This window comes from Zonotrichia leucophrys, chromosome 2 (genome assembly GCF_028769735.1).
Source record: "Zonotrichia leucophrys gambelii isolate GWCS_2022_RI chromosome 2, RI_Zleu_2.0, whole genome shotgun sequence".
NCBI lineage: Eukaryota > Metazoa > Chordata > Aves > Passeriformes > Passerellidae > Zonotrichia > Zonotrichia leucophrys.
The window spans coordinates 84,110,713-84,399,070 of NC_088171.1; the positions used below are offsets into that span (position 1 = coordinate 84,110,713).

The 288,358-nt window shown below is 38.8% G+C and overlaps 1 protein-coding gene across 5 annotated transcripts; it reads right to left on the minus strand.

The window, feature by feature from the left end:
- Positions 1-10,518: 10,518 nt before the first annotated feature.
- Positions 10,519-170,524, minus strand: COBL (cordon-bleu WH2 repeat protein). 5 transcript variants are annotated; one of them, XM_064705576.1, is made up of 17 exons: positions 170,330-170,519; positions 167,170-167,303; positions 128,270-128,476; positions 118,958-119,168; positions 118,017-118,245; positions 115,891-115,935; positions 113,416-113,510; positions 110,056-110,139; positions 86,673-86,867; positions 62,605-62,743; positions 59,531-59,701; positions 36,497-36,809; positions 23,804-23,904; positions 20,534-22,542; positions 19,801-19,920; positions 17,296-17,550; positions 10,519-11,820 (listed from the first exon to the last, which is right to left on the minus strand). In XM_064705576.1, the coding sequence occupies exons 2-17, from the start codon at positions 167,214-167,216 to the stop codon at positions 11,803-11,805; spliced, it is 4,239 nt and encodes a 1,412-aa protein (XP_064561646.1). In that variant the 5' UTR covers positions 167,217-167,303; positions 170,330-170,519; the 3' UTR covers positions 10,519-11,802. The 5 variants fall into 5 exon arrangements, with proteins under 5 accessions (XP_064561646.1, XP_064561644.1, XP_064561645.1 ...); XM_064705574.1 differs by having other exon boundaries at positions 23,804-23,907; positions 170,330-170,518; XM_064705575.1 differs by lacking the exon at positions 167,170-167,303 and having other exon boundaries at positions 23,804-23,907; positions 170,330-170,524.
- Between the last annotated feature and the right edge of the window lie 117,834 nt (positions 170,525-288,358).

The following is a 288,358-nucleotide window of genomic DNA, read 5'->3' on the forward strand; positions in this document are numbered from 1 at the left end:
GAGTACTTGCTGGGACCTGACAGTAAGGACAACTTAGCACCTTTAATCTAAGCAGTGCCTCACAAACATCATCCACACCACCTTTCTGAGGGGGCCACCCACCATAAATACCTGCAGTCCAGCAGCCAGGGGAGCTGGATGGGCTAAATAATCACATTATTATGATAGTCATGCGTTAGGGGGACCACAACTGCTGCCTAAGTCTTGGACCTCCCCAGTGCTTAACAAATGCCCAACAATTCAGCCCCCTCTTCATCCTCTGGTAGATTTCCTTTGGAGCAGACAAGACAGGGGAGGCCAGCAGAGAGGATATCCAGTAGGAACACATCTCTGGAAACCGGGACATGCAAGAATGGAGTGATTTGCCCAGGGTCACAGAGGAAGTCTGTGAGGAGGCAAAAATGTAACCCAGGCTTACTGGGTCTCAGGACCATACTCTGTTCCAAACAGGGAATCATGGCCAGAAACTGCACAGAAACCAGGAAGTTTTGGCTCCTGGACACACATTGATATTGTGAAATTCTGTTTTGTTTGTGTGACAGTTCTAGTTTCCCTAAAATTGCCACAAGTATTTTGGAAGCTGGACTGCTACCCTTTCAGCAAAACACATCCAAGCCTGGGAAAGGGCCAGCAGAGGAGCTGAGGGTTCATGATGGCAGGACACTGTACCACAGGGAAGGTGCATCTCACTGTAGTCTCAAAGCAGTGATTTACAGCTCCCTTGCAAATCCTCAGCAAGCCTTTATCCTCTATGAGTCCCCTATTTTCTCTTCACCCTGAATCAGTTTTTTGTTCTGCTGATAAAGTCATTATCTTTCCTTCTTTCTTTGACCACATTGGGCACCCTGACCTTGCAAAAATGAGACAAAATACCACACAGGGACCTAATGATTTAAATATGAGACTGCACATTTCATCTTGAAATTCAGATGATATTATTAAAGTGTGGAGGGAAAACAGACAGAAGTACAGGCTTTTGTGTTTGGTTGGGTACATGTATTATTTATAATGTGGAATGAATGACTGATTACCTTGAGTCTTGATATGTGAGGCAAATGAAGAAATGTTACCTCTTTATATGCAATGCTACAAGAAAGTGGTTTCTTCAAGCCTCTGATGTGGGAAAAGCTGGATTATGGCACATTTCATGTGTTTGATCTGCAGCTGAAAGGTAAACAGGCAGAGCTGATTTAACAACAAGGACCTACAGTCATCTGTGGGGCAAATTCCATTGTATTTAACAGTATGGTACCCGAGCTGTATCTGCCCAGTGTTTGCTGATTAAAACTTCATGTAATGGCAGTGTGATTACTGGCAGAGCAGTGACCTTCACCCTTGCTACTCAGCTTCAAGGGCCACAGAGCTCTACAGCTGAATAATAGACTCATGTCTACAGAAGACTTCAGTCATAAAAATCAAGGCACTTCCTGACTTTGTGATTTTCTCATAATGGCCATCAGGATAGCAGGTGAATTAATCCATGTTCCACACTGCCAAAACGACCTCTAAATTATTACAGCCAAAGAGAGGAAGACTGTGAATTCACATTTAGTGGGAAAAGACTTGGGTCACCAACCTGCATACCCCATCTATAATGCAGTAAGTAATCATGCTGTCAGCAGGTATTTAAAAATCATTTCCAACCCATTATTTAAGTTACTTTTCTTCTCACCTAGATGGAGAGGCCGACTCCATTTCTGAGCACAACTAGACGCTGCGAAAAACAAAGTCCTGCCTTTCCCTTCCCTTCCCTCTCCTCCCACAGGAGTCCCAACAACAGGAGCTTGACCATTTCCCAGCCACTGCTGTGCACAGCTTAAGCATTTTCCTGTTACATTCACTGACCTGTGAGTGTTGCCTGTCTTCTTGGTATGTTTACACAGAGCCTGTAAGAAAGGACAGAGCACCCACACAGATAGACATACTCCAGCGAGATGAGTTTAAATATAACTAGAGTTTGCAAGGCATTCTAAGGTGAAAAGCTTTACATGATTGCTGACTACTCTTAAAAGTTGTATTTCTTCCTTTTTTTGCCTAACACACACTGTCTGTAAGCGATGACAACTGAATAAGCTATTATCTCACAGGATAATGGCCTTCTGCTTCTGTATCGTGCTGAGTTAAATTGAGATACCCAGGTGTGAGCAAAGGAAGGATGTTCATTTCCAAAGCAGAGAGACTCATAGTGACAAGCTTCTGCTACTAAAGCTTTATTCCTCTTGTGCAAAATGAACTTATGAAGACATTGTAAAAGTAACTCTTCCTGTTGCAATGTGTTGCAAAAAATTGACTCTCATATCTGTTGTCTGCTGCCTCCAGACATCAGCAAAACCATAACAGAGACGTGGACTATTTTAGCAGAAAACTAAAGTACAATGAAAGCACTCCTCCTCCTTCTCCACCAGATTATGAAAGCCTTGCCCAGTGAAATAACTAATATCTGAATAATCCCATTGACTTTCTGCAGCTTTTTGGCACAGTGAGCCACTGGCAGCCATGAGGGCTTTTTTACATGGAAGGTGCTCTACTGCAAAGGCTTGGCTACACACAAAATTGTAGCTACACTAGCATAGTAAAAATGGTTTAATTTCCCTAGGGTAGAAACAGTAATATCAGTATAAAGAAGCTTATTTATGCTTAAATTTCTATTTCCATACAAGCAATGTGGAATAAGCTAGTATAAAGCACTGTTGTGCCAGAACGAGTGTCCCCAACTAGTGATTCCTATTAGTTTATCTATTTCAGTAAAAAATATCACACCTCGAACTGAAATAGCTGTACAGTAAAAAACCTGAGTCCAACAGGCCTAAGCAAAGGTTTCAAGACAGTCTTTTTTCCCCCCCTCAATACTATAAAAACTGGCTTACAAGTAATCTGGCCAGATTTTTTTTTGAGCACTGGCTTGAACTACCTTTCAGTACTCCCTGGTAAATGTGTGTCAAATATTCAGTAGCCTGATAGCATGAATGACAGTGCTTGCAGGAAATATTGTACTTTAATCCTTCTTATTCTCATTCTTCTCCTTTTTAGGCTACAGTTAATGTCCTGTGTAGAGATACTGGTGTGGACAGGGGCTGAGTGAGAAGCTGTGCTCACCAGGGCTGCCTGAGCACTGTGCTGACTCAACATCCCTTCTCCTGGAACTGCTCATTGCCTTTGGGGCCACTTTGGGTTTCCCTGCCTGACCCTGCAGCACAGCTGGGGGGACAAAGTAGGAGAGGATGGTGCTGACAGCTCTACCCACACCCCACAGACAGACAAAGGAGTTTTAGAAATCAGGCAGACCAAACCACACGGCAGAACCTGTTCCCTTAAAAACAGAAAAATGCAACCCTCATCACACTGGATACTGGTCTCATGATTTTGTGGGTCTGACTCATCATTCCTCATCTCTGAAAATTCTGCCTCACACACTGAAAAATAAAATCTGCTCCTAGGCACAGGTCAGGTAGACCTGGGATGTGTATTTTATAAAATCAGGTTTATGTCTTCCATTTGGTATTTCACTGGCAGACTTCAGTGCTGGACTGGTTTGCTGCAGTGGAGAATAATGTTACCTGCTCTTGGGAGAAATCTCCCTTGGCAAGTTAGACCCATTTTTTTCTAATGCTACCTTTGATTATTGGTGACAATTTACTTTCCTGGGCATATGAGCCAAAAGGGCATATTTGCCATTGTTGGTAACAGTGGAAAACTTTCTTCTGGTTAAAGGTATACAAAGGGAACAGGTTTAAATTCGTTTTGAAATCTCATTCATATTGCATTTTTAGACATGTAACATGAGACCTGCATTCCAAGGAAAACAAGAAATCCTCACCTTTTGTTCACAGTTTTGGGAACATGCAGCACGTTATTGCTCTGGGTTGGGCTCTGTCTGCTAGCACCAGGAAGAACACTCTGAAAAAGAGGTAATGCATCTTGCCATAGACCACACAAGCCCAAGAGCAGCTCTTCTGCACCAAGGAAAAAAAAAGGGGGAGGATGAAGAGAAGCAGAGGTTGCCCCCAAGCCCTTTATTTTTGTCCGTGAAATTACTGTACTCACCATGCTTTGACTTGTTTTTGAATCGGGATTAAAATCTTCAGTGTTTCCACTACAAGAAGAAGGGCGAGTTGTAAGCCTGTGCTGGGGTAAGGCTTTTCCTTGAGAACAGGACTTGTCCTGTGTCGGGTCATTTGTTGTGAATTTTATTAGCTGAGAATAGTCTCCATTGCCTCCCAAGTGCAGTGTGTAACACAAGATCCACTCTTCGCAGATCGTGCCCAGTGATTTAGAACGTGCAAATGATTTAAAATGATCCGTGCTCCCTCCACCTGGTGTTGCCTGCCAGGGCTGCCATCCTGTGTTTACACAGGGGCTAATAGAAAGATCCTTGTTAAGGCACTCAGGCACTGCTGAAGCAGCAGTATCAGGAACCTTTTCCTCTTGGATCTTCCCTTGGGGAGAGCGGGCAGTGCAGCTACAGGTGGGCAGGAAGCTGTGATGGACATATTGACTATTTAACTATGAGGGAGCTTCTACCACACAGAAAATCTGTTTTAAATTTAGCAGCTGGATTCCAAATCCCTCTTGTATTGGGTGTTTGTTGGAGATGTATCTCATTATAGGCACAAGTTCCTAGGAGCATTATCTAATATTTCATACTTAATGCATTTGAGAGAACAGATAAAAACACAAGGGCATATTGAGTTACTAAAAGAGGTTGATACCAAGAGAGGTTGAGTTTGTTTCTTATATGATCCATACTTACTGTATTTATTATATAGGCCAGGAAGCTGTATGACTTGGAAAACAGGACCAAAGAATGGTACAGGAATCCCAGGCTCCAGTTCTGCCTCTGCCACTAACAGCTTGGGTGACCTCAGGCAAGTCACACGACTGCTCTGCTCCCATCCTCCTCTTCTGACTTTTCTAGTTTGTAAAGGTCTTTGGGGCAGGGACAGTCACTTATGTGGTGATTGCACAGTACCAAACACAGCAGGACTCAGGAGCTCAATTAAGGGTTGTATTTACAAATATAAGTAAATAGTAATATAAATAGAAGGCATTCTGCCTGCTCAGCACACTGCTGCTGGAGAGGATTAACCCATTCCAGAAGTCCAATGTCTTCTTGACCGCTTTGATGCCAGGACAAGATGAATAAAACATGCTACTCATTACTTTTAAAAAGCATTTGCATAAAATATATTGCTATATTTTACTACATTTTCCTGTTATGCAAGCCCACCTTTATGTGGTAAGATTTATTGCATGCTAAGATTTATTGACTTATTTCAGCATGGAAATGACTATTAAGATTGACCTGTCAGCAGTTTTTAATTTAATTGCTCTTTGATCCTTCAGCCTTGAACATATTTGCATTTGCAACTAAGCATCTCTTGGCAACACTTGTAGAATACGGCAGAAGCAGTCACTGAGATGCAGAGTCCTTGGGAAGCCCGTGAGTTTCTCCATTTCTGGATGTGGACCATATTGAGTTACTGTAGGTTTTCAATCTCACTTTACCCTTACAAGCACGCTTTTGGGTGGCAATAATACTCCTTTCTTTCCCTAAACTTTAAATCCTGCTCTGAGTACAAAATAGGTGGAATCTCAAAGGAACAACAACAAATCTAAAACCAAAACCAGATATATCTACATCTGCCCATATTCTGTGTTCCCTGCCCACATTAGGTGCATGGAAATATGTCTTAGGTTGCTCTGTAGTATAAAGCAAAGGTCTGGAGGATTGATGATTTCCATTGCATTTATATGGAAATGTATTACATAGCCTCCTCCTCTGTGGGGAAAACCAGCACTACTGCACAACCTAGTGCAAAACTGATCACTTGGAAATAGGTAGGGTGGTCAGGACTATAAAGCAGAATGAGGATGTGGAACTTCCCACTCCTGGAATGAAAGACCTGCTCTGCTTCCCAGTTTGAACCTGGAAAAATTATCTCTAATGACAGATGCATAGGATAAAACTAGCAAGCTTTAACTTGTATAACTGGGCTTAGAACACTTTGTACAAACATTGGCCCCAGTAGCAGTAAAGCAGTAATTTTACATAACACAGAATTGTTGCTAAATTATTCATCAACACATAAAAATATAACTCTTTGCAGTTCTGCAGCACTGGCTGCCTGCACATTGCCTCTGACAGTTCCTTCCATAAGTTGGGAAGTTTGGAACACTAGCAGCGAGGCTAATGAATGAGGAAGCATGCACTGTGCAGGCAGCCAAACCACTGCTCTGTGTTTGGTGCTGCTGGTTGGGAACCTGCCAGGTACACCCACCTCCTGAGCTGACTGAAGGACTGAGAGCTGGATTTTAGCAGCAAAGGGTCTATACTGGGAGAGTTTTAGTCTGGTCTTGAGCATGCTAACCCACCAGGTAGCCGTATCAGCAGAGATATGTGCAGTTTCAGGGTCTTGTCCGGAAAATTCAGACCTATCAGGAGTTTTGATGGACCTGCTGCTTACTGAGCCACCTCCTGCATGTCCTTTGCACTATTAGATGTTGCTGGGGCAGGGAGGGCTGCAGCTCTTTGAATTACATGTGGCTTATTCCTTGGTTCTGTCAGAAGGCAGATGCATCCATTTCCCTCTCCCTTCACCATTATCATTACCTCTGGCTTAAGAAGATGAGATTGCACTGGCTACTGGCATCTGGGTGCTCTAGTTGGCACACACTGGATCATGGATCACTCTCCATCTCAACAGTGGGCCCTGTGTGGAGCCTTTGCTCGTCGCTGCAGCACAGGTCCTTGGTTTGCAGTCTCGAGCATCGGCTAAATCAAACCACATTTTGGCTTATCACAAGGCAAAAAAAGCCCAAACCAGTGGCACAACCCATCAGTGGTGCTACCCAAATCAGTACCCTTGAGCTGTGACCCACTCACCCGTGCCAAGCTCTACTAGGGACAGATGCCAGTGCTTCTGACAGAAACCCCTCTGTTGAATGCATGGAACAAGACAAAAGAAGCCCACGTCTATTTGCACTATGTTTGCTTTGTTCCTGTTACAGTAAACACACGTTCTGATGTAGAAGACAATAATGTTCCACAGTCTTGTTCTTTCAATAAGGTTTCCTTTTCAAGCTCCTGACTTGCAAACTGGACAGTGGTGTTTGTGTATGAATAAATGTCCTCTTTCAGTCTGGTGTTCAACTGCAACACCACTATGCTTTGTTCAGGGGAAAACCTTTTAGGGCTTCAAGCACAATAATGACCTCAGAAAAGAGACATGGCACGTACATGCTTTTATCAGCTCAGACAAAAAAGGAAAGAAGGAAAAAAACCCAAAGGAAAAGAAATTGGCTGAAGATAGCATTATATGGAGCTGAGTTTGACATTGCTTCCAGCAGTGACTGTGTATCGCTGCTGTGACTGCGCCAAAACTTAGTCCCTGACTTTCTGGAAGTTCCTATTTTACAGGACAAAAAAAGCTACTGTTAAAAATGGAAAAGGATCCCATGGTAAAGATGCTTTTTTAACTATTCCTGACCTTCTGAAATGACGAAGGAGACTCTGTGCGCGCGTGCTCCTGTACATATGGAATGAGTGATGGGAGGGAACAGACTATGGAAGGGAGCTTGTTCCTAAACTCCTTAAGTGTGAAAAACACAATATTCCTGTTAAGTAGTTCTATTTTCTCTCTCTTTTTGAAGTCTTCAATACTGCAATAAATCAGAAACTGTTTAAACAAGAACAAAAAGCTGGTAGACAAACAGAGGATAGTGGGATTTTCCTATCTGGTGCAGCATCATTTAACGTATTTAAGCAAATTATATTTATTTAACAAATAATTATATTTGGTAACAATAACAAAAAAAGGTACCTTTTTGCTCTTGGAAAAGGTCATCCATCTTACCATACTTTGACGAACAACCCTGAGAATGCAACTATAGGGAAACTTTCTCCAGCAAAGGAAGCCGTCAGCTATGAACCGAACTCCACACCATACTCAGCAACAAAAAAGTAAAGCAGATCAAAACAGCGATGCACAAAATCCAGGTGAACATTACTGAAAAATCGGAATTTGTTTCCTTTTTTGTATAACAAAGAACTTTATTATTGAAAAGGTCATTTTCTGCAAGTGAGGAAATGCAACCATTATGGCAGCTAAGGCAATATAGCAGGGGCATGGAGTATTTTATTGTGTGTGCTCAGCAACAACAAATGGAGAACAATGGGAATAGTCTAGTAAATCTTAAGAGATGTCTTACAGGCAAAGCACGTTGGTACATATAATGCATATGTAACCCAGCAGGGGATTAGAGAAGAGAAACAATACACACAAATAAATACTTTACATATGTAAAATTTGCTAATTAACGGTTGCAGAAGACAACTATTTTTCATATTGCACCAACAAAGGACCGATTTATAAACATTTCATTCAGACAAACTGATTCAAATCTAGATTTGTGCAAATCTTTGGATTCAAATTAAACCTTGTGCTTAATGCTAAGCAGCACTCAACAATAGAACTGCTTCTTTCTTTTCTGGAGAAGTTAGAGGGAAAACTATCTCAGGGTGTAGTTTTCCATTGTTTCATAAATGCATCTCTTGTTCTCTTTCTTTCTCCTACACACTGGTGAAGTGCCAATTTTTGGCTGTGGCAAATGTAGCATAAAGAGTGCAAATCATTTGTATGAGCTGGGGAAGTAGAACCCTGCCATGTTTGAAACTCTGTAGATTGATGTGCATGCCAAGAGGTCCTTTGGTCCAATACTTTGCATGACTAACGTTAACAGTCTGTCTTTAAAAAAAAAAAAAGAATCTATATTGAACTTCTCTAAATCAAATAGCTTGTGCTGACAACCAGTATTATTTAAATTAAATATCTAATCAGAGAGATCTAATGATGGCTGACTTAATGGTTGACGATGACTCTAAACTCAAGTTTAGAAAAAATTAAAAAAACATGTAAAAAAAGGGAAGGAAGATGTAGAAATTTTTCTCTGAGACATGAGATTGGATTTCTTTAAGCCCTGAACATTGAATTATACCTGCGCAATAAATAAAGATATCAAACCCAAATTCTCCATTCAGTTTCCGTGGTGATACCATTTCTTCACTTAATTCCAAACTCTTATTAAAAAAAAATAAAAATAAATAAAGGACTGGATGAATCTGAGCCTTTCCTCTGGCTGAATTGAGGCAGGAGAATGTGGGGACAATCTAGGTGGAGAGACACTGAAGAAAAGGGGAGCTCCCAGTCCTTCTTGTCCTTCAAAAAGGAAAGGAGCTTGCAGGCGGTGCCATGACAGGACATGTCAGGGTGTAACCTGGGCAACGTGTGCATCTCTAGACACAGGCTGTGTCTGCACTAGCAAACAGCGTGGGAGAGTAAGAGCAGCCAGATAGATGAAAATACTTGTTGCTGAGAAGGCCATGTCTTTACCAGACACACTTCTTTTAACTCAGGATGAGCTAACCATTATTACTACTAAAAGCATGAACAGAAGTTTACTATATGGAAGGGTCACCTGTAACTGGACTTCATTATAAATGGGTTTACAGCAAAATCTACTAATTTCTTATCGAAATTCATCTGGGGTTAAATTGAGCTCCTGCCAATAGTTCAACAGCACCTGGATGACAGTTTAAGAGCAGACACAAGTCTCATTACCATGAGAAGGGAATGAATACCAGCCTAGGCTTCCTACTGTAGGTAGCTGAACCCTCTCCATTTTTAGTTTGAGTTGTGACTGAGCCATCAGGGTCTTGGCAATTTTTTTTTCTGTCAAAGTGAAGATGACATTATATGTTGTGGCTGTTTTTATAGCTTTTACTCAGAAGTTTAGCTATGAATAAAACTTAGAAATTTTAGTTCTATATAGTGCCATCACCCAGAACCAGAAACTGCATTGTGAAACCCAGAGGATGTTATTGTCCAAAAAATCCAGTTTCGAATCCCTTACATTGAAAAGTAAGTACTCATATAACTTATTACACTAAAAGGGTGTTAGGAAGAAGGGCTATGCACACAGGGCCTTCAGGCAACACTAAGAACAAGCAGAAGGAGAGATGCACTGAAATTTGCCTTGCAGCAGCCAGCCAAGGAAGGAGTATTTGCTGCTCTGGGGAATATCTACAGCATCACACTTATGAGTGACTGAATCTTTTCCTGTGATAGCATTTTCAACATGGTAGTGCCTCTGATGTCTAGCACACTGAGAAAACTTTAAAGGCAAAATAAGGATAATCACAATCAACAGAGGTGATCTTATTTATCATAGAGTACAACTGAGCACCTTAATTCTGAATTTGTAAGCTTCCCTAATGAGGAAATGGAACATTACCAGTACTCCATCATTGTTGAAGTGTATATAACTCACATATTGATCCTAGATGGTGATTTCTACTGCACTTCTAAACTGTTAGCTGTGAGCACTTTCCTGGCTTGAGATATTTTCATTAGACTTGACATACTGAGCTCAGCATACTGGTTTGCTAAAGTCCATTTCTAGTTGCAATTTCTTTCAGTAAATGGCAAATATTTAACAAAAAAAGGAGCCTTTAAAGTCATGTCAGGTTTTGATTTTGTTTTTATTTGTGGCACTAACAGACATCAATATTTTATAATTTAGAATATATAGTCACATTAAATGCAGATGGCTAAATATTCTCGTGCTTTCAACAGTCCATAGCTATACATTTTAAATTCCAGCTTAAAGAAAAAAATCTGCCACTGCTGTAGTCTGTGATTATAAAAATGTAAATGTACAAACTTCATCTTCTTCAGATTCATTACAATATAGGAAATGTGAAAAAGCATTTTCATTTGTCCTTTTTAAGTTAATCAATTAAATGAAATATTTTCAAAATATGTACATCAACAACTACCAAAGTAGTTAACATTTGAAAAAGATGCTGCTATAAATACTTGTGAGACAACATACAACAGCCATACACATTAGAAACCAAGGGCCAACTTATGCATGACCTGAACAATAGACAACAAAAGTCCTGGTTACTGACATAAACCAGCTCTGCTTCATTTTACAGTGCAGAATGAATTCTACATCTTCGACCTCTATACTCTGAATCATATTTATAACCTTCACAGTCTGTTGCAAATAGAGATCCTTTAAGGTGGCTCAATATTTTTGAAGTTCCATGTTTGTTACCAGGGTTCAGCATATCTCTGCACATTAGCATTCTATACGTCATACCCCATAAGTAACTTTTCAATAGACACTGTCTCACATCCATTATTGATTGCCTGCTTTCTCAGAGCTCCAGCAGAGATACAAAGTTAATTTTATTTTAAAAACCAGTGACCCCAGCACATGACAATTTAGGTATCATAACGTTTTTCTTGTGATTGTTTTTTTTTATAGATCTTTACTCTGGTTTTCACCCTAATCGCTTACAGCCCTTCGTGAAATCAAAAAAGAAGCAAGTGAACAGTTTGAAATAGTTATATATTTTTAACAGCTGGAAATGAGTATTACTTTTCAGATAGCTAGCAAAGTTTTTAGTTTTGCCCATAAACACAATTAAGTATTAACACAGGACTGCACAGTGTTTATATTCTTATTAACCTGCCAACAAGAATAGTTTATTGGCAACCTTAAATATTCAGAGGCAAAACACAATTCCTTGGCACAGAAGCTTTACAGCAGAGCAACATATTTTCCCCTTAGAACCATTATGCAGGAACACACAGAAAATTAACTACAACTTATTTTGGCTTGTAGTCAAGAGAATAAACTAAACTTCTTGATGTTTTTTGCCACTTCAGACTTTGAATGATGATTATGGGTGCATACGGGGTTAGATTTTCCAGTTACCTATTCTTTTTACATGATTCAAACAAGCAGAGGGACCTGTAACAAAGAAAAGCACATGATCATTCAAGATATTTTTAAACCTCCAACTGTTGACATTGTTAACCAAACATTCTCCCGTGGGGCTGATTCAAGCTTGGTTTCTTCATCTGCTCCTTGAGACTACTTAAGCTTATGTGCCTTTTTTCCTAGCTATATCACTTGGTTTAATGAAAAGTGCTATCTTTCCCTAAAAACCCACACCTCACACATCCTTAGGTATTATGTTTGCAATTGTGTTATTTCTGGAACATAGGTAATGCATTTTTCTGTGAAATTCCTTCATTTTGTGGAATGAACAGAAGCCCCGGCTGCAAGTATTCAATATCTTTTGCAGAGGCATCTTTTACATCTGTCGCACCTAATGCAACATCAACAGTCAAAGTCTACTCTCTATTGGTTAGCTGTCACTGGCCATGAAAATAAATTAATGAGTACTTTGCTTTCTGATTGAATGAAGGAAACTCCCGGTGGCTTTGATTCAGGAAACACACACAAATGCTTATCTTCCTTCCCAGTCCTCGGGTCATCTAAGCATATTAGTTATTTTAAATACATATGCTAAGGTGTTCTTCCAAATTCAAAGTTACTAAGCTTTGATTCTATCAGAGAGATATACATTAAGGTCACCACAAAAGCTGGAATAATGTATTTGATCAAGTCTAAATTTTCCATTTTGACCCTAACTCTTGAGGGAAAAAATAGGTCATGGTATAAATTACTAGCAAGGTGAAGAGTTCAAATTTTGTTTTATCTTCCAATTCAAACAGAGTAACAGCATGCAAATGCCTGCCTCTCACTGTGCATGGGAACTAGAATCACTTTATAAGCTCATTTGACTACCTGTATATCAAGCTTGGTCAACCTTATCATTGGGCCTCCTGCCTCATTTCCAGCACACCAAATCATACATCAACTGTGGCTTTGAGTCTGTAATTTCTTTCATTGCACTCACAGATACTGATAATGAGAAGCAGTATTTGTTCATTCACAATTATACTTCTCTGCTTATGTGAGAAGAATAGTCCATGGCTTGACATAAAGGTATGGAACTAGGTCATGCTTCCTAGAAGACACTGAACATGACATAATTCCGATCGACGCGTTACTTGTTGACAACCAACTCCAAATTATCCCAGAGAACACAGGGACTCCTTGCAATTGGTGCAGTAATTATCTTACCTGGCTCCTTTGATTGCCAACAGAATGATACACTGCACGTATCAAGAGCTGACGTGACCTAATGCCGATGCCAAACATCACCATGAATGCTTGTGGGAATTGTGATGGAGCCAAATTAGTTTTTAAAAATCTCAGTGAACAAACAGAAAAGGCTACTTCGGTGCAACTCCAATCTTTATTGGAAAATACATGGAATCTGCAGGATCTCCCTTGCACATACCATTAAAAAGTGGTCTGAAGCAATCACTTTACCAAGAGCAACAGCCTATTCTTCAGAGATATAACTCGCTTTCCCCACCATGTTCAGACAAATTCCTCTGCAATATTTCTACCAAATCTCTGAGTACAGAGAGTTATGGCATATAAGCTAAAGCAACTGTTATAGCTTCCCTTTGTTGAGTAAGATTTTTAATCCTGCATGGACTTGTGCTGTAACTATACCTACAGCTAGACATCTAATGGGTTATTTGCATGTGTAGTTATGGTTTTTATCCACAAATAGTCATGGTAAATCCCAAGGCAAGTTACATAAGCAGAAAAACACACATCCTTTTATATAGAGAATTTCAGACATCTAGCTGCATTATTTTGCATTTTATGAGATGGCAAATAGGAAGTTGAAAACTGCATATAGAGATCTTAACTATATGATACTGTTTGACACAATTTAAGGAAAACACTACTTTTAAAATCAGAACGTTAAATAGTACAGCTCTATGACCTGAGTTCTGTCCACCAGAATTAGCCAAAATTTGGTCTCAGATGAGCTGTTTACTTCCTAGATCAGCTGATTCTCCTTTGTTCGTGTGGCAGATCCCTTGGCTGGGACAGCCTCCTTGCTAGTGAGACATGTTCATTTCTCATAAGTAACCACCAAAGGCACCAGGGAATCCATCCTGGATGGTGGCTTTACTTGATGCCACCTCCCTGACTTGCTGTTGTACTTTGGATGTGTTGAACACCTGTCAGGTTCCTTGACAGATCATTTGAAAAAGTGAAGAAAAGGGTCACTTCCTTGCACACTGTCAGGTCTTCTCCAGACTGGTAAATTCATCCCATTCCTGTAATACATCCATGTCTCCTTTTCTTTTGGGGTGGATCTGTAGTTTAACTGCTTTCTGGCAGGTCTCTGAACTGCCCTGCACTAGGGATGAACCACTTGACTGAGCAGGCTCAAATGGGCTTGGTATCTGCAAGAATTTTCCTTCAGGAGTCTGTGAACAGCAAGAGCGCAATTGAAAGCTATTTCTTCAAAACAAAGAGTGATTTATTTGCCCAAACAGACACAGTACTCCAAAAAACGGATTAAGGAAGAGAGACGAGAGCTATGCAAATACTATCTTACCTATACTTGGCATTTCCCTCAAGCATCTATTTCTGCTCTGGTTTCTTTTGGCTGACCCAATTAGAGACTGTGCTGTGCAGACCCTGACTCTCAGCTAAGCAAGGTCAGCCTGCAGCAACTTCTCTCCTCATTTCCTGCACAGTGAAGTTTTTAACCCTAAAGTTCATGACTTTAGCAAACAGCTGTGTAATCAGGGGAGGAGTGGAGGAGTTGCCTTTTCACAGATAATACTTGAGCTCAAATGTTTGTTGGGATGCTCCTTATCTAGGTAATTGGTTGCTTTTTACATTGGCTTCCCATGACAGCTATGTTTGATCTACTTCCATTGCAACTAACCCCACATAAATAAGCACCGAGTCACGCATAATTATGCAACACAGATTCTTCCCAGCCCTCTACAATATTAGCTAAATAAACGACTTTGCTGTCAGCAACACAGATTTTTCCCAGTTCTTCACAATATTAGCTAAATAAATGACTTTGCTGTCAGAAGTCTTTGTCCCAGAAGACTTTGAGAAGACAATGGAAGAGAAACAGATGCCATTACTGAACTGAACTACCTACTCTGCTGCCTAGTTGCTGCAACCAAAGTCTTCCAGGAAGCAAAGCCAAAAACAGTGCTGTGCTCCCATCTCCAAATCACACCATCACAGAACTTTGACAGAGGAGGCAAAACAAAGAAAAAATTTGCTTCAGCCCTGGCACAAAGCAACCTGTCAGCCACCACCTACAAAAAACTCAGTTTTCCTTAGACACGGGTAAAGGAAGAAAATCTTGATATTCAGCTATTATGTGTTCACAGTCCTCTATGGGTTCAACTTTTGCTCTCACCAAGTTGTCTAATTGCAGGGAAGGATCAGAATTTGGCTCACCATATAATGCATACTAGAAGAGATATTAAAACACACTGGATAGAAAGCTTTTTCAGAAATCTGACTATTTTTACTTTAATCAGTTATCAAGGGCATGAGATCTCAGACGTCAAAGTGTCATGATGACTTTGGCACACATAAGACTAGCTTGCATATCCAGTATCTGGAAGGACAGCACAGTAATAAGAAAATCATACTCTGTCTTGGACAAAACACTGCTCTCTTTTATTTTCATAAGAGACCTATATAATGAAATGTACTCTTCTGTTGTTTCAATGTCAAAAGTAGCAAAAATTATTCTGTCTTGGAAATGAGACAAGACAGGCACAGTATTTAGCAGAATACATCAGTCTAGCTGGTGTACTTTCATGACCTGCACTGGTTATCCAAGTGTTATGAAATAAATCCCCAAAGATATGATAAAGACTTGTTTTCATGAGTAGAGCTATGGATTCCCTCAGAGACTTCTGCAAGAGCAATGCAGTTGGAAGAACAAGAAATTTGGAAGTATCTAGAAAACAACTGCATTAAGTGCCCTTCAAAGTCCAAGTCCCATTTTTTCTGTCAATTGGTCAAGTCGGGAAATAAAGGCCTGACTTCTTCATAATTTTTAGTCTTAGAATCATGGAATTTCTCAGATTGGATGGGACCCATAAAGATCACTGAGTCCAACTCCCTGCTCCTCCCAGGAATGCCTAAAACTAAACCATATGACTAGGAGCATCATCCAGTTGCTCCTTGACCTCTGTCAGGCTGGTGCTGTGACCAGTTCCCTGGGAAACCTTTTCCAGTGCCCAACCACCCTCTGGGGGAAGAACCTTTTCCTGAAGAAACTTCCCCTCACACTGCTGCATTCCATTCCCTTGGGATCTATTGCTGGCCACCACAGAGAGGAGTCCGTGCCTGCCCCTCAGCTGCCCTCCTCAAGGAAAGCACTGACTGCAATGAGGTTGCTCCTCAGCCTTCTCCAAGTTGAACAAACCAAGTGTGAACTCAGCTGCTCCTCATAATTGTATGCATAACATAGATGTAATTTTTCACATGAAAAATTAACTGCACATCCAGGTTCCTGATGTAATCAGATCGTGCTGACGTAAATTCCCCTGAAACACAGCTTTGTTTTGTGCCATTTGTCTGATTCTGTGGAATTTCTGGTTTATCAGAAACTGGATTGTTGTTTTGACAACTTCTGAATATTAAAATTTGAGTGCATTTTAAAATTATTTAAATGAGGAAAAGTAAGGAAGATTAAAGTCTGTTTACACATTTATGGTTGGTAACAGATAACTCATGTGTTGGGAAAACTATATCTGCTTTTCTACATTCCTTCAAGTCCCTGGATCAAAGTCTACTCTTGGATACTGGAGTGCAATATTGGGATGCCTCCACTCAGGACAATTGATCTGCTTCTCTTTCCCAAGAAACACAGTATAACTTGAGATTGGGAAGAACGAAATTTGATCAAAGAGATAAGTAAAGTTACTCCAAAAATCACACACAGGCAACTGAGCGTTTAGTCATCTGGGAGCTGACCGATTCACATCTAACCACAAAAGTGAAACACACACAATTCAATTAATAAAGTTCAGGCAGACATTAAATTGACCTCACAGTTTCACTGACAGCTCTCAGCACATGTGATCAAGGTTTAAGTGCTGGGAATCAATGTCTAGGACACACTGCAGAAGTCAGCAGAGAATATTTATTTATAAATTTGCTTCAGGGTCTCATATCTGATCTTTCTTAGGCTCACCTTGTCTAAAGGACATCCAGTATTATCCCAGATAATACAGAATGAAAAGATCATGAAAATGAAATTATAGTCATGCTCTTGATGGTCTCTTTAATAAAACACATTGTCTGTTCACATGGTTGCATATATGCATGGGTGTGTTTCATTAGCTGTTCAAAGGTTTCAAATACATTCCTGATCTTTGATTCAGTCAGAGGAAATAGTGCATGTACCTCCTTCTGATGGAATAAAGAAATGTCTGCCTAGAACATCTTAACAATAATTCTGAAAACACAGCAAGCATAGGTTGCTTCATCCACTGTAAAATACAAAAGTGCATTTACCTTTCTTAACTTTGCTGCTCCGGCGCCAGAGCGAATGGCCTCCAACAGGGCTTGCCTTGCCTCCATTGGGTTACCTGAAGCGGTGGCAGAGGATTTAGGAGCTGCTGCTGCTGACAGCTGCATGGGAGGTGGTGGTGGTGGCTGGGCAGGGGCAGGTGGGATACACAGCTGCTCTTGCTGAAGGTCTTCTGCCTTCTGCAAGGACCGCTCTGCATCCCTCAAACGCTGCAGCTCTTGAGAGGCCAATGAGGAGATCTGCTCATCATGCAGTTGAAAGAAGGGGGTTAATATCAAGCATGGCTAAACTGTAATTATTTGACATTAGATTCACTTTCAGTACCCCGATTTCACTTTTCTTGGATGATGTAAAACCCATAGTACTTTTGTTTGCTCATGGGGTTGAACATCTGTTACTACTCACTCACATCACCCAGCTGGGCTGATTACCAGCATCGAGGACTTGGCATTGAATCTGTCTCAGAAACTCAATCTTTATTTACTGTGAGCTTCAGCATCCTGTAACTCTTCTTGGCATGTAAGGTAAGAGAGAAAGCTGGACTTGGTATTAATTTGGAAACAACCACAAGGGTTTTGGAATCAGGAAGATATATTAAGGCTGCAGTAGCCACCCAGGAATATGATTACTTTTTGCAGTCTGGGCTGCACAGAAATAATCTCAGATGACAGGGAAGCTCTTCCAGATCTGAGCTCTCAGACATAGCTTCACTGAAAAAAAAGCCATTAAACCTAAAGTTTCCAGCCATACTTAAAAAAAAAAAATACCAGAGAGAGCTACGTGAAAGCACTGAGGACAAAATCAATTGATAATTCTTCCAAGTGTATTTCTATGGAATTTCAGAAACTAAAATTTCTGCACAAATTACCAGCTTGGAAACTCATCCTACTTTAAATGCATGCAGGCAAAGAAGACAGTCTTTTAGACTAAGCCAGCTTTTCCATCAACTGTGTCAAGAGATACTTTTTTCCATTATTACTGGTAACAATCATGATGAATTGTTGGTAATTACAATGATTCAGCAATTATTAAGAAATTCAGTACTATGGGCCAAATAGGTTTCCAAGCAGATCCATTATAATTCATTTCTCAGACAAACTGCAGCACAGCTTCTGTGGTGAAAAATTAAAGGGGTCATCTCCCCTAAAATAATCCACAGAGAGTTCCTGTATTATATTCCTTTCCTATACATATATATTCACACAATGTATATATGAGCATCATGTCATGTTACATAAAAGGCAAACATTTCAGACAACCTGAAAAGGACACCACATCTGTACAGTGCCCTGTACACACACAAACACACCGATTTAACTAGTGCAGGTGACATGGTGTGAAAAAGCATATGGTTTCTAGGTGACTTCCTTTAAAATCATGGCAAAAACTTCTCTGCCAGAGGAAAGTATTCAAAAAACTATCAGTGATGACTTCATTGTCAGAGCCTCTTTTACACAAATTGCTATTTATTCCTAATGAATGCAGAATGCAGTTAAGTATGTGTGAAGATTGCTGCTGCTTAGCTCCCGCTCACAGGCTCAGAGGAAGCTGTGCCCTACCTGCAGCAAGGGCAGTAGGATATTTGAGGGGTGAAGTAATTTCCTAACACAGGCAAGAGAATTTTTCTATCTCATGCCAGCTATCTGGATATGTGCTAATGAACTGAGTCATTGCACGAGGGAAAGGGGAACCTCCTTGCCAAGGACACATCTTTGGCCAGATTAGTCAACTGAGTGAAAACTAAGGCTAGAACAATGCAGGTTTTGGCTATTAGGAATAAGAAATGCTTTAATGGTTAGATAATCTTTCAGAGAGAAGGAATCATCCTGCTGTGGTGAATGTTGATGAAACATCAATATCAATTACTTGCATACAACTTGCACCATGTTAGCAGATACACAGCACGTATGAAGAAGCCCTAGTGTGTTTTCAGGAAGATGGGATTGGATACATAGAGTAGGTAATGCAAATATACAAATCCAACTGCAAACTCCTAAACTACAGCTTCTCTGTGCAGAGAAGCTGTGGATGCCCCATCCCTGTTGGTATTTAAGGGCTGGTTGGATGGGGCCTTGAGCATTCTGGTCTAAAGGGAGAAGTCCCTGCCCAAGGCAGAGGGGCTGGAACTAGATAATGCTTAAATCCTTTCCAACCAAAACAATTCTAGAAAAAGATTCCACCTAAATGTGAAAATTATGAACATTTGATGTCTTTTATGTACATTCCCTGTAATAGGTTTGGATTTCTACATGCTTCTTTGTAAGCTAAAAGCACACTATTTGAAAGACCTTTAAATTCTATAGCAGAGAATAGGGTTGAACCTGCTGTGCTGTCTGCCTAAGTAAGATGTGGTCTTCTGTCACATGGTTGGCCCCTCAATTTCTGTCTTTGCAGCACAATGCTTAATTTGTGGGATATTTGGGTTTATTCAAAACACTCAGAAGGAATAGAATGGCCTTCAAAGATCACTTACCATCCTGATTCCTTACCTTTTTTAGCTTTGAGGTGCCACTGTGGCCTCTAATTGCTGCTAGTAGGGCTGAGCGCTCATTCTCTGGCTCAGTGTATGAGGGTTTCCCGTGATTGCCATTTAATGCACCATTTGAAACCTAGAATATGGAGGGAATAAACCTCACATTGTTATTAGATATTTACTTAGAGATATCTTGGAAACACTTTTTGGCAATTGTACCAGAATGCAAATTATGAAGACTAATCAGTTTGTCTTTTATTGGGCCTGCTTGTAAAACCTTATTCACACTGCACAGTAAGAGTATGTGTAGACAGTAATGCTGTACTTGGAGATGCAGTCCATATCCCCTGAGCATGAAGTCAGTGGCACATTATTAAACCCTAGTAAAACAAAATGCAATTTTCTTTCACTGCAGATATTTACAAGTTTCTCCATGTTGTGTGTTCCTGTTTTTACATAACACACTGAAATGAGGGTTTGGCTCTTAGACTAACCTCATTACCTCTCTTTTATCTGTGTCTATGCACCCTCTGCCTACCCAGCTAGTGCAGCAGCCATGATGTTGCATAATATCCAGGATGTGCAGAATAAGCAGCAGCCTGGTCTGCACTTTGCCATTATAAATTTTTCAAATGCCTTGCGTTCTCCGGCTCACCAGCAGCTGTAAAAGTTACCAAACCTCTGGTGTCTGACAGGGTGAATATAGGGCTCTGCAGTCTGATCAGGTTAAAAAAAGGTTTCCACTTTACCTTTCTGAGTTTCTCCTTTCCCCCTGCTGTTTGAATGGCTTCCATTAGGGCACTGTGCAATGATGTGTCTTTTGGAACTGGCTTTTGGATGACAGGTTTGAACTTCTTCTTTGGTCCAAAAATATTGGTCTGCACATTAATATCCAGTTCACCAACAGTATTAACATCTGAATCATCAGGTTTCTCCTCCTGTTCTGACTCTGCATTTGCTGCTGCACCATTTAGCTCAGGTGAAGCTTTAAGTGAACCAACTTGTACACCATTAGTGGGACGCCATTTAGTGACTCGTAAAGACGAGCTGAAAGAGGATGGGGCTCCTTGGAGATCAGGAGACTTGAGGGATGAGGCTGAATTAGTATGGGTCAAAGTCTCACACTTCTGGTCAAACACAGTCTTTTTCTCTGCTACACTTTGCTTGCTGTTTAAACCATGATCATCTTCTGCACTGTTGTTATCCTTTGAAGAGGATTTAGTAATTGGGACACTGGCATTCTTTTTATAGAAACTCACAGGAGTTGCTTGATTTGGTGCCCTGATATTAACTACTTTGTTTTCCGTGCCAGAATTATCACCAGGTGTAAACCTGTGGGATGCTTTCTGACTGCAAGCAAAAATACTTGAAAGGGTTTCTCTTGTTTCTGCTGATTCTGTTTCCACAGGGCTATATTTGGCCACAATAATACATCTTTTCGGTGAAACTTCCGCTTCATTCTTAACCTCTCCTGCCCCTTGCTTGTTTTCATCTTTCTCATTATATTCCATAGTGTCAGATTTAAAGGTAGTTGCATTGATATGTCTTGCAATGGCAGAGGCAACATACTGGCTTGAAGTTCTCCTGTGTGGCTTTACGAACGGGAGTTCCAGCTTGTCCTTACTAACAGCTGGGGCTGCTAATGGTGTTACCTGGGGCTGGGTAACTGAAAGAGTTGGTTTGGGCCTCTCAATCTCAGATTGTCTTTCAGCTACCTGGGTAGTAACAGTTTGTGGTGCTGCAGGTTTTGGAGCTGAAAGACAGACAGGTTTGTGTTCATGTTTTATAGTAAAGGGCTTAGAGTTTGTGGTGACTGCTGACTTTTTAGGAAAATGCTCAGCAGAGTCATCACTTTGCTTTTCCATAGAACTTGACCTCCAGAATGCCTTCACTCTCCCAATATGAATTTCCTCACTTTCATCAGGAGAAAAACCTTGTACAAGCTTACTGACACTGGTGTTTGGGCCTATAAGATTGCCCAGTTCATCTATCTTAATGGCACCAGTGGAGACTGAAACTCCTCTATCAAAATGTCTTACTTCGGGTTTGGGAGGGACAACTTTAAATGTTGTCATGCCCATTTTAGGTTCGTAACTTGATCCTGAATTCTGGGCACGCTGACACCACGTGGGTGTTGATGGGACTTCTATTTCTGTTTTTTTTGCTGGTGGCCATTTGATTTCTAACTCTGACTTACTTTTTTTCAGAGATCTCTCCCTGCTACCACATTCATTAACTGGACTTAGCTTCTCTTTTGCTGTACTGATATCTACCGTGGCTTTGGAGTGAGATGGACTCAGCTTGGATTTACATTCCTCAGACTTCACACCATGTTTAGGAGAGGATTCCAGTCTTAAGTTCTTTTCATTTCTTTTTTCAAAGGAGGATGTGAGAGATTCAAACATATCTCTCCTCTGTTCCACAGGCAAGTGAATGAATTCATTTTCAGATGGTTGCTGATATATTAGGTCCTTGTATACAGCTCCACCATCTGTGTGTCCCTTATCAAAGGAGCCTGCATTGTTGTTTTTATTTGTGAAGTTTCTTGCATTAACAGAGTCCGCTGAGATGTTCTGTGAAACCTTAATCTCCACCTCTTGATTTTCATATGAGTTAGAGATGGTAATTTCTGGACCATCATCTATGATTGTTACTGGAACAGAAATGGAAACATCTTGGGCGGCCTCAACTTTTCTTATATGTGGGTTCAAGGCTTCACTGGTGTAGTCAGAGTCAGAGTTACTGACACCATCCACTGCTGCAAAATACATACACAATGTTACATATAAGCAGTACTTAGGCAGTATGACTATAAATTACACAAACAGCCAGTACAAATTTAAGCAAACCATGCATTTTAGTTACACATTAAGTAACTGACTTTTTTTATGCCTGCATTAAAAAAAAAAGGGGACGTCCGGGTCCTTCTTATTGTTGGGTTGCTGATTAGGATCGGCAAAATATTCCTGCAGTTCTGCTTCAGCCAGTGGGAAACACACAAATGCAGCTGAAAGCAGAATTTCATCTATTGTTCATACCTTATCTTTGACTAACTTATCTAAGTGATAAACATTTCACCACATGACTCCAAAGTAGAAACATTTCTAAGAAACAGCAAGCGACTCCAAATTATATTTCCCAGACCTGGTTTGTAATAACAGCCCAGCTAAAGGATTTCCTTGAACAAGCAAAAAAAAAAAAAAGAAGAAAAAACCAGTACTTTTAGTTTTTTCTCCTTTCTTCTCACCCTTTATCACCAGTGACTCCAGAAGCCTCATTGTGCAATAGGACTATATATCCTCTCAAATTTGCTGGTATAAATCAAAGGTTACAACACAAGCTAAGGAATGGCTGTGTCTGAGAACTCACAAGAAATCAAATCAGACTCAATTCCATCACAGAAATATTAAAATGAAGATGGGAAGTTAAAAAATAAAAAAATCAATGTCATTTGTTGACAAACCAATAATAGAGAAGTTGGGGTTTTTTTCACAGTAGGAAAAAGAGGAGCTCAATATGACATTTTATCTCTTCCTACTGTTTCATGTTTTCCAATTTTAACTTTTAAATGTGCCTGTTAACATAGAGGAGGCACTGGGTACAAAAATGTGCCATCATTTTCCACTTCACAATGACAAAATAAAGACAGAGGGATTCTTCACTAAACACAGAGCTAAATTCACAACTGAAAAGTCACAGAAGTCAGTGAAATTATACTAAATTTGGCCTATAAAATGTGTCCATTGACTGCTGTTCATCTCTTTTTGGTAGAAGACATTGAAATACAACAACAATCAGACATGCAGTTTGACAAATATTCAGTGGGAGCCTATAAAGGGTGTCTGCTCCTAAAGCAAAGGAGCCACTTTGGGAGGACCACATTCTACCTCACACTCCTGAGTTGTTCCCTTTGATCTCAGTGAGGAACATACAGGATGTCTCAAGAGTACAGCTTGATTCTGCATCCACTGGCTGTGTCCCTGTCTTTGGCACTTCAGAGGTAACACATACTTTCCTACCTTCTAAATCTTCATCCAGGCCAGCCAAAGTCTGGTGGAGCTGTGCTGTAATGAAAGTATCTTCACTCTCATGCTTAGCCAAAGCTGTTGCTTCATCTTGCCTGCTAAAGGAAAGAGAAGAAAATCACTGAGTGTCTCCCCTTTCTTTCACTTTGCACTGTTGCTGTGAAACACACTGTAATTTCAGCCCCTTTGCTCCCACTTGGGTTCTCAGACTCATTCCCCAAAGTATGAAAAATGTGTAGCCTTACACATGAACCATTGTACTGACACATCCACATCTAGGAAAGATCTCAGTGGGGCTTGAGCAAACCCAGTGTGCTGGTAATCAAAAGATTACGATTAATAAAGCCTGCAAAGAAATGGTCTGGCTTCAGTGTGAAGTACACATTTCAGCTGGACTGGAGAAACACAGCATATGCCAGGACAAAGGTTTTGCACATCCATACAATTTTAAGGCAGACCACTAACAATCCTGTGCACCTGCTGTAACAATATATGTGCACCTTAATTAAATAAAAATTGCATGGTAATGAAAAATAAGTACACTCAAAGTACTGTTAGACAATCACTCTGTATCTTGAGGTGTGGGAGGGAGTGAAAGCAGTTTCTAATGAAACATCAAGGGACCTGATTTTGCCAGAAAACTGATGAAGCTGTACAATGACCTAAGACAAGTCTGAAATCAGAATGAATGCCAAGTGTTGATTTGGCTTCTTAAAAGAAGAGAAGAAAAAGAAAATGAAACAAAATAAATCCTAAAAACACCCCTCAAAACTATAAAAAGATAAAACAACAACAAACCAAACAAAAACCCACCTGTATGGCAACCTGGTACACAACAGTTTTCGTTTTTTTTTAGAGGAAAATCTTGATCAGCAGATCATTTTTATCCAAATCATCAAAACTAGAATTTCACATTGGACAATTTATTTCTTTCAGTTACCTCACCCAAATTTAAGATGTTGTGGTCTGTGACACTGTATCTGTGCTTTTCCCTTGTGATTAATCTATTGAAAAAGTCGCTTTCCATTCCAGCCACACTTAAACTAACTCTAACTGGGTGAAGCAGATTTGCCCTTTTCAAGATCATACCCTTAATTGCATAGATACAGTAACACATGACAGATTTTTTTTTTGTAAGTTTACCAAACACTACCTGAAAAATGCCATTTTTCTTCTTCCCTTTAAAATAGTAATCTGAATAAAAATGCAGGCATGTTTCCTGACATTGATTTAAATTTCATCCAAAATTGTAGCATAATTTTTCGTTACTTTGTTGTTTGATTTTTCCCTTGCTCATGCCAGGAGCAACTGAAAGGACATGTTGAAGCATCAGGTATTTGATTTTATTTTACTTCATTATTTATTAAGCATTCACTTCTCCTTTACATCTTTTGTAGTAGTCCTGCAGCCTGATCCTTCTGCTTTTACCTAAAACGCCTTGCACTTACAAAGCTGACATTGCGTATGCGATATCAATGAAAACAACAACATACACCTTCAAGGAAGCCTTACAAAACTGTCATGCACACATTGTTGTGTATCTGAATACACAGATGGGATTAATTCAAGACAACAAGGCTTGATATATGACTAAGAAGTTTCCTAAACTGGAATCAAAGACAGAAATCAGTATTGGTTGTTTTAAATACAGATGAGGATACATGGTGCGCTGTGACTGGAATAAAATTTCTTCCAACATCTGCCACTGACCTGAGCTGTGACAAACCCTGAACATGCCCACACAAGCCAGTGTGATCTTATGATGCTCAGGCTCAGCATCCACACTGCAAGATTCATGGTGAACTGAATTTTCCCCCTGACAGATTACGAGGATGGTGGAGCAAATCAGTTAAAGTCTCCAGTGCAGGCACCTGGCGCTGCAGGACTGCAGTCCCTCTGTACCCTGAGGCATGCATACACACACACACACACACAAACACACACACACACCCATAAATCAATGAGATTACTCATCTGAGCAATCTGACAAAAAGATTTACACTTCTTGCAGCATTTGAACTGGGAGAGAAGACTGGCAAACAAAACTCCCAATGCGAAGATGGCAGAAAGAAGCAACTAACTGAATTTCGTATTGTTCTTGCAGTGGGAAGTTTCATAAAATGAATAAAAAATACTCTACTCTGAGTGCATTTTAAAACAATTTATTTGTAAACTCAGAGAGAACATTTACAATGGGAGAACCATTCAAACTGTGCACTAGCTAAGCAACAAGTCTATCCATCATGGAAAGCAAATATCACTTTCTTCTTTACATAGCTGGTCTTGCTATAGAATAGTTGCACACAGCTAGAGGCAAGTAAGTGACACACACTGAGACTCATTCTCTGACCTACTGTGGAGAAGGTGTTTCCAAAACCCTGGAAGAAAAATCGGTAAACTCACGAGACTTAATTTCATGAAGGCTGTGCCAGCTCACCACCCTTTTGCTACCTGATGATATTTCCCTGTTTATTGCCTGACTCCTTTACAATGCAGCCAAAATCTGTATTACTAAGGTTGTCTGTGCTGGAATTTCTACAGGAAAAAATAGGCTTGAGAATTTTATGGGAAATTTGTCTAAAAAAACCATATTTGGGATGGGAACAAGCATTCCTGGGCTTCAAACATGGAGCACAGGTCCATTGCACTGACACAACCAGTTCTTTTCTCATGTCTATCAGTGGGAATCTTTGAATTTTCATAGCAAAATGATCCTCTCTTGCTGGGCACAACAGTCAGCAGTGGTCTCTTTCATTATCCTCTGAGCACTTGTGCAGTGACTACACATAATTTGCCTCTCAATCTCTGCTTCAATCTCTTTACTTATACAACTGGATAATATTATCCAATTCACAGCATTTTTCTGAAGGAAAAAGAACAATGCATTGAAAATGAAAGGATTCTTATTTGCTGCTACAGAGGGAGCTTCAGAAAAAACAGATATTTTCTTTTGCATTTCTAAATCTCTAAAAAAGAGCTACTGCTCAATGCATCTCCAAACTCACCTATAAAGCAAGCCAGAAGGTACAGATTAATCACAAGGGCTTTTCTGAAAATTCTTACCACTGGGAATTTAGAATGGGCTATGTGTTTTGTGAGGTGAAGGTCTGGGAGTTTCCAGTAGCTCACATGACTTACAAAAGTGCCTAAGAAGACTCTTTCTCACAGGAAAAGGAAAACAAAAGGGCCTCAAATTTTTTTTTTCCATAGCCTTCTTCCCTTCTACACTTTTCTTTTGTTGACAGCTGTTCTGGCCAGAAGCCAAGAAAAATATTACTTATTTCGATACCATATTTCATTCTGGATAAACATTACCAGTGGTTTTTTTTTTTTTTTTTTTTTTTTTTTTTGACTTAGGGAAGAACTTGATAACCTTTACGCTGCCTTCCTGGTTAAAATATGAGGTGCTAAAAATACAGCACTGGTGGTGAGCATTTAGCCCAAGCTCGAAATGGCAAATGTGCATGGTTCCTGGAAGCCTGCGCACATATTACTTATGCAGATTAGCAGAGATTTGTGCAAGAGCACAGAACGAAGCAAAGTGACTACTAAACTACAGCATTTAATGTTCCACTGAGCTCAGGCTACAACGCCTAATTACTCCTTGGCAGTCATTTGCGCAGTTGGAGACAAAATGAAACTTACAGCAGCATTTTACCAAATTAGTGCCATGAGAGACATACATTTACGAGAAGGTTAACATTCTAAGAGAGAACTTTCTCTGGTAAAACTAGCTGGAAATGCTGCAAAAAATAAACCCAGACTTGTGGTAAGACAAGGGATTTGCAATGAGAAAAGCTGCCATTTTCTTATAGTCAAAGCAGGTTTACCTGTGGGTCCCTAAATGATAAATCTGACCCAAGTCAGATCAGTCATCATTCTTGGGAGGTCTGGTGAGCCTCATGTATGGCACCAGAGGTAGAGACCACACCTCCCACCACACCTGCTTAAGGACAACACAGACCTATGTAAACTGCGGAGATGGGAGGGAGGAAGACATTCAAGTACCCAAATGCAGATACTTGGTGCCATTTTAAATGATGTAGGATATTCCAGACATGTGTCTGGGGCTCTTAGACTTAATGTGGAAGACAGGGAAATTTGTGTCCTACCTGAATGGCAGCAGGTAAGAAGAAGCCTAGTAGCAGACATGTCTCAGGTTAACTGAATGTGATTTGCAATCTCACTCATTTTGCACAGTATTTGCTGCACTGAGAGAATTGAGAACATGGCTCCCATGAACCTGTTACTAGGTGGGGTGGGAGGACAGAGCCATTGCAAATAAGTCAAATCCATACAGGCGCACTGGGCAGCAGGACATGCAGGGATGTAGTGACAACAGTGAGGTACATTGACAGCATTCAGCTTCTCACATGAGCCTTGGGCAGGTAAGAGGGACTGACCTACATGGAAAAGTGACATGGTTCCTCCAGTTCCAAAGACTGGGCTTTGGAACATTCAGGCTCCCCTCCCTGGGACAGCCGTCCCAGTCTGGTACTGGATAATTACATTAATCCATCTTTATTTATCCAAATTTGTCCTCTTTAAAATGAATCCATGATAGTCACCTCTTACACAAATGCTGCAAAGAGAAATGCTTCTACCTTGTGTATATATAAAAGTGGGTGTTAAAGAAGAGACTGAAGGATTTCAAGCTGTAGGAAGTATGGCTGAAGCTTTTAGAAAACAACTTGCTATTCAATCTGGCCAGAAAGATGACATTAAGTAAACTCAGGGTTTTTATATATTCATTTGTGTGAGTGATGCAGCAAAGTACTCTTCAAAAGTGGAGGTAACTGTTTTCTGGATAAACCAACTGTTCCCACAATCTTAGAGACCATTTCTCCATTCTTTCTATTTCTTAGGTTAGGTAACTTTTTTTCATTTCTATTCAAGGAAGTAATATAACTGCAGCAGGAGAGCAGCTGGAATAAGTGCTGGACACTGTAGTCACCTAGCCTGACTCTAGCCATGACCTGACCAGTGATATTTTCTGTTTCTACTGCCTTCTGTGAACTTGAGAATGAATTTTTAACCAAAGCCTGTTAAAATTTAAAAATTCTAGACTGAACAACTCAGGACTGGTTAGATGGCAGTCATCCCTTATGTTTGATGCAAGATTTCTGAAATTGGCAGGCAACTAGGAAAGGGAAAAAGCACATGGTCATATTCTGTTGAATACCAGATAACCTTCTTTTTTACATTCTTAGACAGGAAATAAAAAAAACACTGCACATAGTTTTGAGTACAAGGAACAGGTATAACTTTGTTTCCAGTTTTAGTTTGTATTCTGTTTCTAGTTCTGTGGGACTACATCAAACAAAGGTCTTTATACTGCATTTACATCTGTGCTGAATAAAAGTCATCAAAGATTGAATTTAACTATTTTTTAATCCTGTAATACAGAGGTCCAGTAGTGTCTTCAGATATGCTGCCACCCAATTAACAATAAGAACTTGAAAATAGAGGTGAGGAGGAAAATGAAGCAATTTTTCAAAGGCAGCTGGGTTTACGGTCCTTTTACAATTTTCCTTCACAGTTACTGGTCAAGAATCTAAACAGAAAGCAAATGAATATGCTTTTGCATAGTATAATTTTGTGTTCTAATGCTAGCAATCTCCAATTTGGTACATGCCAGGGTGATTTAAGCTTCCAGAGTACCCGACATATGTCAGTTCCAGGTCCTGCTGCATAAGCAGCAGCTTGGAGTTGCTGTAATGCGGATGCGCCCCCACTCCCCCTCCTCTGGCAACAGCTTCTCCACAGGAAAGCCAGTAGGCACACAGAATTGCCAGAAATAGTCAGGAAAGGGGGCTAGCATGATTTAGATCCTAATACAGTCACATCACCTGTGTAATGTAACATTGCAAGTTAAAAGATGGTACAGTCTTGATTTACACAGAAAAATAGAAACAGAAAAGGACCAGGGCCTTCCTCTCCTGTAAGCCAACACCAGGCCTTTAGCAACCCAAGCTGCTCTCTAATATTTAAAATATTCTACAGCTCCAAAGCATACAGTATTTTTCCAGTGGACGAGTTTAACAGCAAGGCTAATCAGTATTCTTGCCCTAGAATGACTGTGAGTATCTATTACTTAACCATAATATCCATCATATCTTTCCTCCATGAAGATCTGCCAGCAAAAAAGTGCACAAAAGTTTCCAAATTTGAAGAGTTTTCTGGAACAAGGGGAAAGGGAAAGCCAGAGATAAGGAAGGAAAACTATGTAAGAAGCAGAGGCTTGCAAATCTGTCAGACATCTGGGTCTTAATTAAATAATTTTTCTTCCCTGAGGTTCTCCCTGTCACTTTAACCCTTTCTCTACTTTCCTACTCACTGAAACTATTTTTAAAAAAGTAAAACAGACCTACCCAGTTAAAATAAAACCTATCCTACAGAGAAAAAACAGAACTAAACTTTCTCCTGTTTCTCAGAGACAGTTACAAGTAATTATACAGAATGTGTTTGCGCACAGAGGTATATATAATACATACATACACTGCTATTTTTCACTGCAGTTTTTCCTCTTCCCTTCCTGCCTTCTGCCACTCACTATTTTTATTTCTTCTGACCAGTTTCCATGCTGAATTCTCTCCAGCTACTGACTTCTCCTTCTGTCCTGTCCTTCCCAAGCAGAACACAAAACCCTGCAACATTTGAATGTGAATGGGCTGGAAATTAAGCAGAACAGGTTCACCCACCCCTATTGTTTCAAGGTTTTGTTTTAAACTAACTCATCAAACCCCAAACAGTTTAGTAGCAAACAGCAAGCACTTCTCAGGTTGGTAACTGAGAGGACTGTCCTCCCAGCAGCTTCAGCTACCCTGACCAGAGCCAAAGGTAACAAATTCTTCCAAGAGAAAGGGAGGAAATGGGATTATCTCTGTCCAGACCCACAGCACGAACTGATCTCTGGAGGGTTCCCGTTCCCCCACTCCCACCCCATGTCCTCTACTAGCTGTACGTGAAAAAATATTCCTCTCTCATGGCTACTGAAGCAGACACTCAAGGGAGGGGAAAATCCCTTTCAGACTTTTAGAAGGCATTTTGTCTTTTTGCCACACACAAGCCTGTATTTATTTACATCTGTATAACTACAAAGTTCCCTTCACATTTTAAAATAATTTTATTGGGCATTTTAATACATTTAAAATATTTTCAGGATAAAAAACATGTCTGGTATTTTAAAATGTTTTTCCTTCTCTGAGACAGGACAGCAGAACCACTCTTAGGAGTAACCCCCTTTAAAACACTGATTTCAGTTGCTTTTAAAGTTGAGAAACTACATACCTCTGTGAGGTGACAGTCCACATGACAATTTATATCCACATGACAATTCATGCTCATAATCATACTACTATCTTATTTCAATCAAAATGGTTAAATTTCTTCCAAGAACAGAGTTTGCAGGAAAAGGAGAGCTGCATTCTGATACATGAAATTCTATTTAATACTCAGCCCTCTGAAAAAAACCAGTGGTCCTTGCATGGTCTGTCTGTTCACTACTCTGCCTTGACTCTCTGCCCATCAGCTCTCCCTCCCTAAAACAGGAAAATGCCACCTCCTCATATCACATCAGCACTGTGCAGAGAAATGAATTAAAGCCTGCATAGCATGTGAATACCAGGGCAGTGAGTAACATGAAGAGAGCCAAAGGAAATTAAGTAGTAATTAATTAATTCCAGAAGAGAATTTGAACTGAGTGAACAGCGGCATATCTGTCTTTTTAACTGAGTGCTGAAACTTAGAAAGAAAATAAAATCAAGTCCCATCCCTGTAACCAGAGACGTTATCATACTGCACAAAAGGAGGGGAATTGACGTTAAAAGGGGAGAATCTAAGATTACACACAGAGCCTCAATATTGAAGTTACCTAACTTTGAGCACATGACCCAGCATTCCTAATAATATTATTTTAACATAATTTTTAACGTGTAATTATTTATAAAGCTCCAGACAGTAGGTGTGTATATGCTTTATAGGCGTGTAAAATTGTCTGATCCCTGCCCCTAGGAGCTTGCGTGATGACACCACACATGGGATGGGAAAAGAGGGGGTATGGGAGGACAGGGTTGCAACACTGTGAGATCATGAGATGTACTTACTGCTACATAAGCAACATTTCAGCTTCTCTGTGGTTTTCTTGTTACTCATTTAACACTATATATTAAAATTTCGTGAACAGATACATAACACAAAGACATCAACCGTAAGAAAGGATATGAATAAAGAGAACTATGTAGTACAATGTTCAGACTCAGCAGTTAATACTAAAACATTCACAGGCAAACGTTGCATGTAGTCAATTATTTATATGGGTTTAGCCCTTGGCACCTCCAGCTGAGGTCTGGATTCTGCTCCACCAGGCACTGTACAAATGTATCGTGAGATATGATAGCTGTGTTATGGTTTTTCCTGTAAAAAAACAGTGTCAGAAGGGGATCTCACAGGCAGAGAGACCAAGATGGTTTAACAGGTTAGAGGCAGAGCTAAGAGTAGGACTAGAGTGTTTTGACATTTGTTTTGATATTGTAATAGCTAATTAGTATGTATATTTGGATTACGATTGCTTGAACAAGAATCCCCAAACCTAGCCAAACCAAACAAAAAGGAGTGCATTTTCAAGTTGCTACCATGAACAGAAAATGAAAACCATAGAGGAAAGATGCCACCTTGGAAACCCTGGAATCCATGTACCTTCTTTGAGAAATTTCTGCTTCTGTGCTCTGGGAACTGAAGTAGATTAGAACTCTGCTGTGCTGCTGTATTTGTTTGTGCAAAGCCTGTGTGGTTGGTGTAATTTCTGACCTGGCCACAATCTTACCCTGCCATGTGCAGACAAACATATCCCATGTCAGAGACTGTACCCTTAAATGCTCACTAGTTTCCTCACCTTCAGCAGCAGATGAAAACCCTGCTGTGATGTTCTAATGCTATCAGACATTACAGCCACACAGAGACCACCTAGAACATCCAGTAAACAGCTCCAGAAACCCTAAGAAAAATTAATTTAAAGCAAAACATACAACTAATTGGAGGAAGTCACATAGCAAAATATTCTTGATCTCCTGGAGCACAGGCTAACTCTTTGGAGCAAACCTATATGAGAACTGTGGACTTGATTCTGCTCTTCATTGCACTTCTTCACAATGAATGGGCAAAATACTACCTGGACATTTTTTATGGCCCTTCACACTCCAAATATTCTTTGCTTTCACTTTAAGGGTACTTTTCACAATCTACCAGAGTGCAAAACTATTTTAGCACATAGCACTATTAATTCTTAGGAATTTATTTCACTGGCTGAAAAGCCCAATTTTTGGTCAGGTTAACAATTTAAAATGGCAACCAAATGTTTCCATTGTTCGTATTAACCTTTTTTCCCAAGCCTTAGCCAAATTAGTCACTAAATAAAATTTCTGGCTCCAGTAGAGCTCGGACTCAAGCAGAACTCAGTCTTACTGCTGCTAACCCCTTCTACATTATAGTAGCAACACATTGTTCTAATTTCTTCATTCTTATCATCCTTTTAGAATTAAGTTTAGATCACCAGGGTACAAAGTAGAAGATAGAAAGGAATGGGTAAACTCTGTGTAAAATTTTCCTTTATATTTTGCAGCTTATGAAATGCACTTAAAACTCTGTATAGCTTGGTATCTGTTGTTCACACAAAGTGAATTTTGACTTGTCTGGGGATTCATGAGGGTGGTTTGGTCCTGAAAGTAGCCCATTCATCAAAGAGCTATGTAGAATTTCTGAGTTCTCAACACATTTTACTAGTGGGGTAGCAGTTGTTCTGACAGTGAAAATGCAAGTTGATGTTCACCAAATTTTTCTGTACTCAAAATTGTACCAAGAATAGATTTATGTCTGATTAAAACAAGAATTTCATGCAAATAGTTTTAAAAAATACCTTTTTCCCTTTCCTCTACACTTAGGAAGTGGTTTTTAAAAACCTAGCAGCTTGACCTCAAAAAGATTTAGAGGAGCACAATTTTCAAAGCTGCTTTGTTTACGAAGATAGGTTATGAGTGGAATTGGATTTACCTTCAAATATTACTGGCATATTCCAAGCATAATATTTTAAAGGATATAACTCTCAGCTTCACAGTTGCGTCAAAGTGGTTGCTGACATAAGACTAAAACACATCACAAATGTTAAATTTTTGCTATATTGCTAAGCTGATCTGGAGCAATTTTGCTGTCTCAGAACCAAAAAAATAAATAGTATTTATGAAAAATAACTGCATGCCCCAAACAACAACCTATTTCAGCTCCAAACCTCTGTTTTCCAGTTACAGATATATTAGATAAATACAGAATATTTAGCATTATAAAATCAGAAAAAAAAAAAAAAAAGAAAGTTGGAAGCCTAGCCCAATCTCTTGCTCCAAGCAGGGTTAACTCCAAAGCCAGAACATGCTGCCCAAGGCTTCACCAGGCTGACATCTGAGAATCTCCAGACATGGAGATTCCTCAGCTTCTCTGGGGAACCTCTTCCACTGCTTAATCATTCCCATTTTGAGGCATTCCCTCATATTTAATTTTTATTTCCTTTAGAGAAGCTGGTGACAGTTGCTTCGTGTCCTTTCACACTGCAAGCCTGAGAACCCTGATAGTTTTCCTTCCGTTAGGGAAAGACTGCAACCAGGTCCCTCCTTACCAACATTGCTTTCCCACTGTGAGCAGCCACTCTCCTCATACCTCGTGTGCTCCAGTGCCCCAGCTCTCTCAGTGGCTCTCCAATGGACACTCTCCAGTTTTCCAGTCTCTCTCTTGACCTGGGGCCCTGCAGACAGGACACTGCAGCACTGGCCTCTCAGCACCTTCCTGACTGCAATGGGTAGTGCATCACACCACACTTCCAGCTTCCATTCCTTTGGCTCAGCAACACCCCTGCACCCAAGTCCTGATGGACAGCTTCTCTGTGCACTTGTTCCAAATAGTAAAAATAACGTGGGCTTGTGGGGCAAGGGCAAATCTAAATGACATGGACAGAATATGTATCTTTGGCTGAGGTGAAAGATGGAGGGAATACTGACTTTCAAGAGGGAGTGTGTCACAATGACCTGTGGTTAATCCTTAATTTGATTAAAAAAACAGAAAAAGTTCCCCCCAAATTGTAGCTGATTAGTATTGTTATTACAGAGTTTTGCTTTGATGTCTTTGGTCAACAAAATGCTGACTTCCTCCTCTGCCACTGAACAAACATGTGTGTTTTTCAAACCACTTTAGATCCTACATTTTGAAGAAAGTTGGGATAGTCTATTTACCTCAAAAGGACCAATCTAAGTCTACTGAAATTAATGGGTTGCTTTTTTGGATCAGGTCTGGAATGTTAATTGCAGTTACTATACCAGCCTATCTAATCCTTCCAATAGAAACTACATCAGGACTTAAGACACTGCAAAAGGAAAAATCACAAGGATAATGTATTCTGGAGCAAGTATCTAAGCGAGGCTTGACCTTGTCCCCATTGATACTGATGGATAAAGAAAAACCCCAAGATCATTCCAGTAGGTTAAATACTGACTTTGATCTAATTTATCCCTATGTTATCACCCACCGCATGATCCAAGATGAAGTTCTCACTCAGAAATATGTGGATGGAAATAACTAGGTCATGATACATGCTTTGATGAAGAGGGTACAGATTAGCAGCTGAATGGAGAGAGACCAGAAAGCACAGACTTTGTGTCAACTGAGAATTCAGAGGAATTTCTGGCCCATGTCCCATGACTCTGCAGCATCACACAGAGCGGATCCCTGTCAGTATTACCAGGCCACCCTCCTTGCTGGAGACACAGTTTCCTATTTGGCCAGCTTGTATTTGCAAAGTCCTGTAAATTTCGGGTTCCCTTTGCAGCTCTGCCACCGACTATGTGAGTTTTGGCAAACAAACAGTGTCAGAGTCATTTGTGCTTGAAGGCAGTTTCTAGTTAAACTCCAGGTTCTCGTATTTTCTTGCAAAAACTGCGGAAAAATGTTTGTTTATGGTAAAAAAAAAAAAAAGGAAAAGAAAAGGAAATATGTTGTAAAGACCCCAACCCCAAAGTATAACACCAGTGAAGGTTAGCATTAGGTGAACAGATATATATATACATATAAGTATATATGTGTCTATATATACATATAAAAATATATATGTGTGTGTGTGTCTGTGTATATATATACATATATATATACATATATATATACATATATATATATATATATATATATATATATATATATATATATGTATGCAAACATTTCCAAACCAATCTCCAAAGTTCACTGCATACAGTCCTTTTCCACCTGGCTCTCAGTGGCTTGAATTTTCCATTATATGACCTGCATGTCACTTTTCCGGATCAATCTATGGTAACATTTTTTAAAAACTTCAGGTGCTATCAGAAGTAAAAAATAAACCAAACTGCAACAGAATTATTTCATATTCCTTGAAGAAATCAGCTTTGGAGGGCAGCGGTCTTTTGCAAGAAATGTAACTGCAAGTTCAAACAAAAAAGTGACCTTTGCCTGTTGCTACAAGTATGTCGCTTGAGGGGATTTGGCAGTGAGGTTTTCACTGGGAGGAGTCACTTGGCATTGGTACTGGTTTATGAAAGAGCAGAAGAAAGTATAAGTTGGTTTTCCTAAATGAGTCCCTAGCAGGAGGACAAGCGCTGGTGGCAAGCAAATGTTTACCTCGTTGGAGCACGGTCAGGTCCCACGCTGTCGCAGTAAGCGTCCTGCACGGGGCCCGTCCCTGTGCCACACGCTGCATCTGCCTCAGCTGCCTCCGTGTAGCCATTGACCAGCCTGATGTCTCTCAGCTTCATACTGTCACTCTGTGACTCCAGGGACACAATGTCAGACGGGGAGCTCACGATGCCCGAGTCCTCCGTGGTGTCCTCTGATGCAAAGCAGCTGCTTTCTGACGCCGTTTCTTCCACCTCCGATAGCTCCAGAACCGTGTCATCCACTACATAAACATTATCATGTGTAGACAGCAGGCTCTCTAAATGAAATACAGCAAGGAAAGTTAGCTGGAAGTCATCAGTACATGAATCAGAGAGCTGTCCCATTGTAACTGGAAAAACCCACATGAAATGCATTAGAAATGTGACGGAGGGTGCTCAGTATTTGTATATATAATAAAGATGATTTGAAAAGTGACAAAAAATAGGTCCTTTGCTTTTAGAGATGTGGGTTGTTATGCTGGTCCTCTGGGGTTTGGGACTTATAACTTCCAAAGCAAATCAGTTTCCTTAACTCTCTGAAGAAACAATTTTCCAGGGACAGTTTTTTGAGGAATTAGACTGAAGTTTAAACAACATGGTTCAAGAAATCTCTCCTGTTACTCCTTATGGCAACATAATCTCATTATTTCTCTTCTATTCTATGCCAAACAGATAACATTTCCAATAAGAAGTCTGTGTACAGGTAAAAATGGGCAGCATTTCCCAGTCAGGACACTTAATTGGTAAACTAGACCTACTACTGGCCCAGTGGGTGTCACTGATTTTATCACCCTTCAATTCTTCTATTTTTCAAAGCATACAAAATCTCCTAATAATTGTACAGAAAAGTAGACAGTACTATACTTAAAATATAAACTTTTCCAATGCTTAGTTATTTATAAAGGAGATCAAGGGATATATCCTTTGCATGTTTAATTCTATCAAAAGCTGCAAATTTTGAGAGGAGATTCAACACAGTACAATTTCTTGTACCCTGTTTCAGTTTGGTTTCTATGAGCTATCCCTTTTTGTGTTTTTTGGTAAAAACACAATTCTAATTTCTATTAAGAAATGCACTCAATTTCATCCTGCAATTATGCCACTAAAGGAGAGCTCTCAACCAGGTCAATAATTTCAGTGACTGAAATTACTGAGTGACGAAACAGAATCAAGCCCAAACACACTTCTCCTGATCAAAAGGAATCAATAAAGACTAATCTAAATATTTAATTTGGAATTATAAGGGTGCTCCATTCTCTTCTTGAACCTCAGTAAGCAACAGGAAGATTAAACAACAGTTTAAGGTCTGATCTTCCAGACACTTGTGGTGGATGTTAATTACATGAGAAGTCCCAGGTCTGCAAGTGTGACTAAGATTAAACATACACTTCACTGTATTTTAGGCTTGGAATTAACAACTTTTTGGACAACATATGAAGCTACAGCTCAACAAAAATGATCAACAGAAAGAAATACTTCTGAATTCTGCTGTATACACAAAAGTATTTTTTCAAGTCGGAGAACTGAAAACAACTTTGTCAAAGAACGTCACAGAATTAATTTTGTCAGGCTATAGCTTAGCAGTGAAGCTTTAAGTAAAACCAGAATAAAAATCAAGCCAACATTCTCCTTGACTGAGGTTACAAGATGCCATTAAGTACTGAAATTGATTTCCGACAGTAGAAGCAATAAAATTCAGAGGGTTACAAATCATGATTAAACTTTTAAGTGCTGTCAAGAATTGATATTAATGATGGAAGATGATCCAAAAACTCTGTTGCAACTTTGGAAGCAATGTTATTTGATTTCTTTGACCTTATTTTCTGTAACATTAGTTCTAGATTCTGGATATAGTCTCAGAGATTATTCAATTTTAAAATGGTAATTACAAGAACAAAGTATGTGCCACTGAATGGATTTGAGTATGCTAGCCATAGAACTAGAGTTAGCAAAACACCAACATGAAGGATAAATATTAATACTTTGACATTGAACATCAAATAATAAAACCCCACAAAAACTCACTGTGAACAAACAGGTATGAGTATATGGCTTCTTGGCTTTTAGATAAACAAAAAAAAAAAGCCCAGTAAAAGTTACAATAGGTTAAACATACTAATACATTAGTAAAAGTTACAATATGTTAAAACCAGGACAAAGTAGGATAACAAAGAAATCAATTTATAGAGTGGATGTTGAAGAGTGAAAGCACACAGGAAGATTTTGAGGTAATGCACAATGCAGTATATATACCTTGATGCAAAGAGATCTCTCTGTAATACATGACAAATCTACTGTCACATGGATGCCATAAATGACCTCCACCCTATAGCTGGCATAGCAATTTATAGCCAACCTACTCCCAGATCCTGACATGAGGGGGGCAGCCTTTTCCTCACTCGCTGTCTCTTGCATTTCCTCATCCTCTTCTTGCCCGCCTGCAACTATTTCCTGCATCTTTCTGCTCAAGGATTTAGATCCTTTTGGTCACAGAGCCCTACTTGCCTACTGCAGTAACAACAACACTCAAGTCTCTCCCTGCTCTGCTGCAGGATCCCCAACTCCAGTCCACTGTCCCCACATGCTGACAAACAGAAGGAAAATCAATCTCTTGTTATCAGAGTTCATGGGCGAACTGATCCCTGTTATGTCTGGATCTTGGCAGCTGAATCACCCAGGCCAGAATAAGAACCTCCTCATTCAACAGCAGTTTTATCCTGAAGCATGGAAATACAAATAGACATATTTAGACTCAATGATTAAATTCCCAAAGCTCAAGCAAAACTAAAATGTTCCCCTTTCTTCAAATCTATCAGTTTGACAAAGAGCTTCCCTATTTTTTATCTTTACCAAGAAGATTCATAAATTTTTAACACAGCACATGGCACTGAAGAGAGTTATTGGCTGAGACAAACCATTTCGATTGCCACTACTACTTGTCTGAACATGAAAGCACACACATAAAACACGACTGAGATGGTTCTGTGTCATGTTAACAACCTTGTTTCAGCTCAGAGCAGCATTAAAACACCCTGTTTCAAATTTGAGCCATTCTTGGATGGATTAAGTAAGAACTATTCTTCCTCCTACATGCTTGATTAAGTCTTCACTGGTGCAAACTGAAGATGGGATGGGCATTATTGGGTAATGACACATGACATGAAGAAAGCCTACCTCAACATTACTGAGTGGTCTTGTCTTCAGGAGACCGAAAATACTTTATAAAGCTTTCTAATTCTACAAGGAGAACAGGATAACATTTAGTAGTAGATGTGCTTCTGCCTTGCAAGTTTTGCATTTTTTTTCTCCACCCCACATTAACACAGTGTGACCACAATGATGACATGACTAGGGTTTTTTTGTTGGTCAAATAAAGAAAAAAATCTCAACATTTTATTCTCTTTCCTGTGTCATAACACTAAGACAAATTCAGGCTCTGATCCCCAGGAACTCATGCAGACCTATCCAGGTTAAGAAAGAGTATTCAGCAAGTACTTCAGAATTGAAAGCACAAATTACAACTGCCACAGATAACATAGTATTGAAAGATTTCTATACAGAAGACTGAGTTTTCAAATATATAACACTTTTCAGTAATGTAACCCTATTCACAGGCATCAGGTGAGGTGTGGTACTGAAAAGCGCATAGAAGTCAGTCCATGGTCTCCAAGCTACGCTAAAATCTCCGTGGGACATCTCACCCCCACATGAAGATGGAGAGAATCCTTCAAAGCCTTGCATTGCTGCTTACCTATATCCTGCTTCAGGCTGCAGACACTGCTAAGCCCACATGAGTGCTGCACCAGGGATCTCCCCAGATTTGCAGCAGCAGGGCTGTCGCTGCACAATTAGGTCAGCCACAAGCTACAAAGGCTTTCTTGCAGAGGGGGATGGACTGGGACGTCTGCTTGCAAAAATGTTGCCCGTGATCACCAAGAGGGGAAGAGAGGAGTAGCTCATGAGTAAGGAATGTGAGCTTCTTGTTTAACACAAAAGAGATCTTGTTGCTTTAATCTCAATAGCCTGTAAGCAATTAGGAAAACACTGAACTTTGAATTTAGAGGAGTCATATCTGCACTCGTGCAGTTTGATATTGCATATATGTACACATTACTCATCCAGAATGCCAATGATGGGGAGACAGATAAACCTCACCTGGTTTAAATATGAATCAGCACTTTCAGAAATGAAGATTTAATTCAATATGTGAAGATTTCCATGGGTAAAATACTCACTCTGATTACTACTATGAAAATAGCCACTATCAAAATTGAATTAGATTAGAATTGGACGTAAGTGTTCAAAACATGCCTATCCCACCTGGACTTTCAAAATCAGTCACCAAAGCCCAAGTCATCACCCTTTCTGAGTACAATGGGCACAGAGTGTAAATCCTAACTGTTCAGGAAGTGCTGTGACCTGGTTTTACAGCACTGCTGATGTTTTGTTATTACATTCAATAAGGACAGACATAAGATGCAACAGCTGCTTCCACCCTTACATGATGAGTAACCTGAACTTCACAATCATTTTAGAGATGCAGAGTTTCTCTAAGTTTATCTAACTCTTGCTAACATGTTGGTAATTGTTTTACAATTTCTTTCATCATTTGTTCCACTGCCAAAGAACTTTCTTTTCATGGACTAAAATTGCTTTGCTGTAGTCCAAGTGGTCTATTATAATGAAGTAGTAAAAAATTACCACAAACTTCATGATATTAAAGAATATTAATTCTTATAATGATCCCCAAATTATAACATAATTTTTTCACAGACAGTACTTAAAACTTCTATCTGGAGAAAGAAACGCTGCTCTGATTATTTCTCCTGGCAGTAAAAAGTTGAGACCATCACAAAAGACCAGTATTAAAATATTGTGCACTTTTTTTCATATGCTTGGAAGAAGGTTGATGGAAGAAACAGGAAAAGATAACATTTGTTATGGCAATTATTCATAGAGATTATGAAAATGAAGAACACAGGATTAGCTTAAGGGTTTTCACACAGGTACAATGTGTTCTTGTTACATTTTACTCATTTTTCTCATGGATCAAAAACCTGTGTATAGAGATAGGTGTTAAAGATCACTCAATGAGCAGATAAAGCAGTACACAGACTGGGTAGTCTTCTCTCTATTGTAATTAAAAGTTTAATTCTAGTATATTTGAACCTACATGCATACTTTCTTCTTTTTGAAAAAAATTCAAAGAAACAAAGACAAAATAAATGACCACTGTTATAGTTCAACAATATCATTAGGGGAGCAGGGAATGGATCAATTCCAAAGCATTTCTCTCCCAACTTCTGGAACTGCCTTGCAGAAAATCAAAAAGAGGCCAGGAAATATTGAGCTGAGGTACCATGCTCTGCAGCCCCAGCCCTCCTCCAAAATGAGGATGTAGAGCAGCTTAATGTTGGCTTAGTTTATTTAGGTCACAGAGTCACAGAACAATTTCATTTGGAAAGAACCTCTGGAGGTCACCTAGTTCAATGTCCTCCTCAAAGCAAGGCCATCTTCCAGCTTTGACAAAGTAGCTCAGGGCCTTGAACAGCTTAGCTTTGAAAATCTCCAAGCATGAAGACCCAACAGCCTCTCTGGAAAAAATAATGAATCATTCCCTGGGCAGCATCTAATGCTTCTCCCACTTAAGAACATTATTTTAATGTCAAACTAAAAAAATTCTAGCTGCAACTTGTCACCGTTGCAGTCTTATTATCTTTTTGCAGCGAATCTCAGAGAAGAGTCTTTCTCAGTCTTTCCTCTTCCTTTAGATGCAGGACAGCATTCAAACTCTCCTTACCCTTCCCTTCTGCGGGGGAGAGCTGAACATGCCCTGTTGCCTCAGCACCCTAATGCACATCCTTGATGCTTTGTGCCAGACTCTGCTGCCTCTGCTCTGGTGTGTCAGCATCTTGTTACACAGAACTCAAAACTGGACTCACTTTTGGACAATGGACTCACATGTGGCTTCATGGTAGCCAAGTAAAGGGGAATAATCATTTCCTGTGATCTGCTGGCTGTGCTCTTCTAGTGCAACCCAGGCTGTGGTTAGTGCTTCGTCACTGCAAGGGCCCGTTGCTGACTCACACAGCCCTGCATGCAACTTCCAGTCTCACATAATGAGATATTTTCAGTCTCCTTCCTAGTCCTATGCCCCATCCTCATGTTGTCCAATAGGCTCTTTAATTGAAGTCATTCTTACTGCAAACCCTGCAAACAAAAGTAAATCCATTCCTTTACATGCTAGCCAATAACAAAAATTAAAAGACTCACAAAGGACATGTGTCACCAAACGTTTCATCAAAAAGGTACAAATGGAGTGTCATTAGCTACACCCTGTGAATCTGCAGCATTTCCTCAGTCAGTCCCAAACTAATGACAGTTACCTACATCTACCCTCCTATGGTTGAAAAAGAAATGAAATGTGGACTCATTTAACCTGTCTTATGAATTTGAGGTAGTTAAGCACTTCCCTTGGGGTTAAAATTGTCTGTTGTTAGTTGATAATACAACAGAAAAGTATTGTAACTTTCACAAAAGCTTTTTTGGCAGTGGAGTTTCCTACACCAAAGGCAATACAAGATAGGATCAAGCCAGGGAACGAGAAATGAAGAGTGTTCCAGTCCCTCCATTGTTTTTTCCATGTACAAGCAGCTGTGAAGATCTGTGCACTAATGTTTGCTTTTCCTTTCAAACATATACTGAAAATGATCCTGAAGCCTCTCTCTCAAAACAACACAACCTAAAATGTCTGCTGGCTCTTGAAAGTCTTAGAGGAATCTACCCCTGCAAGTAAATGTCTGCTACCCTCTCTCCTTTCAGACTCTTATTTTTACCACCTGCCAAACAAGCAAAGAAAAATTTGTGAACTAATGCAGCACAGATTTTCAGACAGGGGAAAATCAACATATTGGACTTTATTATTCCTATTTCTTTCCCACAATCCTTTCTTCAGTGACTGAAAAAGACTCTCTGACCCCTACAAAGCCCATTTGACCTAGAATGCTGCTGCTATTGCTGAGCTGCTTTTCATCATCTCTGTTTTGGCACCCTCTTGAACCCACTAGCTCCTTGCTTTTATAAAAGCCTTGTTTGGACTCTCTGACAACTCTACATCATAGCCAGTAACTAGCCTTCCTTATTCAAATGGATCAGATGTCATAAAAGCGACACAAAGAGTAAAATGCTCTTTGACAGAAAAAGGATCGTGTGTCAAAGTAGATCTTTCCTTGATTAACCAGAGAACATTGTCACTTGGCCTTGGGAAGGACAGATTTCAGAAAATGAACCAGCAGTGTGAGTTGTTCATTTCCTTTTATACACAATGAAGTATGATGGGAAAAGTTTCACAACAGTTCCTGGTGTTCATTTTCTGAGGTTAACAGCAAGCTAGAATGATTCACAAGGTGATTTCAGGGCTCTGGATGGTCCCTTACTTCAGGTGAGGAGAGGGGCAGGGTGCCTAATCTGCGCAGTTCCAAAAGACTACAAACAAGCAGGCAATGTAGGTTAGAGGGGGAAGATAACACATAAATATATTTAAGAGCAGTTATAGATAACTTCGAACTTGCGCTTTCATAAATCACCATGTGTAACCCCGGCGACATGCTGTGTTAAATAACAGGGCTCTTTGGGGGTGTTTGCAGGACAGGAAAAGCTAGCTCTAAAGCCAGAGACTGTCCAGTAAATGAGCCTGGTGAAGAAACAACCCACTCTCCCTGTTTTGCAGGGAATTATTAGTCTTAAGTGATAGATTTGGGCAATCCGCATCCTCTTCAGAGGCGGTTGGTTTTCACTCAGGCACAATGCAGCATCAAAACAAACGGACTGTGAAGGTGATTTTCATGAGCCACCTTAGAGAACACACTCTATTAAATTGCTTGAAAAGCATATGCAGTGTAATGATTAAAAGCAGAAATGATTAATGTACCTGTGCAATAAAACAATGTTTTATTAGGTGATTTTTAAGACCACAGAAAAAGGCTATTTGCCCAACTTCTCTTTTTAAACTTCACTAATTTTTTCCCTTTGTGCACTCTGCATCAATTAATTATCTTCCTTAGTTTGTTAACAATTCCATAAAATCTCTACTGCAGTTTTACATTTATAGCATCATCCACAGGAGAAAAACATAAACCAATTTTGCATTGTAATTATCCTTTTCTTCCCCAGCAACTGGCTGCCAGCAAACTCAGCAGACACAAAAACCCAACCCTAAACCAAGCACACATACACATATGTACAGGCACCCTTGTGAGATCTAAGAGCACTTCCCAGAACTCTACTCCAAGTTGTGTATTTATTTCATAATTAAAAGTGATTAAAAGTTAGGAAGGGTGAAAGAGAATCAGGTCAATCTGTAATAATCTATTACTGAAACCATTAGGTATTACACACATACAAATAAAAAATTTTGAACAGCTGCCTTCTAATTTTGGGGACAAAGTATACTTGTCTTGGGAACAGAAGCATTTCTACTGGGAACTGCTGCACATCTGAGAAAAAATCTTATCAACGCAGACTTACTGGCAGTCATGGCAACAAATACTGGTTTTTCTTAATACTGAAAGCTAATAGTGAACTACAGGCTGGAGTGATGATTAATGAAATGGGATTTCAGATTTCATCACTCTTTCAGAACCCTCCAGTTCCCCCATCAGTGCATCCATCATTTTCCCTTCCATCTCCTTCTCTTTTTATAGGATAGTAACTTAGCATAATATGAAGTCAGACAGAGCCCTGAGAAAATTTTGTGAACAAAGCACCTAACTTACAATTAAAATGGCATAAACCAGCTCCATTTAATTGGCCAAAACGTACTTCAGCCAAACCACCAACAATGTAAATACCTACACAGATTTTCAGCAGCTAGCTCCAAATTTAGATATAAAAACATTTTCATACACCTCCACAGTATAAAGGCACAAAACTCTACTCTGACCTCTTTTAATGTACATGAACTGACTCTTCTTGGACCTCCTGATTAGTGGAAAACGTGCTTCTGCCTCCAAGAGGCTTTTCAATAAACTTGGGCCGCTGGTTTACTTTGGCAATTATATTTCCAGAAATAATTTAACCTAGAAGACCGTGTTTATTTTCTCAGTTATAACACATTTTACTGCACATACACGCTGGTTTACTCTGCTATCATACTTCTGAGAGCTGTAAGACATCCAATTATCTCAGTAAAAGCATAAACCTAGTGAGAAACTACTTTGAGTACGTGAACACTTCTTGTCACTAAAACAGTCTGCCTTCTGAAGCTGCCCAGTAAAGAAAAAATTATTCTAGTAGGGAAGAAAACCAAGGGTTGGAGTACACATAGGATCTCCCTGAAGTTCTTGTGTGATACCCTCTATAAGGGCATTGTAGCATTTTCAAAGGGTATTTCCTAGGCCCTTTGGAGACCAGACTCCTGTGCTGGGATGAGGGCAAACCAAGAGCAGTGAGGCCAGGACAGTGCATGCCAATCACACTCTCCACTTAAAACACTGCCAGGCACCCCTGGATCTAAACTAGCAGGAAACAGGCACACACATGCTGCAGAGGACCACCAGGGCAATTGGTTCTATGGAATTATAGCAAGAGACAGACTTCTTTTTCAATGATACACACATAGCCAAGAAATCACAGCAAAGGACAGGAATCAAATGCAGGGAGGGTATCATGAGTCCAGAGGAGGGCCATGGAGATGATCAGAGGGCTGGAGCACCTCTCCAGTGGAGATAGGCTGAAAGAGCTGGATTTGTTCAGCCTGAAGCAGAGAAGGCTCTGGGGAGACCTCAGAGCATGTTCCAGATCCTTGAAGAGGGGCCTTCCAAAAGAGCTGGAGAAGGATTTTTCAAAAGGGCGTGTAGTGATAGGACAAGGGGGAATGACTTTAAACTGGAAGAGGGTGGGTTTAGACTAGACATTGTAAAGAAATTCTTCTTTTTGACAACGCAAAAGGTTGTCCAGAGAAGCTATGGATGCCCCATCCCTGGAAGCATTCAATGTCAGGTGGGATGAGGCTTTGAGCAACCTGGTCTGATGTAATGTATCCCCGTCCATGCAGGGGTGTTAGACTATAGACAATCTTTAAGGTCCCTTCCAATCCAAATCACTTCATGATTTTTGATACTATGATATCCACACACTATCCATGAAGTTATCTTTTCCAGCAGTGCACACTGAAGCTCTCCCTGGGAGCCTGGTAAGAAGGGGAATACTGGACAAGTAGAGAACAAAGTGCTTACAGAAGAGCACTGCTGTCATGCCACCACTCCTCTTTGGCAGCAGATGGACTACATCAGATTATTTCAGACATAAGTAGAGATAGAAATACTTAAGTCAGAGCTGAATTTGGCCTGCTCTTCCACAGTCCTCGTGTGAAGTCAATTATCTCATCAATCATGCTTTGCCCTGGGGCTCTCCTTCCCTATTAACTTGAAGAAATGCAAACATGCAAGAGCGGTAACTGGATGTTATGCTTTGTACTGATTTGTGGATAGTAAAACGTTAATGGCAGTGCCATCTCTGGTGAACAATAGCCTGATGCAAGAAATGGGTCATCATCTGAACACCCACTTGGAAAACATTTTCCCCTTTCATATTACGTGCTGTTAGTATCAGCTCTTGCTTCCACTGCAGCAGTTGGGTTCTGCCCCTGACTTCAACAGCAGCAGGATCAGACCATTCACTGATTAAAATGCAAAGCTGCAGATATCTCCTGCATGGGATGAATCCCCACAGGGAAAATTTGTCTGCATTTTTATTCATGTGAAGAATTTTAAGGCTTTCATTTATACAGTTCATTCAATAATAATGTGCATGCTGTATAATGGGGTACCTGATTAAGCATGCTTAAGTGCTTTGCTGGAGCAGGGCCATTTCTAGAATTTGAAGGTTTGCTATGATCATATGCTCAAAATAGGCAAGCTAGTTTGGGGAATTTCTCACCTGAGTCAATGGGCTTAAATAGGATCAGCATAAAAGGGGGAAATTTGGAAATGCCTTTGAGTTTCTTTCTTTCAGCATCAGTTCCTCCTCAAATTAGGCTGAGAAGGTCACCCAATTGTAGGTTTTAAGCTTGTCTATGAAACCCTCCAGTAACTTTCAAACTGGCTACCAGTTTCTCCTGAATAAGTCAGGAAGGATAAGAGCCTGAAGTTCAGTTACAAAAGTTCAATAAAGTGGTAGAAGGACAGAGCACGGAAACTTTTTTCATCTACACGTAAAAGCTTATTTTCTATTCTCTACCAGGGATACTGAGAGAAGGATGCTATGAACAACAGCAAAGCTTCAACCCCTAGTGTGATGGGGTTTAGATATCAGACAACTCAGTCATTAATACAGAAGTTCAAAATAAATCCTTACTCGATGTGGTCTGGGGGAAGAAAATAAGAAATAAAAGAAGAAAAAAAGAAAGGAGAAATTCTCAAATCTTTTTGGTTTTGAAAATCAAGAACCTCAAGGTCCTGGGATTTAAATCTCCATCTATTTTTCCCCTTCTTTATTCATTATTATCCTCCCTCTTTCCTGTTCTTATCCCTAATTAAAAAATTAAAGACATCTTAAAAAAATTAAAAAAAAATTTAAAAAAAGACATCTTCTTTTTAAAACTCAAAAGAACCAGGCAATTTTTTTCCTAAAGCCATTATCCAAAAAGTGTGTTTGAAAAAATTTTTAGCAGGTGTGACTGGCCACTGCTGCACTTTGTACAGTACAGTTTGTACAGTAATGCTCCAGCATTACCTTAATTCTCCTGGTTAGTCATAATTTCAGCATGGTATTACAAAACTTTCCACTCACCTTAGAGCAGCCCCTATCAAACTAGCACAGAATCAAGCTGGTAGTTTGTTATTACTCTTCTCATTACAGCATGAAAATTTAAAGACTTCTGTCTCAATTACTATCAGCCTGCTAATTTTCTCAAAGGCACTAATTTAAGTCTGCGGAAAAAAACCATAAGGAGTTTCCCTGTGCAAGGATTTTCTGTGTAGAAGAAAACAATCGATACTTTGCCAAAGCCTTGTATTATGAACAGTGGCATGTATTTAACGTACTCTGGAAGTGCAGAAAAGACTTTCTAGTACAGTCTGTGTCCTTTGTAAGAGCAGGCTGAAGACAAATGATTTTATTTCAGGAACATCTGAATCCCATTGATTAGCATGATGAATACAGAACAGGATAACTGCCAGGTACAGAGGAAGCTGGGCATGTCCACAAGGGAGTGGAGCAAACACGCAAATTACAGTATATGCATGGCTTTTTTTTTTTTTAACCTAATGTTTTCATTTGGAAAACTTGGACACTTAAACCTCAAAGTTTCTTTAACTGACTGGTCAGTTAATCAGCATATTGTTCTAATTCTCTGCAGGCAAGCAGAGAAGGGTTTTAGAAATTAAAAAATACAGTTTTAAACTGTAAGTAATCAATAAAATATTCACATACATTGTATTTAATTGGAACAGGATCTCTTCTGGGGAAAAAAAAAGAAAAAAACAAAGCAAAAAAAGATAGTTCTCATTTTTGGGGAGAACAGTGGCATAAAAATAATTGTGTCACTCCCAAGCATTTATTTAGCATGTCTGAGACTGGGAGCACCCAAAAAGGGTTTCAGAACAAAGCCAATATACCAATGCATTCACAGCAGTCCCCAAAGTGTCATCTACTTCCAACAAAATGAGCAAGTTCCAAAGCGTGGCCCTTCTGCAGCCCTTGGCAGTCAACTCTGAGGCTTTCTGGAGAACAAGTCTGTAAGAGTTTTTTTGCCTTCCAAAATGCTCCATCTCTTACAAGTAAAAGTGAAGTAAACAAGGCTCTTATCTTGAACTGAAAGCCAGTAATTATTTTTTCCTACAGTCTTCATAATTCTTATATAATTTGTCATACTTCTTATGTTTTAAGAAATATGTTCATTTAAATCTTGACTGTTTCATCCACAGATATACCTTAAAAATAGATCTTTTGCATGTTTCCACATAGTTTAGAAAAAACTATTGAAACTATTTCATCATTAAGTTTTATGCTTTTACAAACTGTAAAAATATTTTCCTTTTAATTTTTACCTTCTTGTCAAGTGAAAAATTTGAGAAGAAAAAACATGGAAGAGAAAAATGCTCACATACATGTTTTAAAAATCAGAAAACAATTATGATTTTTATCAGATGCTTGAAAAGTAGAAAATATGTTGTTTTGTTTACTCTAACAAGTAAGCAGATAATCCCCTACCAATCTTCAACTGTTTATGGGAGGACACCATATATTTAGCAACTTTATTTTCACCTTTTAATGCCTATAGTCTTAGGAGAAAAAATTGTATTTGTCCGTCATAGTCCTCTTTCTCAGTCTTTCCTCCATCTTCTTTTGTCTTTGTCCTCCATTACACTCAGCCTTTGCTTATGGTAGTAGGTTAGAAAGTAATTATTTTATCCATGCCAGGAACCACAATTATGGAATCCACAAAAGGAGCTGACAAAGGAAAAGCTGTCTCTGCTCTCAGCCTTTGCTCCCTCATGCCCAAAACGCAGGAGTGAATGTACATGGCCAGAATTCTCAATTTCTTAGCACAAAGTAGGCAGGCATTTTAGTCAGTGTTTTCTGACTTAGAAGTGGTAATAGGAAAAGCTGAGTATGAGCATGTCTAAGGATGGAAAAGCACTTTTGGATTAGAATCATCACCTACCTGGAAAAGAGAAAAATTTTCAACAGTTTGTTTTACTGCAGCTCCACAAGCATTGCCTGCATTTGAATCAGTCGGATTTTGCACTATATAATCCACTTAAAACACCAACCTTCCAGTTTTATTTGGCCCATACCTTATGTGTAAACCTGGCATAACTTCAAATTCACACCCAGGATGAAAGTTCTCACACACACACACTTGCACCACATGCACGTATTTGGTTGAACACGAATGTTTAGCCCCACTTGTTACTGAAGAAGTGTAAGTTGTTCTGTGTGTATGGTTGTGACAACATCCTCACATTCCACCATTCAAGGGCAGCAGAGTATGCCTAAGGTGCTACTCAGTTATTAAAGGTACAGCTCCTGTAGTGAAAACTGTCCTTCTTTTGATGTAGGAGGAGGACAACAGGGAATTTGGTTTCACTTGGAACAAACATTCACAGTTTATCCACAGACCACTTGGATTGCAAAGCTGGTCTGCAAGGGAATTAAGAGAAGAAATGTTTTGACATTTAGTCAGGACAGGAGAAGGGAAGCTCAGGTTTATTCCACACTACATGAAATAGGTATGTAGCCAGATAAAAATCTAAATACCAGGAAATGTGTCTAGGAAGACTACTTGATTCACTGGGGTCCAGTCCTATACTAATGTAACCAGAAAATATTTTCTTTGATTATTCAAAATGATTGTGCTTCCTTACACTCAGACTGATTTCTGGCTCAAAGTGTGCAAAACCACAACTCTTATTTCCAATACAGGCAGGCAGCACAGTGTAGGGGAATGTAAGGGAATATGAAATTACCCCCACTTTCCAACCAGTGTTTGTACCCAGGACTCAGACTCCTTCCTTAGAACTTTTTCAATGTATGAGAAAATGAAGCAGATCTGGTGACCCAGGTTTACTATTTTCTTATTAGAAGTGAACAGAATAAATAGTTTTTCATATTCAAGGTACATCCAAGGAATATAAAGGACTCAGTAGTTGATACCTGTTCAGTATGCTGCCAGCTTCTAGAGTCATTCATTATTTCTTTGGACTTGATGCTTTCAGCAGTCATTTACCACTACAACATGATGCCACAATAATATGCAATAGCATGCACAATAATATGCAATAAAGAAAGGAATAAAGCAGGGGATTCTTTCAGGGAAATATACAAGATCACCTTTCTCCTTGGCCACCTCAGCAAAAATCAGCATTTATTACCTGTAAGCTCTTCTGGATAAACAAAGAATTAATTATGTCACTTTCTGTTTTGTCAACTTCTAATGAATTTTAACAGTGGACTTCTGTAGCCACAGAGCTGCTGCAGCACCAGCTTATGAGTAAGAAGTGTAAACAGAGACAGCAATTTTGTTTCACTGTCCTTGAGGGGGGAGTCCATAGTTTTACAATGACATCAGAAAACAACATGGCTGTAATTTTCGAGGGATGGAATAAGTTCCATTCTGTCTTCTAAAATAACATGTATTTTTGTATGGAACGCTAAATGGTGCCTACTGCATGTACTAAATATATATTGAGAGTCATGGTAGTGACTGGAAGCCAAGCTCAGAAGACAGAGCTGCTGTCATACACGCAACACAGCCCAGCTTTCAAAAAGAGGAACTTTTATACTGCCACAAAACAATAAGGAAGGCTTAAACTGGCTGTACACATAAATGATGAGGGTTTGAGAATCATGACCATGGAGTTTTCTTTAAAAAAGCAAAACAAAGGGACAAGTGATGGGCATATGATAGATTGGATGGCCATATGTTTAATAAACAAATGCATCATAAATCTTTGCAACTCATCACACAATTGGAACTGGATGATTTCTCTGCCAATCATTCTCCCTTGGCACTTACTGGAGCACTCCAGATACTACATACAGCTTTAAATAATTCCAGTTCAAAAACAACAAGAAGAGAAATATTTACTTTTTCCATTCATATATTTAGAATATTTTTCTCCATATTTTACCTGCCCAGAATAATTTTCAGTGCTGCACCAGTAGCACATTTTCTGAAGATAAAAATGGAATGAGTTCAAAGTTTAATATAATTCTAAAGCCTTGTCACTAGAAAAGGAAAAAAAAGCCATCTGCCCAGTGAGAAAGACAATATTCATTTTGATCCTCAAAGATTCCAACTGTAAAGAAAAACCCTTAAAATATTACATGTAGAAAAGGATTTAAGGATGTTTTGAAAAGCAGAGATTTTAGTCTCTTAGTGACTGAATTAATGGTAATGAAGTAATATGTCTGTGAAAGAAGATGGATACTAAACTGATCTGGTCATGATTTTAAAATTCTGAGACTCAAGCTGATAAGATCCACCTAGCAGAACACAGCCTATCTGTACTGGCACTAAACCTGACCTACTCCTATGCACTTACACATATTTTAAGCACGTATACCAACCATATGCACTAGTTACCACACTTTGGATACAGCTGATATAGATACAGAGGCAATATCTAGGCACCATAATTTGAGAAAGCTTAAAACAAAAATGTGAGCTTGCATCTGGAAGTTGTCGTCACAGTGGCATCACCTGAAAATATAATTTTATCTTCATTTTCTTATTTGTGAGGAAACTGATTTTAAAATAACCTAGAAACAATTTTTAAAAAAAATTTAGTTGCAGAAGAGAATAAAATAACAACTACTCCAAAACCTAAAAAACTTTGTGTAATTTTGGGATCTATCACGTTGAAATTCACTTCTAGCGTTATTTTTCTTGCTCTCCTACTGTGAGTCTGGGACAACACCGGCTCCCTCTGCTGGCCAACGTACAAAAAGATTTCGGTAAAATCTCGTGCACCACGAAGTTTGCTTAATCTGTTTCTAATTCACTGGATTTCGTAGGGGTTGAGAACATTAATCAGAACAAGTTTAATCATAAATCGTAAACCTGTCCTTATTCCCTAAGAGCACTGAATGTCAATGACATTGGAGTTTTAAGACAGAAATTTGTTTTGATTTATAAGTTATCTAGGCATTTATTTGTACTCCAGAAAGAGCTCAATGATATTTTCAATTTTTTTTTTTTTGACTGCTTATTTGATTTTCACCCCAGATATTTTAACATGAAGGGCATTTGAACAAGGCTGTTTGGTAGTGCAGATAAATCCTGAGTATATTAAATGTGTTTCTTACTAATTCTGCTAATAGCATTTTGGTGAAAAATTTGTTATAGTGGTGAATTTGTTATTAACTTTTCCATGTCATTCTCACTACATTTCCAATGTCTCCAAGGTTAAAATAAAAGGAGTAAACCCAAGCCAATGCCCTTTCATATCACTGCTGACCTAAGACTTCATCAAAGAGATCTACACTGATACTCCTGCCTGTTACTGAAAATGACAGAAAAAAACCATTCTCTTTCAGAAGCCAAGCTGAGGATCTCTTACAAATCCTGACTGGAAGCTTGGAACAAAGAGGAATTCCCCTCAGGGCTGAGCTGGTGCTCATGACCCAAACTTCCAGAGTTCCCGGTCCTGCAAACATGCTTTGCTTAAACCCCTCCGTGCACACACTCTGCTGTGCATTAACAGTTCTGAGACAGAGTGTCTGTGCAATTCCACTCCACAGATTTGGATTTCTTGAGTGTCACTGAAAGTTTTTTCTGGTACCATGTACAGTACTGGGGGGTTTCAAACTATGCTAATGTCATAGTATAACTTCTTGTAACTAGGATGATTTCTTGAAAAGACACAAATCTTTCTTCTATATTTTCCTAGGAATTTCACAAAAAACTGTTAATTCCCCTGAATACATTTTAGAGGTAAATTTTGCATTTTAGTTAAAGAAAAGGTAAATTAAGTGTAAATAATGAACTTTTTTGAGATTTCACCTACAGCTTTAAAGAGCTTGAGGAGGCTACCTGAAAAGAGACTGCTATTTGTAGGAAACATACCAGCTATGCAGAGAGATACAGCCACAGCTGCATCCTTTCAAAGCAAGGAGATATTTTTCATTAAAAATGTGATTTTGTTGAAAACTTTTGCCACCTTTCAGAGACAATGGTGTCAATGGAAAGAACTGCTTTGACAATACACAGTACTTTGTACTCAATATAAAACACTTTGTTTCACCACTTCATTATTTTTACACTAGTTTGAACTCCACAGGACACGTAACTGTGGAGTTACAAATGGGGTGCAAATAGAGCAATGAGAATGGGTAAATTAGGTTCTTAATCTTCACATTGTGAACATCTACTTTTTTTTTTTTTTGCGAGAAGACTTACAATTAAACCATTGTCCTGTCTTAAGAAGGTATTACAAAGTACCTGGCAACTCAGAGAGTTCAAATCCACTCCACTTTTATTAGAAGACCCTTAGGGTACTAAGTATACTTTCTAAAGAATCATTTAAAGCTTACTAACTACATGTCATATTTGTATTAAAAACTGTCAAACCCCAATTTAGTCATATTTCATATTATCTGTAGGAATGCTTTGCTTTCTTATTCTCCATTTTGCCTACCTGGAAAGGAGTCAAGATTAACATGATTATTTGCTTGAGGGTAAAACAATAATTTTTCATCATTTAAATTAGAGTTATGTATTGCAAGTCACTCATTTAAATAACATGAATGTCTTAAAGCACAGTACATGTGAGGTCAGAATAGTTCTGGGTGTGTGCACCATTACATTACAACTCATAAAGCCTATGTTTGTAGCTCAGGATTATTAAAAATACATGTCTTATGGGCCGTTCTCATGAAGAACTTCCTTTAGCACAAAGAAGTTTTTGCTAAGTACAAATCTAGAGAAGACATTTTAATTAGAACTCACTGACTATTCCTAGGACAAGTGCAAAAAGGAGACTTGTAGAACGAGATGTATCTTGAGCAAACAGTGTTTGAGTCTTTTGTTACAGAAATAGAATACACACCTCGATTTCCACAGCATGTCTTCAGCATCAAGATAAAATTACTCATATTAAGCATCAGGATGAAAGCATAAGTAAAGAATATGAATCAGTACATTTGGTATTGGTTTTTGGTATTCCTTTTAAGCCCCTTATAGATGCAACAGATCTTCCTATTTCTTTTGTCTTGACAGCTTGATTGATAGCCAAGATATAGAAAGAATCTTGCACTTCAACTTGACTAGGCCATGCCCAGTACTCGTTATGTTCCAAAGGAACAAAATAGATGCAATAAAAGGAAAATAGAGCAAATAGGCAATACAAAACTTTATATCTAGAGTAACAGAAAGAAAAACTTAAAGAGTTCTCAGAAATTTTTCATTAAAACTTTAAACAATATGGAAAGTAAGACACCTTGTCCCAAGAACACACTCTTTTGCAACACCAAATCAAAGCAAACTATGGTTTAAAATAAAGAGAATCTTTTGGAAAAGAACGACAGATAATCTTTCTGAGGCTGATATATAGATTTATATAACACACGATTCAGTTCTGGAGCATACATCTCACCAATGAGTATGAACCACAGCCAAAAATAATCAATAGTAATTAAAGAGAATGTGCGAGTTTAAAAAGAAAAGAAGCCAAAATCTCAGTCAAAAGAAAGGGGTTTTTTTTTCCCAGCAGAGGAGGAAGGAAGGCAACAGAAGAATCAGGGTAGCAGAGGCAACAGGAGGTTCAGAAGGATGAAGGTCATAGGAGGAGGCAAGGTCTGTCAGACACGCTTGGAGTATGAAGGGAATGATGCACAACAGTAAACTGTTGGGGGAAAAGAGTAAAAGGATAAAATTGTAAGTATTGTGCAGGTCAGTCTGCAGAATGGCTAGCATGCTCAGTAACACTAAGGATTCAGATGCCCAAAGGAGGTGTAGGTGCATGGGCACACGTGTTAAAATTTGGAATTCCACAGTTGCTCTAACTGCCTGGGTTCATATATAAGCTAACTCAATCCTAACAACACAATACTGCTGGTACTCTGTATGTCTGTGAATTCTGCTCTACTTGGCCTGAATTTTAATTCTCCAGAAGGAGCAAGACAGATGACATTGGAGACTTGCTTTAAAGACCACCTCTGAGAAAGAAAAGGCTGGGTCACTTGACACCTGCCTTATGAAACAGTGTGCCATGTCAAGCCAGCAAAACTCCCTGCACAACACCTCTCAGTTCTCAGTTGATGTAGAGCCACACGTAAAAGAGTGAAGTTTACTCTCTGTTTCTACCCATTTTTTTCAAGCTAACAAAACCAAACTCTTAAAATCTAGCCCTGTGAAAGACTAGACATATGTCTAAAGTGACTGAAGAAATATGACTGAAGTGTTTGTGAAACTGCCATTGCCTCTGTCAGCCAGATTGTATTATCTGTTCATATATCAGTGATATAATGAAAAAAATTAAAAATTAGATATATAGACAAGGCTCTTTTCTGTTCTTGTAGTACCTTAAAATTAACCTGATTTTATTCATCAACCACTAGTACACATGTCATCCACAGAAAGTAAAATAGTGTACCCACTCCTTCACCCCTTAAAGATATTCTAATTAAGGGATGTTTGACTATTTTGATCTACAGTTAAAAACAATGACAGGTTCAAATAATTATTTAATTTCTTCAAAGAAATAGCACTTTCTGAAATTTACAAATCAACCAGTTGTCAAGTCCTTACCCAGTGTGAGCCCTGAGTTCACTAGTACTTTATCCAGTGCCAGAGTGAAAAACTTAACCTCAGGATCTCACTCTACAGGAAGGCAGAGTATATTGCATATTCTTTCCCATAGAAATTTTAATTTCTTACTGCATATCTTAATGATAGTTCATAACTAGCCAAATAAAGGGCTAATGTGGAGTTTCAGGGGAATACTGAATTTATTCTAAAGAGCTGGCTGACATTTCAAGGCAGCAGGTTTCAGTTGCTTGTCTAGGTGCAGCAGTCTTTCACTACAAGCATTCTTTACCTCAGGTAAGTAGCACAGAGCTTACCACCAACTCACACATTTGGAACTTCCCAAGCAATGCAACATAACCAAACACCATGCAACAATCTCCATCTCCGCATTCCCAAAGTACAGTCAATCTTAGAATCAGGCCGTGAACAATCTGATTAGCATGGTAAGGAAGGAGAAAGGATCCCATAAACACATCAATTTAAATGTGCACACAACATGCAGCTAAGGTTCTACCAGACCAAATGTTAGAGTAACTAGGATAAAGTTTTAAGAGAAAAACTGTGAGGATCTTCTGCACCCTTGTTTGTGGAAGAGATTCTAAAATGTATTAAATGGTATTTGATACAGAAAAGCTCAAGTATCTCACTAAAGGCCATACTCATGAATTACTTACACTCCACATAAATTTGGAAAACTCAATGAACAGTGATAACTGTGTGTAGGGAGGGAGGGAGGGAGGGAGGGAGGAAGGAAGGACAGTCCTTCACAGACAGTGGCATATCATAAGGAGTGAGAATTTAAACTCCACATGATCACAGAATTTTAATTTCTAAATGGGAATTTTTTCTCATGGAACACATACTGCTGCTGACAGTCACCCACCCACAACTGTTATCAGAGAAAGTGGTTTTGAGAGAGATTTCAAGAAAAAACACGTCTTCTAACAACACCTGGTATCAGCCGTTTATACTCCTCCCCACCTCATTCTATGAGAAAACACATTTACTAAGGTTAGAGTTAGGAAGATTGAAAATTTTGTTGTTCTTTGAATCTACCACCCAAATCTTATTTGCACTGCTTGAGGCATTCTCAGGCAATAAAACACATTGTTGCAAAACGCTGTTCTTACAGGGTTCAAACACTACAGTATCTAAGCACTTTCAGAATGGCATTATGCAATGTAATTAGCATCTGTCCTACCTGTGCTGCTGTCTCTCATGGGTACATCTATACACGCTTCTCTTGTGTAAATCTACACACTTATCTTTATCTAGGCAGGACAAAGCATAATTACAGAGCTAAAACTTGTCCCTCTTCAACACTGATGCTTTAAGTCTAAAATAAGTAACCACTAAGCTCTTGCTCTCTGTAAATTGAGGACAATAAAAATTCATGTTATGTTTCTATGTACAAGCTTAATCAAATCCTTTTGGCTGAGATACTGTGTTTGTTTAGGAGCAAATGATGGCACTGATTACATCAGGGCTGCATTGATTAAAGGGTATTTGATCAGCAAGGTAGATCAGGAAAGCATTGCAAAATAACAGTGATAGAAACTCAAATGAAGCAGAAATATTAATGCAAAGAAAGCCACAATGGATTTTTAATAAAGAAAACATCACAGGAAAGCTGATAGTATCTAGAACAAAAAGAAGATTCTAAGTATGATTTCTGTGCATAAGCTGGTAAAGATGTCTTAGGGTTATTCCTCAATAAGATTCAGGTTTTCTGTTAGTATGATCTCCCTAATTTTCATCATTAGCTCCAATAAAACTTAACAATTTGTATTTCCAATTTGAGAAATAGTGCTTTAGATTTAGCTGGTAACCAACAGCAAATACACCCACATTTACGTATAAGAGTAACTGCAAACTGCAGAGTACTTTTGGTAAACATAAGGTCCTGGAAAGCGACCTTCTGTCAAACTAGCAGCTAATGGAGACATTTCTCTATGCCATGGTTAGGAGACACCCTCCTAGTCTTCAAAGGAAGTGCATCCATGAGATGTCATAACGTGCAGAGCTTTGCTGCTTTTACCGGCTCTACATGGGTGTGCAGGGCAAGCCCACAGGGAACATAATACATGATCAAAGACTTGGATTGTGTACAAAGATTTAAAGGTAGTCAATGGATAAGCACGAAAAGCAGCATGAAAACACGCTTTTCACAAGTACACGGGCATGTGAAAAATATTGTACTTCTTTGTCTGATAACTGTTATGCCCCAAGGTGAAGAGCACACAAAGGACTACCCAGAGATGCCAAGAAAGATGTACCCATTAGGACAGGAAGGCCTTTACAATATACAGAGCCTGTAAATGGTTTAGTTTTCTTAAGGAAGACACTGTAGTTTTCAACCTAGACTGGTAGACCCATCGAGTCTCAAAGGAACTTATCTCTGGGGAGACAAAAAAATTGTTAGTACAGGAAAACAAACTTGGGGAATTGATAAAAGACAAAACATTTCTTTTTCAGTTGAACAAAGCAACAAAGCTTGATGGTTATTTTAAAATGCTTCTGTACAATGACCAGGTATCACGTGCAAAACTCTCTCCAAGCAAGTGCTTTTCTCACTTTATATTAGTTATTTACACTGCATTGGGCATTTTGAAAGACAGCAGGCTGGAAAAAGGGGAGAAAACAGACATGGGTGTCTAAAGAGCAGAGAGGAAAGTCTGGAAAAGCTACCCCTGAGAGTAATCATCAAAAGAATGGAAATGCAAATACATATATTTTCAAACATACGTTTAGGTACCAGCTCTGTTGGTGCTGTAACATCTGCTTCTCTGTAACACACTGTTGGATCCACAATGTCACTGCCAGGAGGAGGGTAAGGTGGGGGTGGGGGGATCACTAACTGGGGGGGACCACGAGTGGTGCCCCTAGGAGGCTTTTGTGGCACCTGCCGTCCATCACCTACAGGGGGATCAATTCACTTGTTACTTCATTGCAAGATAATGATCACTCTGTTCATTTTAATTTTTTAAAAACACATTGATTTTCCTTTACCCGCATCCAAAGTCTCTCTGGATTTAGTTCTGCTCTTATTTACATCCAAATAATTAAGGGAAAAGGAAAAGGTGTGTCTTAAACCAACAGCAGTGGGACCAGAATTGAGCCCAGCACATAGACATACATTACAACTACCAGTTAAAATCACCGGTTTTGGCAGGCATAAGGATGAAGAAAAATAGTTAAGCAAACTAAAAAAATTTGAAAAAAAGCTGTGTAATAAAATGTGAAAAATGTGTTTTATTTTATCTTCTGAAATGTCAAACTATCTGAATTTGCTGACCTCAGATACTTTACATGACTATTTTCCTGACTCTTTCTGAGAGAAAGAGGAAGATGCCTTGGGTCACTATTTTGATGTAGGTATCTTACAGGCTTTTCTGCTCTTCTTTTCGAGTCAGTTTTCATTATTTTAGAGAAGTAGATGATTAAACTGTTTTTTGTAAAATAGTGTTTGAAGATATCAAAGGAAATGCCCGTAACTTTGTCTGGGGGATTATTTCAATACTATGTATTATAACTAAAGAAATACATGCGTTTTTGCATTGTACTCTTTCAATGTAACCACTTTCAATGTAAAAAGCTGCTGCCAGATTGTAGTGTACAGAATTTGAGCTACTGTTATTTGGAAAGTCCTTAGAGGTTGAAAGTGCACTGAGGAACCACGACTACCTGCTTGTTCTGCTTTCATACCCTGCCTGAAGAATGTGCTGTGGTCATTGCTGAAGATGGATGCTGGCAGAGACATGTTTGGTCTGATCCATTCCTACACTCTCTGGCTTGTGCTTTGGGGCTGTTGAGAAGAGAAGCAGCACCAAGGCAAAGAAAAAAGATTAAACCATTATGATTTTTTACTTAGCAGTCACTAGCTTCCAGAAGAGTATCTTCCAGAGACACAATTTAATGCTGGCAAATGTGCAAGCCCTTTTTTACTGCTTTGAGAAAATTTGGCACAAGACTTTGGTGTCATAATAACATAGTATTGAACACTATGGAGAATTTGCCAGTTTGAGAATATTTTTTGATAGGATCTTTTGCTTTGATTCACATGGCTAACTTGAGGGGTACACAGGTATCTTTAATACTTTTTTTCCATCATGTGGCTGACTATTTCTTGCAGCACATTTTTTCCCCCTCACAAGAGTCTTGCTTTTTTTCACAGCTTTTCTCTCATGCTTTCAGAGCCATCTGTGCTTTCTCATTGTTTTCCTGCAAGGGCCCTGAAGAGAGGCTGTTTTACCAACCCTCTCTGGCTGTAACATTTTTTCTTGTTAATGAACACATTCATTCAAGAAAGTAGCAGAAAACAAAAAGCACTGAAGACAGGGCTACTGTGGGACGAGTTCTTTGTCAGTGTAAAATAATAAGGCTCCATTAAAGCAAACGATACTACAGAATCCTACACGAGCAGAGCACTCCAACAAGCACTTATATACACAGTACTGAACAGACTAGACTCTGCTCTGCTATATCTCATCTGCAACATTTGAGCACCAATACAAAAGAAATGGAACACTTATAAAAAGTTAAAGCAACAAATGTCATCAAAAAGTGACCAGTAGTAGGTCAAAGCATGAGAAGCGGTAGTGTGACCTCTGTAGGGATTAAAAGTAAGCCAATTTGCTGAAAACTCCTGTATTATATGGTCCAGCAATAACACTGCCCTTAGAGAGTTTAAATAAGAAATGTCAATGGAGTTGAATATGTCACATGATAATGGACTCCTGCTGCTACATAAATGCTGAGGCATTAAATGTGAAGCATTTACTGAAAATAAATGTTGGAACAAAGCCAAGAGGTTTTTACTAAACTGTGAGGCATTTGTAATGCAAGCAATTATGTATGACAGAATGTCATATCTGTATGTCTTAGGCATTTTATGAAACATGAGGTCAAAGGCATGAACTGAAGTGCACTGAGTGTGTTATGGCACTTGAAGAATGATTCTCCTAATGTACTGAAAAATGAGTTCCAATATGTGGGGTCATTATCTCATAACTTGACCCATTATAAAATCACTTTGCTTGCTAGAAGCACAATCCTGGTGTCCTCACTCAAGCAAAGCCCTCACCAATCTGAACAAGCTACCAGGCAGATAACAGCAGAGGTTTGGGAGAATGTTTTCCACTTTTCCTGTGTGAGTAAATGTGGTGCCACATGCAGCTGAAGCTACAGTTTCTTTTGTTGAGTCTAGGTACTTATGGCATTCCTTTGAGAGCATCAGTTCTTTTCTTCTACTGATTAGCTAAAGAATCATCAGGTATTGATTTATAATAAAAGTGGGAATGAAATTAAAAAAAAAAAACAACTTTATATGGGCAGTTGATGTCAAACTGTTGGAGGACTACATGAAAATCAAATGTCTTCAGGCTTTAGAAACATGAGGAAACACTGAACCAAGTTAACCGCACTTTGGTCCAAGCAGAACTTCATGGCTTCAGATGCATTCAGTTTTGCCTGGTCTCTCTCCATTTATTAGCATTTCCATTTACTAGCAAACCAATCATGACCTTCAAGGCACAGAATAGGCCCAGGGCTAGTGCTTTTGGATATAAAGTTTGTGCCAAATATTCAAATCACCTGATGAGTGTTATCTATATTTTACTACCCTTTGATACTCTGAATGGTGCCATTGAAAAAAAGAAGAGGTAATATACAAGCACTTATTTCCAGACTTCCTTCTGCAGAGAAATGTAGTTTTTTCCCCGAGTTACAAAAGTTTCCAAACTCATAGCATAACAGAATTAAGGCAACTTCAAACAGTGAGCATTGAAAACACATGAATAGGAGAAAAGAACGCTTCTCACCCATTGTGCTCTTCCTCTTCTCTTCCCTGTCTTCTGTCCTGTTTGGTATGGCAGGAGTGGGTGGAGCAGATGCAGCTGGTGGAAGAGGGGCACGCCTCTTCTTTTTCCTTAAATCATTCAAGGATGCTCCTTGTGATATCTAACAAAGTTGAAAAAAAAGCACAGTAAAGGATATATTTTGTTGATGTTGTAAATTTTCAGTAACCAAAAAAAAGTGTTTGCCATATGACCTAATTTCTCAGCAAGGTATATTTATAATGAGCAATTATAGTGACAAGCAGAGATTAAAGAATTACAGTAATATTACACTCAGAAAAGGAAAGAGACGAGAACTGCTGATGAGTGTCACAGCAGAAATACCACTCTGGTAGGCATTTCATGGTTTTGGAAAAAGTGAATTAGGGAGCCCAACACTCAGCAAAGCAAAGTATGTGTGTTGTTAAGCTTGAGCCATAACAAGATCTTTTCCCATTGGTTTCTTCAAACCTTAAATTATGGTTAAATACTCCAGTTGGCATGTATAGTGAATAAAATCTTTCTCATTTCTTTTATTTTCCTCTCAAATTCTTGTCTAAGGATTTTTGAGAGAAGAATCAGAATTGTCTGTTTGTTTGCATGATGATATGAGATCACACTGCCCTCTATTCATGCCTACTGGACTTCACAGACCTGCTTTTGAAGATCTGTAACACCTTGGCTTCCAATAATTGCAACATGCTGGTTGCTATGCCAAGATTTCATTACTGTTTATGCTCCTTTTAAAAATACCAAAAATGTTACTACAAATGACTTCGGTTTCATTGGGCTGCATAATATTTTCTGTAGCTTGTTGGAACTTAGCTCTATTTCCTTTTTCAGGAAAAATAATAACAATAAAACCATGTAGGGAAATCTGTGGAATTTTTATATTTGAAAGGTACTGACAACACCAGTTAGTACCAGGCTTTGATGAGGTAAAGAGTAATGGCGGCCGCCTACATATAACATGCTGCTGGTATTCCACCAAAGAATTCTTCAGTTCTCTGATTTAACAGCTCTCTCCCAAATCTTCTGTACCTAATATACAGAACTGCAGTGGTTTTCTACTATTTCAGGTGTAAGGTGTAACTAATAAAAACAAAAACTACAACAATTGTATAATAATATTTCCTTTAATCCAGAGGATTAATGGACCCTTAAAATACAATTGTTGTGGGAGATTTCATTAAACAAACAGTAGCTTCACGGTGCCTAAATCTACCACCAGACTTCATAGGAAAGGCACTCATTTAAAGGTTTCCTTTCCTATGTTGAGTAAAAAAATCTGAGAATGAATGAATTTTACAAAGATTAGGATATTAAAAGAGTGTCCTTCACTTAGCCTACCTTTTTAAAAATATTCAGGAGGGTCTTTTAAAAATATTCAGGAGGGTCTTACATTTTAAAAGAAGAACCCTTTTGTTCCCACATTGTTTTAACCACCGTGCCACATGACAATTGGTTACTCGTCACCCCTTGGGGAACCCGTACCCTGCGTGGGAGAAACTTGGTAGTAACTACATTGGACATAGAGCACAGCAACCAGGACGAGCTGCAGCTTCACACCAAACAAGGGTGGGAAAGGAAGGTGTCCTGTGTCGGATCTCAAGATCTCAGTCCTGAGATCTGAGCCTCCGAGACCAGCTTAGGGGTCTCGGGAGTCCTGGAATGTTGCCAGAAGTGTCTGGTAGCTGGACTTTAACCCTACACAGGAGACGACAAGGATGAGGGCTTCACAGGGTGAATGGTGAAGGGATTAGCTAATTAGAGAGTGAGACACAAGGTTTAGGATTTATGTACAGGGGGGTTTAGAGGAGTAAGATGGAGGAATTGGGGTGTGTCCTGTCCTCCTTCTTCTTCCTCTTCTCCTCCATCTTCTTTGGCCACGGTGGCACCTTTCTATTGGTTATTACTAAGAGTACACCGAGTTATAACAATAGATGGTATTGGGGAAAAATGATAAATATTGTATACGTAGCAAAGGGTATAAAGATACGTGGCTGCCCGGAGGGCAGAGAGAGTGTGCCCATGGCTGACTGCTGTGCGGATCTCTGTTCGGCTGAAAGAACATCTTTTAGATAAACAATTAATAAACATAAAACCAGAAAGAAGAACTGAAGCCTCTTCTCGTCCTTCGATACGCGGGCTGCCCCAAGGCCACCTCAGGGCCTTTCCAGGCCCCTCAAACAGCCGAGATAAACCGGACACTTGGCGTTCCCTGGGCGGACCAGAACCACCAAAACCTTTCGGGGGAAGATAAACCGGGCATTTGGCTTCCACTGGGTGAGCTCTGACCACCACAACCTTTCGGGGGGGGGCACCACCACCACCTTCAAAGCCCTGAAGAAAAAGAGAGAAGAAGAAAAAAAAAAAAGCCAACAGAGACTGCAAAAAACCAGCAGTCACTGAGAATTCCATCTCTCAGTTTCTGCCGAAGAGAATTCGTAGCAGAACAGCCCGGACTGGAACCAGAAGGCGCCCTGGGTCCACCTCTCGTGATCTGCTGGACAGATCGAGACGTCCAGACTTCTCTGGCGACAGATTTGGTAAGAAAGCCTGAAAATAAGAACATGGGGGCACACCTTCCCAGGAACAACGGGAAACTTTGTCCGCTTTATAAGGTGTGACACAAACATACAAAAAAAAAAAAATTAGCTCTGGCCTTAAAAGGCCAGGAAGGAAGACCCCCGAGACGCAGCAGACGTCCGGGGGGGGGCCCTCAAAAGAGGGGGGAGCAATGCAAGACTCCGGAAAAAATTAGCTCTGGCCTTAAAAGGCCAGGAAGAAATAACCCAACAGACGCAGCAGACGTCTGGGGGGGGGGGCTCTCTGAAAGAGAGGGGGGAGCAAGGCTCCAGGAAAAAATTATTAGCTCTGGCCTTAAAAGGTCGAGAGGAAAATGCTCTTGGAGAAAAAGAGCAAGAAATATTATTAAAACACCCGGTCCCAAAACCCAGAAACCCTGGGAAACTCCCAAAAAGCGTCCAAAAAGTCCAGAGAGCATGGAGGACTCAGGAGCAGAGGGGAGAGAGCAGGAGGGGGAGAAAAAGGGATCGGAGGAGGCGCTTTCTCGCGGCAGCCAGGCAGCGGCGGAGCAGGCGGGGAGCGCGGCTGAAGAAAAAACAAAAGACGCGTGTTCAGATACGGCTTTGCTAAGCTCAGGGCCGGGGGGTGCAGCGGCCCCGGGGGCCGGCAAGGTAGCAGAAACGCGCGCGGCGGGCAAAACTCGCAAAAAACCCGGGGGGGAGAAGCCACAAACCAAAGCCGGGGCGTCTGACCCATGCAGCGAAAATGGGGGAAATTGCGCAATCCCAGAAGGCTGCCGGGAGACGCAGGGGGCGCGCGGTTGTGATGCAAAAAACCCGGAGCGAGTCGCGGCGGGCGCGGGTGCCGGCGGGGGCGGCCGCACACACCGACAAAGGGCCACACACACACAGCGTCGGAGGAGGAGGAGACAAGAGTCAGGGGCAGACCGAAGGGGGAAAATTCAGAGGCGGAATAAAAAGGGAGAGGAAAAATTACCTCGGGAGAGACAGAGAGCAGCTCGGAAAGCACGCATGCGCCGAGCGCGGGCGGGGGCGGGCCAGACCCCCGGTGACGTCTCAGGCGAGGAGGGGCCCTCTCCAGACTTGGTGCCTTTGGTAAAAACCCTCGGAGTCCCAAGCCTCTCCCCTCCCGGGGAGGCGTGTGTGTTCTAACCCTATTGTCAGTTGAATCAAAAAACAGGTAACCCCGGTCTCAAGTGAGCTTGCAAACAGCAACAATCGCGGAACAAAGAGGCAGTTGTGAGCAGAGCTACAGCATCATTTCGTAACAAGTCTGCAACTATGCAGCGATTTTCCTCAACAAGATGTAAGAAGAAACGAATACTCAGACAAAAGTCGGGACTCAGACTGCAAAGGACAACTCAGAAGAGAAACAAGAGAAACGAAAGACTCTGGGGGGTTTTCTCTTTGGGGTCTTGAATATTTCTGTATAAGAACAAAAGACTGGGAGGTTTTCTCCTTGGGGTCTTGAATTGCAATAGGCAATGGGGTAAATTTACCTATTACAGGGGAAACTGACAAAGGATCATATGTTGATCAGCTGGTAGATTTCTTTGACATGTCTCCCATTTGGAGAGGAATTTTAAGGGTAGATTTCTTTGACATGTCTCCCATTTGGAGAGGAATTTTAAGGGTAGGATTTCTTTGACATTTCTCCCATTTGGAGAGGAATTTTAAGGGCAGATTTCTTTGACATTTCTCCTATTTGGAGAAGAATTTTAAGGATAGGATTTTATGTTTTAATAGTTTAGGATTTTATATTGTAATAATTCTCCTAGTCCTCATCCATGTCGTCCCAGATGCCTGGGATCGGATTGTAAAAGAGGTTTTCTTGGGGCAAACAGAAGGGGGAGATGTCGGATCTCAAGATCTCAGTCCTGAGATCTGAGCCTCCGAGACCAGCTTAGGGGTCTCGGGAGTCCTGGAATGTTGCCAGAAGTGTCTGGTAGCTGGACTTTAACCCTACACAGGAGACGACAAGGATGAGGGCTTCACAGGGTGAATGGTGAAGGGATTAGCTAATTAGAGAGTGAGACACAAGGTTTAGGATTTATGTACAGGGGGGTTTAGAGGAATAAGATGGAGGAATTGGGGTGTGTCCTGTCCTCCTTCTTCTTCCTCTTCTCCTCCATCTTCTTTGGCCACGGTGGCACCTTTCTATTGGTTATTACTAAGAGTACACCGAGTTATAACAATAGATGGTATTGGGGAAAAATGATAAATATTGTATACGTAGCAAAGGGTATAAAGATACGTGGCTGCCCGGAGGGCAGAGACAGTGTGCCCATGGCTGACTGCTGAGCAGATCTTTGTTCGGCTGAAAGAACATCTTTTAGATAAACAATTAATAAACATAAAACCAGAAAGAAGAACTGAAGCCTCTTCTCGTCCTTCGATACGCGGGCTGCCCCAAGGCCACCTCCGGGCCTTCCAGGCCCCTCAAACAGCCGAGATAAACCGGACAGTCCTGGTCCTAATTCCTACTATCATGGATGATGTCTGCATTTTATATTACATTTCCACCAGATACAGTACATGACTAAAGCCAGTGAGGCCAATGTGGACAAAGTTAGGCATAGTAAATGGGCAATAATGTTAGGAGTAACTAGCAACTTTGCGGACCCAAATTTTGGTCACCAAATTTCATAGAATTTAAAAAAATATTGGACTTATATTCAGAAAAGAGAACCACACCAAATGCTTGAAATATATACAGCAAAATTTTAGAGCTCCACTGAAAAACTTCTGCGCAATGGTATAGTGTTGCTCTATATTAAGATGGGACATTCCCCTGACAAAGAAACTGCCTGTAGTGATTAGGAGCTAACCACAACTGACTTAAGTTGAAACAGAATGCTCAATATTGAGCTGAACATGGGAAACTCCATTCAGTGAAATAAACTCATCAGGCTTTGGTTTTGAGAAGAATAATACCAAGGACAGCCACCTAATGCTGCATTCTCCTCCACTGAAAAAATTAGTAAATACACACTTTGAAAAAAAATTCCCATTCTTTGCCCCTACATTTTAAAAAACTAACAACATGTAGGCACTTAATACTGTATCTTGGTTCTGCAGGATACACTACCTTACAGGAAAAAGAGAAAGAAAATTAATAAAGTGGTGATTTTGATTACTACAAAGACTGCAAGATTCAGTAACTATGGAGAAATTGAATCATCTGGGAGACAGGCACCATCTGAACTTTCCCAAAACTTCACAAGTACAGGCTTGACTTTTGCAGCTGTTTAGTGGCATTTTGTGGCTTCTACCTTCACTCCTCCCTCTCCAGACAGAAAAGTCATTTTATTTTAGGACAAAAACTGTTTGGAAATAATAAAGCTAGGAAATCTTGACAATCAAGGCAGAAAATAAGGAAATATGTCTTCCCACTTAAAATCTTAGACATCACTAATCACCCTTCTCCAAGGACAGGAAGAGCGAAGGATGTTAGCTTGGTATATTCAAATCCCACAAAGACACATAACTGCTTTCCTATGAAGAAAGGATCCTTGTTAGAACTCAGATTATCCTTTTCAGCTCTCTGTATTGTTACTTAGTCAATTCTTCTGAGGAACATTAGATACATGTATGGATGATCACGCTGCTGCAGTTAAAGAATAGGCTAGGAAAGAGCTAGTGCATGACTGCAATAATGAAAGTTTGGTGAAATATACACACAAAAATGCTTTTATTATACTGTCAGCTAAGTGCAGTATACTTCACATAAAGAAGATGAAAAGCTTGTTTAAAGCCAGTCATGCTACAAAGTATATAAGAAGTATCTACCTCAAGACCAGGTCATAAAAATTGTTAAAAGTATCTTTTCTTTAATCCCAACTTGGGTAAACCTATGAGGCTAAACATAAATGGAAAAAAACACAAAGAACATTCTGTTTCTTTCTTCCAATTGTATATACAAAACCAATAGAACTCGAAAATCATTTGTTATGGCTGGCTGCTTCTTTTATAAAGAAATCAAGCCTTAGCAACATTATTTGCAGTAATTTCCCATTGAAACTTTGTAAGAGGAGCCCCTCTCTGAGTCTAACAGAATATTTTCTAGTCTTAGCGCTTGTGTTTTGCTTATATTTATCAACAAGTAATTATTAGATCAGGTCCTATCACAAAAAATGCACAATTTGAAAAGATGTTAACTAAATTCTGACTATAATTAATACCATGAACTGAGCTAGAATAAAAGAGGTCAAAATGACCCAAATCTGAAAAATAGCCCAGTTTCTCTTCCCCTACTGATAAGATAACATAGAATAATTAAAATAAAATGAAAACAAAATAAAAAAAGTCATCACATTCAGGGCTCACAGGCTCTTTGAAAAATACTTCCAACATTGCGTACAAACTATCTGAGCAAAGTGCTGAATTTGTTTTCCTACTGTGAAAACTCAACATACTTAACAAAATTTGATAAGATAAGATTTGAAAATATATTTAGAGCAAAACAACAGCATCATGGGGAGGTTAATTGTCAAAATTGTGTAGAAAAGAATCCTATAAGGGCAATCCTTGAAATTTTCAATCAGTAGCATTTCACAGTCAGCCCACTTGCAAACAACCTGTGGACACTGTGAGAGTGTATGTGTAAACTGAGTTTAAGTTTCTTTATGTGTAGAGGTCAACTACTTTCTTTGGGTCAGATTGCAATGAATACGAAATAATGAAAATTATTAAAGGAGGCCCAAGGAAACAAAAGTCACCACTACTGAAAATTCAGCTAGCATTCAAAGACAAGGAGGTTCTCAGATAAAATTCCAGTGTGAGCTCTATTCCTTTGCCTTGCCTGTCCTCTATTTACAGGCCAGACACTAGTTTTGTATTTGTCAGCCCTCCCCTTTTAAACTTTCTAACAGAAATGTTGATTTATAAAAGTACTAATCAGTGGTCAATGCCAACTTTCTGTAATCCACAGACCCAACTGGGCCCAAATTCACTGCAGGTTTATGGCTCCTAAAACTGAGCCTTCTCTGTAAGCCAGAAACAGCACCGTTAATTTGCATAGTTTGTGTTTCAAAATCTAAGCCAGTCTTTCCAGTATTTTTTATAAACACTACAAGAAACATTTGTCCTATGGCAACAGATTTTTCCTTTTACTATCACTCCTATCATTTTGCCATAGAAAGGGACAATTCTTAAAAACCTAAGAATTTTCCAGTCTCGATATTTAATATAATTCTCCTTAAAGCAATTTTCTTCCTGCTCAAGAAACACAGCTACAGATTATAGAGATGTATCAGCAATAGAATCATGTCTGGAATAAGAATTGCTTATAAGGGATGCCAGATTATTGTTGGGCATATGCAAATAAATAACTCTATAGCATATGATATGTGTGAAGAAAGTCCTTTTAATCTCTTGCCTCTTTCTCCTTTTTATGCAATGTTACACATCAGGACCTTTTATTGTTTTATACAGGAATTGGCTAATTTGTATACAGATTGTCTTAATCATGGAAACGGTGAATGACTACAGAAATTATTTTTGGAAGTAAAGAAAAAGAACTGGAAAAAGGACACATGGAGTCAATCACCAGCACACCCTCATTACGAAGTGGTTCCATCATCCCACACTGACCAGACACACATGCTGATTTAAGTGAGCCAGATTCTGATACACCTGCTGGCCATGGTATTGTGTGGGGTCAGAGAGCCTATTGAATTTCAAAAATGTTTAAATGCAACTCAAACAGGAAAAAAATCTCCAGAGCTAAGCTGTAAGTGAACAAACAACAGTATCATCCCAAACTATGTGCGGGACCATCTCAAACCTCTTCCCCTGCAAAAAAAATTTAAGAAATCTTGATTTAATTAAGAACCATTTTACAAGAATTCTAAAAGAAAAAACAATGCATGTTTCATTAATTGACTTTAAATTCTTTATATAACTGCACTAATCCTTTATAATATTCTATGAAAGACAAGTAGTAGATTGGTATGTAAGATTTATGGGTTTAGATTGAAAGACATATTACTATGACATAACTTAAAGCAGTTGAGAAGAAAATATTTTGATCCAAGAAGAGTTGCTCTAGGAAAATCAGACAGATAAATCTTTCAGCGGCAGAATGGAGACATAAATCTGTCCACTAAACTTGATGATATAAAAGCTCTCCTGCACAGCTGATTCTGCATTTTCACAGGGCAAAAGAGGCTTCAACATGCCTAGAACTAGAAACCACAAGAAGTCCCAACTGAACATTAATGCGTCTTATACAACATTTACTCATGTGCCTAATATTCCCTGGACAGGTCATACATCATTAGACTTTTCACTGGCATATACTAACAAAGGAAAATTCAATGAGCTCTCAAAACTGGGCAACTGAGCTAATGAGGCTGACCACTTTAAGCTTCATTGAATAAAATGAAGTCTATTCAGCACTGAACTTCTCTACCTTCTTTCCTTATTGGGTAGCATTCTGCTTCATTTGATTAAAAGATGAATGCTTAATCCATAAGTACACAAGTGCACTAAAACACAAGTATATTAGAAACTGCATTCAAAGGCAGCAGGCTGATGTCTCCCCAGAAGCGTGTCCTTACTGTGAAGAATGCATTTGTGTGCGTTATTTAAAATATTTACTAGGATACCATGCAATACAACAGCACATTACCAAAACAACAGACAAAAAGATAATAAAAAATCTAGCACATTGAAACACTTTTAAATAGGGTATCATTTGGAAAACTTGCAATTTGGTAAAATGCACAGGAATAACTACACTTTAGGAATTAGCAAAGAGTTTCTCTGCATTGGTCATTTTACTTCCATTCATGTTGATGTGTTGGATCTCAAAGCCGGGCAATAAAATTAATAAAAATAGGCTTAGCTTTAAGTCAGACATATGAGTATGTATGCTGGGATAGCAGGACTGATATTTGGACTGACCAGACCTGACAGCTTGTGAAACTCTGGACACATCACTCTCCTGGGGAACAGATTTAGATGGGAGACTCCCAAGCTACTGCCAACTTGAGTTTAAGTCCACAAGAACAGCAAGCAACTCAAGGAACAGTATGACCATATTTCAGTCCTGACAACTATCCCTTTCTAAGAAGGGAGCTTCCTCCCGACTTTGAAACTCTGCACTGTGCTTCCCTGTGCTCTGCAGGTGTCTGTCTCACCCGATGGCTGCATCCCAGCTGTGCTCCTGTACCAGCAGCTGTACTCCCTGCCTCAGCTTCTGAGCTGCTCTGCTGCTGGAAGGGCTCAGGCACTGTGGGAAATCTGTCTTAGAACTAGAGTGCAAACTGCATCTGCCTACTGAAAAGAACCACACCATTTATATTTTAATCACATATCACACTATTTTCATCACATATCACACTATTTTGCATAATTTTGCCCATAATGCCTAATTTCAGATTATTTTTAAAAATTATATAACTTTGGTGTTAAACAGAATTTTATAACAGAATTTAATATTGATTATCAAAAATCAAGCTCTGACTGCAAAAACACCTCAGCCTTAATAAAAGATAAAAGCTTACTACTACTGGATTTCATAGAAATTTCTATGTTCTTGTGCTATTTTATTCACAAAATGAAGAAGACAAAAGGCAAGTATGTCCTTGAATACTCGGCTGTTTGGTGACAGAAAGCTAAATCAGTTAACACAAGAAAGCCAGTACAAGGTGAAGGGGCAAGCTCATTTTTCCATCTGTTTTTATAGAACACACCCTTTGTGAAATGTCACTGTCAAGGACAGTTAAAAATTAATGCCATTTTAATCCTTAAACCCTTTAACTTGTTCAGTTAAATGTGTCAGACAGGAAACTATCCATAAACAAATCTGAGATGTTGAATTACTAAGATAGCTATGATTTCCTTCTTTGCAAAATCTCATTTCTAGCTGCAGCATTATTTCCACTCAAGGAAATCACTCTACAACACCAAATATTTTCACATGCATTGAAACATGTAGACTACACAAGTCTGCGGATGTTTGCTTTGGCAAAGAATTGAACTTCCTCTGTTTCTCAGAATACAATGTAATTTTCCTCATTTATGTCTTCATTGGGGGGGGGAACCAACAAGAACCCCTCAAACACTTAAAAATCATTTTAAAACCACTAAAAACCAATATTCATTTCTCCTCTACAGAAGTTTACAAAAAAGCAAAATTGACCTCCAGATTTTAATCTCATATTTGTGCACATCTTTTTAGTTAGAACTATACAATTAACATCTTACACTCTTAATAATGTTCATTTGTTTTGTTAATTGTCAATTTCCTTGTGTAGAGATAGCCAAATTAAATTTCTAGGGCTTAGCACTAAGTCCTAGGCAATCACCTTGGCAGTCTTCTCAATTTAGAGAAAACAATATCTGATTATTTCCAGTGTTCTACCCCCTTCTATCAGCCTTCTCCTTCTGCAGGCACACAGAAAGCATGGGTAACACGGTTTAGGCAGCAAGTTCCGTGATAGTTTCTGATTCCTTTCCCATTTGATAGATCCATGGAATGGCTTGGGTTAGAAGGGACCCTTAGCAATCACCTTGTTTGTGCCATGCCTTCCCACTGCTCCCTTCAAAATCCTACTAAAGCCAAGTTCTCTCCAGCACTTATGAACACCTGCCAAAAGCCCCTGAATTTCCACAACCTAAAGGCAGGAAGAGGGGGGAAGAACAAAGTGGTACCACAGTGTCAATCAGATCTATTACTAGGACTGTAGCATAACATGGCTCTACATCAAGGTATTGCCCACAAGCATTAAATTTTATTATCCAAAATTACAAATAGATTCTGCTATGATGACTAGTTTGAGGACCCCATCATGGCACACTGGTTGTTAGCCACACCTGGAAGTGTCAGCAACATAGAGCTGAGCAGGACTCAGGGGTTGTCTACTGGGTCTCAGGAGGTGAGAAATCAGAAATCATATTCTCATTAAGACAGGCATACTGCAAAAAAAAAAAAAAAAAGAGATGCCTACTTCTCCAAGTGACCGATGGCAACTTTAAAGAGGATGGTGGCAGACTCTTTTCAGTGGTGCCCTGTGACAGGATGAGGAGCAATGGCCGCAAACTGAAACACACAAAGTTGCACCTTAACATGAGGAAGAACTTTACCTTGAGAGTGGCAGAGCACTAGAACTGCTTGTCCAGGGAGGTTGTGGAGCCTTCCTGTCTGGGGCAAAACCCCTGTGCATGTATTCCTGTGTAACCTGCTCTAGGGGATCCTGCCTTGGCAGAGGGGTCAGACTGGATGATCTCCAGCTGTCCCTTCCATCCCTAAGAATTCCATGATTCTGTGTAAAATAGCTTGAAATAGCAGAGAACTTTTTTTTTTTTTTTAATTATTATACCTATGATGTTTTCTCTTATTTTCTTATTTGGCTAAACAAAGACTATATTATTAAGCCATAGAATTAAACCTGATTGACACAGCACATACTTTGTTAATTTTTCAATTTTTAATTTAGGATCTGTGTAAGGTGGAGTTAGAAACAAAGTCTGAAAAGTGATGCAAACCCAGTTTCTAAATTAAGCACAGTGCTAGGGTCATTTTTCATCGCTCATTGAATGCCAGCTCTTCAGAAGTCTCGCTGCTCAAAATGATCTTTGTCTATTAAGTTCCCCTAAATACCGTGCCCAACAAAGCCTCATAATTACTTGACACATACTTTCTTCTTTAATGAGAGTTAAAGCTTACGATGACATCAGCCTGTTCTATTTGTCTGAGACTTGCAAGCCAGATGAAGTTTACTTACTGAGCATTGCAACCCTGCCAAAATTCAGGGCTGCATAGAACAGTATGTTCCGGCCCCAATGTCTTGCCAGTTTTCAATGAAATGCTTGACAGAGACCACATGTGGAGGTCAATCGATGCTATCATGATCTCACCAGATGGTAAGTTGTGGTATCATTCCCAAGGCAGGTAGTATAGTTTGTTCAGAAACAGTTGGCAACTCAACCATGAACTCACAGCCAGAAGCAACTGGATTATTGCAAAAGATCAAGAATGCTATTGATGCTGGAAAAAAGACTATTCCAGGAATTCTCCTTGCACATAATTCAAGGATTCAACTCTCAAGACATATGTTTTCTTGAAAAAAAATGGAAGTACTCCTGCCAAACAAATCTTGCATTTTTGCATGATTATAATGCTATGTATGTTAAATTGTAATGTAAAGACATTGTAAGCTTACTTTGCTTGTGTTCTTGCATATATATTAAACATCACCAGGTAACTCCAACTGTGATGTCAATTCAGAGGTTACAGGTACACACGTTAGAATGCAAGACTATAGTACTTTTCAAAAAACAGGAAAGTAGACCATGGAGGAACCTTGCAAATTTTTATAATTACATTCTCCAATCCCTCTAAAGTAACAGCCTATCCAAGTCAAATTGGGAAGCACTCAGCACTTCACAAAGTCCAGTCTTCAGTTAAAGCAGGTAAGCAATTTAAGTCACCACTGAACTGACACTGCTTCTATTTCCTGGACAAAGTTGCAAAACACCTATTTCTGAAACTGCAAAAAACCTCCACACAGTGGATTCCTCTTACAATGTAAAAATGCATAATTTTAAAGTAGACCTCAAAATTTTAACTTCTTCTGGTGTAAAACCTGCTAATTGACTGTGAACATTACCTGAGTAAAGATTTTCTCAAAGGGTTGTTGCAAAATGAGTCTTATCTCCAACTGCACTTCTGAGAGGCTGTACCTTCTCATTAACACAAAAACCTCTACTGAAATTCTGAACTAGTTCCTAGTTCTTACTGGCCAAACTTGAGGAAAAAATATAATCAGATGTAGTTAATTGCTTCTAGACTGAGAAAGCTTAGACTCTTTTTAAATAATTCATCACACTGTGACACCTTACTCTATTTCAAATTACAGAAAAAAAGAGTTCAAAGAAAAGGAGGGACAAAAAAGCTAATGGAAAATAAGTTGGCTGTCTAAAAAAAGAGTTGCCATTTTATTAAAATGCTTTCTGCCACTCTCTTTTTTTTTAATGAGACACATGCTGTTAGTGAATAAATGTGCAGTAACATGAAGTTGAGCATTAGGACCAATAAAGAGGATGGGTAGGAATTTGGACTGAAACAACAGAATTTCTTTAGAGGTATACAGAGGAAAATTCTGTAATACATTATTAAAATACAACATACCTTTAACTGATACTCTTTGGAGATGCTGAGAAAGCAGTCACTACACTGCATGTATCATTTAAGCTGTAGTTTTTAATAACTATGTTAAAAGAATAAATGTGTTTAAGTGCGCATACACCAGAATTAATTTTTGGAACTGTTTCTATCATAAAAAGAAGTACAAATTACTCCCTTTCTGTAGCAGCTTTTTTTAGCCTTCCTAAATTTTATGCTTTACATGACAGCAAGATAAGCCTTCAGCCATCATTGCACTTTACTCTTTTCTTTTAATTTAAGCCTACATCATTTATCCAAGCCAAAGTGCAGCTGTTAGATAAATTAAGCCTCCAAACTGCACAGCAAACATTATCTGATGTGCTGTCAGCTGGCTTCATCTTTGCTATCTGATTACTGTTTTGTAAAACATAAAAAAGTCTGGATATTTCTCATTCAGATAACTGAATGTCATGTTTAAAGCTCTTTAAAAAATGAACAAAACACCTTCAAATTGGAAATGAATTGTTGAGGTTTAATTTCTTAGTCATGTACCATGGTATAGGGCATTTTAAAGACCACAGCCTTTTTTACTGCTCACTCTTGTTTCTTGATTCTGTACACCTTGATAATGGTCTGTACACTAGGATAGCACTAGCCAGGTTCAGCTCCAGTGGAAATATGAAATTCATAAAACCTTTCAGGTTTATGATTGCTTACAGAGACAATTGTTTCTATAAAACCTAATGTGTCTCATCTCATCACAAAATTTTATGTCTGTGAAGGGCAACAATTTGTACATGGCTTTTTTTGACAAGGCCATTAAGTGAAAGTCATTAAGAAAAGCTCCACCCTTATATACTCTTAAATATATTACCAAAAGTGGACAGATGGAGGGAGCACCCAAAGAGATTGACTTTCTATCTCCTTAAGGGTAGAAATATCATCATTTTCTAAGTAAAACAATAGCCCCGTCACTGCACAAGACAGAAATGTCTCAACAGTTCCTTGCTCAGAGACCTGCAACCTAGAGAGTATATCTCACACGCACCTGGATCAGATACTGATTTGAAATGCAAAGGGATCACATCCTTCATGCTGCTTTTTACTTTGTCAGTGAAAGGCACATGTCTTGTAGAGTCCACTGGACATCACCCATACAGCTCCCAGTCACCTGTAATATGAGCTGTACAAGTACATCTCAGAATTTTGAGGAGCAGCCCAAGGGGCCTGCAAATACGACCCTCAGAGTCCTGTGGGGCTCTGATCCTGCTGTCACACTACCAAGTCATAAAACACATACCAGGCAAGTTGCTTTAGGGTTCATGGTGCAAAATTCTTATTGGTCCTATGATTTACTGACAAAACTTCCAGCTCCATTCTGCAAATGCAGCTTTGTACTTAAAAACAAAGACTGATGACTGGGAATAGCAATCAGAGGCAGCTGTTTCTGTTTTTAATGAGAAACATGTTTTTCTGGTCATCAAATTACCACTGATAAGAAGACCTAGTGAAGTCATTGTGTATGCTGCCAGTGACTTTTCTGGAGTGATATCAGATTATATGAGACAATCATTTGAGTATGACTCTCTTCAGTATTCTCCAAAAATAGCTGCATGTGTTAGATCAAGGGTTCTGCTCATGCTTCTCTGTTAGACTGTGGCACGTACCTACAGGATAGCAAAAGAAGAGGAAAGGTATGTTTAATACTACCTTCTCGCAAACACTTTTGTTGCCACCAACAAACTTCATTTTATGGACTCCCTGATGTGATTTATCTTTCAAAATTCATAATGAATTTGTCATTCTTGCAGCATTTGTCCAGTCTCCTCTTAAGCCCATGTAAACTTTTAGTATCCATAACAACCTTGGTGCACCAAGTCAATGAAGACCCATGTGCTTTGACTTTGGGAGTTTGCCTGTTTCCTATTAGCTCCAAATGCTCTTACAATGGCTGGCTGAAAAGACAAATCTTTATCCATAGTCTTCAGTGACTTTTTCAAGATGAAGGATCATGGTTTACTTAAGTTGCACCATTGACCCTGTACTAAACTACCCCACAACTTTGATCACCCTTGATGTTTTTCCATGAGTCTCATCCTATTTTGTAATATCCTTCTGAAGCAAGGAGAACACTGTTGTAATATTTAAGATGGCATAAACCAGCTCATAATGTAGAGGTGTAATAAACCAATATTTTTTACCCATTTTTCCTCTCCTAAAATGCTAATCCTAATTTGATTTCCTTTTTTGATTGCTATTGAGCTTGGAGATGACTTTTTAAGAATAAGAATCTAATCTGATCCTAAAATATTCCTAATCAGATACTGCCAGCAGAGAGATCAGTATCTTACAAGGTCTTAGGAAAAATTAAGAGTGGTCTTTTCTCATGTATACCACTTCACCCTTCCCCACACTGAATATAACTACTTCCATCTGCAAGTGCTCCCAGTGCACAGTCTCATAAGGTCTTCTAACTGTTGCTCTTTGTACTCAGTCTTGGTCCTTGCTGTCCAGATAATCCAAGTGGGAGCAACAAAATTTCTCACTGTTTTCTTTTTCAATGTTTTCAATCATTTCTTAATATGATTGACATGGATGGTCAAATACTCCAAGGCTTCTGCAACATTTCACCACTAGATAAGCAGATCCCTTAGTCCTAACCTGCAATCTCTCTCTTCTTTTCTTTTGTGTCTGTTGTTTAAGAGTTAGATGACCTTATTTATTATAGAACTGAGACTTGGTTCCCTTATAAAATTCTTGATGAGGGAACTTGGAAGCTTTGTGGAAAACCAGACAGACTGTATCAACCAGATTACATCCATCTGCTTGCTGAATGCATCAAGATCACTCTAAGGAAAAAAACCCTGTAGAGTAGCGTTTCTATTTTACTAAAGCTACATTTACCCCGTTCACTATCTTTATAAAGATGCCAACTGGTTAAATTCTCTATTATATTTTCAGTAATTTTGTCAGCATATAAACCCCCTAAGGAGGCTTGGTTTTTGATTTTTTTGGTGTTTTTTTTTTTTTGTGTGTGGTTTTTTTTATTTCTCTTACACTTTCCAAACAGCAATTATATCTTTCACCTATTTTTTCTGAACTTCTTCATGCCAGAATGTGGCCTTGGCAGCATTTAGCAGTATTATTCAGTAATTTTTTTTTCTCTATTTCTTTGCTTTTCATAGTGGAGACTTACTACAGACCAGTTATTTTATACAATCTTTCCTACATCAAATAGCAGTATAGTCTCTGGTGCATGATCTTGAGAATATTTCACACACCTGCTGCTCAGACAAAGGAACTACAATGTACTCCTCAGACAAAGAACTGAAGTGCACTCCTTATCTCTGTTATTGGACAAGCTTGATGGTCATTATCTGTCTGTGCCAGACCACTTAACCTGTGAAAAATGTCAAGCAAGTTTAACTGTTTTACCATCCCAGACTAACAGGCTAAAGACTCTGGCTAAAGCGTACGACAAAATAAATTATTTCGATATGGTTCTGTGAACAGAGGCAAAAGACCCCATGATATCCACAAATTCTCAACATCTACAGGAATGCATAAATGAAATAAATTAGCTTCTAACTAAAATTTCAGGCAGAATGACTGGAAGAAAAGCACAAAAAACCCCCAAAAACTAAAAGCCTAATGGAAAATTTTTACCATGCAGTATTTACAGCCTTGTACATCCAAAATAAGCAACTGCTACATGAATTTGATGTGAAACACAGAAACAAATAAAAACAAATAATATCTCCATTCTTAATTGGTTTATCAATAATTATTTGTTAATCTGAATTAACAGAGACACATAGCTACTCTTTGACCTTATCAAAACATTGCCCCATGTCAATCACATAAGACGTCCTCAGCCTCTTACTCTTAATTTGGCATCATACAGCAGTAAAAAGTGCACTCCAGCACCCTATATCCAAACTCTAATACAAAAAACTAGCTTCCTTTTCTAAGGCATACATAACTTGGGCATTTGAACAGTGTTCCCGAGAAAGAGCATCTTTATTAAAGATTCAATATCTCTGCCTCATCAGAAAAATGCTGTTGAGAGATATCACATACTGCCTGAGAATTCTAACAAGTCTGCCACAAAGACTGGAGAAGATCACAGCTAACACTCATGACATCCTCAGTTAATGAACAAAGGCAAAGACACTTCTAAAAATAACATGCAGTATTCACATTTCAGGCCTCTGTGCACAAAAAGAAAATTTAAATCAGAACAATTAAAAAGGCATATAAATTCAGTCATTAACTAACTTTAAATCAATATTTTAAACAAATTAAAAAGTCAGTAAGTGTTCTTCCTCCTTGTTCTGAATAAATCCTGCTTTCATGTTTTCAGGGAACTTATAAAAACCTGAGAAGTGACCTAGAAGATACAATAGGTTGTAGAAATAAAAGACACATTTTGAAAAACAGCTTTTTCCTACAGCAAAATCTGATTCATTGCATCCTTCCTCAGAATGTGAAAAAATGTATCTGTTATTCTCAAAGGAGACTTCTGGATGCTCCACAGAAAAAAAAAAAAAAAACCCACAAAGCAAAATGAAAATACATTCACAGAACACTTAAGGGAGAAAGGAAATGTGTCATAAGAAAAAGGTTGAGAAGACCTCACCCAGAAGACCTTTGAGTCAAGAGAAACCTCCCTTCCTCTCTAAAAGATGATAAAAAAAGCATGCATTCATATCTTGTTGACTTCTAGTAGACATTTCTGGTTTAGGTGTAACCTATGAAAGGGAGATAAGTAATCTGAAGCCATCCACCCTTTTGTTGGATTCTGGGCTTCTTATTAAAACAGAATACATCTGTCACATGTCCCCCACAAACTGCCCATTATCTTATACAGAAGAAGTCAAATAAAGTATGTGGTAGAAGAGAAGAAAATACCTATAGCATAAACGTATCCTGCTGCAGTTAAGTACAAAAACAAACCCCTCCAAGTATGACTGCAATACTTTCTGTTAAAAATAGGATCTACCAACCAGGTAAATCTAAACTAATTTGAAACTGTTCCTCTTGGGACACAGAACTCTGATCAGAGTGAAATTTAGACAATAATAAATTGCAGCAGATGCACAAAAGAAGTAGATGAAAAGAAGCTGGTATAAGTACTGTGCTTCTATAGGTGACATTAATTAAGTGGGTTTTAGACAGCTGGCTACAATAAATCTCAGTTCTGTAAGAAGCCATGGTAGGTGCTCTCATTCAGCTGTGACTCTTCTGTCCCTCAACTTCCCACAACTGCAGAGACTGTTGTTATCATGCTTCTCTTAAAAAAGTCAAATCTCATAGTTCAAGAAAATTTATGAGGAAAAAAGCTGCCATCCAGACAAACACAGGTTCTTCCTAAAGACTTGGCTGTTTCTCAGAGGGAAAGCCAACTGCAGTAGTATTATTATTTCAAATATCAGATTTATTAGAACTACCCAGGGGCAAGGCAGATTCAGGACTCACAGGACACACAGACAGCTCTACTGGTGGCATCCATACTGACACAGATGTACATGGCAAGAACTTACTCTACACTGTTCTACAGGATGCTTTGTGCTCATGGCTTTAAGGCTTAATTTGCAGCCACAGGGAAATACGTCATTTGGAAAACCTGAGGAGAACAACAGTAACAGTGTGATTTCATATCAATCAAGATTATCCCTGCAGCCAGCTAACCACAAATCTGTGGCATTAAGATTATACAGAAGCAAGGTGGATGAGTGGTTATCACTTTGTGCAAAAATGCATGAAAGATGACTGTGCAAAAAAACCTGCTGTGCTTGGGGGACATTACTGGAAAAAATTCTTGCTTTGCTCAGATTTTTGTATTAACAACCTCAATTTAAATTCCTTTGGTGACAGAAGGTGGCACATTGGAAAATAGTATGATATTAAAATCACAGTGGCCAGATACTGAGTTGCTGAGCAACCAGACGTAGCTTCTGACATCTTAAAAGTTCAGAAAACATCAAGCTCCAGAATCAACTTCCTAATTATGGACAGCTGAACTAACAATTTCTAAAAATCTTGGCCACCATTTAAAAATACATCTTAATTCTAAGGAAGATTATGAGTCACACTTCCAAGAAGCTTCCAAGTCCATACCTGTAGCATACACACATACAAAAGGGGAATTAAAGAACTGAAAATTCAGGGACTGATTCTAAAAATTTGCATGAGTCTACAGTTTAATAACACTGAAAAAAATTAGTATGTTAATTATGATCCCAATATTAAATTATTCATACATTTCCTTTACTGCCTCTCCTTTATTTTTACTGCTTGAAGATTATTCTGTGGTTCTTGCTGGCAGAATTAATTCCAGGTATGTTCTCACTATATGCTGTGCTCATCTGCAGCGTCATTTCAAGTGTTTCAGGGGTGCCTGTAGATAGGTAAAAATTCAATGGCTTCCAGAAAGGACATTTCACTGGAGTATTTTTCCTCCTTGCTAGTATGCTCAATCACAAAGGGAGGACCTAAGTTTTCAATCCCTGGTGTATTCTATTTCTATTGGTTTAAATATAAAAGGACAGTAAATAATACTGTAACATGAATTCTGCTGTGAGAAAAGCAACCCTACCAAAGGCATGAAAATGCTACTAAAATGGACAGGATGCCTAAGCCAGGGTCCTGCCACCTCTACAACACTTCTGTCAATGACTGCCAGCAGAATCATCACTCTTTCAAGTGCAATATGCACTGGCAGCATACTTTGCAGGAGGCTGCTATGTCCAGCATAGAGGGAGACGGAGATGAGCACCCTATGTGGTGGTCAGTAAAAGTGACCATCAATGAAGATGGCAGAAACATAGCAATTACTGAAAATATCTTCTACATAAGCAAGACATTTGGCAAATTTTTAGTGTATCTTATTTTCTCCAGGAAAGATAAGAAAATCTCATTTACATTTTTTCACATTATAATAATTTTCTTAAATTCAAACTTCTCATTAGGGCATAGAATTGGTTTATTTTAACTATGGACAATGGGAAAGAAAACTGCCAGAAATTATGAGAGTGGCTGTGGCTCTCTTTTGTCTCTCTTGCCTTTTTGTTCAGGTGAGTAAGACTCTTCAATGAGTCCGTTATAATTGGTGAGAAAATATCAGCCTTGATCAAATACTGGGTCCAAGCATTCTGCTCTAAAATATGGTCTTGACCAATAATTCAGTGTCAACAACCATCCTCAGCAATCCAACACTGAGATCTACACGGAGAAGAGAGGAATGTAAAAAGCAGGGCAAAAACCCACAGTATACTATATATTAGTTTGTCAATAGCTAGGAAACAACACAAATAAATCTGAAATAAATATATCTGAAAAATTTGTTGGTTTTTAATACAACCTTCTAAAAATGCAGCTTAAGAAAGGAGAGGACCTCCTTGCTTTGTAAGCATCAAACCTCCTGGATTTTGTCCTGGAATTGCTATATACCCTAGCATTTCGAAGATTATTTTTTCAAGTGACTTCTCATTATTCTAAATAGCATCATTTGGAAAATGTTTAAGAAAAACAGGGGTGAAGTCTCCAGGGAAGAAATCTGTAGACTCCTTTCTTTGACTCTGCAAACTCCTATGCAAACTACTTAGTGCATGTTCAGCACACTCTGAACAGACATTAATATTTTCTAGGGTAGATTTAGAACAGTTACAGAGGGAACACTACCTTTAAATAGATATGGAAAACTAATGTTGTTTCACTAAAAAGTAAATAAATTTACTGCAGGGACCTTATCCACAAGGAGATAAATTACCCTAAGCCCTACAGGAACAAAAGCTGTAGGACAGTAAAATTATATTGCAATAAGTCCCCTATGCAGAAAAATGAGTGGAGAAAATCTAAATGTACATCATAAACTAAAACACCCCAGTCTTCATACACATGGAAATTTTTGTTTGGGACCACTAAGCAGGGAGATGAGATATATATAACTCTAAAGAATTATTTATACCTGGAACATAACAATGGGTTAAAAATAACAGGCTTATTGGTTTGGAAAGTTAAAGGTGTTCATAACAGCTACACTACTTTATTTCCTACACAATTTTATGGAACCAGACAGATAAAAAAGAAAAAATCTTCTGAAAGTTCAGAATATCACCTTTTCATTTTCTATTAATGTGCTAGCTTCACTGGAAGCAAACATGTTCCCCTCTTGCAGGATCTTCCTGTTAGTAACAGTTGCACATAAATAAAGTTTTCTAAACAAACATCTTATCTTTTTATGGAAGGAAGTCCATTAATAAGGAATTGACGTCCTTCCTTAAAAAAAAGATCAGTGCTAATTCTTTCCCATAAACTAAAGAAATAAACTTACACCCTGAGATTTTTTACTCTATTTTCACAGCAAACTGGCTTGTCAGCACGTAGATAAAATGGAACTATTTGGGTTGTCTTATAAACAATATCTCCGTTGCTACTTTGCCCCGTAATACCGAATAATGAATTTCTTCCCTCAGTTTTTGATTGCTTTATGGAACTTGTGCCTTATTTCCATTCTACTCCATTCCTGTTAAAAGTATATGGCAGCCTTTGAGCAACTTTCAGCCTGGGAGCTTCAGAAACACACCATAACTTTCTAACATTTTCACCTAGGCCATTATTTCCAGAAAGATGTCCTTTACTTAACAAATGCAGCCAAATACACTCTTGAACCACTACTGTGGTCTTCACTGACTTTGTCAGCTACAAAGGACATTTCTTTTGCCCAAAATGAACTCTGTTATGGAAAATCCTCTGACATAACCTTCATCTTCTTCCCTTCTTCTCATAACTTTTCCTTCAGACTAAGAGAATTTGAAGTTGATACTGTACTGTATACTACTTGCAAAAAATAAACCAGACTTTTCTACTCTTGGCTTCAGAAAACCAGCATTTTAGCCTATTTAACCTAATGCTGAAAATAGAAATGTTAGTATGTTTAAGGAGAGTTTAGATTTGCAGTGTAATTGTACATCGCAATTTAGAATCTCAATGCCATACTGCAAGGAGATCAGCCAAGGAGAATGGCAGAATAATGTAGTCTGCCATTATCCTGCTAGTATAAACTCAGAAGTCAGAATGCCACAGTATTTTTGTATGAAAAGATGTATTTACCTTAAACACATTAACTCTGGGGGACGCAAGAAACCTCATAAAATATTTTCATAGGAATTTCAAAAGGAAATTTTAAGGAAAAAATTGCACAAGTGTTGCTAGAAAAATGCTGTTATTTTTCTTCAGCTGTATCTATAAATAAGTGCTACTTCAAGGCATCTATCCCAATTTTGAAAGATGAAACACTACTATGTTGCAGCAATCACACTTAGATAACCTAAGAATGGGAAAATAAAAAGCCACAATCCTTGACCAAGAGTGTGCATCAACGTTTTTACAGACTGCTTCACTTGAGAAGGCGTTTAACATATGCCTTAATGCAGATAATTAAGAGAGTGAGATTGAGGCTCCTCTCCTATTTCCTCTGTAGTGAAGTCAAAGATTCCTTTCTGACTCCATTTTGTACTAGAACAGTTTGCTTTCCAAAGATCAGTCTGCTGTAGAGGTGACAGGCCCTGAGCAGGTAAGAGCACATTACACAGCTTTGGTGATATTGGTTCCTTGCACTATTCTTTGGCATCTGTATATAACTTTACATGCTGATTTTTACAGTTTACATTTAGACTACAATTTAGACTACTATTAGTTGCAGGTGAAACTAGAAGACTTGTGCAGGTTTAGTAACACACACCTGAGTGTCACTATAAAAGCAAGAGCAATTTCTTCTTCCCTTACCTCTATTCTTTTCAAAGACTTAGGTTCTCAGAAGGGTTTCCCCCCATTTCTGTTTAATTCTCAATAATGTACTGCGGAACTGTGACCTTTTATAAAAACAAAACCAGAGCATTGCTTTAAAAGGTCACACAGTCACTCAGAAAACAGAGTAGATATCTGGTATCCCATGGCAGCACTGGAAACAGGTGATAGCTTGACAAGTATCTGGACAGAACCGTATGCTGAAGGTTTTTGTCACTCGTTAGAACTTTCACCTCTTCTCCAGGACTGCGCCGGAGTCAGTAAGGATACCTTACACAATTTCCAGCTTTTCTGCCTTACTTTTTCGTTATCCTCCTTCTCTTAGCATGTTGCTTCACAAAGTTTTTCTGATTTAGAATGATTATTGACAGGGCAGAAAGCTCGGGGCAGTCTCAAGAGAGCTCAGTAAATGTGTACAAAACACTAAGACCTTTGATAATTTTATCTTGTAAGATGGCAGTTTTGGTCAGCTGTAGCTAACAGCCGACCAAAATATCTGTGAATGGCTTTAGGACTGCTGAAGGGATGGATGGTACCCAGCACAGCAAACAAAGGAGCCCATCCAGCAGTGTCACTGTTACCTGTGCTGCTGTCCTCTCTTGTCCCCTCACCTCCGCGTTCGGCAATACCGGTGTTGCAACTGGTGGAGGAGGTGCTCTGCGCTTTTTCACTTCTGGGTTTGCTGTCATTCCAGAGATGTTACCAAGGGACAGTGATGAATCCAGGCTACTGGAACGAGAATTCACCGAAGGGGAATTTGGTGCTGTGGAAAAACCCTGTAAATGGATTAACATCTTGGATTAACATCACTCTTTAAAAACAATGGGAAAGAAAGAAGAAAAACAAGACACATCTGGTTACCGTTTAAACAATGATATGAATAATCATGTATGTTCCTCTGCCAAACCTGCTGAATTGCAAACTCTAACTTTTGGAAACTTCCAAAGGTCAACTGGAACAAAGCTTACAGGCAGTATTAATAAGACAGGAGGCACGATAAGCACCTACTGCGGTTTAACAGTAGTATTGATGGGAACACTGCTGCTGCTTGCTATTTAAAATTTAAAGCTCACATCAAGACTCATAATTACAGTTATCCAAATGCATTTGCAGTTGCATTTAAATTACAAGTGTTACACATTTCTGGAAGCAAGATTTACTCTTAAATGAGAATACTGTATTAATAAAATGCTGTCAGTGTCTCAGGCTTGTCTATTTTGTTATCAATCTCCCTGATTCACCTGAGTCTTCTCCGCAGATTTACATACGAGAAATTCTGCTGCCATTAAACTATTTCCAATTTATATGCACAATCACACATAATCACTTACAACTTACTGAAAACAACCATTTAACTTGGTGAAAAGAAGTCCTACTGACAGACACCACTCTGGATTCTAACAGGCCCAAATGAAAGGAGAAACAGAAAATTCAGAATTTCCTTACTGTTAAAAATTACTTTAGTTCTCACTGAAAAACTAATAAAATCATTGGAAAAGTTTAATGGATTTCAGAATCTTAATACATTTTTATATTAATATGCAAACAGAAACATATGCAGTCACATAGTAGCAAATCTACAAATACAAAAGATTAGAACTAGGATTTCTTCAAAATGTGCATTTTAACTTTAGTCTTTACGCTTAAATTCAATTTAAGCATATTTTTTTCCTTTGCTAATAAAAATCTTGCAAAAAGATTTTTTTTTCCCCCTCAAAATCTGAGTCACCTTCTCCTTTTTTTAATTAAGAGAACCTTTTATATTAAACTGAAGATTTTACTTTTTAATTAAGTTATTTGACTGTAACTTCTTCCCAGAAATATCTTCTGTGGAATCACCACTGATACCACCTCACCATGACCTGGAGCTGAATAGCTCTTCTGGAAACACAGGCTGATGAGCGTGGTTGATAATGCTGTTCTTATCACAACAGAACATGCTACCACAATTTCAAAACTCTCCCAATCAAGGACATATAGCGCTTTGGTGGAATTTTGTCCAAAACCACAGAATACATACTGGCAGGAAACTTAAAGGCCACCCCAAATGCCATTACTTTCAAAAAAAGAAAGATAATTTCTTTCCATAAGTGCCAAGTGCAAGCTTAGGTAAAAAAAGAAAAACACAGGGCAGCAAAATGAAAAACATAATTCACTTAGTTTTGGGACCACTGAGGAAGCACTGATAAAGCATAAAGAGCTAAAAAAAAGAGCAATGCAAAAATATGTATAATACTGGCTCCTTTACTTCCTGGGAAAGTTCCATGTTCCATAGATTCCTGTGAAAGCAACTGAGATGCAAACAGATTTGTGCCTTATCCTGCATTTACTGTGTGTGTGATGTGAATAACTGACCTAGGTGCTTTTGTTAACTTTTATGTTGCACACTGCACAGCACACTTCATCTTGGACTACTGTATTTAGCACAAGTGGAGTATGATACCAGTCTTCTCTGACTGAAAGCAGTGTTTGCTGCATCTTTTTTATCACTAATTTCTCTGAATTGAGTGGCATCAATAGCATCTTTACCCTTCTAGGAAAGAAAGAAAAAAAGGTTGAAGTACAAGGTATTGTTTAAAAGATTAGGTATAAACTAATAGAGAAGTAGTCTTGTCTTGGCCCTGTACCTTGGGCAGTGCAAAAAATAATGATCACATCTGTAAGCTAAAAGTTTTAAGTCATAATCAGTGCATATTGTACAAGATCCTATAAAATAAAGTTTGTTTACTCCTACAGAAACAACAGGTTCATGGAAGGAAATAGAGTCTCCCCTTTTCACACATCTACAAAACAATTGAACAAAACAATTTCAAAGTGGGTTCTGCAGGTATGCTTTGACTCTATTAATTCTTTAGCCTTCTAGATAAAAGGGTGGAGAAATTTTAGACAAAGATGTATGAAAATAATTAAAAAAACCCCAAGACCTCCCTCTTAGCACTAAAAATACTGAGTGCTAGTAAGATGATAGGCTGTAACCAGTTTAAAACGAATATTCAATCTTCTTTCAAGATCTTGTGGCTGAGGAGCTATCAGAATCCTTTTCCAAGTTACAGGTCATTGGGAAGGAATAGAGTGATGAACAACTATACAGGTTAGAGCTGCTTTGTCCTGTTTTTAAGCTTGGATTTCCTAACAGAAGATATAGGGGGAAAAAAGGTAATACTTCCATGAAACTCTAAGTACTTTTTATTAAAAACACTTGAATGATAGAAAAAAACCCCAACCTTGCAAGTTCATCTATTTTTTCTTTTCCAAGTCCAACCTTTACATCAAGCCCATTATTCCATTACTGAGCATTTCAAGAACACTCATGTAAATACCCTTGCCCTAAAACAAAAACTTGCCACAGCTTCCAGGGGAATGGAATGAGGACAGTTTAGAACTAGTCTGGAAAGCCCTCTCATGCTCAAACAAGAGCTTTGCCTAACTGGAGTCAGACCTTCAAATTCTCCCATGTGTGTAGTCATTTTCATTAGCTTTAAGAGAAAAAACAAAACCCTGGACACAAAACACTGACAAAAGTGATTATGGTATGACTTGTCCTTTGTTGTAAAACTAATACCAAGAGACAACACCTAACCCAGCTTTTATATTTTACCTTGGGTTAGATGCAATGCAGTTCCTTTCCAAATCACAGGATTTTGGAGATTTGTTTTTCAGGCAGTTTAGCAAGGCAAAGGCAACTATTAAGAGCATACAACATTAATCAAGCAAAATTTCAGGGACATGATATCTACATGCCAAATACTCTAACCATCTCTCATTTCTTGTTTTTCTAATTTGTTATCAAAGGACCAATTGAATTTCTCAAATTACAGCAGCGTAAGTGAGGAAAGCCAAGCTCAGGAATTGAAGCCAATGTTGCTGGCTAAAAAAAAGTCAGCCCTTATCCTCCATTTCATTTGACAAACAGGTTAGCACAAATACTCTGCTTAGATTCCAAATCAGTTCACAGAATCCATGTGCTTAATAAGGAAAAAAAAAAAAGGAAAAAAGAAAAAAATCAATTATTAAGAGAAAAGTCATGGAAACTAATTATATAAAGAGCTTTCAAAACTGTCTCAACTTTATAAAGAGCTTTCAAAACTGTCTCAACTTGCAAAATCACAGTCTTTGTTAAGCCACTAGTGTTGGAGCACTTTGCTACCAGTTCAAACAGCAATTAATTAATGTGAACTAGAAAGAAAAAGAAACAGTTTGGTTTGGGGTTGTTTTTTCCCCCCGAATTAAAGCAAACCCAATACAAAACCAGATATACCAGCATAGGTCAGCAGTCAGGTTAGACACTAGCTGAGCATAGGTTTGGAATGTGTACTGAAGCACAACCATGGATTAGAGCCCATTTCAATTCCATAAAGATATCAGAAGGAGGAAAGAAACAACTGCCGTACCAACCTGTGGTGCCATCATGTGTCATCACCATTTCATGTTAAACTTGCCAGCTAGGGCTTTTCCCCTCTCATTAAACTTCTGAAACCCAAGGAACGTCCTGTTCTTTCCTAGTGTACCAGGTGTTTTCTTTGGGTTTCAGTAATTTAATGTTCAAATTTTTTTTCCTACTAGTTATTCTATTTGAAATTTAGCTATCAAAGACATTTTTGCAGGGTAAATAAGGACTGCTAAAAACACAGAAGTATGAAGGCTAAGAGTACTCTGGTGAGGTATGCATGCCACTCTCATTTTCAGAAGACACCAAGCAGTCAGCTTTCTACAAGACTCCTGAAGTCCCATACCTGCTGAACTCAACACAAGATACATTGAGAGCCTAAAGCTGAGGCCAGTCTCTGTTCCAAGGTCATCAACCCAGAATGCAATTGTAAACTATCTTTTTCAAACTACCTCCTTTTCAAGATAAACAGAAGTTCTGGTATCTTATGGATACTTGGAAAATTTTAAAGTCATATATAAATAAAGGTAAGTGTAATCTATTAAAAATATAACTGTAGTGCTGTGAGAATTCAGCTTTACAAAAGCAGATGTGTATAAAAATGGAAATCAGCTTATGATTGTTTTTAAAGTATGTCCCTTATATATAACTTTCTTAACCCAAGCCCTGTTATTAGCATTTCCTTGTCTTTCTGATGACACTAAGTGGCATTTAAAGGTCAGCAAGGAAGAGGCTGCAGACTGCCTTTGAGAGTGATTTGACTTCCTGTTCCCTGTCCACACCGGTCAATAAAAATTTTTCAAAATGTCAAGTTCTTTTCTTGCAAGGGTGCTACAGACAAGCCTTTCTTCCGCAGCTCTTTGCCAAAACTCACATATTTGAGCTCCCAGTCTTGTTATGCAACTTCCTTCTCAGAAGTTTTTAAATCAGAAGTAATCAATTGAGCTGTTTTTATGCACTCAAAGTGCCAGTTGTATTAGCAAAAAGTAAGGGTTTTATTTTTTCCAAAAGAGACAAAAAATAAAAGTATCATAAAGGATATAGTTTTTTTGCAAGTATATTATGGGTAAATATGAAAGGTAAGATTTACAGAAGGCAAACAAATTCATCTATTCAGTGACAGCAAGAATATTTATGCCTGTTAGATACTTAAACTCCATTAATGCAAACCTTTATTGATTAGCTGAATGATACCACAACTGATTACAACTGGCCATATAAAGTGCCAGACAGACCTACTGCACAAAGTGAACTTAGAAGCTGCTTTCCATGACATGACACTGATATTACACTAAATTTGCTCTAAAATTAACAATACAGAAACTGAATTAATCCAAGATCCTACTTCAAAACTAAAGCATTATACTACAGTCATGACATTGCTGGGAGACACAGTTTAAAAAACCCAACAAAACAAAAAAAATATGACTACTCAGGTTTTCCTTTATAACCAGCCACACTGAATATAGTTTGTTTTTTTGTACTCCCTGAAGCACTCCCTTGTGCTAACAGTCTGCAGCCAGAAGGAAAAAAATGTTAACCTTTTCCTGTTCCAAACTGAAAAAATAAAAAGCATTTTTATGCAATTCACTTTATGCTGCTTTATTATCTTGGTGCATTTTGCTATTGGTAGGAAATTATGTGGTCACACACCCCAACAATAAAAGAGAAGCAACTATTTCATCCCACAACAGTTTTTTTACACAGGCTGCACTGTGTTGATTTTATATGCCTGGCAAGTAGGTTCTCAAGTTCTTACTGTGAAAGTTTTGAGTTATACTTTGAAGTCTGTACAACTAGTGCTACCTTACACTTGTATGAGTCTATCAGAGCATCTAGACAGCAGTTCCAGATCTTGTGGTCAGGGCCCATTTGGTAGACACCAGAACTTACACAACTAGAACCAGAGATGTCTTAGAACATTCTGTCTCCTGTGCCCCTGCCAGCTCTCCCTCAGTGTGGCTGACCACATTCCTCTAGTTTTAATACAGAGTTTTCAGATCAGAAATCCTAGCAGGGCCAGGTGCAAGGCAGCCACCTCCCATACAAAATCATCCATTTTGTGTCTCGGTGCTAAAGTGACCAATCTACCTATATGTCACTGTGGAGGTAGCTAGCCAGGTCCACACCATCTGCAATTATGCTGTTTTTCTTCGTGCGTTTACCATTATTATTTTCCTTGTACCACAACCATAACTTCCCTTCCTAGAAGCCTATCTGATTACTTCTTGTCTTCACCTAGGTTAGCTCATGTGATGGAAAGTGTCTCCACAACTAAGAGTACAACTTTCGTTTCCAGCTCCAACTGATTTATGTTCACTTTGACACTCTTGAGGTGTCCAACTTCTTATCCAGTAGAAAAGCTGAAGAAACAAACACCCAAGGAAAGGAACTAGAAAAATGGAAGCGTCCGGGAAAAAAGTTTTCCAAAACACAACAAGGGACTTAGATACACCGTGAATTTCTCAGTAGGGAACAAGTATGGGTATTAACTCTGGCCCCTTCCACTGCACTGAGGACAACAATGGTGCACAACCAGAGAGAGCTTCCAAGAACCTTCTTTAGTTTTTGTTATACTTCTTGTGCCTTGTATATATAAAAGAAGTGAAGCAATATTCAAAACTCAGTTTCCATTTGAAAATCACATGGATACTGAATGAACATGGCAAAACCCACAGGTAAGCTGATTTTTTTTTTAATGAGCTATCAAATACTATATTTTGAAGGTGAGGAATATAAACATTTTACTCAAATCGTTAGGAGATCAGAAAACATGGATTAGGAATACATAAATTCCAGCTAAATGTAAACATGTCTGTAAACTCTTGCAAATATAAAGTAGCAGATGCAATATCACCCACTACTATCACCTCCCTCAGTATTCTGCCAGTTTGATATCACAAATTTAATCTGAGTTGTCCAAAACTAAAGTATGTACCATGGCACATATAAAGCAGTGGAATACAAGTCTAGGAGTTCAACAATCTGTATTAAGCAAGCAACTCAGAGGCTGTCAAGTCAGTTATATTTTTTCAATATTTTATGACAGATCAGTGCTTTGAGAATTCCTCAACGCTTTGAGAATCAAAGCTTTTAAATCACTTCTGTGATTTAAAATTCAGTGTATTTTCTCCAAATAAATTGTCCTGTTTCCTGTTTTACTTTTCAGATTTTCTCGTCAGAATACCCTTCATGCTTAATAAAACCTATGTCTATTACTGCTACCCAAATTCATTCATGTCAATCTGAAGAAGTCAATCAGTACCAAGAGAAATGGACATAATAATTTTTTTCTACTGCAGCAATAGATGAAAGAAAGGGAAGACAAGCTAACTTGATTTACATTTTGGCCTTTGTATCATCTCTTCTGTAAGTGACAGCATGTTTCAAACAAATTCATTTAAAAAAAAAAATAACATCCCAACAATTAGCAAAAAATAACCTTTCCTTGACAGAAGAGGGTAGCCACATCTCCACAATTCAGAAGGTGGGAGCAGGCAGAATGCTGCCTGGTACTAGTGGGAAGATCCAGTTGTATAAATGGATGTTTGGAAGGCACACACACATAAATCCTTTGTGTCCTCTCCTATTGGTCTAGATACTGAACTCATTGCTGTAACCACCAAGCTTGTATCCTGTGCACCTTGTGTATCACAGCTCAGGAACTTGTTAGAAAGAAGAGAAACACAATTTCTTTGATTCAGAGCTGTTACCATTGACAAGTCACTCTCAACTCTATGTTGCGAATATACATTTGCTACAAATCTTTGTAATGTATAATTAATTTCTATTACTGTGTGTTCTGTGAAGGAGCAAAAAATGATTTTGCTAAAATCTGAAGATATTTAGACACAAATGAAAGAAACTTAGACTGCTAAACAACCATTTCTGAACAAATGCGATCAGCAAAGCAAGGAACGGTACATCCAAAACAGCAAACCTCAGCTGAACAACACACAAACTGACATGTTTTACACTTAATATTCCACTACTCTCCAGATTCTCAATTTACAAAAATGCAGCTAAAGATGATGAGACACCAAACCATTGAGAGATACTTCAACATTGGTACAAATCCAGTGACATCCATGAAACAGGCTCCAGCACATGTGTGTCCAGTCCCTTAAAATGTCATTCTATAGGGCCATACATGTTCAGAGAAAACACGAACATATATGCACAAGCTTCCAAAAACTGCCAACCTCCTTTATGCCTTTATGGTGCTCTGCAGCTGAGACCATCAGGCTGAGTGACAGCACACAAAGTATCTGGGTTCTTTTTTAACTTTCTAGATGCCAGATGTCTTTTAAAAAACCCTAAAACGCAAATACTTTTGCTTTTGTTTTGTGAATGTAAACCCTAGTGAGAAAAAGCCATCATTAACATGGCATGGAAAACATTTTGGGATCAAATGCTCCTCGGCAGTTTAAAGGAAATATTGCTACCCATCACTCAGGTAGGAGGTAGGGAGTGCAGGCAGCAGGCACAATCTGAAGTGAATTCCAAAATCAAGCTGAACTGCAGGTGACAGTCTGGGATGCCACCATATGCATAGGGTAAGGTTTGTTTGCATTCCGTACAAGCGTAAGATGATTCATCTTGACTTTCAGAAGTGCATGGACAACTTTGTGTCTCATTTGATGGAATGTTCTCTTTTTTCTTTTCCCTCTTTCCTTTAATATAATTTTGGGAAAGTACCAGAATCAACTGACATCTAAAACGCACCCTCTTGGGGCTGATTTACATCTTTCTGGCTAGACTGGTAAAAACTTATTTTCCAGAAGTCCAACACTTTTTGTAACAATGCACTTTCAAAATATATCAGCCTATAAAAAAATCACTGTATTTTGAAAATAGATTTTTCATAACTGCCAAAAATACCAGTATGTAAAGCCACTAGGGGAAGAAATAATAATTTCAAAAGAGTCCCAGAAAGGAATATTCAACAAAAGGCAGAGAGTCAGTAAATTCACCTACTCTTTTCTTTCTATAGCCTTTTTTTTTTTTTTTTGATAGCTACGTGCTTGTAATGAGAGATGTGCAGGGAATTATAAAAGAATTGGTGAATCAGAAAAGGAAATAAGAAAAAATGTGGAAAACATTACAAGTTGCTTTTTGGCTATTTGTCCAAGTGGAATAAAAACAGACATGAAAGAAGTAGAAAAGAACACATGAAGTGAGGATGGGAACAAAAACATTAATTGTGGCAAAAAATGAAGTGAACGTGTTCATGAGATTTGACAAGAAACTAAGTCCTTGAAGAAATTCAGACATGAAAATCTGGAAAAGGAGAGGAACACTGCAAAAAGCAGAAGAGTGCAGTGAATGTGACAATAAAAGTACTGCCTTCCATCCTGGACAAGGAACAATGAACTAAGGACGCTATGTAGGACAGAAATCACGTTTTGTAAGAAAACTCCGTGACTGTCCACATACTGGCCCAGAAAGATGGTGATGTTCATGTTCGCTTGTCACGAAGGCAATGAGAGAAAAGTCAAAGAAAACTCAGACCAGAACAGATTTAGCCCTGAAGGAGAAGGGGATTGATATAGAGAGATTTTGTGAATGTGTGCAAAATATTTCTGTAGTAGGGATTTGATACATAGTAAAACATGGAAATGAAGCAGAATGGAAGAAAATAATGAAAGAAACATTTTGAAACCTACTAACAAATGTCCAAAAGCCAATGAGAGACCCAAATAGAAAAACACATTTTAAAGAAACCTGAAGAAAGAATTACAGAGGAAAATCCACATGGACTCCAAAATTCAGTTCAATCCCAGTACAGAAAGAAGACAGGAAAATATTAAGCTGGAAGCAAAACAAGGAAGAACATTAGAAAAGAGGCTATTTACACTTTGCCTTGGAAGGGCATTAGAAGATAGAATGAGAGCACTCTTGGAAGACTGAGGATGGAAAAATCCACATTTTTGCAAGCTTGAGAAAGTTGGTTTCTCCTTTCACTTATACTTTTGCACTACATGAAAATAGATTAGCTCAATCCAATAGTGTTGAACAACCAAGCCAAAAATCAAAATCTACCTTTACTAATGGTCTGGCAACAGACTTTAGGAAACAGGGAATTCAAAAGGTCAAAGACTGACAACAGAAAAAAACCTCATTTTTCCATTGGTGTTAAGCATTCATCAATCATAAATAACAAAAAAGTGAATCAAAAGTCTTGAGCAAAATTAATTCATCATTGCAATATGAATTGATTTTCTCTAGAATTACTAATTCTTTTAAATCAATCAGCCAATGTTTTTAGTTCATGGAAGACAGGAGTTGCTACATATGCAATAAATGTCCTCCTGAATTCAAAATATTTAAAAACTATTGCAAAATAAGTTCTTCTCTGCAAATTCTTTTAACATATAGAAACTATTAGACCACTAGACTTGATAATCTTCAAAATATTTTCATTGTAGATATGCCAATTTATGCTGGCGGAGAAGGTGGAAACTTTACATAAAACATAATATTTTTAAATATCTGCTTTAATGTCTGCACAGTCAATTTTTATGGTGACCAGAATTATGAATGGAATAGTTCCTGGCATGAGGTTTCTGGGTGTGGATTTCTTTGGTTTTGGAGAAATAATTTCTGTGTTTTCCTGAAAGTATGTTTATTCCATTTGAATCAGAAAGTATTTTCTCCACATTTTAATGAAAGCGTTGTCAGAAGAAAGAAACATGAATGATCAATCCTCAAAACTTTCAGTGTCCCCTGAAATTCTGACACATATGACTGTTGGCCTCTGAAAAATCTCTACTTATTATAGCTGTGGATGAATGAAGAAAATCTACTGAGATTCAAAGGCAAATTTTCATCACAATCTGCAGAACTTCTCTGAAGTCAAAGCTCTGATCTATTCAAGCTCAGGGATCTGGCTTCCAGCTCCAGTCCTTATAATCCAACTCTGACACAAATACTTTACTAACTTACAATGCATTCCTGCAACAACTTTTCGCTTTGAAGCCTGTGGTGACTGTAGCTGGTTAGCTAGAGGGAGACAATCATCCAAATGTCAAAGCAAATTTTCAAAAAGGAAACTTTACACTTTGTAATGATAAAACACTGCCAAAGATATTACTGAAAAACAATATAACCTCTGAAGACTTTAAAACCTAAATTAGAAGAACAAATAAGCTTTTGAACTCTAAAATTAGTGCAAATCTTAAAACAAATCCTAATTACAGAGTCACTAAGAAGATTCTGGCAACAATGAATCAGAAGTCTGTAGCCAGGAACTTTATAGTTTCAATTAGCTCTTTCAGAAGTCTGGATGTGCAGGTGTGCATGTACATAACCTCTGTGCACACATACACGGATCTGCACGCAAACACAGGGATGTATGCACACAGCTTATCACTTTGGGTAGCTCTTCCTGATATCTGCACCCGTGTTTGTGCCTCAATGCACATATACCTTCTACACACTGAGTAAAATAAGCTGATCCTGAAGCCCAAAGGGCTGGCCTAAGCAAGCTCCCCAGCTCTCCGCATCTTTCATGCTTTTCAGGAGTTTCATGACAACTTCTGACTGCAAACTACAGCACTGGAGCAGACCAACCCTTTAACAAGATATGACAGCTTTCTGCAGAAGACAAAATCAGAAGACAAACTTACATCACACTTACAGCTTGATGGTCAGGAACTGATGCCAACAAACCACTTTGAATTATAACAGTTGAATATTTAGTCCCAGATCAGCATCAGTGGTCAGAAGTGAAGGAGTCAGGAGGACATCATGTTAGAGTACAGGGTTGGGGAGAAGGTTTAAAGACAACACCCTCCTGGTGGTCAATGGATAGATCACATCCAGGTGTGGTACACGGCCACCTTCTGTTTCATAACACTTACAGATTGATACCTGCAGAAATTAAGTTTGTCTCATCGAAGGAGGTGATCAATTTGGATAGAAAAATACATATGTTTCTATTTTGAAGAAGTCAAGTGAATTAATTTCAGGATTTGAATCTTCCAGGACATGAAATTCAAATCCAAGCTTCCTCTCCATCCTGAAGGATGCTCCAAAGACTATCCTCTTCAGAGAAAAATCAGTACCCCGATCATGCTGGCAAAAATCATGCAAATTCATTAATTTGGTTCAGAGGAACAGGCTAAGAATAAAGAAGACGACCCTCCCTTTGAATTTTCTTTAAAGTAATGCTTGAACACTATTTTAATACCATTGGTCTTTAAGTCTTTTCCTATTGTGAGCATTTTTTGCTATTCTTTCAACTCTAACATTGTCTAGACCTCTCTATCTTCTAAATAAAGGTGAAGTGGTATTATAGGATAATACCACAAAGGGAATGGAAGTACAGATGTGCTGGAGACCAGGCTACTTCACTCTTTGCTCACTTTGTGTATACATATATATAAATTCATAATTTTATCTTCTTTTGCAGTATACTGTAGCCTGCAAGGTTTCTCCAAGTCAAAAAAAAAAAAAAAGTGCTATATCCTTAGGAAACCAAAGCTTGACTTTTCAATATTTATTATTCCCAAGAAAGTAATTTTCCTACTGTGTATGGCCTTGTTTTTTTTTTTTTTTTGTGAATTTAGTGTGAAGTACTAAAAAATCACATCTTTCCAATCTATTGGAAAGGGAACCCTGCACTACTCAGTTTTGGCAGAAACTTTTCGAGCACAGTCCCAAATTTAACTGACACAGACGTTAAAAACCTATGGAAATAGATACAACATATACCGACACTTGGACCTCAGCTGGCACAACTACAGCCTAAATAGGGCAACCAGCGCTGGGAATTCACTTGTGGGTACGCACTGCTTCAGATAACAAAGAAAAACCTGCTTTTGCAACAAATTATTGGTTGTTGAAAGCCACTCCCTTCCTTTGCTACTGTTTGCAATTCATCTTCTACAAGACTTAACATGTTTACTTTGGGGTTTTCTCCTTCCCCAGTGAGAAAGCACTCTATAAATTAAGCAACTTCAAGGGGTTTATCTGCACCACCTGTCCATCAAAAAGCAATGAAGGTCTTACATTTTAGAGATTACAGTGAAAGTGTCAGAAGACTTTTGTGAACCTGAAGTAGGACAAGAAGGAATGATTCTAAAATGGACTAGTGTAGATAATGACTAGCAACTCATAAAGGACATAGTCCAAAGCCAGTCAAAACCAGCAGGAATTTTTCTATTGGCTCTAGTGAGTTCTGCATTGAGTCTCGAAAGGTCAATCTAACTATATGATGCCAAAAGAAAGTAATAATACTCTAAATTATGCTCCCACTGTCATTTCTCCAGAAAATCTTTTTCTTCAGTATACTTTCAAGCTCAATGAAAATCATAACAATTCCAGGTAAGAAAACATAGCTCTGATTTTTTATACATAAATTTTGGCTCCAGACAGCCATACTTCAAACTCATCTGTTAAAGAAATGAAGAAAGTAAAGGATCTTCAAGAAAACACATATGAACTGGATCCCAACAAATAGCAAGGATTTTTTTTTAAAGCATGATCAAAACAGATTGAAAACCAAAATCCAGAGAACTCAATGCATGATCACATACCCTACACTGATATATAATTAGTTCTCTAAATAATTGGCAGGGGTTTAAAAAACCAAAACACATATTGAACAACATATGAACATGTCTAAAAAGCTAAAAGAACTCTACTTTCACCCTTAGCATGATTCTTTCTTTGATGTAATTTTCAGCCACGGGAAATTAAAAGCAGAACAATATATTAAGTTCACAATCAAAACAAAAATCATTAAGAAGTCCCAAAGTATTGCCTTTTCATAGACATAGGATAAAGTGTTTTTTTTTTTCTTTCTACTCAAAGAAGTTGCATAGGATATATTTTCCCAGTTCCCTTCCCCTCCCCCCTCCTTTTGGGTGAGGGGGGAAGAAGGTGTCAGAACTTTGGATAGGCAAGTTGCTTTTAATTAAGTACTAGTTAATAACTTTGTCTGACTTGTACAACTGCCAGTATTTTTAGTTGATATTGTCTTTCTGACCTGTAGCCCTTAAACTAGAACAAGGACCTTGTTTAACATTTGTTAAATGTAGACAGCACCACTATCCACTATTATCCCCCTCCCACTGCTGGTGCACTAATCTCCCATGCCAGCTGCTCAAATGTTTACATCTGAAGGGCTTTCTCTGCTTGTGCAGAAACAGCCTCTGCACAATATCTCTCATCTGTACATTTGCCAGAATCAAGCAAGAAAAGCCTCCCTGCTGGAATTCTTGATTAATAAATAGTCTTAAATGTTTCTTCTTCCCTCCCCCCTTCTGTCAAATCCATTGCCATTAGGTTTTTACAAGGCAAACCTCCACAGTGCACTTTACTGGCCTGACTCTTGTCCTGTGCAAACAACTGTAAATCAGAACAAGCTCCATTTAGAGTCAGTGAAATCACACCATCTCTGTACTAAAACTGGGGGAGACTGAAGTCAAGATGATATCTGAGCATTTGCTGGGATGGAAAGAAAATGTTGCCATCAGAGAAGGGGGGTGTGGGGAATTTCACACTAACAACATAAATCTACTGCCAATCTCTCCATCTCACTATGTCAGTGTACCTACACAATTTATAACCTACACACTGGTCACACCTGGCTCACAGCAGGTCACCGAGATTCTGAACCAGCAAAACACCTCAACAGATGCTTGGGATGGCACTGAAAAAGTCAGTGGGGCCAATGCCTACAGCTAATTTCCTATTTAAGACTTCTGTAGGGCTACGTCTTGCTACCTGCCTTGATCTTCTTTCTCTTTTGCCCTTCCAGCTGACCACCTACAAAATCAGAAATATTTTCCTTAGTTTGCCCAAGTGTTTTTAAATCTGCTTGAAAGTGCAAATGACACTGAAAAAATTATTCAAGAAAGATGAACTGACTACTTCATACTGTTGAAAAGCCTTTAAAAAGATTGATCACTATTTGCCACACTCGCTCTGCTTCAGTTCTCATCCCAATATGTTTCTTAGAATTCAAATGAAGTATTATATTCTTGAAACATTTCAATGGCTGAAAGTATTTGTAGTCCTTTCTGCTAAGCTCCAAGGGGAGGAACTGTATTGCAACTGCACATAAGACTTACAGAAGCTAATTCAACAGTTGCCCATTAAAAAAAGGAAGAAAAGAAGAAAAAATACAAAACAGGCTACAGGTGTTAGATGATCTCTTTTTGTAGTGATGAACAAGTGCGAAGCACACAGAGAAGCACATTCAGTGCTTCACAGTCTTTGCTTCATACAGACAAATCTGAGTTAAAGGAAGACCTGTAAGAGCCACTAAGTCTTATGTAGGTCTCACTTTGCATGAGAGAACTAAGCCATAAAGTTGACTTAGGAAAACTTCCCCATCAAAGTCAAATGCATTGTGTCCTGTCAGCAAGTGTTTTGCAAATCCTCCCTTACCTGCCATGAGATATTATTGAGACATATGGTTTCACACGCTACCAAGCAGCTCAGTTTTGCCAACTAACAATAATGCACAGAACAAATATGTGTGGAAATCATGAGATCATCTAATTAAAAGAAATGTTATTGTATGCCACTACTTTTAATGAAATCGAGTCTTCACTGTCCACAGAAGAGGCTGGAAAGAAACCAAACCCTATTAGCGCTCATGCCTCAGAAATTGTTTGCAAAAGAAAAGAAATTATACCTTAACTGGTGCTGAAAATTTTTGCTGTATCTAAAATCTACATATGCTAATAGGATATTTTAGACTAATATAATGAATCTACGGTTACATGGGATTCAGATTATGCCGCTACAAAACAGGTTTTACTGCCTAAAAAAATTTCCATTGTATATTAGAAATATGGAATCAATGAAATACTATTAGCCGTTTCTGATTTCATCTAGTAAAGGGCACTGGCATAAACACACACAAATCCTTTCACTACAGTAGTTACCACTGGAAAGCCTGACAAGAAATTCCAATTGTGAAAAGCCTGATCCTGGTATAAATTTTTGTTTAAAGGTGGTATTTTCCAGACCACTGCATGCTTGCCACTAAGAACAATATGCTGAATGTGTTATGACCAAATGTGAATTACAAGGCTATTACAGACTATTAAGGGGTTCTGGTAATATTAATAACCAAGAAAGAAAAGCCTGAGTGGTTGACATGTCACTAGAAAAATCTCAAGTGGAATTTTGAGTTTGTCTTTGGGTATTATTTAATGTGCTTTTATTAATGCAAATTAAAAGCCATTGGTCTTATTAGCTGCTGCTTTATTCTACCTTTTTTTTTTTTTCAGTGAGTTGACTTCAGAACTTTTCAGTGAAATCAGTAACAAAAGATGAATCAGACATAAAAGGATTTGGGTGGTTAAGGGTGTGTCACCAGGTCTTAATTAAACATCCCAGGGAGATATCTGAGCCAACTTACGCCAGACTGGCTAGGTACATCACCGTGCAGAGAATGATGCCATACAGCCCAGGTCTGGAATTGCCACACACAAGCCTAACTTAGCATGCTCCTGTTAGATTATGCCTCCCTAAATCACAATGGTTTGTGCTTTCCCATCAATAAGCCTGACACATATCCCTCTGATGTGCTCGCTTCCATTTTGGGGCCTGAAATCTGCTCCTGGGCATGCTGAGCATATAAAGTGTGGAGACACCATGCTTCTAACCTCCTGCCTAAATTCCAACAGGATCCATAAAATGTACAAATCTCCTTCTTTGTTGGCCAAGGGGCCTGATATAACAGATATGTTTAAAGCACAACTAAGCAACTGGGCTTCACAAAAATGAAACTGCCTGAAAAGGCAGCGATGGTATTTACCTCTTGTCCTGTCCAAACCCCTGCCACAAGTTTGATGATTCAGTAAGAGTATGGTAAATCCAGGTCCAAAACCATTGCTTAGGTGAGAAATTACAAACTTTCCCCTCTTGTGAGGAGAGCAAAACTACTCTCTGTTCAAGGACATGAACATGAGTTTAGCTAAAAAGAGATTGAGATTAGGGCATTCTTCTGGGCAGGAAGCCATTTGGCTCCTCCAGTTCTAGCTTTAGTGACTACTTACTTGCTGGATGTAACATCTGCTAAGCATAAAACACAGAAAACCATCTCTAGTGCTGGCACTGGAAGCCAGAGCTGCCACTGCACTTAAGTTGGTTCATTACTGGTCTGAATAGTTAAGATTGCTCTTGCTCTCTGAGTCACTGAATATTTGGGTATTTTTACAAAAGGATGCTTCCCACATCAAGAATACCTCATAGCTTTGTTCCAAGCAGTCTTCAGCCCAGTAAGTAGTTTGGTTTTCTTTTCTGCAAAGGAGGAAATAATTCCCTGGTGCTGATATCTTTAAAGGCAAAAAAGAGAACTTAGGTCACTCAGCATTTTGGAAAACAGTGGTAGGTGGTAATGCCCTAGAGTAAAAGCTTTAAATACCTGAATCTAACAGCTGATTTGAGATTTGAATCTTGAGCAGAGGCAGGTAACAGACACAGATGGGCAGAGTTTAACAAGCAACTCCTGCTGTGAAGATTTTAGTGGATTCAAAACTTGAGAAATCTGACTCTCAGCTGCTGAGATTCAGAGTCCAGACACCCACACTGTCAGGTATTTAAAACAGGCACTGCCAGGCATAGTTGTTGCCAATTCCTTTTGTAGATATAACACTACTCCAGTCCTTTTGATTTGACTTAATCCATTTCTCTGTGTTCATATCAGAATGTTTCTTGACAATATTTCCTTCAAAATCTCCAGCTAAAACCACTGCAGGACCTGAAGATTATGACCTATCTTTTTAAAAGCAGCAACATGAACATCAAGAGTTGTGATGATTTAACTCTGAACCACGCATTTTGAAATAAACACACAGGTTCTGGTAACCACTGACTACCTGATAATATTTTATTTAAAAAATAAAACACCTTCATGGTTACAAAAAGAAGCTTAAATCCAACTTCTACAAACTTAACACTCAGAAGTCAAATGGAGGGAAGTCCACCCTTAATGATTTCTTTTCAAATCTCATTATCTTAAGCCACTTTTGTGTGGTGAGGACAAGAGCTGACAAGTGATTTTTGAGTGCATGAAGTTGGCAAATACCAGCTGAGCAACATAGACAGAACAGGGGTCAGCTGACATGTCTCTTCACCAGATACTGCTTTTAATAGCTTGTAACTTCACCATGCTTTAACCAAGGATGCTGAGACTTTCTATTCCAGGTGTCTGCCTCGGGCTATTTTTTTTTAAATGTTTTTTAGCCAGAGTAGTTTGGCTGGTTCTGAGATGACTTTTTTACACTAACTCCAAGGACCTTTTCTTTGAAGAGGTCTAGTAACACCACATTGTGGAGGAAAAACTTGAAGTCTGTTGGTGGCAGGCAGCCACTGTTTCAAGGTCTTGCCTTCTGCTATCACATACTGTAAGAAAAACCTGAAGATACTATAATATGCAAAACCATCTATGATCCACAGGAGTGGAGACAGTTAATATCCTGTAAGTGCACACCACAAAAGTAGGTGGGTACGTCTGCATCTCTCCAGCAGCCACAGCCTGGCTGAAAGGCACCTTATGGTCTACCTAATCTATAACTCTGCTCTGAGACAGAATAAAGTATACATGTAACTCATCCTCTAGCCATTTTTGGACGTTTTGTAGATTAGGGGATGATAAGGATTTCAAGTAATTTTAATCACATGCTCCCCAGTGAAATTTCCATGCAAATTTTTCTCCCTCTTGTATTCAAGTTTAATTTCTATTACTATATATAACGCATATTGCCTCCTGTCCGTCAGTAGATAAGGAGAACTCAAGTTGGTCATTGGCATCCTTACTATTGAAATTCTCTCAATGCCAGCTTAAGCCTTGGGCAAACCATTTTTCTTACCAAGGCAAGTTAACAGTAATGAGTTTTTCTTTTTTTTCCCCACAGTGTATCACAGGTTATCAAAATAAAACTAACTCTACTGTGATGGTGAACCTTAGGCTGAGATATACGGTATTTATTAGATCTCTTTTACTTCTAGACATGTCAACAGCTGCACAAATGAAAATATTTATAACTGTATCTTCCCTAGAGTCATCCTCTGGCATCTACCTACCAGCTTACAGGCACACTTTAACAAAAGGCTGGGGCTAATAGCCCTGACTGGTGCAGCATTTAGACAACTTTCCATACTCAGTTTGTTGAGTTTCATATTTTGCAAACAAAATTACACTAGCAAACATTGCCTCAAGGGTAGATCACAACCTACATCTTGGACAGAGCATAGACAGCTTTAACTCTACAAAATGCAACATAAGTATCCCAGGATTTGTCCCTGCTGACAAGAAATAAACACACTCTAAATGTTGTCAGGAGACCAAGAAGGGAGAACATGAAACTAGGAATTTAAAGCAAAGGTGATTGCCAAACACAAGGAAATATTACAAGTGGATGGCTGTTAACTTCCACCTAGATGACATGGCCAGAATTCTCATTCCTATTGCCCTGAACAGTACCTGCCTGTGTGACATGAAATCCCTGACAGGAAAAGATATTACCTGATCACCTGGGAGCTGACATGGTTGAAGAGAAATAACATTCACCTAACTGTATCTTATACTCTTTTCACCCATTCTGAACTGGCAAAGTGTACCATGAATGGTGTAACTCCTGCCATCAAAGAGGGCACAGAAGTTACAGCTAGAGTACAAGGCTCTGAAAAGGTAAATCATAAATATTTTTAAAGCCCTTATATGGAAAAGAGTTGCTGCTACCACTTAATGAAGTGATTGGCAGGATTACTAATGCAGCAAAATCCTTGATGATTTTCTTCTGGAGAACAGAACAGAACTTTCTGGAGAACAATCCTGCAATTATTCAGGTACATTTGTTTTATGAAATAAAAAACAAACCAAAAATCCCGTACACATATCTTCAAAATATCCGTTACCTGTTTGGTATTTTAAATTACATGTTTATTTTCCTCTTGTAGTTTTGCATATGAACATATATAATCATAGCATGACAGACTCATCAAGCAGAGAACTACTGGACTATTTGCTTCATTTAATTAATTGATTCTATAATGGGTAAAACTTACATTCTGAAATACACTGAAAACTAGTTATTTTTGAAATGGTGCTGATGAAGTGCTCATGAAGATCCTCCAACATTGCACTACTGCAGCCCTGTTTGAACTAGAGAAACCCCATGTGATAAGACTTTGTGCTGAAGTTTCAAAACCTCAGATAAGTGTTCCTGGCTGTACTTCTAAACATTTGTTCCCAAGCTGATATATTACATAAACAAAGTCCACATCAGAGCTACACATCGTTCAGCACTTGGGACGTGTTTTTTCACTCTTGATTTATGAAAACACGAAGGCCCCAAAAATAAAACCGGCTAATTTTAGTACCGTGTTCCAATACCGGGCTTTATCTTGATCAACTGTTTATATGAGGACAGTGACACCAAGCGGCAGAGAGAACTCAAGTTCCTTTTTTTCCCCGCTGTTCTGAACTCAAGCTCTGACAGTCTGCCTTCGGCACAGGAAAAACTGCATACACTTAACTGTGCTTCAACTTCCAGCTGCTTTACCTGTATATTGTGTATTTCAATGGCATTTGCTTTGTGAAAAGTTAGCCTGGATAGAAAACTGATCTGCTTAGCACAAAACTGATTTGTTTTTCTTCTCAGATTAAGGGAAAGGATTTCTGCTTCATTTACAATACATGGTTGGATTTTGTGTCCAGCAGTGGTGTGTGGTGTAATGAACTGCTGCACTTTGAGAATTTTCATGGACAAAATTTTGTACATTTTTTTACTCTCTCTCTAAGATAGCAAATTCTTTTCACCTTTACTTTTGCTGATACTGTGAAAAAGTGTCCCTTCACCTCAAGCATAAATGTTGACTTTGCCATCTTGACTTTGAAAATTTGCTTCTTCATCAACTGGAAGTATTTTTAGAGTCATTAATAATTCAAATAATAATTAGATAAATTTGCCACTGAGAATGGTTTGGTGATTAAAAAAGGAATATAACTTGTGCTTGAATAAACACCTAAGCATCTATTATTTCTTATACTTTTTTATTCCATTTCTTCATATTGCCCAGTTTAAACAAAGAAGCAAACCAACTCCAAATCAATCAACTCCAGAACAGAATCATTAAATTTTCTTTTCTACAATTCTGTATGGTAGGTACCCCCACCACATAATAGTGAGAAAAGGATTTAAACTGGGCATATGAAAGTTCATGCCTTTACCTTGGTACTACTTCACAGATTAACTATTTCTCTGTAGGCAAGAAAAATTTTCTTGACCCAGTCAATGTAATTCCTGGTACTGTACCAAAAGCAATGGCAAGATATTTTTCTTTCAGAAATAAAACTGAAACTACCTTTGGTTCCCACACAGCAAAACCAAAACACTTTCAAGATGACCCAAAACAGTACTAGAGAGCAGACCCAAGGTACTCACAAAAGAGGAATCCTCTGCTGGATGACATTTTGCCCACAATCCTATCTTAGCAATGAAACTTCTATATAATGATCTCTAAATATGTATTTCACATATATGTCCATGTAAGATACCACTCAGTTGGAGCTGGGATACTTAGTTCCACTGAGGTAAATGAGGTATCTTTTGAACAAGCAGAATAACAAATTACTCAGAATGATTGAGGGAATCAAATCTAGTCCATAAGGAACTGCTAAGCTAAACTTTTAAAATGATGAAGTGTTTTTTCTAGTATTTCCATTTGAATGTATCTTAATAAAATTATCTGTGGCAACTATCTGTATCAAGTTTGCAACATTTTTAAATTTTTCTCCTAAGGAATCACAATTGTTGAACTTTTTCTTGAAGCGCATCTAGCCACTTGAAAAGATGGAATTTCTGTGCTGCTGAGTGAATCTGTTAGACTTATTTAAAACACCTTCTACAAGCTTGAACAGAATGCCAAATTCAATGCAACAAGGTCAACATTTTTCTTCATGTGCTCATGTATTAGCAGGATTGGTGCTCATACAAACACAGGTGTCAAACCAGAAGTGAAAGACAAACACTGAACAAGGGCTACATTGTTCTTCAAGATTAATTCCTCTCATGAAGAAAGTGGGAAAAATTTAAATCCCTGACATGCTCATTTAACTGAATGAAAAGAAAACCTTTTTGCCTCTTCAAGAGCCCTTTCCTCCCTATAAACTGGCACATTTAGAAGGCATTTACATGTTCAAAATGGTTTTGAAATCTTTTTTCATCAATGTAAGAGGAAAAAAAAAATTACAATTTTCCCTATAAAATTTCCAAGAAAAATAAGGTGACGTCTCTCTTCTGGGGAAAGCACCACACACCTTTACCATCATATTCTTACTTGTAATTCCTAGTCTTTCTCCTCACTCTTTTCAAGTACTTGGGTATCAAGGTACTGAGATTAATTTATAATGGCAGTGAATACAAACCACAAAATTATCTTATTTTGGCAGTGTTTGTGATGCTTTTTCTATGCTTTTACTTAGTCTATTTCAATTACTCACGATCACCCTCTTCTAGGACTTTCCTTCAGTAACAAAGGCCTATTAATCTATTCATCTTTATAGAGTTGCCCAAATTTTTAGTATTACAAGCAGGTTTTTCATTTCAGTAATTTTTTCTTATGAAGTCTTCACAGATTTGCAGTTTGGTGTTTTTACACTCATAGCAAATCAATTTTCTATCTATTTCTCCTTTTGTACTCCTCTCATATTATTCTTGATCTGGGATTTGTTTTCTTACTCCTTCATTTTTTTCCACAATTCCATGTCATCCCCTGTGGCTACTGAGTTTTATATTTAGCAGATCTACACTCCTTTTGCAAAGATCTATTTATGAAAAGGGGATTCAGAGCTGAACCTCACATTTCAAACTTCTATCACATCAGCAGTCTTCTCTAGGTTTTGAAAATATGATAACAAAAAGTCAAGTAATTTTAACAAGTAATAAAAAGATGTGCCATTTATTATAATTATTATTCCATCAAAATAATCTGAGAAAATATTTAGGATTCATACTTCCTAATCTGATACCTTCCTATTTAGATCCTCATAAATCAGTATGCTGTCAGTCACTTAATATTTCTAAATGTGGTTCACAGGGTTTTAGTACCCCAAACCCTATTGAGATACTAAATAAAAATCCTATCGGTTTTTTTCCAGTGTTTTCTCTTCACCCCCAAGCTCCTTATGAAACATATAGAATGCTGCCATGCTGCAGAAGTCAGATACAGGGATGAAAAGGAAAGGTGGGGTTTTATAAGAAAAGTCCGTTTTAAATAGCGTTGGCAAGGCAAAAATTCTCTTGCATCACACAGGACTGTCGCTGATGTCACAACACCCATGTTCTTGTTTCTCACAACTGCTTGGAATTAAACACTGAATGAAACTTTATTCATAGTGAAGCTAGCAAGTTTTATTTGAAGACAATGCATTACAGTTTAACCTCATTAAGATATGCAAACTCTGCACTCATGTAACGAAGCCTGCTAAAGCTTAAGCTATTTCTACTTCTACTTGGCTAAGCATCAGGAAGGGCAGTGGTTTCTGGTTAATTCAAACTGCAGGAGCTAATAAGAATGCAATAGCATCTACAAGCTGTGTTAGTACTTACATCCAAGCTTCCTTCACTTGTAGATGCAGAACTAAAAACATCCTCCTCACCACAATCTCTGTTCATCCTCAAGTATTCTTCTGTCTGCAACACAAACAAGTGTCCTACACAGCAGCAGCAAAGGAAACAAAACTGCCAAAACATGCCAGAGCAAAATACCAAACCCCATCAAGACAACCAAGACAAACTGTCTCAGTAGTGCTGGACCGGATTGCTGAGAACTCTGAAGTAGTCTGCAGAGTTCCCTGATGTAGGCAAGGAGCTAAGAAAGCCATCAGGAAAAATACTTAAGACTACAAAGACAAAATTCTTAGGCAATTATAAAAAAAGGGAGTAACTAATTCCTGTAATATCAGGGACCAGACTGCTAGTCTCTGCTCTACCCACAGACACAATGAAACAAGCAGGGAGCTCCTTCCTTGCCATTTCCCTATGAAGGAACTGTTTCTGTGTGCTAGCATGCACCTCACTGAAGCCTAGATCCCATGATTGTCTGCATAGCACCTCTGCTCCACTGATTGTTTAGCAATGCCAATTTTATCTGGATTTAGCCTCAGGCAAACGGCTACATTTAACATAGAAAAGAAAAGGAGTTCATGCCACCTATATGCTTTTTATGCCAGCTGCAGGAGAACAGAGGGTAACTGATCCAGCATAAAATTAGAATGGAAGAGAACAAGATGATACCTGATCTGGCATTAAGCCTGCCAGTACAAAGTTAACCAAAGAAATACTTTTAACAAATTTGTACCAGCCATCAGAGTAGGACTTTCCTTTCATTCTATGTCACAGTTTTTTCAATATAATGGAAAGGTTTTTTTAGAAAAGTTAGGTCTGGTGTATTGTCATACCACAATTACTGCTCTAAGTGAGCCAGTTGAGAAAGAAAGCATGTACATGGACATGGAAATCTGAGCATAGGCCTGTAGTGTGCAGTGACACCTGATCCAGGACAGTTTGCAACACAGGCTAACACTCTTCTTCCCTTGCAAAAGAAATTGCCTTCCCCTTGCAAATGCCTGCAAGTCTGCAGTCCTACTGCTGTGCAGAACTTTGAACAATTCTTCCTGTCAAATATTTCTAATATGCATTACATACACACACCTCACCACTGCAAATCATAATGCAAACAAACAAAAAATACACAGAACCAACTTAAGCCTTGTGGGACAGTAATGTAAAAAACCCATAAAGAGCAGAGTTTAAATACCCTGGGTTTTTGATTCCAGGTCCCTGAAATCACAAGGCATCCCATCATAGTCCCTTCATAAACCTACCAAAATTTTCATTAAAAGATTTTTGTTAGTTTGTCCTCATCCTGCTAAGTCTGTTCAGCAGTTTCCCTGCTGTTTTGGTTAGAAAGCTTTCAGAATAGAAAGTCAGATATAATATGTCTAATTAACACCTGATTGCTCCTGTGTGCTGTGTCATTCTTTGTTTTCAGTAATTCTTCCATCTATCACGTTTTAAATTCCCAGAGGTTTGTGAAGGCAACAGTGACTTTCTTGCTCAACTAAACAAAATTTCTGACTTATCGTTTCTTTTCCCACAGAGTAACTGTCATTTGAAAGTAAGTGTCCAATAAAGAAATGACCAAGAAAAATCAATTAACTTGTCAGAATTACCAGCAAGAAAGACTTAGAACTTTTCCTCAGATTTAGAAGCTGTTTCTCATACTTATTTGTGCAGCTCCTACTTTTTTCCAGGTCAAATAGAATTTTGAATTTAATTCACCCACAATTTCCTTAGCATTTTTTCAAATTCATTATTTTGAAAAACTCAGTATCACCTCCTCTGCTTTCATAAGCAAGAGAAAGAGAACAGAAAAAAAGAGAGGCGCTTGCAATCTTTGAACACCTTTCCAACTCGGCTGTGAGAAATCCATTGCAGTAACCACTGAATTAGAATATTTCATAGCAACTTTGCTAAGATTGTGAGCATTAATACTTTAAAAGTTAAAACTGATCTGCTTCAGGAGTTAGAATTGCCAGGACACAGATTTCACACCCAATTTCAGTGAAATGGAATGAGAGGCCAAAGTACAATGCAGAAACTGCATGCTGTAATGTGTTTGTTTCCTCCAGAGGAACTGCAGCCCCACAGCGTGCTCTAGAGGCTCAGGCTGAGATCCCTTGTTTAGTTGATTCTTCTGAGCTGATACAGGATTATCTCTCTAGTTATAATTTTTCCCTTCTATACAGGAAGTATTTTCTTACAGTGGAAAAACACTCTGAAAGTGACCGACTTAACTCATAAAATAGGTCCCATGTGTCCCTCATAAGACATTAAGAATAATTTAGTATCTATGACAGAAATAAGTAATTCAAAATGTCCACAAAGGATTCTATTCCTTAGCAAAAACACCACAAATTTAATCATGAATAAAACGGCAGACAATTGTGAGAGATTTTGAAAAGCCGTCACAGTTCTGCAAATGTGACTGAGATGACTGGATAAGTAAAACACCAGTCCATTAACAAGCAAATGTTTCTTTCTGCCACTTAATCAGATACACATTTTATAATTCCACTCCAAAAGCCTTGGAGGGTTTAAACTAGAGAAAAGAAAGCTCCCTTTTTCCTCTAAAATCCTAGAGCATTAAACACTTTATGTCCAAAATCATTTAACACCAATATTTTTAGTAAAGAATGTAAAAAGTATGAAGTTAAAAGCCCACTATTTTTTCCATGTTAAGTCAGAAAGTTCTTGTGTATTTCATTCCTGTGGTACATAAAATATTCTTCATAAATGCATCTCAATGGAATAATTTAATACAAAATTTCTTTCTTCAATTTTTCAGTTCAACAATACAAAGTTTAAAATGGCTAACATGCACTCCAGCCGACAGTGATCCTTCAGTTCAGTATTGGAAGTTATTTCTTCTACACCTGATTCATCATCTTTAAAGACTTGGAGAAGGCAATGGAGTGACTGCACAGAGCTTCTGAGAGGTCTGAATGCTTTAAAAGAGATCATCACCCATGCACAGAAGAGGACATAGGACACATCTACTTGGTAATTAAATTGTTCTGTATTACATCAGTCCTTTCATAAATGCATTTTATAATGTGAGTACTACTAATAAGCAGACACAGCCTGCTTGAAACTAGTGCCCTTCTTTAACACCTACTGAACTCACAACATTGAAAAAAAATAAAGAAGAAAGTAAATGGTCAACATGCTTGACTCCTTCAATACACAGGCGATATCTCCATCAGGCCGCACTGATCACATATAGTTTATGCCTCTGTTAACACAATACTCTCTGGAAGGAAAAGGAAAGCAGGGCAAACAAATGCCACCACGTACAGACATAACAGACCTGGAAAGAAAGTGAGCAGTACACTGCTGGACACTTACCTGGCTGCTTCTTGTATCAGCATTAAACAATCCCAAAAGTCTTGTCTTTTCTTTCTCTATTGCATCACTGCTTACTGAAGCCTTTCGATTTGGTTCTGAAAAAATTTTAATGGAATAGTTGTTATTTTTTTGAAATAAAGATTCACAAAATGAGTACTTTAAAATGTCCTGGGCTAATGCTGGAGTTTTATGAGTTGAAGGTGTTATGGACTGGATTAAGTAAAAGCCAGGTTCTGCACTTACTTTGTCATCAAACTTTCATGTGTTCTGAGTATATTCCAAAACCTAATGGAATAATTTAATATAGTGCACTAGGTTTTCAATCACAATCCAGTAACCCTTATTAAAAGGCAAAACATGAGCAAATGGCTTACAACTTCAGAAATGCTTGTTAGATGTATTACTTAAATCTCATAGAGTACCATAATACTAAAAAATCCCCAAACACCTAAAAAAATATATACTGGTGAGTACCTTTAACAATTCATTAAAAAAAAGATATACTGGTACTATCTTTAAAAATTCATAGGTCTGACTTAATACTGTGAACTTAAACAAGAGATTCTAAATGTGTAATTTGGATAAAGCTCTTCCCCCTGTTTCCAAGGAGAAGAAAAAGACCCTCCTCTTGGAAACAAGGCACTCTAGAGAATTTGAATTAGCTGGTTGTGGTCATCCTTCTTATCTTGGTGCTTTTACTTTAGGTGGGAAAAGAGGGGTTTTTATAGGTATTTCAGGCTGTAAGAACTCATATATATATGTCTTCCTTGAACCTGCTCAAGAATTTGTATGAGCTCTCAATTTAGTATACCTACAATTTCCCCCTTGAGTTTCTCATCCACAAGCTGGATGAGCAAAATGACACATTCACACACCACAGAAAAAACATTGCCCATTTAATACACAGATGATGAAGCCTTCTAACTTTTTTAAATGGACTCTGCATAATGTTATAAATCTTTCCTCCTGATTCCAATCACATCAGATTATTCCACTAGTACTCAAAATTTTAGTTCACAGGGAAAAAAAAACCCCACTTTCTCTTGTAAATATTTGCTTAATAACAATTAAAACTCTATTTAAAATGACTTACTTGTTGACACAAAATAAAGTTTTACTGAAAAAAACCTCATCCCAGAACTTTTGCAAACTTATTTGCATAAAATCAAAGTGGTTTTCACACAGATCACTTTTGCATATAACCAATCCCATGTGTCAGAAGGTGTTAAACATAAACAATGAACACAAAGGACAACAAGGAGAAACTATCCTTAAGAAAGGCTACAACTGCACTGCAAAGAATACAGTAATGAATTAATGATTTTCTTAAATAATAAGCATGAGCTATGCTGGTTTATGCTTGGGGCTGGGCTGTGTCTAGATATGGATTATGATTCATTTACTTGCATAGTCTTCAACTACAACTACATAGTCTTCAAGTACAAACAATGCTGTGGAAAGGCTAACGTAGCAGCTGATCACCAACACTGTCATTGAGCACTGTGTAATCCAATTAAATTAGGACTGAAGTAATACATATAATATCAAAATAATTATACTTTATTAATCTGTATAACTTTTTCTTAAATAAATACAGCAGATATTTCATCTAGCATTGATCTCCATGTAAGAGGAAGCCACAGCAAGTAATGACAGACAATTAGGGGGAATAGTGCTGCCACTAGTGAAGCCAAGAGGCTGTGAGCTAAGATTTGCTCGATGGCTGACACCTACTGGAGGTGGACTTTCTTCATAAAAATTTAAATAAGTTATCCAGTTTTACTGTGCTTGTGTTGAGTCTACTAGCAAAGAAGTAAATCAACCATACCTTTCTTGAGGATAATTAATTTAAGCAATGTATTAAAACAGATTCAGTAGGGGAAAGGACACACTAAATACACACATTTTCTACTTGACTGGAAGCAGAAGTACTAATATAACGTAATTCAAGCCCAACTACTGTAACAATTCAGAAGTCAGTATCTATTCAGTTACACAATGTCTATGTGTACATTTGATATTAAAGTGCTTTGCTGCACATAAATTGAATTCAGTGGAAGATCTCTCAGACATCAAAATTTTCTGCCTTTGCTACTAAATAAATTTTGAACCCAAGAAACCCTGGAAATGTTAGTAACTCTGAAATTTACCTAATCATGATTGAGGTAAACTGAGCAGGCTTGAAATCTACAGAGATACACCATACCACAAAACAGTTAAATAGCAAGTTTTTTACTTGCTGGTGTTATAATGGCTATTGCTGAAGAGACAGTACACACAGAATGTGCTTATTATTAGCAGAAGCACAAGACATGTAAGCAACACTTTGGAAAGACAAAATAGATAAAAATAGCTTGTTTCTCTATGCCATTTCACATTCTTAAAGATCTACCTAGAAAACCCACATTAAACACAGAGTGAAGTGAAAGAGTTAAACACAGAGTGAAGCTTCCCCTCAGCAGCATTGTACAGTACCTCTATAGTTCAGAGAAGGCTCAGACTGAGTTTTTGATGGAGGAACTGGAAAAGTCAGGCAAGGAAAGGATAAGAGAAAACACATTAAAGTTCTAATATAGCCCTGTAAAGCACAATATTCATTATTTAGTCGTAGCACCCTTTTTCTTAAGCATTACAGAAAAGAATGTTGGCCGACAACACACATGCAGGGCTGCTACTGAAGCAGTTTAGCTGCATTTGTGTTAATTCCTGATTCAGTCAAGAAGCTGCTTCAACTGCTAAATACAATTTAGTAAGCAGGTGGCAGCAGACCTTCTCTTTTAATAATCCTTCAGCTCCTGGTGTTTTCTGTTTCAGGGAAGGGAAGACTGAGTAAGAATCTGCTCTTACAAGCACAGCCTTTGGCTTTCAGTGCCTGTGATACCTTACTTGTTAGTGAGAATATGTTTTAAAAACCTATTTTCTCTTAAGTAAACAGGCTAGATACCCACTCAGTGCACAAGTCACAGAACAACTGCTACTGAAACCAATGGGTTTATTCCTCTTGGATATTACAAATGAGAACATTGAAGAAGAAATTTGCTGAAACAAAGGAAAAATTCTTGTAAATTTTATGTGCATTTACTGTTTTTTTTCAGACACCATGGTGGTAAGAGGAAAGCACAAAAGATTCACTTAGGATCAGGGGAATTTTGTCGTAATCAAAGGAAAGGAATACCAAAAGTTTAAAAAAGAATAGAATATAAAAATAAAAGCTGATGTAGAGAGCAGCCCATTATGATCTTTGTGGGTTCTTTCAACTCAATATATTCTGTGATTCTGTGATAATTTGCTGCTATAATCCCAGCTCTGTAGTAAAGTCTTGGTTTTGACTGTATAGGCTAAAACCAACACTTTCCAACACTGTACCAGCATACATACCACCACTTTCATTTGAAAGGAAACACTTTACGGAAGGCTTATGATAATTACCCTCTACACTGTCCCTGAAGTGTGTTGAATGAATCCTGTTGAAAATGCCCCACGTTCAATATGTTGCTCTAAAATGGTTAGCTTAATTACAATAAACATGTCTTGAAAAAAAAAAAAACATGCAATTGAGTTATGACATGTTGTCAGCCTCTTTTTGGAACATCTCAGCAATTCAAAATAAAAGGAGATATTTAGTTTACTTAGAAGTCTAAACTCACTGAAATTTGACTCGCACAGAGGTAGAACTGTCACTTCTCAAAGAGTTGGAAAGAAGAGAATGTCAACATAAATAAATAATTTTATAAATAAAAAATAAGCCTACAGCTCAGCACCTACAAGAATGGCGTTATCTAAACAATAAATAAGGATATTTATCGTGCTGGAAGTGGTAGCGATTGAGAAAAACTGCAGGAGACAATTTTAATGAACATCACAATCTGACCTCAAAGGAAGTAGCGCTTGTCAATGCGTATTTTAAAAGCAGGTATATTTTAAAGCACATCACAGAATTATGTTATTTGAATGCATAATCAGGCTGATAAAACTCAACTCCAAAAAGCTGCTATTATAATTTTGTCTATGAGAACAGAAAGTAAGGATAGGTAAATATAAGAACAAAATTTTAAATACAAATACCTCTTAGCTCCTCTCACTGAACCGTCAATAACTGTGCTCTTTGCAGGAACTGTCTCTGATCCTGTCCAGTCTGTTTCTCAGAAGCCCTGGTCTGTTGCCTCTGCCTCTCAGCTTTCACAGCTGCCATGACTATGGCATGTCTCTTCTTTCCTTCTCTCCAGCCCACAGCACAGGCAGGTGACAGACTCTGCCTGGATGAAGCCCCTTGTATTATGCGCACCTCTACGAACAGCAGCTCTGGGACACAGCAAAGCTCCTCCTTTTGCCCTGCCCTAGGCCAACCTGCACCCTGCCAGAGTCCAGCCCAGCCTGGCACAAGGCCCAAGAGCATCCAAGGACAGCTGGGCACATTGCTGACCTGGCTGCTGCTCTGGGTACAGCTCACTGAACAAACCCATGCTGCTTTCCAGACTGAGATCTCACTCTGCTGTTTCAGCTGGACCCCAAAAGAATGGCAGCACAAATGCTTTTAATTGCCCATAATATTGTTGTCACATCATATAACCCTGCCGAGACTGCTTTGAGTCTTGGCTCACCTTTTTTTCTGTCCCAGGCGTACAGCTCCTTTATCCCTAGCTCCTCCAAGGACTTGGTAAGCTCCAGCTCTTCCCCAGTTATGCCATCCCGCAGAAGAACAATGTGCTCTTGGCTGACTTCACACTTCTCACAAATAGCTGGGATGATGCTGTGGAGAGGCACCTCTGGACTAACTCGAACCACAGCCTTCTGTGTCTTCAGGTAGTTCACCACCAGCCTCACAGATTTCTGCAGAAACAAACACAAACTCTCATTCCCTCTTCTGTGGCAGATAGGCCATTTCACAATGAGAAAAGCACTGGGGATTTCCATGTTGTCCTGATTATTCCTAGGCAAACTTACCCCACCTTGCAAAAAATAATATTTGGAAGAATAACGTTTCAGACCTCACTTCCCACTAAGGAGACGTCCACAAGAACATACAAAGAAGGAAAAGGAATCAGAGGCAGATGTAATGTAAAAGTTTACAAGTCCCACTCTGAAAGGTGGGAGAGTATAATTAGATAGAGTTACTAGCACAATAAAAAAAATTCAGCAAACATTTGGAAAATGGCTACTCCTTAATCTTCACTGTATTGTGAAATATATTTATTAATGATTAATCTTCTTCTATATCTTCAATGAAGATTGCAAAGAATATCACCAAAACACTATCTCCACACAACCCCACTCCCATTTCAGCCATTACTGCAATTTTCAACTGCCCTAATCTTCAGATTTCCATCTATCCAACCACATGCAACAAAACCATTTTGTCTAAATGTCTAGACTAGCCTCTACTACTCTACATGCAAAACACTGTTAGTTAAGCTAGTAAAGCAGGTTATAATCAATCCCAAGTCTTTCCCATCTGGTTTAAAGATGGAAAGATTGGAAGAACTGAAATCATAGGAATGGAATGATGTTCCACGGCATCATTTTAGCCCTCCAGAGTACTGACCTCAGGGACCCTTGGCAGAGGTCGCTTTGCCTTCTCTTCAGGAATCTTCTCTTTCAGAAGTACTGTCTGTACATCCAGTGCTCCTATCAAAGTGTTTGGCTTGTAACTCAGAACTTGTTGAGTTCCTGAAGACTTTAGTTCAAGACTATGTTGAGATGGATTTAAGCGATACTGGCTGCATAAATCAACCAATACATCCATCACAGCTTTACTACAAGGAAGAAGAATTCACTGTTAGCAAGAGAAATAAAACATTGCTAGAAAATTTACCTCAGTTTTAAGATGGGGGATAAAAGACAACACAAGTTGTGGATGTGCCTCTAGTTTACCATCTTTGGGAGAGAACAGTGCTAATGCTTTGAAATGTTAAACAGATCAGATAAAATGATAGTAATTAAATATATTCACACTTCAGTGTCTGTTTATGAGCTCACAACTGCAACACACAACTAACTGTTCAGTATCAAGCAGACAGCAGAGCCAATCACAGCACTTTCAAATATCAGCCAAGTGCAGACAAAGTGCATCTTATTTACTTCCACACGACAGATGACAGAATATTCTGAGCTGGAAGTGACTATCAAGGATCCAACAAGTTCAACTCTTAAGTGAATGGCCCATATGGGAATTGAACCCACAACCTTGGTGTTATTAAGCACCATGCTCTAACTGAGGGTCATAATGTACTAAATCCATACATTAAATGCTCCAGTTCAAATTCTGTTCATTGATGTGAAGATATGAGTAGATTACGAACTCACAGTCTGGTAAACTCCACCTAGATCTGAACAATCACATAACCCAAAATGGAGTACTTAAATTTGGAACAAATGGTAGATAGAGCTTATTTTTCCACATGACTTCCCCACATCCACTAGACATCAGCTATATTTTCCAGTACAAGAGATCCTGTTCATATTTATTTTGGTGACGATATTAAACCTGGACAAAACCATCTTGTTTTGAGTGCCCTGATTATCAGCAAGTTTACTGCAGTATGATTCTTAAAACACAAAGTTTTAAAAGAGTCAGCAACTGTCCCTCTCATTTCGCGCCTCTCCACAGAAGCAGAAGTATACTATTCTGTATCAAGAACTCAATATTCACTGGAGCTTGATACTGCTTAATGCAGCAGATATGAACTGTGCTCCCCCACACTCCAGAAATTCTCCTCTGTAACAGTAATGAAGGGATCTTTCATTTTCCCAGCCTTCCCCTCAAAAACTCTGTACAGAATCAGAGAAAACAGGCTTATCAAAACTGGTAATTTTTCTCAAAAGTTTTGGTTTCATAAACCAGTCTGTCACCAATAAAAGAATGTAAGCTAAAAAAAATTTACCAGCTGTAGCTGGAACCTGCCACATACAGTGGGATATCTGTCTTGTAGCAGAAGTGAAAATAAATGCACAGACAGCAAATTTGCCAAAATAACTGGCACTCCTTTTAATGCTTAAACTGGGAAAACTGTATACAGATTCAAAATTCAAGCAAATTCAAAGAAAATAAAATCTTCCACAGGTTATTAGCTAGCACTGTCGCATCTGTAGCTCAAGAATCACCCTTTAAACTGCAAGCTGTTGGCATCTGGGAAACTACTCCGTGGAGGGCCAGCATTCTCCTTTCTATAGGTATGTTGTTGGTCAGCAACTGCTCAAGAAGTTGGTCAAGAATGCTGGAGGGCTAATGGCAAAGACAACAAAAATGGAGAACTAGAGCAATTCCTTATTATTACCCTGGTAGGTGACAGCTCTTCTCATGAAAGAGAAGAGGAAGGACCTCCTTTACAGTAACCTTTTCCAAGTTTAACTGAGTTACACAGTGTGAGCTGGGAGAGTGGCAAGCGTGGGAAATTTGAAATAATATGATCTCACTGAAAAGGGAAGAACACAGAATATGATAACTGAAGATCAAATAAGGAAAACAGATGCCATTAATATGTATATAATGCTTCAGAACAGGGTGCACTGTGGCAACTGCTAACATACAGAGCACAAACACAAATGTTTAGCATCCAAATCAAAACTGTATCAGCTCATTTCATAATGACTCATTCTAACACGTTTTACAAGTTGAAAACAACTGTGTTTCACAAGTATGTTCAATTCATATCCTCCACACCACAACCAACAGACACTTAGAGCTACTAAGTACAAACTACAGAAGAATCCCACCTACACCAGTATTTACAAGACTACTCATTAAACTGTGCAGCGCATAGTTTTTTAAACTGCTTATCAGTTCTCCTGATACAGATCTCAACTTGTCTGTTTACAGACATATTTCTTTTAAACTAAAATTTGCATGTGTTTGCTTTCCCTCAGCATTCTTACTATTGTTTCAGAGAAAATGAAATAACCTGGGAGAATCATAGTACACAGTGTCCTATGTGCTTGACATTTATATTTAAAGTGGAACAGTACTATATTTCTGCAGTGCAGAATACTATGATAATTCATTCAAATGTGGATAGTTATCTTGCCTCTTGAAAAAGTATTTGTAAAGAGAAGACTTCATCAAAATAACAATTTATGATTTCACACATACACCACTGAAATTATAAAATATATTCAGCAGTAACAGTACCACAACCATAATATAATCAGAATCCTCACCAGCCATCAGAGAAATTAAGTTACAGACAATCATGCAACTTGAACAAATTTGTCTGGACAATAGAAAATACAAAAATCCAGCCAAATCTAAGGTTTCACCTTATAGCAAATTATGAACAGGCATGCATTAAACATAACATTTAAGGAAGTCTGCAACATCCCACCCTGTGCCATGGTGCTCAGAATACACAACTGTTCCATGAGAAGCATCCCCAGCCTTCATCTGTACCATTTGAAAGTACAGCTGAAGCTTTTGAAAAAGCTTCAAAGCAAATTGCATGCTCTTTAAAAAATGCAAAGTTGGCGAAATTTTTTCACAAAACTTCTGAGTGTAAAGAAAAAAATAAGAAGCAGGGAGAGGAAAGGAGATGAATTCCACAAAGTTGAAAATCTTTGTGTTTCAATCAAAGTAAGAGAGCTGGGAAACCCTTGCAATGAAGTTATTCTTATACCAGATTTCCATGGCACCAACTTGACGAATTTTCCTTCTAAACCATAATACAGTTCAGCTTGATTTTAAATGGGAGTTTTATTTCAAGTACCTCCATGTATATTCTACACACAGAAGAGAGTCACTAAACACAGCAAGAGAATAGTAATCAACTAATCTAAACCAACTTTTCTTTCTAACCTTGGACTGAATATGGCTCTTGGAAGATGAAAAGAGTCAATCCTTCCTTTGCTTCCATCTTGTTCCACACAGATCTCCACTTTCTATTAACCTGCCTGGACATCTGGTAGAGAACATACTCTGTTTTGAAATTCAGGCAGGTCTTAAATCTAAAGCTGAAAAGAAGTTAAATAGGTCCTGCCTTTCTAACTACTCAGCTAAGAAACACCTTACTTTTTCATTTTAGTATGATGCTGCTGAAATTTTTGGCAAGGTGACCAAACACGACATAACAGATCCACCAAAGGCTGATGACTTAAAAGCAAATACTAGAGCACAGAGACAAAACTGGAGAGAGAACACAATTTAAGACTCATATAAGAAGGTTCATATGACTATTCTTACAAAGGAAAATACTTTGTCTCTATTTTGATATTTCGTTACTAAGCTGTTTGACATTTAATGCCAATTCTGAACAGTAAAGAATAACTACTTTGTCAGCAACACTTATCATGCTGGTCCAGTTCTGATTCAGTTTGGCCAGACTGCTTGTTTCCTGCTGTTCTCCAGTAAAATGCAGCAGATGCCTACGGTTTTTAGGAAGTATAAAACAACTGAGATGTTTTGGGTATGGTTTGGCTTAACCTCCTTGGATCACACAGAGAAATACATTTTAAAATACAGCCTTGTCCAGCTAAAAATAAATGTGCAGGGTAACATTGTATTCTCTCAAACAAAACAATTTTCTTTTTTACCTTCTACTTTCATGCTACAAATGGTTTTCTATACCTAAACAGGTCTAGGAGAAAGCTGGAGAGGGACTTGTCACAAGAGCATGTGGTGATAGAACAAGGGCTAAAAGTTTAAAACTAAGAGTAGGCTTAGATTAGATATTAGGAAGAATTTCTTCACTGTGAGAGTGGTGAAGCACAGGAATTGGTCCAGAGAAGCTGTGGATGCCCCATCCCTGGAAGCATGAGAGACCAGGTTGGATGGGGGGCTCTGAGCAAGTCCCTGGTGCATGGCAGGGAGAGTTGAATTAGATGGTCTTTAAGGTCCTTTCCAACCCAAACTCTTCTGTGATTCCATGGTTAAAAAAAAAAAAAACAAAAAAAAACCACCTCAAACTGGAGGTAAGGATCTTCTTTATTTATGTCAGTGTCAAATATGCATTAAGAATCTGCATTAGCAATTGACTGGAAAAGAAAGTAATACTGTAAAGGGAATGGATGACCCAAAATCTCTAATTCTTTCACTATTCCCATTTAAACTAGAAAATAGCATTAGTCTTTATTTTCGCATGCTCCAAAGTACAGCAGGCACTTAATGAAAAGATTACAAGTTTTTCTACACAAACAAAACTGTACACACTAAGTACTAAGCTGTATCCAAAAAAGTTCAGGAAATGTGATAAATAAGACACTTATGTTTTCTATTTCTTTTCTTAACTTGCTCCTGTACATTTGGCTCTTATTTTCCACAACTGAGCAAGTCCACAGAAGGAACATCAAGATGACACATGAGACAGAGGACTGTGTTTTTTGAGTCTTAGAACAAGAAAGGTGAAGAAAGACCTTGCTACTGTCTGTAAGTATGAACTACAGGGTTACAGAGACAGACTCTTGACTGTGAAGAGCAAGAGACAAGTGCTGAATAGGAAATTCCATTTAGATACAAGTAAACATATTGTCTTCAAAAAGATGGTTCCAGTCCTGGAAAAGAGGTGCAGAAAAATCCAGAAACCTCCTCTCTGAAGTATTCAAACTTCCAACTTGCCTAGAGACTGTGTGTTTCAGGGGCCCCTTCCAACATAAATTCTTGTACAACTTTCCCCCCCTCCCCCCTTAGCCTATGCTGAACTACTCTACTATAGACCTGACTCTTATTCAGTATTTAGTTAAACTATTTTTTAACTCTTTTGCCATGTGCCCTTTTTATCTTCTTCTGAAAACACCTCTTGAATGCTTTACCAACCTGGCTGATTTCATACCTTCAATCTTTCCTGAAACACTGTTCTGTATGTCGAGCTATAAGCCTACAATAAAGAGTCTGAAAATATGTGAGAATATTCTTCCTGAATATTCTGACATTACTCTGTACTGAACTCTGCCCTCCAATATTTGCAGAATCAGACTGCAGCTTATGATAGTTTATTACTGCTTCCAGTGTCCTACTCTATGTGCATCATATGTATAAGAGAATTTGTGTAACATGTAAGATGCGGGAGCAACAGCTGTCCAGTTTACTTTTCAGCATATTGGTCGTCCATGTGTTGACAACTTCAAAACAAACCTCACTTAGCCTCAAACATCCCCATTTTTCTACAGTGCATTTCAAATACCACTGAGTTCCAAGCTGCTGCGTGAATGTTTTTATCTGTATTAATCAGGAACTCCTCCTCAGTGCCACCAAGGGTGAACAGAGAAGCATGACCTCTTTATTTACAGGTTACCCATTGAAAGTATTACCTCTGAGAATCACGAGCAGAACACTGATAACTTGGGAGCTTTTCCACTTGTTTTCCATCTAAACATCTACTCACCACCTCTCTCAGATCTGTTAACTGTTTGTGTGGATGTGCTACAGATCATGCATAAAATGTGTAAGTGGCCAATGCTTTACCTATCCTTTCAGCACATCAGTTAGTGCTCATACCCAAGTACAAACACAGAATAGTGTTACCCTCCTTTTCAAGGGGAAGTAGGCTAACAGTTTTTCATGAATATGTCTACATGTTTTATAGCAGAGTTCCCAGGGATCAAGTCCTTCAAAAAGAAAACTGTTTATAATATTGTATCACTGCACACACTCCCTAATGACTCAGCTTTGTACTAAAATCTGTGCTACCCATTTTCAAATTCCCAAATTGTGCATTACAAGATGACAATAAACTGTTAGAGAGACTGTCAGCTTAAGTTTTATAAATAAAACAATTTCAAGGTTCCAGGTTGCAATAAAATATCTTTAAATAGTACAAACTTTTTTTCTTAACGTGTCTTCAAGAAAACTTAATGAGAACATTCTGCCCTTCTGCTGATATTTGCAGGAACTTTTTTCATAGAGAACAAAGTTAAATTACAACATGTTGCTTTGCCTACATACAATGAACAAATTGAAAGATGTAATTTTTACTTTTAGTTCACTTATAATAATCTTAAGTGATACTAATTATCTACAGTATTTATACTTTCAAATATAATCTAGTGTACTTCATTGTTCTGTGAACTGCTTTCCTGAAATTACAGAATCATTTTTCATTATGAACATGCCCAGGGCAAAGATTTGCAAATTTTTTTGAAACAGAAAAGCTATTTCCCCAGGGTAGCCAAATGGAGATTCTGCAGAAAGCAGTTTTAATGATGGCAACAAAAATAATGAAGATTTAAAGCAGTATAAACAACATCAGATTTTTCTGGAATGTCCTTCCATGACATCATCACAGATAAAAAGAGTGAGCAGGGAAAATACCTGTACTGGCTCTTACTCTTGCCACAAAATAAAAAAAAAAAAAAAAAAAAAGAGCAGCAAAAAACCACTACATTTTATAAGATCCAGTAACTTCATGATTTAATGCTTACCCCCTAAGTATCATTGTATTTCATAGCTGTTTAGATTCCAATACCAAAACAACACAAGAAGTTGAAAAAACCTGGGCTTTCCCCCAAACCTGGAGACTTAGGACAGTTCATCCCCTAAAAGTTTCAGATAATCTTGACATTATTTTTCACTATTCTACATACCTAGAAACAAAGCCAAGGCTAACGTACAGGAAATTGCATCTTCCAGTGATTAGAAAGAACAGCAGCACACATGAGGTCTGTTCATAGACTGATGACACTGTAATACAGGGTTTATTACAGAATATTCTTTTTTCAGAATATTACAGAATATTCTTTTCTCATTTCATAGGGGAGTTAATCATCCTTTCTCAGTTTCTACCATCTTCCACTTCCCACAGCTGGCTATCAGTGTCACTAACTTCTCCACTCCAAGCCTTCAAAACAGCACTGAGGGGGAACAGCCACAGCCTAGGTTAGGCACCAGTGATGTGCAGATTTGCACATTAACACAGGCAGGAATTTAATTGCCACCTAAATCAGAGGCCTATACCTAGACCTAGACCCAGAGAGAAATGAGCACCTTTACAGACAAAGAGAACATTTTGGTTGCTTAGAATGCTTAATGCAGATGATATAAAAAACCCCACAGAAATGAGGGAAGTTTCATATTTGCCATTTCTTTCAGGTTTTTGTCCACAGACTAAAGACTCAAATAAAACACTCAGTCTCAGTGTATGGGATAAACACCTGTACGAGACATAGAATATTTACTGTATAGGGACTTTCTACTTGCTCTTTGCTCCTGTAGCTTTTACGTTCTTCAAAAAATCACAATAAAAGACCACTCATAGCGCTCTCAGAGTGCTTGCTTTGGAGAGAAAAAAATGTTTGTAATCTTACGGCAATTATCTTATGTCCCAGTACAAAATGCTGCATGAATATTAACCTCTTGTCAGCTCCCAGATGGCTTACATTTGCCAAAGAAATACCACCTGTCTTTGGGCTCAAATGGCCAGTGAGTTTCATGTCCTGTTCCACTTACCAGGCCTGCTCTCTTCTTTCTCTGATTAAGTCCAAATCTCCCTATAAAAACTCTATCACTACACATATTATCTGAGAGCTCTGGTAAGTACTGATTTCCTTTCAAACCTTTAACACCACTCTGGCTTTGGGGTAGACACCCACAAGTTGTACTGTCTCCCAAGAGTATATAAATGAATGTTAGTTTCCACAAGAAAAGTAGGGGGAAGAAAGAAGTCCCAGACACAGTTTACACACCCTCCTCAGCCACCAAAATGTACTATGAGGGAAACAGTCAACACAGACTAGCATACGAGACCAGAAAGTAGTTCTGCTGGAATGCAGACTAACTACTGAGAAAGCATTAATTTTAAAATAAACACAGAATCTGATTTACCAATAGGCACCCACATTTCACAGTTGAGATGGCCACAGTACACAGAGCATCATCATACAATATCACAAAGCATCAGCCCAAACAGAGTAACACCACTTCAGAAATCTTCAAGAATCTGCTCTTTATTGCTTTTCAGCCCAATCTTTCATACCCTTCATCTAACATGCCTTACACCTGTGTGCCCTCTGCACACTTTGTGGTTGGTCAGCGCACCTCAGCACTCCATGTCCCACTACCTTCAGTGCTGCTCACCTGTCCTGCACAACTGCAGCTCACTGGGGATAAGGCTCCAGTGCAGCCCCACTCCCAACTACCACAAACAGTGTGCCTACACCTATACACCTTTTGAATGCGGCCTTACGCTTCCTACAGTTTCCTGACTACTCCTGACCACAACATTGTTTGCTGTGGTTTCATCAGAGTCTTGTTTATATTTTTGAAACTTCTTTGTATTATTTCCTAAAGTAATGTCTCTTTCTTTCAAAACAATTTACACAAAAAGAATGAGGATAAAGAAGAGCTCCCACAGCGAAGAGAATTATCTCAAAATTACCAATACAATTTGCTCTTGATTGTACCCAGTAAGTAACACAGAAAATCCCTGTCTCTTTCCATGGGAGAAAAATACACTTTTATATATAAAAAGCTTCCTAAATATGAGCAGATGCTTTGCTGTCTACACAACTGCACTGTAATTGTGAAGGCGGGATCTCTGAATGCAATGAATCATCCATCTTCCGAGCCTGTTTCCTGGCACGCCTCCAGGCACTCATACTGTCAGGACTGTTTGCCAGCAGCACCTACTTCCACTGCAGCAAGCCCACTCTGGATTATGAGATGTGATACAACCTAAGCACAGTGACACTACATGAAAGGGATAGATCCACACATGTGCTGATCCATGGGGAAAACAGTGACACAATAGCTGCTAAATGCTTCTTGCCCCAGGAGAGAGAATCCCTTATACTTGGCTCTCAGGACTCTGGTACAACAGCTGCTTAAAATGCAGAGAAAAGCATGACAGAGAACCCCATAAACTCAGAAGGACAGCACCACCAAGCATCCCATGGGGAATAAAAGGCTTCAAAAAGTAAGAGCTAATCAAAGCCTTACCTTCCTTGCACTGTGCACTTCTGCTCCACCCCACTGGGTAAAACAACTGTGAAGTCCACCAGTCTGTTTATCATGTTCTCTTTCATGCTCACAAGGTTCTGATCAGAAATTACTGATGTGTCTGCAGGTGACTTGGGCTCACTTTGAATTCTACTTGCTGCAGAAGGTTGATTTGGTGGAGGGGGAGCACGAGCTTTCATTCTTTTCCTTGAGAAAGAAAGGCAAGAAGAAAATTAATAATTTTTTCCAAGAAAATCCACACACATTACTAAGAAATATATGTTCTTTTAGCCATAATCTCAGACTGTTTTAAAAAGTTCCTTTAATGCAAGTAATTTTTTTCTTCATCATTAACTTTTTCAGTGGAGTTGCACTTTTATTTTTACCTCCTCTCTAAAAATACGCTAATTTTTTAATGATGCACTCACTCCTACTGTTTGCTTTCCATGCCCCAGGGGATGAATCAGTTCCATAATTAGGATATGATATAATCGTTTTTCTGTCAAGTACGAAGCATACTCCTATGAAGTGAGAAACAGAAATGCTGGGTCCAGTCCAGACCTGACTCAAGAAAGAGTTGTATTTACGTACATGAATGTTTCCTCCAAGTCAGAATGGCAGCAGTGGAAGGAGGGTGAGGTTTCATTCAGCTATATTTGGGTCCCACAGTATTACTCTACTTGAAACATTGTCTCTTCCTCTGCTCTAAGTTAGCAGTATTAAATCTGGCTCATCGTACTTCATAGGGAAGCACCATGAAAAGGTCAGCTGTGAATTATATCACTTCTTACCATGCAACACCAACACTACAGCTCTTTGAAAAGCACCCTGAAAGGAACTCATTCTTCAGTAGCAGCCTATGCACCATGTGTGATATACAGAAAAGCTGCATCAGCTTGCACCAAGCAAGCAGCGTACTTTACAGATATAAATCCACCACAGACTTGAAGTTTACTTCTTTGGCAAGCTGCCAGACAGATAAGCAACATATGTGTGCTGTTAAACTTCTGAATAGCTGGCCTCATACCAAACACATGTCTAAGAGGATTAACTCCGATGATTAATACTCCAGTGACCTCTTCTGACTAGATTTACGCTTAGTTTAAGTCAGATTTTAGTGTAACAGATGGAAAAAGCAGTAAAATATTTACTCAGAAATTATTGTGGAGGCCTACTCCCTGCATTTTCTTAATCTGCCTGTTTTTAGGGTGCAGGAAGAGATTATGATTCTTCACATGATTTTCACCCTGCAAACAACATGAAGTGAGGTCCAGAAAGGAAAAGTACAGAAAAAGCACTCTAATTCTTAAAAGCCGGAAAAGCTTACTGGCCAAATCAGCCAAGGGCAAAACTGTGAATAGGGGGGAAAAAAAATTAAAAAACTGAACTGAAATACCAAATCAAACTGCTCTTTAATAAGAGATAACCTCTATTCTCACAGATAAAAAGGCTAAACAGAGTTTGGATTATCAGTGTAAGCTCCTGGCAGAAGAAAAAAGTAACAGCTTTATCACATTAACAAAAATACCCAAACCAAACCAGCCAACCAAAAAAAAAACCCGCAAGTGTTCAGAGGTAGTCCAAAACCTCCATATTTTGTAATCAGTATTTGCATTTGACCAACAATCTTTGTGACATGTCTCAACTTGCAAAAATTCTTTACATTTCCTTGAAAATGCTCATTTCAGTGAGACCTCAACAAGGCAGTGGTAAATCAGCAGTGATGAAGATACTGCCCTTCCTTCCCTGTGGGCATAACAAATAGCATTTTCCACAGATATGCAGGGAGAGGTACTGCCTTATTTGCTAGTATAGAGAAATTTCTCTTTCATCAGAAATTTTCTTGAACATTCATTCCATTTTTATCCTATATACACTGAGTGAGGCATGAAGTCATCATCACTAACTTGCAGCTCCTATGCTCCTCCCCTTTGAGGTGATAAGTTCAGAGCATTGACAAGTAATTAACTAGCTTGACTCTCCATGAACCAAACTCTTAATTTATTTGCCTATTGAAGAAAAAAAAAAATTGGATCCATCTTCTCCTCAGGTTCTTTTATGTTTAGCTGCAGTTGTTATTTGTAAGCAGGTGGTGAGACATGGGAATTGTGCATACATCCAGACTCACGGCAAAACAGCCTTACAATCATGCAGTTTAAGAACTTCACATCGATTTAAAAATCATGTAATTCTTGCCCTCCATATTATCAACTACATCAACAAAAGTAACTGTAGAATTTAGCTTGTTTCTTAAAACAAGCTTTTATTTTTTTGTTCTTGCAGCTTGTTCTATAATGCAGGAGCTAATTCCAACACATTGCATCTGACAAAATACCAAAGAGGGTAGAAAGAAAAGAAGCAGGCAAGTGTTCTGAGCCTGGCAGAACTAGTTGCAATTATGAGTTACCGCATAAATTCCAGATCTCACAGTGAAAAAAGGTAGAAGAAATAAAGCAATGGTAATAAAATAATCATGAAAATGAAATTAGCTGAAGCTGTAGACACTTGAAACTTCAGAGAAAAAGTGAAGAAGGACTGAGTTTTGAAGCTAGTGAAGGAGCTGGAAGTAAACTGGGACTACGCTACACAAGGCGTCTGTTCCCTGGCGATAACATAAACCTGCCTGAGGTTTTCTATGGGAACAGACAAACAAGGTCAGACATCTTAATGAGAGTGTGATTTTCATCTTTTTAATATATTTTAAAAAACTTTTTAAGTACTCCTCAGCCAATTCTGCAGTTACAGACCTTGTATGAAACCACTTGAGGCTGGGGATGAGAGGGGGGCAGTGTGTGCAGTGTGTCAGCAAATCAGGCATCACACCAACAAAAGCATCAGCCATACACTGACCAGCGGTGCTCACTTCAACTCCATACAACATCCAACAATGCGTATTCTTTTTGGCATTATGCAGACAGAGCCTTTTAGATACTACAATCCTCCTTTTCTTTTGTGCAGAAAGGACAGGGCAGGTCTGTTTCCTTCAGGGACATCAGAGAAAGGAAAAGGGAAAACACTCCCACTGCAGCCTCTCTAACCTAGCAACAGTTCAGGTGACCTCATACGAACTTTTCCGCAATAGTGATTTACATATTCTCACTGAGACTGCTTGAAATTCCTGATTTTCAACATTTTCCAAATGACAGATCTCAAACTATTTCAGTGGAAGCAGATCCCTCTGCAGTTCACATTTATGGAGTGATATGTCACACAGATTTGCATTTTCTAGCCAACTTTCTGAAACATCTCTGTTGTAGAATGTAGCTACATGAATCAGAGACTGAAATCCACAGATCTAGCTCTACCTTGGATCTGACATGAGCAGCTGCTTTTTCTGACATGCTCCAGCAACTGCAGTCAGAAGCTGCCTAAAAGCCTGTTAATACTATTGAATGTGAGTGAAAAAAAGAATTAATCTTTCTTTGTCAGAGCAACAATGGTTATAGAGGACAATACAAAAGCACTCCATAATAAAAGCCTTATTGTTACCCCACTAAAATAATGTACAAAGAAAGTGAGTGATTTAAAAGCCTGTTTTAAGCAAGGGAGGAAAGGGTACTTTCCATGCTATAACCACAACATACTATAAAAAAGTTGCATACCAATCTTCAGTGTGAGACAAATTCAACCTAAATTTAGTTCAACAGCCATCTTCTCTCCACAAACATCTTTCACTGCACTCACTACTGAGATACCTGTTAAGACTCTGTACCTGCTCCTCATCTGCAGGAGAAGTTACAAGTGGGAACACTTCAGATCTGGTTTAACTCATGGTTACCTGACTTACATCCTTCCATCCAGTCCTTGAGACTGAGACAGTCAACAGACAGAAAACAAGCAGCTGATTCTAACACACAAATGTACAATGGCTTTTACTGAGGCTTGAACTATTTATTCTCACTTAACTGTAAATAGGAAAAAATGCATATAGACATGAAATAGCTAGGCAGAATATATAAATCACCCACCAGCACTGTTCTCAGTAAAAGCACCAGGTTTCTCAAGATGGAAAAGGAAAAACAAGGAAACTGACCTGTTACAGTTGCAGCTACCACTGACTAATAAGATCAGTGTTTCTGTAGTTCAGCACAAAAGAAACAAAAGAGAAATGAAACGAAGTTTCATCAGATTATGAACTTCAAGACAAGGTAACACAAGCCCTTTGGACCTATAATTTATTAATATATAACTACCAAGCAACAGGATGGAACCTGGACTTTACAATCCCATCCGAGAAAAACGTGATCTCTCTTTTGAGCAGCAGTGGTCCTTCCACGCCCAGGGAAAAGCTATGCAGAGACTGCCTTTCTTCAGGCAAGGTCTAACACACACACACACAAAACCAAAAAAACTGAAAGTGAAACAGTAAAATGCTACCCATTTCCACCATTCTCAATAAATAATCTTCTCTACCCTGTAAAACAAAGGCAACTTAACAGGTACAGAACAGACTTAATTCCATGCATGTCAGCAGGACTTTGGCAAGTACTCCATAATTCACCAGTTTGTAGAATCTGGTCCTTTCTATGCAGTGTCTCTCTCTGACCATTAATTTTAAACAAGCAAGAACAAAAAAAAAAAAAGCACAAAAACACACATACATACACACACTGCAGGAAAAAATGAAGAATATAAAAAAAAGAGGAGAGAAAAGACCTAACCAAGAAACCTTAAAAATCCCACCCAACAAAAAAAAATCCAATCAAAAACAAAACAAAAACTCAACCATCCCTTATCATAGCAGAACTACGGGAAATTAATTTTTTATGTAATGGCCAACTAGCACAATGTGGTCAAGTCAATTTGCAGTCTGGTCAAAATGCTCAAACAGGTGCAAAGGCTTTTTTCTGTGACAGTTATGTACACTCCATCTCTTACTTAGGAGAAACAAACCAACATGTGAGCGCTCAGTGATGAGAAAATACAGGCACAGCATCTCTTGGATGATGTGTTCCTGGAAAACCAGGAAACATAGGAATAAACATTCTTGATTTTCAGGTGATTGGACTCCTACAGTCTTTTGAGGGGAAATCTGTGTACATAGGCAAGAAAAAAAATGCAGATGAGTATGTTCACTTGCTCCCTTTCCCTGGGCAACTTGCACAGAAAGTCAGAAGCCCAGCCCTTAGGCACACGCCTCATACTCCAAACCACCAAGACACAGCAGGGTAGAAGTCACTCATGTTCAGTGATCTAGCTTGTGAACGAGCTAACTTTCAGAAAACACTTCCTTTTCATTCTTTGCTAGTTGCTTATGGCAAAGCAAAGAAAACCCAGATCACTGGCTAGGAAAGGGACAACCACTTTATAAGAATAAACAGCATCTAAGTTTCCTCTTTGTAAGTAAAATCCTTTCAGCTTCTGATGCAGAAGCTCAGCAAAATTTTAACAGACACTACAAAATATAAAGGAAATACAAACAGATCAGCAGCAAGATCAATTCACCTCAACAATTCTGAAAATGGAAACCAAAAGTCAAATAAATCTCAGAGAGATTAAGAAGAGACACCAGGAGCATGATAATGTCCATAACTACTAAAGAGGCACAAATTTATCCACATGGCCTTACAGCATAAACTAGAACTCCATTCCACTTTGCCATCTATAACACCTAAATTAACCAGTTAAATTAAAAAAAAAAACCAAAAAAAAAAAACCAAAAAAACCCCAAAGAACATTCTCAAGTTTACTTTGTCTGTCACAGGCTAAATATACCAATTCATTACAATTACGTGCAACACAGGTAATGTAAACCTTTAAATGTCTCATACAAGTTACAGGTCTAAAACACATTACTATTGTAGTAACTTGTTTCCAATATTATTTTACAATATTTTGGTAAAATTAATAGTATTACACAAATTTCACACTTTCTAAAGAGCTGAAATCTTCAGCAGATACTAAGATGGAATGAACTAGATTACTAGTGGATATGGCTCAGGCAACAATGGGGGTTCTCTACCTAATTTTTTTTAATAAGTTGCTGCTGTTTTTTTAGCAGTTTTTACTCTGAATTTCATGGCTACTATAGTATATAATTATTTTATGCTTTTCTCTTTTCAAACATTTATTGTAATTTCATATGACTTGTAAAAGATCATTCCATTTTTAAGGCAGGATCACACTGACAGACACAATGAAAATTATTTCCTTGCAGGCATGATAAAGTCACCCAAAATAGACAAGAAAAAATAATTTGTTTCTGGCAAAGAAATGAAAGTCATTTAATTATATTTTTGATCTTCCATTTGATTCTACTGATGAGAAACCCTACAGCTTTATGTATTTTAAAAATAAAGTTTCTATGCCAGAAGAAAAGAAAAGGAAATAAAGAACAGAAGCTAATAGAATGAGCACATCTGTAGAAGAGGAAGCAGGTATGGAAGTATACAATCATGGTTGCCCAAGGGTGAAGCTAAAAAAAAATAAACAGAAGTCAAGGTGAGATGATACAGTTTAATGGAAGTAGTTCCTAATATCATCTCTCTATTTTTAAATTTTTCACCAACTTAACCAATCAATCATTTAAAAGTGTTGAGATGCAGTTTCCTGGTCCTGGATGTGCCAGTGAATAACTGTTATAAAATTTGCTACCAGAGGCATCTCCCCATAAATGACCCATTTCATGAGAGGCTGAAATGTCACAACACACAGCAGAGACCTGGCTACTCTGGTCCTTGTGAAACATTGCATAGCTCCAAAGAAAAGAAAACAGGCTTCTGCCCAGCCACGACTCAGACTCCTGCACTGACAAAAAATAGCTGGACTACTGAGGGCTCACCTTCTGACAGGGAGGCTAAATGATTTGTTAGCCTGTGGCTGGTAACCTCAAATAATTGTGTTTTTATACATCACCCACAATTTTCATTGAGAATCATAGTGTACTATCTTCCAACAAAAGCCTAATTCTTATTGCAGTCACTAAGGCATTCCCTCAAGATCTGGTACAGAGCAGCTGACATACCCATTTCAGGACAGAGTCATTTTTAGGGCCAGAAGAAGCCAGAAGCACTCTAACCTGATCTCCTGTATGCATGGACCATGCAGTGCTCCCCACTGCTACCTCAGAAAGCCCTCTCTGTGTGAAAGCAGGGATGGACCTGTACATGGGTGGGCTTTAACTGATCAAGGAATGACACTGGAACCTACCAATGCTTTTACACTCAGCAACCACAGCCACACCAGGGAGCCTAACAGATCTACCTGTATCAGTTCCCAAAACAATGTAGAAGGCAAGCCCTAAAGAAAATCTTTTAAAAAGCAGCCAAATCCCCAGATTTGGGTACGTGCCCTCTGCAGTTAATGAAAACACTGCCTGAATAAGCACTGTATAATAAGTCTGTATCACTAATGGCTGTATCATAGGACTTTTGAGATACCACCCACACATTCAGTGTGTGGCAAAGACCACACTACAAGTTGGTGCCATGCTGTACAACTCCACTGGGTTGCACATCAGTAAATAGGAATGAAATGGGAGAGCAGTTAATGTTATTTAATTATTTACCTAATCTGCTAAATCACATGCTGAAGAAAAACAGAAGTCTCTGGTGGTTAAAGGCAAGAAAGCACAGGTAAGTTCTATTTTGGAAAGGTAAAATTCTGCAATCTAAAATACAGTGATATTGCATCTCTCAGTCAGAGATACACAAATAGTTTTAACTCTTTAGCTTGGGAGATGTGATCCAAACAAAATGCCACTAACAACTCATTCTAGAGGATCGGTAAGAAGCTTCACCTTCAAAAAAATGTGGTCTGGAAAAGCACATTTGGAAAATACCAGTCTAGGAAGGGATGGTGAAGCCTTGCTCTTTTCACAACTGCATTTGACAGAAGAGAAGCTACAGATGAACCAAAACATGAATACAGGCAATAAACATTTAGGCTTTAGGACTCAAACATGTTTAACCTTCACCACCTCAGCTAAAACTCTCTGCCAGTTTCACACTGACCAAAATCTTAACTGTCTTTCAGAGAAAACAGTAATGCAGTAGTGCAATGCATTCAGTGACCAGTATCCCTACCAGTATTTTTGACGTTTTCCTTCATTATGCACAAACTCACAATGTTTTTTCCCCATTTATCAAGTATTGATCTATTAGTCTCATTCCATTCCAAGGAACAATAAGACTAAAATAAAGAAGACACTTAAGGAAAACATCACATTGCTTGTGCTCAGCTGAAATATCATCCAGTTCCTTCATCTGTGACTAAATCAGGCTGTTTTGCATGGTATGCTTCAGTGGGAAAAGAGAACTCTATTTTTATGTTATTGATACGTAAGCATAATGGCATTGGTTACTTAAAAAACCAAACAAAACTAACAAAATGCCAAAGCCATCCATGCTAACATCCTAAATGCACTTAAGAGAGAAAACCAGATTACTGATGCTTATACTACAAAATGCCCAAGCCCTGTTACCAGGGCACTCTGTTCTGTTCTCTGCTCTCTCAAAACATCACTCAGCTGTTAAAGACACTCTGTTAATGCAGATAGCAGGCTACAACCATGCAGACAAGCCACCTGCACACTAAATTCTCTGCAGAGGGCAAATACTATGGCTGAAGTGTGAAAAACGTAACTTTACAATCTCTGGCAAGACAACTAATGAGATTTGCCAGCTTTATTCATGATATTATAGTCAGGTTCATGTTGCCAAACCTGCTCACCAGTGGAAAACACTGTCATGAGACAAAGCAAGAGTATTTCCAAGCAGGCTGGAAGCACTGCTGGCCTTCTGCATGTTGTGGGCAAATGGGCATCCTTCAGATGCACTCACTCTGCTACCTGTCAGCTGTGGTTTTGTGAGGATGCCACAACTCCATGACAAGCTCTCTAGGTCTGGAAAGGTACTTTCTAATAGGCTTTATTAACACACAATGGTCTTTATCATGTTTATTAACAGTGAATCATGTCAGCAATGAGCAGATGATTTGTTTCTAAAGGGGTCAAAAGGTTAAGGTATGGTTTCTCAAGCCTGAGGCTACCTCAGAAACACTTGTACTGCATGTTATCCCTGAAGTGATAGGTGCTGTTCAGATTTCAGGGTGGTTGTCCTTTTTTAATCTCTTATCAACAATCAGCTTCAATAAAAGTTTATTGCTTAGCAACACTGATTTATAAACTCTCCTGTAGTGACTTGTACTGTCAACTAACATGTAAATTCAAGGTGCATTTGCGCGGTATTGTTGAGCAAAGGTATCCCAGATTGCATTCTATTTTTGTACCCACAGACTTTTAACCTCACTACCACTTACTGAGAATCACTCTCTAGAGGCCTGAAGACCATAGGTTAAGTGCTCCTTGCAGTAAAGTTCTTGCCTTATTCCCACAGAAGATGGATTAGTTTTGAAAGAATCAAGGAAAAGCAATATACATGGTTAATGAAATTGTGATGTGATTTACTGTGCTGGCTAATTCCTAAGTTTTATAAAATGCTTGGAAGCCAGTGAGCAGTTCAGTGAAAACCACTAACTGATTATTACAGAATATTATTCATATTAATACCTTTGTCAACTAGAAACAGCCTTAAAAGAGTGTCCATCTGAGGTGCAGGTGGGGAAAAATTGTTTAGCATGATTACCTATTTAATTAGGTACATGTGTGCTGAACACTAATACCTGTTACTGTGAGCTGACAGATCACAATTCCTCATCCAGTGACAATGCTCTAGGAATACACCACTGAAGCTCATTTCATCTGTTCACCCTGACACAAACAGGTCCTACAAAACCAGGCAGGCAATGGTCATTAAGGGAGAATTTTCAGAATTACACCTATGTTATTCCACCTACCTCCACTCAACTGTCTGCAAATGGTGACAAGATCACAGATACTTCGGAAAATCTTGATGTACCAAAGAAAAGTACACAGACAAAAAGTTAAAGGCTCTAACCAGAGTAAAGAGGCATCCTGGCCCAGTTCCAAAGCCCCCATCAGACCCAAAAGGCTTCTCAAAACATTAGAAACGTGTACTTCTAGGTAGGAATTAAATTAATAATTAGCAACTACCCCAATGTCTTTACAGGCTGCTAGAAGGTATCTCTGCTTCTGAAACCTGGTAAGATTCTTCGGCTACAAGGATCCGGGCAGGAGAGACAAAACACAGCAGGCTGGACTACAAAAGCTATTTATTTTCCAGCTGCACTGCATTCTCCTAAAAGGGGAAGCGCCTCTGTGCTTCCTCTCAAGTTCACTTGCTCTTGGAGAAGCATTAGTGATCTTATCATTGCTGACCTTACATCAAATTTCCTAGGGCAGAGAAGAGAAAGCTGTGTCCAAGTCCAGTGCCCACTGTTCCCCATACTTTCAAAAGTCCACATCTGCTGACATACTGGAAGATAAACAAGAAGGCAACTTACTTTGGATTTCCTGATCTAGAAGACAAAATGCATGAATCTACTCCATTTTTTTTTTCATCTAGTCATCCTGTAAATTCTAACTGTAGAAAACTACATGACAAACAAGAATCCAGCACCTGAACTACAGGGATGATAAGCTTCTCTTTGGAGCTAGAAAAAAATCCCCTAAAAGATGTAACAATGCATTTTTTTGTGAGATGTAGTTTACATTCACTCTCAGAGAAAAAGAATCAGAGGTGCCAGGACATTCCTTACGCTCCCTAATCATCTTAATTAGCATTTATAATTCAGTCTTAATACATACTCTATCACACAGCAAGGAATCACATGCACTAGTATATTAAATGAAGGTTAATGAGGCAAAAATGTAGTGTCAATGAGATAAAGAAATATCCAACTTTGACACAACAGTCTAAACTATTGTCAGACCTTTTACTTCTCAGATGACACACGGGCTTTTATGAGGAAATCTCACAGCTTCAGCGGACTTTCTGTGTATTTTTCTGGTGCTGATTTGCTTAATTAAATTCCTTATTAGAACCACAAGTATTTTGCTTTCATTTTCTATGATATTCTCTTCTTTTGAAATGACACAGGAATGAAGTACTTCTTGGTTTAAACTAAAACTCAAGTATTTTGGTTTACTAAAAGCAAATCATAAAATTAAGTAAGAAACCCCACTTCAACTCTAGTACGAAGGTGGGAGACCTACACTAATATAGAAACCAGAAAGTCTGACCAAAAAGAATACTGCAGAATTTAGCACATAAATACACTTACAACACCAAACAGGAGGACTCTGAAGTGGGATCCTGATTTATCAAGTAAGAAAAGAAGTGCTTTAATGATTTTCATATGCCAGCAAACCCCATTTTTAGCTTGTTTCCATTTAAAATTCTGTTTAATGTATCCTGTAGGCATACACGTTACTTAAGGGATTTTAAATCTCTCAAAACCAAAAATTACATAGGCCTCATGCAGTGCAAACTAGAGCACATTATGAAGAAAATCTTGATAAATCAGGCATGCCAACACACCCAGACAGTATTAAATGAGAGAGGAAGGAGCCAAACACCCTCCCTCTTTATCACACACATTCAAAGCAGGGATGATAATTGTGTGCATTTTACTGATGTACGGCACTGGCTCAGGACACAGGAAACAGGCAGGAGTCAGGACCATTATGGACTTTACAGAGTAAAACCAAGACTTTCCTGTCAGCAGCCTGAAATCCAGAGGAATGGTGTTACATGTTATCCATGAGAAAATATCACTAAGAAACTGAAGGCATCTGCTGCTGGGGAGCTTTAAATGCTGCTCAAGAGATAACTGAATGCAAACATGCTTGAGGCCACCCTGTAACTACTGATGGGGCATCACAGCAGTGATTGCAAGATTTTGTAGACATGTCTGAGCCAGCTGCACACTCAGCAGAGCCTACAACACCCACACAGGAAGAAACAGGTATATTAGATTATCTTATAACATGAACTGCCACAGTTATACTAGAAGTGGCAAGAGGCACAAGTACTTCAAATGCAAGCAACAAAAAATGGTGATTTAGAGATGGACTTTAACCAAGAGACTTCTATGTCCTTGTCAAAAACAAAGAAACAGCAGCATTAATGACATCCAATTTCCTCCAGGTTCCTTGTCTTGTCTGAACTGCTTTTCATATCAAAAAGTGAAACAAGTCTCACAAGCTCTTTTCAGTGCTGGAGCACTTAATGACTGTCTTCAGCTCTGGACCTTATCCTGCAGCTGTCACCCTGCTGGTTACAAGTGATAAGGTCCAGAGCTAAAGGTGGTTACAAGTCACCAACTTTCCAGACACTTATGAAAAGCTAGTACATTAGCTTTTCTTTCTCTCTTGTCAATTAAACCAAACTAACCAGTGAAAAACCAATTATTTCTTAAAAAATACAGGTAAAGAGCATCATGAAATAAACTTCATCTTATATTTAGCACTGCATGGCCACACAAGCTGTTGGCAGACTCTGCTGAAATAAGGGTGTCTGTCCCATCTGAAAGCCCTTACCTGGCAACAATGAATGAAAGCACAAGTTGGGAAGTGTTTGACTACAGAGTTTCCTCCTCACAACTGATGAAAACCAGAACAAAGATATCCTGGACTCAGTTAAGACAGTAGGACTTTTGCCACTGATGTTGCAGAAAGCCAAGTTTTCATTCTGGCAGAAGCTCAGCAGAGCTCAGTTTCACCTCTGTGCTGACAGCCCCACTTGCTGGCTCCCCCAGTGAAAATGCAACTTCCACCAAGTACCAGGAGAATGTGGAGCATCAGCAGCACGGCACTTAGAGAAGCCTGGGGAAGTGGAGAGCAACTGCATGGTACTGCCCTGGGCATCCAACCAGCTGTCTTAATCTATGCAAAGGCATAGTTCTATTAGATGCTCTTACTACATCTTACAGAAAACCAGAAGAACACAATTAAGGTGTTAAAAAAAAAAAAAAGGGGAGAGAGGAAAAGAAAATCAACTGAAAAAAGCAAACAAAACTATCTTCATGTGTTACCACCCTGACTTTTTACCATTTCCGATTCTAAAATGAGTCAGAGAGGTCAAGGAAATCTGAGGACACCAGATAAAGTCAGACCTGCCACACCACAATTTCTCTGGTCACCTCCTCTGAAATAGGAAGGCCAGTGGCATAGTGATAATTGGTGAAATTACCAGCATAGAGAGAGCACTCCCTGAGCCAGCGCCTAACAGTTGCTCACTTGACACATGTTGGCACTCTGCTTCCCAAGGAGAGATGAGAACCCTCAACTGCTAGCAAGCAGATCTAGCATCCCCTCTCTTGCTTATTTGACTTCCCAGACAGGAAAATCCTGAATGCAGCTTAGAGAGCCATGTTCCTCCAAATAAACCTCTTCTGAGCCCAACATAAACTGCAAAGCAACAAGCAAAGCAACAAGGCAGGAGAAACCCAGATTTACATCTACCAAAACAAAAGTGAAGAGGCTTTTTCCCCTTGTGTTCTAATTCTAGCCCTGAAGAAACAACAGTGGTGCAATCCAAGTTATTCCTGCAAGCTCAACTGACCCCTGTACTTCAGGACAAATGCTGCTGAACTAGCATGGGCTGCTCACAACAGTGTGGGAAGGAAGGGTGCACTCTCCTGCCAGGAACACAAAAGCATTTCCACAGCCACAGCTGCTGCACATCATAATGGACAAAAGCACAGGCCTGCTTCATACCTTCACGGGACACACAGCATGCAAAGGCTGTTCTTCCCTTACCCAAATGAATATCATGCATATATATCTGATGTAGAAAGAATGCTATCAGGCTATATGCCATCATTTCTGCTTCTGAGTCAGTAAGGTATGAAAAGTAGGACTAAACAATATACAAATTATATTCACTGTTTAGATTCAGCTGCTTCTGCACAGCATTGCTTTATCTTCTATCAACTTCCTCTACAACAATATGAATAAAGAAATTATTATGGACATCTACTAACACAGGCACAAGCAGATCCTGTTGATCATTCCTTGTTGCTCTACAAAAGGATGCCACCAAACGCTGACTTCAAAGCAAGTACATTTCCAACTCAGATAGTAGTTGCCCCAGGCCTCCTAGCAAGCTAAATTCAATCTCACAGAATCTGGAAACAGATAAGCCAGTAGAAGATGAATGTGTTTTGGAAACTGCTTGACCAAACATTTTTTTTTTTCCCCACCCTGAGTAGAGGGTGACAAAATTATATGACAGAAATATTACCATGCAATAATGGAAGACATGAGTAACAATTGTGAATCATCACTACTCATGTTCAGAGTCAGAGAAACAGACATGGATGCATTCATGCACCCAGACATGTAGGCATTTGTGCATCATTGTCTTAAGCAGCATCAGGGGAAGTTCAGGCTACACATTAGAAACAAATTCTTCACAGGAAGAGAAGCCCATTCCAATGACTGGGCATTAGAATGTGCTGCCCAGGGAGGTGGTGGAGTCACCATCCCTGGAGGTGTTCAAAAAAAGACTGGATGTGGCACTCAGTGCCATGGTTTAGTTGATAAGGTGGTGTCAGGCCTTAGGTTGGACTTGATGATCTCTAAGGTCTTTTCCAGCCTAGCTCATTCTGTGATTCTGATGGTATCATTTGTTGGCTACAATGTAAATATCACATCCTCACAAGAGGATGCACTAGATTTGACAGAGCAGTTGATCTGTTATGTCCAGAAGCACAGTAACAGAGAACACTGAAGGTTTTGCCTGGCATGCAAGAGTCAAAAATCATGTTCACTGATATCAAAAATCACATATCCTTTGTGCTTATTATGAAGCAGCAAATGAATGCCCAGAAGCAGATGCCTCCTGACATATGCTTGACATCAGCAGCAAAAAGTCCACCTGGAGTGAATCAAACACTTCCATGTAGGCAAGCTATGCACACAGGCATTAGCCAAAGTACTACTTGCACGCAGCCCCATTTCCCTGTTAATATCTAAAGACTTATTAATGCATCAACCTTATTCAAAGTATCCTGACCATGCTGGTGTTAAAAGCAAGCTATGCTTTATCACACGTCCTTGACCACAGGATTAGGTCCAGAAAGACAGGGTAGGAAGAGTGAGAATTTCATTTCAGCACTGCTTTTTTCTCAAAGCAAATAATGACTTAAAAATTTAATCTTTGACTGAATGAATACCTGGCATGTTGATAATCTTGGCAAATGACAACTAAATTGAACATATACGAATGGTGTCACATAACAAGGTTAACCGTTTATTTTTAAACTTGGAAGAGTCTGGACAATTGAAAATATCTGGGTTGGGCTTATGAATTCCACACACCCTTTTTTTTGTGCAATCAGTCTGCATAGCTGGTAGAAGTAGGTGGCATGAAATGATGAAAAGAAATCTGAAGATTCAGAAGAAATTTAAAACATAAACAAACAACAAAAAAAAAAAAGCCAAAGGAAAAAAGGAAAAACTTCCTATACTAGGGATATTAGTGAGAAAATAGAATGCAGAATAATATTGCTTTTCATTTCTGCTGCAGAGTAGTATGGAACGGCCTTAGGACAGAGAAAAAACACTTTAAATATGATATTAATATTGAAGAATTAGTGGTAGCATGAATAGAAAAAACACATAATAAAAATTAAATAGCCTAACCCTAACCTCACTCAGCAGTTTCTCCCTTGAATCAGCAAACTTAAGTCCACAAATAATTGCTGTCAAGTAGACAAGCAATGTGGTTTGTTGCATTTCATTACGTGTATATACAAAAGCAAATTTCTGTCAATCCCTAAACGTCTTCGTTGTTGAAAGAAGAAACAAGTGATATTAAAAGAAGTTTTATTCTGACTTCATTGGTGTTAACAAGCAACTTTTACAAGTAATTATTTCTATCACTTTGCAGTCTCTTCTTCAGGTAGTCTGAAGAAAAGCCACAGACATACAGAGCCCAAATACAGCTATGTACACCTCCAAGTATTTTCCTAGACAGTCCCTTGATATAAACTGGCGAAGGAGGGAGGGAGATGAGGCAAGAGAAATACTATTTAAAGGACAGGTATACAGGTTTGCAGCACATCTAACAAAAAAGGTTGAACCCAGCTGGCAGCTGCCAGTTGGGCACATGCCTCCCAGCGCCCAACTGGCAGCTGCCAGCTGGGTTCATCCTGATCCTGTACAGGGGCTCAGTCCTACCCTGCTGTGGAACCAACTGGAAAAGCTGTGTCACTCCTCACTGGGGCTGCCCCACCACCCTGCCAGTGATGCACAGTACAGTTAAAAATCAACAACACCAGCAGAAGTGGAGATGCTGAGAAGAAACGTAACTTCACATTTGATTTCCCACTTCAGGGACACTGCCTGGGAATCCACAGCTGAGGCACAAGGAAGGTTCCATTCATTCCTCTCCTGCAGGCAGATCTCTCTACAACCCAGACAGATCCCTCCACCTCTTCAAGCTCATTCAGCTTGTCCTTCTCTGGAAACATGCATACTACAGCAAAATGCTCAGACACCATGAAAGAGGAGAAGTGTCCTGATAACATGCCCAGTGATCTGAGCTGTCCGAGGCCCAAAAGTGACTTAAGCATCAGGCTGAGTGCAAGAAGCTTTGTGTGAGAAAAGACAGCCTCTACAGAAGAACACCAACTAACAAGATGTGGAAGCCAACACTGGCAGATCTCACTAAAATCCAGGTCCATGCCAGACCCAGAAAGGCTACGCAGTAAAAACAAAGCAAAACTCTCAGGCCAATACACCTCTCCCTACCCTGAGCCACGCAGGTCACCTTCACCCCATGGCAAACACAGAATGTACCTTGTGAAACTACCCAAGAAAACTATGAAGGCCAATGAGGAGCTTCACCTGCAGCACAGAGATGGCAGAATTCCTTGTCGTAAGGACAGCAACACGGGATCACGTGCTGCCTCAGGTTTTGGCAAGACGGCTTCAGTCTTACCTTTGTCCTGCAGCTTTGGCTGGCAGCACACCAGAAGAAACTTCAATCACACTTTGGAAGTCTACCATTTAAACAAGCTAGACCTCTTCTTTAATTAAAATGAACTCACAAAAATTCCATGAAATACAAAGATAAAATAAAACACAAAAGCACCCAGTAAAATCAAATATTTAAAGAAATAAACAGCAGTTTCTTAAATCCAGCTCTGGAAATGCTCCTTCAATGTCAAGTGCAGAAGCAAAGCTACCGCAGCTTCCTCTTACAGTATCACTACACAGGGATGCAGAAGCACATATGGATGGTGGCAGACAAGCTCTGTACTCTCTGAAACACAAAACCCCATCCCTGCATTTTTACTTCAGGTTTTCAATCGCCTTGTTACTCAATACATGCCAGTAAGGCCAAGAATTGCAATCATTAAAATACTAACTTTTCACACAGATTACATTAGCAGCAACAGTCTTAAAAACAAAGAGACAAATTAGCCAAAATCTAATAGTCCTAGTAAATGTAGAATTTTCAAAAACATAACACTTTTGAAAAAAAGCAACTCATGTCATAGAGATACTTGTCACTGTTAGTAAGCAATCTGAACTATTGCAGACTTTTTTCTGCTCACACCTTGACACCCTTTTTTGAGAACTACAGTGGTGTGAACACAACTTTGATTCAAGAACTTCCTGGTCATTTGCTGTGGCTACCTGTTGGTAAAATGGGTGTGTGAAATAAATTATAAAAATAGCTAATAATAATTATAATAATTAATTGTAATAAATTATAATAAATGAGCATGTAAAATGGGCGTGTAAAATAAGAAATATGGATCTATTTAAATTATTCACATGTAGAAACATAAAATGGTTTAGAGTTGGAAGGGGAAGACTTAAAGATAGTCTTCATGTCTTCTGTCATGACTACAGAAAAAAGAAAAGATGAAGCAGACTTAAAATGAGACAGGATAGATTAAAATTAAAGATTCATTGTTAGGGCAGTCAGGCATTAGAATAGGTTGCCCAGGGAGGTGGTGGAGTCCCTGTCCCTGCAGGTGTTCAAGAGGTGTCTGGATCTGGGTAATGTGGTTTAGGGGTTACAGTGATAGGACTGGGTGGACAGCTGGATTGACTGAGCTTGAAGGTCTCTTCCAAACCTGATAATTCTAGGATTCTTCCAATGCTCCTGCTATGGGCAAGGACACCTTCTACTAAACCATTTTGGTCAGAGCTCCATCCAACCTTGCCTTGAACACTGTCTGGAATGGGGCATTCAGGCAACCCATTCCAGTGCCTCACCACCCTCACAGCACAGATTTTTCCTTATATCCAATCTAAACCTACTCTTTTTCAGTTTGAATCTACTCCTCCTTGCACTATGACTACATGACCTGGTAAAAAGTCCCTCTCCAGATCTCCTCTAAACCCTCTTTAGGTACTGAAGGCGCTATAAGGTCTCCCTGGAACCATCTCTTCCCTAGGCTGAACAACCCCAACTCGTCTCTGCCCGGTCTTCACAGGGGAGGAGCTCCACCTCTCTTTAATGCTCAGTTTACACCACCGCATCTGCTTTCGAATCTTTAAAACCTGCTATGTTTCTTTTGGGAGGGGAAAAAAAGCAGAGCGGGAGGGAAAAAAAAGTCCTTTTCACATCGATACCAAACGTTTGTTCGCTGATGCCGGTATTTTTAAGGAACGAACAAGGTCGGGTGTCTGCCCGCAGCGCTCAGCGAGGGAGCAGAGCGGGGCAGAGAGGCCCAGGCGCCGCCCGGGGGAGCTCTGCTGCCCGCGGCTGCCGGAGCCTTCTTCCTCCTCCTCCTCCTCCTCCTCCTCCTCCTCCTCCTCCTCCTTTCCCTCAACCTGAGCCCAGCCCGGCCGCAGTGCCCGCGCCCCGCGCTGTCCCGGCGGGTCAGAGGGGACGCTCCGACTACCTTTTAAATAGCGCTTTCAAACACTATTTTTAGCTCTTGCTTTCTTATTGTTCACGGTGGAAAACAAATACAGGAGCCAAAAGAGAAATCCCCTTTCCTCTGGCAAAACTGCGCTAATTACGCCATCATTAGAGAATGAATTTAATCGAATCACAAAAGGCGTCTGGGCTAACCCTGGGCCTGGGGGAACAACTGTCTGGCTGATTTTGTCACAATCCTTAGAGAAATAAAACTGATAAATGTTTAATTCCCTTGGAGTGCGAATAAGCACTGTCCATTACATTAAAGGGATAACCCTTCCTTAACCAATGAAATAACCTGCTTCCAAGATGTCTTTAACATACATATCCTATTACCGAAGTTTATTTCTGAGCAACGTCTGTTTGGCAAACTATCAGTAAAACTGAGAACTTTTATATTTTTCTATTAAAAAACACACAAAATTTATGAAAGAAAACATGGACAAGGCATGGAGATTTTAAACTCTTTCCACTTACCATTACACCAAAAGTGTCCATTATTTAAAAATGTATGCAAATATTTACTTATAGTGTTTTATTTTAACTTAGAAAATGGAAAGAAGTAGATGATTTCTCATGATCATTTACTGATTTTACAGTAATTCCATGAAACAACAGCAGTAATGTTAATCCTATAAAATCTGGCCTGGGACAGAATAGTAGCACATTAATTGCAACTTCAGGGTGGAAGGCATCAGGAGAAATAGAACGAATGTGAAAGCCATATTTGTACAAACTGAGAAAAAGAGAAAAAAAATTAACTTGCTGAAACAAAGAAAATAAAAATGAAAGAAAGAAATAAACAAAAGGAGAAGGACATGGCCTGCCAGTTTGATCCTATCTTGGCAACTGTTGGCAAGAAGGTATGCTAAAAATTGGAGTACTACAAAGCTAAAACACTGATAAAAAGATGAAAAAGCCTAAATCCAGTAGGGAAACAAGAAAGAGGATATACGCCCCTTCTTCTGAAAAAGGTCATTTTTTTACACTATTCATTGCTACTGAACCACTACTATGTGTCATAATAAGGAGAAAAATTTTACATTTTCAGCAAAATTCATGACTGTTAATTACATGTAAGGAAGTTGTTTAGAAATTGAGAAGAGGAGGGAGCAAATGTCTACTCTCTCCAAACAGCAACAGCAGGGCTACCAGAAGAATTAGATGTATGAACTACTAGATTTGCTGCTTTGTGCACACAGGGGGATTCAGAGCTGGGGTTTTCTGTACCTAAACTACAGGTATATCCATTAGTTAATACTCAGAAATCTGTCATTCTGCAACTCAGCCCTCAGTTTAAAACAACTCACTAATGTTTTTAATTACTTTTTAAGACTGCCAGTAACATTCTACCCAGACTTATCCAAAGGCTGTCTAAAGGGCCATGCTTTCCAGCTGAAAAGGGTCTGCAGGGAAATTTAGTACTGCCAGATACCCAGTGTATCTGTTCTTTTTTTCAGTAATCTGTTGAAAGCTAATCTTCATTGAAAGCTAATCTTCAGTATCACAAGTGAGGCATTGTCTGTGACAGAAAAAAAAAAAAAGACCACTGTCTCTACTCCTGTTGCATATGCTATAAATATTCTACAGTATCCCATTTTGGAGCAAGAAAGAAAAGTGGAAGCAGGTTTTTTACAGTCACTATAGAGAGACTATGCATCATGTTGCAGAAAATAAAAAACTGATGGAATAAAACCAGATGCCTTAGGCGTATTCAACTTCCTGACAGAAAAATGCTTTCTATTACATCAGTCATTCTACAGCTTGATCCAGAGAGCTTGATCCCAAAGCAGTGGCTGTTTTCCTCACATCCGTTTTTCCTCACATCAGTTGAATTAAGCTGCCATTTTGAGTGATTTCACACAAACCCCTCCCTAGGTAGATCACATGGTGTACCATATCTATCTGAAAATAAAAATACTTTTGTAGGATAAATGTCATAAATGTACAACTTCATATCGATTGCTTTAGAAAAGATTTTTTTTTTGTCACATCAATTTACTCATCTCTGTTTAATTCTTGACTAGATATCCTGAACTCCTTTTCTGTTCTAGATGAGCAGAACATCCTGGCATTGCCAGTGGTTGACCTGAAGTCAATCAGTATCATATTCCATGATTTCTCACAATCTCTTTATCTGATGCCAACTACTATGACAAAAAACTAAGTGAATACTCAAGTTTGAATATGAGATTCAAAGAAGGGGAAAAAAGCATGCACATTAACACTTTCTGCACTCAGGAATATCCTAAAACAAACTACTCTTTCCTATTCTATTGCTATATCTTGCATTTAAGAAACCTTAGACATTGCACTATCAGAGGGGCTGAAATACTGACTAATGTAAGGGGTCTGACATCTGTCCAGCATGAGACAATGTTCTTGAAAACTCAAGAACCTTGTTGGCATGTTGCAGTATTCATTAAAAATAAAAGGCAGTAATTGCTTTTTCATACTAACAGCTGCTGGATTGTGAATTCACCAAGAAAACACATAGCAAGTAAAGCAAATGTCAGTACCTAAGGACACCATATGCTAAAAGGAGGATTTCCAGATCATAAAGAGGTAATGAATGGGCTATTGCTGAGACCCAAAAAGGAATCCCACTGAAGTATGTTTTTAATATATATTATATCATTATACATTTACTACAGAATAGACACTGATATTCTGATATTGAAAGCTAAGGACAAAGTAACCTTCCTCCTATTAGTCTGATTTAATCCTTGGAAATGAGCTCCACATTCCATCCCATTATCAGTTTGGTCTCAAGACTAAATAGAGAAAACTGCCACTTTAGAAATGCTCCGAAGTTTGTCTTTCTGTATAAAGTTTATGGTCCCCAGCTGCCACAATCCCAAAGATAATCTGTACTTTGGTATTTCATGACAAAAATTTGGCATTAAGGACAGTCAACTCAATATCATATATTACTAAATACAAAGAACATATACTTGTTTTTTTGAAGTGAAAACAGTTCATATGTTTAAAAGACTAAAGAAAAGGTATTTATGTTGCCTCATAAAAAGATTCAAAAAATAAAATCCCTAGCTTTTCATAGCAGTGTCACCAAGAGACACTGGGCAAAAATTACCACTCTGTTTCGTTATAGCGTATGGCCTCTAGTGCAAGCTATCCATCTCCTTTCACGTCCCATCAAATCAAAACTGTCAAGTGAAACCACCTGTAAAATCTCTGCTTTTAACTATCCTTTCCAGTCAGAGGATCAAATCAAAATTCCACATACTTCGAGGATCTAAGATGTTCAAGGCACATGTGTTGTTACAAGCAGCAGCCTGCTTTTGAACCCCTCCCTTCATGCCTTCACCACTTTATTTCAACACAAACCTGCAAGTCAGCATCTTTACCCACCTATCTGCCACAAAAACTGGCACAAAAAGCAGTAGGAATCTGAAAGCTGAAAATCACAACTGAACTGTGAGGGAAAAAGTAGAAAGATTTCCTTCTCATGTTACCTTGGGTGTATCACTACAGGTTTCTTCAAATATAAAATCCAGACATGTGTGCCACCTTTATTTTCTAAAACAACCTATATGAAGTTGTATATTTATGATACTCACTCTGTAATAGCATTTTCATTTTCAGATAGATATGACACACCATGTGATCTGCCTGGGGAGGGTTTTGTGTAAAATCACTCCAAACAGCAGTTTAATTCAAACTGCTAAGTGTCTCGCCTCCTTCATTTATCCTCCCAGGGCAATGAGGGAGAAACAATTTCCGTAGAGGGACCAGAGCTCTGTTTTGCTTTTCTTGATCTTGGATTTATATTTACAGCTGATCATCAGCAAGTTCTGGTAACTAAATTACAACAGCTCCTCTGTATGCACTCAGCAAGGATATGAAAAGAAAATGCCCCCACTGCTACCATCCCCCATCCCCAGAAAAAAAAAAAAAAAAGAAAAAAAGAAAGCAAAAAAGGAAAAAGGAATTCTCTCTCAGAGCCAAACCTCAGCTTACACAACATGAATCAATGCATCTCTTTTGGTCAGGGGTTTCATGGGATCCCAATGCCACAGAAATGCACAGGATTTGCCTTGCCTATGCCCTGTTTCTTTTAAACTCACTCACGCCCTCCCCTCTGAAGTGGGTTTATAAGAAGGAACACCTGTGTTATCTTTGAAACGCTTTGGCCAAGAATAATCCAGCACATAGAATGAGGCTCTTTTTACACCTGCCTGCTCAGCACAGACACACGTGTGGCCTGGCTGAGTGGTCAGAGCCAGCAGCAATGTGCCTTCCTATAGGGCAGCCGAGTCAAAGCAGAGGCTTGGCAGGGCGCAGCCTGACAGACACAGCTCGGCACGAGCAGGACAGGGCCTTGAGAGGTAGGTGTAGGCAGCAGGAGAAGCACAGTGGAAAAGGCAGACTTGACAGGGTATGAAATGCATTGACAGGAACAGGCAAGGAGGAGAAAGGCTGCATGGCACCTGACCTGTGTGAAAACGTGCAGTGGAACGCTGTTAAGGAGGAGCTCTCTGCAGGGCCTTCCTTACGGATTGAAGGCTTACAACACCTTTAACAAGCATTTCTTTATATCCCTCCTCCTCAGCAAGGCTCTTTGTCCTATGCCATGAAAACCCAAACAGATCTCAAACTCAGAGACAACATAAGCCTTCCAGGTTTTTACTTCAGTCTTCAATATCTCCATTCATCTAGGTTAAAAAAACAAAAGGATTTTGTCTGAATGCTTAAGCCGTATTTCCCAACAGCTGGATCTGTTGGAAAAATCCACTGTCAATGTCAAAAAACATCAATTTGCTCATCTGTTACCAATGACTACTGTGTGGTCAGGGTCCAGGACAACACTATAATGAAAGGAATACATAAACCAAAAGACATGCAGTGAGAAACTGTTTCTCCTTTTTTTGTAGCAGGGCTGGACTGGACTGCATTTTGCTTGGTATTATTGTATATTAATTTAGTGTTGCAGTCACAGAACTGTGTGACTGCATCACCCATGTCCTATTCACAGCCAGCAAGAGGCAACACAGACACAGGAGGGTATTCTCTGTAGAGCACCTGACTTCACACACTTGGGACACCTGCAGTTACACCTTCATTTGCAGAATTTATCTGTCACAGGGACATGAACTAACTGCACTTCCGAGTCTAGTAATTCTGATCTGCAAGGAAGTTTTATAAATATATGTTAGGCCATACACTAAGGGAAGATAATTCTCACTGCAAATCCAACACAAATGTTTTACTGAAAAAAATAAAAAAAAGAAGATTTTTATATATAAACTTTGGATGTACAAATAAAGTTTTTCAAGGGACTCCTCTAACTTGTACCTGAGGTATTTTAGGTTCAGCAGCAGCAAAGAAACTAGAATAAGGATATAGGAGGCATCAAACCACACACGTGCAATGATTTCTGGGCTACCTCTCTCCCAGAAGATGCTGCACTGAAGCATCCAGGTCTTTACACAGAAATCCAAAGAGATACTTTACTTCAGTCAGCCACTTCAGAGATGGAGTCTGTTTTAACACAGTTTCAAAGGACATAAAATTGGACAGAATATGCATACACCTAAGTAAACAATTTAATCCCAAATGCTGTTTAAGGTCATGCCCACATGATCTTAAAAAGGTTTGTTCTGCAGACTCCTTAAATGACCTCACTGGCTCTTGTACACAACGCCAGCTCAGGTTTGGAGACCAAAACCTCAGACAGGTTATCCCTTCCAGACTAGCTCCTACAATCCCCAGATATTAAGTTATCATAAATTATAAATATTTTCTCTGTTTTAATCAGCCTTTTAAAAATTACTATACAATTTATGTTAAAATACTGTAGGAAAGGTTCACATCTCACAAAAAGTGTCTCAAAACCCACCAATTTAGACTGAAATACTCCTGATTTACAATTGCATAAATTAGTGAAGAATGAAGCTTATGGTTGCTTTCTTCCTTATACATGCTATGGACAGGACTCTGCCTCAAAATTACAGGAGAGTTATCTGAAGCTTTGCAGATCATTCATGTTGTCATTACCACATGTCACCCAGGCTATCAGGAAGCACTAGAAAATGAGGCACACTGGTACAAACAAGTTGAGGAGAACTAGACCAAATAGGTCCTGAAATCTAAGTCCTGTTTATAAAGACAACATAATTGTTAGACAAGTTAGAGACTTTGCTAGTGACAAAGGCTCACAGTAAACTGCTGTATGGGGGAGATGCTAATTTCTTTTAAGAATGTGTTACATTAATTAACAGATTTTTTAAAAATTAAATAAATATTCCAAACACCAAACCTGTAGCTGCTCTTTGCCTGGTGATCACAAAGAACTGCCTAATTCTCTTCCTTTTCTATCCCAGCTGCTACACAACAGCAATCTCAACCAACACATCAGCTATGCAGCAGAACATTTTTAAATCCCTACTAGAATGGGATGTACTGTCTGGAGGATTTACACCAAACTACTCTGTTTTTCCATTAATGATAAATTACAGTTGTGTACAAAGACAGAAAAGCAATTCCTTGCCAAAAGGCAACTAAAGAATCACACTCCTTAATTTCCTTGAAAAAAAGCTACCAGAGGGTAACCTCTGTTTTTCCTTTTCCCAAAATAAACCCACCTCCATGCTTGTACTTGGAACTGGGTAACATTATATGTTCTTCACACATATGCACTATTCTACCAAGGTACTAACATGTCAATTAAAACTTGATAATGTAACATCTCTATACATACACACATGCAAATACAAGCAACATATCTGTTTTTTTCTGAGAAGTTAGATGAATTCAATATTTTTCCATATTTAGACTAATATAGACAGTGACTATGCAATCCAAAACCAGCTATACTTTTCTGGGGGTTGGAGGAGGGCACTTCATTACTCACATAAAACTGTACTGACTGTAACTTGTTCCCTGTCTTTCACACAGATGCTTAACTCTTCAGAAAAAAAAGAAGGAAAGATCTAGGTTAGTTGCTGGGCTGTTGAGCAGAAAAGGATTCTCAAATGAAAACAGTTGTTTGAATGTTTCTTCTTCATCCCAGAAAAAGAAAGTCAGAGCTGTAGACCTGTCCTGTGCATCCCTCACTGAAATAGCCAAGGAGTTTGTGTCTAGAGCTTTCTATCAGGATCGTCTTTCTGACCCTTCCTACACCTAACTGAAAACCTCGCTGCCAGCCCCAAAGCCTTAACTTTTGACTGACCTTCAGTCAGATCTGGTACTGGAGTGGAATTACCAGAGGAGGATAACTGAGTAGGATACAGCACCTTCATATGTTAAATCACTGCTGCGTGGGCGTCCAGACGTGAGTCTGGAAGGGGTCCATCTGGGGATTTTTTTGTTTAGTTTTTATTGGGGGATTAGATCATAGTCACTGCCTCAAAACACCATAAACTCACTTTGTGCCTGTGATAAGGCTGTGACTAGTAAGCAGACTCACACTTGTCAGTTGGAAGGCTTGTTTCCCTTCCACAATAAGGCTTTTTCCCCCAGTCAGCAATAACAACAACAAAAAAAATCACAAAACCTTTCAGTGACATTAGGACGGTGGTACGCATATATCATGCTTCGACCTATCTGTATCATTTTGCATCTGTTTATACTACAAAATTGAATCATCCTCACCAAATTGATAAGCTTATAAAAAACTAACTTGAACATGCTCTTCAACATGGAGAAATGGTGACTTAAAAAGTACATTTTTATATAATCATTAGCTTAAGATATAAAAAAATTCATTGATGTTCAATATGAAGTAAAGCCAGACTCCTCAGCACTTTTCTTACAGCTCTCTTACCCTTTTTTCTCATGATCTTTTATTTGGATTTTCCTGCTTGGCTACCACTTAAATCACATCATCTCTCAGTCCTTGGTCACATTCTAGAGTCCCATCCAGTTGTAATCTCAACTACTTCTGACAACAGTCAATGGTTGATACCTGTTTTATATTAAAGGTGAAAATGAACGTAACTCTGGGTTTATTAATGATGCCTTTATAATGTTATTTGCTATTCCAAAGATTTTTTGTGGTTTTCACTTTGTAACTAAATACTGCCAGCAATCTCCTTGCCTTTTCAATACTTTTCGAATTGCATGTCCTAGTAGCAAATGGTGCGCAATAACGACAATTTATAGATGCAGCCTGTACTTTCAATAAAAAACAAGTTGCCAGTCGCTTCAAAAATAAAAATCCTCATGGCTCCATGACTTTCCTTTGAGTCACGGGTAAAGAGCAACTAGATGCTAGAAACTCTGAATAGCCCACACACCCACGCTTCATGCACCCAAAGAAGATCATTTCCCAGCAGACACTTGTGGACTCATTGCTAACGATCCAGCTGCTAATTTAGCATCTGCTCTTGCTCTCGGGTTACCAGCAGGTCCCTCCCTACCCTACAACCCCGCTCTGAATGGGTCGTACTCACGCACAGCTTTGCTTCTTTAAAATACATGGGTATATTTAGTAACAGTAAGCGACTTTACACGATAAGGAAGAAGCATGGTTCAGATTAAGTAGGTAAATAAAACCCAATCAACTTAATCAAAAGCAGGTTTCATAAAACAAAAGTCTTTTTGATTCGGTCATTTCAGGGAAAATCTGAAAGAGGGATAAAAGCTATAAAACTTTATCTGTAAGAAAAAAAAAAATTTTGTTACCCTCCCCCTTCCCTAAAAGACAACTTGCTGCAGTTTATTTAAACTAGAATTTTTTCACTAAAAGCAAAAACTGTAGAGATATGACAGGTATTTTTGTTGTATAAAGTGAAAAATCTCATATTTTCACAAGGGTACTTTTTTTCAAAACTGAATTCAGTCATTAAAACATTAATTTTCCAGCAAAGCTGAAAGCAAACTGCCAACAGTAAAGTTCTGAACTGTCACTCAAGACTAAGTTGGTTTTGTAGATAAAAAGGTCCCTGCTGTTTGCATATTGCATTTAATTTCATTATTAAAACTGAACTTCCTGACTTATATAACCATATCATAAAGTTACACAATATTCACTTGTTTTGATTATTGGGGAGTTCTGAGTTGGGGTGGAAAAGGTAATATACTGAAGTACTACAGCAATAGAACTCTGTCTATTCAATCTGTACATACATATTTTGTCACATTTTGACAATGTACATGCAAATTTCACTTTGTGATAGAAAAAAATAAGGGAATGAAGTATTAAATGCTATTAGGAAGGGAAAACATTTTCATGGTAAAAAATAAGTACATTATCACATACTCAGCTCTCTCATTAAAGTGTTCATTGATGTACTGTTCTATTATATTTTTTTATGTAAAAAGTAATAAAGATAGCACATTGTGAATTACAGACTGATCTAAGCACAGAGACATACTCAGACATAATAAATGAATTGATGGTAATATTTAGATCTGTATGCAGAGGTCATATGGCTTGTTATCAGTTTTATGTAATTACAAAGGTATAAAGTAGGCAATACACTGGTGTTGTCTGAGCTTGAAAATAGCTGGCATTAGATTAAGTGAGAAAAAAATGCTAATTCTATTCCTGCCTATATCCTATCTATAAGCATAAATCAATGGGTGTAGCTGTTTCTTATAACACACTGGTTGTAAAATTTATATCTAAACATGTAAAACTTTATGACTATTACTATGTTATACAATTTAACTTGCTATTTCATGAATAACTTTTTTTCCCTTTTTTCTTCTGCAGGACAGTAATTCTCAGTGAAGGAAGACAGCAGAGAGAACTGAAAGGTGTCAGGGAAAAAAAATCCAAACAAGCAGCTTGAGGAAAGCAATTTATGCAGCTGTGGACTTCGAAAACTTCCTTCAAAAACTTTCCTTTATAAATGCCCTGCTATGAAAAGTCAGTTTGTGACTTTCTGGCCCACTGTCATTGTAAGGACAATTTTAAAAGACCAAAGTGCTGCTTCACTTCAAGTGTGGGGAATCAGAGCTTTGCTGAGAGATACAGGCTTGCAGACGAGACCTGAAAGGACCAAGGAGCACAAGACCAAGCAGAATGTGGCTGTCAGATGACAAGCCGTGGCAAAGAAAACTCCTTCCAATGCTTGTATAATGCAGCCCCCAAGCAATGATAACTTTACTCCAGATACAAATTCAAGGACGCAGTTCACCTCTTCTATCATCCCACAAAATTAGAAACTTGCTTGAAAGAATTAATAAAAAAGGCCAGGAAGAATTGACTTCACTAACAAGGGACAGTTTCATTTTTTCCAAGTGTTTTTCCAAGTGAGGTCTATTTACCCTGAGCTCCCAGGAACATACATGTACTTTCTGACAATTAAAAAAACGAAAAACAGCCCACGAAGATCGATCTCCACCACTTGTGAAATATGCAGGCAACAATGCCAAGCCAAAGAAATATGCTGACTGTGCTATACAAGCCAATAGAGAATTTTGGGCAATTTTGAGTCTGCATCAGGTGTCAACATGCCTGCACCCCACTGTGCAGCAATAAAAATTATTTTCCTCACCTCTTATCTTCCACATGTATTTCTGAGGAGCACAGCAGTACCAATCCTCTCTATATAGGGAGAGTTTAATTGGTGAACACGTGGTTTCTCCTGTGTATGGAAAATTTTATAATCTATAAGCTTGAATGGTCTGTCAGATAGTTATCCCCATAATGCCATCCATGACTGCAACATTTGTTTGAAGTAAATAGATTGCAGAACAATTCTGGAAAGACTGGCACAGCTGTACGACTCAGTGGACATGCTGGCTGCAGAAGCAAGGTCCCACAGGGTAGCATTTATTTCCAGTATTAATCAACATATGTTGCCCAAATCACAGTTTTCCATCTGCAACTCAGTGAGAAATATGAACACATTAATTTAGAGATATGCTGCCATTTTCAAAGATTCTTAAAATAATCACACATTTCCTTTTAAATGCCAAGAGAGCCTACCAAACCAGCAGGATAAAAGAAAAATCTGTTTCTTTCTACAAGCAGTAAGCTTGCTCTCCCTTGTGCTACTGATCAGTAAGAAGGCTTGCTGCCCAGACCACCTGCATGCGTGTGAGACTAGAGCTGTGCAGGAGCATCTGCAGCCTAATCCTTCCTCACATCACTCCCAAGCAGTTCTACAGGTACTCTTCACAAACATCACACAAAGAAGCCTCCAAAACAGCTTCCTGTTTTGGAAGAAACAGCTTCCTGTTTTGGAGGACCTCTCTACACCCACAAAATTTAATTCCCAAAAACTGAGGTATTTTCTGATAAGCATTCTGATAAGCATGGAATAAATCACAGGTACCTCAGCAGGCATGAAAGTAACATGAAGTCTCCAATTCACTTTTTTCCTGAAATTTTGTAAGAAAAACTATCTCATTGCTGGAAGATAAAGCAATACATTTTTAGTCTCTTAAATGCATCTCTATAGTACATCCAAATGTTACTGAACTTCCTTATTTTTTTCCTACACACAGCAATGCTATCCTGTAAAAGAAACAAGGGAATATATTTCCCCTCATCAGTTGTCTGGATGATTTGCTTGAAGGGTTGATCTCTACTGCAGGCTGACGTGCATGTCCTCTCAAATGATGGCAGAACAGAGCTCTCTGCTCCCAGACATTTTATGTAGCCTCCTATTCACATCTGGCACCAAATTTTTGCACACAGACACTGCTTATACAACAACAGCCTAATATTCTATACAACTGTACACTGAGTTGTTTGTCCTCTAACAATACAGGTGAATGCTAATTTACATTAAAAAAAAACCCTCAAAACTCTTTTCAGATACATCACTTTAATTAAAAGATAAACTCATGCCCTTAAAAAAGAAATAAGATAAATTTTTTTTAAAATGATAAATCAATATTGTCAGTTTCTTTCCAAGTAAGTTTAAGCTAAACTGTACAGTATGAAGTAGTTTCAGACATTTTTTCTCTCTATCACTTCAATACCAAACTTAATTTAAAAATCTGAAATTATTCTCAGGTAGCAAATTAGTATATAAATAATTGGCAACTCACCGCAAGCAATATTTCTTTTCAAGTAACTCCTTATGAAAATGAAGCAGCACGGGGAATTTACGGTGCTTTTTATGGCAAGAAATCCATGGTATCTGTATAAACAGGTTTTATACTTCAGGCAGTTTTAGATGTGTAAAGTATTTTCCAGTAGACCTGGATCTCATTTTTAATAGGAGAAAGTGTGGTATTTAACCACTTGAATGCAAAGATATTTCATTCCAAAATAACTATGGCTAATTTGAGAATACTCAATAATAAATAGCAACTATATACTTGAGCAGAACTCCTAAATAAGACTGGTGCAATGGAAAGACAAGCTGTAGGCTTTGTTAAAAAATATAAGCAATATCTAATGTTGCAAAAAGAATAAGTGAGAACAGAAACAAGTGACCTCTGTATCCTTAACCATGATGTATGAACAATGTCTTAGCTGTAGAATACGGGTGAAAAGATGGCATTTTGAAGTTTACCATCACATAAAGAAAATCAACTATAAAAGGAACACACAGAGAAATGTACAGACTGCACTCACTCATCTTTACCTAAACAACCCCCTCCTTTTATAATAAGATACCAAATTTTTGTTACTTTAATATGAAACATAAACCTGAACCCCAGTAAAGCACCAAGATCAGTGTGCATCCACAAGTATTTTCCTGATTGCCCAACTGAAGACCACGTTGGTCCCTCTCATACTTGTCTGATGCAGGAGCAGACTCAGAGATTTCAGCCATGCTGATCAAAGTCCCATTTTCAATTTTGCATTAAACAATTAGCAAGTGCTTTTGCTGCTCTTCATTCTCTGGTAAGTACAAGCAGACTCTTCGGCTCTGTCTCAAGAGAGTCCAGTAGACTGTGGGGACAGACAGACTCCGAGTCTGCTCAGTCCTCAGCAGTCATTTTGTACAATACTATATTAACAGCCTTAACAAAACTTTAAAGTGGGAAAAATGAAAAAACAGAAGTGCTTCTAAGAAAAAAATAAAGTCTTTGTTTATCTTATATGAGGCTGGAAAATAGCAAATGTTACAAAAAATAGAAAGAAATACTACATCTGAGTCAGGAGAGGGAAGGCCCTGTATTTTGATCTGGTATCATGTGCTAAAATCACCTGAGACATTATTATTTGTGCAATAGAGCTACTAAAAGCAAAGAAATCAAAGAACAGCTTGCACCCACTGATAGCAAATAGCTCCAAAATTCACAATTTGTCTTCTTCAGAAAGAATTCTACACCACAACTATAATCAATCTTCTCTAGAAGAGTAAATATTTGTTGCAGAATAATTAATTGCTCTTTCAGGAATGTATTCTCTTCCTTACAAATCCATATAAAAGCTGGAAGGGGAATTCAAGTATTTGATAGGAAGTTAGGAAGAAAAGCATCTTTATGTTGTCACTTTACTGTCAGCAACTTTACTGACACCATGTCATGACATTGTTTAATCATCAATAGAGCTGTGATAAGGTAGTCTTTTCTGAACTGTTTTATAAAGTTTGTACAATCTAGAGGACTTGAGAGGAAGGAAAAAAACCAGCCAATTAAATTTATTATTTAAAACTGCAGTGTAAATTTTTATCCTTCTCCTACCTACACAGGTAATTTGGAAAATCCACAAATCTCTGAAATTAAGATAAAATTCTGTTAGGTAATGACTCATGTAAAAGGTGATTTCTTTCAATTTTAAGTTTGATCCTGGACCCTCTGTTCATCATATATGGATATGCCTGTGTTTGTCTCTCAACAGAAAAGCTGGGTTTAATAAGAAGAAGCAATTCTGCACTAACACATTATATTTCAGAACAATAGACTTGATCAGAAAACAGCAATCTTCGACTTGCTAGTGTAAGAGCAGGAATAAAAATAGCTTCTGGTTTGCAAAAGACATGAAAGAGTTGGAGAACGATTTCCTGCCACACTCTGGTTGCTCCCTATCATGCCTATGTCAGTCTGGCTCAGGTAAATCTACTCCCACACACAGTCTAGTGCTGGACAATTTGCATCTTCCCTGGATAAATGAAGGGTTGGGGACTCACGAAGTGGACAACGGTCCCAATTTGTCCCCCTCAGAACAAGTCACTACCCAGGGAATGAAGCTGCAAAACAGACCTTAAGCCATATAAAATAAGACAGCAAAAAGACTGCATGTCCCAGGAAACACAGAGTAATGCACATCTGGCAATATAACATTATTTTAGCATGGGATGCTGCTCTGTGTTGCTGTGACATGACCGAGTGACTCTTCAGTTCAGCAGAGAAAAAGAAAAAGGTAATTAAAAGCAAAAAAAATTAATAACTGTGTTAATTACAACACTGTCAGTTTAGAAACATGGTCTGACCTAACTGTAGCTGTATTTAATGAATTGAGAGAGTCAGTCTTAGGAGTGAGCACCTGAAGGTGTCACAGTACCAAGATTTTAATTGTGGCACAAGCCAAAGGCTGGCCTCCTTCCCAAAAAAGCCCTGTCCTAGCAGTAAGCGTTCCTCAGAACGACCACAAGCAACACAACCAGCCCCCATAGAGCACAGAAAGCTGTGTTGACACTGAAACGTGAGCTGTACCCCCAGGGAAAGCAGCAGTAATTTATTTATTATCCATAAAAGAGTAGGCTTGGTTCCAAAAGTACCATGAGAAGTTATCCAAAAGAAAAAAAAAAAGAAAAATAAAACCAAACTTAATACCACAAAAAGAAACAGAAGGAATCTGGATTTGTACCAAGATATTGCCTCCTCAACACCCTGAAGCACTGCTGAGACGTTCAGAAATAAAGCACTGCCACGGGAGCAGATATTGAAGAAAAGCACAGAAAACGTTTTTTCTTCCCACTTGTCTGAAACTGTTTATTGATTTTGGAGACTCCTCTCCTGGCAAACTCAGACAAAAACAGGGGGAAAATACACATTCTGTGCACAGTAAGAGCAGACGTGCCATGCTTGCTGTATTTATCTAGGAGGTATTTTTGCTGTCTATGCAAGATAATGACCTCAAACATAAAAAGTGCAGAAAAGAAAAATCATCTACGCACAGAAGTAAGAAAAAAATTAAATAATATGTTTTTTCTATAAAATAACCTGGAGTTTTATTTATCTTTTGGAACTTACTAATGCAAGGAAAAAGTTGTTATCATAAACAAGATAATGCTACACAACAAAAGATGAGTGTTTTAAAGAGTTTGAGTAGAATTTACTAGTTAATTTTCTCTTACATCAGAAAACTGCTGTCATGGCACTCAACAAATCTCCAGGGTGAGCACTGAAGAATGCCCACTGTGGAATGCATGGGGCAAAAAGGAAGAAACGAGCTTTTAAAAGAAGTCATCTAGATAATCTAAAACAGAACTTTCCTCTTGTGTCCCTGGAGATGTTGGCCTTGACTGAGATGATTCTGTAACTGGTGGATTTACATATACTACAGCATGGGGACCTCCACGCAACCTCAGAGGACAAACTCCTGCTCAAGCCACCACCACACCACCTCGTGGCATCACGTAACACAAATACAAAGGAGAAACACTTCTCCCCTCCCTACAGAAAAACCAAGGACCATGCTTTTTCAGAGAAAAGAGAACCAGCAGACTAACAGGAATGACCGTCAGACTTTGGGGATGGCAACAGCTGATCATCAATGGTGTATTTGTACTCAGGCACTTGAATTTTAATGTTCTTTAGTCTAACCAAGGCACTGAAATATTACCAAAAATCAGTAATGTAGAGAGGTTTTATATCATCTTACTCTGAATGGTAACAAGAATGTTTATTGAAACAACATTTAAAAATTCAGAAAGCATCTCATCAACCATTGTTATCTATTTTAAATCTGTCTGTGTGGGCTTCAAAAAAACAATGTCATTAACCCCTGCTTACTGAAAACCAACAATTTTAGTTCCACTTCACAATAACACCCCAGTAACAGTCAATGAGATCAGCATGCATTTATATAAATAGAGCCTAACACACAGGAAAGGAAAGTAGGCATGGCAAACAGAGAATCACAATGATTGTTAGTCACTCTTGGTGAAAACATAAAGTAACACTTATCTGATTAAGTACTTTTGGATTGGTACTTGCTGTTGGAACCTTACAATATGGCTATATTTAGAACACTGATAATATAAAATGTAATTTTCCTGCTCAAGCTCCATGTCAGAGGGATGATTTTGCATGTTACCTGTTCATTCTTTTGAACAAAGGAAGTTTTCACTGTTAGCACCACAATACCAGTGCAGCTGAGGAATTTTCACATTTCTCTATTTTCTCTAACCTTTGAGTCACTAGTAAGAGCTTGCTACAGAAACACCAACTACAACACAATGGCTTCAGGAATACTGAGGCTCACATCTGTCTGGCTTTTCACTCAAAGGAAAAAGGAGAACTCCAAGCTGTGGGGTGGTCCTAGCAAAAGGTGCAGTAAAAGCTACTGCAAGTTTAACCCTCAGCCCTTCCTTTGTCAAGCAGATCCTTGAACATGGGTTTCCTGTAAGAGAGTTCCCTAATTACCTGGTTGATGATTACTTAAGTGAGGGATTCTCCACCACACTTTACTGAGCTGTTCCACTTTGCATACACACAGCAACATTGAGAGGAAGAGGCAGATCTCACAGACCAGCCTTGAATACTCATGCACAGGTCAGCCACATTTAATAAAAAGAAGACACTAGAGAACAAAGAACCAGACCTGAAAATGCAGTCTGTCTACTGCACATCTGCAAGTACCTCTGACCAAACTGCACCACATAATTTCTACCTTTCCTACCTGCTTTAATGATGCTCACCATGTCAAAAAAATACTGTACCCAGGTTGCATCATTTTTTGACTACTAGAGAAAGCTTTGTAACCCATGTTTCATCACTGAAACCGTAAAGGAGACTGAGAACTCTTTTCCATACCACACATGCCAAGGAACACACAAAACACAGCATAATATATAATCATCATGTTGAATTTACAGGAATAAGAAATTAAGTTTATGGTCCCATAGACACTCAGAATCTGGAAGCTATAGTGAGAACAAAAGAACATAGAAAAACCATACCAAATCCATTTTTTTCCCTTTCTCTGGTTATAACAACTCTGCACAAATGCACAGCACCTGAGGCAAGCTTATTAGCTGAGGAATTAATAAAACTGAAAAGACATGGTTTCTGGTATGAGGGGACAAAAGTGGGTATGAGATGTTGTGCATCTCAGAGCACATGTGTGCCCTCAGAGCACAGCCATGCCAACAGCTTTGGGGCTTGCTCCTTAGCACGGGTCCAGTCCCTGCCTCATCTCTGACACTCTCATGCTGAAACTATGACAACAATACAGTATTCCCATCAGTTATTTAATGATAAGCAGCCTGACTCTGGGCAACTCACAGCTCTGGAAACACTCTCTATATTAGGAAGATTCATACGTTAATAAGAGTTGTAATTCCCATGACCTGGAAATGCAGCCATTTCTAAACAATCCTTAAATCATAATTTTAGCTGGAAACATGGATTGTAGGTATTTTCCACTTCCCAGTTTCTCATGCATAAACTGGCTTATCCCACTATGGAAAAAACCAATTTCTAAAGGCCCGTCATTCTCTTAGAAGCAGCATTAAAGTGTGAAAACTGTCAATTTTCATGGAAATCACAATGCCAGAGCAACACAAAAAGCTGCAGTATACAGAACACAGTCGTTGCCAGAAAATCAAGTGTTTGCTGATGCTAACAGAGTAGCTAAAGCCCATACACAGGGGAGCACTTGTTAAGGCACTGAATTGCGATTCAGGAGGAGTGAGGTACTTCCCTAACTATGTCACAGGCCTCCTGGCTGCTTTTGGAGCTGGTCATGTAAATGTGTTCACACTTCTGCCTATATAAATAATATGGAATCTTCTACATGTATATCTTTAAGCCAAATGCATATTGTTAAGAAGTCTTCATAAATGCTTGTGAGATAATTCAAATCCGTGACAACAGAAGTCTACATGAGGACAGATGATTAAGAATAAATGCACGTATTCAAGAGAATTCTCATTCCTTTGAAGGGAAAAAAAATCTTTCATTCTGGCCATAAGCATGCATTGGGTTCTGAATTGCTTGGCAAAAAGAAATTTACCACACATTAACTACAAACAAAGCAGCCATGTATTTATTAAGCTGACTTCAATATAAATATTTAGGAAGTTGTTTTCCTTTAAGGGCCAGCATCTTCTGAAAGTGTACCCAGGAGAGCACTTGAAACTGGAATTAATGCCCCCTTCTCCAGTGCAGCCTCCTGCAATTGACTGTTAATGGTGCAGCCAGCCCAGACAAGATGGTAAGTAAAATCTGTCCTATCAAAATATTCCTGCAGAGCACAGAAATGATTCCATGAAGACTAGCAATTTGACCAAGATGTAAATTTACAGGAGCAAAACCTGAAGAAAAATGAATCTGAAATTGCAAGGGAAAGAACTTGAACGGCAACTAAGACAGGTGACAGTAAGAAAGAGAAGGTTCAGTATTGTCTAACGGTGGCAAGAGCGGCATAAAATGGGAAGATGAAAAAATATAAAAGATTTAATAGGAACAAAATAATGAGAGACAACTGGGAGATGGGGAAAATCAAAACAAATCCAGAATATTTTGGACAGTACTGAAATGAAAGAAATTTTAGAAATGAAAGAAATTTTATAACACCTTCATTTTCTACTCTGGCAGATTCTGAAAGAAAGGAAAAGGGAAAAAAAAAGGAAAAATGAGATATGAGAAATAGGAATTTAGACTTCAGAAAGAACAGCTGTCAGGACTGGATTGCATTGCATTTATCTCGCCATTTGGTTTACCCTTACAATTAGTATCCTTATCTTCAGCAATCCTAAGATATTAGTCATGACTGAAAATACAAATCTGTTACAATATATTAGCTCAACAGTTACATTCATTTGGAGGTGCCAAACACAGAAAAAAATTACCCTGTTTCATTCTATGCAGTAGCAATAACAATTTTTCTGTCATTACTACCAGAGTTTTATTTAATGTGATGTATCTCCACTGACACAGAAAGAAATACTTTGGGCCCACACTGAGAGGAATACAGGGTTAATGTTGACTGTGGTGCCAGGAAAATGCAACACAGAGAAGCTCCCTGTCTCAGGTGGACATGTAAGAAGTGCATTGAAGTGAAATCAACTGAATTCTGCAGGAGTGGTCCAGATACAAATAATGAAACAATGTCAAGGCCAATGCCAAAAGCACAAGTGTCAGTTTTGCGACTGGTCAAGGCAGCAATCTTGAAAGTTGCTACCATGCAGGGATAGAACAAGGGGGAATGGCTTTAAGCTAAAAGAAAGGAGGTTTAGATGAGATATTAGGAAGAAATTTTTTACTATGTGGTAAGACAGTAGAACAGGTTGCCCAGAGAAGCTGTGCATGTCCCATCCCTGTCAGTGTTCAAGGCCAAACTGGATGGGACTTCGAGCAACCTGGTCTAGTGGAAGGTGTCCCTGCCTTCAGCATGAGAGCTGGAATGAGATGATCTTTATGGTCCCTTTCAAACCAAACCACTCTGCGATTTTCCCACACTGCTACTGAACATTTCTGGTTGCAGTCATTGCCCTTTGCCATTCACCACTTTGCACATTACACAGAAATCTCAAATAAATACAAAACATAGAAAACATATACAAATTGCTCAGTTTTCCAATTAAAAACTAATTACATGTTGTTTCTTTTTACCCTAAATTGTGCAACACCTGGAGATGAGCTAGAGTATGATATAACTGGTGTTACACAGACTAAGAGATGTTCTGTGCACAACAGTGCTCTCCAGGCTTTCCTAGACAAAAAAATAAAATCCTAAACACAATATTAATTTTTTAAGCTGGTTGTGCAGTTTTACAAAGTAACATGCTTAACTATGTGTAGTAGTTATAAAATAGTAAGAAAAACTTTCAACAAGTTGAGATGTGCAACTTGCTCTGTAGCTGGGGGTTTTCTTTCCCCAGTTCTGCACGTAAACATTACTAGTATTTCACATCCATATCTGACTTCCAGAGACACTTCAATCCAGCAGGGAAGGCACTCTAAAGTAGGTGTGCTAAGATGTGCCTGTATTTTTTAGTACCATAAGCCCCTGTGAGATAGCAAAGGAAGTTGAAGCACAGAAAATAAAGGTCCTACTTAAAGAAAGCACTCATACATCCAGTTGAATACAGAGGCTTTCCTCACATTTGCCAGACTCCAGAGGAAGCTTTTCTGTGCTCAGACATAGGCATGAAGATGGATCCATAAACTGCTGGCTTTTATGGGAGGTGGAGATGACTTCAGTGGACAGGGAAGATGCTCTGGTCTTTGCAGGGCTCCTGCAGAACAGAATGGATCCTTGAGCTTGCAGTGCCGTTTATGACCAGTGTAAGTCTGTCATGCCAAACTGTGGTCAAAAAAGAAACCAACTGAAACACCCAGTGAAGATTCTCTCTGTTCTCCCTAATGAAACAAGGGCAGATACTAACAGAAGGATACTAAACAAGTGTATTTGTCTTTTGGTATCCATTGCATAATCACAGAGTAAATTGTCATTTCTACTTTTTCTACTGGCTGTCTTACATTCACTTTCGTAAATCAAAATAACTGTTCATTAAATAAAGCATTATGTACTCAGCAAAGCTTCTAAAAAACTTATGTCTAGCAATCAGTAATAATAAAATTATTGGTTTTGAAATGTGCAATTTTTTTTGAAACTAAAAAATTGGAAAAAACCCTGCAACACCAGCACAAATTGCAGTTTTTCCTTTGCTATTTAAAATAAATGAAGAAACAAAACCAAAAAACAAAAGCCCAACAGTATCCTTCATTTAAATGTGTAATTCTCAAGGAACTGTGCAGTGGAACACACACAATCAATTTATCTGCATAAGCACACAGCAGAGTGGCTCTACCCTGCACAAAATAATACATTAAATTTGTTCACTGTTTAACAAGGGAGAGTCACAATATTGCTGTTAATGATTTACATAGAGACAAAACAGTTCTGCCTAAATTTTGTTAAAAATTTTGAAGCTACAGTCATTTTAACTTCCCTTTCATAACTGCAAGCTAAGCCAATCAATAAGCTGGAAATGTGTATAGCACGTCTTCTGCCATGAAAGGAAGGTATTTCTGTCACAACGGCCTTAACAGCCAGAGGCCCTCAGCCACACTCCACAGATGCAGTTCATGTCTGGATTCACATGGAAACCAAAAAGGACAAAGCTGTGCACTTCCCTGACCCTAACAGATTTCAACACTGAGTGAGCAAAATCTGATTAGGGATCAAACATCCACCAGTGTCCAATATGGATGATAGCAACTGAGGGAATTATGAACCATTCAGTGAAGTCCCCTGCTAACCAGCACAGACACATCCAGGCTGGGAAGGTCTGACTTGCAAGAAAAGGCAGCAAAGAGTAATTCAAGTCTGAAATGAGCTCAGATAAAACAGGCAGTCACCTCTTGGTGCACATGACAGTGTTGCCATCAGCTTCCACATGAGCAGATTAGCACCCACACACTTTGTTATACAATATCACAAGTGCATCTGCACCCTACCATTGGATTCATCTTCTTGAGCCATGTCAGGAGCAATATGACTGAAGTTAATGCAGTTACTGTAACTTCTGTTCATGCCTGTGATTTCTGAATCTAGCTGCGGACAACTTTACACAGATGAAACTGGTTACAAAAGGATTTAGGAGTTTTATTCAGAAATGCCCCCAGACCCCAGTGGTCCTCTCTGAGATGCATCAATGACATGGGTTCCTATTACAAATTAATTTTTTTAATGAATCTTTGGATTCATTAAAATGCTGGATGCCCAGCAATCAAGACAAATTTTTAGTCAGCACTGCATCTGAATTACTCTTCAAAGCCCACGTGTAAATTGGCACCATAGATCTCCTCTCCATCAGGATTTTAGAAATCAGCTGTACTGTTACATCAACTAAATACAGAGAGGGGAGGCACCTTACATCTACCACTCTTCCTTTAGGTTAACCTAAAAGGTCACGATCAAACAGGCTCAATTTCATCTGGAAATAACCTTTTGATTTACAAAAAGAGCAGCAAGCTATGTCCTACTCTGCAAGTCAAAGAAACATGGCACACACTGTTTCATTACCACAGCACTAGCAATGGCATCTTTTCTTCACTCCCTGCTCCCTGTACTACTTTCTGTGTACACTGCAAGGTTCCCTATTAAATACAAACTAAGGAAATGAAACTGAACAAAACTACTGTAGCCCACTAGCACATACTTTAGATCTATTTCCTACTTTGTTGAAAATAAATTTATGATATAAACATTAGAACTAAAAATAAAAAAAGCTGCTGAAGCAATCACAGTCTCTTTCAGCCTGTACAGTGTGAAGTAGAGCAGTAAATTGCAGCGAGCAGACAGCACAGCTCTTAAACTTGCCCAGCTTTTGCTCTCACAAAAGAGATCACTTAGGACCTCATCGTGCTGCTGCTCTCGTCGTTTAATTAACGGACTAATAAATTCCACTGCTGGCATATCTTCTGCTTGTCTGTTCTCTTGAAAAACCCCTAACCCTCCCGCGGTCTGCACTCGGGCTGACCGCTGCTTAGCAATAGTGCTGCCAGAGCGGTGCTTGTCACCAAAGGCAGGAGGTACTGGGAGCACTCACTGCGGTCTCCCACCAACCTCGGACAATTTTGGGCACTTTTAATTCGCGGTTGGCAATGCTCTTCCTTCCTCTGCCGCGGCCGTGCGGTGGGACCGAGACCCACGTCAGGGACGGCTGAATAAACCTTTCAAAGGCTTCTGGCAGCTGCGTCCTAGCGCCGGGGCAGACAGGCGTGTGGATGAGAACTCTGGGGCCGCGGGGGCTCCCCGGACCCTCCGCCGGGCGGGTCCGCCCCGAGCCCCGCCGCGGCCCGGCCAGTGTCCCTTGCAGCTCCGGTCGGGAGCTACAAGCAGCGGCTGACCTTCGTCCCGCAGGGCCGCACCGAACTACGCTCTGAAGGGAGCAAGCCCCGAACCGAACCGGCTCTCCGGCAGCGCCGGCAGCCGGCCCGGGGCGCCCCTCCCGCGGGGCAAAGGCGAAGCAGGCACCTTTTCCTGCTGCTGACCTTTTTGCGCCCGCGCTCCCCGCCCTGCCGCCCCCTGCTCCTCGCCGTGCCCCCTCCGTCCCAGGGCTGTGCCCCGGGCTGCCCGGCCGCCGACACCTGCGCGCCGCTCCCAGCTCGGCGCCCGGAGGGAAGCGAGACAGGCGGGACGGAGGGAAGGCACCGCGGCCCGCCGGCCAGCACGGCCGCTGTCGCCGTCCGGAGCCGCTGCCGCCCGTGGAGAGGAGCGGCGGCCGGTCCGGCCCGGGTCCCGGCGGGAGCTTACCCGGTGGGGGGCTTGCTGGCCCCGGGGCGCACGAGGGTCTCCATGGCCGGGCCCCCTCGCCCCTTCTCAGAGGACGGGCCGGTGCAAGACGCGATCCCGGCAGCGGCGAAGGTCGGAGGCGGGGGTACCGAGAGGGAGGGAAGAGCGGAGAGTTCAGGAGCGAGAGCCGCCCTCGCCCCCTCCCTCGCCCCCACCTCCCCCGCTCCCCGCCCCGCTGCCGGGCGGCACTGCCCGGGCCGCCGCCGCCCACGGCTGCCCTGCCCTGCCCGGCCCGGCCCGGCCCGGCCGCGGTTGCGGACGGGGATGCCCTGCCGGGGCGGCCCCCGCCCGCCTTACCCGGCCGGCAGGGAAGCCACGCCGCGCCGCGGGCCCTGACAGCCGGGGCTGCCCGGCCGGACCGCAGCCGGGCACGGCGGGGCGAGAGTCAGGCGGCGGAGCTCCGGGCGCGGCAGGGCTCGGCCGGCCGCTTCCCGGGCAGCGCGGAGTGCGGGGGCGCTGCGAGCCGGTTTCCATGAGACTGCCCGGCACAAACGCAAACACGGCCGTCGCCCCCGCGGGCACTGCCAGGGCGGCCGCCCACGCCGCCCACGCCACAGCCGGGGAGAGGAGCGGATGGGGTAGCAGGCGGGGGAGAGGGGCGACAGACCGATAAACCCCCGCCGGCGCCAGCTCCCAGGACCCTCCTATGTCTCTCCTGCCACGAACTTGGCAAACCCAATGCTCGTCAGGCGAGTGTGCCCGAAACTGAGTCGAGCAGAGGCTTTTCCTCAGCCTCACACCCTGAGCAGCCCTGGCTCTGCCACCTGAGGCCTGCTTCTCGTCACCTCTGTTCATACAGGGACATGTTTTTCTTCTCTCTGAGGCGGCACAAACAACTTTTAAAATTAGCAGCGGCTGTGATCAGGGAGAGGGGCTGGAGGGCCGTGGCACGGCAAGGCAGGATTCTCCTCGGGTTTTCCTCCTGCGGAACGAGCCCAGCACGGAAAGGGCAGCCCCAGTTCCCGGGCGGTGCGGGGTGCACAACGGCACAGTCTTCGTGGAAGCGCGGGCATCGCGTAAAAATCTGTGTGTGCTGTTTCAGGAATATCCCCCCTCACGCCTTTTCCCCAGAATATCGACTGCTACACCTGCGTGCAAAAGCAAAACCCGGCTGGAGGCGGGAAAGTCTACTGTTGTGTATGTCCTGAGCCCGGCACGCTCGGCGTTGGGCAGCCTGGCTTCTCCAGGTATTTCAAGAGTTTTTCTGCTCCTCTCCATTTGTGTCATCTTGCTTTCCCGGCCACGGTGGGAGGTTGGCAGAGACAGGTCAGGCCAGCAGCCAACACTGGGACCAGGAGATAGGAGCAAGCAGGCTGAGTGAAGTTACAGTTAGACACTTGAATGAGGAACTGGGCTGCTGCCTTACCTGGCTTTTAACCTGGCTGCCTTGGTGATAGTCGCACAGGTTCTGCTTAATGGTTACCCCTTCCCCAAACCCTTCCATCCCTTCAGTTTTGAGCTCATATTTCTGCATACTCTGCCCATCAGAAAGTGTCTTGCCCAGCTCAGTAAGCACACAAGTAGATGCAAGCAGCTTCTCTGGCTCCAAAAGTGAGTTGCTTCCTCAGTAAGCAAGACTTGGCAAATAGGGGTCAAAAGTTGTGTGTGGCTGATGGCATTGCCATATGCAAAAAACCCCGTCCCAGGCAGACTGAAAATGCTTTGAAACATTCAGACATTGGATTAATTTGCAGGTAATAGAGGAGTGAAAGACATGTTCATCTTTTCTGTACTACATGACTGGAAGATCACGGGAAATGTTCACCCTTGTCTACCAAGGCTTTTGCATTATGATCAAAATACCATGTTCTATGTATTTACCCCAATGTATAACATAACACTTCTTGTGCTATAGTCATCCTTAACTTTATCTTCTCTCACTTTCACAGCCTCAAGTCTCCATTAATTCCCATCTCCTCAGCAGACATTTAAGAATGCTGGCTTCCATTCCTTTCTCTCCAAGCCCTTGTGTGCAGGTACCTATGGGAGGCAGCTGCCTGTCCTAGCTCTATGTAGAGAAACAAACCCCCAAATTTGCAGAAGCAAAACATTGATCTCTAATTTCCCTGTTACCATGGGTAGAAGTTGACTGAGTCACCACAGTTTAGTAATTACCCCGGTCATCTGAGCCACATGCCGCAGTAATGAGCCACATGCATGATCCTAATTTGCACCTTTATGAAAATAAATAGGCTAGGCTGCATACTTTATTTTGCATGTGGATGGATTCAGTCACTGCATGCTGTCAGTTTCCATAGCTCCAGGAATGAATGGTCATGTATTAAACCATGGGATCTTGATTTTACAGCTCTGTTCATCTCTTCAGTCATTTTTCATCTCCTGTTTTTACTCCTAAATCATAATGAACTCCTCCCTATTCTAGAACAGTTGCTAAAGCTGCACAGGCACAAAAACCTCTGCAGAAACATCCAAATGTTTTCCCAACTGCATCATTAGCAAACTGCACCAAAAGGACTTCCCTTGCCTCAGCTGTAACTTCTAACTTTTTTCTACCTGAGCAGGGGTGTAATGTGCAAAACGTCAAACTAGTATTTGATTTTTATGTTCCCTTCATTTTGTACAGCATATCAAAAGAGTGAAAGCCTATTAATTACCACAGTCATGATCTTGCATCTCCAGAGCACCAGTGGGGCCAAGTGCCCATGTCCCCCATTCTTTAGTCACAAATATCTGATGGAAAAGCTGAGTGAAATGTGAGGAGTACACTGAGTGATGCAACATGGGAATCTGTTTTTCTCTAGGCTGCTTGGCACTGTGTCCCTCTTAAAAAGGGCAAAGGGGCTATTTCTAGTGTGCATTGTAATCCCCACAATCGGGGTGCTGTGCTCCTTTGTTTAGGCAAAGGGCATTAGTTTGGAGACAGGCTATATGAATATTTGCCAATGTCATAAAATTTCGAGATTGGCATGTTCGGCTCTCTCTCTGTTTAACCCTTTTCTGTTTGTAAGTAGGCCTCTTCAATATGTTTCCTAAGCAAATCAATTCACTTGCATGAAAAAATCCTTGTTGTAAAATAGTTTAGGCCTTTACAAATAAAAAATAGAAATCATTTATTCACCAGTGCAATTTCACATATATCCTTTGTAGAGTTTTCAAAATCTTATTCCTATTTTTCTTGAGCTTCACTGCTAGGAGTATTACTGAATCAACCCTTTAAGGCTACATTTTTTTCCTACTGAAACTGGCTTGCAATATTTCAGGAATTTGAGTTTGTAGTATAAACGTAACTGAACACGTAAGGAATCTAGTAAGACAAGTCTAATACCAAAGATTTTGTTTATATAGCAAAAAGAGCTTAAAATTAGATCAGCATTAGCTAGTATGCACCAGTTAACCAAGCCTTCTCTCAAGTCCAACACATAATCTCTTTCCATGATTTAGCTGTTTGAGGACCATCATAGAATCAGAAAACAGGTCTGAGCCTAAAAATGAAAGCAAAAAATAACAACCCCAAATTTATAGCAGGAAGCAATTGTGAATAGAAGGTAGTTATTGTGGTTAGGTTCAGGTAATAGCAAACTTTTTTAACCGCATAAGTCTTTTTCCCATTTTAAGCAATCTAGAAGTTGCAATTTAGGCATTAGTCCCTGTAAGAGAGTTGACTTACTGTACAATTGTAAAATTCCTGGCTATGTAATTATAACAATTGGAGTTGTGTAGCCTCAAGCTCACAAAACTCTTTCATTTTGCTACTCATAGTGAAAAAGAAAAAAGAGACAGGAATTTAGATTTTCAGGGCTTGCTGGGCCTTTTCCTTAAGTCTCAGAGCACCCATTCTTCAGAAATTTGTTTTGGGAGTTGGCCCTACATGTCCTGTTCTTTTTGTTAGGAACCTGAAATAGCTGAGAGCACAGTATATGCATTTTAGATGAATGATAAAAAAAATAAAAACATTTACTAGTTTTGAACAAATATTGTGTCATTGGTCCATAATAGCCTAATACACTATCAAATACAACTGAAGAGGCTGAATTTGCTTCAGAAAGGCACCATGGCTTGATAAGTGGGGCACTCAAGGGGGAACAAGAAACAAGGATGCTTGCTGAGTCACATAGCAAATTGCCAATAAGTTTCTGCTTCATCTTTTGTTCTTCATTCTTGTCTTGTGTGGTGCTGAGAAGCCTCCTCTGAGACTCAGTGCCAAACTGCACTTGCATGGCATCTGCAAGAGAGCAAAGACAGATCCTGCCCTGGACAACCTCGGAGTTTTGGAACAGCAATTTTGTTTTCTTCATCTTTTAGAAATTTATATGTAAAATGTCTGTGATGTCAATTGAGGATCACAAAGATACTAATCATACAAAAACATGACAAGCCATCTGAAAGAGTACATGCATATAATATAGATAAGGAGATTTTTTGTACCTTTTGCTGAGGTAGTTTATGCTATTTCTGAATTATTGAGTAATTGTTTTCTGTGTTTGTAGAAATACTGAAGCTTGTCCTTTGTGTTGCTATCTCTCAACCCATTCTGTTTTGAAAGACAGATCCCTTCAGAGATTTTTTCCTTTTATCTCCCAAAACTTACTGAAGTCAGTGAAGAGTGTAGTGTGTTTTTGGCATTAAGACCTAGAAAAAGGTATTGTGAGTGTGGTGAAGAAAGCTAGAGGCTCTTGCCCACCCTCTGCATGGAAAAGGCTGCTGAAGAATGACCTACTTGACCATTCACTTGTGCCTTAAAACTGTGGTGTGATCTGGAAAGTGGTGGAGAGAGGGATGAAGCAGCACTGGAGACAAGAGGGTGTGTGATGCAGTCCTGGCCCAGCACCAACAATCAGGAGCTGCAGGGCGGATTGAGCACCATCATGCCATGTAAAAATACTCTGGAAAGGGAGGGTCCTTTTGCCTAAGAGAGTATTTCAGAACACATATGGAGGGCGGGAATGTGATGTACATTAAAAGAGATGGGGAAGTGGTTTAAACTCGTGAATAGAGCAAGTGAAATTTCTGTGAATAATTTAAAGGACATTAAACAACCATCAGGACATAAAAAATGGGTTATTTTAAATGTGACTAAAAGTGGGCACAGCAGGCAACCACTGAAGCTGATCTCTATAGTACCCTGACACAGTCTTGAGTGTTAGAACCATAGAACTTTGGGGATTTTGTTTTAAGATCATGTATTGATTTCATGCTTATTCTTCCATATATTCTTTTCCCCCCAACATTTTCCCTCCGCTACCATTTTGTTCTATATGTTTTGGGCAAGTAGCCTTCAATTTTCTCTCTTTTCTACTATTCCTTTTATTTAAACTTTTATTAAAGATTTGAAACCCAAGGCCTACAAATGAACTGACATTAATGAAAGTATATTTACTGAGACAGACCCAGTGGGCCAAAGTTCGTGTTCTTGGGCCCAGCTGGGGTGAGAACCTTCCTAGGCAACATGATAATAGAAAATGCTTCATAAAATAGTTGCATGACCCGTACTTATCTGTACAGTGAGAACATACACTGAACAAACAGTGTCAGAGAAGGCAATAGAACTATCCAGAGAAAATCCAAAATCCATTTTCAACACCATGTCATATTGTATGACTGAAAAAAACCTTTGGGAAATCTTGGCTATCTAATAAAACAAACTTGAATAAAAAACTGGGTAATTTATGTAAAATTATCTTCACTGTACTGAGCTGGGTAATCTTGCTAGGCCTGCTGGTCAGAATGACCCCCCTACAGCCATTCCTCTCTGGGAGGTTTTTTGTTCTTTGTTTGCCATGCCAAAGAGAGTCTGAAGTTGTGAAAGAAGCATTTCAGAGATATGACTCACTGCCTTACAGATGCTCATGCCACTAAATTTCACTTCACCTTTGCCTGTTCCTGTTATACAAGTAATTTGTACTCTTAGAATTATCCTCTCATTCAGATTTTTTGTGAAACCAAAGTAAAGGTCTTGGGCCACCCAGCCCAGCAGAACTATCAAAAAGGGAAGCTTTATGAGCCTCCTGCATAAGGAGGCTCATAAAGGCCTTTCCACAGATCTGAAACAGTTCATTTGGAAATGGTGTGAAGTTCTAGCACATCACTTGACTGATGCTTTTCCAGTTAGTGGGGTACAGACAGGCTGAGCTTTTGTAGAGTCGGGCAGGATTGAGAAGACTGCAGAAGGGACACTCCATGCATGGTCTAGTGACACAATAAAACATAAAACTCCTCTCTGTAAGCTGTGGATGTGGCACATTCCCAGTGTTTCCTGTGCAGCACACTGCATACACAACATCACGTGTTCTCCACTGCAAGCAGCTCATGCCCCTCCCGCACATCACACCCAGTTCTCCAGCTAGCAGCACGATTGGAGCTGGGAGGGATGGCAGTGAGAAGAAACTCCTGCCTTTGAAACCCTGACTATCAGCTGGGACTTAGCTACTAACTCCTGGAGCCATTCTTGGAGTAAATTAATCCCTAATTCCCTTAGAAGACAATTCTCATGAACCATGTCCGTAGTGAATACTTAAATACTCAGTACCAGGGTTTCTAGTTCAAGAAGGTCACTACCATTTTGATATAAAAAAAAAATCATGCTATAATCAGAAGAATTATATACACTCACAGTTCTCTATATAAATATTTAACACTGTATGGGAGAAGCTTTATTAACATTGTCCACAACTATCTTTTAGCTCACAGACTGGGTTAAACTTCTATTACATTTAAATATTTTTTTTCAGGAAAATAATTCACTGAAATATAGAAATTTTCCATGGTTAGGAGGCAGTGGTATCTCAAGGTTTCATTTTCAAGTTTCAGAATGGATAAACTGCAACACGGATTTTATAGAATTTCATAGTTACATACATAATTCTCATTTCACACTTGCATCCTCTAATACACCTTTCAGTTAATCCTGATTGATAGCAACATAAATGAAAACAGGTTTTGGTTTTGCGTTTAAGTCACAACTAACACCCTACAGAAAAAGACAAATACTTAAGTACTTATGCAAAGTTACAAAAGTAGCAGCCTTAGTGCTACTGCTGTTTCTACTGAGTTACCTAATTTGTGATTGCCTTAGTTCAACAATTCAAAGCACACAAAGATTTAAAAAGAAAGATCATTAATATTATATCACCATATTCCTTAATTCTTTAGGAAAAAAAGACCTTTGATGTATTGTATAATCTCTACTATTCTCCATAAATTGAACAGAACTTGAATAGCTGCATCCTGTTAAATTACTACATGCGCTCCCAAAGGCCTACCTTTTTACTCATTCCTACCCCAAATACAGACCTCATGAACTTGCTGAAATCACTAAATTGTATTAATATGAAACTCATAGCCCTGAAAGAATGATCCACCTTAACAAATGCTATTGTCAGAAAAGCATCTGAAGAAGGCAGATGAACTCTGACACACATAAAGCCTTATTGAGATTTAGGTTACAAGCATGAGGGGGTAAATGAAAAACTAACTTACCTCCTTACCTTGAGGAATTCACTGTGAGCTTATTTAGATTGACATCATGTACAATACAATTTTTCTAGTCACCATCATATCATGATATGATCAGTGGTGCAAATGGTGACTTTTCCATCACCTGACCCTCTGAGGCAGCAAAGCTTTCTTAATTCTCCCATTATAGATTTAATAAACTTTACACCTTAATACCAATATATGACAAAACAATAATACTTTTCTTTTTGCTAACATACCTTGAGACCAATGCTGCTGCTTATGTCTTTTTCCAGAAGACTTGAGTTAGCTAGGTATGGCTAAAGAATAGAAAATGGTGTCTTCCAAAGATGTCTGGTGGCACAAATCCAGGAGATCTTGGTCTGAGATGAAGTACACAGTTGTTTCACCACAGTGTCACTGAACTGATGTGGTTATGCAGTGACAAGACAGAGTAGAGCTTCTTTTTTTATGAGGGGTTGAGGTCACCTTCCTCACCCTGCTCCTGTGAGCAATACACAGAATTAGAAACCAGAAAAACTGTCCTTGAATTATTAAGGAAGGGATTGGAGAATCAAAGACGGGTGGAGGAAATATGGATTATGTGAAAAACATCACTGTAGTGATCCAAAGCTGACTGATATTGAGAGGTTTTCTACTGATTCCAACTGCATTTACCAAATCTTTCATATCACTGGCAAACACAGGTAAGTAATGACTGTCTGTTCCACACAAATTTTCTTCACTCATTTGTTTCCCTCTTTTGAATGGGAAGTTAATCATGCGGTAATTCTACCTCTGGCCAGTTGTACTGGTGCTTTGTGAATCTCCTCAAGAGTCTGCTGTTTACTGTCCCCTAAAAGACAACATGAAGGTAAAAGTCTGCCACATTAAACACCCTTTAAACACCCTTTACCTGACACAGTGTGGTTGATGAACCTTTGGAACCTTTTTATTTATCTGTCTTCTCTTGGCGTGGCAGCTCTCCTTATGCTGCAGTCTCAGTCTAGGCGTGTGGTATAAAATATTACATAATTAAAATGAAACTACACTCTATTTTTTTCGGGTGAGTCATCTACGGGTATCCAGAAAATGTACAGCATGACAATTATCTCAAGTTCAAGGCATTAAGAATACTAAAGTAGCTGATTAGAAGTCCTTAGGAAAAATAAATATGGAGCACCTCTAACTTAAAAATAGAGAGAATACTGTCTTGATGTTCACAGTTGCAAACTAGGAAAATTTCAAGGCTTCCTGTGAATTTTCTGCTCAGGGTGGTGAACTGTGTGGCTTCAGGGACCGCCCAGAAAACAAACTGTGATGACAAGATCTGTGCTTGGTTCCTCCTGTGCCCTCATGGCAAGAGCTCTGCTGGCAGCAGCTGGTGTCTGGATCAGCACTTGCTTGCTGCCCAGCCTGCTGGCACAGTTTACCTTTCCAGCAGAGTGGGCGGTGAGCCAGAGCCCCACCTTCTTTTCTTTTCTCCACCTTCTCTCACTCAGCAGAGGTGGATGACAAGGGAGGAAAACAACAATACCACAGAGACTCATCTTTTCTCTGTCACAGAAAGGCCTTAGTGGCCATGAAGGGTCTAGGATTAAGACCACAAACTCTTCAGTAAATAGGCACATGTTCAGAAAGATTTGAAGGAATTGATTGGTTTTATACTGGTTCATAATCTGATGCAATATCAAAGGAACCCGCAGATTTACATGCAATTTTTTCTTTTACTTAAAGATGACAAATGAAGGTTTAAATCCTCTGAAGAGGCATTAGACTAACACCTGAGATAACTATGGAGGTGCTTGCACAGCGCTGGCCTGTTTTTAACGTCTATCACAAAAGCCGCATTAACTTTCTGGATCAGTACTGAACCAAAATGCACATGGAAATATTTACAAACTTTCACTGATAACGCATTTTGAAACCTGTGTACAGCTTACATGGGAAAGCTACAAGTCAGAGTGACAGTTAAATTGTTCATGTATACTTTGTATTTGATGTGCCAAATCACACCAGTGGTTCAGAGAATCAGAGAATATGCTGAATTGAAGGGATCCACAATGGCCATCAAATCAAGCTCCTGGCTCTGGACATGCGGAATCACATCACGTGTCTGAGAGCATTGTCCGAACACTTCTTGTACTTGAAGGAAATGTCTACTTGAGTCAGAATGTGTGGGCACACAAGAGCAACCAGCTGGGAGCCTTGCAGCAACCTCTGCAGCCTAAATCATTGCTTACACGAAGGTTTCTCAGGGTGCTTGGTGTGAGCAGCCCCTGCTTGTTCTTGTCCTTGCATGTACAGAAGACACCCCTGTGTCCTACTCCAGTGTGGGAACAGGATTGGGTCCCACCTGCAGAAAACTTCCATGCCCTCCCCGACACAGCCTTGGCTCATGGCTGCTGAAACCACCTCTGTCAGGTTGCCCAGTCTCAGCTGAACTCTTACCAAGCTCACAGTACATTTTAAACAACAGGTACAGCTGCCCTGCCCAGTCACCCCTGTGCTGGTACAGCCTTCCCCCTCACAGAGATTTCCATGTCATAACATAGGAGAATATTTATGCAGCTTGAGGTGTGGCATTTTTAACCCTTTGGAAAAGAGTGGTGTGGGCAAGAGTGACACTGAAAATCAGCAGTACTTTGCTACCATGTTTTCAATTTTAAGGTGATTCCCTAAAAAATTACAAAATATGGTTCATTTATATGTTACATTTGTATTTCCAAACTGTTGTCTAATACAGATCTTGATTGCATTTGTTACCCTACTGGTTTGGGTGACATCCAGCATCCTGATGGATGAACCATAAGAATGGGTAAACCTGGAATTTTCAGATAGAAGTCACATAGATTGTAAAACACAAATATTTATCCACAGATATATGACTGTATGATTCTAGGGTTTTGTTTCCTTTGTGGTAGGGTTTTATGTTTTGGGGTTTTATTTCTGCATACTGACATACTTGGAAGCTCCAGATGCCTGTGACTTCTTCAGAGACCCTGCCTAAACAATAGAATCCAATTCAGGGCCCTCACCAGAAGAAAGCCATGGAACTGTCGGGGTGGATGCAGGGGAGAGCCACAAAAATCATCAGAGGGCTGCAACACCTCCCTTATGAAGAAAGGCTGAGAGAATTTGTGTTGTTCAGCCTGGAGAAGTGAAAGTTCCTGCAATCTTTTAATACTTAAATGGGTCATATAAGAAAGATATAGACAGATTTTTTACCAGGCCATGTAGTGATAAAAGAAAGGGGTAACTGTTTTGACACAGGTGAGTAGATTTAGATCAGACGTAAGGAAAAAGTTCTTTACAACAATAGTGGTGAGAGGCTGGAACAGGCTGCCCAGAGAACTGGTTTATGCCTCATGATTGGGAATGTTCTGGGTTAGATTGGATGGGGGGAAGAGTAACCTGGTTTAGCTAAAGATGTCCTTGCCAATGCTGTGAGGATTGGACTATAGATGATCTTTAAAGGCCCTTCCCAATCCAAACTGCTCCTTGATTCTTGAATGCCCAAGTGAGGATTCAAGGATGTGTGTTAGTGGACTCAAGTGAGAGTATATATATTCATCACTGGCAAGCTAAGGATATTAAGTCAACTGAGAATGAAACTCCAGGATTCAGAACCCTACATGGAGTGTTTTTTTGAAGGGAAACAGAATCCAGCAGCTAAGCCAACAAAACAGCTGGGAACTCATTCCTAGTTTATTTTTACTGTAGAAGCTCAAAATTAAATCAGTGGTTCCACAGTGGTCCAACAGTATGATCAGAAAACATGCTGTGGAAAGCTTGGGGAAGGAAATTTTAATGAGCATGATTTCTTCAGCAGTCTTGTGACAATCTATTACAAGAAAATGACATTTCAATTATTGGATTAAAGCTTGGAAAAGACTAATGATTAAGAAAGGGGAGAGAGCAATCAGCAGGAAAACAAACCCTAAACAAACCATCAAAAATTCCCCAAGGTCTTATTGCAAAATTAGGCTTTTAAATGTTTGCATCCAGCACCTCTCCACTGGGAGGCCTCTGTCACTGATCCTTGGGGATTTGAGACTGATAGTCCCAATATGCATCTCAGGGAGGAGGGGTCAATTCCTTTCCTAAGATGGCGAAATAGGGTGTTACCACCTCCTGGAAAAGAGAACAGGATGGCTTTATTTTAATCATGATATCTGCTTTTGTAATCCCTCTATGCTCTGAGAAAGGCCAAACAGCTTTTACTTTTTTCTTAAAACGGGAATGAAATGTGTGGGCATGAAGAGGGTGCTCTTAGGAGGTCGATGATGAAATATCCTGCTAAATTCATCATAAAAGCAAAGCTGCAGCAGGAAGCTGAAAGGACACCCTGGGTAGATTTGTTATCAGAGCTTCCAGTTTTGATGAGAGAGAGGTACAAAAATAAGACAAAGGATTTTGAGTTTCTGATCTCATGGCTGCTCTGAAGAACTGAAGCGATCAGGTTGAACTCACCATCACTGGGACAATGATTTCAGCCACTTGTGAAAGACTTGTATTTTTGTCTCTTGTATTCCTAGGTATCTATGTTTAAAAAAGAAAAAAATGAAGGAAAAAAAAAGGAAAAAAAAAGAAAAAATAAAGGAGGCACTTCTGCAGCATAATGATCTTTAACTCAGTCCCTTTGACTAAAACCTAAAACCTCATGGCTTGCCCCAAAAATTTAAGAACAACCTTCCCCCTAGACACCTCTGGACCCCACCAAAGGAGATTCTTTTTCCCTCTGGAGGGATGAGAGGGAAGTAAATAGAACACCTGAACAGATGTGCCCTAAACATTTATTTTGTACATTGTGTTACTACTCTTGAGAGGTATTGCTGAGAAATGGAATTTAAAAATTGAGGACAAATTTGCAGATATAACAATGATATTTATATATAGTCTTCAAATTTATTTGAAGCTTTGTGAAATGTATCTGAGCATATGGCTGTCCCAGCCTAAGGCAGCAGCTAATATTGTGCTTTAAGTTGAAGGTTAGTGGTCATGCTTAGACAGCTTGGGCAGGGGGTTCTCAAGATTTCATGCTGCAGACTGTATGTGCATTTAAGCAAGAAAAAAACCCATTTCCCTGCCTCCTTGAAGATCCATGTCCAGCTCCTCACTCGGTTCAGTTCAGCCAGCTGTCTGTGGGTAGCTTTGAGCATTAAAGCACTGAAGTCCAGCAGCCACAGGAGTCACACAGGTGGCTGTGCCAGGTTGGGAGCTGCCAGCCAAGAGCAAAGGGCTCTTGACAGAGCTGCCAAGGCCCATGAATGAAAATGGATCAGCCAGAGGCACCACCATCAGGGAGCCAAGCAGCTACCAGAGCATTGCTTCACACGGCAGTTTATTGCCTAACAAATCTTAGCTTTCACTTGCTTTCACTGAGATGATATGAAAAATTCTACCCTGAAAATTACTTTTTTAGAGAAAAAAGACTCTGAACTGTTATAGTTAAAGAATAACTGTAGCAGTCGGTTACTATCCCTGCTTATCTTCCTGGTCATATTTTTGTTCTCTCTTACAAAAAAAAACCCCAAAAATATTTTTGAACTGTTTGATTCATGTTTGCTTCTTACTTTGCCTCTGCTTTTGAAATACTAGAGTTCAGTATAATTTTTCCAGTTGTCCAGGTGTGGCCTCAAGTCACCACATTTGGAGCAACTCCCTTCAATTTGAACCCAGACCTTGTTGCTGCCGGTCATATCCTGGCAGGAGAGTTACTTTGGAACAACAGCAGCAGTGTTTCAATGAAATGACTAAACTTTTCTTTTCCCAGAGGATCCCTGCTACCACTGGTATGTAGGATGGAGGATGTGAAGTCTGAGGATATACTAAGGCAGTGTAGTCTATCTCATTAGTTTGATAATGAAGCAAACAAAGAGATTCTAGCAAAAAAAAGGACCGTGTATTAAAATAACTAAATACCACCCCAGACTCAACAGACTCCTTGTCTCTGAGCAATTATGAATAAAGCTGGGTACTTGGGATGAAACTTAATTTAGACTACAGTTTCACAGTCACTTCAAGCTAATCTAAATTGGCACAGATTATGAAAGGAGGAATCTCGCCTGCCTGTCTGTCTCTGGCAAAGCTATTCCTCTTTTTCCCCTTCTTCCCACCCCTTCAAACACAGAGCAGCTTTATTTGTCTCTGTGGTATGGAGTGGGGCAAGCAGCTTGCCCAGAGGGACAGCCCTGCTGCTCCCAAACACACTTTCAGCCTCCCCATGTCCCCATCGAAGTTACAGCCATCCTGACTAACACTGGGAAACACTCCATGAATGACAGGGAAAGCGTTTGCTAAGCCAGATAGGTTTCCTGGTTTGGGGTGGGGTGGAAGGGTGGTGCAGTGATGTTTCAAGCTGCAATGACAGTACAGTGACACTACCTTGAGTACTGTGAAACAGGGCAGTAGTCAAGATACGTGGACTTGAAATTCCTAGAGCAAGGACTAATTCCAGCACTTGCTAGTTTAACACTGTTTTATATTATTGCTGTGTAACATATTAACTTCTAGAGGTCACTGCCCATCAGCCCTGATATGCTGGTGACTTGTCCAAGTAAATATAGGCAAGCAAAACGCTGTTTATTCTAGCCATGGAGGGAAAAAAAGGCTCTTTTTCCATACATATTTTTTTTAATTGTTCCATTAAGATAACAACACCCTTCAATTCCTATTTGTCTTTGAGTACTATACTGAGATGCTTGCATGCTTTGGAGTTGTTAATCAGCACCAAGGAGTTGTTGTCAGGGAGCCCAAGCTGAACACAGCAAGTATAGCCACAGTATGTGCTTGCATATGTACACCTAATTCTGCTTTTCCTGAAGTGCAGCCTCAATGTCACAGCTGAACATCTATGCTTGTTTAAAAGTAATTGCACAAGACAAAACACAACTCAAATGCAGCAGCCTTATTCGTAATTTTTAAAAACAAATTCCAATAGGAAAACAGTGAACAAAAGGTCCCATGGGATAATTTCTGAAGTCATGTGCTCATTTTGCAGGAAGCTGGCTCTTTCCTTCATTAGAGGAGTTGAACAACTGTGAGTCAGTCACTCAGGTGCAAACGTTTTTGAGATTGCTCTTCAGCGGCAGATATGCCAAGGGTTCTCGTATAAACAAGCACTGTTTACAGACACCTTCTCAGCAGTGGCACTGTACTGTTAAACATTAATTCCTATGTGTATGTTGTGCAACATTTACTCATGCTCTTTGGCTCTGTTAGCAATTTGTAAGGACACTTTCAGTAATTTAGGAGCAAAGCATGTGTTTGGGAGAGTTTCCTACACAAAATATAGGAATAAATACCTTAATGAGTAAGCAATTTTCATTGGTTTTCTTTATTTATTTAGTAAAAGAGCCCTGAGGTTTGTTTTACAGACAGTGAATATTTAAAAGGAGTGCAAAAAAGACCTTGACAGTTGACCCCACCTGGTTTATTTGCACGCTGAGAGTGGAAGAGAACAGGCACACGAGCGGTAAAAATGAGTTGGTAAAAAAGGCAGGGGAAGTAATGTCAAGATTTGGAATAATTTTTGGGGAGACAAACAGGTAAGTGCACTATTTTTAGTGAAAGGTTCCAGTGGATAATGGCAGTGGTGAGACATCTCCACTCCACCTATTGGTGGAGAAGAAAAAGGAAAATTCTGCAGAGAACAGAGAGAACACAATACCCCTGTTTGTCAGGGAATCTGCAGAAATTGTCACTGTTACACAGCTCTTTCTCTGTGTCTTAGAGGATAGAGAAGTGAATCAGAAACTCCAAAAGGGACTCAAGAACAAAAAAAGAGGATTTTTTTATTATTACCTGTTTATCAGCAGGCAACTCTGCCTGGCCTACACTGACAGCTTGGGAGAGATGGTAGAACAAATGCACCTCACTGTACACACCATACATAGAATTTTTGGATGGAGTCTTTTTTGGGGTGGGGGTCATTTTGCAACATCAAAATATGTTACTTTAGAGATTTTTCATAGAATCATAAAGTAGTTCTGTTGAAAGTGACCTTTAAAGTTTGTCTGACCCAACCCACCTTCAATAAGCAGGGACATTTTAACTAGACCAGGTTGCACAGAGCCCCATCCAGCCTGGCCTTGAGTGTTTCCAGGGATGGGCATCCTGCTCCAGTGTTTCACTGCTGTCATTATAAAACCCATTAGCTACGAAGTGAGCCCACCAGCCTGTCAATAGAGTACAACATCCTCTAGCAGCTGCAAGAACTTACTGCTTGCTATTTTATGGTATGTTCTGCTCTTTGCTTAACTGAGGTTGTAACCACTAAGAAAAACTTCAAATTAGCTATCTTTAGCTATTTGTCAGTGTAATCCTGGGTTGCTCTTTTCCCTATCTAGAGGCTTTCAGGGAAAATAGAGTTATATTTTAGGAAGCATTACACCTGGTATCATTACCTCTTGGTGAAAGGTTTAATTTTTAATTTCCCAGGAAAATGGTGATACACTTAGATCTTTTCTGTGGGAAAACAAGTCAGTGACCATGAGAAAGCACACATACACACAGAGTGCAGAAATGACAGCATGAGTTAAAGCTCTCATGTGAGGAGGTTCAAGCTGACCCTAGTAGGCAGAGGTATCTAGAATATGCACTTGGAGTATCTCATTTGGTGAAGCACACAGAGTGGGGAGTTCAGCATGCGTCCTGGAGTCAGAGCTGATCTGTATTTTTAGACTCTAAATCAGAGGGTGCCTGTACAATAGTGTTATTTCAGTATCCAATTAAGAGCCTGATTTCTCACTGGGGACATTTTTCAAAATGCCTATGGTGGGGATAAATCACATACCTACATCTAAAGTCAGGAAGAATTCCTTTGAGAGTCACAGTGACTCAGGAACAGCCAAGCTCTGCCAAACTGGAACAAGTTCAAAGCGAGCACTGCCTATGATCAATTCATTACATAAACCTCAGATAAGGGAGTGGCAAGAAACTTTCCTGCCACCAACCACGAAAACAGTTAAGGGGAAACAGCCATCCACCAACTGGGTTTTAATAATCTACTCCATCTCAGTAGTGTAAGGGCCCCAACGAATCTGGTAGTAAACACAGAAGAAATCAGAACTGGAGTAAACTGCTCTTCTGAGCTATAATGCCATTTTTTCTAATATCTCCAGGCACAGACAGCAGCTGCAGTTAAGTAGATAGCCTTAGGAAATAGTTTCTTGTACAAGAAAGCAGGAGAAAAGTCATTTTATTTCCTCACATTCTTCTAACAGGCACTGTTGCTCAAGCTACAACATTCCTGTGAAATGTAACAATAAAAAGCAATCCTATGTAGTAAGGGCATAAAGAAGTAAAAAAACCCCAAAACTGGATCTTCAAGCAAGTCCTACACAGGCTTCCATGAGCCAATTACTTTCTTCGGGCATCAAAATGCTGGGCACATGAGGACAATCCTGCTGCCTCAGGGTTGGTAGAGCCTCTGAGCACAGGTCTCAGCAGAAACTAAGTGCAAAACGAAATCTGAAGCTGTGTCTCATACTAAATCTGTTATAATTCAGTACTTGGTCATGTTTATATATAATAATATAAAAGACCAGGTCCTGCACACAGTTATTTTGCATGCTGCGCAAGAAAATGAACTATAATCCACATGGGAGAAGAAAAGAGCTTATGACCATGGTTTAAAAACAAGTCTTGTAACACTTCAGCATGTCTTGGAGAATGCCTGATTGGAGTATTTAGCAGAAAGCATTTATTTGTTCAAATAAGTTCACATTTAACAAGCTTTTACAGAATGCATACCAAAAGGCTCCAAAAAGTTTTTTCAACAGCCACAAACATGAGAAAAAAGTAAGGTAACACCTGTCCTGGTCATTATGTGAAGGGGATAAAAAGAGAAAAAAATCATAAAAATGCTTAAGCAGGTATCTTAATAAGACATTTACTTATGCCTCTGCTGTTGGAATACTAGAGACCAAAACTTCATGAGGATTAAGGGGGAACTTCTGGGATACATCCAGAATTAAGCTAAGGATAGCTAATGAAAGGCAATTTGAAAACATCCTCAAAATCCTAAACCTTCCAGAGAAGAACTTTTACTTCTTTTAAGAATTCATAGAAGAGGTTGGATGGTAGCCATTTCTCCCTCCAAGATGGTAATTTTTCATGGCAAGAACAATTAAGTACATTTTGCTCCATTTTCTCTGGGGACTGGGTTGTTGCAGAAAGGAACACACCCAGCTCTGGGCAGGAGAGCTCTCCAGGACAAAGGCTGTGCCCAGTAGCTTCCCATGAGGCAGCACCACATGAAATCCAGGGCTGCCCTATTTAGCAACTCAGTAAAAGGAGAATCAGAACTGTTAGAATTTTTGAGTAAAACTTATCTCTTACAGATATCTCTTCTCTGACAGGAAAATACCTTTTATTACTTGAATTCAAGTCCTTTTCTCACATGTATCACCAGATGCATGTTTTGCTGAACCACATAAGAAATCCCACCCTAAGGCAGACCCACTTGTATAGGGAACACCCAATTCCATTCAGTGTCTGCACTAGGAGAAATGTACTGACCTCATCCAGAGGGAAAATAAAGTTTGTGTGTAAACAGAACCTGAAGAGGATTTTACTACAGAATTTGGTTGAGAAATCTGAATAACCAACAAAATATTCCCTTAAAGACAAAATGTATTCTGTGTGTGGGAAATGATCCAACAATTTCCCATATTACCATGGTAATTTTTCATCATCCGTATTAACATGTCTCTGCAATCCCTTATTGACATCACATCAAGGGTCAGAAGTGGCACTTAAATTGCAAAACATATTAGATATTTCTCATAAATCTCTATTAGATCCAAAATACTTTAAAAACCAAAACCATGGTTCCTCTCTGCAGTATAAGTTAGACTAGAAGACTGTAGGAATCTCACATGCCCTAGAAATAATTAATCTGGCAATGTCTTTATTCTGTCTTTGCAATTCCTTCACAGCCAGGTTCAGGCCGGGACAACAGACAGGGCTTAGCCTGACATAGAAGAATTCTCCATTTAAATGCCCTAAGTCAGATCAACAACCTAAAGATCCAAGCAAACAAAAAACCTCTAAACATACTAAAAACCAACCAATGAACCAAACAAAACCCTCAAACTCCACAATTTTGTCAGAACAGCCAGATTAGCTCCAACTAAAAATCCACCTACAGTGAGCATCTGGAAAAGTAAGATCAGAATGAAAGGTAAAAAGATAATTTCAGGTGCCTTAATAAGTTTTCAGCTAGATAATGTTTCATTTGTTTTTAATTGAAGTTTACCGTCTTTACAACTGCATGATTTTTCTTAAAGTAAAGGAATAAGTAGAGTGGAGGAAATTTAGCAGCACCATAATTAACTACTTAGGGCAAATCCTCCTATCAGATTCATGAGACAGATTTCAGATAAGCAGCTCAAATGAAGGATTATCTTGAGAGCAATGCGGAAATGTTGATCAGCTTGATATTTCCATTCTGCAGACAAGAGTTCATGCTGCTGCTCACTATTTTCTGCAAGGAGGTAAATCTCCACAGAGGTGGCAAGTCTGATCCAAAGGGGATTTTGTTTTTAAAACCCCTGCACATGACCATCTTGTACTTGTCTGTTTTCAGGCAGAAATGAGATCTGAATTTAGATGCTGCTCAGCTGCCCCCTTTGAGAAGGGTTACCAGGCAGATGGATGCCCTGATGGTCTGATGGATGGGCTGGAGAGCATTGCATATGTGTTCATACGGTGTCTTTACACAAACATTAGCACTTGAGAGCATCACAGAATACTCAAGCATCCTGAAAATATTAAGTTCAATTAAAAATATAATCTTCTGTGACTGATAACATTCTCAGCATATGTTTTGTGGCATTTAGAGATAAATGGAACCCATTTAGCCAGGAGATTTAAATTTCAAGGAAAAATATCCTGTCAATCACCAGATATTCTGAAAAAAAACCCCCACAAAATTTAAAATGGAGTCTTGTCATAATAGTCTTGCATACACCAGTCTTGCCTGGTGTCTGGGCAACCAATGCAACTGAAAAAGTGAGATGCTTGCCTTTTATTATGCACTTTGCAGTTCTTTTGCCTCATTCAAAAGATGCTGAGATGGCTAGAACAAATTCCTCATTTCAGTTTCAGGGTCTAGAAGCTGTTTGCCTGGTGGGGATGAAGGGTCTCTATCTCTTCATTCTCTACATAGTAGAAAAAGACATAAAAATACTTCAGTAAGTTATGTGCTGAACAAGAAAGAGAGAACCAGAAGCAAAAGGGGTGGGGGGGGAAGGAAAGATAATACAAAATATTTAGCATTGCTTTACTCACAGAAATAGTACCAATCTCTAAGGTTTTGTTACTTGAATATGGACTGCATATTTGACAGAGTATATATAAGATATTTTTTATGTCCAGTGGATATATTTTCATTTCCATTGTTTGACTTATGCAAGCAGATTACACATTTTTCCCCCTGGCAAAATAAAACTTTGACCATTTTGAGAAAATAAAAGGTGCTATGGCCATGCCACATGTTTTCCTCATGTCTTAAGTGTCCACAGGATAAGTAGCTTTCTTTTATAATTGGCATCAGAATTGTTCAGAGAAGCAAGTGTTAAAGTACATTAAAATGCATTTCTTTACATTTTCTAGTAAGTAGAGTAAATCTGTTAAAACATTAAAAAAAATCTGTTTGAAAATTGGAACCTAGCCCTCTCCCATCCTTATTCAGATAATATCCCACCCCAAAACCCCCCAAACAAAAATAATTTTTGAGGAATGCATGCCTAAACAGATAAGCCTCACAGTAAGATTTCCAACAAATACTCACGAGACTTAGGTATCAAATTCCCATCAACTGAAAAAAATCCCCTTTTCTTTCCAAGAGCATTGAGATAACATCATGTGCAGACATCACATCATACTCTGCTCATGTCTGTGTGTTTAGTTCTGAAGTACTCATATTGTTCCTGAAATTATTCATCCTTGGGTTCCTAGGCATGTTAGCTGAATCCAAGAGTTACGCTCTCTTGGCAACTGCCTTTTCTCCTTCAATTTTTCTCTGCATAGGCAAACCCTGAAGTCTGAACTCAAGAACATCAGTAGGGCACTGCCCTACTAAGTAGGGAGGCTGCCCATACTGGCAGGACAGAATCACTTCAAGCTCTCCAACTCAAACCCAGCAGTATCATCTCTGTGCAGGCAGCTGCTGCCTGTTAAGGAGAAGCAGCTTCTTGTGCTGATAGATGATAAAACAGCTGTCTTTTTTCTTCCAGTGGGGAAACCCATACTGGGGAATACAGTCTAATAACATAAAAAATCCAGTAAACTCTCTGTAACACACCCACAGAAACAATGATCTCTTGTGTGCCTCTAGGCATATTTACTGAATGTAGAAGTCACATGTACAGGTAAACAGTTGATCAGCTCCCAGACACCACAGTGGGATTGTTTGCATTATCACCATAAACCTTGTTTTCAGTGATTATTATAGTGATTCACAGAATGGTTTGGGTTGGAAAGGGCCTAAAAGATCCTCTATAGTCCAACCCCTCTGCCATGGGCAGGAGCACTTTCCATTAGACCAGGTTGCTGAAAGTCCCGTCCAGCCTGGCTTTGCACACTTTTAGGAAGGATATTAGCAGCTTCTCTGAGCAACCTATTCCAGTGCCTTATCACCCCCACAGTAAAGAATTTCTTCCTAATATCAATTCTAAACCTACTCTGTTTGAAGTCATTCCCCCTTGTCCCATCACTACACGCTCTTGTGGAAAGTCTCTCTTCATCTCTCTTGTAACCTAAACCCTGTACCCCAAAAATTCAGTAGCAGAGAAGGATTTTTAATAAGTATCCAATAACAGAATAAAGCCCAACATGTCATTTTTAGGCAAAAGGTATTTTTAAAAAAAAAATGTTTTGCTCACAGAAATAATTTTTATAAAAGCTGAAAAATACTGATTTCATTTTCCTTTGCTTGCTGCTACTCTTTCAGGCAGCCTACAAGGCTCAGCTTTGCAAATAATCTCATTTTACTCCCGTTCCTCCTATGAACACAAAAAATCCCATAGAAAGTGATGTGTAAAATAAAATTTATGGTGGACATTAAGAACAGCTTTAAACAGTGAAGTCTGGTGTGTAGCTCATTAAAAAAATCAATAAACTGTGTAACATCCTTGCAAGAAATCTTTCCACAGTTACTGCATAAGATGCCCTTGGTGACCTTGCCCTCTAACAATACTTGTGGCTTGACAGTGACTGCAGAGCTGATACTTGGGTGCCTTGGCCTTTGCAATACACCTAGCTCATGTTGTTCTTATGAAATAAGTTGTGCTTCCCACAGGAAAAAAGAACGTATCAGCAAAGCACAAGTGCTCTGAAAGTGAGTCTTGTTTGCTTTGTTTGCTGTAGGGTGGTTGCTGGTTATCTTGGTTATTCAATAGCAGATGGAGCTCTCAAAGGCTTGAATGCTTCTTTATTGCTAATTAATACTCTCAGCTGGGATCGTTACCTTCAGGCATTTAACTTGAACTTAACATTTAAGTTCATCTGCTCTTACTTTAGACATTGTCTCCAGGAGAGCTGAGTTCAGAGCACTCCAGTTTCTTGATTTGTAGAGAAATATGAATCCCTCTTTCCTTCTCCTTTAAATATAAAGGGAAATATTATTCTGATAGCTGAAAAACTATATGTCAGACAGGGTGAAACCTGCCCATCAAGACCTCTTTGTAGTTGGTGAATAAAATTTAGTATACATAATAGTGATATGGAGTGTGAAGAGCAAAGTTCTTGGCAAGTCACTTGCCAAAAATGCAGCAGTTTCTAATGTCCTTGGAATTGCAATCATATCAAATGGAAAGGAAGGTAATCCAAATAATGCAAGATAAGTGAAGGGCAAAAATTTTTTAGACCATTAAAAAGAGAAGCAAGTTCCTTCAAGTCTACAACTACAACAGTCTTTTACCTCAACTTCTCATCTTTCAACTAATTCCATTCCTTGCTGTTAGATTGTGGGTTTTCTAGACAAAAGACATTCTTCGTCAGCTGGCTTGATTTGCAAATTAATCGCACTTATAAATATGAGAATCATGTTTTAAAACACTTGAAAAAATAGAATTATTAACCAAATCTGCTGTTTAGCAAATGTCAGTGTTCCCTAATGAATTCAACTAGTGCTAATTCAAGGATAACTATCAGAAGTTCTGCTATAAAACAGGGAATACCAAAATATAAATTTGTGCCTCTCTACAAATTTAACTGGTTATTTTTGAGTTTTAAGGTGCTCAGAACATCAGCCTATCCCACTGGCTACCTATTTAAATAATACAAAAGAAGAAATGTCTGTACAGCAATTGTTGAACATACTCATGCTGAAAAAAAAAAAGACAGAAACAAAAGAGAGTTTTCTAATGCAATTCACACAGGTAGATCTTCTAGACATCATGTCCAGAATCACAGAATTATTTAGACTGGAAAAGATCCCTGAGATCAAGTTCAACCTTTGACTGTTCACCACCTTGTCAACTAGATTATGGCGCTATGTGTTGTTATTCTTGAACACCTCCAAGCATGGTGATTCCACCACCTTCTTGGACAGTGCATTCTAATGTTTAACAGTCATTCAGTGAAGAAATTCCTCCTGATGTCCAGCCTGAACCTCCCCTGGTGCAACTTGAGGCCATTTCCTCTTGTCCTGTCACTGTTTCCCTGGAAGAGACCAACCTCTGCTTTGGTAGAGGTTGGTCTATCTACCTCCTCCTTTCAGGGAGTTGTAGAGACCAATGAGTTCTCCTCTGGGCCTCCTTTTCTCCAGGTGAAACAACCCCAGCTCCCTCAGCTGCTCCTCATAGGACTTATCCTCTGGATCATTCACCAGCTCTGTTGCCTTTCTCTGGACATGCTCTGGCACCTCAATGTCCTTCTTGTAGTGACGGGCCCAAAACTGATCACAGTATTTGAGCTGTGGCCACGCCCATGCTGAGGACAGGGGGACAATCACTTCCCTGGCCACACTATTTCTGATGCAGGCCACAATGCCATTGCACTTTTTGGCTACCTGAGCACATGCTGGCTTATGTTCAGCTAGACCCCAAGATCCTTTTTTGATGAGCAGTTTTTCAGCCATGTTGCCCCCAGCCTGTAGCCCTCATGGGGTTGTTGTGGCTGAAGTGGCATGGCACTTGGACTCTGCTAATATTCACTAACATCCCAGATGCATGTTTCAGGAAATGGGTTCAACCCCCAAAACTTTCCACTACTCTCAAGCCAATCTTTATAAAGTTTATATATTAAATACATACATAGGTGTTATTGTTATTGACACAGTGGAAGTAGATTAATTTCCAGCCTGCTGTCATAGCACATAATATAGGAGATAGATATCTGTCTAATATATCTGGGATCCTTGGTTCTAGGGACATGTAATGTTTGTGCTACATGTTAATGCCGTTCAAATTCTACTGCTGTGTGTATGAGATGATACGGATGCTTCCAGTTGCATGTCTTTCTGGTAAACTGTGACATTCCAGACCAAAATCTAAAGAGCATTTAAAAGCTGATTATATTTGTGCAGAAATATCACTCAAGTCCTGTTAGAATCAAAATAAACTTAATTTCAATACACAAAGCTTCAGATTGTTTGGACATTTGCAAGAGCATAGCACACATGTCTTTGGTCCTCAATGTAGTGTTGGCGATTAGATATTTCTATCTTGTTCATATTCATGTATCAGAGGTGTTCATGTTCTACATTAAAAACTTGATCCTTTCCAACTTTAGAGGAAAAACTTCACAGAGGAACATAATACACCATACAATTAACCAGCTTATTGCTTAACACAGCACAGTAAGGTAGGAAGCCTTGATTGTAAGCTCAAATCTACTCAAATCAAGTCTTCTTGTTCACTCCCAAATAATTAGATTTGGGGTCTTTTTTGCATTCTGTCTGGCATTGGTTTTGTCAGCCTTTCATGGTGAGTTTAGTTTGTACAGTTCTTTCTACAGTCAAGATGCTATTTCATTCTCATGTTTCAAAACAAGTAAAAAATTTCTTTCCCAGTCAACATTCTCCAACAGTAGCTAATTTCCTAACAGTTCAAGAAAAAAGGTTGTGGGTAATATCACTCTTCACTGTTATTTGCACATGCACTATGTGTAACAATAGCAATGCTGTTAACAGGTTCCATAGGTAAGGTAATTTATGTAATAGATAAAATCAGCATGGTGCATCTTGTATTAGTTATTTTCCGCTAAACATTGTATGAACAAAAACCACTTGAACTCAAACACAGGGAATAATTTATTGATGTCTTTATATAATCCATATTTTCCTGAAACTTGGCAATATTTCCATTGTTCTCCCCGCATTCTTAAAGCACACAAGTATTCCTACTGATATTTTCATGTCACTTACTGAGTTTTCTTTGAGGAATGTCCCCTAAATGGTAGAGGTACTTACATGCTATGTTATTTGTGTGAACTTTATATATCATTACTGTTAAGCAAGGAGGAGTTTACAGATGCCTTATGAAGTTTCTCCTCATTCATATCCCTTTTGGAGGAGTTTACAGATGCCTTAGGAAGTTTCTCCTCATTCATATCCCTTTTGTTGATACCTCAGGCTTCAAAGACATCTTTGACATGCTGAACTAGTCCAGCATTTTTTTGCATGTGTGGTTGTGGGGCCATTTTGTTCTCTTTTCAAAACAAAGACCCTGTTTCCATCAACTGTAGTTTTCTTTAGCAGGAGCTCAGTGATTAAGGATGATAGTGGGCTAGATGCCAAACTCTCTTTACCCACATTTGGTATGAAAAAGATGGGGTTACACATTCAAAGCATCACCCTACTCAATGAATAACCGCAGTGTCCTCAAGAACCTCACTGAGCAGACTTCTATTCAGAGAAAATGCAGTTTATGTCTTGAATGAACAGAAAGTAAGTCTTAGCCAAAAACCTGCAAAACCTATTTTCCTGATTATCTTCAGAGTTAGAACAAAAATTTTATATAGATTGCTGTCAATGCTTATAGTAAGCTAAGGTATCTAGAATTCTGGCATAGGATGCAATGAAACTTTGATCAGCTACAATGTAGAATGTCACACTCCAGTGTATTCAGGTTCATCTTTTGAATAGTCAGGTACATCACTGTCTCTGTTACATTTGCTTACTGCACTCTGCAGTAGCTTTGGGACTTCCTTTGATTCCATACCAAAGAATAAAGCTGAAGGAATACCCTGCACAGAAGTTTCACTGTCTGTTTACTAATTACAACACGAGCATATGCTCTTTCTCATAGCCAGAGAGCAACTCACAAGCAAGAGACAGGAAAGAATGGTTGTTCCCACTTCCATAACAAATCAATTCAATAGCAATGAAGACTTCATTTTCTATCAATGTTGTTATTAAAAGTCACACTAATTCATTTCCCATTACTGTTGCTACAGGACACTGGCATGAGGCATTCCTACAGGGAACCTCAGATGTTATATTATATTAAACTTTGCAAAATCAGGTATGTATTACATGCTTTCTCCTCAGTTTCATTAAACAGCAATAAACCAAGTTTGCAGAATCCAGGTTCTTTACATTGATTTTGTGCTTTTCAAAGTCTCCGTGATAAAAATGCGAGTTAAAATATGCATAGCAGGACAAGCCATCCTCTTGCCCGGCAAGATTTCAGTTTCCAATGCAGGAACAGAATTTGAAAGTCAAAGTCATTCAGAACAGGCTGCAGTAGGTTCAGACTTCAAAGGCAAAAGGTCTGATACCACCATAGGTGAAAGTGAGATCACTTCTTAATCAATTATGATTCAATGTGAATTCTCGGCAGAACATGAGAGAATATGAGTAATCAAATGCCAGAAATTCACCAACCTAAGTCAGTGCAGTGTTTTCATACAGTTCAAAGACAAGTATATTCAATGCTCAAGCCATACTGAAATTAGCCTGAAATTAATCAAACAGTAAAACTAAAAGGCCTTTTTTACTCAGGAGAAGAAACACTCCTGCTGTTTGATTCACCTGAAATAAGTCCCAGTTTTGGGCTCCTGAACCAACTGTATGTGGTACACAGTGTACCCTGACAAAAAGAATGCACCTTAGTCAAAAAGGCAATATACATTGTTTAAAACCACATAAGGAGTAAAACCAAACCGCAGCACTTGCAAAGCCATCTCTAAAGTTATCCCTCCCCCTCCAGCACAGCATACTTAACAGTGTTTTTAGACAATCTGGTATGATAATCATAAGTAAAAATGACATTTTATGAGAACTATTTTTACAGAGTAAGTGGAGAGACTGAGTGGAAAAAACATTAGTTTTTCTTTTTTTTTTTTTTTTTAAGATTGAGTTGTTTGTGTGAAACAGAAAAACCAGGCTTGTAAGAAATTCCAAATTATACTAATCCGAGGTCAGCTCTGCAACAGTGTAAGATTCAGTTTAGACTGCATATTGCCATGAATTTCTCTATTTCCCACACCAGTTGTCAAAGTTAAGTAATTTCTTTGTAGTTCTGCAACATGTTTTGATTTACCTAGGTCTGATTCCCGGGATGGTTTCATGTCGTTTCATGACACCAAGTAATCAGGTATATGTTTCACATAGCACATGTGCAAATATTTTGCAATCATCCAAGAAAGTGATGAAGATAAGGCTATACTTTGCTATTGCTGATACAGAAATCACTGCTTCACATCCAGGCTTAGTGATAGGCCAGAAGTGTGGGGCCAGGTAGACAGAGATGTTCATTATCAGCTGTGCAGGCCATGGTTGTGTACAAGTATTTTCCTTGATCTTGCATTAAGTAAATCATTACCTGGATGCATGTCCTCTTCAGCTGCTTCAATCCAACAATGAAATTGATAAATGAGATAGTATTAATTGAGGATTACAGTCTATGAGGCTTTATTTCTTTTGCTAGGGAGAAGGAGCATGCAGGTAAGTATCAAAAGGGCAGATGGAAAAGAAAAACTTCCCTGCTGCCCTTGGTAGCTGCTACATCATATTGTCATGTGTAACAAAATCCCAATTTACCTGATATAAGACATTCATTTTTGCACTCATAGAAGGAAAAGAGCTTGCTGCTATTAAAAGCTGAAATATCTTTCTTTTCTTTTAATTCACTTTGAGTCAGTCCCCGAGAGGCATGTTGGGACAAAGAAGGGGAAAATTAAGGTAGCACACAGCTGTATGCGTACCTCACAGGCTGCCAGCCAACTTACAAAACCCCTTTTGTCTGCATGGGCTGTCTGGACATGACAAACGCTCATGTCCCAAAAGATTGCTACAGCAATGCCACTTACAGGCCAGGGTCAGGGTCAGGTTCTGGCTCTTAACACCAAATCAGATTAAGGTTGTGTTGGGCATTGCATTCCTGTGCCAGGTCCTCAACTGCACAGCAAATTTACCAGGATTAGCATAGTATCATGGACCTTCCCCAGCTGAGGATGTGGGGTTTTGTTATATGGAACATGTGCATAATATTATATTGTGAGCAAGATGCCACAGCCATTAGAAAGCTGTCTGGTGCATTGAATGCCTAAGGGCATGCAGATGACTCACTGAAATTCTGTTCAAACACAAGACATCTGCTTCAATATGTTTCCTGCCAGTCCTTTTGCATGGCTGGAAATAATAGGCTAGAGATTCTCTCCTACTCCACCAGTCCTGGCACCAAATGAGTGGAAAACTGCTGTAAGCCAGAATCTGGGATTCCCCTTTGAGTGATGGGAGCTGCCACTTGGCTCTGGGGAGAAAAGTGACCCTCTCTCTCTAAATCCTGAGGGAGCATGGCAGGGAGCATCTCTGTGCTACCCTGGCAGCCCCAGTGGTTCATTATCCCAGTGCTCCAGCCATGCTGTCTCCCCAGGGGCTATAAACTACTGCAAAGCCTTTGTTATTGTCTCCCTCTGCCTCCCAGAAGTTCAAAACTCATATTATGCCATCATATCTACCATTGTGACATCAGTCTTATGCACAGAAATAACAGCAATTATTCCAATGACACTTTTCTCCTTAATTTCATGTGATGTCACATGAAATTAAGGAGAAAAGTTCATATTAAAACAAAAAAATATTTCTTCAATAAGGAGACGGTAAACTAGAATAAAAAACACTTTCAAAACCCCCAATAACAGTTTGCCAAAGATTTTGGTAAGATTTGGTTCTGAAGATGCAGTTCCCATGACACAACCTGACTTCAAAGGAAATTTTAGCATATAAGATACATAGATCTGCACAAATGTGATGAATAACAAAGCAAAGTCACTGGCTTGCCTGCAGCAGCTCTACCTTAGAACCACACATCATCATACCTTTTTCCCCTTCTGCTGAAGGGTCTGACCTAATTGCATTGTTCTAAGACAGCATTTCAGCTACAAATGAACCCTCACAACTATTTCATGTGAAAACTAAACTTTAAAGTGAAGCAGCAGATGCTGCCATGGAACATTCCTCAGAGCTTTCATGCAATGGTCACATCTGTTCAGCTGGAAGAGTGACTGTTTCAAACCAGCTATGGATTTTAAGTGGTGACAAAAAAGAGAGAAAAAAAATATAGAAGGCTCTGGGAAAAAAATTAACTTGTAGTTCTGTATTGGGATAATAGCAGTCTGGTAAAGTTTTGGATGGAAACTTGGGTCACAAACAAAAACAGTTTAAAACTGCCAGTAATGCAAGCAATTATTTCCTGGTAAAACAGCAAAAAGGGAGCTACTATTCACCCACACAGAAATACAGTTTTAGAGGCAAAGGTCCATCTCATCTTATGGCAATTTAATTCTTCCTATAAACTTTGAAAATGTTACAATTTCTGCTGAAAAGTTACCCTAATAGAAGTTGTAAGTAGATGTTGATATCTAGTGGAACACTAGGGAATGATAAATCTGGTTTTGTCTGTTTTCTTTAGCTGTTCTGTTCCTTGCTACTCCTTTATAGAAAAGCACATGTCAATGGGACCTCTGTTCCCAGTTTTTAATCTTCAGCTCACTGGCTTAGTAAGCGCAGGTACTCCTCAAAATGTTAGCATGAACATAGCACTTCTCACTGGTAAATCTTTAAATATGCTTTACAAGTCACCTCAATTAACCCTTTACCCAAGTTTTAGAACATCCTTATTGAATAACACAGGTATTGAGACTTATGCCCATTTTACAGAAGTGGAAAGGGACCCAGCAAAAATAGCTTAATCATCCCAGGCTACAAGAGATACCAGCAAAAATGGGATTAAGCAACATGAATTCGTAGCTGTTTCTCTTAGGACAGGCAATTAGTACATTTCCCAAACAGAACTGGCAGGATAATGGAAAAAATTGCAATTTAGGGAGTGTGGTACTGGGAGTAAATACTATGTTTCCTGAAATTGAAATAGAACTGTGGAAGGAGTGTATGGACTTCAACCAAAGACAGAAGGAAAAAAACCCAAGCATGTTGCTGTTCTGCCCTTTTCAGAATCAATCTTGCGACTCCAGTTATGCTTCTCTTATGTATGGGCCAGAGACGGTTTGCACTGAACCATTGCTGACTGTGTACAACATTCATACTTAACTGTCTCTGAAAAGCAGTCTCTGGTTAGGATTTTCTGAGCCAACAGACTTCAATGAAGGTAAATGATCTTAAATGAGGATTTAACTGAGTCTGGCATCTAAACCCCTGGGAGGCTTGTAAGCTTTCAAGTATTGATCCGAAAGACTTGCTCCTGGAAACATCTGATTGAGTGTTCTGTGGTCTTCCCCAACATCAGCATCTGAAAACAGTAACTTACTTCTTTGTTCTGCTTGAATTATTACAGTTACCAATGCTACCAGAAGAGGGGAACTCAGGTTCTCATGCCAGTTGGAAAAAAAAATCAGACATGTTTTTTTGAGAGTGTGGTGATTTTAGTTTGGGATTTTGTTTCAGGTTTTGGGGGTTTGTGAGGGGGAGGATTCCCCTCACAAATTCCCCTATTATTATTAATTCCCCTATTAAATACTTTTTTTTAAAAAAATTCAAGCATGAAGAAAATATCAATTCCTGAAGGTGATGATTTTTAAAAAGATCAGTATTGTATGGGCTTCTATTAGCTACTCTGCAAGCAAGGAGAAAACTACTAAAAGCATCAATTGTCTTCTGCCTCTACCAAACAAGAAGTTGCGTCCCCTCATCCCCTCAGTTTACTGTTGCTATTTCACCCTTTAAAATAAAAGCTCTTCACCTCAGCTGCAAAGAAGAAATGCCAAAGAGAAACTAATACAGCTTTGGGTCTTAAACTTTTTTGGGTGTATTTGTAACCAGTCACGAGTGCCAGCAAAAACTTTTTTGTCTCTTCAACACACTCTTACATAATTTGGCCCAAGGCATAAGTAAATCAGCTGGTAAGCAGTGCCCGAACAAGACACTGAAGCAATTGCTTCAGTCTGTCTATAGCACCTTCCAGCCTTCTCTTTATAATTTAAAGCCTAGTCACAGCAAGAGAGAAGTTTTTAATGACACTGTACAATTTGGGTAGAGTAGAGAAGTTTATTTCATCAAAAGGCTGTCAAGTCTGGAGGCTGAAGCTGCCTTTCATACTGAGTTTTTATTGCCATTTTTCTGTCATTCATTGGTAGGATTTATTAAAGTAGTGTTCTATTAACCCAATCAAAAACTTTGAGCAAAATCTCACAATAGTAGTTGCTCATATTTCTGCTCCAACTTTCTCTTCAGGGTTGGATGTGTTATAAAAGTTGAAGTTAAAAATAAATATACAGGTCAAATATTTCTGAGCTCTTTGTTTCAAGGTGACTGATTAATCAGGAATTAACGGATAATAGTCATGCTTCCCAATACAAATTTGGAGTACATTGTCAATACTTCTTTTGCCTTATTTTACCAACTTCTTCATTCTTTTTCCACCATTCTTTTTGTTAAGAAATTTTGGTCAACAATATTTGCACTCTCATGCACATTATGAGATACTGTTGTCATAAGAGGAGACAATTTGATCTTTTCCAGTCGTGTCGCAATTTTCACCCTCAACCTTTCTGATAGTTTTGCTAGAATAAGATCACCTCATGGATAATTGGTCTTGCCTAGAAGGTAGAATTGGAGAATTTGGTCAGACTATATGCCCAGAACCTGTCCACTGGATTACTGCAGCATTTGTTTTCCACAGATGCCTTAAAACACTGGAAAGAGCTCTGTGTGCTAGAAGACGATTTCATGTCAAGGTAGGGGTGAATTCACAGGCTGTGCTGGCATCAGGTCCAGTCAGAAGGTTTGGCTTTGTGATGTGTTTGTTTTTTTTTTTTTTACTCTCTCTATTGAAGTAATAAGCAGAAGTCTTTGAAAAGTTTGCAGGGAAATATGTGTACATATTCCTATTTTCCCAGTATAACAGCTCTTTTGACAGATGCTTTCATTTCTTTTAGATACATCAGTATAGATTAAAATGAGACAGTGTAATTTGGACTACAAATAACCTTTACATTTCTAATCTGTTAAGTGCCCTTAATAAACCCAGCCCCTGAGTAAGAACATTTTTTCCCTTTGCCAAGGAATGGTCTCTACCTGAGAGGTGGTTGAAGTTTTAAAGTGATTTGTTACTGTACTCTGGGTTCATCCAGAGCTAGAACACGTAACAGGAGCTATATCAAGACTACCAAGGCACAGCACATTCTTTATATCTCATTTTTATCACCAAATTTATATACTAATCAACTGATAGGAAACAGCTAAGTTCAGATAAGAGTAGGCTGCTTTTAAGATGGAAATTTCATTTGGAGATGTTTTTTTTTCCACCCAGCATCATTGTGCTAATATACAATACAAGTTGTTTTCACTGAGTCAACATCAGGAACCTAGTTAGTGAACAAAGAGCTGGAATAATTGTAAAGCCTTCAATTCAATTTAAAAAGTATTCTCCCCAGTCAGTTTTTTCCCCAAGGCATACTGACTCAGTGCTAGTCGGGTAGATGTTAAAATAAGGTCCTTAATGAAGAGAACTCCTGCACCCTTTTGGGAACAAACTGGGAGCTGCTGTAAAGCTAAGGCTGGAGGTGGATCACAATTTGTGTCTGAGCTCTCAGCCCTCAAGGCCCTGGACTTTTCTCAAAGGTGTTTTTATCATGATGTTCACAACTGCTTTTTTACTTTGTTTATTCAATGGACAATGAATCACTGTCTAGGTTGAAGAGTAATTGACAATTCCAGGGGATTTCTTTTAGAAAAACAAGACATCTCTACATTTAACCTGCCCAACTGGTTTAAAGAAACTGTGTTTGACTCTTGTACATCCCACAAAGAGTCTTTGTTTTCCACTGATTCCCCCCAGTCCTCTCCCACCCCATTTTACTTCTTACAGTTAACAATTGCTTCTTTTGCTGCACATGAATAATTCCATTACCTAGGATTTCTAAATTGATACAATTTCACAATGATCAACATTTGTTACACCACCACCTCCCCCATCACATTGACCAAGGTGATAGAGATTCTGATGAGAAATCCCAGCCTCTTCTTCCCAAGAACAAAAAAAACCCATTACTCTTTCTCCCCTGACCCAAAATATTCAAGATATAAGGTTCAATTAATCTATATATTTTTTTTAGATGCAAAAATATATTGCATCTTAACATGGGAAGGCGTATAGTTTTAACTGTTATTTTTAAAAAGGCCTTATAATTAGATTAAGCAAAATAAAATCTAATTCCAAAAGCCAACTGAATTGTTCTCATTAAAGAAAAACTTAGATTTTTTTTTTTCCTAGAGTCTGGATCCTCATCAACAGATTTACAGAAGAAGGAAAAAATTATGAAAACCTGTGAGATACAAGAAATTCAAAAATTCTTTTGAGGTCTGAGGGTACTTTCCCACAGTTTCAGTTGAAAATAATTCAACCAAATTATATGCAGGTAGAAAATAAGACTAACTTCTGAAATCTTTGAAAAGAATACATCCTTTCAGCAAATGCAGTGATTTGGAATCCAAACACTTAAGAAAAGATAAAAAAGAAAGAGGTCTAAAACTGAGTTTAAGGAAGAAAATGAGATGAAATCTGGACCAATCAAGAGGGTGCACCCACCTTAAATTATATATTAATTTTTGTGCCAACGCTGCTCCCACGCTGGGAGTGTGAATAGAATACACTGTTCATTTGAACTGATTTTGCTAATTTTCCCCTTGAAAATTAAAGCATAATTATTTCTCCAATTAGATACTTTTGTCAGTACTTTCAGTAGTTGCTAGTGGAACTGTAAATAATTTTGAAGTGTAGGTGGGCAGATTGAAAAAATACTCTTTTTGGGAGCATTGCTAGGGGAGGAGTTTAATCTCATCCTGAAGAAATATGCACTACCCTGTGGTTTTGGAATGGATACTGAGCACGGAATCATCCAAAGCCCAGCTCCCTGTGTATGCTATGCAAAAGTGTTGCCCTCTCGTGGCTTTTGTTGCACTGATGTCTTGGAATGATAATTACAACCGTATAAAACTGTTACTACTATCTGGGAACAGCTATTTAGCTTATGCACAGGTAGCTTTTTTCACATGGGGAAAATGGCATTGATATTTCAAGATATTAGTTTATTAAACTGTGGATTTCATAACTATGCAGATAATTTAAGAACAATATCTTCTTGTCAATTTCATCTTTGTAGGTTTTTTATATGTTAAGTAATTTTTAAACTAAAATAATATATAATAATTGTCCAGTCATATTTTTCAGGAATCATACTTAAAATATCAAGTATTTTGAAAATGCTCACAGGCACAAGTTGATTAACCTTTTTTTTTTTTTTAAACTTTATAAATGACGCATTTCTGAGCTCAAGTCTGTTGTTCTGTGAACTCTTTCCAACCACTGCTTTAGAATTAAAACTTGCAAGTAGTACTAGTGGCTTGAGTGTTTGCTGTAAGGAAAGACAAACAGAAATTGAGCACAAAGCCCACAGGTATTTGTGAAGTATTTGAGTATTTGTGGAAAATTTTTTTTGTCAGGCTGTGTGTCCTACAATCAAGAACTGTTTGTTCTTGTATGTCACATCATAAGTCTTAAGGAAGACATGCTTCTGCATCAACACAATGAAGTTCAGGTGTCCAAAGGCAGCACCACCCTTCTATCTGGATACTCAGAACGGTGCCTCTGCCTTCAAATGTTAAACTGCAGAAATTACAGGGCATCATCTCTGCTGGAAGAGAAGAAAGAAAGAAAAAAACAAACCAAAACCCAAAAAGTCTACAGGAAAACACTCCCAGAAGACCTGAACTACACAACTTTTCTTGGCCCTAGGAGGGAAGGTCAGTTTTGGATAGGGAAAACAGGGTCGGTATCAAGGGATGGAGGAGTCACCATTTCCCCCCATTGTCTCCAGCATGGTGGCATGTTCAGGCCATGGAGCACTGACAGCTGTTTGTGCTGTCAGTGAAACTTTTAAGTAGTGGGATAGGGTCTCAAAACTGTGAAATGTGCTAGGCTATGTAGCTTTTTGCTTTCATAGAATCATTAGGGTTGGAAAAAACCTCCAAGTTCATTGAGGCAAACCTTTGACTAAACACCACCACTCTCACTAGACCATATCACAGAGTGACACATCTGCTTGGTTTTTTGAACAGTTCCAGGGATAGCAACTGCATCATCTCCCTGGGCAATGCATTCCAATGCTGGCCACACTCTCAGGGAAGAAATTCTTCCTGTAGAAGCCTTAACTGGAACATTACTAATTTACCTGATAGCATAAGCCTTGGAAAGCTGTCAAAGGTATTCTGCATTTGCAATCCAAGAGGCAAGCTTGTTACCCTTAGTGCCTCAACTATGTACATTATTATATTTCTTCTGAAGATTTTGTGCCAAGAAAAAAACTAATGCAGGATGAGAGCGTATAATCCACGGAGAAGCATATGTCCCCATTTCCCTGATTCCATATGTATGACTACTCATTTAAACAAAAGCACTTAATAAACCAGAAGCTTAAACCCACAAAGTTAAAAAAATAAAATTGACATTTGTGAAATAAAAGATTCTTCTCTGCTGCACCTCCTTTTGTCTCCGTTCAGAAATACTGACTGGCATCCATAGGAATGTACTGTGATTTTCACGTCCTGTGAAGACAAGGTATGACAATCCCTCACAGGTACAAAAGCACTACCAAAGATAGGTTATTTGGTGGTATCTTGCATAAATGAGCCTATGTTAGTCCAACTAATTCATTATCTGTATAACTCTGAGCTATAAGTAAACAAGATATGTTGTTTAATTTGCATGGTATTTGGATCTCATCATGTCTAACAATTTCATGCATGCCTCAATTTTGCTTTTATTCTGATCTGGATCACTTCTTCCCTACTACTGTGCAAACAACCAACTCTCCAGGTTATTCCAAATTGTGTCCATGCACTACATGGATAGATATTTCAAGGCCAACTGGTGATTTGTTGCATTTTCATATCCCCTTAAACATTTGCATGTAGACAGTTTAAATTCCTTATAGAAAAGTTTTCTTAAGACTGTCTCAATCAGGCATCAAAACCAAGGTTCTTCAAATAGAAGGTTACCCTTTTAAATTTTGACAGATTTTTCCATTTCATTTGTCAGTTTCTACTTCTTAGAATTCCCCTTCATAGAAGTTACATGTACTAGTACAACCTCCAAGAAGGGTTTTGTTGTTTTCTTTTAAATGTGTTCATTTTAATGAAATATGATATTACCTTGCTATTTCAGTGGGTGCTTACCTTTAGGCTCTAGACATAGCTGTTCTAAGTAACAAGACTTGTTAAAATGACAGTCTGCATTTATGATTCCATAGCTGGTTATTTAAGCATTGTCAGTACAGAAATTGGTTAAATATTGAGGGGAAAATAAGGGACACCAGAGTAAAAGATGAAAGTCCCTTTAGGCAGAAAACTGGGAGTTTGCCCAGAGCATTAACTCTTGATGCAAGACTCCAGACCTCTCAACAGAATCTTTTTGACAGCTCATGCAGGTACATGGTAGTCTTTCCTAAATTTCAGTGGTGATATTATCTAATTTGTTGACAAGAACTGTCTATTCACTTTTTCAGTGCTGGCCCTGGCAGATGAATACCAGCCTGCCAACTCTGCTGTTCAGCACTGCTGGCAGGCTATAGCAGCAGGCAACAACCCAAAGGGACACCCCCTTTGCAGGTGCTCTCAGCTCCTGAATGAAGAAGTGTGGAGTCCATTCTTATCACAGCTTTTATGAAGATAACTAGACCATCGAGATTCCCCAAAGCAGCATTTTTTGCTGTTGCTGACTTGTTTTAAAGAATATTGTCTATTACAGGTATATACGCTGTCTTTCTTGAATACATTTTTCCACCACTTGCTTCTGAATCTTTTCCCTGGTTCCTTTTACACTTTGCAGCCAACATGAAATCCCCAAAGCAGCATTTTTTGCTGTTGCTGACTTGTTTTAAAGAATATTGTCTATTACAGGTATATACGCTGTCTTTCTTGAATACATTTTTCCACCACTTGCTTCTGAATCTTTTCCCTGGTTCCTTTTACACTTTGCAGCCAACATGAAATCCCCAAAGCAGCATTTTTTGCTGTTGCTGACTTGTTTTAAAGAATATTGTCTATTACAGGTATATACGCTGTCTTTCTTGAATACATTTTTCCACCACTTGCTTCTGAATCTTTTCCCTGGTTCCTTTTACACTTTGCAGCCAACATGAAATGGTGTATGAGCTCACACAGTCTTTTGTTTTTTCGGCTTATAGCAGCTCCCTGAAGAATAACTGGCAGCCAGCATGCTTTGGCAAAGATATTGAAAACAAATCTCTGGTCTCTTCTGAGGAGGGAAGATAACTGAAGTCTTGCTTTCAAAGGAAAGAAAGCATCTAGCACAAATGCTTAGGGAGTAAAGGAATTGTTTAAATATCTGTGAAGCAAGGGTGACAGAGAACAAGCTAAAGACTGTCACGTGTGTTTTATTCTCTGTATTTTTCCTGTATCTGTTGGCAGGAGAGAAACAATGAAGAACCTGGAATTCTCTTCCTCTTTTACAGGGGACTCTCTGCCGTGTGTTTGAACACATCACCTGACCAGAACCTGTCCTTCAAGCCAAGATTGATTAAGCACTGTGAGTTAATCAAATGACAGACATCAGCAAGGGCATAAAGCAGTATTTGTCCTAAACACAGTACAGTGGCCCAAGGCTTATAAAGATACAACAACAACAAATGAAAGCACAGAGCTGTAATTTGTGTGAGGAAACTCATGACTGCTAATAAATTTTGTTGACAAACACCTGCCCAATATATTATTTATCTATTGCCTAGCCAGCACTCTTGTAAGCTTACAGTGTTCTTCTGGATTAAGGAGGAAAACTTTGCTTGATTTTCCATAGCATATTTAATCAATTAGATTAAAAAAACCCCCAGAAAATATTAAGAAACTAATTCAAAGTTAGGTCCATTTGATAGACTGAGAGGCTATCTATGTAAAAGAGCTGTTTCATAGCAAAGAAGTAATAAAAACCAGAGACACTCTCAGGGTGTCTTTCATGCTGTGTCTTCTGTACACTTCTGTGTATAGAAATGTGAAATAGCTTAAGTCCTTATCCAACACAGGTATATAGGTACCTGAAACTGTGACACTGTGCTCACAGCACAGGATCAGTATAAGAGACGCAGATCTAGTCAGCCAAAATGAAATATCAGGCTTCTATCAAGTCTAAAGCTACCTTGTTTACTGTGCTCTTTACACAGTACAAGATTCTGATGGAAAGTTCACCCCAACATGGCTAGCCTGAGATGCCTAATATCATAAGCCATTCTACCTTAAGACTCACACAAAGGCTATTTTGACTTTTCATAAGACTTAATGTCATTTTTGTTTCTATTTCCCTGACTTCAATAATCATGTCTTGCTACCTGCAGAGGCTTTTTAAATTATCATGCTTATCAAATTTATTTAATACCAAAAGACTTCAAAGGAAAAGAAAAAAACCTATATCTCTTTAATAGATTTGAACCAATGAGCTTAAGAGTTGGAGAGCAGCACAAACAGTGCCTTTACGTTGTGCTATGATCATTCTTACATGCTTATTATTTATACCAACTTAAAAAGGACATGGACCTGCTGGAGCTAGTCCAGAATAGGCCCACAAGAATGGTTAGAGGGCTGGACCACCTCTGACCTAGGTAGATAGGCTGAGAAAATTGGGGCTGTTCAGCCTAGAAAAAAGAAGGCTCCGGGGGGACTTTATGAGAGGTATGACACACCTTCTAGTACTTAAAGGGAGGACAAGAAAGCTGGAAAGGGACTTCACAAAGGCATGTAGTGGTAGAACAAGGGGAAAAGGCTTTAAATGGAAAGAGGGCAGGTTTAGATATTAGGAAAAAGTTCTTTAATGTGAGTACTGTAAGGGTGGTGAGGCACTGGAACAGGGTGCCCAGAGAAATTGTGGGTACCCGATCCCTGCAAATATTCATGGTTAAGTTGGCCTTTGAGCAATCTTTTCTAATGGGAGTATCCCTGCCCATGACATAGGGGTGTTAGGAGATGATCTTGAGTCGCTTACAACCCAAGCCATTGTACAATTCTGTTCTCAGTGCTAACTAAAAGCCCTTGGCTTTGTATTCTCTTGCTCTCATTAGGAGAATGTGAGATTCAGTTAGAGATTCAGTTTTTAAAAACTCACGAGGTTCAAGCACATAAGCATTTGGTTCAGGTATAGATGACAACAGCACCTGGACTTGCTGAATAATGAATTTCCAGACAGATTCAATTCAGCTAAACTTTTCACAATTAGACTGGGGAGTGAAATGACAGCTGAGGCCTATAAATATAATATACCAGATATGTTCTTTAAAATTCATGCACAAACTCACTTTTCCCTGAAAAGGCACCAACTCCATCAAGAAACATAATTTCAGTTTCTTTCCAATGAGGGCAGGTGCTCCAATGCAGGTAAGCTGCTCATAATAAGCAATTTCACAAGGCAAAGGAAAATCTTCAGATATAAACACATTACCTCTCCAAACAGTCATTTTAATTACAATTCTTCATTGAATTCCAGCTCTAGGCTTAATACAAAGGGGCTGCATAACTAGCTAAGGGAGTACTACATATTTGCTAATAGTATTCTGAATCTCACCATTTACTTTGGGTCTGAAAATCAGAATTTGGATAAGAATGCATAGTCCTATATAACCTAATACACCATTTTCAGAAAATGCTGTATAAAAAGTTCAGAGCAGCTGTTGGTGGATGCAGTTGGCAAGTGTCCTATTTCTGTGATAGTAAAAGACCTTTCCCTAAATGTATTTTGAACATTCTAGCAGAGATTTTATTTTTATTTCATGACAGAAAGCCATATGGGCAGAAAATTAGAGTGCCTTCATTACAGGGTTACCCCAAGGACCCCTTCCAGAAATAATAGAATGGTGAGGGTTGGAAGGGACCTTAAACATCATCTAATCAAATACACTGAAATGTTTTTAAAGGATGGGGCAGATTTATTATTTTGGTCCAAGGCTGAGACTCAACAATACAAGTAAAGACGCATTTAATACAAGAACAGTTACTAAAAAATGCTATAATGCAAAGTTTCACCTTCAAATTTTACTTGCTATTACCTGAAATAAAGATCAGCCTTGAAGAGAAAACAAAGTACAGGCAGATTATCAGAATTAAAATATCGGTTGAGTTCTAAATTTAAATCTTAGATTTGTAATTACATGCAGATCATTTACCTAGACACAAATATGGTATCTTCTAGAAAGTCTGAGTGTGACACTGAAGCCCAAAGATAGCAGAAATCAAGTAATGGTGACTAACTTCTATCATTGTGTCTTCCTTTCAGTGAATAGTAAAGCAGCAATTTATAACATATTTCAGTGGCACAGTTGCCATTCCAGTCAGAAACAACAGCAAAAAACAAAACAAACAAACAAAGAAATAACCCCAAAACCAAAAAACAAACCAAAACAAAAAAGGCTGTTTGGTCCAATAAACAAGGTAACGCACAAAGAACTTAAAAGTCCCAGGACTTATATTGTACTTTGGGCACATTTGGCAAGAAATGGAATAACATAATTTAGATGCTAAAAACAATCATTCTCTCTCATACTTCTCCTATCAATCATTTAGCTCATGACTTTTCTCACATATTCCCAAGTTGAGCTCATCCTGTATTTTGAGGGCTTCTGACACAATGCCTGGATCTAGTTGATCTCTTGGGTAAGATTCAGCCTGAGAAGAAACATACCAAGAATTCAGCCTTTAACCTTTGGCTTCCAGACTGCTATGAAGAACAAAGACATCTTTTCATAGGTCAACAAAGTGATCAGCATTACATCATGCTTTGGATTTCTAGCGGAGATGAATTTACAAGTTTCATTTCATAAAAGGATCTTATTTTCACAGCTTCCTTTCTTGCTGCTATGTGCCATTGTAAATGAATGCTCATGTAAACTGAGGTAAGGGGGGTAGCAGAGGGAAGAGAGGGGGTGATACCCTTGCCAGTGCTTCAGATGCCAAAGCTGGAACAGCAGATTTTTGGTTCTTCCCTTTCAGAAAAGTCCACACTGAAGCAAGCAAAGCAAGTCCTTCCCCAGTACAAGGTCTACCACTGAGACATTTCCACACTTTCTACCCTTCACTTTGTGTTCCCCTTTATCTGGGATCACTTTGAATCAAAGCCTATCACACTGAAAAAGACAGACACAAGTGGGTAGAACTGAGTCTAATTTGACCCAGTCCCTCCCTATAAGGCAATCTTACCATGAGGGAAGAAACTGAAGTATCTTAAAAGTCTGGAGATGCAGCAGACATCTCAGAAGAGATAGAAGCCTTTCTGTTCAAAAGTAAATTGCTCTGAGATGATTGTTTCCCTTTGTTATTTTTTGGTCTAATGAAACAAAATTGCTGTATCATCAACCTTCAGTACCCAAACTAATAAAAGTGATGGCAGAGTGTATTTTGGCCACCTCCTCTTGAGAGATCATAATTAGAACACTGATCCCGAGGTTTTCTGACTATGTGATTTGGTGATGCTCTAAACTATCTCAGCTCTGTCGTTTTTGAAAAGGGGCAGTTTAAGGAGAGAAACAAAACATATACCAACCAAAAACCACAAGAAAGCAGCAGTTGCTATTAAAAAAAACTACAAGAAAGCACCTTTCACTGAGGTGTACAAGCACGTTCTTTAAAAGAAATTATATGGGTTTGGTCAAAATGAGCCTGCTTTAATTCATTATAAAAATCTAAAGAGGCAAGTTTGAATGAAAAAAAGGTTTAACTACTTTTTCATTTCCTCTAGAGATTGGCAAAACTTGTTATGTCTTAGCTTTAAATTAAAGGAAATTAAAGCACTTATACAGTGAAACAAAAACCTTCAGCTGCCTCATGCACATAGGACTACTCCCTGCCTCTGGAGAGTGCAGCTGCAAAATGAACCACACACAGAGCAGGTGACATTTCTCGAGGCATGGCTAATTTCACTCTTTGTAGTTGCAATGAACAACTCGACTCTTCCCATGCCAGCTGACAGACAGGTCTTGTGACACTTACCTGTCCCAATTTTTAGAGCTCCACAAAATAGAATGGATGATAGAAGTAGGCAGCAGGCACAGTCAGGCCACCCTATTTTAAGATTATCACTGGTCATTTCCACTGGCAGTAGAAAATGTGCTAGTTGCACTAATGACATTAAAAAGAGATTAAAAGTAATTAAGGAATGGCGGAGTGTTGTGCCAAAAGAGGTCAGTAAGGTAATAGTCTGTCATAAGGCATCATGAAAATGCCAGCTACTCAAACTACTCAGGAAATAAAGGTAGCTCTTGAAACATGTACTTCTAAACCAAATTCCTGACAAAGACGCTAATTAATACTTCCCAAATATTTTTCTTTGTTCATGTACCAGAGCAGAAAAAAAATGGATAAGAATTGTTTAATTTTACTGTAAACTGGATATTTTAATGGTTCTAATAATGGAATTAAAGAATATGAAAGTACATTGAAGCTTATGGAAGAAAGTAGGTGCTTTAGCTTACAGTGCTCGCAAGAACATTTGGTCAACTTTTTTTCCCCTTAGGTCAGATAATTCAATGTTTCTTTATGGAGATTTTTTTTTGTAAAGATTTGTAATTCTAGACATGGATGTGACACTCTTTCTTAGTAGGTTCCAATTCTAAGCCCCAAAGATACCTGTCTAGGGAAATGTAAAGATGGGTTTGACACTTAAACATGTCCATTGTAGTATAATTGAAAACCATTCCTTTTGCATTTCCACAAATACCCTAATGACCAGAAGAATTAGCTATTTTTGGGTAAGAGAACGGAAACTGAAGAGCAGACTGACCTGACCTACACGGTAGGAGCTCATGTTTCTAATCAAGACTAGCCACTCTTTCAGTTGTAGTGTTTTAGCAACTGTGATGTGGGTTTGTTATGATGTTCACAGACAGTAACAATTATAACATTATATATAACATTATAGACAGTATTGAGGAAAGTCGCTTTTCCCAAATTTTATTTTCTTAGCAGTGGAGGACTTGATGGGAAACCAGTTCAAATCAAATATAGTTGACTAAGATCTGAAGACTAGGACTTAAAAGCCTCCTTTTGAGAGGATCTAAAGTAAAAAAAAATATTATGCTAAGGGTAACAAAAATCAACCAATAACCAAGCCAGCTAAAAATTCATTGACAGAATCACCAAGATCCTCAAACATTTGAGGAAAAATTTAGGTAATGAAGATCAATAATTTTCAAAACCCCTAACCTTAAGCAAGGACCTTCTGCCACAGTTTCAGCTGTACAAATCAGAGATTTGCCTCAATAGTTATTTTTTCAGCCTCAGTTTATTTCTCTGTTGCCAATTGTGAATATGACCACAAGTTGTAGAAATAGTCAGCATATACCATTCTATCCCAAATCCAGGATCAGGGCAAAATATGATTAGCTATGTCATGCACGCACTCCTTACAGGGGGGAAAAAAGGTATCTGAGAATTCAGGTCTTGAACCTTAGCTCAGAACAGGATGCTCAAAGCCAAGTTCCAAAACAGTGCACACCATGAGTAGTTCCTACTTTTCCCCCTCTTTGATTAAGTTTTGCCCAGGTGTTCAGAGACTACACCATTAGATGATAATCTCCTCAGAATTCACATTGCAAGAGCAAATCAAGGTGACTCTTTTCTCCGAGGCAGTTCTTCAAAGACAAATCTTAGTCAAACACCAAAAACCTATTTTTCTCCCTTCAAGACATGAGGGGGTACAAGAAGATTTGGTATGTGGATCCTGTTGAAGTTCCTCTTGGCACCAAAAATTAATTCACTTCATCTGCAACCTCTCTGTGGTTTAGCTTACTTCTTTGCATCAGATTGGAACTTCTTACAGACTGACTTATAAAAGAAAACTACCATAAGAAAAGCCAGCTTGCTATCTTAGCAAATATTAAATAACATTGGAAACAAATACATGGTGCTATGACACCTGCTCTGATTCAAGGTCATCACCTGGCAGCTTTGTGTAGCACAGACCTCATGGAAACAGGATACAACAATTGCTGTAAAGCAGGGGCTCCCTATTGAGAGGGTTGAAGAAGAGAAAAGTAGCAAACGTCTTCTGGCATTTGTTGTTATTTATGTGGAAAGGAAGAGGCCTGACATCTCACAGCTTGTGTGTGGGTGCACAACAGACATGCAAAATGTTAGGCCCTTGGAAGGAGGAAGAATCTGGGTGCTACCAAAAAGAAGCACAGTCTATTTTTTATTAACTAAATAGATTAAAATCATTTGCCCAGGGGGAACAGCTTTCTCTCATCTCAAACACTCCTGTCTGGGGGACCAGGAAGAAGGAACTGGTGAGCAGGGACATGACCTGTCATACATCTTGACGTGGTTGTACCTCACCGGTGAAATAATTGTGTGCGAAGTTCACTGGATAAATGCCCATTTCATGTATATACCAAAAGGAAACATCTCTTCTGACTATACTCGAAGTGGTCTTTTCCCAAACATTGGCTCTCTAGCCAAGTTGAGTCTTTAGAAAACATCATATTCAAAAAGAAAAAAGATAGAGAAAACCACAGTATTTTCTCTTTAACACCCCCACAGTGATTGTGCACCCCAGAGTGGCCCAGTAGGCAAGATGCCAAAATCTGAGCTTTGGGAATCCCACTGCTCCAGTCAGCACAAAGTCACTAAATCTCTCAGCTAGGGATGCAGTATTCTGTCTTAGGGAAAAATATCAGCAAACCCACATATCCAATCTCATCTTTCTCAGGTAACAACTGTGAACTTGTCACTGCCAATTTTTCTGATTTAGGTTTCAACAATAACTCAATGCTGACATCAAAATAAATTTTCTTGAAAAGCCCTAAAGATTAGAAAGGAACAGATTCTCCATTCCATTTAGGGGAACTGGAGGATAGAAAAGGTATATGTTCTTAAGTGAGCATTTAGCAGGCCTATCCCTTCAGTTCCTTGATTAGGATAATGGGCAACACAAGAAATAAAACCCTTGCCTGACTTCCTGATGGATCCTGTGATAACAGCATACTCTTCATTCTCAAATGGTGACAAAAGCTCTGAGAAAGTTGGGTACCATTTGCAATTCATATACCTCCCTAATTTCTTAGGAGTTAAACCTAAAAATGAAAAAAGGACTGCAGCTGTGGAACCCTGAGTACCAACATTTCTACCTTTGCAGGATGACAATTTTTTCTCAAAATAAAATTAATTGTAGACAAGTGCCAAACTTTACTAGAAGACAAGTTCATCCCAGCCATAGGAAATTAGATTACATTTTCCGAAAATGGCTTGTCAGGAGCTCCTTAGTTGTCCAGCCCAGCTCCTTTCACTGTTGGCTTGTGTATCCTTGTAACTTGGGGCTGAACAGGGCATGTTCATGCTGCTGCTGAGGTCTGCTTGAAAGAGCAAATTTTCTTTTTAAATAGTGACAGAAAAGTTCTGAAAAATGCTGAGGTTTTGGTATTTTTCTAGCTGAGTGCTTGCTGTACTTCACATTATTCTGATACAACAGCTTTTGCTCTAAAGCACCAGAAGGTGTTCATGGCAATTAGGTATCAATAGTTACATGTAAAGATCATTACAATAAACATGAGCTGTTGCCTTGCCCGCCTACTGCACATTACCAGCTGGGTCAGACATGTGCAAAAGTTTTTTACTGAGTTCACTGGAAGAAAGTATGAACTTAGGAAATTAAAAATATCAACTCATTTATGTTTCAATAACTTAAAGAAAAATTAATTAGAAAAAACCTCCATGCATTCCTTGAGGGAAAAAAGCACAAGGTGCCACAGGAAAAGAAATATTTAAGCAAAGCTCAACAAGAAAAGCACTCATAAAAATGACACAGCATCTTCAGTAAAACTCCAGGCAGAAATCTCCTAGCCATTTCCCAAATTCTTGTATTTTCTTATCAGCGTAATCAGACATATCTAACAACTAAGCAGAACGTTCAGAGCCACAAGAGCAGCAAGTTGCGTTGGATCCACAGCAACCGTCAGGGCTACCTGCCGCCTCCTTTGGAGGGACAAAAATTCCTAAAACTCTGGATGTGCATCGCCCTCTAGTGACAGTCATCTGCCGCCACACTTGGCTTACTCAAGGCTTGGTGCTGCCGCGGGGGCAAAGCCTTGGGGCCAGGAAAGCCTGTTAAAACACAAATGGGAAGCACAGTGAGCCGGTTATTGCACACCAGCTTCAGCAAGAGACCAGAGACAACCGAGAGCTGCAGAAGGGTGAAAAAATCCAGCTCATCCCTCTACCCACCCAAAGATTTTTGTATAATATGTCCTGAAAAACTAAGCTGGAACTCAGTGCATTTACTCTGCTTAGGCTCTCTCAACTTTTCCTGAAAAATTAGGTTTAAGGAATCCTAGAACATAAAGTTCTCATTAATAAGGCTGTCTGGCTTCCTTGAAGTCCAAAATTTTTAGCTTCTATTCAGTTCAATATGAATTTTCACTGCATTCAATCAAATAACTTAGGAAAATATGAACATTATGCTTAAAATTTAAGCTCTAAAACTTGTATGTTTTGTTCCTCCAGAAAAGTTTATAATAAAAATCAATATGTCTTCATTTTCACATTTTTGACAGAAAAGCTTTCCCCATGGAAATATACTAACTCATGTATTATGCATTCCTAGACTGATACCCTGAGAGTAAAAATCAAAACAAAACAAAACAGGAAAAGAACCCCACAATAAAAAGCAAAGTAAATTTACTCCAAATTAGTATGGAAAAAAATTAGACATAAAAGATCAACACTAAATTGAAAAAAATTGAAACCCAAACTGATCTTCTTAGGATGTTTCTTGTGGCACACACACAGAGTTTGTCAGGCACCCTTCCTGAATCTCATGGTACCTTGACAAGACACACCTTTGATTCATTAATAAAAGCAGGTTGCTTCCAAAAGTAATTTCTTTTAATCTCAAGTACTTGAATGCAGGGCAGTCTGAAGAGGTAAGGGAAAAGCTTCTCATAAGGTTAGTGCTTCCATGACTGTATTTCTGACTGCCTCTCCTGCAGATGTCCAGAGTTACAGCAGCCACCATTGCCTCTGCCCATTTGATCTGTCCAATCATTATGCCCTTAATTTCAGAGCCAAATACAGCCCTGTAACTTATACCAGGAAGAAATAAGATCATACCTATACCTGTGGTACTCCTATACAGCAAGATACTCCTCTAAAAGTGTGAGTAAAATAAGACGAAAGGGGTTTTCAAATGAGTTTGCCAGAGCTGGATAGAGAATCTATGTCTGCTGACTTGTTCATGGGGCTGCACTTCTTTGAAGAGAAATTGGGTGAGATTTCACAATAGTCAGCATTATTAAGAGATGCATATCTACGTGAGCACAGAGAATGTTCAAACATTTGAGATGCAGCAATCTAAATAAGTTGATCATTATAGAAATGCCATAAACAGCTCCATGGTTTTACACTGTTACTCGAATCCCATGAGCTTTTCCATTGCATTTTGAAGCTACTATTAGCTTCTGTGGCCAAACCTTCAGAAACAAAAATTATTATTTCTCATTGTCAGATATGAGCTACAATACTATCTATTTTTATAAAAGTTTTGATGAAAAAGAGATATTCATACATTACCATGAATCAATGAACTTGAGAACTTAGGAGCACCTTAGCACTTGATTTGTAGTTTGGACTGCTCTCCTTTTGCCTTCCTCAGCAGCACATCATTTGTGTCAATGCTCCAGTAGGATTTAGAATCATCCCAGGTTTAGCATGCTGCTTTGACTTTCTGACCTTCCGTTTTTAAATGCAAAGTCACTGGGAAGGTATCTCAGCTGCGCACACTCCAAAGCTTGTAGGGATTACCTTCAGTCAATTCTGTGGAGCTCTGCAGGAGTGATCAAAGTTTAATCTGTTTCTAATTAAAAGCTGATCTGCTTGACCCCATGCTCTAAAAATATCAATCTGTTTATATAAACTGGTTTTTATGTTTTAATCCCCATGATTTCATAACACAGCCAATAAAAGAACACAAGGCATCAGAAACAGTTGTTTATAAAATTTAATTCCAATACAGGAGGTTATGCTTCAGAATAATCAACATTAGAAATTTCAAGAACAATTAGAAGTGCTAGAAGTGAAGATGTAAATAAGTAAGTGAGCTCTGATAAACATGACCCGTTTTTCACTACAGAGAGCAAAGGCAATTCAAAAAACAGCAATAGTGATACTACAAACAATCACTGTGTGATTGTACTTAATTGAAGAGATTTTAGGGTTGGATTAAGCAAAAATGAAGAGATAAAAAGAAGTCTATATATTACCTACAAAGGAGACCATGCAAGTAAATGGCACTGTTGTTAGGTTTTTCAATGTAATATTTTCTAGATAATATTAGGAAACAGGCACCTGATATTCTGGCCTACAAAGTACTTGAGAACAAAGATTCAGCACTTCCTCTGAACTGGTTTCTCTGAAATATCCTTTTCTCTTATTTTTTTCTAATTAGACTTTTTTCCTCTTTTCTATTCAGATGGAACAAGGAGGTCTTCTCGATTATTGTATGTGTTTTTTAAACCAAAATCAAATAAAAAACAAGAAATTAAGATAACATCTCATATTTAAGTAATATTCTTTTTTTACATAAAATATTGGGATTTTCTGACCTCTGAGTGATGGCCTTTTAAATCACTGTATTACAGAAAAAAAAAAAGTTTCTCTAGAATATCCTATTACTAAGACATTTCTCAAATGCAGCTCATAATTTTTCAGATAATTCATGGAGCTTTCACTATGTGCTGTGATGTATAAACTCCAGAGACCCATATACTGAGAGTAAAAGGTCTCACTATCAGGTCCTGAGCATCTTACATGACTCTGTATTTTCCTTTGTCATCTTCTTGCAGTTGCATGGTCTTTTTCCAAACTCTGCATTTCTGATACTCTGGTATCAGAAGCTCTGTGATAACAAAGTTCCTCTTCACCCACATTCAGCACAGCGGACAACAGACATGTTTGAGAGACTTGTCACACCAAGAATCAGAATTTTCATCTGAAAGCTCCTTTAACTAGAAGCAACAGGATTCCAGTCTGTAAGCATTTTTCTATAATTTTGGAAGAAATAGGGTGAAGTAAAGCCGCTAATTAATTTAATAAGTTTGTGCACAATGCACAGCTGAAAACATTCACTGGTCTTGGGACACACAAATAACACAAGGGCATGACTTAAATGTAGAAATTCCGGCTTAGGAATTAATATAATGTGAGCTCCACCTTCAAACCGGTTTAGGCTTGAAGGTGGAGCTTACATTATATTAAGAAAATATAACTTGCTTTTTCAGAGGCAACAGTACCATTTACCTCGAGAAACTGGAAAAGATTTCATGTATAATTTCATTTATCTACCTCTTTGTTTTTCTACCAGTATGGATTCCTTCTACTAGAATTTGTAAAGACAAGTGTGGGCACTGTGAATGTCCAGTAAACTTTCTCTTCTCCCTTGTAGCATTTTCTTTTCTTACACTTGGCCACATATGTGTGCATTCAGCTTATGCTGCAGTGGTGCACTGTATTTGAGGCTGTGACTTATTATGACAAAGAAAACATGATTTTAAATACATGAGCTATTGACTCATTTGTTAAACAATCTACCAGTAAACAAACTTGTTGCAGTGCTTCATAATTCATATTGACTGGTGTTTGCTGCTCAGAAAGAGCTTAGGATCTTGGTCATCTTAGCCAGAGCCAATTGTCCTAATTAATAGCCTTAATTTTAGGGGTGTGTTTAAACAAAGATTGATTGCTGCCTGCTCCAGCCATCTGAGAATGCCCACAGATTTGAAGCAATATTATTTTAACTGCCAAAAATCTCTACTTCATGTCATAGATGTCACTCAGTAAACCATAAACTACTGTGCAGCTTTGCCATTTTGCATGAAATTCAAAACCTTACTTTTTGAGGAGGGAACATAACCTTAAAAAATATTTTCTCCATCACCAAATGCTGCTGTTAAGATATTGTAAATAAAAAGTCACATGCAAGGTATTTCTATTTATTTGTTAAAGCTGGTGGTTTTTGTTATATATATACTGTGTTGCTAGAAGAGATTGTTCAGGTGAGGGTTGATGTGTGTTTGCATATAGACCCTAAAATTCCTGAAGTCTTCTGCTGCCCAGAGAAATGTGGGGTGTGTAAGATTTGCAATAGTACTGGAAAGTAGGTGAAGTTGTAAAGAAATTGTGGTGAATTGCCTGACAATAATGGGGTTTGTCTCTTTTCAGAACATGCACTTGTATTCTGTTTTGATCCATTTTCTTGCAAGCCTGCAATAAGGTAAGAATTGAATGTCAGCACAGTTGTCTTACAGAAGTAAAGTGTATGAATAATGTATGCTAACTTGAAAGCAGATACTGTTAGTGATCATCCTAATTATATACATGTTATATTCTAAAATGATACAGCAATTTTTAAGTATTCACATTTAAAGGAAGGGGAAATTATATTGCAGAAACTATGGAGAATATTTTATTGGTCATGAATCATGAATGGTCTGGAAGGGATCTTAAAAATCATCTCATTCCAACCCCCTGCCCCTGGACAGGGATATTTTTCACTAGACCAGGCTGCTTAGAGCTCCATCCAACCTGGCTTTGAACATTTCCATCCAAAACTTCTCTGGGAAATCTGTTCCAGCGTCTCACCACCCTCACAATGAAGAATTTTTCCCATATAACTTGTCCAAACCTACTCTCTGTTTGGATCTATTCCCCCTTGTCCTGTCCCTACATGCTCTTGTAAAAAGTTCCTTTCTGTCTTTCCTGTAGGCTCCATTCAGGTACTGGAAGGCTGCAATGAGGTCATATCTAAGGTTTGTCATGAAATCTCAGATAAATGCTCTTAACTGCATCTTTAGCTAGCTGAGTCTTTTCAGTGACAGCATTTCATGTTGTAACCTGAGAAGACATCAAATTAAATTAGTAAAGTGCAGTCTGGGTTTAAACAGGAGAAATTCTGATGATTATAGCTGGTTTTACACTTTGCTAATTCTATGGCTTGCTATCTATTTACAGTCTTTTCCACAGCAATATTTCCAAGTAATTTCCATTAGAGAGCTGTGCAGATCAGGATCATATGTTTGCTGGGCTGTGTTTTGTTAAAATAAATATCTGCATTTTCATCTTATGTTTGTGCCCAGGTGTTATAGAAAGATGTGCACCAGCAATATTGACTTCTTAGTTATCAGCGTCAACTATGCTGGTTTTTCTCTGGTTTCATCCCTGGAGAAAATACATTCTCTCCAATTGAAAGCTCTTCCATACATTCTCTTCCATTTGAAATTTTTTGAGGGGGAAATAGGAAAAGCAAGTCACTTGGGGAACTCCTGAAATATGAACTGTCTGATAGAAACAAGTCTGAGAGACAAAAATGCTACAAAAGCTGTCTTTCCTAGAACAGTTGCATACATATAAAGATGTTTTGAACTCCCACAAAAGAGACAAAATTATGAACTTCAGTTTGGGGAGATTTTTACCTACCTCTAGAACAAGGACCTGGTTTTTGAGGTACATAATCATGGAGTGACCAGGCTGTGAATAAACATTTTGAGAGTTCCAGGTACTTGGCAGTTGCTGTGGATAGTGCCAGTATAAATATTGTGAAGGACCCCAAGCTCATGCTGTTAAATAACTGAGCTCACACAAATGGTTGATAGTGGGGCAGGGGTGAGTTAGCAGTGATAGGTGGGATCAAACATATGTCTCTGTGTAGCCCTTCTCCAAGGTGCCTGTTCATGAAGATTTAGGCAGAGGGCACTGATGCTTTGCAAGGTCACAAGTTCTGTCTTTCTACTCAGGTGGAAGAGCACTCCTGAACAAAGGGAAAAGCTTTCACTTCCGCTAAGCCAAACTGATCTTCCCTAAAAGCAGCGCTTGCACAACAATCCCCACCTTTGTAGAATTAATACAGTTGAAAATGTAGATACCTTTACAGAAATATCGACTTCCCCCTTTGCTCCATGCTCTGGTTGGTCATCACTTGTAGTTCTCCCATATGGTTTATAACTCCAAATATCCAGGCACTACAGGTAATGATAACAGCAGTAACCTACAGCATTAAAACTAGTGTCTATTAAAAAGAGGGAAAACTTTAACAGAAAGAGTTGCCCATTTGGAACAACTTAACATTGTATAAAAGACAGTGTACTAAGTCCCGTGCCAGCAGGTTTGGCATTGTTTTTGGAACATAAGGGACAGCTGGCACCTCAATATAAAAACAAGCCATAGCAGCATCTGTTGTCCAAAGGAAATTATCCACTGTATGTTTTAAAGAATAAAAATTAGAAAAGGATGAAATATCCTCCGAAAAATCTCAACAATATCTCTTTTATTCAGACTTCCATCTTGAGAGTTGTTATGAATTTATGAGTAATGTAACTGCTCCCTCCCATTGCTATCCAGGTGCCACCAAAGTTGCTTCTGGACTCAGCTTTGGCCAGTGGTGAGTCTGTCTTGGACAGTTTGTCCTGACTGTCCAACATGGGGGCAAGCTTTAGGTTTATTTGCACCTGCAACTTCCCAGGTACCAAAACCTTGCTACAGAAAGGTGATCCAGTCTCCTCTGCCATTTCACAGTATCAAAAAATGGGTAAGATTAGAAGGGACCACTGAAGATCAACTATAAAACTTCCCTGCTCATGCAGGGTACCTTAGAGCATGTTATGCAGGATTGTGTCCAAAAAGCTTTTTGAAACATCTCCAGAGATCCTTCCTTGACAATCTGCTCCGGTGCTCAGTTACCTGTACAGTAAAGATGTTCTCCCTCATATTCAGGTGTAACTTCCTGTCCTTCAGTTTCTGCCCATTGACTTTCATCCTACTGGTTGTCATCATTTAGCAGAGCCTGGCTGCATCCTCCTGTCTCCTTCCCTTCAGATACTTAGATACATCACTAAGGTCCTCCCTCAGTCTTCTCCATGCTAAACAGGCCCAGTTCCCCTGGCCTATAACAATGAGTAGAGAAAAGGAGAAGAAGAAGAACACAGTCAGCAAATAGTTTCTTTAGCCTGAAATATCTCTGACCTTAGAACTGTTATCTAACAAGCCCCTGAGTGCTTCTATTGTTTTTCCTTGTTTTGTTTTACTTAAGATTGTTTATTGGCCAATTTTGAAAAGAACTCTGAATGAAGCAGTTACAGGGGGGGACCTTGGTGCTGAAGGCCAGCTCTTCCTGGCACAACTACAGTCTCCTCCTTTTCCAGAGGAACAGATGTCTCTGACTTCCTTTCTTCATCTGTTGTTTTTTCTCACACAATTCCATGCAGGCTCTGCCTGTTTCTTCAGCAACACGTTGGCTTAGGAGTTGTTATGAATTTCTAGGCAGATGTCACTGCACCCTCCCATTGCTGTGGGAGTACAGAGTATTGATCATATTGATCAATATTGATCATATTGATCATAATTGCTGCTTACAGAATTTCCACTGAAATAGACATGCATCGATGTTTTCAGGAGTGATGTGGTGCATGCCTGTCTTGCACCATCTTCTGCAGTGGTCAGTCAACCACAACTTGAGAGAATGCTGAGATATATGAGAGTGATGGACATGGACTTCCATGAGCTCAGTTAATAAAACTTGTGCTAAATCACAAGGCCTTTATACTGAAATAGCTATAATGCATTTCTACTCTCTCTTTATTCCCATACACCCAACTGGTTACACTGTACTGATGGAGAAGCAAAACAAGGAATTCTTCAGCATCTGCAAGATTGGCAGAGACATACCTTGAGAATGGCTGTTGGAACATTTTAAAATGCTGGGTGATCTGTTTTTATGATCATCAGTACTCTGTGACTAAGATGTTTTGCTTGTTTTGATAAAGCAAAGTTATTGATTTAAAACTCAAAAATGCCATATTTGTTTGTCTCTGAGACAGCAGTTAGAAAATTAGACTTCTTGCATTCACTCCTTACGTTGGGCATACAATTTCTTTTCAAGATATGCTTCTGAGGAAATTGTAGTTCAGTCATGTTTGATAGGAAAACTTGTTTTAGCAGAATTTTGATTTACTTTGCAGTTTGAATTCCAGGCAACTTTGACAATGTCAAGCTGTCATCCAAAAGCCAGTACTAGCATCACTTTTTATTTATTTTTCCTAATATCATAAATATTAATAGAATTTTTCAAGAGACCATAGTTTTCCATTCATGAATTTCAAAGCCTTTAAAAATGGTTAAAAATGTTTTTTCTCTCTGACAGTTAAAAGATTTTAAGCACAGAATTTTGTACCTTTGATTGTTCAAAGGCTAACTTAATTGCTTATTTGCAGAGTACATTTCTATGCATTTCTTGAATAACTCATTGAATACAGAGAACTTACTAATATCCATAATGGTGGTAGATAAATAATTTAATCTAGAGTTGCCTAGTGAGGTGGAGAAGTCTGGATTACCATGGATCACTACTGGATTCTGACTACCTCTTCAATAGGAAATTATTTACCCATTTTGAGTAATATTGGATTTGAAACCAAGATATAAACAAAATATTTCTCTGCAATAGAGACTAAAACAGAATTCTGGAACCACTGGGTGTCACTGCTTGACTGCTTTTTGGTGTTAGAAATATTTACAGAGGTCTGAGAGAACTAAAAATAATCTTCAACAGCTCTGAATAGCTGCAGCATTTTCACTTGGAAAATACTTAATTACTCTTCAAGAAACCGCATTTGTTATTAGTATCACAAGTTCCAGGAAAATCTTTCTACTTTGCTTGCAAAATTATATCTTTGAAATATCTAATTTGTTTATACTGGCTTATTTTTCTGGCAGCTTATAAAATATAGAATGTTGTTTTGAACTAAGTTATCAGGAGAGTTTTTAAATACAATGACATTGAGGAAGGAGAGAAAAAACCTGTTTATATTAACTGAAATAATTTGCTCTTTCTTGATGTTTTTAACCTTCTTCAGATTATCAGTTTACTAGGAAACAAATATTTTAAGAAAAGGATAGAAGTTGTGAGCCAAACTAAATGAAAATGTAAAAACCCTAAAGTTGTGTGGTATTGTTGTTTCCATTTATGGACTCTGATTTTTTAAAGGCATAATTCAAACACTTGCCAGAGAATGGGGGCTGATCCTGCAATCTGAGGGCAAAATCTGTAATTACAGTGGTAGTTTGAACCAAGACAGATTGTAGTTATAGTTTCACCCACTCAATGGACCTATTGCACATAATACACATCACAGAAAAGACATACTAAGAAAAGTGTTAATTGTCAATTTAAAGTGCTGTCCATCAATGCATTACAACAGCACTGCTACATTATCTTGGTGTATTTAAAGTCCCTGATGATGCCATAGGTATAATTGAGGAAAAAGCAGTAACACTCCCCCTGTCCCCTCCCCTCTCAGTTTTTCATTGTCATATACCTTTCTTCGTAATTTTTTTTTTTTTTTGCATTTCAGAATTTAAAATTTAATTGGATTGAAATGAATTTCATAACCTTGAAATACTGCTCAAAAGAAAGGAATCTCTTCTCATATTTCTAGTCTTTCTAGAATTCCAGTCAATATGCAAGAAACAGCCTGTGTCTCATTACTGAAGGTTTGGAGCTAACAGTATTGTAAACAGATCCAGTTCCTGCCTTGATGGCCTGCATTGGTGGCAAAGAAGCCCGTTCAGTTACTGGAATGCCACAGTGTAGCACTGTTGCTGATTTCTAAAACTGGGAAATGAGTATTCTGCTCTTTTTGTGTTCTTTGTTGTATAATGCCCTGATTAAGCGCTAAAGACAGCATAATACTCCATATTCTAACATTTAGTACCAGTTGCTCCAGAAAAGTCAGCTGTGGTTTCTCTGAGCCCCTTTCATTTCATTCCATTTTCCTCTTGCACACATATTTCAGTATTCAGCACTGCTGCTTTGCTGAGAAAGTTGCAGCCCCTAGATAACTCACAAAGCCCCAGGAACCTCCATAGCTGAGAGTGCTTAGACCAAAACTCACATAAAGCTAAGGGAGTATTTCTATACATCCCAGAGAAGGTGCAGGTCTCTTTTCCAGCAGACTTCTCTAGAAGCTCATTCCAAGACTTTCAAACAGAAGAGGAATGAAGCTTCCACTAGGATAGCAAGTAATTTATAGGGAGCAGCTGTTGTGCCCCTTATGTTAGATTCTGTCCTAAACAGGTAAACCCACAGATATTTACACCTTAATGGCTGGAAAGGAAGTAGCAGGAAAATCAGTTTAAAATATAACAAGACTCAAACACTCTTTGAAATATAAATTCCTTTTATAATTGAACTTGAACCTTAATTAAAACCAAGCTCAACTGTGCAGAACCTAACCTAAATTTTCTCCAAAGGGCATCTGGATCTGGGAATCTGATAAAAATCAAGAGTTTTCAGCTGAATCTGGGCTGGTGTTACTGTGAGTGCTTACTTTGCTATTGAAGAGAGAAACTATTTCAAAAAGAAGCAAAGCAGACTGGTAAGACGTATTGGTTGTATGGACAGCAAATATGGAGTAAGCCTCTGAACTCCAGTACATAAACTATGGAGCAAATAAAGGGATAAGGTTAGCAGAAAGCATATGATCAATGTTTATTTAAAAAAAATGACAGAATCTGCTGACATGATAGAAATCTCTAAAATAAGCAAAAAGGAAGGTTCCAAGATTTCTATAATGAAGTAAGAGAGAACCTCCAAGAAAGGAAATTCCTCACAATAACTATAGGCTGAGACTTTATATTCAGCAGGAAAATATTTGAATGTATTGGGGACTGAAAATCCTGATCCTTCAGATAGTCTTTCCTCCATTAATCCTTGCAAATACAATAAATATGAACGAGGTTGTATCACAAATAAATTGAAGAATATCTCTTAAGACCAACAGATCCAGCATCATAAAGCTGTAGGTATAGCGCAAACATACTTGAAATTACTCTTTCAAGTGTTAGAGCACTAAAAAATATGACACAAGTGCAGAGAGGATAAATTCTTTGAATATGTAATGGATGACTGCTTCACTTTGGTTTTAAAAATCTGTATTTCAAAATGTCTTCAGTATACAGCTTTTAATGGATATTTCCTTCGAAGGGCTTATCAAAACCAGGCAAACCAACACCCTGTTTTCACAGGAAGTTTAAAATTTTCAGCAATTCTTCTTTGTAAATACAAAGAATTCAAGTCAAGAACACACAGAGATTTTTTGAAAAACAATTACTAAAACTAATTCATCTTAAATTAGTGAATTTAGGGTGAATTAGTTTTAGTAATTGTTTTTCCACTTTAGCTTTTTGACACTAACGTGTACTTAAGGAACATTGTTTGAAACAACAGATAGCACAAAGAGACAGAGAACACTGCATGAAGTAGAAAAGAAGTTACAGTAAACACAATCTTGGTGGAAAAACCTGCCAGTCATAGCATTCAATACAATCTCAATAATGTTTAATTTTAGATTCATTATTATAACCTGTATGTTTACCAAGTTATGATACATATGATCTTGCTTCTCTGTGTCATTAAATTTGTAAAAAGAACTCCTTGAGTTACCACTTTTATGTTTCCTTTTTGCACTCTGCTTGTTTCACTACCTAAGCTTTCCCTCATGCATCTAATATTTGACCACTTGAATTCGTTATTATGGATCAATTTACCAACTCATACAATATTTTCATGTTACGTTATCTTTTTTTTCCTTAAAATCCTTTCTTGAGCTGTGGGCTCCAAAACCAGATACAAGATCTCTGCCACAGCCACAATGAAATCTTTTGTAGTTGCTAGTGTTGCCTTTTACTCCCCAGTTCTGTGCTTCTGTGATCCTACAAGGAATACACTCACTCCTTTTCTCTATTACGACATTCACCCTCAATTAATATAAAGGCTTGGTTGTATCAGATTTGAAAAGTCCCCAGGCATTTCAATGTTGACAAAATTGCTTTTGTCAGGAAAAATACTTTGGCATTACCTCATACAATAAGTGACTAGCTTTTAAAGTAATTTTAAAAAAGAGTGGTCACTTATTAAAATACAAGTAAGTGCATATGTTTAAAAAATTTATGTGATTATGTAATTGACGTAATTATGTAATTCAAACAGCATGACACCCCTTATCAATAAAACACTTAATTGCAGAACTACAGGTTCACAAAACAAGAACTGTTCAAAGTCAGAACCATTTGATTTAGTTTTTTCTTTTTAACAAATGAACAAAGGAAAAAAAAGGAAATTAAAGACTGGCCAATTCAAAATAGGAATGAAGCACACATAAATAGCTAGAAAGTATAGCCATTGGAGCAAAATGCTGAAAGAATTAAAGACCAGAAGATATGCTGCAGCCCAACACAAAGCACACTGCTCCTGGTCAATCCTTCCTGATTCTTCAATGAGAGCATTACCTCCCTCCAGGTAAAGATGACTCAACATCAGTGGGAGCATAATGAAGTGGGAATTACTGCTAGCAACAGCTATTTTTCCAGCTATGGTTTGAAAAAGAACATATTTTGTAAAGCCTATTTAGAATTAGTACCATTCCATTAAAAAACTCTTCAGTTTGCCTCATATTTTAAAACTAAGTAGAAATATGTCCCTCTCTTTTTTATTTTTTCAAGGCATGATAAGACCCTCCCTTGTCTATCTAACTTTCCCTACTTGAAGCAGGTTGAAAAAAACATCAGTGTCTTCCGATGTGTAGGGCTTAGTATCAGCACAGCTGTGGTGGTGCCTGAAACCAGGAGGAGCTGTCAGTGAAACACAGAATTTGGTGGTTTTTCTCAGCACCCCTTAATTTTCCTTGCTGAGCTGAGACTGTTTCACGCAGGCATGTTCTTACTCTATTATTAAATTCAGAACCATCAGCCAGTGATACTACACTTAGTACAACAACACATAAAATTTTGGTGCTTCAGCATATGTCCCTTTACCTAATCTGTCCCTTCACCTGGGGTCTGCTTTTAAAAGCACTTAAATCAATACCATCTTACCTCATGCATTTTTTTTACTCTATAAACTTGGTTTTGTTCTACATATAAAATTACAAATGTTATTTCTTCCTCCCTCCCAGTTCTATCTGGCTAAAACAGAATGTTTTTTTTTTACTTTTCCATATACTACTGAAATTTCAAAATTTGCTTTATATTAAATGAAACTTCACTTAGACCTTCCCAAATGCATTGTCTTTGGGATTTATGCTAAGTGATGTTTATGAAAAAGTTGTAGATTTTTCCCCGTTTTGCACCAAAACCAGACTAGGTTTAGTGTGCTTTGGACCACATTTTGATATCACGCCAGCAATTTGAAGAGTGGTAGGTCAGATGTGGTACAACTGCTATGAATTTAGATATGGTTAGATGAAGATGATGGTTCTCAACTTCTAGGCCAAAATTTTATTTATTAATTTTTCATAGGCAGAGGCAATTTTGTTTCAGGCAACATACATGTACATGCAACACCCATTTCTAAACCTTCTTTGGCAGTAACTTCATCTCTGGCCATGGAGGAGGCAACCTGTTATAGCCACAATATTCTCTTATAGGAGGAGGTGTTGGCTCTCCCTTTTGCTTCTTTTAGTTGTATCACTACCATTCTGTTACTTGGCTACAGGCTTTGCCACACAGGTTTACATGCTGTCCCACCTGTTGATGGAAGCTGAGTAAAAAACAGTAAAGCTCAGTAAAAAATATTTTCCTTGAAAATCAATTTTGAAGTCAGCACATGACCCCACATTTAGATGGGGGGAAGAAACAGGATTTGAAAACACACAGTCAGCTAATCATAGTGGAGGCAAGTAAAAACAATTGAATTGTTTGGGGAAGAAAGATTTATGAGGGGAATTTCAGCTGCAGCCTTAATTAGATAAGGGAAATAATTATGGGATGCCAGTGCCAACAGAGCAAGTATGATTGTTTACAAAGTAGCAGACACAAACAGTAGGTGCCTTCCTTCTTATAACATGAAAAGCACCATCCCTGAGTGAACTTAAAATTGGTTTGAGTTGTCAGCTCAGATTCCTAAATCTTTATTAGCCCATTTCCCCTTTTAAGTTCCATTTCTGTAAGGCATTTAAATATGTGCCTACTTTTCAGCTTAGAAGGGCTGCTGGTGAAGCCAATCTGAATTCCAAATTAGCCATATATATTTTAGTACTCTGTCAAACAGGAGCTTTGAATAACAGGATCAAAGAATTGGGTATTTTGTTCCCTTTACATTGATTAACCTGAGATGACTGTATGTCTCAAAGCTGCTGCAGTGGCCGGTCCATTTGTCACATCAGCTATTGACTATCTTGTGTTCTTGAGGGATGACAGCTTGCAATAATATGACATCAGGAAGACTGATTCGTTTTATCATTTTTCTGATTTGTGGAAGCCTCTCTCTCTTACATTCAGGGCTAGAGTTTGATAAAAGCTCTACTGTAGTGGTTCCTAGTATTTTATGGTGTAATATATCCAGAAGGGTTACAGTTGCCCTCATGTTACATAATGTGTTTTTCCTTTTGACTTTGAAATATATTATCCTGCTTGATATGGATAGAAAGACCTGACTTCGTGAAGGCTACTGTATGATGCCATAGCTAATGGCATGTTGCTCCTTAATTTTTAAACTCACTAAGGAAAATGAAGTTCTCAAGAAAGGGGAATGCTTGAAGTCCCTGCACATGGAAGTCCCTCAGCCTTTTCCTTGAGATGGTTATTTCTGCAAATATGGGATAAGGAAGGGTGAACTTTCTCCCTCTGCCTCTCTATCATCCTTTTGTCCATACGCAGCCATGGAACCTTTGCAACAAGAAGGTTAATTCTAATTTTTCCAGCTTTAATCCTTGCCCTTTTACTGAGGCTGCATCCAAGTGAAGTAGTTTTGCATTGTTTTTCTTTGTGAAACCTGTCTACAAAGCTGGAGATTGAAACCAGGAAATCTTGATATATAACAGAGGACACTACAAAGGGCTTGTTAGCAGGAAGGTTTCCAAAGATTGATAGTCAACACTTTTTTTTAACTCCTTGGATAGCAGCTAGCTTTAAGGTAACCTGCCCTTTCTCACATTCTATTTCAGTCCAGGGTAGTAGATAATCTTTAGACCAGTTGAAGTAGTCCTACAAAAACCAGCATTCTTCCTGTGTCTGGGATCAGGAGGGACTCATAGACCCAAAGGACATATCTAACTGCTTTGCAAAAATCTCTTCTGAATGGCATGTACACCTCTGCAAAGATCAGCCTCTGCCTGTGGTCCAGTCTGTACTGTCTCATTAACGTTGCCATGACTACTTTCACAGTGGACACAAAATTTTCAATGGTGGTTGCTTTTAAATTTACTAATACAGAAATTACATGAGATTGAGGGATATAAAATGCAGTAAAACCTGCTTGGTTTTCTCATTCAGTAAAAAAACAGACCTGGGAAACTTGGGAGGTTCTGTGTCCTGGATGTTACAGAGAGATTAAGAATGGCACCATTTAATCTGCAACTATATGGAGTCACTCTATTTCTGACAAAAAATCCTGTCATTTCTGGGAGCATCTTGTATGATCTACACTGTGGTCACACCTGCTGGTACAAGGGGCTTGAACTTAGCATTCATAGAAAATTATTTCTTGGTTGCCAATGGGATCTATTTGCAGTTTGCAACTGTTGGACAGGAACTTTTGACCTTCAAGGAGAAGGTGGAAAAGGAAGGTGGTTGTAATTAACATAGCAAAAGCAGAGTGCACAGCCAGAAAGACTAATCAATAGCATACTTTTCTTTATGTGCTGTTACAAATATGACCTGTGTACCTTTTCCCCAAGAGATATCAAACACGTTAAAGGCAATATTGGATTACTACATACTGCACTTCTGCATACTGAAAAGTACCAGATAACTTTTATGGACTTCTACCTACCATACTCACACATTTGCAAAAGGCAAATTTCCGTCCTTTAGAGTCTTTACTACAGTTAATTAATATTTTGTTTATTTCATTAATCTAGAATTGCTTCCATAGATTTTGTTTAAGGATTTTTTCTCTTATGCATGATTGTCCTGAGTTCCAAATAAATTTTGTCTACTCAAAGCAATAAAGATATAAGGACTTATCCTTATGTTTTATTTTAATGAGCATTCAAATGATATTCCCCCTGTCTACTGCAGAAAGAACCCCTCCAGACTTTGCTTCTGAAAAGTGGTGGTTTGAATTTGAATCCTATATACTACCTGCTGTGCTTAGTGCATCTACAAAGTTAATGACTGCTATTTTTGCCCAATTGCTTTCTGCTTGTGTACTATGTGGAAAGAGTTGCAAAATTATTTTAAATATTTAAAGGTGTGGGAAGACAGCATATTATTTAATAAAATTGCTATGCTTACTATAATATCTGCATTTTCATTACACCTGCATTCTTGTTGCACCTTGGTCTTAAATAAACAAGCTATTAACAAAGTTATACTTGCAAGTAAAAATTAGTAAGTTTTGGACAACATTTTCTCATGTTAAGGTTAAAGTAAATGGTCCAGATAGAAAGACCTGTGAGTAGTGTGGAGGATGGTAGGGAAAGAGTATATTATAATGAGAAGAAAACATTAAAAATAATGTATGAGACAGAAGTAAATGAGAGGGAATAAGAAACGAGATGTATAAGCTGGGGAGTAGTTGTCATAGACTCACAGAATTATTTGGGTTCAAAGAGATCTTAAAGTTCATCTTCTTTTGACCCTCCAGGGTAGGGACACCTTCCACTAGACCAGGGCCTCATCTATCCTGGCTTTGAACATCCCCAGAGATGGGGCATCCACAATTTCCCTTGACAGCCTGGTCCAGTGTCTCATCACCCTCATGGTAAAGAATGTCTTTCTAATACCTAATCTGATCCCACCTCTTCCAGTTAAAAGGCATTCTTCCTTGTCCTATCACTACAGGCCATTGCAGTGCCCTCCAGCTCTCATGTAGGCCCCCTTTATTTACTGAAAGACTGTAGTAAGGGCTCCCCAGAGCCTGCCCTTCTTCAGGCTGAACAGCCCCAACTTTCAGCCTGTCTTTATTGGAGCTTAATGAAACCACTTAATGAAACCACTTAATGAAACCACTCTTGGCTGTCACAAATCTCCTTATCTTTCATACTCCTTGAAGTAATTTTCAGTAGCATCTACTTCATGACCTGGATGGGCACTGAGGCGAGATGGACAAGCCTATAGTTTCCTGTTTTTTCTTTTTTTCCCCTTTTTAAAAAATGGCGGTAGTTTTCCCCTTTTTCCAATCATTGAGAACTTCACTAGATTGCTACAACTTCTCAAATGTAATGGACAGTGGCTTAGCCACTTCCTCCATCATTTCCTTCAGGACTCATGGATGGAAGGCATCAGATCCCATGGACTTGTGCACCTTCAGGTTCCCTAAATAGGCTTGAAATTGATCCTTTCTTGCAGCAGGCAGTTATTCATTCTCACAGTCCTTGCCTTTGCCTTCTGTTTGTTTGATAGTGGGGCTGGAACACTTCCCAGAGAAGACAGATAAAAATGTCATTGAGTAGATCAGCCTCTTCTATATTCTGCATTACCAGGTCTCCTGCTCCCTTCTGGAGAGGACCCACATTTTCCCTAGCCTTACTTTTATCAGCAATGTACCTATAGAACCTTTTCTTGTTTCCCTTGGCATGCCTGGCTGTACTCAATTCTATCTGGGCTTTAGCTTTCCTAACCTCATTACTGGCGTTTTGGACAATTTATCTGTGTTCTTACCTGTCCTTGCTTCTGCCCTCTGCAGGATCCTTTTTCATGTTTGAGTTTGTCCTGAACCTCCTTGTTCATTCACACAGGCCTTCTGGCATTTTTGCCTGATTTCCTCTTTGGTGTCATTGCTTCTGAACTTAGAGATGATCCTTGAATGTTAACCTGTTTTCTTGGACTTCTCTTTCCTCCATAGGAATGGAGACTACATTCCATGGTAGTCCACCAGGCAGATCTCTGAAGAGTCTGCTCTCCTGAAGTCCAGGGTAGGGATCTTGCTGAGTGCCATCCTTGCTGCTCTTAGGATCTTGAACTCCATTACATCACAGCCACTGCATTCCAGGCTGCCCTTGAGCTTCACATTTGTCACCAGACCCTCCCTTATGGTGAAATGGCAGCCCAGATTAGCACCTCTTCTCATTGACTCCACTCACTTGTAGAAGGAAGTTAACACCAGGGAATTCCAGGAACCTCCTGGACTGTTCTTTCAACAGCTTTTGTGGTAGTTGAAGTCCCCCATGAGGATCAAGATTTGTGAATGTGAAGCTTCTCCTATCTGTCTATATCTGTAATCTGCTCAATTTTCCTGTTTGGATGACCTGAAGCAGACCCCCAGTAAAACATCTCCTGTTCCTGATGCCTAAGTTCTCCAGCAGCTCCTCATCCTTTCCTATGCACTCCAGTTGATCATTGATATCTTTTCCTTGTCCGTCTAGCCTGTCATTCCTAAAGACGCTGCATCCTTCCATTCCAACACTTCAGTCATAGGAGCCCTCCCACCACATCTTCCCAATGTCAATGAGATGAGAGCCCTGCAGGTGTGTGCATGCCTCTAAACTGCTCTTGTTTGCTCCCCATTCTGCATGTGTTTGCATGGAAGCATTTGAGTTGGGCCCCCCAGGAGGCTGACCTAGGACTGGAATTCCTTTGTGGTGCTCCTCAGATGCTCTCTCCCTGACATGTGATCCCTCTCCATACTCTGAGCATCCCTTTCTGACAATGGCATCAAACTGGTAAGAGTGGAAGGGAATGAATTTCCCCTCCTCCAGCAACTTTAGTTCAAATCCCTCTTTCATTAGGTACAGAAAAGATTACTTTGCACTGGAGAGAAGACTGAGATAAGAAAAACTAAATAAAACTGTAAGATCAAAGAGAAAGGTGCTGAGTCAACAGGAGAGTGTGAAAATAATGGGCAGTGAAACAGAAGACTGATCATAGAAAAAGGAAACTTCAGCAAACAGCTAATAATGGAAAATGAAAAGCAAAGGTAGAAGGAAAATAGCAAACCCAGAGAAAGAAATTGTCAAGCAGGAGAGAGTAGATCTGAGGGAGAGTCTCTTCGTTCCAAGTAAAAAGGACAATTTTTGCCATGCTCTACTGGTGGTAGCAATGAAGTATCTTTCCTGCTGATAGGAAAGATAAGTTGTTGTGGTTAAGGCTGGTTGGGCTGCTGGTGGGGAAACGAGAGCGCCTGTGTGGTAGTTGCAAGCTGGGGTTAAACCATGACACGAGTGCAAGGATTGCTTTTTCCTTTTTCTTCCTTAATATGATATATGCCCGTGATGAAGTAATGAAAAACAATTTCTATCAGGTTATAACCTTTGTTTCACTCTCTTTTCCAAATTTCTAATCTCCTGTATTTTAGGTTAATATTTTCCTCCCAAGAAGCTCCAGATGTTACGCTTCAATTTAATAATTCCCCTTAGATTAAGCAATTGTGATTGCTTTCTGCAGCAACCTAATTATGATCGAGCCCATACCAATAGCCATTCTAATTAAAATTTTCACTAATTGACTTGATTTTGTAGAGAGAGAAGAGTCACACGATCTAGACTGCTGAACTAAGGATGCTGCCACTTTTCCTTGAATGGGAGTCACTTTCAGTGAGTTTAATTCCAAGAGAGAGATCTCTGCACCCAGGAAAGCCCTTTAAGTTCAGCTACTTTTGACAGTTTTTGTTAGCAAGAACTTCACTCTGGACTCATGGCTTTGTAATCAACTCTAAGGAGCTCCATACACCCTTTGGCCCTTTCTCTATTCTGTAGGTTGTGTATTCATTAGGACCATTTACTTACTTATGACATTCAAAAGATTATATGCCATTGACATTCTTGTTCTCATCACATTGGGAAACAAAATTTACTCTCCAGGCTACACTAGCGGGATAATAATCTGCAATACTGAGACCATGTTGAAGTTGGCCAATGTAGTGAAGATTTTGGTGCCAGCAGCTAAGATTTCCACCTACCCATCCCCACATGAACATCGGAATGTGCCATCTGAAGGACACAAATTAGATACTCGCAGCTACCCTACAATGGGCACATAGTTTTCCTGAGTCCAAGAAGATTTTGTGCTGATCCACAGTGAAATGAATCCCAGAATGGGCATCTGGACTCAGCTGTTTCCATTTTTCTGCACCAGGCTTTATAGAAAGCAGGTGGAAGAAACAGCTGGAAACCTTCTGGAGTGTCTTTAATAAACATTTCCACCAGGCTCAGCTGCACAGACCCTCTCTGGCTGCTAAATTCCTTTCACTCAAAATTTATATAAAGGATTAGCAGCTGCCAAATAAGCATAAGAGAACTGCAACAGGTGATGAGTCTTTCATTTTTAGCAAGAAAATCCTAATCAGCCTGTTTCTGAGATGAAGACTCACCACAATTCACTTCTAATACTACAACAAGATGTGTGGATTATGTCCGAGACCTGCAATTACTTTCTGAGTGCCATTTAGCATTTGCAGAACATAAGCATGTTGGAAATTCTCCTTTCTAGTGACGGTTTGCATATTTCAGTCTCTGCTTTATTCACAATCTGTTGGAATATGCTAATACCTTGATTAACGAGCTTCAAGATTCTGCTGATAGTCTGCAGTTTGCTTGAAATCTCACAGGTATGAAAGGCCAAGACGAAGCCAAACTATGTCTCTTCATAAGACTTTAAATTGAGTGCCAGTAAAATTCTTCACTGACTACAGAATTATATGAAGGATTTAGTTAAATGTGTTTTGTACCTACTGTAAGTTTTACTCACAGTGGTTTTAAAATTACTTTCCCTAGATATTTATATTCCAGTTGAATTCAATGCCTCAATAAGAATCAGGTCCTTTAGAGAGCCGGTTCTATCTTTAAAATCCAGGGAAAGATATACAGCAGGAGGTGTAGAGGGGAATAGAGCTATGCTTTCAAGTTGTTACTACCCTGGAGCAATCAATATAATTTTAAAGCTGCCATGCATCAGAGGCTGCAGAGCTGTGCACCTCCCCATTTGCATGACTGCTGCTGCTCTGTGCTCATAGAAATTCCTAGGCTTTGGCAGACCTTGGTGTAGTACAGGAACTTGTCAGAGAAAAAGAGGCTCTCATTTGTCTGACAGGTACATCACTGTTAGCCTGGAGCAGCTATCATGGAAATGTTTGATCGTCTTGGCGTAACAGAAGGGTTGGCCCCATTGTTTACAATAATGACTTTGTAATCATAATAAAATAGTTGTTGAAGTGGTCATTTTGTAGCGTAGCCTTGCTGAAATTGCTTCATAAATATGTCATGTGCTGCTATAAGAACACTGACAGGACTTAGGGCAGTTATTTCATCCTACATTGTACGTATTGACATCTGTATGTATATGCACAATGAACAAGTGCTTAATCTGAAAAATGGACTTACATGAGCATGGTTACTTACTAATAAATATTTCATTGCTGCAGATATGGTAATTTTGCCTCTAATTGTCACTGAAGCAAAGACGATTACTCCCTTTAGTCACTGGGATGCTGACTGCACGTATTATTGATTGATCTGCAAAGCAGTTTATAAAGGACAGATCTGCTCCTCTTAACCAGTTGGTAAAACAAGTATTCTCAAATATTTTCTTGTTGGAAGCAACAAGGAAGAAAAAAGTGAACAGAGAGGTAGCCTTGGCACACATACACTGGAACATGGGAAACAAGAGAAAACCAGTGCAGCATTTTCTTTTGCTGAACCCCTCTTTCTCTCTCATTCTCTTTCCCTGTCTTGATGTTGCAGAGATTGATACCAGCATTTAAATATGCACTGGATTGCACTTCTCTCTGGTTACTAAGAAATGATGGCTCTTATAACAAGATTTAATTGCCTATACTAATCACATCCTTGTATGATGTATTTTATGGCCTTGTTGGAAAAATGTAACAAGTTTCATAGAATAAGTCTGAGATGAACCTTCCCAATTCTGGCATTCAGTTCTGTCTGCATCCCTTTCTGTTCCTCCCCCATTGAACACAATCACCAAGGCTTTCTGAAGTTTTCACACGTTTCCTCCTCAGTCAATTTTCTGTGATGGAATATCTTTTTTGAGATGAAAATATTCAATCAATTCAATGTAATATCACAAATATGTGTAGAATATCTTAGCTATATTTTCCAGAAAATTTATTATTATTTGTTAGCCTCTTTGTATGAAAATGTAATAATCAGAGAATAATGTGTATTGACACTTTGGATTAATATTAAAAGAATAAATATTACTCCTAGCAAATGTATAGGTCATAAACATGTATTTGAAAAAAAAGCTGTATCTTTTAGAGAAACTTTGGATATACAGGCTGTATTCTTACTCTCTATGGCATCTAAGCATTTTCAACTTAGCAAAACAATGACTTCTACTTACAACATCACTGCATGTAAAATGTTTATGTTATCATCAATATGTTGTGGTTGCCAGGTAAGGATGTGCACAGAGCAAAGGGGAAACAAAGCATCCATAACACCACATCTACAATGCAATGTATTTTATGTTCACATTCTTCTCTGGTAATTCTGTAAGCTCCTCTTTATTAAAGCAACTAGAGGCGTGTTCTAAGAAAACTCCTTCTTCCAGGTTTCTACACACTGTGATTGAGCACACACATCATCACATGCTTGCTTGCAACATCCTGATAGCAACTACAGCAGATATTTTATAGGTAAATTCATACTTAGTAGATACTCATATGTACCCTACAGATATTCTCGTTTGTCTCTCCTATGTCTCCTGTTGTGCTTTGCTATTGTGTTGATGCTCAGCTGAACTTAAATTGTTATCAGCTTAATCTTAAGTGCATTTGGCAATAGACCAAAGATATAGAAAATGAACAAAAGCTTTTTGAAATAATGGACTAGGTCCTCAGTTCAGCTGCTTTGATTTGTTCTATCTGTAGTCCTGTTCCAATATCACCAGTGTCTTCAATCAATCTATAATGCCACAACTTTTGTCACAGGAACTTTATAAAAGTCCTATCCCTACAGTCACAATAAAATAACTGCATTTATGTGGTCTTCTGAATGCAGGTATTGTCCTGCTAATGGTCTGTAACCATCCAAAATTAAAATTGTCTGCCTATAAAGGAGAGGAGAGGAGAGGAGAGAGGAGAGGAGAGGAGAGGAGCGGAGAGGAGAGGAGAGGAGAGGAGAGGAGAGGAGAGGAGAGGAGAGGAGAGGAGAGGAGAGGAGAGGAGAGGAGAGGAGAGGAAAAGAAGAAAAGAAAGAAAGAGAAAAGAAAAGAAAAGGAAAAGAAAAGAAAAGAAAAGAAAAAAAAAAGAAAAGAAAAGAAAAGAAAAGAAAAGAAAAGAAAAGAAAAGAAAAGAAAAGAAAAGAAAAGAAAAGAAAAGAAAAGAAAAGAAAAGAAAAGAAAAGAAAAGAAAAGAAAAGAAAAGAAAAGAAAGGAAAGGAAAAGAAGAAGAAAAGAAGGAAGGAAGGAAGGAAGGAAGGAAGGAAGGAAGGAAGGAAGGAAGGAAGGAAGGAAGGAAGGAAGGAAGGAAGGAAGGAAGGAAGGAAGGAAGGAAGGAAGGAAGGAAGGAAAAAATATCTGTGGTATAGATACTGAAAACAATTTCTTTGTATCATTATCATTTCAACATCAGGATGAATATTTTAGAAGAAACTTGTGGGCTCAGTCAGGTATCAGAAAAATTTGGATCTATCATTTATTTAAAGGTCAGCTTTCCTTTAAGTGGCTAATTAATGAAGAGGGGTGGTTGCAAATGGATGCTCTTTCCTCCTGTGTGCCTAAATCTAGTTTTTTTACTGTGAAGACCTTAACCCTTTGTGAAAGCTTTCCCCTTGTGAGGATAGTTACGATACCACAAAAAATTACATTTATAGGACGTTCAGGTGAAAAGAAAATTCCTTTTAATACACACATACTAGAAAGAGCAGAACCATACAAAACAGAAGGCAGGCTAATGAAATGAGACTATTGTACTAAATAGAGAGTTTGCTATCATTACTGATGAGAGTAAATTAAAATGGCAAGCAACTCCTGCTTAAGTAGTAAAAGAAGTGGTTAGCAACTTGCACAGGGAGAATAAATAACTGAAATTACTGTAGCTTGTTTTTAGAAAAACAAATCTCTGTTTGATGTAGAAAATAAATAAGCAACCACATTTTCACCCTCTTTGATCACTCAAAAGACTCAATACTAATTTCAGATTGCGTAATTCAACAATTCTAATCAGAGGAACAGAGTAAAACATATATATGCATACTTCTATATTATATTATGTTAAGTATTTTAAAGGATGGGATTTTATTTTAAAATATGGTACTTAAAATTATAATACCTGTGTGATTTTAATACTCCCTCTCTTTCACATATACATTTACATGCACATATGCATACATATGTAGATAGTAATTGATGGGAGTCAGGTTTGTAATGCAAGCACACAGCTTGTCTGCATGACTTTTTTTTCCCGTGAGAATTCCTAGGTTATAATCTCAGAAGTCGTTGTGTGTGAAGCAACTAAGACAATGGGAGGTTCAAAATAATGAAATCAAAAAGCAATATTTCAATCTCAAGGGTTTCTTGCATGACATGCATTTTTGCAGCAAAGGGAGCAGGTGTGTGATTATTCTATGTCTCATTACAGTTCTTAACTGATATTTCAGCTCCTTTGTGTACAGCTCAGTCCTTACCTATCAACCTCTGTCTTGATCCATTTGCTTATAGGCAATTGCTAAGATTTATCTCTATATTTTGGACTTTCATAAGTGATGGGTAATGATGGGTGCATTGTTTTAAAATACCTGGATTAATATAAATCTCAAAGGAGAGGAGTTAAAGGAGAAATTGTCCAGCATACTCTTAAAACAATTTCTGAAAGTACATCTAACTCTAAAATGGTAGTAGTTAGAATAATTATCACTTTAAAAAACCTTCTACTGCTTTAATTTATAAAGCAGCTGTTTCACATTTTCCCAGTGAAATGAACTCTTTAGGGTAGCTAGGACTCAAGGACACTTGGACTACTGTCCTATTGCTAATTCTATGTTCACCAGGCTGACTCCAGAAGTGCCACAGGTCACTTTTGCTGCATAAAACTCCATGTTTACTATCTCCCTGATCTACCAGGTACATGGAGGAGCTGCCTGTTGGGTCTGTGGGAGTGCTCTACAGCACTGCCATCCTGTCCAGTGTCCTGACACAAGTATCAGTGACCTGCCAGAATGGACACTGTTGTGTTGCTGTGACCTTGAGATCATTCGCAGCACAAGTTGGATTAAGGTAAGTACACAAATAAAAGTTCCAAATATGAACATTATAGTTACAAAATTCTTAGATGGAACATGCAGAGGAATGATGTTAGATCTAGTTATGTCAAGATCTAGACCAGCAGGTCTCTTATCCCTTTTCTTAAGAGGACTTGTTCCTTAAGATATGCAGGAAGTAATTGCATATTCCTGTTTTCTGGCTATCAATATATTACCTTTTTCTGCAATTACTAAAGACCGTTTTGAATGTCTCCATGACTGACTGAATTATCAAATCAATAGCCTGTAGAGAGGTAAGTGTATTTTCTCACTTGGCAAAAAAATAGTTTGTCACAGTTTGAAGCCCATACATACTTTTGAGTTTACATTCCATGTTATTGGTGCTTCACACCTTACACAGACACACACACACACCCCCCTTGTCATGATATATGTAGCTCATTGATGAATCTTGAATCAAGCCAGATTAACAACAATCAATCATTGTGATATGATAATGGATTTGTGGAGACTAATCTTCAGCCATGCTTCAAAAAAACATCTTGACAAATCACACACTCATGCTGCAGCTGAAAAAATCCCATGATTTTTAAAGCAGTGACAAACAGATGAGTGCAGATCTGTCAGCTCTTGGGGATTTGGCAAATGGCTCCATGGTTACATGACTGACATTTGTGTTCTCCTACCACCTAAGAAAAATTACTTCCATATCTTTCTGTCTTGTACTTGCCTAATGGTATTATACATCCATGTTCCCCAGCGTGTGGCCAGACCATATAATGAGATATAACAAAATATGACTGTTGTGCATATCTTGTGTTTTGTGTTATGCTTCCCTGACTCAGTGTCCAGAACTGAGAAACTTTGGCAATCCTTTCAAAACATTTTTTATGACAATTTGAGTTACTTTTGATCAAATCTCAATGAAAAAATTACCTTTTTCATTTTGAAATCAATTTAAAATAGGTATCAAAATACCAAATGCATTTTAAATATTTCAAAAACTTGGTTAACATTACACAGAAAGAAATGTAGCAAAGGGCAGTCTGTGAGAACAGAGTGAGTTGAGAAAGATTTTCTCTCCTTAGCCTGACTTCACTGACTATCTCCTTGAGCAAATATTTATTTTTTTATATATTTGAAATATAAAACAGCATCAGCAAAACAGAACAGAGTAAATCTCTGACCTCTTGCCCCAGTTGTCAACTCAGAATACTGGAAAAATGACTCTTATGAGAAAAGACAATTCAAAGAGCAAAGGATTTACTAGGAGGTAGAGGAGTTTGACATCTTTCCACTTGTGTTAGATATGTCCCATGATGTCTTATTACCTGCTCAGCTTTGTAACTGAAACCAGTCCAGGGTTTCAAGAGATTTTCAGTAGAGGAAGGGATTTCTCCAGCATTGCAATGTCTCCCATAACTTATGCTTTTGACTTGAAACAATTGGAATAAAGAGGTTTTTTCCTCACTTTGTGCAATCGGATTTCAAATTATGTTCTATCAAATGTGTAAATTGAAGAGCTTGGAATCAAAATGGAGTTTTGGTGACTAAAATATTTAAAAGGGAAAAAATCAGATCTGCTATGAATTAACACCTTGATAAAATTTGTTGTTGTAAGTTAGTTCAACAGAAGGAAAGGATAAAAGAAAAATGTACCTGCCAAAGTATACAGTTTTTAAGTAGTATCCACACAATCAAATGTATTGCATGAAATGCTTCCTCCACAGTGTAAATCTATATAACTTGTCAGAGGTGTTACTTGGTCTCCAGATGACCAGTGTAAAAGAAAAACCTGGACTACATTTCTGCCATCTGCTGATCACACTGATTATTTTGACAAGTCTACAGAATGTTTAGTTCAGTCCAACAAAGAAAAAAATGTGGTTTTATTGGAATGGTAAATTGGTAGTATTATGCAGACCTCAGCAACAGAAATCAGTCCAATTTAATCAGCTGGCATTAAAAAATCTATAATTCAAAGTGGAATTCAACTCAGAGCAAACACCTGCCTTTTTCTCCAGACTTTTCCTAACAGCTAGGTTACAAGCTTTTGCTGGTAGCTGGGAATTCAAAAGCAAGTTTAACTATGAAGCTCAGGAAAATCTAGTCCCCTGCTTCACTATATCAAAAGTTACAAATTCTTTATTTATCTTAAATATAACTTTCTAAAACTCTTAACAATATACAGTTAACAAATGGCAATTTCTTACACACCCTACACAGGTCAAAATCTTCACATGAAAGAGTAAGCTTGAACATGATTAAAATCAATTCCAAATTAGTAATCGGCTAATTGGTTGTTATTCTCTCTGATCTATATTCCATGTAACCAAGGAAACATGGTTATCTCAGATTCATGTCCCCTTCTCTTCTCTCTTATTTTCATGTGCCCTATTTTCATGTGCTCTATCATTTACTTCCCTCTGATCAAGCACATCCCATTTAATACAAACAGGAGCCACTCCTTGTAAGCAGAGTGACATTGCATTTATTAATATGCCACTGCATTTAATAATACCTGCTCTGTCTGTACAAAGTATCAAAGATAGTCAGGAGCCTAATTTCTTTATGTTAGGTGGCTGAATGGTCTGTGAATGAGTGCCCAAGTGTCCAATTAAGAATCACGAGCTTCTCAGAAGCCAAATAACCACTGTATTTACCTCACATTTTTTGAGATATCCCTGCCCTCCGTGGGGGGCTACCTTGTCACATTTATTCAAGCTTTAAGGTCTATTGTAAGACTTTGAAATCCATCTGAACAGTTGACCAGAGAACATGTTTACTCATTCTCCCTGACTCTCAATTTACTGGGAGAACTGGTGATTTCACACAATCTTTTTTTCCCAAAGTATCTTACTCCCTACCACACACAGAGTCAGTAGGGAGTAAAGACTGTTGCTGAAATGTTATTCCATATAGATGTCTTTCACTGGACCTTTACTCCCCTTTATATCCACAGGGGCCAATGCAGGTCTATGCCCTTCTTTCACAAAACTATGTTGAGCTGACCACTGGTACCTGCAGACAGATTTTCTGTGCTTTGCTGTTATTATTCTCTATATTAAAATCTTGGAAAAAAAGAGAATTCTTTCCCATAAGTACTGATTTTGAAAGGCTCTGTAAAATTGTATTTTGGGACACCTTCTCATGACAGTGATTATTGACACAGTACTGAAAATACTCTTACAGTACAAACCAAATGAAACACAGTTTTCTGAAAATACAGACACGAGATATTGAAGTGCACCAGTGCTTATTGTGCCTGTTTTTCCTGACATTTCCTGACATTTCAAGTTTAAGGCAGCTTTGACTAAATTTGCCATAGATTCTCTCTATATGAATCTTCCCTACACAATAATTTCACAGTTCTGTGAACATATTGAATGATGGACATATGTTTCTGGAGCATTCAAGAAAAACCTCTTCTAGTATGATCTTCTATAACTACAAGGGTAACTAAAAGCTTTTCACACTGATAGGAAGTTGCAAGGAGGAAATTTTCTTTACTGCAGTTTACCTGAGCTGTGGAATGAAACACAGTGCACTAGACAGCTCACTCTTAAATGTGTATATATATATATATATATATGCAAAAACCTGGCTTTCTCACTTATAAATATTGACAAAATATCACAGTGGTTAGATTTCTTTTTCTATTGGTGCAAGTTATATAGGAATTCTTTAACATCTTAGGAAAAAAGATGAAGTCACATCTTATAATGCTGTTTAGATTGTCTGGTATTCTATGTAATTATGATGTCTCTATGTAAGGCTGACATTGAATTTGCTGGGACATTTTTGGGGAAGACTTTTGATCGACCCCTGTTCAGAACCCAATTGTCTCACACATACATGCTAAAAACTAGTCTAGTGTAACAAAAAGAGTTCGTGACTGTACTTTACAAAATGAAATATACATAAAGTACTTCAGATCTCACAAGGTCTTAAATTTTGAGAACTGCTGATTGCAGAACTAGTCATGTGAGTAATATTGTAGTCTCTCATGGAGAGCAAATATAATAAAATAATGATTTTATATAATTGAATCACCTTGAGTCACCCATCAAAATAAAATTCTTGACTTCAGACCAAAGTGGTACAACAAGAAAAAGATAAAATTTAGGTTGGACAAAGACAAACCAAATGAGGCAGAAAAAAACCAAAGTAAAATGATTACTAATTTCATCAAGCCTAACATGGGTTATTAATGAAATAGATATTTACTATTTGTTTGTCATACAAAATGAAAAAATAAGTGATTTTAAAAGGGAAAAACGTTGACAGCTACAGATAGCTTTGAAAGTGTTTCTCAATAGTTTGGTTGAGATATGCTTTCAGTTCTTTGAAACACATCCTGTGAACTTCAGAGAGACTACTGAGCCTAATTTCTCGTCTGCAGAGCATGCTATGAAAATATTGCATTCAGATTAGCAGGTAGAGGGCCTTCACTCAGCAGGCTCTGTCAAAAATGCACAAGAGTGGTGATGGAAAGGTATTACCTTCATGTTTTATGGCCTGCTCAGGATTCAAATATTGGTCTATTTAGGCCTTCAATTGAAAATACTTTCTTTTGCAGCATTTACAGAAGGACAAAACCCTGAATGGAAAAAGAGAGGAAAGTCTTTTAGTGACATTATTTTACCAAACTCTGAAATCTGACAGAGACTTAACGGCTGAAAAAATTCCATTGTCTTCTATGAACATAGGAAAAACTTGCAGAAGATGAAGATCATGCATTTATCAGTTGTTGGCAAAACCACCAGAAAGAAAGCCAAAATATCTTTTAGAATCATTTATTGAAGTTTGAAAAGCTTCAGATGGAGCTGAATGTGTGAATACATCTGTATGTTATAGAGATGTAATATATATATTTGTAATATATATATATATATATATGATGTATCTACATGTGAAAATATGTGATATATGTAAATATATCTGAAAAGCACCACCTCACTTTCTCAGTAGAAAAACAAATGAAAGCTGGCTTCTTGTGGGATCCCAGGATTTGAGTCCTGGGATGCAGGGCCCCGGGACCACCCTTGGGGGGCCCGGGAGTCCTGGAATGTTGCCAGAAGTGTCTGGTGGCAGGACTTTGACCCTACACGGGAGACGACACCTTTATGAAGATAAGAGGGCCTCACCGGGGTGAAGGGTGGAAAGATTAGCTAATTAGAGGGTGAGAAACAGGGTTTAGGATTTATGTACAGGGGGGTTTAGAGGAGTAAGATGGAGGAATTGGGGTGTGTCCTACCCTCCTTCTTCTTCCTCCTCTCCTCCATCTTCTTTGGCCACGGTGGCACCTTTGGATTGGTTATTACTAAGGGTACACCGAGTTATAAGAATAGATGGTATTGGGGAAAAATGATAAATATTGTATACGTAACTAGGGGTATAAAGATACGTGGCGGTCCGTGGGACGGGACAGTGTGCTCATGGCTGACTGCTGAGCAGATCTCTGTTCGGCTGAAAGAACATCTTTTAGATAAACAATTAATAAACATAAAACCAGAAAGAAGAACTGAAGCCTCTTCTCGTCCTTCGATACGCGGGCTGCCCCAAGGCCACCTCGGGCCTTTCCAGGCCCCTCAAACAGCCGAGATAAACCGGACAGCTTCTATTCATCTGCTCCCTACTTGGTCTTCAAACTGGATCTGAAAGGCAGAAATGTTATTTTATTCTATAGCAGCACTCCAAATGATGGCTTCAATGAGTTAAAAATTGAAAAGAAATGACTTTGTGAAAACATTTTTCAGTGCTAACCAATTCCTTATGCTAGAAATGAATATGGGCATATTGATCGTAAATTATGTGAAAAGGGAGGCTGATACTTTAAAAGTACAGAAAAATATAGTGTGTCACCTTCCATGGCACTTGATAACATTTTCTAGCCTATAGGAATAAGATATAATACTATCTAGAGATAAATAATATTTTGCAAAATTTTCAGGGGGCCTTGATATCTGTCAGCCAACAGATACTATAAAAATGAAAAAAAAGAGAAAATAATTTAAAGTAATCAGGATTTATCTAGTTCAATAGTCCTGAGGATTACAATGAATCATACTTTCTCTCTGTAATCTAATTTGCAATTAGGTTTACAAAGTCTTCAAATTATACAACATAGCTAGATATAAAATTCTAATTGATGTGGAGAGTGTTAATACAGTGGAGTTTTTAGGGGATATGTTTTCTTTTTGTCTCTTTTTAATTTTTTTAAGACTTGAAGGAAAATCTTGCAAAGTTTCTAGCAGGTGATTCTGGAGAAAAGGTAGGAGCTTGAAATTGTAAGTATTTCTTTTCCTTTCCTATTGATATTTTCATGGGTTTTGATGTGGTAGAACTACAGATGTCTAGGAAGGAACCCACAGTGGCTGACTGCTCCAGGGCAACAGGGGGTCATTTATTGGATCCAAATACATAACATTTTCTTTGGTGGCAGAAATAGAGAAAATGGAGAATATGTGCAAAATACCAGCATCTATGATGCATTATTGAAACAGTTTATACTAGGTCCTTGGTGTGCAAGTGGTCCAAGACAATGTAAATTAGCAGAGCTACTCAGGAGTTTTAAGCTATGTCCTTTACATTAGATTGTTTTGTCCAGCTTACTAAAGGCTTTTAAACTTTAAAATATCTGTATATTCTAACACTTTGCAATATATATTAATCATCACAACATAGAATCTGAAGAGGTTCTTGAGGAGTCAACTATTTCATTTAATTTACAGAAGCCTGAGAAAACTACAGCAAAATTATGACATAATTAATACAGATATAGTTAAGTGATTCAGATAATAACTTTGTTGTACTAGAAAAGCAACACAGAAAACAAATGGTCTCAGCTGGATGGAGTATTTCTGGGTAACAATATTATACAATTTTTAATTTACAGATTATATTTTGGGTGATTAATATTGTCAAAAAGATAAATTATCTCTTCTAATATAAATATAGATTTAGAAAACAGTATTTAAGGGGTTTACCCAGTAGCTGTATATCATTGTCAAATGTAGGAAAAAACTTCAGGGATTAAAGCCACAAAGTTCTGCTACAGAGCAGCACAGTGCTGATAAATGTACAGTTTACTTGCAGACACATCATTATTTTTTGTTTGCAAAGTAAGCTTTGTTTGGAAATTAAGCTCTGCATCTTCTGTGTTGCTGCGTTCCATGATCTCAAAGATAGAAATATACTCTCTCCTCCTTCCCCTCCACTGCTTCAATCTCCAGCTTCTTTGCTTTCAAAGGATTGCCATGAGTATTAATTCCAAATGGGAGGAGTCTGGGACTGTGGTATTGATTACTTATCTCCTCATTTGAGTCACTTCATCTCAGTACCGTCTCCCATTTTTTCAGAGGTCTGAGGAAGGAAATAACAGCTGCTCCTCCTAATTTGTACCAGAGGCTGTGATTTAGAAAAGCACTTGAACATATTCTTTAAATGTTTTGGTGGAAGGGTGGGTTAGGCAGGGATAGGATTGAGGCCAGGAAGTTTTCTCTGCTGCAGTGGAGCAGGAAAAGAAGGCTACCTAATTCTCTTTATTCCATATTACAAATGAAGATGTGATGTATAGAGAGGTTAAATCCCAGAGCTACAAAGCAGTGAAAGGCTACTCCTGCTGAAACTTGTAGGAATTGGAGACCTAGGAACACTTTAAAGTATCTAGGCTCAGTGACTTGCTGAGATTAGTTTGAAAATCTGGATAGAGCAGGGGACATAAATGTAGTATTCTTGGTATATTTTTAGTCTTAATTTTTATTGTTTGGAGGGGAACTTTGGTTTTTTCTATTGGCATCTGGATAATAGCACAGCCTTTTAGTGTGGGATACTTTCCTCCATTCACCTTATCGGTGACAGAGCAAACAGTCTTTAGTTTCTCTGCTTAGATAACTCTGGAGTATTTAAAAAAATGTAATAACATCCCACAGAAATTTCTGGGAAAATGGTAATGCTAGTAAGAAAGAAGATCCATTTGAAAGCAGTCCTAACAGGGAACTGCTGACTCATTTATATTCCTTGAAATTCACCTGACTACCAACTTCACTGCTTAGTTGCAGCAGAGGCGAAAAGGTGAATAACTTGAGTCTGATTAAAGTAATCCCCTCTCTGACCCTCTTGGCTCAGACTGTCAGCATTTCAGGTTGAGTCTACAAGTAACTTCTGTTTTATGCTGTCATCAGCTGTGAATTATGTGCAGTCTCAACCTCCTCTGACAGCATGCTTAAATGCTTTGTTAGCTTCAGGTCTGTACACAGGCTACACATATAGCCATAGACTAGAGGCACTGGGGATAAAGCCGACTATTTCAAACCCTACACAAAAGAAGGAGTAATTCTGTGCTGACTTGCCCTCTGTCTGCAGTCTTCAAGCTTAGTAGTTTTCATTGGTCCCTAGCTATTTCTACTGATGGTCCAGAATATCTGCAGCCCAGAAAACCTCCTAGTCAGCCCCTGGAGAAATTTAGCAAAGCCTTGACATGTGTGACTCATAAGTTTAAATCTAGCTGAGACTTTGAATCAAGCAGTATTTCTGTGTTCCACGCAAACCAAATGGTAAACATTTCCCTTTTTTCTCAATCTAAAATGATTGGTTCTTAAAATATTTAACAATTTATAGAAAGTGACCTTGCAGGAAAGGTGAGCTAGCAGCACTGATGTAAAAAAAAATTAAAAATAGTGTGATTGATAGCAGAGTATGTTCAGATTTGAAGCGAGTATCTGCCAGTTTAGGGGACACGATTTCAGCATATCCTACTGTGCTCCTTTGGTGACTGGCATTCTGACAGCTGGGGACTGCTGAAGAGACTTCCTTGAGAGACTGCCATCCTGGAAGTCCATTCTCCCCATTTGTGTGAACATGGAATTAATGGCCAGGATTCTAACATCAGGGCCTCAGTGCACATCATTGATCCCACTCTTTTGGAAGGGACTTAATCTAAAACACATGACCAACATACCAGGGGGCAGTCACTGAGATAATGTCCAATTTTAAGTGTAATTTAATATAAGGAAATAAGAGGTCATAAAGGGTCAGCCTATTTTCCCAGGCAACTAGTGACGGGGCAAGGGTATGTGAGAAATAGCTACTCACTTTTCATAGTTTAGGAAGGTTTATTAAACCTTATCAAAAATACAACAGAAGACTGAATAAAGAAAAAAGATTATGGCACCAGGAGCAAAAGATTTTCCCTGCCATGTGCTCAGTTCCCTCACAATGGAGTCTTTCCTTTTTAACCCTTTAACCTCTTCCAAAGTTCTGTCCATCCACCCCTTCTTCATGGTCCAGTGGTGGAGATTTCTTCCCCAAATCCTGATTGGAGGTCAGATGTTGCCATAGAGACAAGTTGGCCCTCCCATTTGTCCCAGCTCCGACTGTCCCTTGATAACCACACGAGGGGGTAAAACATAACTATAAAGCTATAACATTTTTCTTAACCTATATACATGATATTTGTGTATTAATTGTGAGAGTCAATTGTTGCATTACTCATCTATCACAGGTAAATGGACTCAAATTGCACCAGAGTCAAATAAATGTAATTACTGAAAGAGAGGCTGAGGATTGGAATGGGCTCCTCAGGGGAATGGTGGATTCACCATCCATGGAAATGAATGTTCACCTCTGGAAGTGAATGAAATTCAGAAAAAGAATAGATGTGACACTCTGTGCTGTAGTCTAGTGGGCATGATGGTATTTGGTCAAAGGGCAGAGTTAATAATCTTGGAGATTTTTCCAGCTCTAATGATTCCGTGATTCAGTGATCAAGAGTTTTAAAATGGGTATCTCCTACTGAGGCAACTAAGTGAAGAAATAGATTTTGGTACTCTCTTGCTACTAGGAAAATTTTTGTCCTTCCTTTGAGAGAGATTTTCGGGAGATTACCTGGCCAAGTTCAATGTTGTCAGCTGAATATCTTAATTTGTTCAACTTTCCTCTTCAGTAATATGGGCTAGGCCTCAAAGAAGTAAGAAATTTATTGCAACAGACCAATTATTTGTTTTTGCAAACTGCATGACTGATGATTACATAATACTGTTTTCTACAGTAAACAATGTTGCATGTCATTCAGCTTCCCACTTGCTTGGTTAGGAAGCTGAAAAAGTCCGTCTTGTAGATTGACTATAAATGGAATAAGCTAATAGACTTGCTTGCTTTCTGTTATATGCAGGAGCTGTTGCTAATCTGTGAGAGGACATCAGAGCCCACAAAATTGGTGTCAATGGCCCCTGAGGTTCTTTCAGCCAGACAGGACCATGCCACACAGACAGTGTTAACTCCTCTTGTGATTCAAAGTCATTCTTCTGGTTTGCTCCCTGCCCTAAATGTGCTACTGAGGCCCCTGGGGCCATGTGCTGACTCAGCTGGGCTCTCACAGGCTCAGGGCTACTGAGTTTAAAGTGGCTGTTCGTTCCAGGCAGGGTGATACTTTCAGGGAAAGCAATATCGATGGATTTTCTCTATGACATATTTTCCAACAAGGTCTTAACATTTTAGGGACCAGCAGAGGGGATGTTAAGCCTACCCTTTTTGAAAGGGTCAGTGCAGTGGAAATAGTGTGTCTCTGTAAGCAGCCACAGTACGTGTGTCTGTGGTGTAATAAGGTGTCCTTGTTTGTCCTGGGCTAGAGTTAATTGCCTTCACAATGGCCGGGATGGGGCTGTGTTTGGGATTTGTGCTGATAACACAGGGATGATTTTGTTATTGCTGGGCATGGTTTGCTCAGAGCCAAGGCGTTTTTGTACGTCTATGCTGGCAAGGAAACGGGAGGTGCATGGGGTTTGGGAGGAGAAACAGCCAGGAAAGGTGACCCCAAGTGACCAAAGGATCATTGAGACCGTATGACATCATGCTCAGTGCATAAACTGGGGGGAAGGAGGAGGTAGAAGGTTGTTTGGAGTGGTGGTTTTTGTGTTCCCTAGTAACCATGTGTGATGGAGCCCTGCTCCCCTGGAAATGGCTGAGCACCTTCCTGCCCATAGGAGGGAGTGAATTAATTCCTTGTTTTTAGTTGCTTGCATGCATGGCTTTTGCTTTCCCTATTAAACTGTCTTTAACTCCACCCATGAGTTTTTTATCTTCTATCCTGGTTCTGTCCCTCACCCCACTGGTGGGGGAGTCAGTAAATGGCTGTGTGGGGCTGGGCTGCTGCCTGGGGTTAAAGCATGACAATGAGTGAGATTCTCTTCTCCAGTGCAAGCGAACTCACAGCATCCACTCATCTCTGCATCTCAGGCCTGCATGCTCCTAAAGCCATTAAAGTTCACATCCTGCCACGCATTATTCCTGCCAAATACAAACCTTTGTCATCTTTTATATGTCCAATATAGCTAATTTTCAGAGGTAGACTTTACAACTGAAAGCATATTTGTGCATCAAACTCCTCTTTGTAAATTGGACTGCACGTATTTTGAATACAAATAGCCTTTAGAAGAGCCAGGTACCTACAAATACCTGTTATTTTCATGAACATGAAATACAAGGAGTTTGCAAACTGTGTGGAAGGTAAGAGTTTAATGATACTCATCTAGCTGTGAGACTGAGGCTCAGGCTGTTTACTGGCAACAGCTGCGCCTGTACTACAGCTCAGGAGTGTAACAACCCACAACAAAGCACTGAGGCATAAAAACCCACTTCCTTCAGATAGATAGGAAAAAAAAAACCCAAACAAACCATGTTTTCTGATCTATGTCGGGAGAATTTTGCCTGTGTAGTATTCACATTTCCAGTGCAAACCCAAACAGACAATTTTCCTTTATTTCTTACTTGCCTTAGGGGACTTCTTCACTCTACAAAGAGAGCAGAACACAGGAAATTAGTTAGACTTTCTGCGATAGAATAATTTAATCTTTATCTTTTTTCCTAAATGAGAAGGATAAGCCACTGTCTTAGTCCCTGCATGACATTTCTAAATAACAGAATTGCTTAGTAAATACCTATTTTTAGAATAACAGGATGTATATTCTTCCTTAGTGAATTTCTAGAGAAGAGTTGCCACTGAGTGGTTATAAGGAATTTTCCTACCCAGTTATCAATCCCAATATCTGGATCTGTCTATCACCTGCCTGAAGAGAGTTTAGTTGCTCCACTGAGTCCCATTGTTAAGCAGTTAAATTGACTCAATTTTTATCTGAAGAAAACATAGAGGTCCGTGCCCAGGTAAAGAGCAGGTCATCTTTGCCTTGTAGTGCTTTTCAGTTAGCAAACTCAGTGAATAAAAAAATTCATGATATGCCAATTGCATGTCTCATTATAGGACTTTGTTGACACTATTCCCAAGCAGGCATATGTAAGAGTCACAAAACTCAGTGCTGACACTTGGGTCTCTGATTTTGTAACCTCTTTGCACTTATTTCTAAATATTTTCTCCACTTTGACTACAGATGCTCTTCCAGATGTCACACAAACTGGAGAGCTATTAAAACTAGAGAGTTATTAACAGCCCTTCTTCCCTTTTTCTCTTTCTTCCTATCTCCTGAAAGGATCTTTTTTCTGCTACTGTTAGAACATGAACACGTAGCTATCTTTGCTAGATGGCTACACATTCCTGGATTTACCAGCCCTCAGACCATCTATTATAAACAAATCCACAGTCTTGTATGTAGGAACCTTGTCCAAGTGTTCTGCTGTTCTATATGCCAGCTGCCTACTCCTTAACATGCAAACACCAGACATCATCTCACAACACCCTCTTTATTCCTCTGTTTTCCTGGGTACGTTCTCACTGCTGTGGGTAATTTTTTGGGGGCTTTTTTTTTCTTCTTTTTTTTTTTTTTTTTTTTTTTTTTAGTAAAGAAGGGATTGACTGGGTAAGTGAGGAGTTCTGACATTTCTCTATTTCTCTCTCATTTTTACTTCTCTTTTCAGGTCTGTTTAAAGAAAAAGGTGAATATGATCTTAGGTTCCATAATTTCTACCTAATTGGAAGCACTTTTTTAGATTTGCTCTTACATATACATGTCCTTGCCCTACAATATCCCGGTTCCAATGGGGTTCTTGCTATGTGATGCAAAAATTCAAATTGCTTGTGTGGTTTAAATATCTTCTTGAAAAGTCTTTAGCTGTAAGGAAGGATCATCATATTTTTAGTATTTTTAGTGCTCTAATAAATTAACATCATCCTGCTTCACACAGTTCCACTGTGGATGTCTTCCTGCATCAGGGGAAGATGTACAGTTTTAAACATTTTCAGTAGTTTGACATTCCTCAGAGTAAGCTGCAAAATATCAAGCTGCTGTTGTCAACTTGCCAAAAAGAGAGTCTGGTTCCTTTTCCCTTTCATTTTAGGGACTGAGAGAAGTTATTTGCTTTTTGAGAGGTCCCTTGTCAACTTTTTAAAAGAGCCTGAAGTGAGCCTATAAGCCATGAAATGCCTGGCTAGGAAGAAATATATTTATCAAGATCTAACAGCTGGATATCCTGCAAGATGCTATGATCTCTTTCCAATTTATCATCAGTGCTTAAGCCTGACTCAAAGCTGAGTTGCTTTTAATTGCTTTTGGATCAGGCACTATTATTTATTTGTTGCATCAAAAGGATGTTCAGGATCTCCAGTTCTGAAACTTTACCCTGCTGTGCAAGAAGCCACAACACAAAACCAGAAAGTCTCTTTGCGATTGAAATTATGTATCACAACATGATGTATTTTTCTAAGAGTTATCTGAAAATCTTAGCTATTATTTCCAAAGTCTTAATCAAAGTAATTTCAAGTTAAAATATATAACTAGTAGGAACTAAAAGGAAATCTGCCAATGTTCTAAAAGAAAAAAATAAAATTCTTTTTCTGTATGACTACCTAGAAAAGCCTACATACATGTCATGAAATTAAACATGGTTCCAGGATCTAACTTACTATGTTTGCAAAAATAGAGAGGTGTTTGCTTGCAAATTCTGTGAATAGCTGCTGACTAAAATGCTCTACAAGAGCTTGAGAAAGTTATTATTTTATTGTCAATACTTTGTTAAAAAGAAAGGGAGGTCAAACACAACAGGGTAAGGGCCAAAAAGATCGCTGTTGCCTAAGGCTTTTGTGAACTACAGGATCTTGTAGGTGAATATACCTTTTATGTGGTTAATAGCTGGCAGGCCCTAACATGCAGAGCACATTAACTAAATTAACACAGAGACATGATCCTCAAATTGTGCATTGGTACTATATCATGATAGTGCCCTTAGTGTGAGAAAACCCTTCTACACTGTGGTGTTTCTTTTGGCTGTATATGTACTATAGACTACAATTTCATTCAGAAATTCTGAATAAGGTTTATCAGTACAAGCTGCTGTTCTTGTTTGCATGGGTAATTTCCTTACTTTGCTTATCAGGTTTAAAAAACTTTTGCCTACCGCTTGAAAATGCCTTGTAATATCATTGTAGATCTGTCCAGGGAAACCTTTAATGAACTAGAAGTGTCAAGTATCACCCTATTTCATATAACAGTTTAATATTCAGAATGAATATTACAGGCAAATGGATTAGTTTTCCTTGATGTTTATGAAGCTGCTGTAAAGGCAGATGGATAATCACTATAGCAACTTAGCACATAAGGATAGAGTCATTGAAAAGCATTCTGTAATCAGCATTGTGACCTTGACAGCTCTCACTTCCAATTGCCTAAGCAATATTTTTCATCTGTTGTAATCAGGCAAATTTCTTGCATACCAGTAAAGCTAGCTGGACTATCTCAAGACATACTCTGTGTTGGAGCGAACAAATTTAAGAAAGGCCATGCCACTTAGTTCAAGATATTTTACTATGTTTTCCCCTATGGCATCTTAAATATTTTTGTATTCCAAACTTAGTGCACTGAAATAATGATATCAAATTTTGCAAAACACTGTCTTTCAAAGGTTCTTCATGGACAAACTGAGACAAAAAGGCAAGACAAGAGGAGCACCAGATGGGCTGAGAACTGCCTGACCTGCCAAGCTCAGGATTGTTATCAGTGACAAGACCTCCAGCTGGAGGTTTCTCTGCAGTGTTGTACCCCAAGGGCTGATGCTGGGACCAATATTATTTAACAGTATCATTGACTACCTGAACAATGGAACTGAAGGAAGTGTTGGTAGATTTGGTTGGGACTATAAGAAAATTTGGTGCAATGACTGATACACTACACAGTTATATTGCCACTCAGAGGGACAATGACAATCTGTAGAAACGGGCTGAGAGAAGCCTCATGAAATTCAACAAAAGAAAATGCCCAGTCCTGTTCCTGAGGGAATGGCCTTGTGCCACAGTACAGGTTTGGACAGAGTAACTGAAAAGCAGCTTGGCAGGAGAGGACCTGAGTGTCCCAGTGAACACAAAGTTAAACATGAATAAGAATTCTCCTTTGGTGTAAAGGGTATCAGTATTACACTGGCCTGTGATAGGAAAATTGTTGCCAGTTGGTCAAGAGAGGTGAGTCTCTCCTTTACTGGTGCAAAGAAGCCATGGATGTACTGCAGAAAGTTGGAAAAGGGTCAGAAAGATGATTAAGGCACTGAAAATATGTTGTATGAAAAAAGGCAGAGTCAGCTGGAACCTGACATGGGAAGTGGTAAAAAAGGATGAAACCAGAGAGAATCAGTGTCAGGACAAAAGAAACAATAAGCACAAAATCAAATATGAAAATTCCAGCATAAACATAAGGAAAAAAAAATCTAAACACAGTATTGCCTGGGTAATTCAGCACAGAAAAAACTGTCTTCATCCTTTAGGATGTTCAAAACCCAAATGGACAGGCCCTGAGCAAGCTGCTCTTGCTGACCCTAATCTGAGCAGAAGGGTTGACTAGACCATTTCCATATGTGCCATTCAGCCTCAGTGACTGATTGTGTGGTAACGCAGTTTGATAGGACTTGAACCAAAGGAGGTGATATCTGATTTATTCCAATTTATCTATCCATCTGCAACTCTCTAGAGATCTTCACCTTTCCTGTAGTAGCCCAGTCTAATGTCAATACTGCAGCCTGTTCTGCTGCCCCTCTCATGAACTGGGATGATTATATAACTTTGTAATGGCAACAGAAGTAAAAAAATCTGTATCACAACATTATCAGTGAGAACTGTGGAAAGAAGAAAGGAAAAATAAGAAATGAGACCCAGCATGACTTTCCAACAACTGGTATGTGTATGCCTCCCTTCTGGAAAGTACCATTTCCAGCTCCAGATGAAGTAAGCAAGTATGTTCTGCTGTAGACCTGCAGGCTGAGGACATGAGCTACCCTTACTTTGCAATAATAGGATTACAAACTAGAAACCAGAGATATCTCATTAGCTTAGCTGACTGCTCTACAAGTCATTTGGGCATGTGATGACCAGTTTCCATGAAGATCTCAAAGGATTATATTTTCTCAGAATTTCTGGTGGTTTTTAATATTTAGCTGAAGTGAAAGTATCATATGAACAGGCGTTAGAACATTTCACAGATTAACCAGAAAATCTTGAGTATTTGTTTAGTGCTCAGAGGGATTTATGTGCAAAGTGTTGCGGGCTTGTCTCTTTCCTCCATAAATGCAAGTACTGAAAAATTCAGTTAAGAAATTCAAGGTAAGGATGGTGGCTGACAGCAGAGAGTGGCAATGCCTTACTCTAGCAAACAGAGGGAACATCTCTCTCTTACTTTTTGTGATTGTGCCCCAAGCTGAAAACAAAAAATACTTTGGCGTGCATTCAAACATTGAAAATTAATAACCTTGTCCTAATTTAAAAATCTCTGTATTAATGAGATCTTGGATAAGGTTTTTGTTATACAATCAGGCCAACAATGATAGATAACAAAAACCCTTATTAAAACTGGCATCAAGAATTTCTTCATACCCCAGCCATTCTTCAAATAAAGATAAAATTTCTAGCTTGTTGTAGTGAGATGACTAATGGAAATTTTCCTGACTGACAGTAAAGATGCCCTGCTGGGGGGTGAATTACCTTTCTTTCACAATAGAAAGAAGAAGCGTGTATTTTGGTTTTTTTCTTAAAATAAACTTATATTTTTTTAAGGAAGTAAGAAGTCACAGCAGAATTTTTCATGCTGAGAAATGTATAACTCATCCTTGAACAGTGTCACAGTTTGATGCTACATCATGAATGTCCCTGGGATTTCCTGGAGTTAATTTTAATCTGATAAACCAAGAGGCTCCAAGATAATCTTATCACAGACAGCAACCTCCATGTATTCCTTTTGATTATGGTGAAACAAAACACACATGGGAGATATATCATCATTCAAATACAATTTTGTATATGAGTATCTGAGAATTGAAGTAATAAAAGATGCAATGGAGGCAAAGGCCTTGTTTTGGATATAGAGATGGGAAATAAGAAACTCAGCTCCCTGAAGTAGCTGCACATTGCACATTGCCAGCGGACAGTTTATCTCCAGGGTGCTTTCTTCAATGCTACTGAGTCCTCACTGCATGGTCCAAACTTGCTTATTTGCCTAAACCAATACAGAAATCACACACATAAGCAGTCACAGAATGTCTTGTATCTGCATCTTGTTTTATGTATAACAGACATGTATATGAGTTTCTTTCAATGGTCCTGACCTTAGAAATATTTGGGTTTCAAATACCGATTAAAAATTTATGCAAAAAGTGTAGACAAAGTTATTATACTTCATGTTTATTTTGGTCAGATCAGAACAATACTTGCCTTGTAGTGAGCATGTGCAGCCTTCAGAAGCATAACTAAATGAAAGCCTGAGTGTTCAAGCTGCTCATGGCTTGGAGGGGTGCGCTGCTCCCTGGGTAAATACTGTTTGGAGGGAGGGGTCCAGAAAGTGATAGTGAATGGAGTTATATCCAGGTGCTGACAAGTCACAAGTGACTGTCCAGGGTGCAGTCCTGTTCAATATCTTTATCAATGATCTGGGAATCAAAACAATCAAGTGCACCCTCAGTAAACTTGCAGAATACACCAAGCTGGAAAGAAGTGTTGACCTGCTGTAGGGTAAGAAGGCTCTGCAGAGCATCTGGACAGGCTGGGTTTGTGGGCTGAGGCCAGTGGTGTGAGGTTCAACAAAGTTAATGTTGGGTCCTGCCCTTGGGTCACAACAACCCCGTACATGACTCCAGGCTTTGGGAAGAGTACATGCAAAGCTGCCTGGCAGAAAAGGATCTGGGCATGCTGCTGAATATGAGCCAGAGTGTGCTCAGGTGACCAAGTAGGCCAATGGCATTCTGGCCTGAATCAGAAAAAGTGTGGCCAGAAGGACCAGTGACTGCTGTGGTGTGTTCTTAAGTTTGTTAGTTTGCTCCCCCCATTTTCTGTATTAAATGGTTTCTTCCTTTCCCAGGACCCTGTTAGTTAGGTTGCTATGGAAATGAAACTGCTCCTCCCCTGGTTTCTCTTATAAAGTGAAAGTGCCTCCTCCTTGGGCTCAGTCAATCACCCCTTTTCTCCTCCCAGGTTTCGAGAATTTTCTTTTCTCTGGGAGTTATGGTTGGCTGTAGCCCCGGAGCCCCTCCTATGATTTATAACAGTTGGTTACTTTAGTATATCAGTTATGTTTCGTACCTCCAAATATGTATTTCTATTGGATAGCCGGGTTTCCCTGCCTTCTTCCCCCCTTTTCCCTTAAAACCCTCTCCTGCCCCCTGTTCGGGGCCATTTGCTGGGTGTTTCCCCTCCTTGTTGGTTCTTCTGTAATAAACCGACAGTTTACCCCCAGCAAGTGGTCGCCTCCTAATTCGTCTCTCACCGCGCTGCTCCGAGCTATCACCCAGCTCAGCCTGAGGCCAAGACGCCGAGGGGGGCTGCTTTCTGATGCGCAGGGGCCCTGGCCTTCGCCCCTCACCAGATAGCCGGATTGCAGAGCCGTGGACGCCCCCGCGCAAGTGACTGTCTCCCTGTACTCAGCACAGGTGAAACCACTCCTCAAACACTGTTGTGATGAGTTGATCTTGGCTGGGCACCAGATGCCCACCAAGCTGCTCTAACTCTCCTCCTCCTCAGCAAGACAGGAGAACAAAATGCAATGGTAAAAATCTTGTTGGTCTATATAAGGTAGTTTCCTAAAGCAAAAATGAAAAATTGCATGCAAGCTAAAGAAGGAACTACAGATTTTATTCTCTAATTCCCTACAGCATGTGATGTTTTGCCACTTCCTAGGGAGCAGAGATTCACGGTGCATAGTAGTTGCTCCACAAAACAAACATGAAAAACTAATGCTCCCCTTTTCTCCTCCTCCTCCTTTCTTTAGCTTTTATTTCTGAGCAGATGTCATATGGTATGCAATGTCCCTTTGGTCATTTTGGGTGACAGTCATAGCTGGCCGAGCAGCGTCCCCTCCCTAGATCTTGCCCAGCCTATGGATGGAAGAGCAGAATGCTTGAGAGACATCCCCGGTGCTGTGCCAGCCCTGCTCAGCAGGAGCCCAGACACTGGGGTGTCATCAACCTCTCTATAGCCATCAGTGCCAAGCACAGCACTGGGAGGGCTGCTGTGGGGAGAATTAACCTCATCCCAGCCAGACCCAATACAAATCTGTTCAGTTGTGGGCCCCTCAGTACAAGAGGCAAAAGGCCTCAAGTTGCACCATGGCAGGTTTAGATTAGGTACTAGGAAAAAATTTCTTCACTGAAATGGTGGACAGGCAATGGAACAGGCAGCTCAGGGAAGTGGTAGAGTCACCATTCCTAGAAATATTCAGAATACATGTGGATGTGACATTTGGGGATATGATTTAGCAGTGAATATAGTGGTGCTGGATTAATGGTTTGACTCTATGATGCTAGAAAGTATTTTTCAACCCTAATGATTGTGTAATCAGGCTCCAAGCCATCCCAAACATTGAGAGCTCCAGGATTTTACTCCTGTCCCTGAGAGAGCTGCCTGCTTGGGAACCAGTTCCCTTCATCTTCACCCAGGGCCATCAAAGTCCTTCTCATGGAGACACTCATCTTCATCGCAGAAAATCACCTGCTGGTAGTTCCAGTTCTGGGGCTCACTCTTCTACACTTGGCAGAGATATCAGAACAGTTTGCATTACAGTGTCACCAGCAGGGTAGGATTTCCTTCAAAAGTATATGAGACTTACAGGTAGCAAAAATAGTCAGAGCTCTTATCTGGCAGGCTAGCATACATCACGCTCATTTTACTGCCTCTAGTAGACTGTGGGGCTTCATAACTTGGTACCTATTTGTAAACATGGAGCATGATAACTTAAGCTCTGAGTTTGGTTTGAAATTCAGTGATTGCTGAAATATTTAAGTAGCAGATCTCCAGATATACCCTGTCATTTTTTTCATGACCTCACTGGAAACTGCACAGAGCCACATACAATGCATGGATGTAAACCTTTACAAAAACATTATATTATCTAACCTTGCCCTGTTAATCCAGGCTGTTCTCTTTTTCCCCTATTATATATACAATTGGAGTAGACTAACTGCCTTTCAGTTGAATATTAATTCCTGCTTGTTAATAAAGCATGAAAATTTTATTACAATGGGAGCTTTATTAAAATAGCTTTCTGAAATAATTAAGATGTAAAGATATTAATAAAAAGCACACTCCTAAACAGCCACATGAATATATTCATCACCTTTAGAAACTCTTGAAAGAACCTCGGGTGGTTTATTTCCCTTCTACTGTTTGAAAATAGCGTTAAAAAGCTTAATTTGCTTTCTCAAGGTCACATTTAAGTTACTGACAGAGTGGCAATTGTAGGGTAGAAAAGCCAAGGTACTGAATGCTAGCAACCACAGCATTGGCACTGGTGCCCTCAGTCTAATCAGTGCTTTCCTACTCTTGGGATAAATATAGCATTTTGTTTTTTCCTTTTTCCCCTAAAGAAAGAGATGATCTGCAATTTCTGCTGGCTGCTGAACATTTGGTTTGCTGGAGCCTTGGTGGCTGAAAATGAACCAGCAGCAGGTGGCAGCAGTTTGTCATGCTTCCAGCCTCCTCTGGGTTCACAGGCAACAATTTCTGGACACATAAATGACTTTTTGCCCCTTGGATTTATTCTCTATTTCTGCAGAAAAGGTTTTCTACCAGGCTTCAGAGAAAGCTTGGTACTGGGGAACTCCTGGTGATGCCAGGTATGCCCAGCCACATATTCTGGCTTCCTTGGAAGACTGCCTGCATGGATGCAGAGAGCAGTGATGTTCTAGGAAGTGTGGGTACAATGAGGAAGAAAGGGGCACATACACATTCTGTCAATCTCTTGGGCACCACAAGTGTATCCTGAATTATGTGTGATGATCAGAATCACTTGTGCAGACCTCTAAAGCAAGACTATAAAGCCATAAAATATTCCCCATGAAGTGAACCTATTAATTGCAGTGCTTAAGTGCTACTTTTTGTTGCATCTGAATACATGCCAGTAATGTATTTTTTGTTTATTTCCAATTAACATGCATGGTTTCTTCCTTCTTAACTTGCACTTTATAACACAAGCAGTGTCTCAAGGATATGTAAGCTAATTGTTTTGCACTGAAATGGCCATGTTTTTCATCTGTTAGCTACAGTTATTGTGTGCAGGAATGCTGTTAAAACCTTAGTAAACATTATTAGGTACAAAAAGAATGATGATAGTCAATGAGCACTAAGCTGTGGACTAATGGAATGATGCATGCTACAATGTAAGAACAAGGGAAAACAACAAAAGGAATCCACCCTTGCAAGCAAGCTGAGCTTTGTGAAATCTCTAAATATAAATTCAGCAGGGTAAAGAGCGATTAAGCACATGCTGCAAATTCTGCTTCTTAGTAGAACAAGCTGGTTCTGAGAAACCTATTAAAAACACCTATTTTCATGTCCTTGCCAGAGGAAAAAAAAAGGGACAAAAGTCTTCTATACACACACATTATGATATATGGAAGAGCAGCATAGGTAAAACTACGCACGTTCTAGCTTCTATTAATTTTTACCATTTAATCCATTACCATTATTTAAACACAGAAAGTTGTCACAGTCACCTTGAACAAGTGAATTAGGACATGCTTTATAAAAGAATTTTAATGAAAGGCAACATGCCTTGCTAAATAGGCAACTTCTCTTCTACTAACCCAATATTCCATTCCTGTTTATTAGAGTGATTTGGAACAAAAATTTTCTGAGATTAATTCACATCTCTTGATTTCTGTTTCCCCTGTTCCATGGATGAGGATAGTGATTTGCATCTCCTATTCAAAGTATTCAAAGTGACAGAGAGAAAATGCTGTCTGATATGCAAGTAGAAATGAACCTGTGGCAGTACAAACCAGAAATAACCCACTGAAGGGTTGTATTTTATTTTGCTTTTATCCTGGAACTCTAAGGGGCTGAGGGACACAAATATTTGTTTTTTGATATTTTCTAATGCCAAGAAGCATTTTCTACACTCTTCAAAATTGTCTTATTAAGCTGTTGTACCAAGCTGCAACATCAATGTAGTCTGTGACAGTGAAACTAGAGATCTTGGAGCTAATTTTCAAATTCACAGTGTCTGTGTTGAAAGATACTGCAGCTTTGCCGGAGCCTACATGCAGTGAAATTCAGCAGGACAGGAGTCACTGCTTTTCCTTTCTTGTGACTTTGCTTGTGTGCCATGCATCTGAGGTACTAGGGAAGGTAGCCTCTTGGCAGTGATGAAGATTTGAGGCCATATGAAAACATCCCTGCAGAAGAGAGCTCGCAGACTGATTCATTACACAGGATATGGAAAGATGATACCATGAAGTTCCAGCTCCCTGTTTTAATTTGTTATCTAGGAGGAAACATAAAAATGAGTGGTTCAATTAGCCTTATTGTGCCTGAATTTGCAGTCATAGAATCATAGAACCATCGAGTACTCTGAGCTGGAAGGGTCATTGAGTCCAACTCCTGTCATGCTGTATTTAGCAGTGTTTGTCTTGGACAAGTATTTTCTTTAGCAATTTGTACCCTATTATTTACATTCTCATGACTCTAGAATACTTATTGAATGTTTTTCCCAAATAAAATCCACAAGGCAGCAAAATGTTTAAATAATTATATACAGCTATATAATATAACTAGCTTATTTCAGTCATCCATATGATATTTCTGTCATGAAATTCTAATAGCTCTTGGAAGAGTATGAGCAGACAGTTGTAATTTTCTGGGCGTGGACTAGATCCCAGCAGAATTAATACATCCATAAGTATATCTATTAATGCTTATCAGCCATTAAGCTGCAAGTTCTGACTTGTGTGTGCCATTTGCTTTACATCAATGTGCTAACACAGTCAGATTGGCAGTTCAGATTAATTAAAAGCAGATTAGGAACTAGAGAACACCAAAATTTTTCTATAAAGAAAAATATTCTTAAAAATAAACACAAAGTAGAAACAGTGACTGACAATTACTTAGAAAAAACATTACACAAGACTAAGAAATAAATCCAGCTACAAAGTCTAGTTAATAATAGGAGTATCACACCTATGTACACAGAGTGTAAATAATTTGCCTACCAGACCTTGTCTAATCAGTCTTATTTTCTTTACTTCGTTTTAGATATGGGAAGAGTTGTTTAATTTCAGGTTTCTAGGCATGTTTAAAAGCCACTATTACTATACATACACCTTAACTTAGAGTACAGTGTGCAGGAGATGAGAATGGGTAGTTCCTGGGAAATGCTCTCTCCGCTGCCCAGGAGAATCTATAGTTTGACTTCAGCTTCAGGCAAAGAATTGTCTGAAGGCTATTTTACAACTTCCCAGTATTGCCAGGACTTCTGTCGTATGAATTTGTCTTTTCCTGAGAGATGGTGCTTTTTCATCATGTTAGTGTAAGACTGGGAGAGCAGCTGTATTTCCCATTCTAACTTTTTCCCTTAAGGCTGTGAAAAGTGACCCCCAAACTTCTGCTTAAGTCTCTTCAGTTCCCTGAATAACCGGCAGAGAAGATTACTTGGAATATTTTCAGGAAACATCTTTTTTCTAATGAGTGGAGAACTCTCACATGTGTTTGCTGCCTTTTTTTCATTGTTGGGGTTCTGCTTACTTTTAGGGAGGAGTCCTTGTAGTCCCTACAGTACCTACCACAATCCAGCATCTATAGAGAGATAAATTTGAGGTATCAGAGCTGCTGTTGTTTTGACATATCATGCACATTCCTTCTCCACTTTCTATTTTAACTATTTATTGGTATTAGAGATATTGAGCTGTTGTATGTCTCCTTCCATTGTTAGGCACACTTGCTTCTAATAGATAAAGAAGAAAGTACCAGCTGAGCTGAACATGCTGTTTGTGATCCATGAAGAAAAAAACAGTAGCAACAGGCATGTAACGAGCAGATTTTATTAGGTAACTCAGAAACTTGTTATGGTTTTAACAGCTTTTAATGTTTGACTGAACCGGTCCAACTACTCTTTGCACAACCCTGAATCAATGGGAGCAAGGGCAAGCTCATAAGTGTTAAAGCTATTCTTTTTACAACCTGACTTTGGGGGAGAGATGAAGAGATAACAAGCAATTTCCAGGGCAACAAGCATCTTCCTAATTCTGAAAGGATTACATTTTGAAGAAAAGAGGACAATTGGCAATTAGTTTGGGACGCTTGAACATAACCAGTCCAGCTTAATTTGAATTGTCTTAGGTACTATTCTCCTAGCTGTTATTAAAACTTAAATTTGCTTTAATTAGTGTTAAAAAAAAAACAACAAAACAAACCCAAACCAATGCAAACATTAATGTTCTTAACATCAGTGGCTTTTTAATCACAGTATGCAATGCTTTGCTGAATTTGAGAAGAGGAAGTCTGTTTTATTAAAGATGGACTTGAAGCATATTCAACTGGATGTGTATGTTTACATCAAGCCTGTAGGGATTAAGTCTGTTCTTCAACACGCATGTAGTTACAGCAAAACTAGATCCCAAACAGGTTACTGAGCTGCAAGAATTATTTGCATGAAGGGGGTGCTGAAGACACTGCAATCTGAGTACCTGAAACAGTGATAAACCAAATAAAGCTGCTTACATTTACTGGCGGTTCAGGGAGATGCAGAGTTCTCAGCAGCTCAGGTCACAGCCCTACCTCGTCTCAGTCTCAAACAGAAGCTGCACTGGTGATTTGGAGGGGGGGAGGGGGAAACATTTCTAATCGCACACCTGGCACTTCCAAGTGATGCAATGCCTTTAAAGTACTGACATTTAAAGCAATCATAATCTCAGTGGAGAATTAGTTTATTCTGTCATCCTCTGATTTCCTCAGCTTACTACTCTAAAATCCAGCTCTCATGCACCTGACAACAGGCCCATTAACTCTGTCAAATGATGGCTTTCCTATTTTCAAACATGGTAGGATATTAAGTATCCAGCCTCTGCTGTCAAGGGCTGTCAACTTTCAGCAGCAATCCCAATAAGTCTCTCAGCACAGTGCCCAATAATTTACCAGGTTAAATACATCAGCATTTTCTCCCGCATTCCTTACTCCTTCTCCCTAAACCAGCCAAGGGTTTTTCAGTGGAATTTTTTAGGTGCATGTTAGTAAAACATAACCTTATTCAGGCAAATATTTACTAAAATATGTGTTTAGGCCATGCAAGATATCCTCAAACCAACTTATCACAAGTAACTTCTATAATCAGGATGGATCCATGGGAGGTATTGTACTTTAAAGTTTCCTGCTTCACACTTGGTTTTAAATTCTCTCTTGTTTTCAACCTTATTTCAAAGCATTTGAGCAGTTACTTTCCTGTGCCCTGTGATGTGTTTAACAGATCCCGACGCCTCTGCTTTGAAGGTGCAGACACATTACTGCTCTGAAGATGGAGCTAAAGATTTTTTAAAGTTAAAAGGAACTAAACACAAATAAAAAGAAGAGATAAAAAAGTTTTTGGGTTTTCTTTTCCCTTGTAAAGAACTGATAAATAAACCATGTTTTCCTGACTGCAGCTTATAGAGTTGGACATCTGTAGCTCATTAGTTTACAACTGTCATTCAAACCAATTAATTGAAAGAATTAGGTGCTTTCTAAAAGAGGGACAGAACAAAAATAACTTCACTTTTTGAAGATTTCTTTTAAAAGTGTTTCTGACATTATTAGCTGCTAAGCACAAATAGCATATTATTCCAAAGCTATTGTCTTTCTTTTTTTCCCCCTCTTCTTTCTCCTTTGCATCATCTACAGCTTGATTGGTGTATCAAAAATATCCAATAGTTCCATTCCTACCCAGAGTTTTCATTTTTGGAGAGGGATGTTTTAGACTCCAGACCTGTGAAAAGACCCTCTGGATGCTTTGTTTCTCACCATACAGTGAACTAGTATTTGAGTACTAACTAAATCCTCTGCATTGTACTTCTAGATCTGATTAAAATTATTTTAAATATTCTTTCCATACTTTAAGATCTGAATTACAAAGACATTCTCCAGTATTTTAGGTCTCCTAACAGTTTTTCTTTTGAAAGATTATTGCCGAATATTCTGATTTTTTTGGTTTTGCTTGACATGATTAAACTGCAATGGAATTATGTGGTGGCACAGGGTCTGCCTCCTGAGTCATAAGGAGAACTCAACACGATTTTTAGCTGAACAATAAACCATCCTTACTAAGCACACACTGAGGCTGATGTCTAGGACTTCATGCTCCTAGGACTCTAAATTTGTAGGGATTCTCAATTGCTGTGATAATTAAGTCCAATCCACCCTGTATCTTGAGTGCTCAGACCTGCTTTACAGTATCAAGTCTATTGTGCCACTCAAATGGATTCAAAATGTAAAAATGTAAACTTTCCTAAATCTTGTGTGTTCAGCCCTGAAAACCTTAAGTGACTACTGGTTTCAGAGCACCAGCTACAGGAAATCCCCACACCAAAGCTGCCTACAGTGTGCCTTTCGCTCTCACTACTGTTTTTCTGATGGTTTCTAGAAATTCCAAAGGAATCAGAAGTTTATTAGTATTTTATGCTTCTTAAATTTTTCTGAGGAATTATATTTGATCTGTTTCATAGAATCACAAAACCACTTAGGTTGGAAAAGACCTCTGGGATAATTGAGTGCAACCTGTGACTGAACACCATGTCAATTAGACCATGGCACTAAGTGCCACATCCAGTCTTTCCTTAAACACCTCCAGGGATGGTGAGTCAACAATTTCACAGAGTAACTTGTTCCAATGCTTCTAAAAACCCTTTGGGTGAAGAAATTTTTCAGAATATTATATAAGCCTTCCCTGGCACAACTTCAGGCCATTTTCTCTTGTCCTGTCAGTAGCTGCCTGGGAGAAGAAGCCAACCCCCTGGCTACAGACTCCTTTCAGGCAGTTGTAGAGAGTGGTAAGATCACCCCTGAGCCTTCTTTTCTGCAGGCTAAACAACCCCAGCACACCCAGCCACTTGTCATAGGACATGCATAATCTATGTCACGTTTTATGGTTATAGATCTCAGAGAAAGAAATAGTTCCTGAGGTTGTCACCTTTTTTATTGGAAAACCATTCCTCAGCACATCCTTGACCAGTGGCAGCTGGGAAGGCCATGAAATCATGCTTTCCCAAATTGGTTTGCTCTCCAACAGACACTTGCACAAAGCTCAATTGTTTTAATAATGTAGAGCTAAAGCCTTGTGTTAACAGTATGTTTGCTAAAAATGCTACATATTGAAAGAGTTCTCAGGATCATATTTTGAAAACAACTTACATTTTCATTAATAGAGGCAAGCCAATGGGGTGAAAAATACCTTTTTAATAGTTTTACATAATAAAGATGGTTTATGAAAGGGATTACCCAACCTCCTGGAGCTGGTGATAGGGAGAGGGGAAAAAGAATATCAGACTAAACAGGTCCCATGATAACATCAACTTGTAATCCTGTTTAAGATGACTGCAGGTTAGTATTACCTTTTGGGACTCTAGGAGGCCCAGAAAGCCACACTGTGAAAACTTGAACTACCTGAGCTGCTGGGAAAAGGAGATATTTTCTGTTAATTGTGAAGGTCTGCGACTCCTTACAGTAGTCAAGTGTTGGAAGCACTGAGATGCAGTTTAAACATCCCTGGCAAGCTCATTGAAAAGTATGAAACAGAAGGAAAACACCATTAGTTAACTCAAGATAAAGATTTTCATAGAGAATAATAACAGGAATAGGTGGATCTGAAGGAGGTCCACTGTTATTCATGGTTTCCCAGAGATGAAATATTTATGTCCTGTATTGTATAAGTTGACCTCAGGTTTTTGTTAAAAATTAAATATAGACCCTTCATACTTCTTGACCTCATCTCCAAGCTGTTTCTGTGATTTTGTCTGTTCGATGAAAGAATAGCTCAGTGTCAGATTTGAAGCCATAAGGTGAGACTTCAGATCTCTCTGTTCTGTCTTTTGCCTAAGAAATTCCCAATCCACTCACATGAGTGCATCAGCAGCAGCATCAGAGTAGAACTACAGTATCATTTGGATTGGAAAGGATCTTTAAGATCAAGTTCAACCATAAACCTAACACTGCTGAAAATACCACTAGACCATGCCCCCAAGTGCCGTATCTTCACATCTTTTAAATATCTCTAGGGATGGTGATTCAACCACTTCTCAGAGCAGCTTGTTCCAATGCACTGACTGTTTCAGTGGTGAAATTTTTTCCTAATATCCAAACTAACTTCCCTGCAGACAGTTCAGCCAGCTTTTGTGTATGACTTTTTACTTGAGAAAAGAGACAGATGCTTTTCCTCCCAGCTTGCAGCCATTGGAAGGATCGATCTCACTTCTTTCTGATCACAATTTGCACCTAAAATCTCCACTGCAGTAGTGTGAAGAGTGGTTCACCTAAATTTTAAAGAAATCCTGGTTCTTTACAGGAGTTCTAACATAAGATTGATCATAATTATTATTACGAGTTTGAACCTATGTTTTTTTGGATATGTTCTTAGCCTTTGCAGGCAGGAAAAACTAATGTACAGAACTACCTCAGCCTTCCAACAATCACTGCACTGGAGTGAAAACAATTTTTACAGTAAAATGCAGTCACTGACTTTTAGCTGGGAGACTGAATGGTCTTTTCTTGAATGTGTATTTTACAATGGTCAAAGCCTAATATTTTACACATCGCTTTTTATTACAGAAGATATCACATTATTTTTGCAGCTTCAACTCACTCATATTTCTGCCTCTCACCATACCTGCTCTGTTTCCCATATGAAAGGGGTCCTTAGCTTTCAAGAGGGATATCTTGTCTCTGTCTGCCTGTTCATAGTGTGACTGTAAAGCATTTTTGTTCTTTGGGGAGAACTACCTAAGTTGTTCCATCCTAAGCTGAGATGAAAATTTTGGAAAATTCCAGTGCTGAAAGTTTTAGATCACTTCAATTGCTATGGTTTTGATGTTTATCCTTGAGTAGAGAGATAATAGAAAATAGAGGGAAAAGCAGCAGAAAACTATTACTGTGTTACTACTCCTCTGAGAAACTTGCTAGAAATGTTACCAGCTCTCCACCTTTTGTGAAGTATTTTTTCTGGTAACCATGAGTTTCCACCATGTGCCTTCTCTCGTCCATTTTGCCCCAGCTAATTTTCCATATTCTTCTATTCTGCTCCCTGAAAAGACCCTGTTCAGCAAGCAGCTGTGCTTGGAAAAGAAGTTGTGCATGCCTTACAATGCACGTGTTTTCAGCAGCCTCCTCCCTAGACGTGGCAGCTGTCAATGACACAGAGTTTTGAAAGTTGCCAGCACATAAGGGTGTGATATATTCTCTGTAAAAGGAACAAATTAAAAACTAAAGCCAAATTTCCAGATGCTACTTTTAGTTGAGATGGTTGCAAGCACATGTGAAGTCCATATAGTAATTAACTGTTCCAACGCAGGAACCAGAACAATAGTGCAAAGGATGCTACTGTTAGAAACAGCTGAAGGTTAAGAACGCAATGATTAAGCATTGAGAATCAGAAATACTCTGCAAATAGACTATATCCAAGATAGAACAAGAGCAGAAAGAAGCAGGTCAGAGCCACAGAGAATTATTTTGGCTTAGCTTTTAGAAAAATAAGAAATAGATGCATGAAATTATAATAGCACAAAATACTGTTTAAAAAAATAAACAGATTTCTCCTCATCATTTGCTGAAGCACTTGTGAAAAATTTACAGAGAAGTTCTCATAGTCAGGGAGATGCAATTGAAAATGAGTGCATCAGTGATCTGCTTGTGTGGGAGACACCAATAACATTTGACACAGAGAAAGAAATTATACGTCTCCTTCCTGGAAATATTTCTCCTACATTGGCAGAGCTGACATTCTACAAAGAATAACTACAAATTCAATTTATGCAGTAGGAAGAATGGGCCTGATATTGCAAATCTCTTTATCTTTTTCAGCTTAGCTATTGTTTGTGGAAGTACTGACTTAAGAGTTATATATTTATTTTTATTTCCTATCTGGTTTTGTTTTCTCAGATTAAATATCTTGGTTTAGATAGAAAGGAAAACATTGAGGGTCAATTTATATGATTCCACTTGCTTCAACAGCAAGACAAGAATGAACAAGAACAGAATTCCACCCTGGAGTTATTTTTGGTTAGGGAAATCAGAACACATTGAAATTAAGATTGTCATTAAAATGAAAAGTGTTTTGTCTTTCCCATCCTATAGTAAGTTACAGGTGCAAAGGAATGCTCTGTGCACTACCTGGGATAGTGCCTTCACTGGTGGAAGGCGCCAGAGATATTTTGAATAGATATTGGATTTTGTATGCAAACCTAATTTTGGACTTTAAAAGTTGTTTGTTTGTTTTTTTGTTGTTTTTTTTTTTTGTTTTGTTTTTTTTTTTTTTTACTTATAAATAAGCATCCAGAGCATGAAAAAAAGAGTGTTTTATGAGGTTATAATGTTTGAATTTCTCCTGGTTGTCATGCATCTCATGTATTATTATGTCTCTCTTGTATCTCTATGTATCTCTTGCTTATTGTTTTCACACTCTGTAATAATGGAAAGAGCTGTCATAGAAGAACTGTAGGAAACTAATTGGAAATCACTCAAAGTTTGATTAATTAGTGTAATTTACTTTTTGGCATTTTTGAAAGAAACAAATGCTTTCTTTCAAAAGTAAAGTTGCTGAGTTTCATTTTATCAGAGTTAAGCTGCTTTCTTCTGAACATAAATGTTTTGATTCCCTTATTTTTATCTAGCATAAAGTCACAATAAACTCTGTATAATCTCTGAGCCATATCCACTGCTACATTATATCAATTTAATGATGGTATAACTCAGTGAAATAGAGAAACAAAAATTTACGGACTTAAGTGTACAATACTGGTTATACCCTGGTGAATTAATCCTATAATATAATACCCATATATTTTGAGTCTGATGCCCAAAAAAGATGTTGTGTAAAATGAATAAAGAAATCAATATTATATGGCATTATTTTACAGGTTTTAAGTGTAAAAATATGCTAAATTCTGTACTTCTATTTAATAGGTTCACAAAGTTGAAAATCATACATCTAGGAAAAAGCACCAAATGCCACTTGCAATATATTCCTAAAAATGAGCTAAATTTATATTATCATTATTTTTTTCGAGTTTCCTTAGAGTCTGGCCTGAAATACTTTCAGGGAGGGTTGCTTGTGTATTTTCAGACTGGTTTTGATTAAGTACAAAGCAGACAAACTACTGGAGTTAAAGAAAGAATAGGATGAGATATCTTTGCTCCAGTAAAGTTCTTTTCCATTGTCAGAAGTGGATTATTCCTGAAATTACATGTTATGATCACAAAATATTGAAGTTCACCATATATTGAAGTTGGAGGCGAGACGACCCACCTTGCGTTGGTCAGCATCGACTCCGCTTTATTAATCAATCAATCACCTTTTATAACAGTGTTAATCAAGTTCATGCATATTGCAAAATCTGAGCTCACAATAGGCCAGAGATAACATACCAACTCCTCCTTATGTTTCCAATAACAAGATTTGGGTTCTCAAAATTATTCTTGCTTTCCCAAAACAGCCAAAGAACATCCACTTGTTATGAGAAAGCTGCCTGAGAACTCTGATGTGCAAGGCTCTCAAGGCCTTCATGTTTGTCATTTTTACCTGTAATTAAAAATAACCTGAGAACCTCTGCTGTTCACAGAAGCAGGCTGTGAGAATCTGCTCCTCACAGCTGCCTTCTAGGCCATCCCTGAAAAAATCTCCAACAACAAAAGAACTAGAATAATGTTAACAATTTCTTATTTATTTTCCAGCTCCCTTGGTACAATTTACTTTCTTGAATTTACTTTCTTGACTTTGGTTGAATCTATTCATATTTAAATCATGACGTAAATGTCTGTGAATTTGGAGGTTTATATATTCAACATTTCTTGCTTTAGCACTCAACCACACGTTCTTTTTTTTTTTTTTTTGGTTGTCCAAGGATGTCAAGACTGTAATTAGCACTGAACTTGTCAAATTCACAGGCAGTATAAAGTGTTGGCCTTTTAACAGTTACCTGACTTACAGGTATGTGCTCCGATGGTGAATGTTCAAAATGTGTAGGAGATAAAATTTGTGAACGTATGTATTTTGATTTTTTAAGAGAAATTGTTGCTTTCACTGGGATTCATTAAACTCATTTCAGCACAAGGCTGTGTCGTTCCATATTAAATTCACTTAAAAGAAAGGCATGTATCAGATATTTGTAAATATAACAGATACATGAAGAATGGGTTTCTTTTGATTTGCAACATATGCATAGGGAGAAAATCCACGTGAACAAATTTGACCTATTTTAGAAAAGGAGAATTTCATTAAGTTTAGAAAAAAATCTGAAAATGTAGACAGTAAGGAATAAGGACAGTCAGGTACAGTAAATATATCAAGTTAGGCAGATAACCAGGAGATTAAACAGCTAACTAAGAAACTCCAGCCCACCTGGTGCTGCAAATGCCTCATTTTTCAGGTGCTGCAACTGAACTGCTCACAGAAGTTTCTGCTTCTCAAATGGAAAATAGTTCCTAAGAAAGGGAATAAAGAAACAGAAGAAATCTTTATAATCACAAGCCTTCCATGTCTGCAAAAATCATTTGAGCCTATGTCACCAATTTACCACCATAAGGCAGACAAAAAATTGAAAACCTTGGAAAACCAGCAGTCCCTCTGCTTGCTGCTACAATTTACCGGGGGAGCAAGCAGGGATGAAAGTCTGGCATCAATGGTTTGTTCTTGTGACACACAGAGAGCACTGGAACAGTCAAGGCAAGCAATACAGAGAAGATCAGTGAACCTGCTCATGGTGTTTGGTGCTATTGAATGTCAGCAAGGGTAGGAAACCTACTTCTACCTTTAAAATAAGGAAAAAACACAACTTCTACAACAAAACCTCCTTGCTTTGAAGCAGTTGTCCCCTTGCCATTAGTCTCATTAGCAGGGGTGGTTTTTTGTGTTTTTTTCTCATTGAAATACAATGGCACAGTCTTTCTTTAGCAAGGCAGCTTCATCGTTTTAATATTTGATACATCATAAGCAAGCCTCTCTCCCATGTAACAGATTTTTCAGATTATTACTGCTTTTAATCTACTGTCCTCTGGCATGGGTAAACCTCAGGAAGATGGTAACTCTGAGAGAAAACAAATACAAGGATGTCAGAAAGCAAAAGTCTGCATGTTTACTGTTGTCTTTCCTAAACTAAAGCATGTATCTAAATATAGAAACATCACACTTGTGAAAAAATCTTTAATGTGAAAATGAAGTTATGCAAGAACAAATCATCCTTGTTAAAATCATAGAACACTGTACATCAGAGACATTTAATTTATATTATTAGGGAAACAAAAAAAATGGTTCTGAAAACTCTCTTAAGAACTTAGAAAAATAAATGCCATGATCACTGCTTTATAAAAACAAGCCTATTTCTTCAGAATTACACAACAAACCCCCCACAGATTATTACTTTCTTTGCAAAATAGACATGAAGAATATAATATATAACCTTCATCCTTGTTAAACCTGACAATTACTGTCACTGGCTCATACATGGATCTTTTTCTTTTGTCAGCCTTATATTTTGCAGATTTTTGATGCTCTGCTCAGACAGTGACATTTTAATAAAGCTTTGGTATGTGTGCGTTGAATTTTAAGCAAAATTACTCTTCACAAAAAAATGGGTAGGGAGGAGAATCTTTCCAGACAGGAGACTGCCAGAGAAGATCAAGTCTCCAATGTTTTATCATCACTAGTGGATGGTGTACAAGGTTCTGATGATAATAATGGTCCTTTAAAAAAACAATTGCTAAACATTCAGGTACTCTATTAGAAAAGAAGGTAAAGATAGAGAGAATGGAGAGAATAGAGAGAATAGAGAGAATAGAGAGAATAGAGAGAATAGAGAGAATAGACAGAATGTCCTCTCTTTCATAATCAGTACTTTTGCTATAATTTTTCTGCTTAAATTGTTCTCACAGTCTGCTGCTCACAGTTTGTGGATGGCCTCTGCCAGCCATAATTTTCCGATCAGCTGTTATTAGTCAGCAAACATGCTACATTACATGGGTAGTGGCTTCATCCTTTTTTTACTTTCCTTGAATATTTGTTCCTTTTACAAGCCTCTCTCTCTCAAAAAGCTATAGGAACATACACATTAAAACGTATTGTATGCAGCAACAAAGTTACTTTTCCCTTTTAATGACACTACCTCAGTGGGTACTAAGATAGGGTAGTTAGCCAGAATGCCATCGTACATTCTATAAGGTCTGTCAGGTATCCTGCTTTTATGCTGCTCTTGTATCACCTCCTACTACTGTTGTCACACCACAGAATGTTCTGCAATCACTGCACAAGCAGAACAGTGGCCAGCAATTGTCATTGCTTCTGATCTTCAGCCATGCCTTGTTCCTCTAATGTAATACCTAGTGGCTAGAATATCTTCTGAATGCCCTGAGCTAGAAACTAAGTTTCACAGCAAAAAGGAAAGTTCTCCTATTTTTACCTAATAGGAACAAAATGGGATATTCACAGCCTTCTCTTGCAATCCTCCTTTTTATTGCTTCTCAAAGTCATGATCTGGCAGCACCCAACCAGTTCCTTATTGATGATAAATCCCACCAGGGCACTTCTCAGTCCTGCAGCTACCATGCCTTTACCAAGAGACAGCCTCTCCTCTCAGGGGCTGACCATCTGCCAGGTAGCTGTGAGCAGTAACACTGCTGCTCCAAGATTAATGTCTGTTGAGAGGTGAAACAGTGCTGTTTTGAGTCTTTTGTCCAAAGATAGTTTTCAAAAAGGGAGATGTGCCCTATCAGAAAGGCATAAGCACTGCTTCATTTTGTGGTTGGAGATTCTGATTGTACCAATGGCCACTTGGATCAACAAATCATGAAAAGAATATTCCTACCAGGAAGTACAGGAACTGGTATAGGCTGGCTTTGAAACAATTCAGTGGAGTGTTTTACTGCAAATACTGCCTACCTGGTACAATATAACTCTTCCTTAAAGACAGAATTAATAGTTTAAGAATTCCATCATCGTTGCTTTAGTTTCCTAAATTGGAAACATTTGACCCTGCTCTTTATTTAAAATAGTCTGTGAGAGCCTGCTTCACTCAGGAAACATTAGATTGCTCTCATCCTTGAAACAACTTCTGAGTTTTAATCTGCAGCCAAACTCTAAGGTCAGTTTTCTTGCAGTTTTAGAGATCAATTTTAATCTGTTTTGAATTCTGAATTTCCATTGTGTAAGGTCTAGCTTCTCTTTCCAGAGAAATTCACCAAACAATGGTTTTCATATTCTCGAAAATTAATATAAATTCTTTCTGTACCCCAAAACTGTTACAAAGTTCAGGCAGATTTTTTTGTCTTCCGTTCCTAAATTACCTTCTCAGAGGGGCCATAGTGTGGAAAAATGTGACAGTTTCCATATTTTCTCTGGGGACAGCAGAACTGCAAACGCTGCCTGAAATACATAACTGTGTTCTGATTTTTTCCATTGGTGGGTTTTTTATTACTTCTCCTTGATCTTCAACAGTCCTCAGCAATTCCATCAGAGTAAGGAGATACAGCAATTCCATCAGAGTAAGGAGATACAAAATCAGAAGAGCCTGTCTTGCCAGCAATCCAAAAGAGACTGCATTCTTTAACTCCTTCATTGTTTTCTGCTGTTCAGTAGTACTTCTTACAGGTTCTGCTATGGACTCTGGAAAAATTGTCAGATTTCTCGGCCCATTTAGGGATGACACTTCCCTCCACTGAAATGATTTTATTAAATCAAGTTTTTATTTGTTATGGCAGCTAAAGCAACCTGCATGTTGTGGTCTGTAACTGTTTCTTGTGTACAGTTTGTTCTGAGGAACTCAAATGTCTCTTAGAGGAAAAGCTCTAATTTCCATGCCTGAAAATTGATTGTATCGTATTACTACTACGAATGTAAATATTCATTTAAAGTGACTACTAAAACTATAATTTGGCAATGTAAAGTGTGTTAGTAGTGGTGTCTTTGCAGTAAGATGCTAAACCCTTGTGCTCATTTCTTTCTTTATGACTGCTGAGTGATGTTGAATCTGATGTGAATCTTACAACATCAGTTTGGGAACTCTGTAGACCTACTGGATTGATTTTTTTAGGTTAAAAAGTACATAGACATTAGCAGGCACTACTATTCTTTCCTATCTCAGTAAGGTTAACCGGAACTAGACTCAGTGAGGAGAAAACAATTCTATCTGAAAGACTCATTCACCTGGCCTGTAGTCTAAATTTTAGAGACTTCTAATGCTGGCTGATATGTCCATAGCAATCATATCTACCATACGAAAATCTGGATGAAATTGAGTGAATTTAGTGTCTGCTGGATCTAGGGTATTCAAATGAGACAATTATGAGCACTCAATATTGTTTTATCAAACAAGAATTTGTCTAAAGCAGGTTAAAAAGATGCCTTTCAGTTGCTCCCCAGGCCAAGGAAGACATCACTACCAACCCACAGGATACATTCCACCAGTCATCACTATCAAGGATAAACTGACAATGTATTAATTCTTTTGTGTAAGATCCCAACTTGAATTCTATAATGAAAAAACTTGACACAAAGAAACAAAAACCCTCAACTTTTAAAATTCAGTCTGAAAGAAATGATATTATGTGTCTTCTTGCAGTTGTCTCCTTCCAAGAATTAGCAGATTGAGCAGATATGTGCGGGTCTCGAGGGTGGGTGAATACTCACACTGTGAAACAGCCAGCTGTGGATAGATGTTAACTATGCCTACACTGTGAAAAGTAAACAGGCTAGAAAATGGTTAGCAACAGGAAGGGGAAGGTAAAACAATATGGTTTCATACTAAATATTAACAAAATAAATTAACTTTTCCACAAAAAGTTCTGGAGGCCATATTGTCTCTCTAAAGGGATGAGTCAATGAGATTCACACTAACTCTTCAAAAAAAACCCCACTTTTCTCCATTGGAGGTACGTTCAAGGAACCAAAGCATGTAATCTGTTGGCTGCATTTAAGCATTACGAACATCTGCACCCTAACACTGACTAAAGTTTTCTTAAAATGCATATTACCATTCTCTTTTTATCTCACTTGGATGATGACTCAATTAAAAAATTATTTCATCCTGACTTTAAAAATCTTCACCTACAACAGAAAGAGGCTATTTTTGAAATAAATTGGATGACTTCAGGAGATGGAATTGAAAAGGTTTGAGGGTGAGGAGATACACAGCTGCTGGGTAATTCACCCTACCTGCCATCTACAGCTGACATTTATTAGAGCCTTCAAGCCATTTCTGCAAAAATCTGCAGTGGTTCCTCCGTTCCTTTTACTGAATTTCAATCAGTCCTATAGGGTTTATTCCTGAAGTGAATCAATAGAGAGAGTTATTTTCAAAAGGCCTAAGACATCTATACCCTATTTGCATTTAGAACATTATTTCAGCCACTTTCCCACAGAGCAAATATCACCAGCAGCAAGACCACATCTTTTCATATCTGTACAGGGAGAAGGACAGTTTGTCATTTTGGGCAAAGATCTAAAGATATTATTGGCTTATATATTTGAAAATTTATTCTTTAAAATCTGCCTGAAAAAAATATGAAAGAAAGAAATGGGAACTGCGCTCTTTGAATTTATGTAATGTTAATAATTTCAGAACAGACTGAATGGTAATCTTTCAGAGGGATTCAGAAGAACCCCTGAAATAATGGAAAAACCCCTTGGTTTTAAAAAATTAACAAAACTCCCTTATTATAAGCTCAAATAAGGTCAATATAGAAAAAAAATCACAGAACACATTGCCTAGCATCAGTATTTTTTACCACTTCCAAGTATGTGGATGTCTACAGATTGAGGAATGGCAGAAAATGTTTTAATTGAAACATTTGTCCAAATTTCAGATATAATTTTGACTGCCCTTTATTAATGGCTACTAATGTACTTAGGCACTATTAGCATGGACATGTATCTAGACTGAATATTGACACTGCTGAAAATCAGAGCATCACTTATGAAAATGTTTTTATTGCATTGCTGAGAACCTGGCCCCAGATAAACACACCTAGAAGCAAAGTTTGCTGGTTTTCATTCAGAATTCAGTCTGTGTGGATTATTTAATCTGCACAGAATAACACAGAATACTCTGAGTTGGAAGGGACCCACAAAAATAAGCAAGACCAACTCTTCAGTGAATTGTGCATGCAGGGATCAAATCTACCACCGTGGCTATTATCACTGTTCTCTAATCAACTGAGTAACCTCAAGTTATAGATAAGTCACATAGTAATATATAATATGTAAATATCTGACAAAGCATAAATTTCATATAAGAAAGTAAAAATCTTCAGACTGTTTTACTTTTGTTATAAAACTGGATGATTTTCAAAGTTCTCACCACAGCATTTACTCTAATTACCACATTTTCAGTGATGAAAATGAAAAATTGATTTGGTACAAGATATCCTCTTTGTGAGAATAGTCCTTAATGTGCTCCTCAATCAAGGGTAGGACTTCAATGACTCTTGAGGGTCCCTTCCAATTCAGGAAATTCTATGATTCTATGAAATAACATTGACTTGGGTTAGTAAAGACTGAAGATAGATGAAAATAAGGTAAAAGAATAGAATGGTAGAATTCAGCATTTTATATGAACATATCAAGTTCACTTGAAAGTTGTGTTATACACAGTTTAGTAATTTTTTTAAATTACACATTTTGCATTGAGGATGGAAACTACAAATGTTCTTCTTCACTGCCATCATTTGAGTTTTCAGATTGCCACATATATATCCCAGAATACTTCCTTTTAGTAAAAGCAGTAAATATATCTGTGATGGTGGACTACTAGAGCAGAGTACTAGAGCAGTCCTGTGCAAAAATCACAGAAGCCTGGGAATGAAGGAATTTTGGTCTGACAGGGATCTCCCAGATCCATCTGGCAGCTAACAAACACAGGAAGTGACTCTGATATTCTGGGAAATTTTGGAACAGCACATAATAGTTTGCTCTTCAGTCTGAGAAACATACATCTTTATTTCTTTAAGTCTGTTAATGAAAGAAAAGTGTGGCAAGATTTAAGACCATCAGAACTGGGTTCCAGATAAAGCAGCACATAATTTAAACTGTCCAGTCCTGCATTTTAACCTGGCAACTTCACCTTACACCATTTTTAATTCTATGCTAATTTTTAATGAAGTAGTTCTCTTAGATTTAACTAACTGCTGACATTACAATGTCAGAGATTTCCTGTGTTCAGCTTAAATTCTACAATGCATCTTCAAGACAGAAAATAAGGGAAAGGGTAGAGAAAGTCGGTTGGTGTTCTGGTTATGATACTCGGCAGTATTTAATATTTTGGTTGTAGATATAACAATAGGAAGACCTTCTACCATGGGATATTCACTAATCCTGGTTTATGCCTCCTTACACTGCAAGGACAATTGATTATCTCAATTTTATAATAAAAGTATTAAGAAACTAAGGGAAAAACTTCATCATTGTTACTAGATTAAGATTACAGCACACTTCTTGACTCACATTAATTGCAAGGTAATGCTTTCAGCATTTGTTTTAGTTGTGCATAATGCAAAAAAAGCTTTGAGAAATGTTAAAAATTAAATCTCCTGTTAAAATTGCTGTAGCCTACTGTCTTCATAATCATAAGGCTCACAACTGCAAATTAACCCTCTGAATTGCTTCCTTCTGAGAGTATAATTAATTTTCTTTCATGTGCTGCTTTCATGAATTGCTTGAGCTTGTAGTGAATATATATTTTTTAATTGGCTTAGTGTTGCCAAAACCTCAGAACATATACAGCAGCCTGGAAAGTCATGCAACAGAAATCTTCCTGCTCCATTTGCTTTATCAGACATATATCAATTATTTACCAGGCAGAAGGTGCAATATTATTGAGGGTCATTGAATCTATGGAAAATAGCATCTGACATTTCTGGAACAGAGTGATATTGCAAGAGCTTCCTGCTATACATTTATGAAAGGTGAGTCGCTGAGCAACCTCCAAGTTAGTACAAAGAAGGTCAGTTTGGACAATTGATATTCCCTTGCCCACAGAAAATCTGCCCTAATATATGAATACTAGAGTGTTTCTACAAAATCCATGAGAACTATATCATTAACTCTAAAAATAAAAGAATACCATTTCTATAGTTCTGTCAGTATGGCCTTTTGCCTCCAAAATTTTAGCTTGAGTCAGTTGGAGGCCAATATGACTTCTATTAGTCTGAAGCAGAATAGTCAACCTCTCTCACGCCAATATATATTTTTTATTTCATGGGCCAAAGGCCCCATGTCCCCTGTGGTCTGAGAAAATTCCCTTTCACTGAGATGCACAAAATGCAAGGCAGGTCGAAACTTGGTTCAGTGGACTTAGCTAGACAGAAGTTGTGAAAGTTAGATAAAACCCCTCAGATATCAGCTTGACAAGATTAAATTCCCACTCTCTTTCCACAGTCTGTACCTGAAGCAGAGTGTAGGATAGCAGGTATAGGCAGTAAAAGTTAAATGGACACATCTTACTCTCACCTAGCCTGAGGCACATGAAAAGTGTTTGCAATGAAAATGGTCAAGGTTTTTTTTTCAAATTCAACACCTGCAGAATCTGTACGTATACTTTATATACTTGCAGTTACAGTGAGTGTTTAATAATAAGCAGGAAGAAATATTTTAGCCTGTGAAATGTAAGATTAATGGGTTTTTTCCCTGAGAATCCACACAGATTCGGACCAGTAATGGCCAGAAATCAGAGCCTGTGCCAGGTTTCCAGCACCTGCGCTGACTTTGAGAAGTGGCAGACAAACACAGTCCAGCTGTGATGCTCCTCTGTGACTGAATTAGCCCCTAACAGCATCAAGACTAAGTATTCATGGGGACTGAGTTTGCTGCTACAGGACTGAAGATGAAGCCTAAAGGAAAGGTGTAATCCAACTCACTTTAAACAAGCTAAGGGGAGCTCTAATTCTTCATCTCTGCTCAGGTGAGCCTACCTGTCCTTGAGGAGCACTGCTGAGCCCTACAGCTATGTTGTAGTTCACTTACCTGAGTAAATGAATGGGGGTGGAGGAAGATTCCTGCACTTTGGTGCAGAGAGGTAAAAATCCTTTAAGTTCCATTAAGCAGCTTCCTCTCTAGCTGGTATAGTGTGCCAAGACATCAACAGATACAGAACTAACAATGGCCATCACATGCTGGTCATTATGCTGGAGTCTATCAGACGGATGAGGTTTAAATGTGAGGGATGCCTTGCCATGTTAGGGTCCATCTGGTCTAGAAGAAATGCTAACCACTTGCCTTGAAGAATTTAATCTAATGGCACAGGACTCTCTTCGGCTGACATTAAAGCTGACCCAAGCAGATGTTGTAAAGCTGTGCAAAAGGCTGTGCAGCTCTAGCTGACAGTCTTGGGAGAAGATTTGCACATAACAGTAAGGGCTGGCTGCCCAGAATGAGAAATTTGTTGCCTTATGTTATGAACAACTGAAGGCTATGCATTGATAGGTGTTGAAACTTTTGTTCAACTGCTGATGCAGCAGAGAGTGTGTATTTAAAATGATGAAATTAATATGTAGTCATATTACATACAACCATGATTATTTTTTTTACAAGTAGTTACTTTATATAAAAAAGTATTTTGTTGCCAGGGCAGATGCAGCATGCTACTACTTTCAAGTCCTTTTTTAGAAGTCATGGTATATTAGAAGTATTAACATTACTTCTATGATTTGTGTTTACACAGCCAAGGTCTGCAGAGTATTTTTGGGGAATTGCCCCAGTAATCTCCCACTATTTTTCCTGTTTCAGACTTGATACTAAGAGAGGGATTTTTCTTCACCTGTTATTCTAGACCCAGGTAGCAATAACTGGTGTCTGAGGCAGTCTGAACTATCCTTATAGCAACTGCCCCATGTACACATATTGTTCCTTAATACGCAAAATTTTACTTTATGCAACTATTTTTGCTCTTCTATTTAGCTCAGTGGAACAGTATAAATACATGAGCTAATCTCAACCATTAGAATTTGAAATTGTAAGTTATCTAAGAAGGCCATAGGAATTGTGGAGTTTTTTCAAGTGTATGTATATATAAGCACGCATTCAGTAAAACTTCTTTTACTACAGTGTGTTGTGTAAAGAAAAAAAGGAGGGGAATAAACACAATAGGCATAAAAAATGTGCAGTCTTCCCCTAACAAAGTAGTGAAAATTCGCATTCCTGGTGGTACTAGAGCAGCTGGCTACCAGCTAAGCTCCAGCTGGGAGAGGAGTAGCTCTGTTGTGCCACTCCAGGAAGCAATATGTTGAAATAGGAAATACAAAGTCTGTACAGAAAGTTGCCTCCAGGGAGCAGGGACAGCATGGCTACTGCCTAAGGAAAGGCCAGCTGGGACCTGGGGGGTACCTCAAGGCCTGTAGAGCACAGGGCTCACTCACTTAAGCTTGTCCCACCACTCTCAGCATGGGAAGCAAGACAGACCTGGAAACAACAGCCAGACTGAACCACAGTATAAGACTGTAAGAAAATACAGCAGAATGAAGTCAATATGAGGCCAGCCTGGAAATCAAACCAGAGGTCAGGGCCTGGCCCCGCCAGCCCCTGCAGGGCTGCAGGGCTGGGCTGCAGTCAGGCCAGGAGGGACTGAGGTGCTCCATGGCCAGCAGGCACTGAAGTTGATCCAGACAGATCAATCCTCTGGTACAGCTCAAGCAAGAAGTGGAGGCTTCTTGGCAGAGGTCAAACAGAGCTCCAGGGCCCATAGATGCCGAGAAACCCCAGTTCCCTCAGCTCACCTTGATCAGAGCTCTGCCATCCCTGAGGTTTGTCACTGGGGCAGGGTGGGACAGGGGGTGGCAGTGCCCTGAGGGCATCCCCTGCCCCCGGGGGAGCCGCAGCCTGATCCAATGGCCGGAGCTCTGCCCAGTGCCCCATTTTCTTCAGAATGCTGGCTGTAGGAGTACACAATGGCAGAAATAGGCAAACTAAGAAATGCCACTGCAATTTTAATTTCTTCAAAGCTGATGGGTTTGCTAACATTTATTTTTTTTTAATATCGGCTCATATACTGCAGAACTTGTTACCTAGTCCATGTAATTTTCAAGGGAGAAGACCTCATCTGCATTAGGGTGGAGATCCTTGCATGTGGTCACACTTCTCTTGTAGTATTTTACCGCTGTGCAAGAATAAAACTGAGAGTCAGAGACTGCAAAATGAAGTATATGTATATGAACGGCCTGATGAAGAGGATGCCAAATTGAGAGAATCTCCCACTGCACCACTGCCTTCTCCTAGCAGTGTGTTTTCTGTTGGCTCTTTCCCTCAAAGTGCATGACTCCTTCATAGTGTCTTGTGTAGTTATGCTTTTGGGATTGGGTGACAAGCTTCCCACATAGACCAAAGATTGGTACAGTGGCCTTTTCAAGAACTGGAAGGAGGCTTTAAGTGTCTAAGGCTGAGTTTTATTGGAGCAAAAACTAAGATAAAACTGAAAATGCAGAAACTACATTTCTGCAGGGCAAGACAATAAAATAAAAAGCAGGTTTTATATAAGCTGCTTTCAATGTATCCTTCCTCTCAGACCTGTGCTTTGTCTGCCAATTTGTAAAAGAAAGAATAAATGTGGCTCAGATCTCCAGAAAAAAATTCTTCTCCATAACCTCTAAGGTGTTTCTGGGCTTTTCAGAAGCTGCTTGGCCTCTGCTTATGCTACAGGTGCCTGATCTGTTTATCAAAAGTTGGGTTTTGAGCCCCATTCTTCACTCCCAAACGCTCCTTAAGCTTTGTATGATAAATTAGGTTTGAAGCTACAATCTCCCATATTCCTTTTGTCTTAAGGCACAGAGCACTGCACAAAGCAGTTAGTGAGCTGCCTCACTGCCTGGACAGCCTTTTTAAACAAGGAATAATTGAATTTTTTTTTTAATGTGCTGAATAGGGAAAATCTACCTCTTTTGAAGCTGTAGATTAAATTATTCTGGGCAGAAAAAAAGAAAAATCTGCTAAGTTTGTTGGTAATTGTAAACTGTCCAGATTTTGTCTGACAGAGTATACAATCTTTTCATTTTTACCTAAGTTATAAACCATCACCACAGAATTTATTTGTTCAGTTTTGTTGGCTAGACAGACTAAATTAAAGTGACATTTGTCTGTAACTAATGAATGATGCATTTCACTGTTTATATTAGCAAAGAGAAATTCTTCATTTAGAGATGTTTTTCTTTGCTGCCCTGGATTTTTAAACTTATTTAGGGTAAACCCTTTTCCTTATTTTTTTGTGTATTGCTATGCTTTTGCGTACTTCTGTGCTAGTCAGTTGACTAATACATACCCAAATGCTTAGATGGTAAAGGATGGTGATATTCTGCATTATCCTTGTCAAATATGGAGCAGAACATAAACAGGGCCCTTACCACTGCTGGCTGTTACTTCTGTAGTATCCAGTCTCCATGCATAGTCTCTGGTGGCAGAGATTGACCCACACATACTAGAGTTACTTCCTCTGGGGTGAGTATGGCGTTTATTCATAATCATATTTTAGAACAAAACCCAACTTTGCGATTGGTTTTGATACAGAAGCCCAGCTACAATTGTGGGTGGAAATTTCAAATATCCTTTGCTTATTCTTTGTAGGTGATTGCTTTGGGTTGTTATGAAAACTCGGGAGTTATGAAAACTCCTACTTATTTCTCCCTGCTCTGAATTGTTGTGTCTTTTGTGTCTGTCCCTGTGCATTCCCTATCCCCACAAGGATGAAGCACGTCTTTCAGTCTATTAAATGTGTCATGCAGAACAAAAGAAAGAATTAGAAGAGAAAGAGGGATCTTTGATGCCTTTGATGTAAATAATGTTGTCTTTGACATCAGTTTTGTGAGTCATTGTTTCGGGCAATATCCTGGCTCACCTTCCATGAGTAAATCCTCCTCTGCTGTTATTAACAGTGGTTTTCTTTCTCACTGCAAAACATTTTGGCACCAAAGTGTTCTGAATTACAACAACAAAATATTAACAAAAGAATTATAGCTGGGTATTTTTTTGTCTATTCCATCACACATACTAGATGCCTGGTGAGTGTATGAGTTAATGCTCCCTGCAAATTGTTTTTGTGCTCTTTTGTTTCATAAGCTGCAACACTTTGCCACTAACACCCTAAGAAATGCTATTGGCTTTGTTTTCTGCCATTTAATTTCCTGTAGTTTAGACTATCAGAAGATCTTGCATGCAGAACCGTGTCCTGTAAACCATAAATTGGGAAGAGATACACTGAGATCTCATGATGTGTTCTTTTTTTTTTCTCCCAAATCCATCATGTGTTTTGTATTGAAATGTTGATATCAGTTTTATTAGATGAAGTAGAGGAAAATAAGTATTTGGAATACAGTGGTACAGTCTGCAGTAGCCAAATACAAACCTACTAGCCTTTTAAGAAGGTGACTCAGTAGTTGCCTTGCCATTAAACTGACATATTAAGGAGATTCTGAAATTCTCTAGAAGGCAAAATATGCAAAACCTAAATGATTTTTAAATTATTTGTATAATTTGCTTTATAATTTGTATTATTTGCTTTATAAATTATTTGTATTTATACTTACAGCTTCTTTTGTGTAGTCTTCTTTCTGTTCAGACACTTCCAGAAAACAGCCTGCATGCATGACTGCACACTATCTCTGGGTGACACTTACAGAAAACAGCAATGTAAAAGCTGTCTGTGGCACATAACAGATAGTTGTTGTTCAAAAAGTCTAGATAGTCTGACCAAACTTCTAGTTTGATAAAAACCCCATAATGATTGGCCATTTTCTCAGCGTACCTCAAATTTATTTGTTTCTTTGTGTGATAGTCAACATGGAAGATTACCCTACTGCAAATTAAGTATGAAACTAATGTTCTAAAAGAAATCAAAATTTTAATAATATTTCAGATTTTTTACAATATACCTAGTGGATTTTGAACTGAAAGCTGATCTTAATTTGACTGTAATAACCTTTGTCCAAAACTGCTTAATTTTTTTGTAATAAAAGGAGTGGAAATCACAATTTTGAAGCATGAATGTTCAAAGCTGGAAGCAAATTTTTAATTGCATGCACACTATAAAAGTTTACAAGTGGGGCTCTTGTGGCTAGTTTTGCAAATCACCTTCCTCTTAAATTTACCATAATCTTGAAACTTGCAGCTCAGTCTAAAACTGTAAGGTGAAAGTCAGATGTATACTTTGATCTCTATTGGACTAGTTAATATGCAAGTCAGATGATAGTTTCATTACTCCCATATGAATAAGCTGGGTGACTGAGTAATGCGGCATGAATTTCAAGCCGTGTATTACAAATGCATTTGAATAATTTGCAAATGATTGTGTGCTAGTCAATTTAATTTCTAATTTTTTGGAAAAGTTGGTATTACTGTATCATATCTTTTAGAGCCACCCATAAAGAAGGGTAAGCTGAGACTTAGGAATGCAGTATCAGAAAAGACGCCATACACTGGGGGACGACTTTTGTGCCCCTGATGAATTTATCTTACTAACTTTGTAAGTCATAGATAATGGCAAGCAGGGAGGCTGTTCTGAGAAAATACTTTTATAAAGTTACTCATCTGACTTATTTTAGAAAATTTATCAAATGGGAGTGTGACAGCAAGTTACAGAGCTGAG

Excerpts from the sequence above, each read along its gene's own strand:
- COBL (XM_064705574.1), bottom strand. The coding sequence starts at position 167,216 with ATGCCTATGTCTGAGCACAGAAAAGCTTCCTCTGGAGTCTGGCAAAT. Across the intron at positions 86,868-110,055 it reads CAAGTGAAGGAAGCTTGGAT|GGTTTTTCCACAGCACCAAA; the intron begins GTAAGTACTAAC and ends ATCCATTTACAG. Across the intron at positions 62,744-86,672 it reads AAGAGAGGACAGCAGCACAG|ATATCACAAGGAGCATCCTT; the intron begins GTAACAGTGACA and ends CAACTTTGTTAG.